Here is a 281,243-nt window from a genome sequence, read left to right as displayed (position 1 = left end):
ATTACATTTGATGGTTTTACGCTAAGTAGAATTTCTAAAATAAAGTCGGCCATTTCAAGGGAAACTCAATCGTTAGGCAAATGTTCAACACTTCGGGATGGACAATATATCATGCTCATCTTCCTATCTTCAACATAAATCATTTTTCATGTCCCGTGCCCGAAAAAAACCCCGTTCCGTTTTGCACTCACGAATTGTCACCGTTTCTAAATTCACCGTCACATCCGTGATGAAAATTTGATCACTGACGCGAGCGCTGGGAAACCATAATCTTGGCGGTGCTCTTGGCGAAACTGGGTGCATGGGAACATTATTGTTGACGTTTTCACATTCTTTCTGCTGTTCGTCGTGCGGTTGTACTTTATTTTCGGGTAAAACTTCGGCTGATGGCGCTGCAGGTACTTCAGGAGGTGTATCCGACTCTGGATGTGAAGCGGGAGTTTCCGGTGATAATGGAGCTGATTTGGCTGGTGCAGTGACTGATGATGTTGCTATTTCGAGACAAATATGTTTTGTTGGAGGTTGCGCTTCCGGTGACGTTTTTATTGTAACTCCAATTTTTCCCGATTCTTTGGACAGCACTTCGGCCTTACGTTTAGTGCCACTGACTTCTTTCAGCCGGAGTGGTTGGTCTTCACTGCTACTAGAATTTGTATCACCTTCAATCAGTAGCGGTGGGATTGTAACTGCAACATTCATGGTAGAATCCCTCAGACCCGTGTGACTCGATTTGCTTGACGACGGTTTGTCTGCAACACTTTCCGCTTCCTCATTGGATTTTTTCTTTTCAGCTTTCATTTCTTTCGCAGACTCTTTTCTCTCCTTCTTTTCCTCCGCCTTGACGACCACTTCTTGTGCAACATCAGGTTTGTTGTCATCGTCGGCCACCGTTTCGGTGTCGTCATCAGATTCTGGGTCTGGTTCGGAATGTCGTTCTTTCTTTTTGGGTCCACGCTTCAACGGAGATGATGCATTCGATCGTTCGAATATTTGAATGAGCCGAGTGTCGAGGATATTCTCTTCAGGTTCCCAGGTATTGTAACGCGGTGTCCATCCTTTCCATTTTACGCGATATTCGACTTTTCCCTGCAAAACATTATTTGATAAATAAGTTTGACACATTAAGTAATGAAACAACATCAGTAGGAACAAAACAAACAGAACGAGTGTTGCAAACAACGAAACAGACGAAAAGGGAAGCTTCTTTAAAAGAATAGACAGCAGACGACTACGATAGTGTGACATTTTTAGTGGAAACTTACCTTTCGGATACGTTTTTGAATGATTTTTTCCGCAGCATAGACACCACCGTTTCCTTCCATCTTGCGCAATCCGTGGTTTTTGCAATGTTTTTTCCCGGTTCTTTAGCAAACACTGAATACGACGAGTTTTCTTTGTGTCAATCGCTATCGCTTCACTGAAATTCACTCAATCGACTATTTTTACTTCGCTCTGTATTGTTTTCAGTTGAACATGCACAAAATAAACCGATTTTTCGACTGTTTATGGAAATATTTTGTTGGACATTTTGTTTTATTTGTTCCTTTCGTCTGTTTGTTTGTCTACATTCTCGGCGGCTGCTATTTTGACATTTTAACCCAGACATTGTAAACGTTTTACACACTTCGTTGTGCAGCAATTACACTGCAAATTTTACATGACTAGTTAAGCCGGTCAAAATTCAAAACTGAATTTTCGTACACGTAGTTCAAAAATGCAGTTGTTGATTTCTGTTGGTTCTCTCTAATCTCAGACATTTAATCGTAGAGTCGAATTTTTATTCATTCCACTTGCCATTACAAATGTTTCTTGTTTTGAAAGTCAACAACGAAATTTAGAAAATGTGATTTTCTAACCTTACATTCGTTATCGCCAACAACCATAAAAATATATACTTTTTTACGATATCAAAACATAAATTGTCGAGAATTTCTTTTTTAACATGACGTTTTTCACAAGGACAAGTTTACAGTCCGCGACTATGAGTTGCACTCATCCAAATATTTTTTCTTCTCCGAATTGGTTATTTATGCAACTCGAGACCATAATGTTCGAAAACTGCGAACTTTTGATCACTTTGTTACATAAAACGTTATATGAATCTCGGTGCGAAGTACTTGATTAGGCTCACGATGTGTATTATGACACACAGCCTGCGGCCTCGTGTCATAATTACACATCTAGAGCCTAATGAAGTACTTCGCACTCGATGTCATAAATGACTATTAGGCTGTAATTAAGACACAAGTGCCTTTGCACCGTATGCAAATTTTGCACATTAGCATGCTGAGTTGCATGAATAAAACTTAGATTTCATAGGTTTAGGTTCATTTTCGAAATGTCAAATAAGGGACCTAATACACTGTATGAAAATGAACTCAAATGAACACTGACATAAATTGAAAAATTTTATTCGCAAAAAATCAGGTCCTTAGTCAAACAAGCACTCCTGCCTGGTTAACTTTACTCTGTCGTGATTTAACACTTCTTCAATGAAATGTACTCCTTTTTATTCTAGGACTAAACCTGACATAAAGCATTATGATTGGTCTTATTGTTGGTCCTTCAAATAGAAGTATGAGGTGCATACGCGGCTTTAAAATGATTCTCTATGATCAAAACACCTAGCATAATTTAAGCATGCAGCACACCTCAAGCTTGGCAGCTGTCAACTATGATCACTTTCGCCTGAAATGCGTAGTGCGTTGATTCATGATATGAATCACCATTTAACACACCAAATATTTTATTACAAGGCTAGGGGCGGCTAGGGGCTTTGATACATTTTGTTTTTGTAACAATATGAATTTGCTATGCTATTTTGCACAGCTCTGTTATTAAACGAGCCGTCAGAACAGTCGGAGCGTTTGCTGCGACTGAGCCCCGTACAAACCCGTACATCTATTGCGTCCGTGACCCTAGTTCGTCCGTCGCCCTACTCTTACCGTAAGCCTACTGCGCCCGTAAACGTCGGTAAAGTAAAATTCTTATGAAATGTGTACGTCTTAAAAATTGCGCATAGCGCAATTACGAAGCCCCGTACGACGTTGCTTTCAAATGTAACACCGAATTGACCTAAAATTAAGTAAGTATCATTTTCACCGATTTATATTGATTTTACAAAAATCCAAAATGGCGGCCGACGGCCATTTTGTTAGGAGGTGGAAAGTAGTACGGCTGCTTTATATTCGTTAGTACCTTTCAAAAAAAAAAAATTGAAATTCGGTCAAAGTTTACTCGAGATATTACCAAACGAGCCATCAGAACAGGCGGAGCGTTTGCTGCGACTGAGCCTCGTACAAACCCGTATATCTATTGCGTACGTGACCCTAGTGCGTCTGTCACCCTACTTTGACCGTAAGCCTATTGCGCCGGTTAATGTAGTTAAAGTAAAACTATTATGTAATATGTACATCTTACAAATTGCGCATAGCGCAATTACGAAGCCCCGTACGACGTTCCTTTCAAAAGAAACAAAAATTTCAAATCGCCCTAAAATTTTATTTTTTTGAAGGGCCTAGTATCGGCCTCAGTCCGAGGACTCAAATTTAAATTTTTTTTCAACTACATTCTATTCGGCCTTTTATTACCTCCCAAATGAAACAAAAATTACGAAAAACGGATGAAATTTGCTCGAGTTATATGTAAAATACACATAGGGCCCTAGTATCGGCCTCAGTCCGAGGACCCAAATTTAATTTTTTTTTCAACTACATTCTATTCGGCCTTTGATTACCTCCCAAATGAAACAAAAATTACGAAAAACGGATGAAATTTGCTCGAGTTATATGTAAAATACACATAGGGCCCTAGTATCGGCCTCAGTCCGAGGACTCAAATTTAAATTTTTTTTCAACTACATTCTATTCGGCCTTTTATTACCTCCCAAATGAAACAAAAATTACGAAAAACGGATGAAATTTGCTCGAGTTATATGTAAAATACACATAGGGCCCTAGTATCGGCCTCAGTCCGAGGACCCAAATTTAATTTTTTTTTCAACTACATTCTATTCGGCCTTTGATTACCTCCCAAATGAAACAAAAATTACGAAAAACGGATGAAATTTGCTCGAGTTATATGTAAAATACACATAGGGCTCTAGTAGTGGCCTTAGTCCAAGGACCCAAATTTAATTTTTTTTTCAACAACATTCTATTCGGCCTTTGATTACCTCCCAAATGAAACAAAAATTACGAAAAACGGATGAAATTTGCTCGAGTTATATGTAAAATACACATAGGGCTCTAGTAGTGGCCTTAGTCCAAGGACCCAAATTTAATAATTTTTCAACAACTTTCTATTCGGCGTTCGATTACCTTCCAATTGAAACAAAAATTACGAAAAACGGATTAAATTTACTCGAGTTCTATGTAAAATACACATAGGGCCCTAGTAGCACTTCTAAGGCCGTAACTAACGGTCCACTCACCCGATTTAAAAAAACTTTTTTTTCCTGGATTGACAATACCTACGAAGGGCCGACCCGAATATGCCCATCTTCGAACTTAGCCTCACTATTTCGACTATCTTTCAGGGGAAAAAAAATTTGAAATCGGATTTGATTTACTCAAGATATCGACGTGACAGACGGACAGACGGACAGACAAAATTTTTATTGCAGATTCGTCATCTATGAACATAGGCAAACACTTTGCCCTTACCGTCTGCTTCGAATTCCATCAATTACACACGGCATCGTAATCCTATAAGCCCCTTTGTACTTCGTACGGGGCTAAAAATCGTTTTCGTGTGATCATGATCATTGACCTCGGTTTCGCCTCAGATGAACAAAATTTACACAAAAGCTGTAATTTTCATTTTTTATCACTCTGTATGTGAATAACTTTTGAAGAAAACTCATGAATGAAACGTGACATCAACCAAATATCGGAAATTTGCTATTTACTGTATACATAACATTAGCTACTACTACTCCATTGAATTCATTCATTCATTTTTAAAGTTTCATTCATATCAATTTTCTATCTTATGTTCGCCCTAATTAGATTCATTTCCATTGTCGATTTTCTATTTTAGTTCACATGAATGGAGGAGTCAGATAAATATAATCCCTCCAATGATTATTAGGTAGGATGGTCAATGTCTACTATCAAAATCAATGATTTAATTGACCTGAAAGAAACGCCAAAAACCTTATCGCCGAAATATTTTCGGTTACAAGAGTCTTTTATATGTAATTTATAATTTACAACTTCAATATAGTTATATACTTACGTACGTTATCGAAGTGTCTTCAATTAATAGTTCGTACTAAAATACAATGTAGTACAGTATGTTGTGACGTACAAAAACGCATTATCTAACAACGTCTTGCCATTTGTTATTGACAGTAACGACATCATAAGTAAACGATGAGCTCTGGCTTAAGTTCCTTTATGCTCAAAACAAACGAGGCATTGAAAACGTGTTTCAATCGCGATTTTGAATAGAAAAAGTTCTAACTTCATTTGACAGTTTCGAAAATTTCGTCATGAAAAATAGGACCAAAACACGTTTTCAATGTCTCGTTTGTTTTGAGCATTAAATAGCAAACTTAAACTATACATTACAAATTCTAACTTAAAATTAACGACATAATAGATCATCAAACATTGGGAAGGAAAATAGTTTCCCCTTCGCGCGTAGTGGTAAAAGTGTTTACCACTTTGTCATATATGTTTAACTTATCGTATCCTTTGCATCTTTGCTGCATCTTTTAGGCATCTTTTTCATGATTCTGCATCTTATCTTTATTTAATGGCGCACTTAAGGGTAACAACAGAACTAATAGATTGTTTTACGAACTCACACAACGAAAGCAAGTCTATCTTTGCAACAAAAACGCAGTGTCTACTGTCATCTCATAAGCTTCCGAATATTTTCTATGTTCATGCTAGAAGCAGGGCTATGGTTTTGGTCAATAAGATTATTTGTGCCATTTGAAAAATGTTAAGACATTTCAGTTCCAGAGATAAGTTAAATAAGAATGTCGCAACAATTCTCAATGTACAATATACCGTAAATAATCGTAAAAATATACCTACCGTTGTTGAGGGTTGCTGAAGTAAAGAACGCAATAAAATTGTCGAAAGGTATGAACTACACATTAGCGAAATTCACAATTTGCTTGTGCAAAAATAAGGAAATGACCGCAATAAACCGGGCGGCAGTTGTTTATTTTAGTTGTCAGAATTGTGTGACAAAAATTTGCATCATATTTCTATAAGCTTCTACTGGAGTATCTGTAGGCCGGCATCTCTATTCAACTTTTTTTCAGAAATCCACCTCAAATTAAGGATGAAAATGCCGCAAAATTTGGCACATAATTTCTAAACCAACAATGTAAAGTGGTTGAACTGTAACAATTGTTCTTATTAACTACCATTTGTTGCCGACACCGACGACAAAAATATATTTTTTTTTATTTAATTCGGTCAAAAATACTAAGATCAAATCAAGTAATAGATTCAAGAACTATCATCGCAATGAGAAATGATTTTGCCTTGTCTGGTGAAAGGTTAAAATAAAGGAAAACATATAGCAGTGAATCGTCACGATCGCCCGGCTAATAGACTAGATAGACTGATAATACTTAATCATAAGTGGCAACGCCTTGGATACATTTTGATCAATTCAAATAGACACAAACTTTAATAGATTTAGTAGCTTGGTGCTCCCCAAAATTAGACCGACTTTCTTTAATATTGCATTACTGTTCAGTCAGACCGCACTAACTAACGATAAAATGCATTAGCGTTAAGATAACGTTCCTTTTTCCTTGTTTACCTCATAAAAGTGTTCACGGTACGGCGATAGATAAATAAGCAAAATCACCTGGCATAAGGCGGGTTCAAATGTATAGTAATTTCCAGATTTATTTTCAGATTAATTTATTTCTGACTTGATTGGATTTTACCATTGCCGAAAAAGCTTCTGAATTCTCAATCGGAGATTGGAAATTTGTTTGAAACACAAACGAATTGACCCACTGTGTTCATCGAAAATACCAACAACAACCTAAGAACAGATCTCTTTGATTATCTTGTTTCGGTTATAGTAATAAACCGATAAAAGTTTTTAATTAATTTCTTCATTTTCGCAACAGTAACTATATAATACATCCACTTCACCACGCCACGACTCCAATAAATCCATTCGCTATACCATTAACCATACAGCTATGTATTGGTAATCCATTTCAAATTTTATTTTAATTACAAAATTAATTGCAAAAAGGTTGTCAGCAGTTGCCACTTGCACGTTCAAATACGCCCTAAATGAAGCACGCGGGGGATTTTAATCGAATAATATTTCAATCCACAAATTAAACTATGATTACATAGATATATGGCCGATATTGGCGATTTCGTTTCGATTTTACCTCTGTTTTGTTCGAAAAAAAGCTAATAACACGGGTTTTCGGACAAGGATGATTGCTCCCCATGTAACAGAGAGATAGGAAACACATGAAAAAAATTACACCAAACGAGAAATTCAAACAGAAATGAAATTGGTTCGATTCTGACAGAGTTGATGTATAACCAATGCGATAAAATTTAATAAAATGAATTTTCGAAACGATAATCTGGATGTATAAAATTTGATTTATTTATTATAATTCATTTATCCGATGCAAGTCTGTATATCGCTTTTGCCAAATGATCCATTTCAACGTTTGATTTTATGCTCGACTAATTAAATTGCATTTTTGTTTATACACACAAGGAATTAAATTGAAACATTTTTTTTGGCGAAAAACATTTTCGATTCCATTTTCGATTTCACAGGTTGTATTACCTCTCACAATCACAACCAATTTTTAGAGTATCGATGGTATTTTCATCACATATAATGTTTAACGTAATTTCATTGTTTCTGCAAGAACAGGGATGTAAGGGTTACCCATGAACCATGAATGAATGGATGGATGTACACAGTGGGTAATACACATGTAGCTAACTGTTGAAAATGACTTTGACGAAAACGAATTAAAAGATTCGATAATTTATATTGGTGATATACATATGATTGACGGCCGTGTAGGGCTCGAAACAGATCGTTCTGACCTGATCTGAATCTGAAAAAAGGCGATCTGAAAATTTCAGATTCAGATCCAGATCTCTGGCGGCTTGATCTGATCTGAAAACTGAAAATTTGAATCTGGAAATTTTCGGATCAATCAATCTGAAAATCAGTCTGACTAAACAAATGCTAATTTATTAGAAAATCTTAAACTGCAAGGCTCCGCGAGTGCAGGGGAACTAATAAAATCAAAAATATTTCTAAAATAGCAGCAAGTTTTGGAATTTCAAATTTTATTCTTTTGACTTCAGATCGCTTCAGATCATTCAGATTGGATCAGATCAGATTCAAGTCTTCAGATTCAGATCAGAATCAAATCAAATCAAAATTTTCAGATCAGATTCAGATCGGGTAAATTTCAGATCAATCTGAAATTTTTTTAGATTGATCTGATCTGTTTCGAGCCCTAGCCGTGACAGGTTAATATCACCAGTATTATTGAGTTTTTCCTTATTTTTTAATCTAATTGATAAAAAATCTTTTACTTCATTAGTTTCAGAATATCTAATTTAAACACATTGCAGAAAATGATACAAGTAGTTTTTAGAAAAAAGAATAAATTTTAGGTTATCTGTTATCGACAAAGGGAACCAAAAAAGCCATCAGCCTTGGCAAGTGTCCACTTAATAGCAAAAGATATGTTAAAACTAATGAAGTAATAGATTTCGTCGAAACCTTAAACAAAAGAAGTAGCAGATGTAACAATTATTTGGGTATATGCAATGTTAACAGCAAACTGAAATTTCCTATTTTATATTATCCTAGTTTCTAGTTACTTCTACTTACTACTCAACTTTTAAGAAACAGTAAGTCATTTCATCAGTGTGATGTGATATGAAGTTACAAAACAATTGCTGTAGTGATTAAGAGATGAATAACTTGATTATTTTTCCAAGAAACGGCAAAAAAAATGTTTTTCTCCGTTGGAAACTAGCCCGTAACATTTATCCCATGTTCGTAGAGCATTAAGTTTTATTTCTATTCATTCATCGAGTGCCGCGCCGGTAGTAGTTCTGAAACATCCACATCGTCACACCCAACAAACGTCGTGAAGGTGGAAATTATTAATTCTACTTCAAGAACTGTTGTCCCGTTTAGGTTAATTTTGCACGACATGCACTTAGGCTGACGTATAAAATGGACAACCACTTGAAAATCACTTAGAGATGTATTTACACTTAAAGTGACCACGAACAAAAGATTAATTCCAGTGCGTAATTTCTTCATTCCATTTATTTGTCAATGCTACACTTCAGTCCCATTTAAATATGCAAATTTCAGCTGCATCCGAGACAGGTCTGTTGTTTATATTCTACGGGGCAATATGTTGAATGTCCGTAATTAAATTATGCAAATTAGAGACATGTGTGGCCGATAAATCATTTTCCACAGCACTGAATGACGGATTTTTCTTGTTTCTCTTTTGTAATTGCTTCAAATGAACATAAAGGATTGTGGTCGATTTAAAACAAATTAAACTTTCACTAACTGGAAGCAAGCCACCACTTTGAAATTTTCAACCATAAATTACTAAATGTAAGTGTTACAGCTCGAGCCGAGCACAAGGACCGCAATCACACAAAGCATTTATTACGTAAGTTTCATAAGTTAACTTGGTCACTAAGGTGGGTCAATTTTAGCAATTTCAAAAACCAAAACCAGTGGCATGTGCATCTTGCTAATCAAACTGCATCATTACTATTTCGTTTGCGAATACTTTTGAGTACTGCACAATTGGTTGAATGGGTTTGTTAGGCACCTCGTGTTTCCTTTCAAAATTTCATAGACAATTTTCTTGACCTGTCACAGACGGCAAGCATATTGGTTTTACTGTTCAAACTAACTTCATTTGATGTAAGATTTTCAGAGATTGATTTCAGAAATCTTTTACTTCATTTGTTTTGAACATGCTTTATGCTATATAAGACCGCATTAGTCGAAACTTGTCGTTTATTACTGCTGTCGTTGTCGATAACATATGACAGCCGTCTGTAACAGGTTAAAAAATCTTTGATAATAGCCTTGCAGAGGCTGTCGAAGTGAAAATATGTATATTTTCTAAGTAATATTGGGAGTCTATAAACTTTTAACCACCATTTGTACATACAAATTCCTCAAATGTGGTTAGGATTCTGTTCTGTTAGAGCAAGAATAGGTAAAAACGACAATGATGGATATCAGAATGTTTCAGATTGGTTATCAACGATGTAATAGTTCTAGAGGTTGAGCTACTCTATTAGAAAAAATATTCCCTGCTAAAATCATTTTTTGAAGTAGTATATTCTGATGTTAGTACGAAATAGGTGATTTAATGAAAATTATTTTCGGTGGTACAGTGAGCCAAATCTATTACCTCATCTCATCAGTTTTAAGCTAATCAAATATAAGCAGATGACATTCGACCTCGTTCAATAGACTTTTTGAAATTTTAAGAGATGAGTGCGCGGGCTGGTTTGTAAGGCTCGGAATCAGGTCAGGCCAACCTGAAACCTGAAGCTGGTCACCTGAACCTGAGTTGACCTGAAACATGTTTTATTCAATTTTGACCTGAACTGATTGACCTGCTAACCTGAAAACCTAATTTTGGAAAAGACTTAGAATTTAGCTTTTTCACTATATAAAAGCTGTCGTAAAGATTTCTGATTTCGATTTTTACCGCGAAAAAACGATCTACTAAATTCTAAATAACAGAATATTGCAATATACGCTACTTGCACTTGCAGATTCTGCCTCTTTTCAATAAATCTCATTATGATAGCCTTGAATAAGTACTTCAAGGCACACAACTACGACACTGTTTGTATGATTCGTGCATCATGAAAAGAAAAGACGATTTCTGCGTTAAGGGCATGCTTTAAAAAATTGGAATTTAAAAGCCTCCGAACGACCTGCGCTATCAACATTTTTTAACTGGCGGAAACGGATTTGTTTCACACATTTTCATGCTCTATCCATTGCCGAAAGAATTGGTTGTCCTCATATATAACTTGGCAGTTCGCTCATGGTAAATTTTCAAAATCTGAAAAAATCATCTATCAGCGGACGCCTGAGTTTCTATAGGGAATGAATAAAACTTGCTGGAGATGAAAGACCGTGAAAAAACTGTGAAGCAAATCTGTTTCCGCCCGTTAAAAATTTTCGTGGTATATGCGTTAAAAATTGCAGAGCTCCGCCTCTTGCAATAGTGTTGCATGATCAGTTAACTGAAATTTTCAACAGTTTGAGGCAATAGAGGAAGGATCAATCATTCAGGCATTGCCTGAAACTGCAATTCTTTATTGAAACAAGAGTTTTGAGTCTTAAATCTTGTTACGCAACAGATTGTTGATCGTTATTGTCGAATCTTCGTATCACGATTCGAAAAGTTAATATTTTTTAAGAAACGATCGACTTGCATACATATAATATGCCAAATCCTTTCTGTAAGTTTTTCAGTAAATTCTACAACTGAATGTATTTCATCTACTTCATCATCTACAACATAATTGTTAGATTTTCCATGCAAAAATAAGGTCAGGTCAGGTCATTTCTTTCGGAGCAACCTGAACCTGACCTGAGCTGATCAGATCAGTCAATTTCAGGCTCATGTCAGCATCGGTCGACCTGTTCCGAGCCTTACTGGTTTGTGAAATAACCTTTTTCCGTAATGTTCGAATCTCTTGAATTCATTTCAATATTCAAAAATAGGTCCAAACTGTCTTCTATGCCAAGCTTGAATACACTATAGTACACATGTGATAGCCTGAATACAACGATGAAAATAAGAATTGGTTTTATGCTCTTCCAGAATTGAGGAATTCATAAATGTCATAATTAAATTGAATATAAATTACAAACCGTGTCTCTGCTGATAATGGGACCTTTCGGTTGTAACAAACTAAGTCTTACGTAAAAGTCAGTGATACAATCGCTCTTTGAACGAAGACTTACCTTTATTTTAAATAAAGTTGTGAAGAAAAATCATAAGCGGGCGTACTAAACGTTCGCTGAACCAGAAAATTTATAATAGAAATTGGAGCCAAACAAAATGTTTTTGTCAGTCTGAACTTTCGAAAAAAAAATCCTGTCCAACGTCCATCAAATGTTATAGTTTTTACGTGTGCTTCAATCTGAGAATTGACGATTCAGTGAAGAAAATATTGATTTTGATCTCGCTTTCTTTCGTGAACATTTTAACGTTTTGTTTCTTGAACTCTAAGTTCTCTTTTCTTGTTTTTCATGTTTCATTTCAAACGTTGAGTTCATTTCGTCAATTTGCTGTAATTTGCCCGAAACTTCTTGATGGAATTAACTATTTTTTTTTGATACCAACATTGAAAAATGATACTTTCGCCCCGCATATGAGGGGCGAAAGTAAAAAAATGCATCCCACGGGGAGAAAGTACTTAACGAAGAGCGAACGCAACTGAACGAACAGCGAAAGTGACTGACGTCACAGAAAATGAGAGAAATGAGTCGAGTTGTCAACAAAATCCGCTCATATTATGCAGAATACTTTGATCAAAATTGTAAAACACTGTGCGCCAGTGTTCTTATTGAAATTAGCATACAAAGTTGATACTTTTTGTTACTGAATGATTTGTTAGTTATATCTTAATTTTTGTGTGTGTTATTGTTGTGATGGCTAAATTATTAAATTTTTCATATACCAGGGGGCTGCCGCCCCCTGGACCCCCGCATTTTCTGGCTAAATGCCTTTTTATTTCAACATTTTGTTGCGATGTTTGCGATACGTATCAATTTTCAATGTTGGTATCAAAAAATAGTACATTGAATGACAAGGGGCGAAAGTAAAAAAATTCAACCGTGTGCGAGAGTTGGAGCCCGCGCCGAAGGCAAGGGCCTCAATCGCACAGGTTGAATTTTTTTACTTTCGCCCCTTGTCATTCAATGTACTATTTTTTGATACCAACATTGAAAATTGATACGTATCGCAAACATCGCAACAAAATGTTGAAATAAAAAGGCATTTAGCCAGAAAATGCGGGGGTCCAGGGGGCGGCAGCCCCCTGGTATATGAAAAATTTAATAATTTAGCCATCACAACAATAACACACACAAAAATTAAGATATAACTAACAAATCATTCAGTAACAAAAAGTATCAACTTTGTATGCTAATTTCAATAAGAACACTGGCGCACAGTGTTTTACAATTTTGATCAAAGTATTCTGCATAATATGAGCGGATTTTGTTGACAACTCGACTCATTTCTCTCATTTTCTGTGACGTCAGTCACTTTTGCTGTTCGTTCAGTTGCGTTCGCTCTTCGTTAAGTACTTTCTCCCCGTGGGATGCATTTTTTTACTTTCGCCCCTCATATGCGGGGCGAAAGTATCATTTTTCAATGTTGGTATCAAAAAAAATAGTTTTCATGCTTCGGGGCCGAAAATGAGGGCAATTTTTCGAATTTTCTCGGGTTTCCGGCCCTCTGCATGAAAACTCACATGTGCACCTGTTTGGGACGGTTGATTTAAGGCACTTTCGCTTGTAAGCCTCACTTCGTTCGGCCTACAATCCGCGAAATTGCCTAAAATCAATCGTCCAAAACAGGTACACAAATGACTAATGAACGACTCGGGGCAAAAGTAAAAAAATTCAACCTGTGCGATTAGAGCCCTTGCCTTCGGCGCGGGCTCCAACTCTCGCACACGGTTGAATTTTTTTACTTTCGCCCCTTGTCATTCAATGTACTATCGCTCATCACTGACTAATTGTCATTTATAAAATGAAAAGTAAGCTTGTCGCTTCCATTTTGTTGATTCATGGCGGAGCCAAGGTCACTAAACACACCAAAACGAGACTCTTCATTTTTATCACGGTTCATGCAATGGATTTTTTTTGATACCAACATCGAAAGTTGATACTTTCGCCCTCGAAATTCGGGGCGAAAGTAAAAAAATGCAAGTTATGTGTTTGAGCGGGGAGAAAGAAAGAATACATAAAGCGAAAGTCAATATACATAATACGAAAGTCGACTACATAATGTAATAGTCGACTCTTGTCAATAAGTGTACTGCGATCAAAATTGAAATAAAGCGTGCGCCAGTGCTCTTATTGAAATTAACATACGAAGTTGATAATTTTTGTTGTTAATGATTTGTTAGTTATTTGTTAATTTTTGTGTGTGTTATTGTTGTGATGGCTAAATAATTAAATTTTTGATATACCAGGGGCTGCCGCCCCCTGGACCCCCGCATTTTCTGGCTAAATGTCTTCATATTTCAACATTTTGTTCTGCTGTTTGCGATACGTATCAACTTTCGATGTTGGTATCAAAAAAAATAGTATGAACGACTCGGGGCAAAAGTAAAAAAATTCAACCTGTGCGATTGAGGCCCTTGCCTTCGGCGCGGGCATCAACTCTCGCACACGGTTGAATTTTTTTACTTTCGCCCCTTGTCATTCAATGTACTATTACATTCGCCTTCCATCGAAAATACGACTTTAAATCGAATTCGCATATTTAGAAAATGTCAAAATGTTCACCGCTAACACATAGACAAATTTGTAATCTCTAGGGATGAAATATTGGAATTTGTAATCTCTAGGGATGAAATATTGGAAATTGTTAACCTAGAGTTAACAAACTGGAAAGCGCCGTGTATATGATACAAATCGATCATAATTGTAGTAGACATAGCAAACTGAGAGACTTCTCTCTCTTCAAAAACGAATGCTGTCAAGAATCGTTGGCGTGTTGTTGCAATATTTTTGTGTGCTATTGAAGTGATCGACATATTTTGTGTTTGTTTGGTGCTTAGTTTTCGATTAAATTGATAATTTTTGGTGTTTTTCGTGATTTTCGATGAAAGGCGAATGTAAAAGCCATTAAATGACTCGGGTCGAAAACGATTTTTAAAAATTCGAGGTGTATGTGTGAGCTGAGAGGGTATTGTAACATTCGAATGCGATTGTGAACCTCGGTAAACCTCGGTTCACAAACACGCATTCTCATGTTACAATACCCTCTCAGCTCACACATACACCTCGAATTTTTAAAAATCGTTTTTCGACCCATGTGATTTAAATAACTATTACATGCTGAGTGCGTCGAAAGTAGCGCGTAAAACATGAAAATTACAGTTTACGGTGCATGTAGCGTGTAAAATGCAACAAGCGCCGGCAAACAAAATTTTCATGTGTCGAAATGTGTCCCACGAAAAGTGGACTTTTTCACATTTTCATCAAACTCAAATCATTGCGAACATGAACTTTATTTAGTCAGAATTGGAAAATTTCAATTACACTTTTCATATCGATTGTATCTCACCAAACCAAATGAAATATTACAATTTTTGTCGGTCCGGAAATTTATTTATTTTTTATGTATGACAAGACTGTCCATATATGTTCATGTTGCCGAAATATTACCTTTTGTCAACAAAATTTATAAATTTATATGATGTCTCGCTGGCATCAGATACTTTCTTGGGTAAGTCTATGACACAATTTTCGTGGAAAGAAAACAAAATGCAATTTTCATGAAACCTTTTTTTTATTCTTTTCATTTTGTAAGTCTAATTTCTTAAAAATTAATACTGATTTACTGTAAACATACAAAAGGCGGTAGAAATTGTTTATTATTTAAATATTAAAGCAGACTATACAATTACCATTATTATTACTTTGTTACACTTTTTTATATACGACTGAACAATGTTTTTGTTAATATTACGTTTTTGTTGCTTACATCCTAAATCCTGCAACAAAATCTTTCGCAATAAATTTGTCCGGGCTTTTCCCGTAACAATAAAACACTTTCGAGAAAAACGAAACCCCATATAACACAAAAAGGTATTTCGATTCCATTACATTGTTTTATATACCGAGAGTAGAGAAGAAGGAAAAAAAACAACAAAAAGAAAAATGATTTGTGCAGGATCTTATAAATATGTCGATTATATCAGTACCTACACAATTATTTTCTTGTTTCTTTTTATGCGATTTATTAGTATTTTACCTGTTCTATTTTCTACAAATATTATTTCAAGTGGCAAGTTATATAAATGTTTGTTTTCTCCGAGCGGTTAGACATTATGGTTTGGCCTTTTATTATTTAATAAAAAAAAATATAGAAAAACTTAGCAAGAATATTAATATTATATAAATTAATGCATGTCGGACGGAATTAGGCGAGAACATTTGACTTTTTTTTATTATACAAACTTTTTTCGAAACCATTGATGATAGAAATATTGAAACTAAACATTTACTTTATAGTTGGTTCGAATTTAACGACTCTGTCCGTACTAGTATACAGACCAGTAAAAATAGTTCTCACTCATTTTTTTGGCGAAGAAAAACAAAATTCCAAGCAAATTAAAACTCGAAACATTTTTTTTGCAATCACGACAGTTTTTTACGTAAATTTATACATCTCTCATTCTATTAATGATCGGTGAACACTTATAATATTCCTGGACTTAGTTTTTTTTTAGTATTTTTCGACTTTGGTATAAAACAAATGAACTGAAAACAACAATTAAAATACTCAGCAAATTTCGTTAGCTGTAGTTCTTATGCAATTCATATATATCTTCGCTCACAAACATATTTTATTATTTACTTCTATTGCAATTACATTTCGTTATTATTATTTATTATTATTATGGATAAACACTTGAGTATACAATAGCCTATTATAAGACAAGGCGTTGTAATCGCATAATTATAGTCAGACGAGGTTCATTGTTCACTCACCCGAAGATTCCATAAATTATGTGATTACAACCCCTTGTGTTCCGCGACGGATTATCACATTTTAGCCTACATAAATTTAAGAAAGTTGACGTTTCAAGTCGTTTGATTATGGGCAAAAAAAAGCTTTTCCATTCAACCCCTTATAAATGACAAGCGTATCAATGTAGTGTAATTGAATCTTTTACTTCCGTTATTTTAACTATTTTTATTATGTGATGATATAGTATTTTAACCTATCGCCGACAGTAAAAGCATATTTACCAACAAAATTATCGAGTCTGTTACTTCTTTTGATCGAAGTACTTTCAACATCTAATGGAAAAATCTTTTACTTCGAATGTTTTAACATAAATTTTCTTTTCGAACTAGCCAGTGTTTATCTACTATTTTTGTCAAAGACATAACCGTTTGCAAAAAGGCTAATACAACGGGAGCCACAGAAAGCTCTACAAAAGAAAGGAGTTACAACAAAAGAATGATTTCCTGTGGTTCTCTCAAGTCAATTAAACCGATTGTTAAAAAACTTATTGAAAATGCTCAGAAGATATTCTCAGAGCTAAAACAAAAAGCTGACCACTGATACCCGGCCTGCCACTCCTAATTATCCACTACTCATCGATCCAGAGTTATTTTCCGAAATCTCAAATTATAATTATTGTTGGGCTCCTCAACCAACTCCAACTTGAACCACACTGTCTCAAAATTCGTCAGAATTGTTTTCACAGTTTGCACAGCGCATGATAACTCCTCAACCAACTCCAACTACACCAACAGAGTCTCAAAACTCGCTAGAATTATTTTCGCATTGTCATTCTAATTTTGAAGATCTACCACGGTGCATCGATACGATAGCTAAGCGCTCATACTGAGCCGACAATAAAAGTTATTCCGCTCTTGTGGATTCGAAAATATTTATTTGGTTCCATGTACGGACCGTAAAAGAAAACTTTTTTCTCAACGAAAAGAAAAAGTTCGGCGTTAAAAGGTTAACATACAGTTTGCTATACAATAAGACAACATATCGCCCATCGTTTGCTTTTGTTGTCATAAACGCAGATGACTTTTAGAAGCGGAATGGTTAAATTACTACATTTGACGGCAACATCAACACTTTAACTGCCGGACAACAAATACGTTAATTACACCCCATGTTTATTGACCAATTAAAGGCTAGAATGTGATAAAAAAAAAATGTTATTTGAGTTGTTTATGAATTTGGTCAGTTTACGTTTCTCCTCTACACATTCTCAGATTTTTATGTTCGCTTTTTTCTTATTCGTCGTGAAACTATTTAACATTTTCAATGTTTTCGAGCTCTTCAAACTTTATTACTGGGTACAAAAATATTAGCCGAAAGTAATAAACACATTTAACGAGGTAGAAGTAACAGGTATTTTCGAGTACTTTCAAGAGCATAATTATTTAACACTTATTAGTCGACACAGTGCGATTTACTACAAAAACAACCGAGTGTGTTGAACAATAACAGATTAGGAAAACGGATACATTTCTCTAGCGTTTGTTTCGAATTTATAAATCTTTTGAAAGTCTGTGTACAACACTTCTATGTAACATTGTAACCATTATAGCTAAAATAAAGACAGCCGTTCTACCTGTGTCACGCTGTTGATAACATAAATCAATAAAAAAGAAAGAATTTGGAATATTTGGTCATTTAAAGCAATATTGTGAAAACGTTAGAAAGGAATTATAACGTTAAACAAGCAATAAAAATTGAGTCATTGTTCCGATAGAACTAGTTATCGTTGCGGGTAATTGATGAAGCTGACAGAATTAATCGACCCATTAAAAACAACGACGAGTGCTAAATTGATTTTAGTCGAAGACATTTCAAGACACTTAAAGAAATATTGTCTCGCAGTTCAACCGTTTTTTTTGCGTCGTCATATTCCATTGCCGTTTCATAGGCAAAGGAAATGGCAGTTTTCCAAGTTACATATCAAATCAACCAAGTGATTGAACACATTTTTGCTTAGGAAAATGATTCTGTGTCAATTTTGAAAATGAATTCAAAGTTTCTGTGAAATGGAAACTGCGCTTGAAATATGATGCACTTGACACTGCATACTGCATGTATATCTGAGTTGACAGAATATTTATGATCCGAATGAATAACGGCACGGATTTATGAGAGTACTTGCTGTAAGTGTATCGAATATCATCTCGAGCGACGACAAAGAATGTGTGTTATCCCCCGGCACATCTATTAAATCGACTACGTTGTATTATAATAAGGTGCGTAATTCGAACTCGAAAACCTTGAACGATTTTAATGGTTTCACTGTACAAATTTTTGTTTGATTTGTAAGGGAACGGAAAATAAATTTTATTTTTAAGTTAGAGTTGCAAAAGAAAACAACGAAAAATTTAATCGAAAGGAAATAAATTACGCTAATGCTATCAGTTTACTATCCACAATCTTAAGAATCATAAATTTTATTATTTGGTTTAATCGTAAAACATAAAATGAAAACAAACTCCCATCCATTTCGATTTCTCTTCAGTGTATCAGTACATCGAGAATTATTATAATAATTTACAATCACAAAAAAAAACATAAAAACACTTTGCCACCGAACCAGCAAATTAAACGGGGGAAAATATATTGTCCGTTTCACAATTCGAATCTCGTGTTATAACTATTTGCACATATATCACACCATGTTATACCACCGAATAATAATGTTTTAAGTGATTAACGTACAACAACAACAAGACCCTGTGTCTCTTGAATGCTTGCAAATTTAGTCTTGTATTTGGTCAAAAGACATGTAAAAATAAAATGTGAAACACACGATCATAAACCTCTCTCTCTCTCTCTGTCTTGTTCGTAGATTAGACTTCGAATTTTGTTCCTAAATTTTAAAAATAAAATTGTTGTTTTATAAGGACCTCAACATTCATTTTTAATAAATTAACATAAGTCATTGGGGGGTTAGAAGAGATGAGTGGATATGTTCAAAATGTGGCATCGTCGACATTAAAAAAACAACACTCCAACACTGGTTCTTTTAGCAGATCGTTTCCATGGGAATTTTCGAACTTGTCGTATTGGAAAATGTGTTGTTGGTTACCGATTCACCGATTGATGGTAAGCCATGCGATGAACTGGAATGACCGACATTATTGGTTGTGTCCATAACACCGCGTCCAGTTCTTGAGCTCCATAGTCGTTTGACGGCTGTCCATACCTGGGTAATAATTTTTGTTTGGTTTAAAATGGAAAATATAATTTTTTTTGTCAGACGTATAAAATTGTTGTAAGAAGATAAAATCGTTAAACGGCATGGAGTGTTTTTCCATAAAAATGTTGTTTTTTTTCTACATCAATTTGTTCATTAACCGAACGCACACGCCAACGAATTAAAATAGATGAAATCTTCTACAAATCGTTTTTAATTCAAAACCATATTTCAGATGCCATAAAAAAGCAACCAAAAACCAGACAGTCGTTAATAACTTAAATTAGAAAATTTTCCCAACGAGTTACAGGAGTATATATACAGAGATACATGGGCATTACTATGCAACCGTCTTAGCGATTTATCATCAAATTTTGTATCTTTAAAATTGAATTTCCAAAATGTACAACACGGAAAATATGAAATAAAATCGATATATACCTGAGGTTGACATCCGACAACGATGAATATGGGAACGCCCTGCAGTGCATTTATTAAATCGGTTACATACCAGAAATAATCCGGTCCACCAACTGGAAAAAACATATGGAACGAGACATAACGTTAATAATGAAGTTAAACACAGAAATTGTGTAATTATATTATGTTTCCTTACCTGCCCACGACAGAACATCAGCCACCCAGGTGATGCCCATCACCACAATCAGTTTCAAGCATACGCGTCCCAATGCGGCTCTGGAAATTAGCGATTTGAAACTACTATAAATAATTAATTATATTTTTCGGTTAATTCGAAACAACTGGAATATAATAACAAAAAGTTGGTTATAGTGTGTGAGTGTGTGGATGTGTCGTTGATTTATGCAATTTAATGATGCGATAAACAGTGTATAACAACAAATAAATGCAGCAATGATTTAGTGAATATTAAGTAAGTTTAGCCGCGTGAATGAATTCGAATAATATTAATTTAAACGCAGAGAGAGATCATCATCATCATCATCACGTCAATATCAATGTAGAGAATTGCGGTTTCATCACAGAGCGAGAGCAGTGTAATGCGAAATTTATGAATGTAATACCACTAATTACTCAGATCCAACGACTGTAAATGAGCTGAACAAACAAAAACAGTGGTTCGGTACAGAAATTCAGGATGATGTTTTGTTGCTTGTTTTGTTTTTGTTGCTCGCAATTCATCAACAGGATATAATATTCGGTATTGCACGTGGTAGAATCAGTCAACTATTGCTCGAATGAGATATCCGAGCGGGACAAACATTCGTCTTTCAATAAAATTGTTTTATTTGAAGGAAAGAATTCGGTTAAATGAATGTCGAATGAGAGTCTTCTGGGACTCAACATGATAAACTTAAAAATTCTTCCAATTTAAGACAGTTACGAACAACAAAAACCGTTGAAACCGTGCACTCGTGTGCTTTGTTCGATAATTAGCATTAACATTTATTGAGAGACTCCACAGAGCATAAAAAATCAGACAAACTTTAACACATGCCCTCAATGAGGCATTGCCTCAACCGTAGCACACAGTTTATGTTAGTCTTCATAACGAAATAGGGAAGTGAAACGAAAATGTCTACATCGTACAATGTTAGGCATTTGCACAGCTTATTTCAAATGTGTGTCAATAATTTCAAAATTTTGCACGAATTTGACGAACATGAATCGAATTCTTTCGAACAAACCAAAAATTCAATCGATACGCACGCTTATTATGTTATACGATTACCAGAAAGCACACCTCTATATTACCATTCAATTCATTCATTAGAAATATTGTTTAGCAGATTTGTCGGTTGTTTCTTTTTTGTTTCATTCTTTCGAAACACTTTGTACGGAACAATACAATGTAAATGGAGTAACTTTTTTTTATTATTATTTTGAGATGAATGAGCCATTTAATAATTTTTTGTTTCTGTAAAAAAAATATTACCGTTCGGTTGTTGATTTGACGTCGTCTCGTTTCCAGAGGCCACATGTTAATTGTCGAGCAGTCGATGCAAACAATAGGAAATTCACACATAAGAGAACTCCAATAGGGCCGTAGAAATAGGTTAGCATTTCTATGTCACCTGTAATTTAGTGTTTTTTTGTTTTGTTTATTGTTAAATAAATCGGAAGGCAAAAAAAACATTTTTGAAATTTTAATGGGTACGTAATTGTATTCACATTCATTCCATTCATTCAATCACTCATTCATTTAGTCGAAAAAGAGATCAATTTACTTTGGGAATTGTAAGACAATCTGATAAGAAATGTTATAGACGTCGAAACAAAAATCCACATGATACAGAGCAGGGCTTGTTTTAAAGACTTTAATTCTGAAAACTCCGAAAAATTATGAAAAAAATAAAATCCGACAAAATTTCAGATTTTCTTTTTAAAGTTTTTGAAAGATCAGAAAAATCGGAAAAAATCCTGAAAAAAAAAATCAAAATTCATTCGAAAGTTATCAGAATTAAGACTCTCTAAAAATAAGCCCTGATACAGAGTAGGTATAGTTGTTGCAGTAACATTTTCATTTTTACTTAAAAAAAATCGTTTTGACGACGAACAACTTCAAGTGGCCTAACACGATGAAGTTTCGTGTTGTTCAGCTACATATTTTAAAAGGAAAACCACTTTAAAGGATTCTTTTTCACTCAAAAAAACTTTACTCTTGCGATTACACAGACTGTAAGGCTATAAGTGCTCTTTAAAAAAAAAACGTTTTAATGTGTCTGCTTCGTCTATTATCCATTTTGTATCTACGTGTGACTATGGTCATTAGAAAATATTAATAGAATTTCATCCGACGTTTTGTTTTCCTTCTGAAAAGCCTCCCATTTCTACTTGGAGTGAATGTTACATCGTATACGATACATAGAAAACATAAGATAAAATAACACTCAACTAGACAAATACATCTTTTGTTTTGTATTAACGTACGCTGTTACATTCATAAGACATTTTGTACAGGCAGTCATCGAGACAATCACTGAATGAAAAGAAACATTGACAATTATTTACAACACTTTGTCGATATATGGTCATTAATGTGACGTGATGATAAGTTTCCTGAGCGAAGTTTTATCATCCGACGAGTGTGTTAATGACCAAAACACCATATGCTGAACAAGCTTTTTTGTGCGGAGTTTAAAACTGTCGTCAAATTTAGCATCAGTTGCAGAAATTGGCAAAGTTATCAGATATGTTTTATATACTTTAAAATGAAATATATAAAAAGAATGGGACCACAGTGACATGGTATTACGGGGTGGATTTGAACATAATATTTTTATTCTCTTATTCTCTATATTGAAAACAAAAATATAAATTCTCAGTCGATTCGCTTTCATAATAAAAGACTTGTGGAATATATTGCCGACGTTCGCAACAAACTAATCCTATAAAATGTTTGCATTGAAATCTATAATAATTGAAAGTTTGATGGTACAACTTAAGGTAATATTTAACTTGGCCTAATTCCAATGAAAAAAAACCTTTATTTATCCACCAATATTGACTGACTGACTACACATTGCATATTGGGTTGGTTTGACCCATTACTGCCGGCGAGATCTACGAAATCTAACTGGGGACTGCTCTGTACTTTTTACATCAACAGAACGAGTAGCTTTGAATTTTCCATTAACTTTTTTCCTATTCCAGAATGGGTTTTCATTTTCGAGCTTTTGTGTTCCATAAGTAAATCATATGATGAGTGCTTCTCGTTTCTTGTTCGTTCAAAATAGACAAACAAAATATGACGAGCATAAAGCGTGAACTGCACCACTATCAATGTTGTTGAATTGAAACTGCATTTGATAAATAGCTTCCAGTCGCATATCGTGCTTTTAGAATCATTGCCTTTTAGCGATACCATATACAGGTAATTATAATTATCTATTATGTCATCTGACACGTCCAGTTATACATGTGTCGATGGCATGGCCTCCAAAATCGATTATAGATGCAAATTTTCATTGAATTTTTTTCCAATAATTTCAAATTCAAATATCAGTAAACTACAGCATTTTCTACACCGCAATTACTTCAAGAAATTTTATCATGTACACCGTGAGATCGGCTGACATTAAAACGCTTATTAAATTTGAATAAATACAATGCTTCAATGCCTCCACAATTTAAATATTTTTAGTATGAAATGCGTAATTACTATAATGGAGAATGGTGGAAAATCATGGAAAAACACAGAATCTAAGATAGAATGAATGTCAGATTCTGATTGACGGGATTGTTTTTAAAATATTTTTTTAACAATTTGAATGGAAGGTTGAGGTCGTATGAAATAACATAATGTGACAAAATTCTTGATGTCATTTCATACAATACGAAGGTCAATCTTTCGGTTACACACTTTATGGCATTTAATACAATCAGAGTAATTCAGCTGGCACTCATTGTGCTTCAATTCATTTTGTATAGATAAATGGATTTCGTCACTGTTAGCTGAAAGGAGCTATTAAAGTATTTTGTACAGTCAGGGCCGTAACTGGAAGACATTGCCCACTGGGTACGCACTGATTTGTACAGTGATGTATTCATGCTTAAAAAGACAATTACTGAATTAAAAAGTTGGGATGGGACTCTTGGAAGTTAAGAAAGGTATCGATGAACAAAGGCAAAATTGGAATATCAATGATATACAACTCAACTCTTATAAACTGTTCGAAAAAATTCAAATTTGGTATTTTTCTAACAGTTCATAAACTTTATAACAGTTGAGACGTTCTTTTTCATTGATAACTTTCTTAACTTTTTAATTCAGAAATTGTCTTTTTAGACATAAACACAGCATTGTAGAAAGGAGTTGGTAGCCAGAGGTCAATATCTTCTAGCTACGGCCCTGTGTACCTGTGTACAGTGTATTGTTGTTCATCGGAAAAACTAATGCGCAACAATGGTCTGAACAGCACTTTCTCTTAATCAAAGAAATAAAAACAAACAAAACTCATTCTCTCAATCGTTCCACAAGTAAACTACAAAATGTTAAGCCGGCAAACAGCTATACATACCATAAAAGAAGCACTTCTTCTCGCCAAAACGTGGACGCAAAAATGTGTCTTCCGGTGATTTTGGCAGATTATCCAAAACTATTGCTACGAGGCAAATGATGAATGGCACACCCCAAGCGTAGACCTGGTAGATACGAAGTCTGACCAATTCCTGACCTTTTTCCAAAGATGTTGGACGGAAATCTCTGAAAGTTTTTGGAAAACAGCAACGATTAAGTTAAGAATATTACACGGTTTTGGTTGTAATGAATGACAATTCGAGTTATGTACGTAGATGGAAGGATGGTTTTTGTCGTGTAGACCAGACACAAATACTGTAATCATGATCCGACAAGAAACTATTTCATCCGTGTATTTGATATTACGTGGTAAATGTGCAGAAACTAGTTTTTATTCCGCCGCTTGTGTCAGCAGAACAGACTAGTTTTCGGTAGTGAAGCATGAAGAATAAACCAAAATGAAACGTGTATACGTTTCGGTTTGCCAGAAAAACATGCACTTTTATTTCCAGAATAACTTTTTATCGAATGTTCGGGGTTTTTTCCTTCTATTTTTCTTTCCGATTTCTTATTTTATGTGTGCGAAAATCTTGGTATGTACTACATGTTCATGTTAAACTTTGACTCAAAAAGAATATATTACAGCGCAGATATAACATAAGAAGTGAAATTTTACGGAGTTTTTTTTCCAGCTTACATATATTTTGTGCCATATGCCAAATATGTCGGCTTTGAAAAGGTTTTCTGTTACACTATAAGGCCAAAGTATGAAAATTAAATGTGCATGCATATATATCTTGCGTCGATATGTATATTTATATACTCACAATATGACTTTTTATAAGACATACAGCAGTGCAATGTTTATTTGTTATGTTTTTTTATTATATAGGAAAAAGAGTTTATTGTTTACACTTTTGGTTTTTTTTACCATTTTTATTTTATATACACTCGACGGAGTTAAAACTGTATACGATTTCATGTGTGCGGCTCAAACCGGCAGACTATAGGTAATGGTGAAGTTTATAACAATAAAAGTATAGAAAATATAATGAATGGTGCAGTGAAGAATCATTTTCAGATGGAAATTGAGTACAGAGAAATAAATATGTGAATAAATTCTTATTGCTTCTAGAAAAATAATTGTAAAAAAAGCAAGCAAGAAACAACAACACCACACGAACAAAATATTTATATCGCTTTTTATAGGCGAGATGTGTGGTTATGCGAAGAATATATGTGAAGAAAATTCATACATTTTTCCTTTACATGGAGATGATCCATAAAAAAAAACAAATTTCCTAAATGTAATAATAGCACCATTGCACCATGACGACGACGACGATGTATATGATGGTTTAACGTACGGTTTATTTTTTGTATTTTAATTTTAATTCATTGGCTTCGGAACAGATATTAATTCAATTACGTCGGGTTCCATAAAGATATTGAAGGCACATTACGATTATCTGTTAAGAATGGTCTTGAGCCATCACATACACACACATTTGATTAAAATGGAATAAAACGATTTTTTTTGTACCCCGAAACCATACACTTATTATTGCATAGACACATGGCCCTCATACGAATTAATATCCACAGAAAACGGCTGATACGATAATTCTAATGCACTTTTTGTTATACTTTTTCATTCATGCACCGCATGTATAAAATATTCGTATCGCATGGTGTATGCTCAGTGCTCAGTGCATTACATTTATAGACATTTGTAATCAATATTTTCTAATAAAAGTTATCTGTAAAAGAAACCCACCAAAAATATTGTGATTGATTTTTGTATTACCAGTTAAAGATTTGATTTTTGTCGGATTTGTGTGTATTTTTACAGATAGGGCTATCGTACGATATCATCGTACACACGCCGGCGATAGAGCTTGTTTTTGGTGAGTTTGATGACCATATAACACGGAAATCAAAATTAAATAACAGATAGACGAACGAACGAAAGACAGAAAAAAAAATTATCTGATGTTTGGATAAAAAAGATAAACTAATAAATAAGAGGATAGTTTTTGAAAGAAAGTAAATATTTGAGAAATGAATGAATGGTGTAGGTATTTTGATGTTTGATTTATACGTTTGAGCGTAAAAAGTTTAATTTTTTTTTCTTTCTGAATAGGAATGCATGTCTGTTGGAAAAAATAAATTGAAAATATGTCTGACACATGAAGTCAATATTTGCTGGAGAAATCAAGTTATTATTTGCTCAAGAATGCGTTACATCAAAACATATTATACTCAAAATTGTATGTTTTAATAATGACATTATAGGTTGGAGGAATTCCTAAGTTTTGAATTCACGTTAAACGTTTATAGTACTAGTTTAGGAATGTAGCTTCTGCCAGTGAAATGTTATAAACTTCTATGGTTTAATTATTAAACTTATAAAATACTTGTAACAATCAGACTAAAAATTCTTCTTTAATGGAGACATTCCCTTCTGTATAATTCATGCAAGTATTGACCTCGGTAACGACTTTTCGTTTTTGCACACAGAACGGAAGAAATTGCATTCGGCATAAATATTTATTTCGATGAGTCAGGAATTTGGCAATAAAACATCTCCAAGTACGTTCGAAAATGTTAACTCTTACAGTTTCCAGGCGCTCGATTTTTTTCTCTTTTAATTATAACACTTGAAAAATGTGTGGTGCTTGAAATTGTTATTTCCACATCGTGACGGGCGTCAATTCCCAGTCACCATTGGTAGCGATCGATGATTCTATGAATTCAATTGAAATGGAAATTAAAATGCAATTATAGCTGATTCGCCAGAGTGTATCTCTTTTTAAGTACGATTCAACTCTTGGCATAAAACCATTTAAGAAACAGCTAACTGCTTATTACAAGCCATCAATCAAAATTAACATCGGCGTAAGCAAATTATATCCAAGCCAATTTGAATAAGTGCATGGAAAAACAGAACATATTGCGGCATGTTATCCATATGTGTGCGTTCGTCATTTCTGCAATCCACTTCAGAAGGCATCAATTTGAATTTTTGTTTTAACTATTTTATTAATGAAATTAAATTTTCATCTTAATAAAACAGCAAATCATTTGTTTGAATACAATCGATGTGTCTGGCGAACTTCAGAAATATACATGCAACGAATACAGAAAAAAAACGAAATTCATTTAAACAGTCTTCAATGCCAAATGAATGGTTTTTTTCCGTGAAATTCCAAGAATTATATTTACGTAGTTCACAGTTGATCAACGCATGGAGAAAGTAAGTACTTGTCTGACATGGTCATTTACATAAGAAAGTTGAGTCAGCTGGTTTCAAAACTACGGTATTATATCACATCGCATGCCGTTAAAGATTAAATGATAATATTATTTAAAATACAAAAATTATTTTCGATTTTATTCATTGACAAAGAATTGGTCGTAGCTGGATGAATGCGTATGTATAATTATGTATCGATGCATGATGGTTGCACCACACTTAATATTGTGTGTATGTTATGCTTTCCGGAATTACATTTTTGGAAAATTCGTTTGCCAGTCATCCGGCCTCAAAAAGTTTGAACTCATTGTTTATGTTTACATTAATTGAACTTAACACTTGCAATATCTGCAAATTGTAAACAATTTATAGCGCGAAGTTAATTACTGTTGATGGTTATATTCACTTCTGATTTAGCTAAAGAGTGTGTTGTGTTTTGTAATTATTTTTTCCTGATGAAGTATACAATAAATTAAGACGTTGTTCATGGCCAGACTGAAGGATTGAATGCTGGAGATTGGAGCAAAATTTCTAATTAAATTTTATTCGATTAAACATTTTGCCGGTAATTACCGCAACAACTGTAACGTTCACATATTGCTTGATTATTAAACATTGATTTATGATCACCCGCAAATACGCAAAGCCAGTTTATAATTACAGTCAGAAGGCGTCTAAACAATTCTATTGCGATTCAATAACAGCTCCGCCTTGATGGAATGCACACCACGGTTTATTGTTCATTGATTGCATTTATGAGTGATCGAGACAGCGACGGAAAAAATGAACATTTCGTTTTTTTTTATTATCCATCAGACACTCATAATCCGAATGGATGCTGGCTTTTTAGTTTTCTATAATCTCAGCTCCTGGTAGCTACTTTAGAAATCTACTTTTGTCTTCTTTCTATATTTTGCTGTGGCTCTGTGCTCTCTTAAACCCTCTTTTGAGTTCTTAGGGATTGTCCGATTTACTCCGAATACCGCACCTTCGGGTATTATGAACTCCAAGATGAGGATCTACCAACATTAGATGGCACATGTCTTAATAACTTCTTACCGAGAACAGGGAAATTTGAAGTAAATAGTAGTTCAAGTTACTAGGAGTAGGGAAAAATTGAAGTAGTAAGGGAGTAGGGAAAAATTATCTGGGCACCCGTTTTTAATGGAAAAGCCTCACAAAACTTTAATCAATCTATCTATCTGTTTGCTGTCTACAATGCTGACAAAATTAATATTGAGCTCTGTCTTTCGTCGTGTTAATTATATAGCGAAATGAATGTTTAAACAAACAAAGTAAAAGATTTTATTACGATTTGATTAACATATGTAGATCGAATCAAGTAATAGATTCGATAACTGTACTTGTCGTCTCTGATAGGTATGTTCACTAGTTGCATTAGCTGTTGTTAAAATCGATCTAAAACGCTAAAACGCTTTTATGCTGCCAAGACTAGGACTAAGTTCAAAGAACTACAGACTTCAATATGAATAAATCTCAGAGTCGAAAAACCTAACGTCTCTGCCGTACATTTTTACCGAGTTTTCTTTCATCCATCTTCAATTCTATCTATCTCGAAAACTCGAATGGAAAAGAAAATTGTTTATCAACAACTTTAGGAACAACCAAAGTTAAATGAAGTGTACGAGTTCCCGTAATCGTGTTTACTCTGAAAAATCTGGCGAGCGGTCACGTAAACCTTCAATAATTATGGTGAAAGAAATGCGATTGATATGTCTTCATTTTGAACTCATTATTGTCTTTTGAATCCATTGTTATGCTTTGTGGTGCTCTGATTAAAAGCGTCCCGTATATCGGTCTTAGTAACTAAATTTACAACAAGAAAAACTAATCATAAAAACGTTCTTTGAAGAATGTTAGATCCAATGCATCCATTTGATGTTAATGAACTGGAACTAATTTCCCCCATTTAATATTACATCATTTCAAGTTCAATCATTATAAAAAAAATCTAAACATTTAATTGCCACGCATCAACCTTACGAGACAATACTGTGTTGTATACAGTAATTAACATTTCAGTTAAGGAAACTTGTTCAGTTGTACAAGAGTAGCGAAAACTAGAAGAATTTGTTATTCATATTATTTACACGGCAGTAAGATTGCTTTTTTTTCTTACTTTTCTTTTGCTTTATACCAACTCTTTTTTTCCCTTCTACTTCTTTTATCTCTGTTCCCGTGTAAAAATATACACGTAGCATCGTGGCATAATATAAACTGAACGAGAATTATACATAATCTCGTTCTATATAAATATATATGTAATGCCACAACGTGGGCAATCACATTATAGAAATCTTAATGTTGCAGACTCGAAATGTTTTAATTTTATTTCTTATATTTGTGTAGAAAAATTATTATTTTGGTATTACTTGATATCAAGGTCGTATCTTTTATAGGCACACACGTAAATGACTCGGTTATTTTTATAATCATAGAGTAGAACATATACTCATGTTATGTGCACACATTATTACACATTCGGTATTTTGTGGACGATGGATATGTTAACAGCTTTTATACAGCAATGGCATGGTATTTTTCTGTCTTGTAACAAAATAAATAGCACTCTTTATAAGACATTGTCAAGTTTTGTTTTTTTCCTTCATGAAATTCCTAAAGAGTAATTGACATTGAATTTATTTGAAGTTTTTTTTTTCTTCGAAAAGACTATGGTGTATTGTAGGTTAAAAAATTAACTGAACAACAATGCGAACAATTTCTGTGTTTTAAAATATGTGTCACATATTTTAGCGGACTAGAATTCGATTGAAAATAATTTTATATAATTAGACGCTTTGATGGTGGATCTATACCGAAAATTTATTTTGTTGACACTAATAATGTGTTCGGTAAATTGGAGTTCAATGTCATTTCCTGTCTTTCATCTTTGTATTTCACGCAATAACTTTTGCTTTAATGAACGAAAATGAAAAAAATGTCGGCACGAGTGTGTGCCTAAATACACAACCGAAATGAAATGACGGTGACAAAGTGCATACGAATAATGTATACGAAAATTTAAGTATATGTTACCAGCAATATAATTGCTTTGAGGCGACATTGTATTCGACATAAACAATTTGCCCATGACCGATTCCATTTTTCGAAATTTTGTTCAACGCCTGTTTGAACAGTTAACACCAATTCGGTGTAAAGAATAACCTTACATCGACTTTAACGAAAAGATTAAGGTAAGACGTAAGAGCATTATGAATATATACCACACCACACGTATATTTAGTGATCCCTTTATGCATTTCTACCGAGAAACCGAATTTAGTGTTGCGAATAGTTCACACACAACGTAGCTAATAGATGCAGATGTATCACATCTTTTCGATGCCAACTTAAATATTTTAAGTATAAATGGAATGTTAGAACATCTGGCTACAGTCGCTACAGTCACTAAAACAATAAAACAAGATTTTTGCGGTACTGAGTATGATCAATCTTAAATTAAAAGATTTGTAACGCTTCTGCGGATATGAATTCGAACAAACTGTTCACAATTATTAATTTATGAATGCAATTTGTTGTTTGATTTCATTTTCATGCCACTTTTAATAATTGTCCTACCATACCAGTTTTGTGCAGAAAGATAGTGATGTTGAAACAACAACAAAAAGAGAGTCCGTAATGCATATTAATGAGAGACAGTATTTATGCCAGGTGACGGTGACTGTGTGTTATACAATTATGAAAAAAAGAGGAATTTTTATTTTTGCATACTTACCGGAATGTCCACCAAATGTTGAAACACATTGTGTTCAACCAGAAGAAGGCAGCCAAAAAGAAGAAATGAATGCCAACAGCTGAAAGTAGAAAACAGAATATAATTAGAGATAATTTTCGCACAAAAAAAGAAGATGCATTAGACTTGAATTTGCATTTTAATGTGTAACCATTGTTACCGCTGTGGTATTTTTTTTTCACTGAGAGTTGATAATCTTACAGAATTTATTGCTGTTTAGACTACAGATCTACACAGCTTACCTCTATGGGGATGTTCATAAATATATGTATGGATGTGGGAGATGCTTGTGGAATCACCACATCAACTTGGATCTGTAGACGTCCATAAAACCATCTCTACATTATTGAAACAAATCTACCAATTTAACGATTATTTCAACTTTTTGTGCTATCGTTGTACTACACTGTCAAACCATTCAGAAACGGCTAATCATCTGTCTATAACGACTAAATGAAGCAATATGCTACAGTAAATGTGGTTATATATAGTAAAATGGTTTAACAAATGAAGTAAAAGATTTTCTATCCAACAATAGGCAACACTTCAAACATGTGAAGTAGTAGATTATTTTTGTTGCAAATTGCCTATTTCAGTGCGGGGTTCTCATTAAATTGCAGAGGGATTCTTTTGAAAAACAGCCTGCCGAAGTCGGACACATTTTCTAGTGGACTTTTTGATATGTGCCTAGATAGGTATTGGTCTCTAGAAGCCAAAATTCACTTTCAAAAAAAATCGTCCAAGCTTGCGCATTGTTTTAGATACACTAACTTCGAAAAATGAACTAGCAGCTAACATTGCTGCAAAAAATATTTTTTCATCAAAAATTCCACATGCATGAAATTCTTTGAATAGCGATACTGAGCATCAAATTTTCATTCCAAAACCACATTCATCGAAACACTACCCATGCATGTTTGGTATTATTGGAAAGCTAAGACCAGTAGAAGTTCGCCTAAATTATCCATTTTTTACCCATACTTTCAACTGCTCATAACTCAGTGTGGATGAATTTTAAACCCAGCAAAACCCAATCTGTCCCGAAAGTACATGTAATTACCTTTCTAATGACACCCCACACGACCTTGTACGTTTCGTGGCCTACGAGTAATTTGGACGAATTTTTTTGAAGGTGGTTTTGGCTTCTAGGGAGCAATACCTATCTAGGCACATATCAAAAAATCCACTAGAAAATGCGTCTCATTTGGGCAGGCTGTTTTTCAAAAGAATCCCTCAGATTGGCAATGGTATTCGAAAAGACAGGTCGAAAGTAAAAACTATTTGAAAAATTATAAAACTCTTCACATCCGACAATTTGACAAAAAACGAAAAAAACATAAGAAAGGTGAAATCTTTTGTCCTAGTCAAGTTAAATTATAAACGGAGTTAAAACAACTCGTCATTCGCTAAAGTAACTAAATATACTGTTCTGCCCGTCTAGTTTCAAAAACTTCAAAGTTCGTGTTCACAATTCCCGACAATTATAAAGTAAACACAAACACAATGGGAACACATTGATGAGTTCCTCAGGGACGTCAAGGTGTTTGATTATCAATAAATCAAAAAACTATTACAATTTATGTTTTTCAATTTCTTTAAGATAACTAATATCTAAAATACCAATTATGAACTGTCTTCCGGTGACAATAATTATCGCTCAGTGCAATTAAAACACAATTTCCTCATTTTATTAAAAAGAAACCAAGTCGAGTCGATTTGTTTAAAAAAATGTTCAAACATCGGTGGCTTTTATGATATACAATTAGACATTCCAAACGCAACGCAAGAATTTCCAACCGTGCAATCACTAGCACAACCAAATATAAATACAATTCGAAAACTTCCCACATATCATTGCCATTTATGCACCTTCATTCCGAGACCATTACATAAATACTGGCCGTAATCCATCAATACATCATTCATACATACAATCACAGCACGCAGAATGCTGTAACAGACTCATCAATCTTCCTATCATTCGAAGCGTATATGATTACCCTATAGAACCGAACGTTTCATGAAAGACGCACCCGCATCTATACAATCTTTTTTATTATGCCGTATACGACAGCATAGGAAAAAAAAATTGATTAAACATTTTATTCGTTTGGAAATATACAGCGATTCATGGTTTCTCATGCAATGAAAGAATTATCATAGTTACATTGTTCATTTAAATTTATTGTTTCCATGTTTCCCTACAAATAAAATGAAGCATCGAAGGGATGTTAATTTAGGGTTTCTAAATGATTTTTTTTACGTTTTTTGATTGGTGTAACTATTTCTTCGGCGCTCGTACGAGGAAGCCGAGTGATATACCAAATTATGAAAAGGGGCGACACGTAGACGCCGGACGAAAACGTAAAACAAGTTAGACATATATACCTCAACATCAAAACAGCATTATGCTTGCACATAAACCACCTTTTCTGTTTAAATACCTCGTATACCTATTTCACCTCTAGTCACATGCATTCATTGTTACGTGAGTCAAGTATAGATACCATACTGCAACGTTTGATAGCATATTTTGCTAACATAACATGAAGTTGAACGAAAAGAAAGAAACAAAAAAAAACGCACACATGGTAACAACATTTTACAACGTATCTGTTCAAGTACCTTCATACCTTTAACTAGCATTTATTAACAAATCCTTTCTGGAATGGTCGGTAATAATAATTTTTTTCCATCAATATAATCGTTTGCTGTTCAACAGAAACATTTAGAAAACGTGCAGGTACTTTCACTCGACCAATTTTATTAAGTCTTGTTGCAAAGATAAAAAGAGTTCTCATGGAAACAATAAATATGACTCTCGTTTCGAGTATACGTTAAAGATTTCGTGGGCACTTCTCAATAAAACATTTTTTTTAGTGATGTTACCGGATACCCCACCTAATCGCAATATTAAATGATCATAATTTAACTGTCTGATGAATAGTACTTTACCTAATTTGTTCCGTTGTGAATATTGCCTACTTAAAATTTATTTATTTACACTCAAAGAAAGATGAACAGAATCAACCACCTTTATCGTTGTGTTTGTTCTGTCAATATTCTAAGTGTCTGAAATAGTTGTGAGCGTATGTTTTGCACGTGAAAGTGTATACGTGACTATCTATAACATATACACAGGATAATGATAGTGAATTAACATAAAAATTTGAATAATGACTGGTACCGAAAAATGAATGAATATTTCTGGGAATTTCGTTATTGTTGCAATGGAAAACAAAGCAAAATGAATACACTCGGTAATTAAAGTCATGATATTTCCGTGCAGCTGGACTGTGATGTATTAAATTTAAAAGGGAATCGAAATTTTTGATGATTGTGGGCTAGCGAAAAACTCATGCAACAATTTTGATATTTTTCGACTGGATTTTCTATGTCTAAAGTTTTCATGAGTAATTTACCCCTCTATAGACTAATTTTGTCGATTGCAAAATTTATGTGTGCAAAAAACTATGCTGGAAATATATACCGTTGAAGAAAGTAAATTACTATCGAGACGTAACCACTGGAAAATTATATCAACTTAACTCACATGAATACAAATTACCGAATTTCTAAATAAAAATTCAAATCTTGACTGTACGAACTGTTCTATAAACCGTACGGTTAGTTCATGTGTGGTTGCTGTTAAGAAAATAAGAGGGATGAGTCACCTGCTTTTATCTGGAATTAATTTTAAGTTAAGCTCTTTCTTTGACAAAGATGTCATTGTCAATTTTTCCATGTGATAGTAAGATGCCTTTATTTTAAGATCTGAGTAATCCGAGTGACAAAGTAAAAAGCAAATTGAATAAGTCCTTCTGAGTAAAATGCCAACCGAAACCCCTTGCTCAACGACTTAGTTTTTATTATAAATTAGCAACAAGATTACAAGAATGTAAGATTGTAAAATAAAACCTCAGGGAATCTAGACATTTTTATAAATATAGTTGGAACATATGTCTTCCGTTCGAGGATAATAAAAAAGAACGAACGGAACATTCATCTTTAATTTGAGATGTTTGCTATAATTTTGCGAGCTTAACTAATTGGATCATTAACATGGACTCAACGAACTGCAATTTTTTTTATAAATATATAAAAACAGAAACAATTCATTTTTGTAGAAAAAAATTAATAAACGACATATGTGTGTAGCAGCTCAGTATAAAGACAATCTTTGAAAGAAAAAAAATAATTTTCATTTCATATTTTTTTGCGGCGAATTACCATTAAATGTATCTTCTTAAAAGAGAACAGGAACATGTGGGATGGATGAAGGTTTTATACATACTCGTTTCTTTTTTGTACGTTAATTTAATTTAAATTGAATAATATATGAACGGGCACGTACTGGTTAATCGCAAAATATTGTATATACATTTATACGAATGAAGATATGAGCATCAAACACTTTTGTAATTTGTCTAAATTGATGGATGTTTGCATAGATTAATGTTCTGTGAATTGGATGAATTAGTAACGCATGCTAAGTCCAAGACTAATTGTGCCGGCTGAACATGATGTGAGAGATTTTAGAGGAAATGCAATTGAAGTAATTAATTTTGAACAGCGCATACAATCAGAAACGTGAAACAGATTCTCTCATTTCACTTTTATTACATTAAACACATCAGACGCACGAACCCACAAGTTCAATGATCAGAATAAATAAATGTCGATAAATAATGAACCGTATGAATTCAGTTGGTGTGATCGCCTTTTTTGGATTACGATTTATTTCAAAGTGTTTGAGTGTTGGCTGGATTCGGTTTTTTATTAAGGCTGTGTCCCTCGAAAGAAGTTCTGGTTTGTTGCAATTTTGTTTTAAAATTGAGTAGAGCATCAACGTAAATAGTCTCATTCAGACAAATCAAATAAGAGGCTCTTCAAGTATCACTTCCCCCAAAATGAGGTGAAACCCGTCAATTTTAGAACTGAAACGTTTAGTCATCTGTTATCAATAATCACGACAAAAATAAGCAATGACCTCTGGCTGATGCCTTCTTATACAGGAAAATACATGTTAAAACTAATGAATTTACAGATTTTGTGTCAATCAGGCTACATCAAAAGAAGTAATAGATTTTATTACTATGAAATCAATCGATAGGGCGTAGATGCCATATTTTTAGCTTTAGGAGCCACGCATACACTAGTGTGGATTAGCAAATGCTGATAATTAAAACTGTCTTTAACAGATATCATGGCAGCGTACTTTTCAAATACGTATTTTTGTATGGAAAAAGTGTGATCTTTCATTAGAGTGATACATGTTAGTAATGCGCTAGACAGGCGATTATAAAATGTTAACATTACAATGAAAACTAACATAGAAAGCCGTTCCTTTACTATTACGTTTAGAAAGATTTCTATATTTTTTGTATCCTCGACTGAATCTTTGAAGAATGTAGGCGTCATGTATTCGCAAACACATCAATCTCACATGCAACTTTCAACACTCCAAATTGCAATCACGATGCTCTTTCAAAAGTTGAAAAGTCTGGATTCACAAATATGAAATTCAATTTCATGCAACGGCAGTTTGTATGTACACAATTTCTTTACATTTTCACAATAAATAAGCTGACGATATCCACTAAATGCCAACATAAAATCCACTTATACTCCTCGAAATATACACAGAAAATAATTTCAGAGAGGGTGCGAAACATGGGTATGTGTTTATGTATCCAGGCACTACATCATATTATGCAAGGACACAGACACATAGTTTGGTAAATAATAAGAAAATAATTCATAATAATTGTAATGTTGCATTGATTGAATGTATATCAATAGAACGTAAAATATGTATTACTGAGCGGCTATACACTCCTAATCAATTTGTTATTATGTTGCAGACATAGATCGACAATTGCTCATTATAAATGTATACGCAAGTTAATATAAGTTAAATCGTCGCAAGAAGGTGTATGATTTCATTGGGAAATTTATTGTTTCACAAGCTCTATACAACCGATCCATTGTAATTAATATCGTTCATTGGAAAACAAGTACACACGTTTTATTCGTAGTTAAATGACGTGTCATTAAATGGCGAAAATATTTCATCAGATCCAATCCAACACGCATAATAAAAACAGGCATTTGCGGCGACATACAAATAATATATATTTTTCATATTATAAATGTATAAAATGCCTGTTAAAACTCGAACTTACTGAATAACTACATAGGTCGAGAACACACGCTCATGTGATTTTTCCAGACCGAAATGAACTACAAACTGATCAGAGTCTAAATACACATAAGACCATAAATAATATAATAAGAATAATTCTTTTTTCTTCTACAATTTATATGAATGGATAAGAAGGAACGTGTACGCTTCTATAAAATATGTTTTTTGTCGTCGTAAATACGAAACCTGCCTTTATTGATGGGAATATTCAGCATACATTTTTACAGCACATTATATAAACAAATATGTTGTAGAGAAGAAACGCGACAAAAAAAAACTCTTGCATACAGTCCAAAACATACAAGGCGAAGCATGAATTCATGAAGTTCATGAAGGAAGTGTTATGTAAACGGAAAAATTCCCTGTGCAAACACGACTCTTTTTCATTTAAATTGAAATTTAAAGAAGAAATAGCGAAGCTCTTACAAGGATTTGCATAATCGCTCGAGGGACTTCTGGGTAGAGAACAGATTGAAATTTAATTATAGATGTAACATTAAATAGTTAAATGTGACACTAAGATTTACGTTATTTTACATTAAAACATATAAAGAAAAGACGAAGAAAAAAAAAACGAACGACAAAAGTCCAGAGAATTAATTTCGTTTAAATTGAATTCGATGAAAGAGTAGCAATAAATTAAACGTTTTTATATTTTTGGACGCTGACAACGTGTATCACTTTGGCGACACATTTTTTTGAAAAATAAAGAGATTCATTTTGAGAAAAAAGGTAATCTTACAAATTATTAATAAAAATTTGTGTTTTGATGTTGAAGTAATGCGAAGTTAGGACCAAATTTATTGATAAAAAAACACTTTATTCTAATAAACATAGCTGGAAACAGTCGTTGGACGATAGGAGGACTAATTTATTACATTTATCTGATTTAGTTTTTTGTGGTATTTATAGAACTTTTACTGTTGGGGAGCCTAGTTTACGTAAACAATTTTCTTTATCTTAATTTTACGAAATTTATTGAACAAAAAAATTCTTCCTTTCTAAAACTTTATGTTGACACTGTGTACTAATGCGGAGAATGAAGATTTTGATTTCTTCCCAAAATTCCTCAAAGGAATCCAAGAAAACCAAGAATTCGAGTATTATTAGAAATTCAATAAAATATATTTGTAAAGAATACGTCTTGGGGGGTAGACGCTCCGTTTGCAATATCTACAAAAGTTGTTCACTGAACAATATTCACTTGGGGACAATAAATTGCATTTTTCGCACAAAACATAAAAATCACAGTGTGAAAGCACTCGACATGTTTGCAAAATTTAATTTTTTGAAACATTTCCGTAATGGTAACGTTTTGAATGGCATTTACAGAGTGTGAGTGACGCATTTAAATATATGAGTTGTCACAATGACGCGATATATAAATGAGATGTCATAAATGACGCGATAATGTTCATTTGTATTTAGTTTAAAGACCAGCTATTAATTCATACAGTCATTGTGTCTTCAACGTTAATCCATGGAAAGGGGTTGAAAAAGCCATCTTACAGCCTGTTAGTATTAAATTGAAGCACGGTTGGTTACATTATCTGTTTATGTCATAATGTGTTATACGTTCCCTTGATAGGAGAAATGACGATACAGTAGACACAGAACAGCAAAACAAAAGAAAAGTTTCTGACGGTAAGTTATGAAATTTTGTCATTGAAATCGCTGCCGAATGACGAAAAATCACAGAACATCGAAAACTTTTTCTTTTGTTGTGCATCAACTTTTGTCTCAGGCACAAAATTTAAATGTTTCGTGTCTCGAATTCATATGGGTATATTATGTGCGAATCTCCGATCGTTAATTTCTATAAAATAAATATTTAACTTCTGAATGTGTAATATAAATTGTAACATTTATTTATAGATATAACTGAATCATAATGCTTATAGAATTGTTAAAAGTTTGTTAAATACAGCGGAAAAAAAATAACAAACATTTCAATGGAATTTTAACCGAGTCTGTTGTTTGTGATATGCCATTTTCGAAAATTAATAAAACACCTTTTCAAACAAAACAGACAGAATAAGCAAGTATGACAGACATGTACAGATATTCACATTTCAAGGAATTATTTCAATGGATTTAGTTTTTCTATTTTATTTAAAAAAAAAATATTTTCGTGATATTTTTTCCTCTTATTTCTCATGTTTCTGCTGACAAAACGGACAATTGGATCGGTAAATTTTTCGTTTTAAAATGTAAAAGACTTTGTTGATATTCTTTGTTTATGTATCGAATATATACACATGTAAGGTTGCTGGACAAACAAATTGTGTAAGAGAACCGAGAACAACAAAACGAAATAAAAATCTAAGCATCTCCTGTTTTATGGGTAATAAAATTCAAAATATAAAAATATTTATTGTCAATTCACTCCAGAACGCTGGAGACGACGTCTGTTAAATCTTAGAGAAATAGGTTTAATTCCGACTTTATGACAGTTTATGACAGTCTCTGGAATTAGAAAACGAAATCACATTTAACATATGCTATTAATCGAATTTTCTTGTTTGAAGGGAGCATACATTTAATCTTGCAATTTTAGCTTACTCAAGAAAACTAGAGCGTAAGAGCGATCCCACATCTGTTAATGACATTAACGACAAGACAGCGATAAACCGCAGTTCATGCGATCTTATATAGAAAAATGAATGTTTAAACAAATGAAGTAAAAGATTCTTTTACCAACTACTGGGCGATACTTTCATCAACAGAGGTAAAAGATTTAATGATTAAAAGGTGAAACACATGAAGTTTTGAATGGTGTCAATATCACCGTTCGAGATTGTTGAAGCCGATGATATACAATTGAAGGACTCAAAAATAAGCGGAACCCTCAGTGTTAAATTACGTTTCCAGAATTCGAGCTATCACATTCAAAACAACTCATCAGTTCTACTGAATCGTAGGTTCTACAATGAAGAGAATATTATGTGGCTCTCAAATTTACGGAAAGGTATGGTGTGACTAAAAGTTTGCATTACCTTTTTAGTTGCTTATAGACTTTGGTTCATCTGGTTTGATTGTTATGAATTTTCAAAGTTTTCGAACCATTATTTAAAATATCTAACTAAAAGAAACGAAGCCAACAGACGGTATGAATAAACTTTTTAAAATCAAAATTTGAAAATTGACTCTAAATTTCAAGATCCATGCTTCGTAGTATGCAGAGAATCAAGTTCTTAATTGGGTAACATTTGGAATATGTGAAATATGAGACGTTGTGTATCAAAATACTACAAACTATAAGAACGAAAAATGTGAAAACATTTTCAGGTGATCCATACTGTAACATGATCTGACTGTATGGTTTCAAATAATGTTTCCGAATCATTAAATTTCGTTCCGATTTGTTATTTTACGGTAATTTTTCATGCTAACTCTGCATCACACCACGAACGGAGTGTGTCCCTACATAGTTCGTATATATTCCATATCCCTTCTAATTCCAATTTAGTTAAATTATTTATGGCAAACGGTAACATTGTCTACACAAACGTAAAGGACCCCTCTCTATATTATAAATTCCTCGAAATATGCAATACGCATTAAATTGTATATTATGCAAAACGTTGAACATTTCTAGCATTTCTAATCGGGCAAATTATTAAAATTCCCTTGACTAAACATGATGTATATTCGAATTCATTTCATTTAGATGAAAATATGGGCTTGGAACGAGGGAGAGGGACATTCTAATTGATAAAATTCGTAACTTTTTCTTAATTACACTTTGTTCTAAGTTGAAACATTTTTACAGTTTAATTTTAATGAAACGTCGTGATAAAGTGCAATAAAATGGAGCCAAACTCGGTGAATAACTGCTATTGTAATCAAATAGTACGGATAGTTGTAAGTCATCGAAATAACTGTTCGAACTACACAAAAAACCACCTTACGGTTACATCAGACCGCTCACATCCAGTACTACAGCAATATGATCGTGCAGAATCGAACGCTATACACATTCACTTAACGCATTATATATTAATATGAACGTCTATAATTAAGTGCGTACATACAATTCAACCGATATTTGATATGAACTAATTCTCACAGTAATGGCTAATCTGTGCTCATCATACCTTAATTACATCAATAAGTAAATTGTGTCCGCAGCTCCGCAATCGTATCAAGTTATAAATAATTTTTGTTTGTTTAAAATGTATTACGATGTCATTATCAATTAGTTACCATTTAGAAATCGGTTTAATGGTTTTGCATAATTTTAATCCGGTCAACAGAATTTCGTAAAAAATTTATGAGTTTTCGAAAATTGCATGGTTTGAAATGTTTTGCTCGTATGTATGCTTCCGTACGATTTGATTTATGGCTGGTGAATTTTAAAATTTAATTCGTTTCGGCTATGCTTTTTGTGTGTTGTGGCGGTGGTGTTGAGTTGTGAAGAATTTGGTCACATGTTATGATGTTCGTTACATAGTTAACAGTGTAAGATAGCGATGGTAAGTAACAGTAACCACAAAAATGTTACGTCCATTTTTTGTAAATGAAACAAGAATTACCGACAAGCTATTAGAATGATGAAAAAAATTTGGATTTGTAGACCCAAATACAGCAATTGGACATACGAGCATAGCATTTCAAGCCATGCAATTTGGAAATGTTTCATAAACCTGTTATCGACAATGAGCCACAATTAAATTTTTCCTTTGTGTTTTTCAATAGAAGCAGCTCTTCATTCGTTTTCTTATATAACTCCTCAAAGTCTAGTCCTTCAAAACAAAAATCTTCAAATTTGCAACTTTTTTTATCGACATTCTGGGTTGAACTGTAGTGATCAAAACTTAACTGTTTTTTTACATCTGACACAAAAGGTAAATGCCTGCAGCATTGAGACAGCTGTAGGAGGGTTTGTTGACTTTATAATTTGCGGTCATATCTTAGAACAATTTTTTCGTCGAATAAAAAAAATATTTTTAAAAAAAATCGGTTTCTCGGTTCGTTATGTCGATAGTAAGTTAAGGACCTACATCTACAATTCTTTTCATACAATTTTAACAAAAGAAGTACCAGATTCAATTATTAGATCACGATACGCTTGCCGTTTACAAAAGGTTTACAGATTCAAAACTCAATCTGTAAACCCTTTAAACAGAAAAATAAGTTAAGAAAGCTTATCAGGTCGTTAAAATTATAAATTAAAAGTAAAATATTGTCAGAATCAAAAAGAAATCGCTGCTAATTTCCTACCGTTGATCGTTGGAATCGTTTATTGACTTTGCACGCCCAGCGAACAGCAACACTGATTTTAATTTCATATTCAGTCCGAAGAACAAAATCTATTTTTGTTTGTTATTTGCTTGCATTATCAACACAAAGAATTTCCTCTGATACATACAATTCTTATACGTAAAATTCGGTTCGTTGCATAATAACTTTCATAAATAGAATATTCCCGATTTTCAATAGTTTTCCGCAATTTAAATTATAACAGCGATCGTAAATGTCGCGAGGTAATTACCTTTTCATGAAATATAAAATGCAAATGATGTTTCCTCTCGGATTTGTATAATACCATTAAGAAGCATTCAATGCGCATAAAATTGAATAAAAAACATCTTGACAAAAATAACGAAAATACAATTTTTTTTTTAAAGAACATTAACGCCACGTGAATATTTTAAAATGAAAACGAGGAAAATTATTTTAGTTTTTTAAAGTCGTTTTGAGTAAAATCATAAACTCTCTGTGTCTTTTAATTTTCTTACCATTAAGAGACCGAACACTTACATACTTTTATTAAAAACGTTTTTGCAATATTCGTTCTCATTGTCTTTCAGGTCAAATTCACCTGTTAAATCTCACTGTGGAAGGGATAATAACAAGTTTTCTTTTACTACAAAAAAAAATGAAACGAAACATAAACGAATTGTGTTATGTTCAAGTGCACAATGTCGGCCGTGTTCTTGCTGTGCACCTCTCATCTGTTAATTTAATTCAATACATTAAACGAGACGTCCCAATATATTAGTTTCGGATGTTGCTGTACGTTACATAAAATTGAATTTTACGGTACGTTAAAGATGAAATTGTCAAATAAAAATATTTTTAAAGAATTTTCTTTGATTTCTGATTTTATTTTTATTTTTGGACTTTGACTATATTTCGGTGTTTGAAATTATAATTTTTTTAAACCAACGATGAAAAAAATCATTGATTTCTTTCATGACCCTTAAACCGAACCTATTATTAAATAAAGATCAAAGAGCCAGTCAAACTTGAATAGCACTTTGTAGCATTTTTGTTGTTTTGATCTGGAGTAGGTAGTATCATCACCATCATCATCATCGGTTTGTTTAAAAAAGCAAGGCATCAGAACAGTCGGAGCGTTTGCTGCGACTTAGCCCCGTACGATCCGTAATCCTATTTCGTCCGTAACCATAATACGACCGTAGCCGTAATACGCCCGGAACCCTAATACGTCTACAACCCTCTAATGCGTCTGTTACCAAAATGCAAGTCAAGTTGGGCATGGTCAAATTTACTGAAAGTGTTCATTTTTAAAATTGCGCATAGCGCAATTACGAAAGCCCGTACGAAGTACCTCTCAAATAAAACCAACAATTTACGACATTATTTTAGAAACCCAAAATTTTTTGCCAACTTTCCATTGGGTATTCAATTACCTCTCAAATAAAACAAAAACTAGCAAAATCGGTTGAGATTTACTCGATTTATGTGCAAAAAGCACTTAGGGCCGAGTAGCGGCCTTAGTCCAAGGGCGCAAATTTGAAACTTTTTTTGCCGTCATTCTATTCGGCATTCAATTATCTCTCAAATGAAACAAAAACTAGCAAAATCGGATGAGATTTACTCGATTTATGTGCAAAAAACACTTAGGGCCGAGTAGCGGCCTTAGTCCAAGGGCCCAAATTTTAAACTTTTTTCGCCACGTTCTTTTCGGTATTCAATTACCTTCCATAAAAAACTAAATCTAGCAAAATCGGATGAGATTTACTCGATTTATGTGCAAAAAACACTTAGGGCCGAGTAGCGGCCTTAGTCGAAGGGCCCAAACTTGAAACTTTTTTTGCCATCATTCTATTCGGCATTCAACTATCTCTCAAATGAAACAAAATCTAGCAAAATCGGATGAGATTTACTCGATTTATGTACAAAAAACACTTAGGGCCGAGTAGCGGCCTTAGTCCAAGGGCCCAAATTTGAAACATTTTTTGCCATCATTCTATTCGGTATTCAATTATCTCTCAAATAAAACAAAATCTAGCAAAATCGGATGAGATTTACTCGATTTATGTGCAAAAAACACTTAGGGCCGAGTAGCGGCCTTAGTCCAAGGGCCCAAATTTGAAACTTTTTTCGCCACGTTCTTTTCGGTATTCAATTACCTTCCATAAAAAACTAAATCTGGCAAAATCGGATGAGATTTACTCGATTTATGTGGAAAAAAACTTAGGGCCGAGTAACGACCTTTGAGCCCTCCCAACAAGCTCGCGTTGCATCCTACACAAAAACAATGTTCAGCAACTTTGTTCTACTCGTCAATACCTTTCATTTGATATATCACAAGCAGCTATTACGTGCGTATTTCGGTAGATATCGTCGAAAGACTGAAAAACACCTATAGGGCCCTAGCTCTGGAAGGGCCGACCCTACCATGCCCATTTTCGAACTTGACCTTACTTTTGTCGATACCAATCGGGGAAAAAAAGAATTTTGAAAAAAGGTTGTGATTTGCTCAAGCTAGAGGGGTCACGGACGGACGGACGGACGGACGGACATTTTTTTTATTGCGGATTCGTCATCTATGAACATAACCAAAAGCTTTGCCCTTACTGTCTGCTTCCAATTCGACGTGTTACAAACGGCATATTAATCTTATAAGCCCCCAGTACTTCGTACGGGGCTAAAAAAGATCTTTCTGAAGAAGAAACTCAGTTAAAATAACCTTGAAACTACCTTGCCATAAATGTCGAAGTCGAGTAAATAAGTCACTTTTTTCACAATCGACAAAACAAATTTTAAAAAAAATCGCTGAAGAATAGTTATTTATGTAACTTGGAGACTTTGTTGTCTAAGTAAAAGAATTTTGAATAGAAGACAAGGGCAGTAATCACCTATAATCAAAATACCGATTCTCTCGACTGTAGTCTTTAAGTTACATTGTAAATTTTACAGGTTGAATCTACTCATAATTACCCATCCATCGATTTGCTACAATGAAAATAACAATTTTCGGTACTGAAGCATGTAAAACCATATCGTGTGTAGGTGAACATCCAATGGAGAACAATTTTTTTTTTCTTCAAGATCACACAACCTATACTACATCCATATCGATCTCGTATGCTATGCGAGATGTTCTCATTTTCTGACGTTGCAGAAACTAACAATAAATAAATAAACAGATAAACGATTGCCTTTGTTGTATCGAATAAATATATTACAACAGTCGTGAAAGAAAATTGTATCAAATTGACTGTAAGCAAAGAGAAAGCCATTGCTCAACACATTCAAACCTCATAGAGAGGTAATAATAATAATGTAGAGCCCGAGATTATTTGTTGCGTTGCATAAAATGTGAAATGATTTCGAATGGGAGGTATAGACATAGAATGCACAACAGCCGAAGATAGAAATTTTTATTTCATTTGCAATAAAGTTTAACTTGAAGTTATATATTCTTGAAGACGTTGAAGACGTGGTATACGTGATCGAGCATATTCATATTGTGGACGAAGAAAAAAAATATTTATTTTCTCAACTTTTTTTTTCTCACACCATCTGTAACTGTGTATCATGGCACAGTTGGAGATTGGTATCTGATGAAATGCTGTTGTGATCTTAATGAGAGAGTATATAAAACTATCGAATCTGAAATTTATTTATTCGATAGTCGAAAATTGCGTTGTATCAATCATAATGTTTGCGCTAAATTACAGACTTTAGCTAAGAGTTATCGTTGAATATAATAGCCAAATGAAAATGCAATAACAATCAAATATTCGTTCCATTATGTTCGATGAAAACAATTAATTCTGTATTTCGGTTTTAGAGTATACGATTAATCTAACTAGGGATCGATGATCAAATATTTATTCGAAAGATTTCTATTGTTTGCTTGTTGTTGAACTACATATAATGTGCGTGTGGGGACTGTGTTGTGGCGTCATTTCAATTGAACATCTTTCAAATACGGATTTTATTCATCAGTCTCTAGTCCATATACTCGGTGACCATGCTTGTATAACTGCATCTACACGAAGCGATTCACTGACCACAGAAATCAGATTATAGCAAAATTGGTATTACGAACAAAAGCATTATTGTATGAAAATCATTTATGTTGAACGTTATTATTTCAGTGTACGACTGGCTGCAGAAGTGGTTCCGACTGAAAAATCTGCTTCCACACTCAATAATGTGGTTTCCAATGATCAAATTTCATTGTCTGTTGATGCCGTAAGATTTGCCAGAGGAATTTAATTGGAATCAGCAGGTTTTTGGGAGAACGTAGTTGTAGAAACAAGAAACGAGCCAGCAGTACGAGTATTTCTCATACGGCAAAGATGATTTTCTGTATTTGCATCAGAAATTTGAAAGACGTCGACATGGAGATGGTTGTTATTGTTGTCTGAAACAGTGTGTCGGTGGGAATGGCATGACTGAGAGTAAATTTACTTGTTTTATTCAATAACGATTTTTCATGTAGGTTTGATTAATTCGATTTTGAGAAGTATTTTGCCAACAAATCCAAACGGAATGTGGCCACACCGTCTAACGGATAATGTATGAGGTAGATATAGGAAGAATAGAATCGAGAAAATAAGAAGATTAAAATGATAAGATGAGAAGATCAGGCGGTATAAGGTACACGTACAAATGCTTCTTTAATTCATGACCAGGTGCAGTCTATAATCCACTTAATTGCAAAAAATATAGTCTTCGACCTACGACTGTTATACATCTGTTATTGATAACGACGGCAAAAATAATGACAAGCTCTGGTCACTTATATAGTAAAATACATGTTAAAAAAATTGAAGTACAAGATTTGAAATCAACCGATTAAAAATACTTTGATCAATGGAAGTAATTGCCCCGAGAATAATAGTAGATATATGCTTGCCGTATGTAACAGGTTAAATGAGATGAACTAAAGAAATCCCTAACCAGACCTCCAATAAGACTCGGACCAGGTCAGGTCGACCTGCAACCTCAATGGCTGAATATATTGAAAATGAACTGAAACTTTTTGTTTTACCTGAATTTACCTGAAATCGGAAAATCAGCAAAACTTGAGGTAAATCAGGTCAGATTTCAGGTATACCTGAAAAAAACCCGGATATACCTGAAATCTGACAAGATTTACCTGAACTTCTACTAATTTTCCGATTGCAGATAAATTCAGGTCGGGTCAGTTCGGGTTCAGGGATACCTTGAAAGTTAAAGTTCAGGTAAATCAGATCAGATTTCAAGTAGACCTGAAATATTCCGGATATACCGGAAATCTGACCTGATTTACATGAACCTTTTCAAATTTCATATAAATGCAGGTCAGATCAGATGGCTCAGATTCAAATATTCGCAAGTCGACATAAATAAAGGTTCACATATAGGGATACCTGCACTGTTCCGAGTGTTAGACCTCCTCCGTATGCTGACAAATTATGACCTTTTTTTCGTGCTTCATTTTTACTCGGGAATTAGGCCGATGATGTCAGAGTGTACACAAGATTTTTGTTGATCACACGGTCAAACAAAAAAAAGAGAACAAAATTTGCTCACAAAATTGTTGTTAAATGCATGAGACGAATATTAATCGTTGTTTATCATAAATAAAAGTGAGCAGAAAATTACATTTACATAACTCAGTCGTCGTGAATGTATAGTCGGACACAACACACAATTTAGAAGTGCTGAAATTAGTGTCAAATGCTGAAATGTCTACACGTTTTTTTCTTTATAACATCTGTTCATATATGATCCAAAGAATATTTTCGTAATATTATGTGTGATTTTGGCAAGCGTGTTGCTGAACGCGACACCTCCAACTAACGTGACGAATATTATTCGAGACGCTAATCGGTTTGAAAAATTGTAATACGTTTGAAAATACACAATTTTTTCTGCCGATTTTTCCCAATCAAATTCAGAGATAATTTTATACATACAATTTGACCGCACACAAATCTCGATTCGAGTTTGTGCGAAACATAAATAAACATGTAAAGAGATTTTATCTAAGTATATCATATTTAAAAAAGAAAGAAGAAAAAAAAAACCGAATGGGATAAACGGTATTGGTCTTATATAGGATTCGATTTATTTATTTATTTTGATTCACTGCCAAGTAATTAAAAATACCAAACTCTGATGAAATGATTCGAAAATATATTTTTATTTTCAAAACAAATTCAATCTCGATAATAAAAATCCGTTTGATTTCGGACTCGATTTTGACTCTCTTTTTTTAAATTCAAACACGGTGCGAGATGTTCTCATGCTAGTATTGCTTGTTCTCCGTAAATTGATTTAGGTAAAAAATGATTCGTAAATTTATTGTCAAATTCGATTGGACACCTCACTATTTTCGACTACATGAAAAAAAGGAATTCGTTTCCGTCGTCGAAATTAAGTTAATTTAGAGATACGTAGAATCAATATTGTAGATCGAAATGTAAAGCGGATTTTAACACCGCAGTGACAGGTTTGAAATTCAATTAAAATAATGAATTTGATTCAGAATGATATGTTTGGAATGAACTTTTTTTATTATTATAATCCCGCAATGGTGTACTTCATTCACAAGATCTATCTGATTAATTACGAGGCAATCAAATTTTTTTCGGTTGAAAAAGAGATCAGTTAAGCAATAGTTTGAAATCTAAAAGCGACCGCGTGATTGGTAATAGTATAATGTCTGCTTTGTGTGTAAGACAGACTTGAGTCGAAATTTATTTGATTGATAGAGTTGGGACTTTTGACAAACTTGGCATCTATCCCTGCAAAATGGACAACATAATCGTGTCAAAATTCGGAACGTTCTGAGGCGGGTAACATTAATTACCAGTTTGTGGAGAGGTATAACCGTAAAAAAGTTTCTTTTTTTCTGTTCGAGTGAAATTGATTGAACAAAGTACAACGACGTGCCGTAACAATAAATGTTGTGAAGATAATTTCTTTGTCACTAAAAAAGTTTTAATGCATGGCACCGTTGAACCGAGGGGGAATATTACTTTGAAAACTTTGAAATGAAAACTGAGAAATTAAACTTTGTTTATTAAAAAGAAAACTTTGCCCACCTTTATCGGGTACATTTCTATATAAAAAAATAACAGCGATTAGACTGCGCGTTTCTCACGACAAATTGCTGACAGTAATTACAGGTAATAATATGAACTACGCAGACTTGAGGAACTTGTACCACGTGTTCCATGTGAATAAGTAGTTTATAACATGAGAATTATAGTCATCAACGAATTGTCGAAATGTTGTGAACGATCGGACAGATTAGGCCCAACATAAATTCATGTACCCTTACACTAATTAAGCGATGTATTCTCTGGTGTTTCGTCAATTTATAAAAATTGTAACTCGCTAGAGTCGACTTTAATTCAGTTAATTCAGTAAATTCAGTCGGAGACTTCCAATCGTAGAATATTTTCAAGAGATTTATGCAAAATCTTCTACTTCATTTGTTCAAACATACGTTTTGTTATATAAGACTGCATTAGGAATAGCCCATCATCTACTGTTGTAGTCGTTGTAGATAACAGATGAATTGCCGTCTGTAACATTTTAAACAAACAATGTTTTACGGTGCACTGCCAGTTTACAACATAACGTGTATAGACAAAGTGTGCGGAAACGGAAACATCAATAGTGACACAGCAGAATTTCAAACTTTTCACTGAAAAATTCTAAACTGTCTATCGACCTGCTTCTAAGGCAATACCTTTCAAATACTTTGTAACACACGACCTCCGAGAATATATTTTTATATCAGGAACTACCTTAACCTTTATTAAGCTTTAGTGTCTGTTCATGTCACATTTTGTTTATGTTGCAGTTGATAGTTAAAGAATTGAAACAAAAAATCAGAGCTTTTGTTACGAAACTTAGCCATTAAAAACAGAAGATAACATTCGCATTGTAACAATGATCTATGACGAGTGTAAATCACCTCAAAATACTCGAAATCGTTCCGTGGCATACCGTAAATTATCATGCAAAATATTTGAAATAAAAAAAACTTACCCATTGAAACACATGCTGTACCAACAATTGTATTACCAAATATTTGGGTAATTGCCAACAATAGATCACCAACTAGCAAGCACGCTACGTAATATGTTTGGCATCGCCAATGAAGTACATGATGGTTTGAGGGTAATAAAAATCCAGTTACTAAAGTGGCCGTTAAAAATATCACGGATATTAACAGTCCTATGGCATACAGCACAAAGCGGACGTCCTGGAAATAATAAAATCAGAAAAAAAAACATTTTATTCCTCGGTTTTTCGGAAATATTTGTGTAAACATTACAAGTAATCACAGTCTGAATTGTATGAAAGCAAGAACGAAAAAACATGAAAACAAAAATATATAAACTGTGAGAAATATTGAAATAAAACAGAAGTTTTTGAACTGTGCATGCCGAGACAAACACCGGTGAAGAGAAAAAAAAAAATCGTTGTGTTGCTATATAAGGCTGGGACATATTTTAATGAGCCGAATGTTTTCGTATTGTAGGTTTTGTTTACTGTCTGATCCGAGAAAGTTGTCATCGTTCCGCTAAGAAACTGTATAACTTCGACAATCTTCTGTTGTTCGAAGTAATAAAGTCACTCAGATTGAACAAAATAAATAATAGAATTGGTGGTCGTGCTGCTGGAGAAACACAGAATTACTTGTTAGCCATCTGAGTTTAATTAAAATATTGATTCAAGAGATTTAATGGTTTCGAAATGAAAAACCGAATTGTCTCTGTAGTATCGCTATCACAAAAAGATGGCAACTTGCTCGATGTTTCAATGTGCATAGCACACATAACTCAATTGCTCAACAGAATTGTTTGTGTTTTGAATCAAGAAGATGGTTTTGAACGGATTTGTCCTCATCACAATGAATAATTGTATACTTTCAATTGCAGTGCCTATATTCGCGAAAATATCTTCACAAATTTTCTCAAAATTTCGTGATTTTCTCAAATTTTCACAAAAAACTTTTTGCGAAAATTCACGAAAATTTGAGAAAATTCGTGAAAATGTTTTCGCGAATATAGGCACTGATCAATTGAATGGATGAGTGAGCTAAAATTGATCTAAGAGAAACAGACAAACGGATAGTCATTTGTTATCGACAACAACGACAAGAAAAAGCGATGAGCTCCGGCTAGTTTTGTCTTATGTAACGAAATGTGTGACAGAAATATTGAAGTAATAGATTTTGAATCAAGCACTAGGAAATACTCTACAAAAATGAAATAACAGATTTCATGACTTTGTTGCCATGCTTCTCATGTACACAGTCTAGCTAGGGCTCATAAGTAATCTTGGTCAACAATAGTATTTTACAAAAAACGATCAAAAGTAGATTTTTCGTGTGAACTTTGTTGGTCCGAAGCGTAGCCGAGGTCAATAAACACAAGAAAACGAGACTTTTCATTTCCCTAGTTATGTGATTGCCTGTACATGTTGAGGGCGGTTTTCGACGCATGTAGCATGTAAAAGGTATTTATTACACAAAGACAAAACCAAAGGATAAGATTATACCAGAGTTGCTACTCAGTAATGTTGCGTTAGTAACTAAATAAATTGAAGCCTCGCTACTTACATATGTTTTGACTGGAACGGTCTCTGGTCCCGAAAATTGTTCGGCACACGTAAATATATCCACATTCGAGTCAATATCATTCAATGTATGCTCCAAGCAATATTCACTGTACGGGAACTTCCTTCCAGTTTCCGAAGTCACAGATCCATCTGACTCATCAAAATAGTTCGTTTGAAATTTGCCCGCGACAGTATAGCGATGATTACTTTCACACTTCGGAAAACCGTACACAATATCAACGGCCGAAGAATTAATCAACTTTTTCGATAAAACGTCATGTCCATCTTCCAGCACAATGCAATTGGCAAGCTCTTCGTGATAAACCGATTGCACACCGCAACACTTTTTCACTTTTGTTAGTTTGATCGGGGCTGTCAACGAATTGGCACCTTCTGGCCGTGGAAAGCACACGAGTGCCATGTCCTTTTCAACGCAATAGTCGTCTCCCGACACCAATTGAGCCTTTTCGGAAATAAATAGCGAACCGTTCGAGAATAATACGAAATCGGTAGATCCAACGAACAGTTCCGGATCATTACATGTTGCTGGTTTCGTTCCTTCCTTAATTTTGAAGAAACGTGGAGCCTCTCCCTTCGGCATGAAGTAAGTCTTCTTATTCAGTAAATACACATGAGGCACCCACATTTCCGTGCCGCCGATATTGCATTGTCTGTTTGGGTCCATTCCCTCGCCGAGACGACAACATTTATTTATTGTCACTGGTACGGGTACACGACCGGAACGCACACAATCCGTCCATAACATAAACACGAAAAGTAGGCCAATTAAATTTGCCGAAAAGTGATTCAGCAGGTGCATTTTAATCATCTTCGTATAATGACCGGACCACAATGATCAAGTTTTTCAAACTAAAAATAACTTTTATTTGTCATCACACATTGCCTCTACACTGCTCTCAACTGTCGATTCGAATTTTTTTTTCTTTAAGAAATTTTCACAATACCAGACGGTGTATAGGTAGGCACATTTTTCATAACTAAACGAAATTATTTATATTTCGTTGCTGTCGTTCTGCAACTATTTGGGAATTTTATTTAATTCGCAAAATGATAATTGTTGTGAAAACTTCGCTTTTTTCGAAATTATTTATGTTTTAATTTCACAGAAACTCAAAAATAGCCAAACGAATTCCCGGTTAACGTTGTAATAATCACCGCCGCGTTACTAACTTCTTAATACTGACAAAAAGTTTAAATTAAAAACAAACTGCTTAATTACACTTTGTTTTGATAGTTTTAAAGAAAATTATTGTGATTTTAAAAGTCAAATACTAGTGAACAACATAACCACTGTTATACATAGAAAAAATAACAAAAAGAAACCGAGAAAACCCGTTATTATGAATCGCTTTTGAATTGAAATAAAATCGTGTTCTCCACTTCGCGTCTAAAATGTAACTAAACAGAGCAAACAAAAACTTCAAGCACAGAGCGTCAAAAAATGTGTTTTACGACACGAAGAGAAATTTCAAGACTTGCGGCTACCGAATGCGGATGTATTTATAAAAAAGAATTGATGATTACAGTGCCACACTACTAAATACCCAACAGCACAAAATGTATGGCAAGAAACGCAACCACTGTCAAACAATGAAATCTCCTCCCACTTTCCATTGTTGTAAAGTAAACACAGAAGTGAGTGTCCGTCAATTTGACATTTTGTTTTGAGCATAACGTAATGTTTGATATCAGATCAGATCTTGTACTTCTATACAACTTCTGATACAGTGTTTAAGGAGAGCGATTTTTGACCACTTTGTTTAAACTGGTCTCGGTGGCACACGTCAAAATGAGAGAAATCACATACAAATTTAAACTGGGCTCAACTCTCAATTTCTTTTTTCATTGATGAATATTTGACAGCTGACCCCGAGACCAATTAAATTTAACTGGTTTTCGCTCTCCTTAAACACTGTATGTCTGTCATGATCAGAGCGAGAAAACCGATGACTAGTTATTATAACTTGCCTTGGGGTACTTGTCAAAGTATTTACTTCTCTTTCAACGTGGTACGTTGAGAGCGAGAGGACCGAAAACCAGTTTATTATAACCTGCCTTGTGGTACTTGTCAAAATATCCTTTCTCTTTCATCATAACACTCTATAGACATTATCATTCATTGTTGACGTCGGTGACAACAGATAGGTGTATTAATAGTCTTTTCTGTTACCTTTCCGTAGAGCATATGAATCATTCATTGAACTTGATCAATTACCTATGTATACCGTTGACATCAGCAAGAGCTTCAAATGGTAATCTAAAATTATGGTACCCATACTTTTTATGCTATATCTTCAATGCTATGAGCATGTGGTAGTGCATTGTATAGTCGAGGTTTATTATTATGCGTTTGATTGCATTTTTCTTCTATCGAAAAGTAAATTTGAAGAGAATACACTCGGTGTGTATATATACCTATGCGTGAGCATTTACTGAAAATTTTTTGTTTTTGTTTTTCTTGTGTGGTTTTTCGCATCTACACATTGTAATGATATACAGTACGGCTAAGTCATCTGTTAGCGTGATCAACTTTAAAAATTAGAGATGTGCTCGGCTAATGTTGTCTTATACAATGAGAAAATTTGTTGAAGTATAATAGTTTTAGTATTGAGCTGATCAACCTCTTAAGAGTACTTCGGTCATAAGAAGCTCAATATTTAATTTTTTAAACAGCAAATTTTCTCGGGATATCTGTTCATTCTTTTTCCTTGTCTTGTGTCACTTTGGTCTGATGAAAAATCTTCTACTTCATTTGTTCTACTTTAAATATTTAAAACAGCACAAAGAGCTATTCATCACATATGTTTGTCCATCATAACAGATGACTAGTCGTTTCTGAACGCTTCAACAGAAACAGATGAGTGAGGATGAGGAAATATTGTAAATTGAATTTGATGACCACAGTTAATATCCGTTGTTTAGTTATACAGCATCACGGATAATCATTCAACCAACCAACAAATTGAAATATTTTTAGCGCAAATCCTTTCCGTGATTGAGTTCAACGAGTGGAAGACTGAAGTGGTGTCTGGTTTTATTATATCAATGCTGTTGACTGAAAGTCCTACAGGAATATTATGCACGCTGTGTGTGTATCACATGGACGAAAAGGCAAACTCTCTGCCACTTAAAAATATTTCCATTGTTTTTGGCACTCTTCCAATTATTCATTCAAACACTTTGTTAGGGCGCCCCTTTGAGTTTTCCATATACGGATAAATAAGCTTCATCGAATTTGTATTATGTACAACCGTATGAGCAAAGTATAAGTGTTTTGTTATATGTATATTTAACTAACGAAATTAATTGTTTGTCGCATTTCTGCATTTATTCTGTTTTAAGAGCTGCCACAAACAAGCCATTGGAGCGCTCGACATCTCTGTTTTGCTTTAGACAGCACGAAAAATTAGAAATGAAATGTTATGCGAATAGCGTAAACTTGATAAAGATTATAATTTGCAGTTCCTTGTTTTTGAATTGGGGAGCTTTGCCGCTCATAATGCCATTAGCAAAATTTCCCTTTTTACTTTTTATGTTCGCATTTTTTGCAGATGAGTAAGTATATGTTGGTGGAAAATGAATGAAATTAGCAAAACGCAATAATTTTGCTAATTGTCTCTGTTGTGTTTTCCAGTATCCATAGAATGTGTTTTACTCACTGAATGGAAATGATCAATGTCTTTTTATGAATTAAAGGCATTCAGTTCGCAAGTAAAATAGAGAGGAAAAAAACGTCGCCCGTAAAAGAAGTTTGGATATTCTATTAGAATGAACATCACAGATAATAAATTACTGTTATACGCGGCTATAAAATATCGTTCTATCAGCCTCTATTCAGTCATGAATTTTAATGCATTTGTTTTGTTGACATGTTATATAATTAATTGTTCCAAAAAATAACAAACATGCAATTATTTACGGACGAAATCAAAAACGGACCAATTTATTAATTTATTAATTAAATTTATTGATTTTTTTTCAATAACTTTTTTAAATAGAGTTGTTTTCACTCTCACAGACCGCATGCCATTAGGATAGTTAACTGAATCTATTGATTCAAACTATTACTTCAATTGATCGAAGATTTTCATAGATTGATTTCGGAAATCTTTTACTTCATTTGATTGGAACATGCTTTTAGCTATATAAGTCATCATTAGTCAGTGCTTGTCGTTTATTATTGCTGTCGTTATCGATAACAGATGACAGCTGTCTGTAACAGGTTATAAACACGGCATAGTACATAAAATAAACCAGGCATTAGCGGTTCATTTTTGAAACGTCAAATGAGGGACCTAATACATACAATGCATGAAAATGAACTCAAATGAAAAATGACATAAATTGAAATCGCAAACCACAAAGACTACTAGATAATTCAGGTCCCTAGTCAAATCAAGCTCTACTGCCTGGTTTACTTGACTCTGTCGTGGTTACAAACGATAAGTGAGAATAGCGAGGATTGATTTCAGATATCTTTGACTTCATTTGTTTTAACATTTAAGTACAATCGCTAAACCGAACTGGTGTGCATACGTTATTTTGCACCAGCTGGTCCCATTTGGAATTGTATGTGACCAGCTGGTGCAAAATACCGTATGCACACCAGTTCGGTTTAGCGATTGTTTTATTTTGATAAAGATCAGAATATAAGGAGAAGAAATAGAAAACATTTGCTATTTTTGACAATTGATATGAATATCTAGATAAGATTTTGTTGTAGAACGGTAGAGTAAAGTAAACCAGGCAGGAACGCTTGATTTGAGGCGTGGGGTAATTTCGCACACGGTGCCAAAATAACGCATTTTTCAAATACGTAAAAGGTGAACTCGCACGCGATTTTTCGATACCAAAATTTTGTAAAAAGAGTCATTAAGTCGATGACATGGCTAAAAAGCATTTGCAGCAATAAACTTTCGTGTGCGAGTTCACCTTTTACGTAGTTTAAAAGTGCGTTCATTTGGCACCGTGTGCCAGATTATCCGATACCTGATTTGACTAGGGACCTGAATTATCTATAGTAGCCTTTGTGTCTTGCGAATAAAATTTTGCAATTTCTGTCAATGTTCATTTGCGTTCATTTTCATACAGTTGTGTTGGGTCCCTTATTTAACGTTTCAAAAATGTATCGCTCCTGCCTGGTTCATTTTTTTCTCTGCCGTGGTTGTAGACAATCGAATCAGAATATATATTTTGTGTCGAGGCAAAGACAAACCCGAATTACCTCTCCTGATAAGTACAGAATATACGTTTTACTATACAGAGACATATATAAAAAGTTATTTATGCCTGGAGAGGTCTCAACCGTAAGTGTTCAGTGTTAGAGGCATATAATGCTTAGCTAAAATTGTAGCCTACATTTGTGTGTCTCATATTTCATTTTTGGTGATATCTTTTCATCATAATCCTTTTAATAAAAAAATTTACGGTCGCAACAACGGCCACGAATTTTTGTTAGCTTTAAGGCCAGGTGAAGGTGTTTACTATCGCAAAAATTTGTAAACAAATTCACCTGGCCTTGAATAAAATCTAGATTTGGTTGTGGTCATTTGACCAGCTCTGAGAATTCAACGGAATTTTCATAAACTGCTCAGTTCCAAGTCCCAAGGAGTTCTTGACTTTAGCTCTCCAATGAACCCATGATCATGATTTTAGATTCGTAAAATTCACACGCGAAAACATGATTTTTCGACTTTTAGAGACCAGCCAGTACATCGTCGAAAAAAACATTTAGAGTGGTTTCGGCGCCTACGGCTCAAGACCTATCCAGGTATTATGTAAACCATTCACCAAAAAATTGGTTGGTTTTTTGAAAGTTTTGATGGAATATTTTTAAGATCAACAAAAGAATCTCTCAAAACTTAGTTATTTCATCGAACATTTGTTAATAATTCTCATCCTCACGTGAAACACCACAAATTGGTTGTCCTTACAAAACGATTTTCTTATAAAATAGTACTTTTTTTGCCAGCTGTCACTCAAGGCACTTTCGCAAGTGCGTTTCGCGTGCAACTGTCTTTTTTTATTCTCGAATGCAACGCTTTTGTACTCTTTTTTGCCTCTCTGGCTAGTGTTCTCTTATATAGCGAAATTTTTGATATGAATATTAAGGTGATAGATGTTGAATCAAACACTAGAAGACATTTACACAAATGAAGTAATAGATTTAATCATTGCTTTAAGAATAGTTCGACGTAAAGTCCATCCGAGTATTTTCCCAGAATCGCCTGATTTCTATATTTGTAACGTTAAAAATCAGTTTTTATAATAACACTTCTGATTGAGGAACACGTTCTAGAAGATGTGCCTCACCATTGACGGAAAAAAGTTCAAGAAATTTATTCCGTCAAATGTTTTGGCGAAAGACATATTGACAAAATATTCTTATTCGGAAATTAAAGAATCGGAAATAAAATCAATTAATTGTAATGCACAATTTAATGGAGCCGCTTTATTGGTAAAAATATTTTAAATTGATTGGATAGAAAGGATCGACCTTTACAATTTGTTTTTGAATGTGTCTGATGGGTGGGAATTTGAATTAAATCTCAACAACTCGATGAAAAATCAAATTCAAATTCCCACCCACACATCGACGCAATTAACAGAACCACCACAATTGGTACGAAAATCCAAAGCAATGTCACAGAAACTTGAAACAAAATGTTCTCGCTTCAAATGCGAAATTACCGTCGGATCGTCGTCATTTTCCTTTGCATCATTTAGTGAGTTTCCATAGCCACGGCAACTAAGGGATCGCGGTCCCCCGGTTCAGCAGCTGATGGTTGATCAATCGGACCGGGTCCAGAAGGCAATGAAGAACCACCTGCACCAGGATCATCATCAGGCCCACCGCCAGGCTTTCTTTTTTCAATAGAATCGACATAAGCTTGATTCTCTTTGTCGTCCAGTATATGGAAATTTTCTCCTTTTCCGACTACTCCAATGGAGATATTCTGTAAAGGAACATTATTGTGAGACGTGTAATCAAAATCTAATTATTTTTGTTTGACATACAGAACTGGTAAGAAGGTCTTCGTTGGGCAGCGTTCCTTTCAATGCTTCCAAACCATGTTTGATCAACTCTTCTTTTGAGCATTGGCTGAATTTTTCTAAATGCTTCTCCAAGTAAGTTCTAGCGCTCTGTGATCGCGAACCAATTGACATCGCTTTGACCGAGAAATAGTTTGCGCTGGGAACGACTTCGTAGATATGAGGACCTTGGTCATCATATGCAGCCACAAGCAATCCAACGCCATAAGGACGACGATCGTAGCGTTGCGTACACGATTGCATTTTATTTCCTAGATTCATGATCAATCTTGACGCCGGGTAGACGGTGTCATTGGAGTACTTGTAATTCAAACATTCTTGTCGCATATAACGGCTCAGCACACGAGCATCAGCTGTGATGCCAGCAATGGAAATGCCCAAATGGTCATCGATAGGGATGATTTTCTTCTGGTATGATGCCAGTTCGGATGAGGCGCGCTTCAAGGCAACAACAACTGCATAATCACGGCCCTTTAAACCAACTGTAGCCGATCCGAGCTTAACGGCCTCCATAGCGTATTCCACTTGATGAAGTCTTCCTTGGGGTGACCACACCGTCACATCGCTGTCGTATTGATTTCGAAACTGGAATTAGAAGAGAGAAAAAAGTTCATCAGCGCCCGCTTTATGGTTATGTTTTGTGTTGTGCTAGTTTCAATGCATTCAATGTGTGTTAAACAGCGAATTTCAGCAGGGAAATACGAACTGCAATTCTCTAACATTAAATGCTTAGTTAAACTATTAATTTACCATATTTCCACCGGATTCACAGTAACAGACTATTTCAACTAGAAGACCAACAAAAAACTTTCTGCTGTGCAATGAAGTGAAGTTGTTGCAATGATAAGTGTTTTTGAATTGAATGTCATGTTCAGTGTTGCCATTTGCCGTCGAAGATATTTTTACCGTCGATATGGTAGTGGAATACCGATTACAGTTATTTATACAACTGGGGAGGAAAAGGTTGAAAACACTCGTGTAACCTGGTTCGTTAGAAACGAAAGAAATTTTTTTAATTTAATTTTATTACATAGATGTGTGTATGCAAAGCGTTGGTGTATGACATGATGTAGGTTTTTACACACTTTTTTGTCCTTGAAAGATAGAGTGTTTCATTTCCAACAGTTAGTATAGTTTTCGAACAGTTGAGGGTACGGACCACAATTGTGTTATAAAGAACTGGAACACTCTAAAAAACCTTCCTTAAACCTTTTGTTGCAATGTAGGTTTTAGTATTTATTATATTTAAACCAAACAGCAAAAATATACGACGCTAACCATTGAGTCTGTTACTTCTGCCGCTTCAATTCCTTTCTGGTGTTTGACCCGAAATTTTTTGGTTCTTATACATTTTGCTATACAAGACGACACGTACTTACTTATATGCCACAAACCCAACTGGATTTTGGCTGTCTGCACCACAATTCGTTATTAGCATTCGTCGGCAACCTTCTTTCAATTACTAATCTTCAGCTTCTTTACGTCATCTTCAACTGTGTCAATCCGCGGTCTACCTCTTGTTCGACATCTAATGTTGCGATCGTGTGAAGTATTCGTTTTGCTGCTATATCGTTATCCATTCTTACTACCAAGTCTAGATGATTTGATTGCTTCTATGTTTCACCGGCAGAAAGATCACTCAACTCTTTGTTGCTCCTTGCTCTCCACACGTTGTTTTCCTGGACGGGGCCACAGATTTTGAGTAACATTTTACTCTCTAATAGCCCCGCGTTTTCGCGTGTTTGTCAGCGTCCATGTCTCACAACCATACAAAACGGTTGGCCTCACCATTGTTTTATAGAGTTCTAATCTCGTTGGCCATAGAATAGAGCTTTTGAATAGGTGTCGTAGTACACTAAGGTAGGGTTCGCCTGACTTTACGAATAATGCAATTCACCCAAGCTCAGCTTGATATATCTTAAAATCAGTACACCCTATATCAGGGACTATTCTGAGTAAAATGTTTTCGTATTTTTTCCGATTCTTCCTACATTTTCCAACTTTTCCCTATTTTCCCGAAAATGGTTTTTGAGAAAATTTGGGAAAACGTAATTCCCTTGACTGAAAGTCAGGGTCTTACACCAGAAAATACCGAAAAATGTGGGTAACAAAAAGGTTCACTGTGATTGAAAATGTATGAAATGCTATGAAAAACGTTAAATGTGGGTAACAGTTTTTCGTTGAGGGCACGATAACTTGAGTAATTTTTAACCAATTTGGATGAATCTTTTTTTTAAATTTGTGGAAGTAAAATACCGAGGCTAAGTTCGAAGATGGGCTATGTGGGACGAAGGATCTGGAAGCTATCCCAGAAAAACAGGATTTTACACTGTTGATTATAGCCTCAATCGAAAAAGATTACTTTGATGCAATTTGATTTTGTTGCGTAGTGTGTGTAAATCGTATAAGTATGTTTTCGATAATGTGCATGAAACAAGTAGAAAGAAAAATTTCAGCACTACATGCCCAGCCTCTAACCGGTAAACATCTCTTGTTAGTGAACTGCTAACAATTTGATAGTTGACTATCAACTTGATAGTTGACTATCAAATTTGATAGTTGACTATCAAATTTGATAGTTGACTAACAACTTGATAGTTGACTATCAAATTTGATAGTTGACTAACAAATTTAATGCGTCTACTACCAAAGAAAGATGTTTTTTTTTACTCAAGCTCTTACGGCAGAAAAATGTCGTGAGCACACTATGAATGTAACCATCATTCTTTGTAGGCAATATAAGATATAAGTCATTCTCAACAAATTTCTGAATATTTTTTTTAAATTCATTATTCCAACAATCAAACAAAATATGTTACAACTCCCATACGAGTGTGGAGTAATTCTCACGAGTCGTAATAATTTTATGGGATATTATATTCGAACAATAGAAAAATTCAATTTTACCGATAAAAAATAATAAAATACCGATAGAAATGTGGTACATGTCGCTGGCACCTCTTCAGTAAATCAGTAAAAAGTAAAAAAAAAATTGTCTTTCCTTCACTCTTTGTCGATTTTGGAAATATAAAGCAAAGGCGGGTCGTTCCTAGCGAATTCATCCTTTTACAAAATGTAATGAGAAGGCGTTCTGTTCGTTCCTAGGGAATTCATCTTTTTACAAAATGTAACTTAAAGACGTTTTGTCAATTCCTCACTTTTGTCGTTTTCTGAATCGACAAAAGTGAAGAAACGAAAAAAAAAAAAAAATTAATTACAGTGAACGACATCTCAAATGTCTCACTGTCATTTTTTTCAGAGAATGTCATTGTGAATTTGCAATGACACAATAAAATTCTCAGAAAAATTTGACAGTTAGACATTTGAGATGTCGTTCACTGTAATTTATCGGTCGTTTATTACCATCCACATTTTATTCACGAGTGACGGTTTTGTAAAATACCGGACGACTTCCTTTTTGTACAAAACTGTAAGTTCGGCAAGTACATCTATCGTTTTTTTTTAATTTTTTACCAAAGTGAAAGAGTCCTCTCATCGTTCCACATTTGTAAAACTTCGCATGTACTCTGATTAAATTTGACAAAATGGCAATCAAACAGAATAATAGATAGCTCATACGAGTGGGATAGCTCACACGAGTCGCATTTTATTTACGATTTGTGGTTGATTGAAAATCTTGCTACAAATTTATAAGAAAAATGAGAACTCAAAGATCATTCGGTCTTCGAAGGTTTATTTGAAGAACTTTTTCTGTCAAATTTCGTTGTCATGTTTAGAGTAATCGATATATTAAATGTAGGCATTTGTATCAGTGATGCTTCGGAAGTTCAACAATGAAAATGGTCAAAAATATATTGAAAAAATTGTCAGTCAAGGGACCTGACCCGCCCAAAAGGTGGGACCTAGTGAAATGTAGAGAAAATTGGGAAAAAAAATGTAAAACAATTTCCTCAAAATAGCCTCTGCCCTCTAGTAAAACGCCCGGATTCTTATTCACAAAGAAAAAGGTCTCCTAGTATCAAAGTATAAGAAACTAAAACGACAGCATGTACGAGTTAAAAGCTTATTTTATTTCTGTTTTCTCATTTTAAATATATCACCGACTGTAAGTCAATTTTTTAAGATTAAAAATGTTGTTGAAAGTTATAAAATAATTGCAACTCTAGAACAGTTTCCAACATCGATCGGTAAAAATGCTTTTGAAAAGGCCGACTACACTGAGCAAAAGGGGAATTATTTTTCTACCTAATGGAGAGGTCCACTCTGACAATTTTCTCTTTAGTATGCGTAAAACGGCTAACATTGATTGGTTTAATTTAAAGTGACTAGCAGTCTGCACATTTCAGACAAATTTGCACCAAATAGTAGTCCCACTTGTGTGCAAAAAAGTTTCTAACATCAAGAAGATATGCTCGAAGTGTGCAACTTCATCACTTTAAATTCGATAGACCATTAAAATTCACCGTACTCATTACAGAAAGAGAATCTTACAGAAATTTTGGAAGGAAAAATTCCAATCACCAATCACTGTAACGAATCCCGGGATAATGATTCTATCCGAATATGTCTTGTTGGACCACTCTCCGCTCTAACATTTTATGTGTTCAGAAAGGTCATTACAGCGAATTTTATTTAAACAACATGAATACATCGACTTTTAATGATAAAATTTTCTTAGTTATTCTTTTCTTATAGCTGGGAAACACTTAGATCGGACACGAATGATAAATTAAAAAAAGTTACTTTCGCTTAAAAAACAATCTTTGGCTTAAGTCTTTCGTTTATGATCCAATTGCTGCTGTGGTATACCCTCTTGTAGTTCCAAAATGTGTTCGACCGCTTCCGGTCGACCGTCAGCTCCGATTCTGCACGGTTGAACAACACCTTGCCGATTGAGTTGATCCATCAAATTCACTAATTTCATCGCTTCGTATTCCTTCTGTTCGTCGGACATGCCAGCAAAGGGATCGGGTCGCGGCGGATCGTAACAGCCCAACACCGGATTGATGGCATGTTGAATTTGTTTATACTCTTCCGTGTCGCTGTCTTCGCTTTCCGATGAGTAATCAGTGGACGGACCACCATGACCACCCAGCAGACCACGATTCGCAAATAATCCGGCTGCATTACCGTAACCGGTGTATTTGGTCATACGACAAACTGAAATCGATATAATCGGTTCGGTTGAAACCATTTCAACCACATTTGCAACAGGAGAGAACACTCACCATTTTCTTTGCATATGACGAACAATAATTCAGCAGTTAAATCACGAACTTGTGTGGCTGGAGTCGTTAGCAATCGGCAAAGTTGATTTCGTAGTTCATTACCGACCTCAGGCCGATTCTGCACATCTCTTAGCGGTGGCAAAATGACTGAACGTATATATCGACGCTCAATGCTATTGCTTCGAACACATTTGACTAGTACCATTAGAATCGGCGACAAAAGTTCTTGTTGAACAGACAATTTCTGAAAATTCGCGAAAAATGGTCATACGTCTTGTGTTCCTTGAGCCAATTCGAGTTATTTAGTGCTCAGGAAGTGTGTTCGAATGAGCCACTGCTTCGAATTTTAGAAAACATTTTTTTGATCATTTACCTGAACATTGTCCAATCGTCCCTTTAAAAATGCGAGCAGCACATCAACAGCCGTCATATCGTGCCTCTCAAACTCCTTGATATGTGAAACGTCGTCATCGTCGTGAATGGAAATTATCAATTCTGAAAAACAGGCCGTCGGCACGTTCGTCAACAAATTCACCGTGTTCGAACACAATTCATTCTGTTTCTCTTTGTTGTACGATTTACATAGCAACAGATCGTGCAGCACCACCGACAATCGACGGAATTGGATTTCTTCCTCCTCTTCGGTGGCCACCGATGTTTCATTGCGTACGGTGATGTTGAAGAGGACCTTTAAAATTTCGCACAGCAAATCGATATGCTTGTCCGGTAAGTAATTTTGCTTTCGCTGATCTCTCATTATCATATCCAATGTTTCGACCAAATACGTTAGGCCATGAAAGTCGTCCCGCACTTTGGTGCGAACGTTCGGGTTCAGTCCGGTTATGATGAACAATAGTTTCATGTCGAAGAATTGTAGTTCATAGTTTACGTTGTGATCTCTGGAAACGTGAAACGATTTGTTGAATTAGCGGTTGGATAATCCATAAAAAAAGGGGGATTAGGGCTGGCGAGTGGAAATTTGTCTTTGTTGGCTGCTTCAGGGAACCACAATTCTCGAAACGACCGACTTTCAAATGTTCCCTGTCATGCCAGTGAGGTAGCTCACAACTGACCCTTCACAGACGTAGACGGTCAATTAGTACAATTATTGAATAAATCACTTGATTGGTTTTCCCATGCAATTTGCTTTGCTATATTAGCCAGAGATTTATAGATAACCAGATGAGATGTCTGTAGGCACTTTGAACTTACTTGTATGTCCTCAGTCGTTTGACAATTCCCTCGATGGATGCATTTTTCAGACACATCGCTTGACATTTCTCACTCTGAAACACCAAATTGCACAAACATTTCAATGCTTCCACCGACACCTCACTGCCACAATCGATGTTATGTGTGCCAATGTTTGCAATGTTCAATAAACAATCGAACTGATCAACAGTCGCATGATTCAGGTTACTCTTGTTTCGACTCAATATTCGCACCGATGCCAAACACTGCGGAAATATGTCGGGATTGGCGTCGGGTGTTTTTAAAATGGTAAAAATGCTGTTCCAAATAATAGGCCATTGACCCGATTGATTGAATACGGTGAAATCAAAGGTTTGCGAATGCTGTCAGGTGGAAGGGAAAAACACCATCAAATTGCTGCCACTGATAAAATCAATGTTTTCGTTGTCGTTCACTAATTTGTTTTACCTTTTCGACGAACCGTTTGAATACAGCACCACTTTGTTCCACATCACCGGACTGGATAATTTCCAAGTCTTTATGATCCATAGCTGATTGGTTTTTATAAATTACACATCCAGATCAAAATATAAACAATTTTTTTTCCTGCTGATTATCTGTACTTATCTATCCATTATATACTTCTGTCAAAATAACCCATCCCATCGAAGTCATCAAAGTTTACAAAGTGTCCGTCCCCAGTAATCCGCTCATTTCGGCGCTTTATTCAAAATTTGAATTATAATGTCCTGTCTCCAATAGATGAAGGAATTTGTTCTCGTATTATTCGTTCGTCAAGCGAGTGGGTTTTTGATTTTTTACATATTTTTATTATACCAAGGTTCTGAAAGAACAGGTTAAGACACTTTCGAGTTGATCCCGAAAGCGGTGGAGTCAAAATTTTACTTCAGCGCCAACTACAGGTTTGGAAAATTTTATATGACGATTAAATTAAATTAAATTGTTTTTCAAGTTGACTTTTCAAACAATAGAGCGTTACGATGAAAGAGAAAGAAATATTTTGATAACAACCCCAAGACAACTTATAAATAGACTGGTCTTCGGTCCTCTCGCTCTCAACGTAACATGAGTTGAAAGAGAAAGGAATATTTTGACAAGTACCACAAGGCAAGTTATAATTAACTAGTCTTTGGTTCTCTCGCTCTGATCATAACAGTCTATAGATCATTTTCATTATACGGTACTTGTCAACGTAACCCCACTTAATTTTTCGTCAAGTAGTTCTTAACCTCAATCAATTGACGTTAACTGCGTTCAATTTTTTTTTTTTTTTTTTATTAAGGGTAGTGTTGTTCTGCTCATTTCTGTGCAGAACGCGCACGGAGGCCTCCGTTGGGCCTATTGTGCTCACTATTTTTTGGTTAGACATTTGCAGTTTTTTGGGATCATCCAAGCTAGCTAAGTAGTTTGGAATTTCCTCCGGTTGCAAAGATCTGTTTCTCCAGGCCGCACCTGAGAAAACATTCGGTTTTGTCAACATATTTTTTCATATTATTAGTAATGAAAGCATGACAATAAAAACGAAGTCATTGTGTTCCCGAACACTAAAAACAACAATGACACATACATACATACACACAGCATAAATGTAATTTAAGCTGCATTGTTTTTCATGTAGAAGAGACAAATAAATGAATGTCCAAATCTGTAAAACAAAAGAAAAGTTCACATTCGAACCGAAAGCCCAAAGGCCAAAAAGTTCCTAGGAACATTAAAGTCGGACTTTATGAGAGACCAACCATTACGCCTTCCGGCAAAAGTTCTTTCGAACCAATTGCATCACTCATCGCATTATGATGGCATTTAGCGATCCAATTCAAACACTGATTTTTACTCACTCGAAGCACATGTACGCAAACAATTAAAATATTACAAAGGTCACACACAAAAGACCAAATTCATACACAATTGTATAGCGAGTTGAAAAATGAAAAGAAATAAATTTTGATTTTGTCAAAAATCTATAAAATTGCAAGGTGGAATCACTGTTCACTATTAATCACGGATGTAAAATTATTAAAATTAAGAAAATTGTCACAGAATAAATGAAGTTGCACAAGAAATAATTTGTTTATGAGAGCTGTGATGAAACACGTCCGCTCTTCATGACGCCTTTTACGAGCGTTCAATTTACTGATTTTTATATGAAAATCGTTCGTTCAATTCGTTCGATATTTTTCGACATGTCTGACAGTTGGGATCGTGTCTGACGTTTACAAGGCCATGAAAATGATCTATATACATGTCTAAATTGTCAAGATTTGTGTTTCACCCGCCATGCCAGGGCGGCATGTGACTTACTTTTCTCACTAATTCTGACTTTTTTTTTAAAGAAGCGATAGTGACTTACTTTTTTTTTGTTTTTTTACTTTTCTAACTATTTCTAACTATTTCGGAAAAAGTATTGAAAATCGGAACCATTTCTTGTTCCAACTAAATATTTATTACACAAAGACATCACAAAATTTGCCTGCGGCGCAAAGATGTACGTAGTAAGGTAACTGACTGAAAGTTGACCTAGTGGAAAAGTGATCTTAAGTTTTCCGTGTAAATTTGTATGAAGAAAAAAATTATCGGTCAACTCAACATTCAATAAACCGTGATATATCCTATGACTTTTGTATAGATAGGACAACTCACGATTCAATGTGTTTGAGATTTGTCAAATTAGGTCAACTTTCAGTCAATTACCTTATATGAAAATTTTCCGATTTTCCTACGTATTAGGGCAACTCAGTTTTTCTGTTTTTTACTCGTAGAGTAGTTTACGGTAGCCCACTTATCCCATGTGAAAATAAAATTCGCTGAGAATTTTTTTTAGTCGAACAGAAAGTAGCCTAAGGTAGCTGTATTCTGGGACTGGTAAGACGACCAGTATCCTACAGATGTTTCTGCAAAGGTTTTATTGTGAACGCAATCTAGATGTCCCCCTCCCCATACGACATTCAAACGAAAATATATAAAGAAGCAGAAATTTAAAACATTTTAAGTTTTTGTGTTGACAAGGTTCAAAAATAGGGTGACTTTACATGAATGGAGAAAATCATCTCCTGGAAAACCTCCAGCTGATGCGATTTTTTGACATAAATTCAATTGTATTTAACAAAAAACACATTCAAAATAGAGGAACAGTGAAAATCAGCTTTTGGGAGGGATTTTTTTATCCTTAAAAATGCTCAAAGGTTCGCCCTATTTTTGGACCTTGACAATACATAACTTAGTTTCTGCTTCTATTACTTTATAATGAATTGTAATACCTCTCAAATGAGCTATGTTCTGCTGTGCCAGCTACGGCTCTACTCGTACGTTTTCGGAATAAAATTAAAGTAAAATAAAATGATCGAGTCTAGTTTTTGACAATTGAATTTCAACTGTCAAAAACCAGATTTTATTTTGCTTCTACCCGCACAAGCTTCGACCTCGGCTTCGACTAAAAAAGTGTATCTACGGATAACTAAACTAAATGTGGAAAACCGATGTACGTATAACAATTGAAAAACCTAATCTATCGAGGAATCACGTTCAAAAAAGGAACGTGAGGTAAAATTATATTTACATTTTAAATCAAGTATTTGAGTAAAATACCTTACTTGGCATTGCCAAGTTGGCAATGGAATAAATGGTGTAAATGGCAATTCTTGTGTGTTTACCAACCTCGGCTACGATTCGATCGCCAAAATCCGCACAAGCAGTGCCATTTCCAGCATTTGTTCCATTGGTAAGTAATGTACTATTTGAATCAAGCGAAGGTAAACAATTTTAAAGGACTAGTCACTCTTGTTTTTAGCAATCTTTCAGTTTGATGAGGTAAGCGAGAAATAACTTCGATATTTTATTTTTCCCATAAACAATTCTAAATTTTTGATCACCTTCCTTTACTGTCCTTTATGGTACATTCAGATATTATCGATTTAATAAAAGTGTCTGTTTAAACATGTGCCGTTGAGTTTTAAGTATTATGGAGTTATTTTGATAACTCATCGTCTCGTAGATATATTTGCTCTAAAAAAACGTTTGTAAAAATAAAGTTGCATTTTGTGAGTCATGTCAGTTTAAGGGACAAATACAAGTAATCAGATAACAATAAGTTCTTAGTCAAATCGTCAAAACTAAGTTTATTATTATTTTCTGATCTCCCAATCACACTTTGTGATAAAGAAAAAGGCTTTGTCTCAATAAAGTAACCAATAAATCATAATCGAATTTCGTGCTTCTTTTTCAAGATTTTTAAACCTCCCGCCTGCTGCTAACAAGCGCTAAAGTGTACTTTACTCTTTCTTAAGAGTTTTAGAGCTGGTTTTTGTTCACTATTCGGTCACTTTTTATAAATCAATCGATAATGAGAATACCAACTATTTTCGGAAAATTTGATCACTTTTTCACTATTTTCTGAAGAAAAATCACATGCCGCCCTGGCCTTCGTAAGTGACCTTCAAAACCTTGCACTATAAAAAATCCTTTAAAATCCATGCTTCCACCTACATAATCAATACCGAAGTGGCTCAAAAAAGCCATTCGGGCGTTGTGTGAAGAAATACATTTTTTAATAGGCAATTCGTTGCTCTTATACAAATATCAAAGGGCCTTTCTAGAAATGCCCGACATAATAAAGATATTCTAAGCGAGCTAACCTTAATCTAGACCTGTTTCACGGCCATATGAATTGTCAAAACTCAAGATTTTCTTGAGATCTCAACTCAACTCAATCTCAACTCAACTCAACTCTTGAGTTGTGCTAAAGTAATGCACATCTCCGTGTGAGAGACAAAATTGAATTACTCCGTTTACGCTACGTTTGGTCTCCGTTTACTCTTTAAACAATTAAAAAGAGACGTGATTTAGCTAAACGGAGGCAAAACGGCGCGGCGTAAGTGGAAATCAAGCATTACTTGACAGATCTCTCTATCACAGAGTACTTTTTATTGAGTGGAGACCATACTTAATAATTCGATCGATCCTCCTTGCAGTGTTTTTGTTGGATTCGCAAAGAGGACTAAATGGCGACATGGATTTTATTACCCGGAATTTTGCTATTTCTATTTTAACAAACAAAATCAATACGTTGCAACGTCCATTCATTACTCAGGGCTATCATTCCCACTGCTGCTTCCGTCCGATTCATCGTTCAGTTCCAAATTGCTCAACAACTGATCGCAGAGTTCGTCCAGCATACCACCGATTTCTTTGTCCAAACTATCCGCATTGAGTTCGTTCAACGATGCAGACAGTTCCACGGTCTTTTTCACAATGTCCTCCATGATGTCATTTGTTATATCTGCTGCGGGATGAGAAATGACTTTCTGTAAGATGTGCTCGATTGCATGTGCAACAATTTCTTCTTTCTCTGTGTCATGGGTAGCTAGCTTCTGTTGATTCTGTTCATCTACTACGCTCTTTTGCAGCTGCTCATCTGAATCGTCTGGCAAATTATCGTAAATATCTGGCAGGATCAAATTATTGAAAACACCGTGGACTATTTCTGATGAATCATCATTCACCGGACTACTAGACATTTGATCAGAAGTTTCGAGTTCTGGGAGAATTAAGTCCGCTAGGACTTTATCTAAACAATCCGCGACCACTTCCTGTTGCTCCTTTTGTTCTTCTCGTTCTCTTTCTAAATCTTGTTTGAATGGTAACATACGTCGGTCGTGAATAGCCTTCTGTTCAGTATACCGACTGAATTCTTGATTGATATATTCACCAAGGAATTCCATCAAATTTTCTTCATTCCAATCGTCGGCACATTCAGCTTTCCACACCGACTCCAACTTAAATGTCTCTTTCAATTGGTCAATAAGTTCCTGATTGGCTTCTTTACCTTCGTGCAAGATACTTTGAATAGCACGTCCTTTGATAAGTTTTTGGAGGAATACCGCATGTTGGTAGTCCATGTCATCACTGAAACTCTCCACGGATAGCTCTATGGTAGATACATAACTCTGAACCTCTTCATGAATGTCAATCAAACATTTTGCAGTTCGTTGGTGAATTATTTTCCGTTGAATAACCTGAGAAGAAATGGACATTGTAAGAAATGTTGCGTGCAATAGTCGGGTTGGTAATTACCTTCAAGGATTCGTACAAATTCACTAAGAACTTCTCTGTCCAGAGTCCTTTCTTCACTTCCTTTACCGGTTGTTTAGGCTTCGTAATATCTATTTTGGGTTGAGTAAATCTTTCCAAATTCGTTGGCATAGTTGGCATCTTATGCAGATCCTCCAATCTTCGTTCCCGATATAAATTGATTAAAAATATTCGATTCGCAAGATGTGAAATGCACATTTTACTGTAAATTACCTAGCTTCGAAGTCAGTATTGTACGACACAAAAGTCGTTTGCTGATGTTCTTGGGCTAAGAGTTTACTTCGTTTACATTTCTCGCCATACTGTTTGTCTAAACGCCTCAGTGTCCGCTGATGATTCACTCTATTGAAGAAAATAGGTAATATGCGTGCGTACATTCGCAACTCATCTCAGAAACCTTAAATTATTCATTTTTTTCTCTTTTTCAGCTTCCAATCGATTGATGGTTGTCTCCATTGCGAGTGTGAAATTTTGCTGCATCTTTTGGTCCCTGGAGTTCATCATCTTCTTAACCATTTCCAAACGTAAATGTTGACAGTAGTCTAATTCCGCTTCACGTGCAACTCTGTCTTCCCATTCCAATGCTTCCCAGAATTCGCGTCTCATAGTCGGATCGTTCTTGCATTTACTTCGAGCAAATGCTTTTTCTAACTGGCGACGACGTCGAGCTCTTTCGATTTGTTTCACTTCTAATATACCCGGAGCCGAATAACCAGTTATACCTTTGGTTGTATACAGCAGTTCTGGTGTCTCGGTACATTTATCATCGACAACGAAATCCGGCATCCATGGTTTCGTTTGGGCAGACTGTTCTCTGTTATCAACGAACGAAAAATTTGGTTAAGTCCTTGAATCTGTTACATCAACTCACCTGTATATAGTTTCACAAGCCACTGTCCGAAAAGCGTCTGTCGGTGTCATTGAGCGTTGATGGCAGCATATGTGATCCTTGCCAATATCCAATTGCAAATTCATATTTATTTCATTGTTTAATGGTATGTCGAAAAATTTCGCTCTATCACGACCACCAAGGACTGCTGCTGTACATTTTCGTTCTCTTTTCCCATTACTACGACTACCATTTTCATCGACAAATGGAAAATGTGGCAGAGGATTCCGTTGTTGAATGTAGATGTTGCGAGGACGTTTCGGCAAATCAGTGAACATTGTTCCGTATTGTGGATAAATCCGAACCGGAGCCGAACGATAAAGTGCATTATGATTTTCTTTCCAGATGTCTTTCGTTCCTGTTGTATAAATTGGGTCGTACAGGTGATCAAATACACGATCTGGACCAATTTGATGGCTTTTATATGACATCGCTACAACGATACTCTTTATCCGAACGAAGCAGAACTTTATATGAAGGAATTTCTTGCGCCCCAAATATTTGAAATTTATCGATCAAACACACAAGAAAACCAGCACCATGTAATTATGTGTTTTAGCGATAATGCCTGTTGCGCCAGGAAATGTTTTATTCCATTATAGACTTTGAATTTCTAAATTTCATTCGGACTGCTACTTTATATCAGTCATATCACTCATAAAAGAATTATTTGAGTTCTTTTCAATTAGTAAAAATAAGATAAGAAACAGTGATTGGGTGGAATTTATTTTTTAGACCGCCCAACTGAAGTCTTCTATGCGAGTTATATACAAAATTGTGAAGGAAAATTTAATATACGATTAATCGACAGTCGGCTTCAACATTAATATGTGATTCAATTTTGTGTTAAAATTAATGAAGTAGTAGATTTGAACTTACAAGTTGGAGTTTTCAACATAGATTTAAAAGATAGAATTCGGTTTGAGATAAAGATATATTTGAGAGTGGTTTCGACCTCTGCTGGCATATACAAACCATCCCGAACTCCAACCGATCAATGTCGATCTTCAAAAGAATCACTTTTGTACCTGTTATGTTACAAACGTCAAGCAAATGACCAGTACTATTATCGGGTCTATTACTTCCATCGATCAAAGTAATTTTAATCGGCTGATTTCAAATCTTCTACTTCAATTTTTTTAAACATGTATTCTACTATATAAAGGACGAAATTACCCAGAGCTTGTCATTATTTTTGTCGTCGTTATCGATAACAGATGAATAGCGGCTATTTGTCAGTCTGACCTATATGACCTAAAAATATCAGTCCCAGTATGTTCAATTAGCGACTTGAGTTCACTAAAGTCTATATAATTTCTCCATAATTTCATCTTCAGGTTTAATGTCCTGAACATTATTCAATAAACGTGTATGTGGAAGCACTAGTTCTTTTGAGCGCTTGAGAACGTAACAGTAACAGCTGCCGTTGCGATGTTAGTCCCGTACGAACTCGCATACCTCAGTTCGTACGCAAATGCTAAGCAACTGCAGTACGCTAACCTAGCGTGAAAAGTTCAACCAGTGTGAAACGTTTAACCAGTGTGAAACGTTTAACCAGTGTGAAACGTTTAACCAGTGTGAAACGTTTAACCAGTGTGAAACGTTTAACCAGTGTGAAACGTTTAACCAGTGTGAAACGTTTAACCAGTGTGAAACGTTTAACCAGTGTGAAACGTTTAACCAGTGTGAAACGTTTAACCAGTGTGAAACGTTTAACCAGTGTGAAACGTTTAACCAGTGTGAAACGTTTAACCAGTGTGAAACGTTTAACCAGTGTGAAACGTTTAACGAGTGATTGTTTACAAATTTTAACGTTCAATTTTTTCATTAGTGCCGAACAACAACTCATTTCGACAATAAAGTTTATAAAACTTACCCTAAGTTATAAATTGTTATGTCTTGTCCTAAAGTCTAAATATTGTTTGCATATCGTTATAACACGCCACTTACCTTACACAATATCACAAATCAATGGATCAAATTATATATGTTGTGATTGAGCGTTGTCGTGAAGCGAGAAGGTATAAATAGTCGTTACAAACCAACACAAAACATTTAATGAAAAGCAAACGTACAACGATGAACGTGTTCTTCTACGTATTTTTCCTAACAAATTGTGCATTGCTTGCTGATTCGACAATTCACGTTGAGGATTTGAATTGCGAAAACTATAATTCGCTCAAGTGGCTTTGGAATCTAAGGAATAATAATCGATGCCTATCCATTATAACTTCACTCATCATTCCAAAGTGCTTCTTCGAACAGGTTTTCAATTCAAATTTCGTTATTCGTACAATTAGTCCGAAACGATTGTTGGTCCGCAACATTTTCGACACCAATCGTTTGAACTGTGACAATTTCTTCATTTCCTCCAAGAACATAACATACATCAGGGAAGTATTTCAACAGAGGCAGGACGAGAAGCGGTTTTGGCCATTTTCCCAGATCTATCTTGATGTACCTGAGACAGAATTCGACAACGCTACCATTGACTTTATCCATAGGAACGCGTTAAATGTTTTTCTAATGGAAAGAGTTGTAAACAGCATGGATAATGGGCCGTTCAGTTTCAAGAGCATGTTGAATGTTCTGACTAAAAAACGTTTTCTGTTCACATCGAATCTATCCGATGCTGTGGCATATTTCGGTGTATACAAAGATCATCCACTTTTGAGTATCAGAAGTAGCAGCAAAACATTCCGTGTCAGTTTGTTCAACTGTCCGCCATACGTGATCTACCTACCAGGAAACAACTTGTTAGTATAGTGGATGTCTTATCCTAATCAAAGGTATTCAATACAGAGATGTCTTGTAGATTCGATGGACTTGAATTTCGAATTTTGTCTGAGATTACTCATCCATGGACTATTCAGCCTACGAAGTGTGATATATCTCAGACAATAAGCGACCCATGGTCAACAGTCTTGAAAAATGTTAATAATGGCACAACTGACTTAGCAATGTGCTCTGTCTGGTTAAATTTGAAGTCTAACGATTTCTATGACGCCACCAATTATATTGACTATCAGTGTGGAACGTTTCTGGGTATGCTTACTGATGTAGAAGATATAAAATGAATAAAATCCGATCTTACTTCGTTCCAGTGCCTAAGCCAACACTGGTCAATCCAGCAGCCTATCTGTATATGTCGTTAAGCAGAAATGTTTGGATGGCTTTTTTATTCAGCTTTATTTCAACATCGATAATTATGACGTTAACGGCCAGAACTGGAAAACGATTTTTAAAAAAGTCGTGGAACGATAAACTTTATATTGACTTTAGTCGATCATTTCTGGATTCAATGAATGTGGCTACGTTGCATGGGATAGAAAAATTTCCAAAACAGGACTCAATTAAATCGTTGTTTACCAGGTTAATATAGGACGACTAACGGCAAAGCGAAGGAAAACTATCTGATTCGGAAAACAGACATTTTTACTCACCAAGCCCTTCGGGAAATGCGTCATTACTTCATTGACATAAGCGTTACAACTCATTTCCCGGGGGCTTAGAGAGTAAAATAGCTTAAGTGGATCGTTCTATTTTGCCTTGTGTTGTTGCATCCCTCACATTCGGCTCGAGCTGCAAACGTCACACTTGGGAAAATTAAAAGTTTAAAACAAGGATGTAATCCAATGTACGGTTGGGAATGGGCAGACCTAAGTTTTTAAAATATTTGTAAATTTTTCGAATCACGATAGAAAATAACCGAAACCTGTTCTTTCGCTTTGTGATTAATAGGAAATGTCTGAACCTCATATTTCTATTTTTAGTTGGATCATTCTCAGTTTAATAATGGGAGTTGCATACACCACCGGATATACATCATTTCTAACACGTCCAATATCGACAAAACCAGTCGATAGTTTGGTTGATTTTCTGCAAAATGGAATGTACTGGTCCGTAGTTTCCGGTCCAAATTCTTTAGCTCCGACATTGAAGGCTACTGGTGTGACGAATCTCGTTAGATTATCACAACGGACAATTGACAAAAATAACGCGACCATGGATGACAGTAGCAATGAAAGGAATGCGCTTTTCGTAAAAATCATCACGAATCGCTTCATTACGGATGTAAATGAGAATACCGATCCCACATACTCGCTACGAATTATGAAGAGTTGTTTTTTGAACTACTATTCGGTGGTTGCTTTTAAGAAGTATTCCGGCTACACCAAATATTTTAATGAGAAAATTCGAGCGTAAGTTTTTGTTTCGGCAATGCACTTCAAGCATTAGTGATTCTCTAAGTAGAGTACTGAAACGGGACAGGGTATCAAATAAATTTTGGGACTAAATAAACGATTTTCACACAAAATAGTACTCTACTTGACAGCTGTCACTCGAATCACTTTTCCTTGAAGTGCGTTGGTTTCGGTGATGGTAGTGTTCGACCAATGATCCCATTCTTCAAAAAAAAATCTTTTGACTGTAGATATGCTGAGTTTGGACTCACAGAACGTTGGGCACTGAATATAAAGGGAGTGAAGAACAACTACATGAAACCATACTTTCTGAGTGACGGCAAAAGTACTGATGGTCCAATTCGATTATCGGTAACAACATTAACAGGAGCATTTACATTACTTTGGGTTGGACTAGTTCTAGCCACAGTTGTATTCATGACTGAACGACTGTTGCGCGCGTTCTACTCAAATAGAAAGCTATTGAAGGTGCAAAAGGTTATTTTAAAAATTTGATTATTTATTGCCACACAAATAATTGTTTGTTTTAGCGGAATTAATGTCTTTGCCTACAATTAAACACTTTCCTTTCTGCTTAAATTCATTGTGTGTGGTAATGTTTAGTTAATGGGTCCCAATTCGTCCTAGAAATCAGAAATGTTTATTGGTTGTCGTTTATCAGTTCACGAATAGAATGTTACCTCTTCTAATTGTCGGGGGCGACGGTGTTTAATTAGTTTTAAGTGTGATCACGACTTTTTGTTCCAATGGAAATCAGACAACAGTGTGAAATGGACAAGCCAAGCCGGAACAACGTTTTGAAATGCATTTTATTTGAAGGACAATTTATTGCAGGTATAATTGTCTGAAACGGATGTAAATAAATGGTTTGAGTGTGAAGAATGTGTTTTTATGACCTCAACATAATTTTTGAATTTCTTTCAATAATGGACAAATTAATTTTAAATTCAATCACCTTTTACGGACGGCTAGGCTATGTTATTCTGGTATCACTATATTACGGTCTTTTCGAGTAAAATGTTGAAGCTAATGAAGTATTAGATTTTCTTCCGATCTGTTGTCAAAGTTTCGTTATTGTAGCCGTCCGTGAAAGGTTAAGACTTAAAGACAGCATTTTATTTTTGTAACTTAAGGAAAATACTTTTCGAGAAATTCGAGTAAGTTTTCAAGAAATATCGAGAAAGAAGAAAGTTCGAGGAAATTCTAGAAGGCTCTGTCATCGCAGCTTCCACTTGGTTCAGTGTGAACATTGTACAGTGCGACCATAGAAACAGGGTCAACCTTTCCCTCTTAGGAAGCAACATGGATACATACAGAGGACATTTCAGCGGGCTGAGGATATGCAAACATACCTTTTGTAATTTCTTCTTTTATTACGAAGAAGGAGTGTACGTAGTTATAAACCGGAATGTTTGGTTTCATTAATTCGGCAACTTCAACATCGACTTCAGCTCTATCATCATCTCATCATTGATACATACCACCATAGGTGTGCATCCGCGATAGTATATACAGTCCTATTTGGTGCATTTCGTTTTTTTTTGGTGCCAGTACATGGACAAACTCTGTTGGGGTATTTTTCGCCTCACAGAACTTCATTAATTCAATTAACAAACTAGCACACTGTTCGTATTTTTGGCAGCACAATATTAATGTTTCCCTGCAATTTGTAGCCGTAACGAATTCCATCAGAACATTGACTGCTCCATTGAAACGGCGCAGGAAGCCGTTGAATTTTCTGTATTTGATTTTTATTGAATGTGATTTATAATGTCGCTGAAAATTGGCCATCAGATCCGTTGAGTAATCGCACAAAGGTAAGGTGCATTTGTATTTTTTGCAATCTTTTTTCGGCTTTGGCTTTTCTTCGGTCGAATGTGCATTTCTTAAGTGTTTCTTCATATGGCGGAGTTCTTTGCCGCATATTTCACATTTGTCATGTTTGAGTAGGTGACGTAGGTGATTAGTTTGGCGCATTTTTTACACGGATAACTTACGTTTCGATCGATATTCTGGTTTTTCTTGCGACGGGTCTTCAATGTTTTTCAATGTTTGCTTCAAACATGAGCTTTAAACATATGCGATGTGTAAAAAATCTTGTGTATTTATACAACAAAACAAAGACAATTAGATCTGAACCCGCGATTGATCTCTGTCTGATACATGTTGCATTGAGAGCAACAGCTTGAAACTTCGGCGCGACAAACTTCAAATGATTGTCCAAACAAGTTTAAGTTACAGCCAATCAGAACGCTTGTTTTTCCAGTGAAGTGGTGGTCACATTCAAATTTTAAATCGATTTGGTTCTTGTTAGATTTGTGCTGTCTATTTGTGAAATACACTAGCTTAACACACATCCGAGTTGATATATTAACGAAAATATTGCAACAGAAATTTGTAAAATTAGGTTTTTCGAAAAATCTACGTTGCGCATGAAAAATCTACGTTGCGCATGAAAAATCTGCGTAAGGAAGATTTGGTACGATTCAATGTCCAACCATTTTTTTCCGGAATTTCGTTTTTTACCGAGTAAAATCAACGCACTTCAAGTGATCATAGTCGACAGCTGCCAAATAGAGTACCTACGGTACCTACTGTACCTACGCCTTTCTGTGAAATGTTTTTTTTACAGTTGTGTGACACTGTCAAGTTTCTGTGCACTATTTAGAGCACCACTCATGCTTGAAGTGCGTTGGTAAAATTCAGGCGTTGCGAACCTTATGCTCAAAACAAACGAGGATTGAAAACGTGTTTTGGTCCTAGTTTTCATTGACAGGTGCAGCAGTCGCGATTTTCAACAATGAAAGTATAAACCAGGTATGGTCTGTTCATACAAACCGGAGGACATGGCGATTTCATAGAAACAAACTCTCATGAGAGGTGAGTTTGTTTATATGAAATCGCTATGTCCTCCGCTCCATACAAAGTTTGACATTCGACCATACCTTGACGTTCATTGATTTTGAATAGAAAAAGTTCTAACTTCATTTGACAGTTTCGAAAATTTCGTCATGAAAAATAGGACCAAAACACGTTTTCAATGCCTCGTTTGTTTCGAGCATTAGAGTAATTACTCTAAGTTCCGAACACAAAATTGATTTCTGGAAAATTTTGCATGCCAAAGCGAAGAAAATGCAAAATAGTGAAAAGTGAGGAACTTACAAGGTAACGCTGCGTTAATCAAAGAAAGTAAATAGATAGGTATGGCCAAACGTTCAAATTTGTTCTAGCCGGAGCACATACGGATTTGCATGGCGCCACCTCAAACGAACTCATTTCTAGTGGAAATTTGCAAGGCTGTATACTTTGGGGAGGTCACGCAGACCGCCATTTTATTAGATACGCGGAAACACACCACTTCTGATGATTTTACATGTAAAAAAATTCACCACATCATCAAGACGACGAGAATCATCAGAGTAGGTGAATTTTTGTATGAAATCGGCCATTTTATCATCAACTGTGGTGTGTAACCCGCGTATCTGTATCTGCGTGACCTCCCCAAAGTATACAGCCTTGGAAATTTGAACTAGAAATGAGTTCGTTTGAGGTGGCGCCATGCAAATCCGTATGTGCTCCGACTTGTATGGACTGGCCATACCTACATATCTACTTTCATTGGCGTTAATTAACTCCGTACACTGGGCTGAATAATAAAACTACTTCACTGCGCTTTACTCTTACTTCGCAAATGATTCTACCTCATATTTCACATTATGAACCCACCTATAGCTGTGAAGTTCCGTTCCCCGTTTCTATATTTTTAACGTTAGTTCAAGCACAGCATTGCTTCGAGCATGAACATAGAAAATATTCGGAGGCTGACGAGATCACAGTAGGCGTTGCATTTCTTTGACTGAGATAGAAGACTTGTTTTCGTTGCATGAGTCAAAACATACAGTGAGCGTTAGCTCCGATCACCAAAGCCTCCAAATTTGACACTTATCAATTTAGTGTTCATGCTAGGATCAGTGCTGTGGTCTTAGACATTTTGAATCTAGACTAACAGGACATTAGGCACTAGACGTCATGGTTCTTTTGATGTTCATTGCTAAATGTTCTCTTAGTCTAAATAGGCCACATGAAGTAGCTCTTTCTAAGAGCTATGTCGAGACTTTAGTGTTCGTTTAGTTAACGCCGCATTAACTTCAAATAGAATTGGATCTTGCTGTGTGATAGGTATGAGCTTCTTTAGTGCTCTTTACTCCATTAAAACCCGATTTAACATAATTTTCTTGATGTTTATTAGACACTTGCAGTTTAAGTTACGTGTTTGATGTCAGAGAACTAATTATTTGCTTTGGCTACGTTCAAGTGTTCCGCGCTTGTTTCCGTCTCTTCGCCACATCGGAATCTGTTAAAATCCAACACCTCTATTGCATTTTCTTTGAACAGCTCCCCAACGGTTTGCGTTTCATCCATCAGATATCCTTGATGAATCAAACATTTCTCCGCATCCTTATCTTCATTGGGTTTGTCAATGTCGATTGCACCCACTTTCGATGGATTAAGTCCTATGATGTGTGTGCAGATATTCTTTAGAAGATCAGCATCAACGGCCGCATCCCCAGCTGATTTCCATGCAAACATTCCACCATATGTGCCCAAATGAACACCGGAAGATGTGGTTGTTAGTGGATGAGAGCCACCGAATAATGTTATCGGTTCTGCTGCTTTGAAACATGTGGCTCGGCGTAACGATGCATTTTCACCGACACTGCCAATCATCAATGCTAATTCATCACCAAGACTTTTGCCTTCAAGTCCCTGCATAGCTCGTAGGCCGTCCGCTCCGAAGTCAATCTGAACGACCACCGAAACAATAATCAAAAATTAATTTGAACTGCAGGTTGAGGTAAGAATTCGGGAGTTTTTACCTTTGATAGCAGGTCATTGGTGGGCATTTTGCTAACATGTTGAATGCAAGCCATCGAGGCCGATTCGACAAATTGTTGAAACACTGTATTTCGAGCCACAAAGTCCGTTTCACAGTTCACTTCAACCATTGCGCCAATGTTTTTCTTTACAAGCACTCCCACCAAACCTTGTTGAGTGATGCGACCCTGCAGCTTCACGGCCTTGGCCCAGCCGAGTGCCTGCGCTTGTTCGTGTAACCATTGTTCGGCCTGAAACGTTACAAATTATTGAATTGACTGTCACTTCCACTATAGCAACCGGGGCTATACTTTTGCTATGTCGTTCTGATACAAGTCAAGGGCTTTTTTGCAGTTAGCGAATGTGTAGCCGGTCTTTTTGCGTAGTATGGCTAATGGTTTCTGCTCGACCGAATAAATCAATGGTGTGGTATGGATAAACCGGCACAAAGATTTGAAATTCATTTTGTTGGGATCTTTAAATAAAAAGAAAATGATTTTAATTACGAAAAGCCGAATTTTGAACGATCGATGGAACCAGGTATTCCATCACAGAAAAACAACATCTCGCTAACAACCACTTACATAGGAATAAATTAGTTTTGAGTTCTGTCAATAATCTTCTCGTTTCTGTTTATCCTTTGGCAAAAATGCTTTTAACTTCTTTCTAAAAATTCTGCAACACTTTGAGCCTATCCAGAGCATGAGATTTTGAGAATGTGATGCAATATGTAATTTTCAATAAAGTTGGATGTTGATGACAAGGGAAAAGTCAGCTGTGAATGAACGAAACACTAAAACAGTGAGGTGCCGAAATAAATTTCAAATTTGAAAAGTGTTCCATCCAATACAGAGAGCCCATTGATGGGATGAAATTTGATAGACACTTGACATTTCATTCAGTCTGTTGCCCAAACCTATTGAGTACTGTTTCAATTGGACACAAGAGGTAACATTGAATCACTACCCCCATCGATTACTTCTGAGGTTTCAGGCATGCTCAACACCCCCAACATAGGATAGAATAGATTACGGTTTGCGGTCCTTTTGAAAGCCAGATCCAAGATCCTTAGTTTCCTACTCCCTGGCCTAACTACTACTATCAGGGAAATTTCACGGTTTTTAAAAAAGTGTCGTTAGGCGTTCTCCCTCGAATGATGTCGAATCCTCATCTTGGATAATACTGTAATGTACAAAAGGGAACAATACCTAAGGGTTTCAGGTGGCGTACCACAGTAGGGTCAGAAAATTATAATCATTAAGCTGATAGTGCTGACAACACTGCCGTCGACTGACATCACCGCTCACAGACTCTGCACGAATGTCACAATTTGACGAAAAATTAAACGTAAATAATAAAAGACACGTAAAGGCGATCGAAGTGATTTAATAACATTTTTCTGCAGAAGACACAATGATTTAGAGATAACATACCGATCGAAGGAGGATCCACAAAAAGTGCAATTGTTAAATTAACTGCGACGACGACGTTCAGATTTAAGGGAAAAAATGAAGAGAAATAGATTACTGATCGGTTCCTTTTTGGCCGTCTGCGTGCCGATGATTGTCGGACATGATTTGAAGGGTTTCGATGATACGATTTTGTTCAATTTAAATTGGCCGGGTAAAGGCGACGATTTAGCGATGGAAGAGCCTATAGGTGAAGAACCATTAATCGTGACATCGCACAATAAAGAGAAGTACAAATGTTTCATACCCAATTTGAGCGAAGCTCCGAGCGAACCTCAAAGTCCGTACACTGGTCCAGGTAATATTTTAAGAAAATCTTCAGTTACTCGCAGCACACTACGATTTTCTCATTATCAATCGCAGGTCCTCTTGATCTCATATCAACATTGTTCAGCTCATCGTCTTGCTCATATCGCATCGAAAGCTACTGGACATACGAGGTATGCCACGGAAATTACATCAAACAGTTCCACGAAGAACGGGAAGGCAAAACGTCCAAACGACAAGAATATTTCCTCGGCAAATGGGATAAACAGAAGACTGAAAAGCTACGCGAAAGTTTAGCCCATGCCGAAAGAGATGGTGAAAAACTGAGATACAAAAAAATCGATGGTCTGTCACTGCCCTACTTGGAATTCGAAATGACCGACGGAACATTGTGCGATTTGATCAACAATCAGCCGAGAATCACGAAAGTTCTTTACGTATGCTATGCACCCGGTAAAAATGAAATATATTCGCTGAAGGAAGTGTCGACATGCAACTACGAAGTGATCATTCTAACGCCAACACTGTGCGCTCATCCCAGTTTTAAGCCCACAGTCACCGCTGAGAATAACATCAATTGCGTTCCGTTGGACGATTCGCCGAATATGCCGAAAAGTTTGTTGTCCATGGAACTGGAATCGTTGAAGGCTCAGTATCAAAAGTTGTCGGTAAGTGTGTGGTTCAGTTTGGTTGACGGCCTGCGTTCGTTTTCGTTTGGTTGTTTGGTTTTATCGTTTTTATTTTGGTTTCGTAGGAAGTGTCCAAGAGCATTAAGAATTTTGCTATTTACAAAATTGATCCTAAGGTTCGTTACTATTCCTAATTTTGTTTTTAAGTTAAATTCTTTCCTTATCGCTACACAGATCACACCGAAAATAACTAACGACGAACTGTAATTTAGACATTTTTTGTTCGGGTAACGCAAATGTGGGCAAGACGTTTCCAGTTCTATGATGGTTATTTTCGGGGCATGCTCTGTAGGCTTGAATACATAGACACTAAGGAACCGAAGGTTCGAGATCTCTGAAATACTGGACCAACATTAACCGGTTACGATGGCCATTAGGTTGAGGGAAATTTTCGCCTTTCGTATGGTCTGAATTGTGCGTCGAATCGTTGATCTTGAATAAGGACGAAAATTCAGAAGAAATGAAATGAAAGGAAAATGAATTTGATCATTTGACGGCTTCAGCAGAGCCGTCTTTTCCACATATGAAAAAAAGGTTATTGCCCGTGGCGCCTAAAAAAGCCTACTCCAAGAAAAAAGCTCATCGCCAGAGTCTCCAAGAAAACTTTTTTGAGTCACATGGAACATTCATCTGGCTTCAGAGATCTCCAGCTCAGAATGCGAAAATTTCTCTCTTTCTTTTCCATTAAAGATTTTCAATTCAAATTCTACAGGACGGAACGCTTCGTATGGAAATGCTGCAAGGCGATAAATTCCCATCGGAAATTTCACAATCCAATTTGGAGGAATTCTTGTCAAAGGAACCGAAATTTCCCAAAATAACAACCAAAATTCACGACACTACTCCCGTTCAAGATTTTCTCAGCGGCAAGAATTGCCTCACTGGTGTAAGTACCAAAATAATATTGTGCTTCGTCTGTCCTGATCTGATAAAACTACATTCGGTTGCATTTCATAGGGAACTGGATGGTGGAAATACGAATTCTGCTACGGGCGATACGTTCGTCAATTTCACATTGATAAAAACGGTGAAACATCGATCGTTCTAGGCTTCTTCGACGAAGCATTGCACAAAAAGTGGCTGGACGAAAATGAATCGAAGAAACCGAAACCTACGCGCACACATCTGTCCCATTTCTATCAAGGCGGTAATTTGTGTGAGAAAACTGGTCAAAAGCGGCAAACCGAAGTTAAATTGAAATGCATGGACGGAACTAGTAGTCCCACAGCTGTTTCGTTGTATTTGATGGAACCGCAAACGTGTCAGTATGTGCTCGGCGTGGAGTCTCCGTTGATCTGTGATATTTTGGAAAAGGCCGATGAATACGGATTAATGCCAAAGCAAGACGGTGATGTTGTTTCGGATGCAAGCACCGGGGAGGGTGTATTCTTGGGCAATGCTGTTATTGAGGATATAGAAGTTCGATTTGAAAATGATTAAAAGGCTAAATTTTGGACGATTTCTTATTATTTATTAAACTGCACGTTCGACTCACTCAGCAGTAAATTCCTGAGATGCTGATACGACATTTGTATAACCGAACATTTGTATAACCGAAAACTTTCACGTAGGACTCCAAGTGTAGAGACATGTTTGACCTCACATTGCTACCAAAACTGCGCGCAGCACTGTACATCTTAGCTCAATGCCGTCAAAAATGACCAGCCACTTTTCATACGTGACTCAGCTAGTAGGTTTTCAAATAGTTCTCGTACAATTTCAGTAGTTCGGAGTTCGTTCGCGGCTGCACAACCTCCAGTGCCTTTTCAAAATGTTTCCAGCTCACAACAGCTGCATCGATATTATCCTCCAATGATTTCATGGCTGCTTCCTGACATACTGCCTGCACTTCTGCTCCGGAATATCCTTCTGTTCGCTCCACTAGCTGCTTCAAATCAACGTCCCCTTCAAGAGGCATATTTTTGAACTTAATTTTGAAAATCTCCGCTCTAGTGGTCTCGTCTGGCAGTTTCACATACACTATTCTGTCGATACGACCGGGTCGCATTAATGCTTTGTCAATCAAATCTGGCCGATTGGTAGCTGCTACAATCGTGACATTGTTTAGCACATTAACACCATCCATTTCAGTTAACATTTGCGCCAGCACACGTTCTTTGACCGATGATCCGGAAGACCGTTCGCCACCGATTGCATCAATTTCATCGAAAAATATAATTGCTGGTGCCACTTGTCGCGCTTTCCGGAACAAATCTCTAACCGCACGCTCCGATTCACCGACCCACATCGAAAACAGTTCCGGTCCCTTGATTGACAGAAAATTGACTTTACTTTCTGTTGCCAGTGCTTTCGCGATCATTGTCTTAGAACAACCGGGAGGGCCGAACATTAGAATTCCTCGTGGTGGCGTTATTCCGAGTCGTGTGAATGTCTCCGGATGTGTTAATGGCCATTCGATTGCTTGTTTCAATTGTAATTTCAGTTCATCCTGGCCACCAATGTCGGTCCACTTGACGTTTGGACTTTCTATTAACACTTCTTTCATTGCACTCGGCTTGACGTGGCACAAACCGTTCTGGATGTCAGCAAATGTAAGCATGAGTTGCCCAGACGAGTTTGATAGATTTTTGTCTTTGTTGATGGCATGGAGCACTGATTTTGATATAAGACTAGACAAATCGGCTCCGACAAATCCATGACACGTATTTGCTAAGTGCTTCACATCGTCAGAGGTCAATGAGTTCTTTATTTTGCCGAGCATCTTTGTCAAAATGTCTTTCCGAGCATCTGGGTTTGGTACGGGTATTTCAATTTCGATGTCGAATCGGCCGCTTCGTCGGACGGCTTGATTAATATTTTCAATGTTACTGGTTGTAGCCAACAGAAACGTTCGACTACCCTCTCTCTTGCTATGAATGCTATCCAGAACATTTAAAAAGGCTGAACTGACACGCTTCGACGAATCCTCTTTGTTTTCCTTTGCGCAAACGTTTACTATCTCTTCAACGACAATGAAAGTTGAGTTCGGGTAGTTCTTGAACGCCTTATCAAAGTGTTGCAACAAATTCGCTTCCGTTTCCCCGAAATATTTGCTGAAAATCTCGGAAGCGTTTATCGTCACAACAAGTGCATCCGTGTCAGCTGCCAAAGCACTGCATAGTAAGCTTTTGCCACAACCAGGAAGGCCGTACAATAAAACGGCTCGTGGTATTTGCATTCCCTGCATGGGCTTAGCAATACCGAAGGCAAAGTTCATTGCGTCTTTTATGTCGGCGATTGTACCATTCAATCCCCCAATCGATTCCAATTGAATGTCAGCATTCAAATCACCTTCATTCACTGTCTCATCTTCAGCTCGAACGATTTCGATTCTGGTTTTTCTTGTCACCAAATGAAAACTGTGACTCGGCTGATTCATGCTGAGCATTTTCAATTTCTCTTCGATGCCTTGACATACGTCCGAGTACTCGTGTCCTGTTATTCGAGTGATGAGAAACGTAAATGTTTTGTTGAAAATTTCAGTCGTGAATTCGTGATCACAGCAGACGACGTTGTTGAAGAGTTGTTTCGCAATTATGTTGGACAAATCGTTGTAGCTTTTCCGATCAATTTCACTTGGTACTAATGCTTTGATTGTCATAGTGGCAGCAGGTGGAGGATCGTATGGTAATTTCGTGATCGTGAAATAAGTAACATCTTGCCAAGCAGTGCGTAATTCTGAAATTTAGGGAGGGAATGCGTTAGAAAGCCATGCAATGTTAACAACCACTTAATGAGCTCGGAGCAGTTCTGATCTACCTGATTCCCGATTAAGACTTAACCTGATAATGTTTTTGAACGTTATAGGATCGAATGAGACCAATTTCAGGTCGGGTCAGGCGTCTTTTCTTCTGAGATTTGAAGTTATCTGACCTGAGCTGAATTTGCAGGCAATCCATTTATACTACGGTCGACCTGTTCCGAGCTTTAAGCTTTATCAGACATTTACTGTTGGACTACCGATCTTCAAGAAGAGTAACGTTCAATCTTCGGTTGTTTCAAAGGGAGGGAGATAGTTCAGCGAACTAACTATTAATTGGAATAGCTCGCGAAGTAGACGTTGTAGTAATAAGCGAAATGAACTCACCATCATCCGTTACGAAAACGTTGGACGTATTTTTATCCGCTGCCGGCCATAACCTTTTTACAACTGGAATATGAGTATCGCATGACGGCTGTAACACCACAAAATCACTGATAATCCAATCACATAAGTTCATCACCGACTCGCTAGCAAACACTAAATTATTTAAATATTTTGAGCCCAGATCACTTAACAGTTCATCGGATAGAATGGCAGTTCGGTCTGTCGTCTCACATAATTGTTGTGCATAGACTTGTTTCGATCGAATAAACGAATATTTCCATTGAATTGATTCGATGGGTTCATTTGGCACAGGGCAGTCTTCTTCGTGCTTGTTGCGGTCCTTCGAGGTTATATAAATTTTGCACTTTTCACACAATAGCCAAGCGATTTGATCTTTTTTAGACGACGATTTTGGTGGCATTTTGGTAGAATGTTGGTGACAGTTGATTTAAATTCCAGTAAATCGGGAACGGCACGATATTTTAGGAAGATAACTTAGCCACATGCGGTGTTGTGCAGATGTAAACAAAAATATTATGACATGTGTTCGTGTCAGACAGATGCGGCGTGAGCGACGTTGAGTTTTAGGTTTTGACGTTTGCTGACGGCCGATCATATCATCAGGTGTTTTGTTGTGTTTGTTGTTTAGCAACCAACGAACAGTAAACAATAAAATTATTCATCAAAATGATGGACTGGGCGGAAGACTTTAAATTTTTGAAGAAGGTAAAAATTGCAACTTTCTGTAGTCACTGCACCTTTTACTATTTTACGATATTCCACTTAAGGGAACCTAAAATTACTGAAGAAGGTAACAGAACTTCAACCACTCTGAACACTTTACCACTTTACATGATCCTCCTAAAGGTTCTATTTACCGGAATTCTATCACGCACCTGTCTACTTCTCTAACTCTTATCACCTGCAAACACTGTTGTTTCAGTCAGCAAAGAAAGGCCGTCGGGCTGGAAACAGTTCGTCGACGGCAACAACATCGGTCACTTCACCAACGCTGGAATCACTAACAATAAATGATAAGCCAGATAGTGGAGGTACGTCGTCATCAAGTAACAATATGAATGTAACATCGGATGAACGGAATGCAGATGACGTTGACGAATACATCAGATCGCAGAGAGTGAGACGAACTGGTGGATGGGCGGATGAAGGAGTCAAGTGAGTATTTCTAGCAGACATTGTCGATGATAACAGATGATGTAGATGTTGTACACCGTGATTATTTAACAGATCCCCAAAATCGGCGACCAACGTAATCGAACAGTAAGTTATGCAATGGACACTACCATCCACATAACCAATATTAACCCTCGACTCCATTGTTTCTTTCGTTAAGAGAACGATTCAGTTCCATCACCAATACGACCCATTTCTCTGACGATGACATTCCAATCATACCAGATCTCGATGATGTGCAGGACGACTTACTCATGAGCGATTTGGTTGAAGCTCCAATTTTGGCAGAAAATCGAACTGCTACGTACAAAGAGCTGAATTCCGATTTGATGAAACAGGCCGCATTCACTGCAATGGAGGATGTTGATTTGTCGATATTGGGTCGATGTTTACAAAACGATCTCGCCGAACCGGACGAGGAATGGAATTGGGATAAATTGTTCACAGAAATATCGTCGGATATTCATGCGGATAAGCCGAAAAGTGCCGAGGGTCCGGCTACGCAATATGTGAATTAAGAAAGAAACGTTCGGTAAGTGGAAGAAATCTTTTATCTTTTAACTGAAAAGTCGCCTTTAAAACAAGACAAAAATTTGAAGAGCTCCACAACGACTTAACGCTTTGGACTCAGAATGTCTTTTTTCCCATTCCAGTAGAGTGCTGTTTCCATCAAATTTGTTCCGCGAATGAAATCTACAGCTACGATATTGGTCATCGATCCCCATTCTTCAATGTACCATCGTGATATGTGTCGATTCGCTTGATCGGCCATTCGACGCAATCCTGAAATTAGACATTGCACCAAATGAAATCCTGTTGGAATGAATCTCAAATTTAATGAAATAAATGTACCGCCAAATCGATCGGTTAACACATCCCACGTGTTTGGAGTTAGCTCAGCCATGTCAGCTACTGGACGACTTGAAAATCTAAAAATCATTTTGTTTTACGCACATCTTCGATCATAGAAGTAAGTGATTGAAGGAAATGCTTACAACAGGAAACCGCGACTAGATGGAGACAAATAACGTTTCAAATCGGTTAAGCTCTGGACGTTTCCCCATCTTTGTTGCACCGAGTGCCACAGATACGACGGAAATTCATGAACCATTGCTATGTGATCGTATCCCAAAATTACATTTCTTTTGGTCTTCCAAATATCGTCTAGGTTCGCATCCCAAGTAAGATTCGGATCGACCAGTAGATCTCCAATTTCGGTTTGAATGTAATGCACAAGGTTCCTATGGATATCTAACTTCTTACCAAAACCTGACGACGGAAGAGAAATAATTTTTTAAGTCAACCAAAGTGGCGGATTGTAATTTATGGCCACTGTACCAACTGGCCATTCCTGAACGTCAAAGATAACAATTTCGTTTGTTTCCAGAACAAAGTCTTTGACCTGCCGTAAGACTTTTGCAAGTGATTGTTGTTTTGTGATGCCATGATTCACCCAAAACACTGGGTGCGACGCTCGATAATAACCGATTCTGATATCCAAGTACCGTACGCCATGCATCAATTGGGTATAGATATCATCGTCCTGAAATTATGATTTCGAGTTACCTTTTCGCTATTCAAACGTATCAACATCTAACCTGCGTAAGAGCATACTTCGTAACTAAAGTTTCATTTCTCCTTGGATTGAACCCATCCCGGTAACTACCCGAATCATGTGTGCCAGCCAAGAACAAATCTCTAAATTTGAATCGGCCGATGTGACTTTTCATATCGTTCATCCACGTCGGATGCGCTGATACACAGGCAGTTGCTTTTACCTCACCGTTTCCATTCAAATAAACGGCCCAATATCCGTAACATTTAGTGCGAATGGAAATTTGTTTCGATAATTCCACGTCGAATAGAATATTCGTAGTTACCCAGCCACTTGGCTCTTTCGGCTCCAACCAGTACTGTGCTGTTTTATTGGACGGGCCATATGTCCAAATCGAATCTGTTTCGGCCATACGTGATTCGAAAACTTCCACTGAATCTGCATATGGCTGGTCATAGTGAGTTGTACTCGTTGATTCGGTGTCGGGTTTTTCCGTTGTTGAAGCATAAAAATGATCATCATTATAAGCCGGGACACTGTATTTGTGGTATGGCCCTGAGGGTTCGTCGTTTGTTATAAGTATCACTCCTTCGGTGGGCTTTACACTGAACCAAGATATTTCCAAATGGTGCAGTTTCGAACTTATGGTAAGGCTTAATCGAAGTGGGTGTTCTGTTGGCGAAAGTGAAGATTAAGAGAGTAGGAAATATCATTTGTCATTACATGGGTCCAATGAGTGGAGAAATGGGTTGAACAAAGATTCTTCTGTTGTGAAAGCTATCTGCTACTGTCTATCACACGGATATCAAAGATCTGATCAACGCAAAAAGGAATAACGAAAAGGAATCGGAATAGCTCCGAAAGTAATTCTTAACATGAGGCAACAATATCGTCAAAAATTCTGGTTTACCACTTGTCCTGAAAGGTTTTTCGTCATTTAGAAGATAAATTCCGAAAGAAGTAACAAATTCTACAAACATTATATTGGTGATATGTTTGCCGCTGTGGAACGTTAAGAGTTATTTTACGGCTATTTCGAATATCACTAAATTTTGGGTATTAATGAAGGTATAGTGAGTAAATTGAATAATTTTTTGTAGTAATCGTTTTTTCAAGTGGTAAATGCGCTTTGAATTGAATTGATGTAATTCGTAACTAAAACGTACATTCATTTTTACCGTCGTCGTATTGTGAAATTGTTACAAACGACTTAACAATAAGTGGGTACTTAAAAGTGTTTCGGTTATTATTTGAGAAATGCCTTGTCAGCATCAATATATTAGCGATATTCATGATAAGTATTCCGAGTCTATTCGGCTAACATTTATTGTAAATGTCGGTAAAATAAGGAAATGTTTTTTCTCTCTCTTAAATAACCCTTTGCAGTGTTATTATCGGGTCTATTACTTTTTTCAATCGAACAACTTTCAGAAGATAGATGCGAAATCTTTTACTTCATTCATTTTAACAACCAGTAGAAGAATTACGACAGGATTTATCTATTATCTATACCAAAATTACTATGAAAATGTTTCAATCAAGTTGCTTCGAGGTATTGTTCTAGCTCACGATCTAGTAATTGTCATTTATTATTGATAACAGGTGAATAACACCGAAGTTGGTAAGGACCGCAATCAATTTTATTCTTTTGGTATAACTATTACATGTGTTGGTGTGACACAGTGCCGCACTGGCTACCAATTAACCCTTCAGGGAAATCGGGAAAAAACCAGTACAATTCGAAAACGGTCATTTATATCAATGAAAGTAGATAAGTAGGTATGGCCAGTCCATACAAGTCGGAGCACATACGGATTTCCATGGCGCCACCTCAAACGAACTCATTTCTAGTGAAAATTTGCACTAGAAATGAGTTCGTTTGAGGTGGCGCCATGCAAATCCGTATGTGCTCCGGCTAGAACAAATTTGAACGTTTGGCCATACCTATCTATTTACTTTCATTGATTTATATTCACCGACTCAAATCACACGAATCGACGTAATGAGGAATCCGAACACTTCATTTGAGCCCGGTCAATGGATCGTCAACCCGCTCACGTTTTACTAATTTCGATGCATTCGTAAAGAAATTAGTACACTTCATCAGTAGTAATAAATTAACGTCAAGCTAAGATTGTACTATTCATACCAATAAAGGTGTTTTTGAAAAAAAATAATTTATATTCACAATATAAAAGGTCCTTTGGGAATCGCCCTAATTCCCAGTGATTCCCACTGTGTTCAGATATTGACGACAACATACTCTCTGCTGCTTTCAAGCTAAGTTTTGTAAGAGCACCTTTTATGAGTGTTTTAACTTCAGACACCAGTTTATTTTATGATAAGATCGATTTTTTACTGGCTGCGCCATTATTGTTATATAGTGTATAGTGTATATAGTGCATATATTCGGCTATTCATCTGTTCATCGATAACTACGAGAAAAATAATGACAAGCTCTGGGTAATATTGTCCTTTATATAGTAAAATACATGTTAAGAAAAATTGAAGTACAATATTTGAAATCAACAGATTAAAAGTACTTTCATCGATAGAAGTAATAGACCCGATAATAATAGTGGTCATATGTTTGCCGTCTGTAATGGGTTAAAGGCTTTGGCTAGTAAGTTTCAAAAGAAACGAAAGATTACAAACAGAAAAATGGTTGACACGCTAGTTTAGATTGAATGTAAGGTTTTCGAAATAATTAGTTTCTGTTAGTATTTCAGGTACGATTTATGAATCAGATTTATGACTTCGCAAAAATTTAATATTTAAAAAGAATTTCAAAATAATTTTATCGATAAACAAAGTGCAGTCGATTCCGACTAAAAAAAACTAAAATGTTTCTGTTCTACTTTAGCTGTTTTGTTTGTTTAAATGGTGTTTTCATTTAATACAAAATTCTAATTCTAACAAATCAAAAATGTACATTAATGTGTGTCAAGGTGGGTGTCATAGGAGAAAACATCACCTTCGTAGTGTAAATCACCGTTATTATTATTCAGATAGATAATTTTAAGTGCGAGATGTTTATTGTGCATAGTGAAACTTTCAATCAAAAGTGCATCTTTTTCGATGGTACTTATGATAGTCTGATAGACCATCCACTTAAAATACTACCCAAAAAGTTCTTTAAAAAAAGATTGTCAGAACAGGTCGTGTGTAATAGAGACATATTGTCTATTTTATCAAAATGCGATACGAATTTTGTTTGAAAACAACATTTCACCTTTGCTTACCTATGTTAGCACAAAAACACAAATTTACAATTGATGCAAGTGACACGAAAATTATAGTTTTCACTTGATTGAACATTGTTAATGGTTTTTTTTCCTTTATTCTATTACGATGTTATATTAGACCGATTCCACTAGTTCCAGTAAAACAAAACAAAACAACACTAAATTGTATGTGACACCATTGCTAACATTTTAGATTTAAATAAAAATTATTTGAAAACACTTTTATCACACGAATTGACTACAGTTCGTCCAACATTTAAGTCTGTTTACAGTCATCACCCCAATTTAGATTTACAGAAAATGTAAATATTCTATTCGTTGCTCGTTTTATTTAGTTCAGTCGTTATCTCACAACTAGTTCGGCGCTCGGTTCTAATCTCTTTAATATTCACATGAACTTTGAAATTAAAACACTCATCCTTGAACTCTGTTCGTCACACGCAAAAACTATATCGTCGGGTGCATACACAACATTATTGTTTGGGGCACATTTGTGGACAGATTTAATTGTGATACCTAGGCCATCAGCAGGTAGAATGTTACTGAAGCCATTTTAGAGGTGGCTTGACTCACTCACTCACTCAAATAAAACGAAATAATTAATTGAGCAAATAGAACCGTAAACTTTTCTCTTTTGATGTCAAAACCAAACGATGTACATTTCAAGCTGGTACATTTCATATTTATTCAGCATATTTTATAACAAAGAGCACCATTGACTATCGCATTCAACAGAAACAACCGACGAATCAATTTAGAATGAGAATCAGTCTCTCAATCGTAAATTGTGGTTTGTATTATAAGTTTTCAAGAATGATATTAGGTTTAAGTGTGATCGTCATACACATTAATAAAACTTCAAATTGATGTGGTCTAGTCAATGAATGAGGGTCTTGTTTTCGAACATCGTCGTAGCATCTACAATTTGATATATACTTAAGTTGTCATCTGTTATAGGTATCAATATCAACAGAGATCACTCGGCAGAGATTGCAGAGTAGAGCGATGAGCTCTCGATATAAATACTTTTAGCAATGAATCGAAGATCTTATTTCAAGCTGTTCAGTTGAAAGTGATGTTGAAAACACTTAGATGTAAAAAGAAGTAATAGATTTGATAAGTATGTTGTATGCTTGCGTCTGTGAAAGATTAGTATGGTCGAATATTGGCCTGAAATAAAGACTTTTTGATACGGGCAATTCCGTATGCGAGACTACCGTCGTCAAATTAATCAATATTGATAAAATAATCTGCAAATTGTTCAGTCTTAAAGGAAACGTTGTTATTGCTCATTATAGACAAATAAATGATCCACGTCTTTAATAAACATTTTTTAAACCAGCTGAGTCAATATACGCGTTCTTAAACCTCATTTGACAGTCGAAATTCTGTAGTTATTTTATTTTGGTGGATAGCTTTGACGCTGCAATATACTATTTCATAGTGATTTAATCAGAATTAATAATAAAAATGAAATTGAAATTAATTTTAATTTTACTGGCGGTGATTCAGTTTATTGGCCAAGGTCAAGCGGGTAAATTTCAATTTTGATTTCAGAAATTGAGACAAAGAAATTTCAAAAAGAAAATTATTTTTTTTGAACAGATGAGGCTAACTTAAATGATGATGAAACTAACGGATCAGTTGATCGAAATGCGGCGAAACATAGAGCTAGGAATTGTCCCATGGAACGTTATGGCATGTGTCCGGATATTGGTGATGATGATATTACATATGAATCGCAAAAGAAACGTTCAGAAAAGAAAACAAAAGCTGTGGGATTGATTATAGAAGTAAGGACTGTAGTCTCTTTGCGGGAGGGAAGGGTGGAAAAGACCTTGGCCTGACATAAAAATTTTTAATTTAAGATTGGACGAATGGTGAAAACGCATAAGCTGATTGGTATTTGCGTGACGCAATTGTTAAAACCGAAGAAGGACGTGGACATCGTTCAGCAAACATAACAAAAGTTCTTTATTTTATCCTTTTAGAAACATCAGACGTATCGCCATATAATTGTTAAATCTTTTACTTCTTTTATTAGAAATACAGCTAAGTTTTCAACGCAAAATCTTTTACTTCATTAGTTTAAACATACGTTTTCTTATATAAGAGAAGGCTCACCAGATTTCATCATTTATGTTTGTAGCTGTTGTCGATAACAGATTGGTATGGTACAGCTAAAAGATTTGTTGAATTAAATAATAAATTTTAATATGATCTATTTTCATGCTCTATCGAGTTGAAGTCCCTCGAAGACAGGGAGTAGTTAAGTATCGACACAATAGCAGAACACAGAACTTATCAGAGAAAAAAAATTAAATTTCTTTAAAGTAAACACTAACATAAGTTGTGCCTCAATTACTTATTGATCACAATAGTTTGGATGAATTACAGACGCGATATGTTGTTTTAAATGAATTTTGAGTTACAGAATATCTCTGTAAACGGCTTTCATTTCGATACAAACATAAAAATAGTAATTTAAACCACCGAGTGATAAAAGCTTTTTTAGGAACTTGATTGTGTAGATTATAACTCCAGGCTGCTGGCCGAGGGTGACAATATACATCATGTGCCTAATATAGCATTTATCATCGAGTTGCATACAACGCTTTCCTCAAAAAAGGCAACGAAAATTTTACTTTTCGTCACTGAGTTGAGAAAATAGCTATTTTCTAGGCTGTTCTAACACTATTCACTCTCTGCACCATTACTTGGCAAGAAAATCTCGTTATACGGTAATTTCAAAAATATTCGATTGATAACCGATTTAGCCATCTCTTCCACAGCAAATTCAATAAGCGGTCTCACTTCGAGGAAGATGTATCGCCAGTTTTCATTCAAAAACCAATTTGTATCGTCACTCAGCTCTTTATTTCCATCGAAAATGTTTTCGAAATGCAAGTGCATTCGCGTCGTGTCGAAGCTCAAATCGTAGCGTTCGGTTTGAATGTATTTTTTACCATTTTTCTCAGTGACTTTCGGCTTAAATCGAACTGTAAATAGAACATTATCGAATACAATACTAGAATTGCCACTACCTAATATTGGCAGTATCAGTATGATGCCACTCATTGTGTATTTCCCGAAAATACTAAGTTTCGGTATAGATGCGGTCACCTCGAATTTGCTGGTTGTTGGATCGGCTTCGAAGCCACTGAATAAATAGAGGACATTAGGTCTTCAACTATTAGTTGGTGTTGTTCACTTACACAATGCGCAATATTTTTGTTTCACTCGGTCCATACATATCGAGATGGTTGAAAGTCAAGTTTATTGAAATCGGACTGTTTTCATTTTGCAACATATTAAGTCTGTTGATGTGAAATGGTTCCATCACAGGCATTTTTAATCCCTTGTGTCCATTTGGATATTTGTTAAGTATTTCAGTTATCACTTTCGGTAAACACACACTGTCACCTGCTTTGCATCGAGGTAAATCGCTTGCTGTTCCAGGACGCACAACAATTACTCAAAACTTTTTGTATTCAGTTGAAAATTTTAAACTTACGATACTTTGCTGCTGAGGTAAGTGATACCACTATGCAGCTGATCAATACAATTGTAACCATCACTTTGATTTTGAAAACAGTCTTCCAATCTAGTTGATGCACAACTGTAGCAATCATCTTCCATGTAGACGATATTTATGCAAAAGATGAAACCAGTTCAGAAAGACTCATACGATTCTGTATCGAAAGCCTAAATGACCCAAATCTCGAATTTATTAAGTATGTCGCCCCAAAACACTGTGAATAGAAAGCCTGTACGACTTTGAATCGGTAAGAATTTAATCGAAGAAAGTTCAGTCCATAAGACAAAAGTATGACAAAAAAAGCCAAGAGCGCAGACTTGTTCGCTTTTATACAATAAAAATGTATGTTAAGACTAATGAAGTAAAAGATTTTGTTACAATAAAAAAAAAAGTGGAAGCAAATATTGAAGAAAGCGAATGTGAAAGGATCCTTAACCAATAGAACTGAAATGGTTTTGACCAGACTTAAAACAACATCTAACCGAAGAGTTTATGTAACGGTAAAAGAAAAAGAAATGAAAACTGAATTACTGATTTGCATGAGCTGGCTGGTATATGAGACACATTTCTTTCACATCTTTCTCGATGCACATTTTATGATTATAGAAACTAAGATGATGCAAAGTTTAGCAATTGATTGAAATTAAAAATAGACTCTGGTTTGAATTATAACTAAAGTTAATTGTTCAACGAGGGCAAAAAGGTGGAAATTGCATTTTAAGGGGGGTATTTATCCGAGAAAATGCAAATTTCTTTTTTCCGAGGCAAGTACAACGTTTTCCACAACAAAGGCTTCCAAAGTTTCAGCGGATGGTAGTCAGTCAAAATGAAGAATAATGTTTGTAGAATACAAAGAAATAAGGTGTGAATTTGACACATAGAGCTGACAGTTAGGTTGCTAAAGAGAGTATTGACACAAAACATCAACAATTTGTCTTCGAACATCCAAAGGCTGCAACTCCAAATTCTTACATCATTCACTATACGAAGTGGCACTACACTTCGACTGTCTAACAAATCATCAATCATAAATTGCTTTTGCACTGATTCAATGTCATCTTTATACACTTCTTGATATGGACTCCATTTCACAGATGCAAACTATAGTCCAGACCTCACATAAGCACAATATAGAACTTTCAACGTATTTACTTTGCAATTTCCATCCGATTTCTTTTTTATGCAACTCATGGACAGAATTTTAGTTTTTTAGTGGAGTGAAGGTTTTTTTTGTAGTGAAACACCGACACAATACCAGAACACAGAACTTATCAGAGAGAAAAAAAAAATTCTTTAAAGTAAACACTACCATAAGTTGTTCTTCAATTATTTATTGATTACAATAGTTTGGATGCGTTTTAGACACGATATGTTGAATGAATTATGAGCCACAGAATGTCTCTGGAAAACGCTTTCATTTCGACATTTACTTGAAATAGTTATTTATGCCACCGAGTGATAAAAGCTTTTTTAGGCACTAGATATGGCTGCAAGTTAAGTGTGAAAATATACATTGTGTGCCCAAAAAAGCATTTCTCATCGAGTTGCTTACAACGTTTTTCTCATTATGGGCAACGAAAGTTTTACTTGCCGTCACTGAGTTGAGAAAATAGCTATTCTAACACTATACTATTCACTCTCTGCACCATTACTTGGCAAAAAAATCTCTTGATACGGTAATTTCAAAAAAATTCGATTGACAACCGATTTAGTCATCTCTTCCACTGCAAATTCAATAAGGGGTTTCAATTCCAGGAAAATGTATCGCCAGTTTTCATTCAAAAACCAATTTGTATCGTCACTCAGCTCTTTATTTCCATCGAAAATGTTTTCGAAATGCAAATGCATTCGCGTCGTGTCGAAACTCAAATCGTAGCGTTTGGTTTGAATGTATTTTTTACCATTTTTCTCAGTGACTTTCGGCTTAAATCGAGCTGTGAATAGAACATTATCAAATACAAGACTAGAATTGCCACTACCTAATATTGGCAATATCAGTATGATGCCACTCATTGTGTATTTCCCGAAAAGACTTAGTTTCGGTATAGATGCGGTCACCTCGAATTTACTGGTTGTTGGATCGGCTTCGAATCCACTGAATAAATAGAGGACATTAGGTCTTACACTATTCGTTGTTGCTGTCGACTTACACAATGCGCAATATTTTTGTTTCACTCGATCCATACATATCGAGATGGTTGAAAGTCAAATTTATTGCAATCGGACTGTTTTCCTTTTGCCACATCTCGAGTTTGTTGATGTGTAATGGTTCCATCACAGGCATTTTCAATCCCTTGTGTCCATTTGGATATTTGTTAAGTATTTCAGTTATCACTTTCGGTAAACAAACACTGTCACCTGCTTTGCATCGAGGTAAATCGCTTGCTGTTCCAGGTTGCACAACAATTATAAGCGTCAAAACTTTTTTCATTCAGTTGAAAATTTTAAACTTACGATACTTTGCTGCTGATGTAAGTGATACCACTATGCAGCTGATCAATACAATGGTAATCATCACTTTGATTTTGAAAACAGTCTTCCAATCTAGTTGATGCACAACTGTAGCAATCATCTTCCATGTAGACGATATTTATGCAAAAGATAAAACCAGTTCACAAAGACTCATACGATTCTGTATGGAAAGCCTAAATGACCCAAATCTCGAATTTATTAAGTATGTCGCCCCAAAACACTGTGAATAGAAAACCTGTACGACTTTGAATCGGTAAGGATTTAATCGATTTTTAAGAAAACGTTCTCCTATCATTGATAGGATCTATCAGTGCGAAACAAGTTTTTTTACAGACTACTGGTCATCTGTTATCAACAACTACAACAAAAAATAAGCAAATAGCTCAGACTAGTTTGTTTTTATACAGTATCAATATATGTTAGTACTAATGAAGTAAAAGATTTTGCTCCAATCTGTTGAATCTGCGTATATCGAAAGAAGTAACAGACCCGATGTTTGCTACTTGTTTTGTTATATTGATCAGCCATCTGTGAGAGATAATCATTTTAGATGAAGAAATAAAAAATATACAAAATTATACGCAGACTAATCTGAACGTTGAAATTGACTAAACTAAAGCGCAGCTGCACAAGCGTACGAATTTTTCTTTACAAAAAAAAAATGGAAATGAAGATTGAAGAAAGCGAATGTGAAAGGAAAATAGCTATGATTCTAAACCAATAGAACTGAAATGGTTTTGACCAGACTTCAAACAACATCTATCCGAAGAGTTTACGTAACGGTAAAAGAAAAAGAAATGAAATCTGAATTACTGATTTGCTGTTGTTGCGCTGGTATATGAGACACATTAATTTCGCACCTATCTCGATGCACATTTTATGATGATAGAAACGAAGATGATGCAATGGTCGGAAATTGATTGAAATTAAATCTCTGGTTTGAATCATAACTATAGTTATTTGTTCAACGAGTGAAAGCTGGAAATTGGATTTCGAGGGGGTGGTTACCCTAGAAAATGTCATGTACAACTTTTTCCTGTAGAAAAGTAGAAAATTACTATTTTTCGCCTGCGCTGTAAAATAGTTATTTGTTAACTCGGGGAAGAAAATAGGAAATTTCACCAAGAGCGCTCAAGGTGGAATTTTCTATTTTTCCCCGAGACGAGCACAACGTTTTTATGATTTCGTTTTGCTAAAATCTGCATTTTTGGCCACTTTGAAGAAAATAAAATAAGTAGTGTGCTTTGGTATTCAGCCATTTTAGGTAAGAAAATGATCATTTGTCATCCCATATGACTTTACGTGAGAAGATGATAACCACAATAGTGGACAAAATAAGGATTTTCACCATGTCCTTTACAGTTCTTGTAGCATAAAATACTATTATATTCAGGCGGACCAAAAACATTCCCTCACCAGATGGAGAGCAAAAAAATCACTTTTTTTTTGTTACAGTTGTCAACTTTTGTTTGGAATGTGAATTTTTCGTCACCCTGAATATAAAATAGTATATGTTACTCGGACCAAAAAGATAAAAATACAGCCATTGACTATCGTGGTCTCGGAGTATTCAAGTATTCACCACCTGGGTCAAAAACACACATTTTTGTTCCTAGTGAAATAACATTTTGTGTGGAGTGTAGGCATATGCCATATTTATAAAAACAAACGTTGTAAACTGTCATATGCTAATTTCACACTAAGAAATAATGTTTTGAAAATCTTTTCTTGAGGACTGTAACTTTTTTGTTGCCTTTAAAGATGTTAAAACAAATGAAGTAAAAGATTTTATTCCATTCTCATGTAAAAGCTTCGAACGATTAACGGTAATTCACATATTGAACCTCGGGATTTTGCAGCTCTCGAACTCTTAAACTAGGAGAGTAGCTCTCGAACCCTTAAACTAGGAGAGTAAATTGAAAGTCAGATAAGTGTTTTAAAGGTGTAAAGCAGTAAAGAACATCGAATCTACAGGTGCAAAAACATATTAACCAACTTTCTTTTCCAGAATTATTATTTTTTATTGTTACAATTTTACATAATTTAACGATATTTTGCAATAGTTTTCATCTTTCTAAAATATAATTATTTATAAAATGCATGACAACATCAACGTACAATTTATCTTAGCCAAATATTTTTACAATTAATCTGCGCAGCGGATTAATATTCATTCGCGATCAGAGATCAACAGGTCGTCAAAAAAAAAAATTCACTCAAAATTGATGTTCATTCGTTACATTATTTGTCCACCTGATCATCAAGTAACGGCTTTGAATACTTGGTGTCATAGAATCAAAAAGTCGACTTCACTCACTGTTTGATCGCTGAACGCTTATTTGTATACTAAAAAGGAAAGGTAACCTTTATAATTTTTTATTTTATTTTTCACATTTTATTTATTTCAAATTATTCTAACGATCATCTGATTTTGTGCATTGAGTGAGAAATTAAAAACTTTGTGCAAGAATTTTGAATTGATGGCATTGTCTGGTCAGGGATAAAAACATTAACCTGAACAGGATCGGAATGAATCTACTTAATTTGGGACTATACATAATTGATGAACGTTGGTGGATGAGTTATTCTCGCCACGTTAGGCAATTTTCAAAGTACGGAGAAGAATAAGTGGGTTGAAAATGCTGGATGAACCTTTGCGGATTTTTTAAGAGCGACATATTATACATTGCATGACTGTACAGAGTGTCCATCTAAGAATTTATAGAAGAGAAACTCATAAAATATACGTCCGACTTCACCAAGTCTGGCCCGATAGCTACATCCAATTTTGAGAAATCATAGCAGGTATACCAAATGGTATAAATTTTTGTGAAAATTTCGAAAAAGAACCACTTGCTACCCATACCAATACATATTTATTGAAGTCGCTCTTTCTACCGATTTCTAAATGACCAAAGTCATCAGAGAAATATGTGAAAAAAATCTCTTTGTAGCCTTGTGGAAACGCCAAGCGTATCACAACGAAATCATTAAATTTGTGACATCATTCGTGTAAAGTATTTCCTATGATACACAATCTATCACTTCCATATATTTACTCACTAATCCCCCGAGCATTGAGTCATTTACTTCATCGACATGAACGTTAAAATCGATTTCCCGGAGGCTTAGTGAGTAAAATACCTAACGTAATTGTTTGGGACGTTTTATTTTGCTTTGTGTGGTTACATCTCTCGTCATCGACTCGCGATGCAAACACCACACTTGACAAAATAAAAAGTTCTAAACGAGGACATAATTTGCTATTATGAAATATTTCAGTGTGAGAACGGAAGCAAGAACTGAATGATTATTTTTGTCGTCGATGTTGATATCAGATGATTTATGGTGTCTCAATGGACTTAAAAATATGTCTTGTATTGAGCTTAAGCGGACCTCATGAGATTTACGTCACCTAAAAAATGCACTGAATTTTCTTCTGGATGAGGTCTGGAATTAGGGTCTTATGTTTGAACTGATGAACGAAAATAGTTTGTATGAATCTGATCAAAATGCGGCGTCGATCAGTAACAGACTTGATATTTATGCTGACAATTATATGACATAATATGCATGCCGCCGTCCGTATTCTTATGACCTATTGGCTTATTGAATAAATTTTACTTCCTACAAAATACAACCCAAAATAATAAATTAAAACGAAAAATTGGATGGCCGTATGCGAATGTTTTAATATATTTTACATGCAAGTGTGTGCAAATCAATCGGCCAATTAATTACAAATCTAAAGAGAAAAACCGAAGTAAAAAAAAACTATTTTTTCCGATAAAAACTTCACCTTCAATCGTAAACACAAACACTTTGTTGTTCCCTTTACACACTTTGAAAATATCTTTGGAAAGCAATGGAAAACGGCATATACAGTCGTCCTCAGCTGATACCGGCCTGTATGAAATGCGATTTGTAGTAGTAGGCACAAATACCAACCAGTATGGAAAAGGCCGTGGTAACGAATACCGATCGTCGGTGGCGCAACATTCCGGGTAGAATTCTTCGGATAATTGACGTTGATGCCGCTTTTCTGCGTTGAATCTCACGACGTCGCCTTTCCATATTCTCTTGGTCCAGTTTTCGTTGCAGTTTCCTAATTTGAACACAAAAGAAATTTTATTTAAAAAAAATGAAAAGAATTTCGGGCGATTGACCAGAACGTACTCTCTAACGATCATTTCCTCGACGTCCTTTTCGATTATGTCCGGTGGGTATTTCTTATATAGTTCTTCCGCGTATCTTAGTAAATACTCGAATGGTAGATCATCTGGCAGCTGGAATAATTCAATTTTAAGGATTCAGTCGAGATTGTTTTCACACCTACTAACTGAACCCTGAACATACCTTCGATAGAACGCAATGCATACTAGCCATATCACAATCTTCTTTAAAAATATCATCTTCACGATACAATACAATGGCAGCGGTGACATACAATGGCAATAAAATTGGTGATGCCAAGAAATAGTCGTACAGACGTACCACCGCCCGATATGAATTTAGACTATGTCCGAACCACGTCAGATACCACGGCAATGCAAACAATGTGCCTACCGTTGACCTGTTGAAAAAGTTAGTTTTAGTTTGATCGCGTCACGAACACAGTACCACTGCGATATATTCACCTCTCCAGATAATCGCACAGATCGGGTTTCTCTCGCCGTAACAGTGGATACAAGCTCATAAGTCGTTTCTGTGTCGGTTCCATTGTTTCCTGCATACACTCGACTAAATGATTCGTCGACAATATTTCCATAACATGAAATGCAATCTCATCGCCGACCACCAGCAGGAACGTAACAGCCACATCGTGATAGCCTTGATAATATTTCAAGTGCGGATACTTGATGATAACACGCAAAATGAGCACAGTCAACTGATCTTGCAGGGCAATACGCTGTTCGTACGGTATGCCAGGCGGAAAACGTTTCAGCGACCGATTCACGTCCAATATCACTTGATTGTATTCGGGATGTGTTTTCAGTTCATCTAATGTGGGAGCCGGCTCAACCATATCCGGATCGATGCCAACCAATAGCGGCCAGACTTTGCGTCGCAGATCGTCATTGATGAGGCCGTATTCGGAAATTGCGAACTTCTGCCAGGTCTGTAAATTCGTATTGGGATTCTGCAGTGCATTTTCGATTTTTTGTCGTTTTGACCGTTCCTCAGAGTTTTCGGGATCTGGTCGTGTGGATGAAAGAACGTCACATTAGCGGTGCTTATCGTTAGAACAAAACAAAAACGGAAAAATTTCTGTTTTCAAGTTCATAGTTCATTGGTGCATGGGAGAGTTTTTACAACAATGCAAATAGACGGGACGATAGAGACACACAAAAAGACAAACAGCAAAACAAAAGATAAAACGATTTGGGATGAACGCATAACACTTACTCTTTTCAAAGCTCAATTCCGTTGGCTCATCGGATCTGCGGCTCGGCGTAGGGCTTGTAACAGTGGTGCAATTTCCATTGCTAAATTTATTTTCATTGATTTGGTCATCAATAATTTGATCGTCCTTGGATTTTCCAACAAGTAGTGATTCTTCCTCTGAATCCATTCTTAAACATATCCCACTGAGAGATTCACCACACAAATTTATCACCGAATTGAATGGAATTAAATTAAATTAATTTTGATGGGACCATTTGATGCAATAACACGACAGAAATTGTTTAATTTTGTGGAAATATTTTTTTTTTAACCAAATCAAATTCTCTCTCTCTACGTCTGTGAAATGTCAAAACAAAATGTTCATTCGTCGGATTCATCGATCACGGTCATCCACTCTCGGTGGAACAAAAAAAAAAGTTTCACGTCGGCGAGCGAAGTGAACGCAAAATTCGGCTGTTCATTCTCTTGACAGTAAAACTCTGATAAAAAAGCGAAGAACTCGAAGACGGTCATATTCACGTTTTCTAGAAGCTACACCGGTGTAATTGTCAATCATAACTTCCCTATTCGTTTGAAAATTACTTAAGGTGAGTGCCGGACAGATAATAGGCTAGGGTTTCGATTTCAATCAATCTTGTTGTTCCTACCAATCCGTTTCACTCGATAACTGTGACATAACCTCAACGAAGATGATGAAATTTTATTGAAACCGACATTCAAATGGAAAATTGCCTCATCTGATTTTGTGTTGTCAAACCTAACTTTTCCAACCAATTAAACTCGTAGAAACAATGGCACAACTATTCAACCGTATCGGACAGATTGGACTCGGACTTGCCCTAGCGGGAGGTGTTGTCAACTCTGCGTTATATAATGGTTTGTTGTTGCATTATTTACTCAATCGAAAGGCCGATCACTCACTATGTTTCGTCTTCCCTATCCAGTCGATGGTGGTCATCGTGCTGTCATATTCGATCGATTCCAGGGCATCAAACAATTGGTGGTGGGCGAAGGAACCCATTTCTTCATTCCGTGGATCCAGCGTCCGATCATCTTTGACATTCGATCGCAGCCGAGAAATGTTCCAGTTGTGACGGGCAGCAAGGATTTACAAAATGTCAACATCACATTGCGTATTCTGTTCCGACCGGTTCCGGATCAATTGCCGAAAATTTATACCATACTTGGTGTGGACTATGATGATCGTGTGCTGCCGTCAATTACAACGGAAGTGCTGAAGGCTGTCGTTGCGCAATTCGATGCTGGGGAATTGATCACACAGAGAGAGGTACTTTCGGTTCCAATTTTGTTTTTTTTTTCTGTTGCTTATTGTCCGTTAGACGGTATGTGTTCAGTGGGATTTCCTTAGTAGATCTCTTTAACGTTTTCCTGGAATCCAGAATTTTGTGATTTTCTCCTCAATTTCTTGTGCAAGTCCTGTAGTTCAACCATCCCAACAACACCTCAACAGAAATTGTTCTAAAATTTCGCCAAACATTTATTGCTCCTCAACATTCAAGAAACAAATTGCACATAATTGCGTCATGTAAAATCATTTCACGCGAATGTAAAACGTTTCGCGAGGGGGAAACAACAACGGAAAATCCTGTCCCACCCTTCGCATTCGAATGCCATTCGCTCTTATTCTCCATTCATTCGGTCATATTTTCCCGTCGTTCACTCCATTCATTCGCTCATATTTTCCCTTCACATTTTCCCATCATTCGACTACATTTTCCCATCATTCGACTACATTTTCCCATCATTCGCTCATAATTTGGGTTCGTTCGTTCAACTCATTCGCTCATATTTCCCTATACTACATTCGCTCCAATGGCGAATGCAGCCTGTCCTACCATTCGCTCTTGTTGTTTCCCCCTCGACGCTTCGTCATAACACATTTGGTAAATTAGAAGGAACAGGAAAACCCCACAAATGCCAAATGTCTAAAGAGAACTTTAGACATTTGGCATTTGTGGGGTTTTCCTGTTCCTTCTAATTTACCAAATGTGTTATGACGAAGCGTTATTTTCGTAGAAGCTCAAACCTGGGTCAACCAGAAACGCATACTGTCCATCACAATAAGAGACCATTCATAAATTACGCACTCACCCCTAAGGATGAGGGGTCAACAACTGTGCAACGCGTGCAAAGTTATTGAATGGTCCCTTAGACTTTGTTACTACTTTCGAAACGTTCCTCCAACCAAATTTACAATAAAAACCTTTCTTCCATTCACAGATGGTTTCCCAAAAAGTGTCCGACGACTTAACCGAACGAGCTGCCCAATTCGGCGTCATCTTGGATGACATTTCAATCACTCACTTAACATTCGGCAAAGAATTCACGCAGGCCGTCGAAATGAAACAAGTCGCCCAGCAAGAAGCCGAAAAAGCCCGATTCTTGGTAGAGAAAGCCGAACAACAGAAGAAAGCTTCGATTATTTCGGCTGAAGGTGACGCTCAGGCTGCTGAACTTTTAGCGAAAGCGTTCGGCGATGCTGGTGACGGTTTAATTGAGTTGAGACGTATTGAAGCAGCCGAAGATATTGCCTATCAACTATCACGCTCGAGACAAGTGGCGTATTTACCTGCTGGTCAAAGTACATTATTGAATTTGCCGTCGTCGTAAGCGTTTTTCGGTTGGGCTAGAACTACAAACTACTTTACGTTTTTTTAATAAAATTATAATTTTCCTTTCTGTGTATTCAAATACATTCTCAGAAATTGCATTTCGTAGCAATCAAAGTGAGTTTTTCATTTTGTTATAAATCGGCGATCAATTTTTGTTAAAATCGTTCACTAACTTGATGAAATCGTTCAAATGTTTTGGGACAATAAAGGTGCATTATCGAAACAGAATATCGGCTGGAATTGTTTATTGAAGCAGGTCTACTCTAAGGCAGTATCGAAATGGTTTCAAATCACTTGTTTTTTTTTGTTCCATTGTAATGTCCCGAAACTATAAATTCAAAGAAAATTTGTAAAAAATTCAAAAATCAACTGAACAGGGCCTATTTTTAGTAATTTAAATTCGGAAGAAGTTCTGCAAAATCCATTAAAAATTTCAGGATTTTTTCGGAATTTTCAGAGGGGAAAACAACAATAGAAAATCTTGTCCCACCATTCAACTATTCGTACATTATTCGCACAATATTTTACCTTTATTCGCCCGAACCTGTCCCACCATGGTTATTCCGGAATGTTTCGGAACTTTTTCCAAATTTTTCGGGATTTTCCGAGTGAGAAACAATAATAGAAACTCTTGTCCCACCATTCGACTATTAATTCATTATTCGCACAATATTTTACCTTTATTCGCCCGAGCCTGTTATACCACTCGCTGTGGTTTCTCCCTAGGAATTTTCGGAAATTTTCCTAATGAAAATTTCCAAAAATAGGTCCAGTAACTGAGAGAATGATTTTGGCTGGTACTGAAGGAGAAGAGAGACGGAAAGATCTTGCTGTTTCTTTTGCTTTCGGTGAGTGTTCGCTCTTCCTCACACACGGCTATTCATCTCTTATCGATAACGACGCAAAAAATAATGACAAGCTCTGGGTAATATGATCCCTTATATAGTAAAATGCGTGTTAAAAACATTGAAGTACAAGATTTGAAATCAACCCGATAATAATACTGGTCATATGCTTGCCGTCTGTAACAGGTTAAGAATGCTTCTAAGAGATATCGATGATGATGAAGAGATATCTTAAGTAGACCATAAATTGTTAGTATCCCAGTTCCATATATTGCTAGCAGTCATTTTCTACACCTGACCTTGCATCTGACTTAAATGATGAGCAGCATAATATGTGCCAATAACTTTCTCGGTCGAACGATTATTACTAAAAAAAAACGACTCTCGGTTCAATCAGCTTTCTTCTCTTTAATTAAAACAAAATTTACTAAGTCTCACTACAGATCACTAGCTCAACAAGCCTTTCACATAGTCACTTTTCGCTCCCGGTAAACTCATGTACATGGAATTCCACTGAATGTAGTTGATTTGCACCACCTTAAAGCCCATCATTTCCAAATGTCTTTCTTTAAGCACTTGCTTGCCACGCACATTCTGAAAGTCGTTTTGGCATAATGTGTCCGTGTCTAGCAGCAGTATGGCGACCCTTAACAGAAACAGAGTTAACTAATCGCTTCACTGAACAGAACCAGTTGACTTACTTATCGACGTGCAGCACTGGGTCATTCAATTTCGGAGGTATCATTACAGTCTTGTTCGCATCAATATACAAAACGAAGTCGATTCGGTAACCGTACGGGGTGATGTGATCGATTTTTAAGAGTTTTTCGTCGGTGACGTATTCAATCAGCACTTGCTTCACGTCTCTGTGGAATTTATTTCTGGTGGTAGGCACTGCAATGGCATAATTATATCTCCCAAAACGAAACTGTTACCAAAAAGTGATCACATACGGTTGGATAGTTGAGCTTCGATGTAGTTCTGCTGAAACCAGGGAACTCCATTTTCTGGATAATCCAAGCACACCGCACGGTTCAATTGCATTACGGAATTGAGAACGCGCTGTGGATAAAAATCTTTCGAGTAGCACTGCTCTATTTCGTCTTCCAAGCGCTGTATGAAGCTAATGTTAAATACTCGATCGATTAGGGGTCCTGGTAGCTCTTTGTAAAAGGATAAAGCTAAGCATCCCTCCACAACGGCTAGCCCGCTCAAAATGTCGAAGTCTCTAACAAATTGAAAATTAACTTTCGTACACACAATTGACACATCAATGCAAACGGTTTCTCCCACCTGTTGATACTCTCTGTCGCACATTCGAAAATGGTCTCGTCCTTCGGATAGTAATTCAAATTGTAGAAGCAGTACAGAACCTTAAATACTTCTCGTTAGTGATCGATAAATTGTAAGAAGAAATTGTGTCCCAACCTTTTGCACGGTGTCGCCCAAAACGAATTCACGATTTTTTATAACGTACTCATTTATGCTGTTGCACAACGTGGGCACACTATATTTGGCCACATTTAAATTGAAAGTGATGTCTCGAATGATACGCGAATTGAGTGGTTCGTGATGAATGGTTTCATATTTCTCAATCATTTTCCGGTAAATTGATGCCTTCATCTCGGCTAAAATAGACGGAAAATCGTCGTCAGTATGCAGAACATCACAGTGTTGGAAATGTTTCTCTCTAGGTAGGTGAGTAAATGGGATAACTTCAACAAACCAAGAGTTTTACTCAGGCTCGGATTCGTCATACTCCGAACGATTCACGAAGGACCTGTTGTTTTTTGGGTAGAGCCACTCCGGTGCTGGTTTTACTGTACTTACATTTCCTACTACTGTACGACCGAATAACACTATTCAAATCACTCAACGAAAGATTGGGCTGATCCAAATGCCTGTCTGTACACGCATTGAACACATTCTCCATGCGAACGATCTGTTGGATCAGCGCTGGACTTCTTTCTCGATTGAATCTGAAACAAGCAACGAATTGTTTCGCTTCGTTTATCGTCAATTCAAATTGTAAGATCATTTCACCTCATCTGCAGTGCCACTTGAATGCCCCGCGTCAATGTCAAACAATCGACAACCGTAAATTGTTCCTGCATCGCTTCGATTTTCTGCACAATGTATTCCGGGAAAGTGTATTTGTCCGGTGTGTGACCGTAGGCTAGAATAAACGATGCTGCTTTGCTGAATCTTGATGGTATCACAGCCGATATGCCCTCATCAAGATCTTTGACTAGTAATTTCACTAACGTCTTTTCTAGCGGATAGTTTTTGTACGTTCCGTTTAGGTTATTGTTGAAATGCATGTAGCGATGACAGTACTTTGTGATCATGTGGAATTTTTGTTGTGATGGATTCGACATGATGAAGTTATTTACCTTCGACCAATAGTCATTGCAAACAGTTATGTCGGATATTTTCAAGAGGCGAAGAGCCTGTAAAAAGAATCTGGTTTGTACATACAACAGTAGCTATTGGCGAGAAAACAAGAAAGGAAGACTGCACATTTTCCTATTTTTCACCTCCCCCTTATTATTCGTTCTCATTCTTTCCATTATTGCAAAAGCAATAACCTTCATGACGACAAGGCAACACAAACCTTAAATAGCGACTTCAATGCTGCAGCGTCAGGGTTTGGATCGGAAATTAAATAATTTTTTGCTAATTTCGTCAGGTGTTTTCGGTTCGCCGGACTCGAATAGAAAACCGTTGACGGGAGCATTTCAGGCGATGGATTGTTCTTCAGTAGTTCTAAAGCACGTGCTGCTATCGTTGTAATTACCGATGCCGGCTCAAAATTAACTTGACACAACTGAAAACATTGCAAGAACAAACTGGTGAGGTCACGTCGGGCAATCAACGAATTTATTCGTTATACCATTCCAACGTATTCAAGCTCTCTCGTATTGAAAGTTGGTATCTTCTCCTGCAGTTCTAACAGCAGCGCTCGAATCAACGGAAAGGAACCCTATTTTGAATTGAAACATTTTAGAAAGTTAGTTAAAGTAAATAACGAACAATGGCAGTGGAGCCGATCGTTTGTTCACAGAGGAACAACCGGTCACTAACAATTCATGTCAAAGGTAGTCTTGAAGACCGTGAGGGAAGTCAATTTCTGATTGAGTGAGAAAGAAATTTCTTCCAATGGATTTTCAGTAGGCACGACTCACACTGACAAAGAAAATTGTTTTACCTGCGACCAATACGGGAAGCATAAAAATTGTAGAATTTTCAAAATCGCCCATTGGTCGTCCTTCAATTTACCCTCTTCAATGAACTGGTAGACCTTTTTTTCGACTAGGCCAATCGTATCCTTTGACAGCAAACTACGAAGATTATTCAAACAAATTGCTAACAGACGCAGTTCATTACTCGTAGTCACTCGATCTATGTAGAACAGAACTTGTCGCATAATACTCTGACCAACGAAACTTTCGTTTAGTTGTGGATTCAAGTTAACAGCGACAGCGAATCGGGACAGCGCACCCAGAGAGAAATCGGTTGATTCACCTTGAGATTGATATAATTAGGCGTTGCAAACCGTTAATTTCTTTTGAGTGTCAAATGCTTACCATTTTTCAAATGCTCTAACAGGCGCTCTAGAATCGTTGTCATTACTTCGGTTTGCATGTTGATTGATAGTTTCGTTAGGAACAGGAAACAGACACTCAATTCATCGAAGCTCATATCACCGACATGGTATAAAACCTTTTCCAGTAACATATGAATGTCATTGTCGACTTTCATTATCTGGCGATGAATGGTAGAGAGAGAGAAATGTTAGAAGTAATAAAACCTACAAAAATCGTGCAAGTATTTTCCAATTACCTTAAACTTAAACTTAGGATTCTTACAATACCATAATTTGACCACGAAGAGAATTGTGTGATGACGGGATATGCCTTCCAAATTGTTGTTGAAAAGTGTTCTTAATAGCTGGAAATCAAGTCAGTTTCATCAGAAAGCACTTTTAAAAATCGTTTGATTTATTAGAGAGAGAAAAGGACGTTTAAAATGGAACAGCCAGAAAATCTTTTCTACTTTTCTTCTCTATTAACGTTCCGGGTTGAATTTCATTTCCTTCATTTTTTTAACCAATTTTTTAGTTACTCAAAAATAGTCTCTAGACGGAGAAGGGAGAATACACAGACTATTTATGATTAAGAGCTGGTAGCGTTGTAGCTTTAAAGTCGAAGCGTAAACGAACATTGACCGAAGGGAGACAAGTCTTGTCCTGTTATCCCAAATTAAAGTCCTCGAACTTAAGACACTTAGAATTCAATCGAAGATCTCGCGTACTATGCATTAACCATACAACTGATAAAATCCCGTAGTACTTACGATGTCTTCACTTTCACAATTATTTATTTGGTTCAGCAGCTCATCATCATTGTCCAGGTGTGGATACAAGAAATTCTTGATCTGCGTGCATCCACTATCTGCATGGTCAGGCAAATCATCATACGTTTCCTCCAAATCATCGATGTAGTTGTTGTCATCAACTGTGCAAAGAAATCGCGACGGAACAGTTGAGCTGTATGCACTGTAGGCTACATTGTGACAATTCGGAAACGGAAGGCTACACTTGAGATATCTTTGTGGAAGGATTTGATTTCTAGACAATTTGAGGAAACTCTGTGAAAAACGTTGACAACGATAAAATCCAATCGCGGCTGCTGAAGCACGGAACACTTTCAGCATTACTTAGCTTCTGATGTTTTAAATTAAATTCAAAAAGACGATTTCAGTGAATTTCACATTTGTAAACAAATTGTTGAAAACTTTCTTGACATTTTCGGTGCCGGCATGTGTTCAAATGGTTCAAAATGTTTCAAAATTCACAATAGTGAAAGCGCATATTTGCGCGGTAAATTCAAATAAATTTTAAGAAACTTAAACTTGAACAGAACATTACGATTTTACCGACAGTCAGTAGGTTAGAAGACGGACGTTATGGCTCAGTGGTTACGTACGAGACTTCCACCCAAATGTTCCGGTCAGACAATTCCATTTGGAAGTTTTCTACTGATTATATCGAATTTGTAACGCCATGAAGTTCACTCAAAGGCTCACTTCGGGTAGTTACTTTCTTCAGAGAGTATTTGCATACTTCGAGACATGGTTTGGAAGTCACTTTAGGCCGGTGTACTTCCAGACTGTACTTATTATTGAAACCAAAAGACTCTTAGTGAGGTAAAGCCAAACCGGAAGTAGGTAAAACAGATCAATTTAATGGGATTCTATAATGACTTTCAAGAGGGACACTTTAGGGTACATCAATTTTCTAGACCTTGCATGAACTAGACTGATCAAAGCCACCCCGCCGAAAATGTAATTCTTAAATTCTTCATTTGTCAGTCGTTCGAAAATCCAAAATAAAACTTTTAATATTTTTAATCGAAATTTACAAATTCGCAATAAACCGCATTCACCTTCACATGGCAACCGTATTTCTATCAGATTTATTTCAAGAATTATTCACTAAGAAAACTTGCATTTATTTACCGCACAACCATGAAATAGTCAACGAAAATTGTGTTGTTTGGGAAACAAAATATTTTTTCCGAAAGGAAGTGCATTCGAGCCGAGGAAAACTGAGACTGGAATCAACGCCAACCAACGAAAAAACAGATTTAAAAGAGGAAAACAAAAATAATGATTTCAAACGAAGTCCAGTAATGGAAAAGCTCCGCCCAATTGTAAAACAGAAGAAGGACGAGAATATAAAAGATTCTGCTACAATCAAAGCTATGATGAAGATTAAAAGAAATTCTGGTCGAAGTAATGGTCAAGGTGGTCACGGAAACAACAAAAATTCTAAGATTTCTGATAAAAGTAAAATTCTGGTCAGTTCCACTCCGCGGATGAACACAAGTAAGATGAATTCCGGTCGAAATAACGCGAAGAAGAATGATAGTGTGAATACGAAAAAATATTCAAACAAAACCCAGAGTGTGGCAGGACACGTTTCCAATGTTTCCCAAAATGTTTCTCAATCAAATGTGATGAATTCTACCAACAAATACATGAAAAATAGTATCACGACACTGGATAAGGGAGCAGGGCGAAAGGAAATTGTAGATGGTGTAAATCCTGATGAGAAAAGAAAGACGGCAAACAGGAGCAGAATGACCGGAGGACAGTTATCGCAGAGTGAAAATGTGAATGCTAAAAATAGAACAGGCAACATGGATTCTGTTGGAAATGCTGTGAGAGATGGTGGATTGCACGCACAGAACAACAACTTCAACCAAATTTCAGGTGTTAATCATTCAGAGGCGACTTCAAAGATAAGTATGTGGAGTTTTGATTGTAATGATATCGACAAACTGGCTTCTACTACCAGGTGGTGTATAAAACATCTAGTCGAAAGACTTCTTTTAAGTTTTTTATAGGACAGTATATTGGGAGCTATGGAAAAAGTTATTATGAACAACAAGCGTATAGCGATATCTCCCAATTACATCTTTTCAAGCATAAGGTCCTAGGGTTTTACTTCAGTACACATCGTTGTCGATAACAAATAACTCACTGCTTCAATCTCAAATATATTTAAAAGCTTTGGTTTTAGCACGAGTCACCGGCCAACAACATATAGATAACCAGAACAAAAATGCTGGAGCGACATTGGGTGGCTCAACCAAAACAAAATCTTTTCTCCACTCTAACGGTAATAATTACTTGAATAATGAATAGCATTAGCACAAATGAACTTGTTGTCCATCTTAAAAATTAGCTTATGACAATGATCAAATAGAAACTGGCGACATAGCAAGAAGTAAGTATGGCATCTTTGGGTCATCTGAATACGGAGTTAGATCCTCGTTTCCAAGTAGATGTAACAAAACGAATTTAGTGTATGATGAGAGACAGAAAACGCTAAATTTCGGTTCCCAATGTACGGAGACCTCTTTTTTCCAAGATGACAGCATGGATCTCGATGATAAGGTATATAAAGGACAAATTCAACTCAATGCATGTAGTAAGATGCAATTGTTAAATGAAAAGTTACAGACCTCCAGCAAAAGCCCCCAAACAGACGGTGGAATTTTCGTTTTAAAAATTACAACTGGACGTCAGGATGTGCTTGAATTTTGAACGAATACTTTTTCGGTTGTATAGCTTAAGAAGAACAATAAATTCAAATTCTAATAACGCAAACTATAAGTATGTTTCACTTTCGATAACCTATAAAGTATGCTGTCAAAAGACTCTTGCAATGACAAAAGTGTCGTTTGTAATGGGATAGTTTTAAATTAGCCGAATCTAAGACAAATGTCTAAATGTGGTTTAAACGTACGATCGTAAATGTGTTGCAATGTATTTACGATACATTTAAACCACATTTAGAAGCCAACTACTTGCATTTTGAACAAAAATGGAGTGCGGGAGTGCGTTGTTTAAACCCATACAACGAAAACAAGTCATCTATCTTTACAAAGGAAAAGTAGTGCCAAGAATAGGGGACTCCAGTTATGACAAGTTATTTTTAATCGACGTAAAACATTATTCTTAACAAAAAATTGTTTCACGGTATGTATGATTAAATATGTACAACTAAACATTTCAACTTCTATTTCATCGTAGATGCATCCAAACCACATAAGACCCTATTTAGCTCAAAATCACATAAAATTACCTGTCAAATGACACCCCACGCGACCATGTACGTTTTGTGTACCTCGAGAAATTGCAGTAAGAACAGTGTAAGTCTTCGGTTGAAAACTTTAACTGAACATATTTCAGTATCGATGAATTTTAAACCCAATAAGTCCATATTCGGCTCAATAGTACATGCGATTACCTTTCTAATGACACCCCACACGACCCTGTACGGCTCGTGTAACTGGAGATTTTTTTTAAAGAAAAATGCAAGTTTTCGGTTTTCGATAATCTTTCACCAGCCACACAAACTTCGAAGAATTTTTTTGAAAGTGGTTTTGGCTTCTAGGGTCGAATACCTTTCTAGGCACATATAAAAAAGTCCACTGGAAAATGCGTCCGATTTCGGTAGGCTGTTTTTCAAAAGAATCCCTCACAACATAGACATGATCCACGATAGGTATACTTACAATTTCACGCTTAGTTCACCACTTCGAATGCAAACAATCAATTTCGTGTTCGCTCAATGACAAAAACAAATGTCTGTCGTATAATTTTTAATCGAAACTTTACAGATCACAAAACATTCTTCCATAACGTTACCATTATTACTTTCTAATTATCATAATTATTCGCAGTATTTTCATCGACTTTTTCATTCAAATTATTTTGGTCTTACATAATGTTCGCATTATTATTTAATTTTATTAACTTTTGTTTGCTAATTATATTTGTGCGCTAATTATAATTTAGTTTTTTTTTATTCATTTATTTAACTTGTAATTTTCATTTAAAACGAAAAAAAAATCTATAATTGAAATAGTTCGCGAATTTTTTATGCTAAACTATGAATAATGAATACGAGAAGCCGTTGCACTTCGCAAAGGTAATAATATTTATATTTACGGTTTGTATGGTTTGAAACTGATGGCCTATCTGTTTAACGAATTCATTATCATGCCACTAGCCACTGACTTCACGGCTGTAGATTAAATTAATAAGAAAATGTAAAAAAAAAATTAACGAGTTCTGGAGTATTGGAGTACATAGATGACTTATTTTCATGAAAACTATTGAAAATTTGGATCAATGTTTTCTCAAATTGTTTAAACTTTGCTTTATGTATACTGTAGTGCAAGTAATGAAAGTGTAGCAATTACAGTACATAAAATCTTGTTGATAAATGGTGCCTAAACTGGAAATTTTTGCATACGATGTGTTGTCAACCTCGGCTTCTCCTCTAAATTTCCATTGAGGCACACGTTAGCAAAATATTTCCATTGTCATGTAAAGATGCTTCAAAATGCATTCCTAAAGACTAACTTTTTGATCGATATGTACATTGAAGTAGATTCAAAGATTCAAAGTAGATATCGAATTCCTTACATCTAATTCGACAATGGTTATTTACGTAACTCAGTACGAACACAACAGGGCCATAAAGGATTTTCATACAGTTTTATCGCACCACTGTTATAAAGTAAATGATGAAATCGCTTCGCTACGGAACGTTGTGCGGAACTAATTGAATAATTGAAATATTTCATCGCAAGATGCAATGTGTTTCGGTATAAGTGTTGAAAATAGTACATTACTGACTCGCTGAGACATTTTTTGTTGAGGCGTGTGGGAAGATTGTATTTCGAGCCGAAGACGAAGAATATATCTCACAGGTCGGAACAAAAAATTTGGTTTGGTTTTTGTTTACACGGTAATGAAACTTTTTAACCGTCTTATTCCTAACGCCGTTTGGGGAACGTTGTTCCTTACCTCCGGCTCGAGCTGGAAACCGCTCATTAGCTAAAAAAGCCTTTAAGCATGCGTTAGGGAAATAACTCCTTTTTGCTCACAAGATGCAATTTCCGCACGAAAATTGGATAAAACGCATTGTGTGCGCCTCGGTGTATACAAATCTCTAGAATTAAGCGAAGCAACTTTGTGAGTAGTTTAACGCAATTGTGTGTTAAAATGAATATGAACGAACATCCTTTTCGAGACTATTGTTGAGTACAAACTAACAAGAAAAGAAAACTCTCCATCATCAGCACAAAAAACAATTCAAAAATATTCACTCATTAACTCCAGGCTACAAGAGCCAGGTCAAAGTATAAATTAAAGTTTCGTCTAAAATGTCAATAATTTATTTGGATCAATAATTTCAAGATAATTACATATTCTGTTGTGTTATGTCACTGCTCATTTTATAATTATATCGACAATATTATCGTCGGTTGCGTTCAGTTGAATGCCCAATCATTTCTTTTCGCTTCGGAAATACTCGTTTTTTATCGTTATTGAATAAATTCACAGTGGCTAAACGGTCATCTGAGCCACCCAATAGGAACGAAAATTATATGAAGAGAAATTAAATGATTAGGCAACTCCACTGATTGAAAAGCGTTGATTGAGCTCTTGGGGGTCTTGGTAGTTAATGGGGTTTATATTTTTAATTTAAACTTAAAATTTATACAAAATTCGGAAAACAATTGACCGACCTTACATTTAACACATTCGAACTATTCACGTTATACTTACAATGTTAACAAAAATGAAAAAATTCTATTTCGAATTATTGCAGTCATTGGTAACATATATCTCAATGACCTGCAAAATGTATGTGTTCTATTGCCATTTTTCTTGCAATAAAAATATTTTGTTTTCACGGTTTACTCTAGTATCACTTGCATTATGTATTCACTATTGTATTTTGTGCATCGTATTGTGTTAGCCAAACAGGATTTTGAAAGATTAAAAATAGTTTGCTTTTAGTTTTAAAATTGATTTTTGTTGGACTTTCGGTTCTACTTACACCTGTTACTATTACTATGTCACGGTTAAACATTAATGTTTTCTAGCAGTAAAAAAATTCTACAAAAAAAATTTTCATTCTTCAAGTAACATCTACAATTCATTCAGTCCAATCTAATCACAACTATTCAGTTTGTCGTGGCGTTTTGCTTTTAGTTTCTTAAAAAAAAAGTCTTTGGCACCTTTACTTTGTTCCGTTAGTTAGTTTCTAAATTTTTAGTTTTTTTTTTGTTTTGTTAGTTTAATTTATCTGATTTTCGAATAGACGGATGGAAATTGAATGGAAGAATCAAGATGTTATCATCCATCGGCGGATGATATTTTTTTGGCGAAATCAAAGAAAATTTGGAATAGAAAAATGGGATGAAAGTAATTTTTGGAACAGTTTAAGACTCGGAACAGGTCGACCATACATTGACGTGATGACTGACCTGATTTTGTCCTCAGATTCTTAGAAATAAAAATTCATCTGAACCTGATTTTCGATAACCTGCCAAGTCAGGTTTTAAGTGTACCAGAAATATTCATATAATTTTCCAGGTAGGTCTGTTACCTGACTTACTTTCACCTGATCACCAAATTACTCACAGGTCAGATGTGGTCACGTTCAGGATTCTAGATTTAGGTAATCTGAACTTAGGATCAGGTCAATCTGATTCCGAGCCTTAGAAGAATTTAAATAATTTTTTTGACGAAATGATTTTGTGAGATCAGTTTGGGGAACAATAAATGCAAATTTCTCTTTAAAACAAAATGTCATGCTTTTCCGTTCTTTCAATTTTCGGTCATAACTTTTTTGTGTATAACTAAAGTGGCTACGATCGAAATAAATGTTCATCTTGTTCAATGCAATATTCATCAACCATAACGTTGATGTTGTCATTTTGTGATGATGCTTCTTTTGTTAGGCTCTATAGTAACTATGTTTAACTTGATGCGTAAAAATTTATTTCATTTTTGTTTTGTGTAAAATTATATTTCTAGCTAAAATACCGAGCTATATTTTACACACGCTAAACACTCGTTTCGTTTATATTTTATTAAATATTTAAATAGACAAATTGTTGTCACAAACTACGTTGAAATTGTACAGACAAACGTCAAACAATATATTCCACAATTCCTTGTTCAATGGATTCAATTTGATTGTTCCGTAACCAAACACATTTAAGCAGGTGATGTGGTCGGCGGTAAGCTTGACGAAACATTTGACTTAGCATTCACAGGACTTTTGGCTGGTGACGTTATGCGTTGACTATGAAATTTCAGTAGTTCTGTCACAGTAATTGAAACTTGCACAGCTCCTTTCCCCTCCAGCACATCAGCAGCACAACACATTAGGTTCTGGAAGGAAAAATTTATTTTTTGTTATCCTTTAAAATCGACTTTGATGTGAATGCTTCGGTTAGTAAGAAAAAAAAAACGAAAGACAAGTTCATTGTTAAGCATAAATAAGATTTTGTTTAATCTCCTCAAAAAATGCATAATTTATAGGAATCTATATTGATAATTTAATAAACAATCACATACAGTTTATGACAAAAAATTGTTTCAATATTTTATAAATAAGTACGATGGATAACTGCTTTTTAATTTTGTTCTTGCTAAAACACAAAGGCTAATTTTATAAGAATTCCAGTTCATTGTTCAATTTATCGATTAATTAGAATGAATAAAAAAATGGACTTAGGCCTAACGATGGAGTACGTCTCCTATTAGGCTTGACGATATCTGTGAGGTTTTTATTTATTTTAAACCTCCGATTTACAAGATTTACTTCAAATATAAAGATTAATGAGTGTGGTCTAACTTGTGTGAAATAATGAAGTAAAAGATTTCGTAGTTAAGACAATTGACCTTTTGAAAATTTGTAGCCTACATTTAGGCGGAAAACATTCGTTTTTTGATGATTTTTTGAAAAAATAAAATCAATAAAGCACGCAAAAATGTGTTACTTTTAAAGGAAAAATTGGTTTGTGAGTCATAACTTATCCTACCACTTCGAGAAACCTGAGCAGATTACATAAAGTTACACAATCAGCAAAGGTTTCTGCAAATTTGCAAGGGTCCATTGCTTTCAATAACAACGAAACTTAAACAATTGAAGTAACAGATTCGACAGTTTGTTGAAGGGAGATGTTGCTAGGAATATTTAGTAAATTATTGAATCGATAATTTGATCACTTATTTGTTTGATATATTGCTAACGCAATGTGTTGGAACTGAATAATATCATTCAACAGAAATCAACTTGTAGCTCATGGTTTACTTGACCATTTGTGTTGTGAGGTACATTTGGATTGGTTTGGACCATTTTTCGTTGAGTTTATTATATTATGTAGACTTACGCAGATCTGCCAGTGAACGTGTGTTGTGACTATTATCGGTCAGTTATTAACAGATATTTTCCCGAATTTTCGTAGATTTTTCAAATATTTTTTAACTAACAAAATTATGGGAAAATGTATGAAAATGTGGGAAAATCCGGACTAATGTTTCCACAAAAATAGTCGCTGGTTATTATGACACACCCAAACGTACTTTTTAGAACAAAATTCGCAAAACATTTTTTTCCTAATTTATAAAACCAGAATCGTCAAACCTAATTTACATTAAACTTTAGTTATTAACATGCTGACTGCTCGCCTAGTCAACGTCTCTACTATTCATTTATCACCGTCTTTTCGAACGTCTAAAGAAAAAAGTCTCGTCACAAAATTTCAGTCGAAAGTAAATAAATTTTCGGAATTCTTGTGGCCGAGACAGTGATCAATTAAAAGTCAATTTAACGTTAAACATATTCACGAACAAATTAATGTTGTCGCCATCTATTCAAAATATTTAGCAGGAATTTTGTTTTCTGTTCATCTAGTCGATACATTCAATCTTTCTACAATTCAAACTTTTCCAATAAATAAACTTCATAATACATCATATGGTGTGCAAGACGATTTCTAGGCAAAAATTTTCTTTTCTTTCTTCACTCCTTTTCTCGTTTGTTAATTCTAATTTCTATTAATATAAAATTTTGCTTTTTGTTCCATTTTTGTTATGTTTGTGTGCATGTTTTTCAGTATTTTCGATTTTCGTATTAGTAAATTTATTGTATTGAAAATAAGGCAAAACAAATTCTAAGAAATTTTACGTTTTAATTTCAGTTGTATCACTTGCACAAATATAAATGATGTTTCGTCTCCATTTATCTTTTTTCATTCCTTTTGATTTTCGCGCAAATATAGTTCCGGCCCTTCTATCTCAGCACCCTTCATTATTATTATATTCATAGATAAATATTTATTAATAGTAAAATCAATTTTTATAGATAATCTTAAGTCTAAAGTGAAAATATATTTCTTCTTCCTTTCCATAAATTAAGTACATCGATGCAGAGGTTCGATTATAATAAGTTTGTCCAATTATTGTAGTAAGTTAGGGTTGCCATTCGTCCTCTTTTTAGAGGACATGTCCTCTTTTTTCGTCTAATTCTTCTTTTTTGTAAAAATTCTAAGAACATCACTTTTTTCACACAACGTCCTCTTTTTTATAAAATATTGTTAAATTTTAGCGAAAATCTGTTAAGTTTGGTGGTCAAATTTTACGGAAAAAATTTCGCTGCGCAGCTATTTCTAAAACTACATAGTTTCTACAGCATTCGAATGATATAGTTGACTAGTCCTCGCAGTCAAAAATTCGACTCCATATTTAGGAATTAAGGAAGCTTTAGCATTATGATTGGGAATTTTAATGTTTTTATATGCATAAAATAAGGAGTAAACCAGGAGTATTAAAAAAACGAAATTAAGTTGAAGTCGAATCATATTCTAGCAGCAATTTAAAAATGCAACTAAATTGGTGTGAAATAGGCAGAATATAGGAAATTCGTGAGAAACGGAAAGGTTTTAGAAAATTTTCCTACATTGGTCAGAAACAGTCAGATTTCAGAAAATGTGCCTAGAACAGGCCTAGATTTGTAAATTATTAAGAAACACGTTTCTTATTTTTTAGATTTTTAATTCTAAACAAAAATGGAGTATCGAAAAAAACTTATGAATTTCTTCTGAGATAAGTGCATGTTTGTAGCTTACAGTTCAAGAACTCCAAGTAAAGTTAGCAAAAAAAGTAAAAGAATCACTTTTCTGGAAAATAAGGAAGAATATGAAGGTTTTTATAAAAAAAAGGAAAAAAAGGTCATGTTTACAAATGGTAGGTACTGAAACCTCGGATTCGCCTCAAACCAAATGAAATTTTAATTTTAACTTTTCTCACTAATTATTTGAATATCTATTGGTCCACATAGAATAATAAAAGAGCTAAGACTCTTTATTTGTCCTCTTTTCGTCCTCTTTTTCGAATTAAAAGGCGTCCTCTTTTTGTCCTCTTTTTTCGTACAAAATGTCCTCTTTTCGAATTTTCAAAAATGGCAACCCTAAGTAAGTGGAATGTCCATGAGTAAAAATAAATCATAACAAAAATTCAGTTTCGATTGAAAGTTTCAGGTTTAGTTCGTGTATCTGATTTCACAAGACTAGATAAAAATGATTTTTGCTAGTTAGCAAAATATAATAGAGCAGATAATCACCATCGTGTAGTAGTAAAATTTAGTACGTTTTTGACAACGCCATGACATGACTACCATTCAGCTATTAATATTGAAAACTTATCTTCTTTATGCATTCTTTGCGATGGGGAAACAACTATGGAAAATCTTGTCCCACCGTTCGGCCATTCGCCCATTATTTGCCTATTATTTCCCCATTATTCGCATATTGTTTCCCCATTTTTCGCCTTCATTCGCTCATTATTCGCCTTTGTTCGGTCATTATTCGCACCAGACTGTCTCACCATTCGCTCGCGTTGTTGTCCCCTCGATTTTTTGTGTATAATTTCAGAAAGAATCAACTTTTACTAGCGTTTCACGATTGCGAATTGCATCTCAGTGATCTCAGTGTTCCTATGGTCCCGATTTGGTCACATGAAATTCTATGTATAATTCGAGTTGTAGCTGATAAGTCTTTCAATAATCTATTTTCTGATGTGGTTTCCTTAGGTGTGGGTGTGTGGGATAGTCCCACTAGGAAATCGCCATGTAAATACGCGATGCGAGACGTACTCTCGTACTATATTGAAAAACTTTGTGTGATTTTTGAGCATGAACTATTTTTGGAAAAACATTTTCCCATGTTTTCTTGAGCTTTCTCATATTTTCCTTACATTGTAGTCGGCGACTCTGAAATAAGTGACGTATTTCGTTTCAGCTGTTTTTCTGCTGATCCACTCATGCAAACAAATGTGGTTTTTCGTCTTTAAACGGTTTTACAATTACCACGCGCATGCGTTTTCATCGTTCACTCGTATAAACAATCATAAGAACATATGTTTGTGCAAGCGGATCAGATGTAAAAACAGCTGAGACAAAATGGATCACTTATTTGAAGGTAGCCGATGTAAAGAAAATCTGGTAAAACTCAAGAAAATGTGGGAAAATGTTTTCCCAAAAACAGTTTCTGTTTTTTAGTGACATGTTGAGCACGGCAAATTTTTGACCGTTAAAAATTTGAGATTCAAGAGTGAGAGGTAATAATCGTACATTTGACTGACAATAGTACATTTCGTACCTAGGACTAAAAGGCTTTTTAAGGGCGTGAGAGTTCTGGAATTGAATACGCTAAAGAAGACTTTTAGTCATATTGGATCTAGGTATGAAAAAGGTTTCTCTTAAAAAATGTTATTTTTTTTCCGAGAAATTTCTTTGAATGTCAGAGAAATTTCTCTACCGAGGTTTAAGGATGTTCCTCACCGTTCTAGGGTTTTCGGGATTTTGTAAACCAAAGTGTTTTTTCAGGATTTCTAGTGGCGCCTCTTCCATATGGGAATTCACGCCGGAATTTACAAAAAAAAAATGTTTTTTGAGTCAACTAATTCATAGACATTTGACGCCCAGAATGAACATTTGGCGTCGAGAAAGATAATTTCTGGCGCTAAAAACTTTTTAGTAAAAAGAACTGAGGATTTCCAGACTTTTTCAGTGTTTTTATCGTCGTAAATTTTCTACGTTCATGCATCCCTTCTTCAAATATACTCTCACACAAGAAGTACAGCCCTGGCATTGTAAGATCTAACAATTTGAATCCAATTGATATTCGACATTATCACACCCATGGCATCGTATGTTATACTCAAATAACTAGTAACGAACAAATCAGATTATTTACATAGAAATTGTCTCTTATGGATCTTATGATTCCTTCACTGTATGCAGTTTGTTTTACTCTCAATGTTAAAACTGAACTTTCGTTTGTTTGTACTGTTGTAGACTTTCAATAAATTATAGTTGCCGTTAAATAAGTGAGAATCACAATTTTTATTTCAAAGAAAATAATAAACAAAAAATAAATAAATTAGCCTCATCGTTGCTGCTTTGAAGTAAATATAAAATTAAGATTCTTTCAATAGATTCAGCTGTAGAATTCAATAAATTAATTCAAAAATATCTCAAGGAACTTAAGTTTGTGGAAAAATTGCACTAAAGTTAATTATAACAACTGGGATTAACTGTTGACCGTAAAAAAGTTCAATTGTATCGATGTAGGCAAACTTTCTATCGATTCCATCACTGTCAATCGATCAATTCGGAAGCGGAAATAAATACAGTATTAAAGCCGTCACAAGAAAGCCACCCAAACAAAACACGGTCGACAACGTTTTATTGTCGTCATCACAACTGACTACTTTCCTCAAAGTCTCATCCTCCTTCGGAACCTGTTTGCCCGAACTACCTTCAAAAAATTCAATTCGTTTCATAACAATCTTTTTCTCTCCTAAACCTGTAACATTCGATTCAACAGTCTCCGGCCGGTTGCCATGGAACAACTCCTTCTCTTCCAAGACTCTCGGCGTCGGCGTGTTAAAACTACATCCATCGACAAAATCAAACGAACCGCTACTGTTATCCGAAACCGTTTCCATTCGACAGTTAAATTTACCGACATCGCTGTCATATTCACACTCCTCCGTGATTCCATTCAGCTGAAATGCCTCGAATTTCGAATTCGACGCGTTCAAATTGCGTTTGGTTTGATTGTATTTCCGTTTCTTGGCCGTTGACGACAGATCTAACGTGTTCGGAGCTCGGCGAACATGGGCCACCGGCATCGGTCCGTCATTCACACTCATATTATCACAATTGTTATCATCATTACCGTTTAGTGCAATCATTCCGCATAAGCTGTTATTGTTACTTATCTCTAAATCATCATCTAAACTATACTTAGGCTGGTGATTGTTAGTTGCATCAGCATCGCACAAAGATGATTTTTGAAAATGAACGCCACACTTTTTAAAGTACAATTCATAGTTATCGTTTTCCAATGAAATTTTGGTGTTAGTTGCAGTGTTGTGTTCGTCCTGAGTGGATCCGTTGCTGTTGGGCATCGGTAACAGTAATGCGGTGACTGTTTGTAACAGGGCGCTGGGATTAGGTATATCGGTCGGTTGGTCATCGTTGTTGGTGACGGATGGATCGGGGACAATGTCCGAACAGGAGCATATCAACTCCTGCAACCAACACCAAAACAACGCGAGTTAGCAGTGTAATTTTTGTTTGTTTTTTTTTTCATTTTATTTTTTTGTTGTTAGTTTGTTCATATAAATGAGAAATGAAGTGGTGTGTTAATATCTAAAGAAAATTTCAAAAAACTAAAACTTGACTTTGATTTGTCGTTTGATTTGGTTTTGAAATTTTCCCGTTGCACTTTGAATTACAAAAAGCCATTACGATAACATGCAAAAGTTCTCTTAAATATAACAAAACAAAAACAAAAATAGTTGGACGTATGTATGGAACACATACCTCATCGACTCCAATGCTACGGCATGCGTTCAAGAAATTATCAACATTCCGTCGAGCTCGAGCCATTGTTAATTTGGGCTAAATTTAGGGAAAAAACAAATGTCAGGGAAATTGAAATGAACCGAAAGTGACATATAACTTACAACTGCAGCGGATGGTACATGAATGCTGGCAACAGATCTAGGACGCACATGATTGGCCAAATGACTGAGAAAAGAAGTTTCATATTAAAAGTCTGCAAAGCTTTTCTTTAAAACAACTTAAAAGCTCCGTAACTAACCATAGAACGACACCATCGATCAAGGCAGAAGAAATATCTTTTGGAAGCGACATTTTCAGACGACTTTCGATGATCTGGAAAGTCATAAGGAGATTAGTAAAATTCGAATGAACGGTCGTATCGTAAGTTCATTCATACCTTCCGTAACTGCTCAATGAGTTCGGTTTCTTCCTTCTGCTTGTCGAACTCTCGTCTCATCGTAAAGCTTAGTTTTTCAGCTGGGATGTCTCGGTTCCAAGAAACGGTTCTGAAATCATAAGAACGTCAGTTGGTCCAATCACCAAATTCATTTTTCCGAAATGTTTCGTTCAGCACAGAATTTTCGGAATAAAAATTAATTTTATGGAGAGGTGGAATACCCTGACGGTCTCTAGAAAATGCAAAGCTTTTTTGGGTCGAACTATTTGCGTCAAAAAGGACCACAAAGCAACGCATTTTGCAAATACCGTCGTGACATCTCTTCTACAGAATTCGTCTCCTCCTCCTCCTCTTCAATAAATTCAGTGCTGAATGACCCAATCACTTCAAATTTACCTGTTCTGTTTCGGTCCCACTTTATTTGTCCCATTCGCTTTGCCATTCGAACTAACCAGTGTCGGTGTTGGAACATTATTGTAGCTCATAGTGGCCTGGACCGATTTCGTTGGACTGCTTGGTTTCACATAGACATTATACTCCTTGGTTACAGTGGTGGTTATCTCAACCGTTTTGTGATTTCCATTGATCGTCCAATTCGTCGGACTCTGATATGTTGCGTTCGTGTTTCGTGACGGAGTGACTTTTTGCACTGGTTTCTTAAGGCCTGTCGGTGCCGATCCATCAGACTCATCATTTTTGTTGATTTTATTGGCTGTTTTGTTGACAAGATTATCGTTTTCTGGATTGGCAAAGGTTACACTTGATTTGATTGTTTTGCCATTACTTTGGCCATTTTTATTCTTCTGATCCAATAAACTCGACTTTTGCGTTGGATGTGGTGATGTGGGAGAACTTTGGTTACTGCTAAAGATGGTCGGTGATGGAGTGGAATTTTGGGATTTAAATGATGTGGGCGAGTCGGTGCTCGACGGGGTGCTATCGGTTGGTGTTTGTTGTTCCTTGGGTCGGTAGATTGCCGTGGAGTCTTGATTTCGTTGTTGGCGCAGAGCTTCTTTGTATTCTCTGTAAATAATGTATTTCAACAGTGAGTGGGGCGGCATATTGTGAGTGCGATGCGTAATGAAGGCTTCAGCGTAAATCGTGTATGCAAACGAGAATGTACTAGCATCTATGAACTTTTCAGTGTGCTTCGACGTCAGTTTTTTAAAATGTAATATTGAGAAATAAAGGAAAATAATAAGAAAAAGCTGAATGGTATCACCGTGAACCATTCGTAAGTAGCATAATATATTGCATGTGGTATATGCTGGTAGCAATCTAGTCTAAGGAGCAGAAATATGGTTGACTCTGAAATCTAGGGATAATGTGCTGAAATGTAGTTGTTATCAATCTGTAGTAGGAAGCATGTTACATTGAAACAACAAGAGATAGTCAACAGTACAATCATTGTACGTCGCATAATTTATTTATAAAAGTTTTTCAAGTAAAGGCACATCCGTGTTGATTCACGACCGGATACATCCATTGATGATATTGATAACATCCTTCCCTATCATTTAACCCTCTAACCAATCCATCTGCTTTACTATTAACCTTAAAGCAACGACCAGAGGTAGAATTATTGAATCTGTTACTTAGGTTGTTCAAAGTATCGGCTAGTATTTGGTACAAAATCTTTTACTTCATTTGTTTTATCATTCATTTTACTATAAGAGACCTCATAAATCGCACGTTACCGCTTATTTTTGTCGTTGAAGTCGTTCACAGATGATTTAACCGTTTTTGAAAGGCTGCGTCTCGTCTCCGTTATAATTGATGGACCTAGATCTATTTCAGCGTCTGAAGCTCAATTTAACGCTTAAGCTTCAGGTGAACATTGTAATGAAGGTACAAGAGAAACTTCTGAGATTCTCGTCCAAGTGATAACTGTTTACGTTCAGTGAATTCGTCCTAATTTCTGACACAGTTGAAGTGACAATTTTGTATTTTCACGAATTCGACTATAAGCTTCAGATTTAAGATCGCCTGGGAACTACTCTCATATAACTGAGAATTACAGTGTGCAACTAGGTGCTCAAGAAATCGAATGGAAACTGTGCTACGTTTTTGCAAATTTACTTCAAAGCGAATTGATTAAATCGATTTAGTCATAACAGCAGATCGATTGTTTGCAATAATTTCCCTCCCCAAATATGGACTTGCTATCGAATTTTAGCGCCCTACTTAAATTAAAAGCGTAAAAACTAATAAAAAGAAATGAAAATAAAAACAAAAACAAAAGTACCAACCTATATGTTTGAACGTTTCCTAACGACTTAAACTTGTGACTGTCAGGTGTATAATCTCCATCCGGAGACTCACCGTTACTGTAAACAAACAACAAAACAAAACGAAAAATGGCGAGAAGTCTTGAAAGCTGAAAAAGAAAACCGAAATACGAATGACGAAGAGCTTACCTGTTACTGTGACTACCGTTACTAATTGTCTTCCTCTGTTCATCTTTTGGCACACATCCGTTCACACCCGCCGCACCGGGCCGTTTACACTCATCATCAACAACCGTATGAATTGGCGACGATCCATCATTTTCGGATCGAATGTGCAGTGGTGTCGGTGACCATTTTGCACCGTTTTCATTGGAAGATGGGGCTTCTTGGGACCATCGCTTGTCCAGACCATCACTTGTACTGTATCCAGAATCTACATGTTGACGCCGTCCCTTCTGACCATCGATAACGCTAGCATTGTGCTTTGTTTGTATCGTACGACGTAATGTGGTGTGACCATCGAAATTTCCACCGGCTCTCGTTTTTTCATCTTTTGTCGCTGCATTGTCGAGGAATTTGAAAACGTGAACCAGACCGCGAACGCACAACTAAAAACGAAATGAATGAAATGGTCAATTAAGCAAAATCTTTGGTTGATTTAATTTTATTAAATTTACACTAGCCGGAGGCGACGTCAGTGGATTATTTTCCAATTCTAAGCTAACCAACGAAGTCATTAGCCTCAATTCAACCGGTAGTGTTGCAATTCGATTACAACTTATGTCTAATGAAACCAATTGAAGACAGGTTACTTCTGCAATGGGATGAATGTAATGTTAGAACGATTGAAATGACTGAACTGGATTGTATAGACACACATACCTTTGGGTAAATAAACTAACTGATTTGAACGTAGCGACAATGATTTTAGACTTTTTAGATCACTCATTCTGGCTGGAAGATGAGTAATTTGATTGCACGACACGTCCAATTCAGTGAGTAGATCCATGCGACCAAGTTCTTCGGGAAGAGATAGCAAACGATTGTTGGAGACTAGAAGTACTTGTAGTGGCAATAAGCATATTTCTCGTGGTAACACAGATAATTGATTGCTCCTGGAAATGGGAAACATTACAATGTCACATTCATGTTCATTAATTATTTTTGTTCCCATCACTCGTCGCATCATGTAACCACTTAATTAAACTACCACGACAGCTTTACCACATGGAAAAATAAAAAAGCAATAGCACAAAGTGGTTCATTCATTTATAATTCTCGGTTTCGAGCTGTTGTGCTGTTCTGTCATTAATTTAATTACTTTATGGTGATTAGCGTGTAATTTAATTATGTTTTGAACGAAGCCTTGGGATTGAAATTGGATATATTCTGGTTTTGCATTGAAATTACCTTAAATCTAAGTATGAGAGTGAGTGAAGACCACGAACTGTTTCCGGAATCGTTCGCAACGTATTGTGGTAGACCAGCAACGTTTCGAGGAAGGGAAAATTTGTAACATCTTCGGGAAGTTCACAGAAGCGATTGCGGGACAGATCTGAAAAAGAAAGGAAAAAATAACGGATAAGTAAGTGCACGATGAATAAAGTTCGATATTCAAGGTCAGCATAGTTTATTGATTGTACAGGCACTTCATGATAATTAATCCTAACGTTTGTTTATAAACTAAGCTTATTATTCGACTTTTCAACGATTAAATCTATGTACCACACGGTACTCAAGAAGAGCTTGATTTCGAACGAAAGTTCAACCAAATAGCCCGAAATCTATCAGACTTTCCTTAGAGCATTTTGGATACTTCTGAATCTGGTCCACTAGCAGATGACAAAGCTCCATGAACGTTGCTCTAACAAAAGTCCTTTACATTTCGAAACGAAATTTCGTTCATCACTAGTGAGGGAGTTTGGTCCTCTGTTGAATTGCAACACAATACTTGAAATGCAATCAACAAAATACGACGTTAACAGTTTTCTCGGTGTATCAAGGTAAATTTCTAGCTCGGAACTAAGAACGAACTAACGTTCTGATTGTCATTTCCAAACGTATCTGGCTAAGATTAAAAGCCTTTAAAAAATAAACTTATCAAAAATAAGACCATAAAAATGTCAGTGACCTTAATAACACTCATATATGCCACTCAGAATATAATGTAAACTTTAGAGTAATCAGTATGTAAAAGTTCTTCTTATAAGCAAGCGCTCTCCTCATACATGTAACTATACGAATGAATAGTAAAAAACAAACAATTGAAAAAGAAAAACATGAAGTGGATGTTCAACGCAGAAAATATATCCAACAAAACTGACAAAGAAAATGCACCTGTGTTGACATTTTAATGTTCAGGTTTATGGGTTGGGTAGGGTATAATGTGCATACAATGTAAAATCTATATTTTTATGGGTGAAGCCTGCGACATAATATACATTCTCATCTGATGGAAAATTAGTAAGAAGACGGCGAAGAAATGGAGACATTTAGATCATAAAAATCCATAGCTGCAAGTAGTGCATTCTTTTCCATATGGACAAAAAACCTTGTCGTCCAAATCCAAAAAAAAAAATTGAGAGTGTCCAACAAGTTCATTTAAATTGTACCCATGCCGTCAAAAAGCTAAAGACGGCACTGGCTGCAAGTGCGTATTCGTTCCGATCGTTCAGACTAAACAAACTTGATATATTGAACCAATCAATAACCAAAATGTGAATTACTGCAACGCACTTCAAGCAAAAGTGCTTCGAGTGACAGCTGTCAAATAGAGTACTATTTTGTATGCAAAATGTTTCCAGATTTTTTATAGTGCCAAAATTTGTTTGATGCACTGTCCCAACTCAGTAATCTATTTAGAGTACTACTCATGCTTGAAGTGCGTTGATTACTGACAATATCATCTCAAAGCACAGCACACTGAAACCACCACGATTTTGACTAAAGTTCTGTTTTACTCGAGCTATACTTCGCGTATATCTTTGTCTAAAATGTCGGGTAGGCCAATGTCTGCGTATCGATATTGTTTATTGTAGAATCTTTCAAGCTATAAATTAGTGAGCACTTTGTTGAAAATTTCATCTTAAACCATGCTAAATGTGTTATTAAGAATATCAACGAGATACAGTAGCTCAAGTTTTTCATGCCTAATAAAAATTGATGAATGAGTTCACAGTTCAAAATCAAATACCAAATTTTAATCAGAATTAATTAATTTGTATTGTACTTAAAAGGAATGATGTCATTATAATTCATTGGTTGTTTTGATAAAAAAAACACTTTTGTTTGTTTATCTATTTATAAGAGTAGTAAGAGTAGTCGCTACCGACGAAGAGAAGCTGACGATTGCTATTCGCCCCCTATTGATACTATAAGTGAAAAGACACAGTTCTACAACATTTAATATCAAAGTCTTTGGAAGTATTTGTTTCATAGGCAGACTAAGTTTTTAATTTGATTTTGTGGAACGAATGCTATATATCTTCCATAACATAAAAGCTACTCGTCGCCAGCGTTGGAGGCGAACAACTCCTTCCCATCTATAACACAATGAAATGAAGAAATATCGAGTTTATTTTCTTAAGTCGATTAAATGGGAAACGATGACAAATTCATGCTTGTACAGCGTAGTAAACAATCTAATTAAATTATACTAGTGTTACGATGCATATTATGCATTGTATACTACACACCCCATATACACAGGCTTGTCTCATATGCCTATACATACGTTATGTTGATGATAAAGTGCATTTGCGTAAAACTCATAACGAAACACTGTGGAACTGGCTTTGTTTATTGGATATTTGCCATCAAATACAATGATACACACTCACAATATGTACGGATGGATAAGTGTGCATACACAATCATGACCTATCCGTTTCATTCAGATAATGTTCAAGTACCCATTTTACTTTAATTATGAAAATACGCGTTTTTTTTCTGAAAATGATTCAGGTTCGAAATAATATCGTTTAATCCAGCACGGCATATACGAGTAAAAAACAACATATCTCTGGGTATTATACATAAAATATGTTCTGTTAAAATGAAAACAAATAAAAATTGTAATTTAATTATAAATCACGTTGCATGATAGTAAGTGTGTAGGTATTCTGTATTTTAGATTAAAATAATATTCATTGAAAATGAAAATATAATGTGGAAAATGGTGTAATACATGATGTACGAAAATAGCTTCACACTCATCTTCAAGCAATTTATATCTTATAGAACTTGGAAGTGTCGGTCTTTGTACAATTTCGGTTAATTATCGTTCGTCAAAATTTTAACGATATTTTAGACTATTTACTGAATCTGAACCGAATTTTAAATGAAAAATACCATGATTCTAAGAATCATGCAATGCATCGATCAATCAACCTGCTTTGCTCCTATCTTATGTCTCAATGAAATGAAATGAACGCAATGCCATGTACGTACACAGAAATCAGTGCCGGATTGGCCATACTGGGAATTCGAGGGATTCCTAAAGGGCTTTGGCTCAGGCAGGCAAAGACCCGAATTGGGCTTTGAATAATTTCGAGCACGAGGATGTTTAGGGTCTAAACTGTAGACTCATTTTATCGTACCAATTGCAATCTGAATTTTAAAAGGTATTTGTTGTTCAAAGTCTACCACCTCTCAATTCGATACGATTCTGTACTTTGCAACACAGCATGGAATGTAAGATTGAGGGCTGTCAGAGATTTTGAAAATTTTATGGTGCACACTCGGAACGAAAGTGATTTTAGCAGGGCAAACAAAGCCAATGGAAGTTGTTAAGAAGTTCGGTGTAAGATAGGATGAAGTCAGAGGTATTGTCATTTTAACTGAAGAAACGTAGCCAGTCCTTCGGTTAAATTTCGACAACAAGTAAGCTTGATGAAATTCATCATCTTTAATTAAGTAGAAAAAATTCTCTATTGTCTGCTCTTAGAAGAAAGAATTTCTCTCGCTCCGCTCATGATATACAAGCTCGTTTTCTAAAACAGTAAAAATGTTGCTAGTAAGTGGTTTTGAGTTTTTTCCACATGGGCTTTTTTGAGCCAGTCCGGCACTGATACAACTACAGTCCTTCAATACATGAGTCCACCACATTTCATTTCTTGTTTACTCACCAACGGTTGAGGAATTTATACAAACGCAAACCTTAAGAACTAGCGTTTGCCATTTTGTTTATTAATTGATGTAAATATAGCTGTGAGTGCATGTTGCGATAAGCTGAGATAGTGTTATCGCAAATCGAAAATGAAAGTTTTTAATGTTGTCGTCGAAGACAAATGAGTAAAAATAAATGTCGAGTGGCAGAAGGAAGTGGTTTGAATTCATATTTAATGCGACCCACACAAATGAGTATTGTGATGTGACCAATAAATATTGCAGAGACATAGAATCCAGGTTTAGATTAGATTAATGTTCCTGTTTTTTCAGAAAACTTGAATTTTATCATGTGAATATTAAATAATACGCGTTGCATAAAGAAGCGAAACGTTCTAGTTTCTTATCAATATTACACGAAATAAAGTGGATCATTGAAAAGACGAAGCGTGCGAAGAAAATAATTGAAATAAACAAAATTTTGTGTCGTGTCATCGATTGAACTTAATGTAATCTGTTAGGTCAGCAGTAAATTAGGAATGAAAAAGGACCCTCGCTAAAATTTTGTGGAAATTTACTACCCATCATCAGTCTAGTAACTTAACTTTCCGAACCAACTATCGTGATAACATTACGTATTCACAGCAATTTAATACACAAACGAAACGAATACACAAATATTCCATCAAAAATGATAATGAGACATACAAAAATACGGCAATTAAGGTCAATTAAAGTATATGCTGATACTGAACCCACTATAATATTCACGGTACCAAATTTTCTTCCAAAACCGAAAGTATAAATAAATCAAATTAGTACACAGGGAAGGAAGCCATTTTTCCTGTTCGTATTATTAATTATACTTTTCGGAAATTCGAGTCTAAATGTTATGATGGTGTATCATAAAAAAACAGAACGTTGGATGGTTTTATTGATTCAACGGAAAAATGTTAAACCATTTTTGATTAGCGTCTTTTCATAGTGAAATGACACGGCAAAAGAAGCATGGCAGTTAAAATATTTTTATTTTATACTAAAACGGTAAAATGTGTAGGCGAGGTTGACTTGATATATGGACGCAGATAGCTTATTTTTAGGAATGATTTTTAGTTCTATTACGAAGAAATTTTTTTTGCTATAATCTCGGCAATGAACTTACTGCGTTACCGTCGAATCGAGTATCGAATCGTTCTTATTCACCTTTGCCCTTTAACCTTTTACAATCGGTGAGCTTTCAATTGAATTGGTTGATATACAATTTGGAATTTGTTCTATAAGATACCACATGCCAGAATTCATCGCACTAATTAGTGACTTCATTGTCGATACCACATGACGTTCATGGCGTTCCTTGATAACAAATTCGAGCTTCTTCTGTAATCTAACGAGTCTTTGTTTGTTACAAGTAGTTAAATGTTAAAAGTACTGAGATAGACGTATAGGTCTTTAGGAGGGATCCAGAGTACTTATTCTTAAAAATATTAATGTGTAACCGACGGCAGTAATCAAGTAGTTACGTGTCCTTCACATTTCTATTTCTATTTATTTGGAAGGGTTTCCTAAAATACCTATTTCCCTGAGTGACTAGTAAAAAAAATCATGGAGCGTTTAACCTATTAGAATTGGCTAGTCATCTGTTATCGATAAAGAAGGCAAAATATATGACTAACTTCTGCTGCCGGCGTTCTGTTATATAGTGAAATCCATGCTTACAGTCGAGGAAATTTAGATTTCGGGTTTTTCAAAGGTATTAATCTTATTTAACCCACACTTTATCCCACAACAATGGAATCCACAAATTTAAATTTAGTTAACTCAGCGGTCGCAATGACGGCGCTGCAGTCACGATTTCAAAATGTGATATAGGGTGGATAAACTAAATTTTGGTTTTGGTTACATTTTCTCTTGGTTTTTAATTATTACATCAGGCTTCTAAATTAAGAGTACCTTTATGCAATATAAACCGTTTGAGTTTGAAAAAAGATGTTTTGTATCAGTGAACGATATAGGAAAGCGTTCAGTACGTCTCAACATACAAAAGAACGTAAAATATAATTGTACATTTAGCCACCCTACGTCCGTCATCGCTTCTATTGTCTTCAAAAACATATTGTGTGCTTGTCATGATATGTATCAGACGTTTGTTTATTTATGTGTCTCATCTAAAATGCTGGCCAGCAAAATTTTGATCATTAAATTCAACGGCCAAATTGATCTAAATGTTAAAATAATTGTGAATAATAGTGAAGCTAATGTGGTTTTGTTTTCTCTTCATAAAGGAATTTGCATCAGTTCGATGTAAAGTGCGGAGCACCATTAGAAAAAAAAACTTGTCGCTGAAGAATGATCAAAAAGTTGCTGGACGCAATAGCTTCAACTAATGCTTTGCAGGATATAGAATCAAAATTAGAGAAACACCAAGAGCCGTCCATTTGAAATCTTCATCATCATCATTTCAACTAAAGGTTTTTTTTTAACGAAACGGAAGTTCGCTCGCAGATTCGGATCGGAACATCTCATTCGTTTTCGCTAACGCTCGTAGCCGTCATTAATCATGATTCCCATGAAGAATCGCCAAAAATAAAAAATTGGCAAGGGATGAAGAAACGCCGGCAAAAACAAAGAATGATAAATTTGTCTTTGTTGCGTTTCTTCACACTTTGGCGATTCTTCGTGGTGATTAAACAAATCCTTTGAAATGTATCCTTTTACGAAATTTATCTAAAAGGCGTTATTTGTTCGAAGCTAGTGAATCTATCCTTTTATAAAAGTTACGAAATGCTGCCTGGTTCGATCCTAAGGAAACTCTTATTTTACGTCAGGTAACGGCATCTTGTTCGATCCTAGGGAATTCATACTTTAACGAAAGATCCCGAGGACACTATCATTTTACGAAAGATAATGTAGAGACATTTCAAAAACGTATTTTTACACTTTGGCGTTTCCTCACACTCTGGCGTTTTTCTCTTCTTCTCTTCACACTCTATCGATTTTTCTTGGCAATTCATCATTATGGTTGATTTGTTAAATCAACAAGAAAAATCGCCATAATGTGAAGAAAAACCAAGAAATATCGCCAAAGAGTAAAGAAACTCCAAGGATCATAGAGAATTGAAAATTTGTCTTTATGGCGTTTCTTCACACTTCTGAGACTTTTCTTGATGATTTAACAAATCAACTAAATATGATGAATTGTCAAGAAAAATCGCCAAAGTGTGAAGAAACTCCAAAATATGACAAATCGCCAAATAATACAATATTGTCGATTTGACTATAACTTTTATTTAGAAAAAGATTGTACGGGACAGTATGTACTGCATATCATATAATTCCTCTCTCTTGTGTTTATCTGTGTTCTACGAAGCCAAAATATAATTTCGGACTACAAGTAAACCGTCTCGACTGCCCAGTAGCTATTTTCCTAAGTTCATAATGAGTGCAAAAAGGCTATTTCAACATTAGTTAGGAAAGCATAATTTTTATGTGAATGTTTCTGAGGTTTTCCATCTTAATATTTTCATGAAGTTACAAATAATCCACAGAAAATTTTATTACCCTAGAACGAGGTCGGAAATACATCAAATAAATCAAATAGAAAACAGACTTGGAAATTGTTATTTTGTCTAAAAGTTGATATTAAAATTCTTTGAGCAGGCATCTCAGGATTATAAATCAGGAACTTTGAAGTTCGTCATATATTCATATTCTTATCTTATTCCTGACCAGATTCTGTTTTCATGATTGAGCTCAATCATGAGCTTCACTTATAGAAAGAGTTGAATTTATTTCCTATGCCGAATTGTAATTTGGCGAAAAAGAATGTTCCGAATCTGCGTTTCGTTTAAAAAAAAGCCTTTAGTTGAAATGATGATTGTGAAGATTTCAAATGGACGGCTCTTGGTGTTTCTCTAATTTTTATTCTATATCCTGCAAAGCATTAATTGTAGCTACTGCGTCCAGCAACTTTTTGATCATTCTTCAGCGACAAGTTTTTTTTTTCTAATGGTGCTCCGCACTTTACATCGAACTGATGCAAATTCCTTTATGAAGAGAAAACAAAACCACATTAGCTTCACTATTATTCACAATTATTTTAACATTTAGATCAATTTTGCCGTTGAATTTAATGATCAAAATTTTGCTGGCCAGCATTTTAGATGAGACACATAAATAAACAAACGTCTGATACATTTCATGACAAGCACACAATATGTTTTTGAAGACAATAGAAGCGATGACGGACGTAGGGTGGCTAAATGTACAATTATATTTTACGTTCTTTTGTATGTTGAGACGTACTGAACGCTTTCCTATATCGTTCACTGATACAAAACATCTTTTTTCAAACTCAAACGGTTTATATTGCATAAAGGTACTCTTAATTTAGAAGCCTGATGTAATAATTAAAAACCAAGAGAAAATGTAACCAAAACCAAAATTTAGTTTATCCACCCTATATCACATTTTGAAATCGTGACTGCAGCGCCGTCATTGCGACCGCTGAGTTAACTAAATTTAAATTTGTGGATTCCATTGTTGTGGGATAAAGTGTGGGTTAAATAAGATTAATACCTTTGGAAAACCCGAAAACTAAATTTCTTCGACTGTAAATTAATGAAGTAAAAGATTTTCTACTTATAAAACTATGAAATATGGTTAAGGGAACAGGACGAACAGATCTAATGATTATACAGTGTTGTGTGAGTTGTTAATTAAACGATTCAACGTAATGAAAATCGGTTTGATTGAAGAATTAAAAATCATTTTAAAAACTCAGCAAACGCCATGATTATTGAATCTTTTCACGTCCTGCAACATGCAACATCGATGCCAACACAAATATTTATTTATATGCAAAGTGCTTAGCTTAACACAGTCTGACCGAAAATCGTGATATTTGTAATTAAAATAAAATGGAAAACGAGATAACAATATGCATTTTAATTAAGCTTCCCCAGCTAGTGTGTACGTACATGTCATTCAAATGTATATGACCGTCATACAATCATTTTTGAGCACAATGTGAGGACGACACTTTTGGTTTGGAAATTTTGTCGTCGCCGGAATCACATTGTATATACTTCACCAGACACCTTACAATTTCAATTTTCAATTTCAAGTCTATTGTCATTTTAAATTTGCATAATTTGTGATTGTAACAAAATGAACGGTAGTGTGATAGCGCATATTCTTACACAAAGAACAACATTGTCATTGTCCCTTTTCATTCTTGACTTTTTTATGTCTTAGAAGATTTGTTTAAAAGTGATTTCTGACGCCTGTTTTCCTCTCCATTTTTTAATGCTAAACACAAAATACATTTTAGTCAACTATTTAAATTCCATTCATTTAGTGATCATCGGTTTCAATGTTCCATGGCCATAAAACATTTATAGTCTCGGTATATAAGTCCCCCCCTTGTTGTGTCTAAATAACTATTTATTTTGATGACTGTTTCTCGTCGACGAAAATTATCTCTCAATTCAATTGAACGATAATTACTTCCAGAAAAGAATATCGATTTTCTCCGGCATTTATTTACCGAATAGCTCAGCTGTTTTGTAAACGGAACATTTTCCTTAACTATTAATTGTCTAAAGCAGAAAGCAATAAGGGGTCGGTCAAGTTCATGAAATTTATTTGTGTTTGCAAGCAGCGTACATGACAATAAATCAAGGGGGACCGAGAATTCGAGCGCATATCGTTCAGTGGAAATGTAAAATGTTCGTTTTGTGGGGGAATTAGATTTTTATTTCGCACATACAGGGTGTAACTAATTCGCAGAGCGGTATAAGTGAATGAATGAGTATGAGTACACAAGTGATTTTCGCCAACTGCTCGATTAATTGAAATTGTTTAAAAACAAAACTAGTTTGCGATTATGTAACAAGAAATTAAGAAGAAAAACATCGAAAAATTTGAATGTGTGTAGCAACAACATTCCAAATTTTTTATGAGGACTATGCAGTATAAAAATTGTGTTTTTTTTTGAACAGATGTTGGAAGAGTTCCAATTTATCTGTTTGTAAATATTTTGCAATGGGCGCTACGCTATACTATACACACTATTTCAATATTAAAAACGTTCTGCAAAATGTACACCTTGTTAAAAAGCAAAGTTTTAACTGCTGTGCTCATTTTAATTTTTAATTCAAACAATATTGCACCACACGCATAAAACGAATTTTTCCGGACCAACACGGTGTGTGTACCATATACCTTAGCCAATTTATTACCGAGAATAGGGTAACGTTTGTAAAACAAATTTTTGACCAACAAAACATAAATATTTTAAGCCTTTGGCAGCGATGTAGATAAAGGTCGTGTCGTTTACGGCTTAATATTCGACTGAAGCACCCCCCAAAATAACAGAATTAATTTGCATTAACGGCATATTGTTACTATTACCAAATTAAAATTTAAAAATAAAATGCGAAGAGCGTACTTTTCGCGCAATTTAACGAATGCACTGTTTGCATGTTAAGTGTATAACGAACCTCTGTGTATTGTATTCATGGTCAAATTTAGCATTGAATTCATATATAACAAACAGTTGTAACATTACAAAAACGTTCTTTCTTTGAGTGTTTCTTTAATTTGTTAAATATATTATTGAAATTTATAATACACACACGAACGGAAGTTATGCTAGCATTTTTCACTGTCGAAATTATATTCCACAACATAAAGTATTTAAAAAAAAAAAAACAACAAACCGTCGTCGTCGTGCTTTTTGTTTGAATGACTCATTTAAATGATATTCGTATAACATCATATCATGGTTTTGAGAGTGGAATAAAAGAATGATACACATAAGAATTAACACAACAAATGTTGCTGAAATTGTATAAAAAGTATGGCATATTTTTTTGTCGCGAGATAAGCTCACGGTCGTGTGCTGTTTCTCGGGAAAAATCACACTTCAGCATCGCGTCATTGTACGCGTAACACGTGTGTGCATTTATGAGAACTTAGCATAATTATAATGCGAATTCATTTCCTAATTTGATTTTGTGCTGGAATATTTTCGACTCGTCTTGCATGCTTGCGGGAGGTAACATATGTTCAATTAGAGGAAGTTGCACTTGGGCATCTTTTTCATGCATGCATGGGTCCGAAATCTTACAAGTGTTCTCCTAGCAATTTCCCATACAAAATTAGAATGCAACAAAACTTGCTTGAAATTTTGATATGCTTTTATTTGTTCCACCTCATTCAAAATTGAAACAGCTACATCTGGCGTCACAAGCAACAATTCTGTGATAGCGAGCGCAGCAAGCGGGTTTTTTTTAAGATTCAGTTTTTCAAATAATAGTTTGGAAAACTTTTCGTCAAACCAAGTTAATTGTGTCAAAACGCGAGCGGAGCGAGCGAAGAAAAATTTAAATAACTGGAGACTCTGGTTGAGGCGCTACAATAAATTTTCTCGTGCTTTTCTCTAAACTCAATAAAATCAGTAACATTAGTGTTCTCACTAAAACTCGTAGGGAGATTTTGATGAATGACTGTTCGCATCAGAGTTATCCTTTGCATTTTAAGAGAACACAAAGTGTGATATAAAACTAGTAGTGATGAAAATGGAAATCAATTACATTTTATCTTGATAAGTGTTCTCTGCGGAATTCAAAATCATCAAGTTCTGAAGAAATCTGATGCAAAACAAACACATTTTCTTCCAAAATGACTGTGCCTGAATCAGGCCTGCTCTGACTCCGGGCAATATGGGATATTGGGCTAATGAGGTGTTTTTCTGGTCCGGAAGGCTTAAATATTGGATCCGTATCTTTTTTTAGAATTTTAAAAAATAGTTTAGGCATGGGGAGCGAGGCATTTGTACAAATAGTCTCTTCTTGAAGTGTTCTCCTAAATTCTAAAGTGTTCTCGTAGCATTGCTAGGATGCTACGTAAGATTTCGGACCCATGTTTTCATGTAATATTTTTCTGGCTAGTGTAGAAATAGCGGGTATATTCAACGTCGTTGTTCCTAACTTATGCTGAAAGGCTTTCTTAGCGAATTCAATTTCAGAACTCGCCTCCGGCTCGTGTCCTCCGGCTCGTGCGGGGAACCTCACAATCAGTAAAATAGCTCTTATCATGCGTTAGGAAAGTAACAATTACGTCACAAGTACAGAAAAGTTGAAAAGTCGAGTATTCGCGCGAAGTTTGTTGATCCGAGGCGAAGTCGAGTTCATCTGGATACGACACAGCAAATTACTTCCCTTGTATAGTAACCATACTTTTACATGCTGAGGACACCAAAAAAATTCCTTCATTGATGAAATGAATGGTTTTTGGTGCAGAAGCATGTGAACTTTATTACAAAACTCGAAAAAAATAATCTTTGTCGGACTCACATAACACACAACGGAAAACTGTTTGTTGCTCATTAAGCAAATCCACTAATAATGTCTAGTCACGAACTCAAACGATCGTGAAAGGTGAGAAAATAGCCACTTTCGCACATCAAACGTAAATAACAGATTCACTTTCCCAGCGAATTCTTCACAACACTTAAAACGTTCCGCATTGAAAACTCATCATGAATGGAACAAATTACCGCTGAACTAAAAAATATGATTCATTTTATGGCGATGTTCAATCGAAATTTCCATTAATCATCGTCATTCCATATTTCGTAAGCATGGATTGGATCAAAACAGACGATTCCCAAAGATTTTTAGTCGAAAATGTTACGAAATCGTAATTTTTTACTCCATAAACGGACCATGTCTACAAACAAATTTATTCCATCGCATCTCATCACTTAAACTGTTCTTTTAATTTGTTGTTACTTTTTCATTCGTTTGTTTACATCAAAGGCACGCGTGCAACAATATGATGGATTGTGATAATGATGAGGTCATATTAAAATAGATCTCAGTTTTTTATGTACGTAAAAAGAAACTGTGAATCGTTGGAACGTTGCTATAAATTTGAATAGTACAATAGTAGATCACCCATGGTGGCTAAATTGGTTTCTCGTTTAGTTGTATGTAAATCTGACTGCTTCGCCATTACTCGTAGATAAGGACTATCACTGTCGCACATTTTTAGAGCATGTTATAGAGTATGTTAAGCCAAGTGAAGTAAAAGATTTTGGTACATTCGAAAGATATATCTCAACTGTGGCCTTGAAGCATGAAAAGGTGACACGATTAAACTGTCAATTTTTAACTTAATTGGCTTTGTAATCAAACGGTGACACCCAACCCAACAGACATTATTGGAGGAGCAGTAAATCTATTTACTGCACGCAGGCTTACGAGTTTAACGCAATAAAACCGACCACATAATATGTAGAAGTTCAGAAAAGAACATTCTGCAGTTCCGTTACCATACTAAATGTGGTTCTCAGTTCATTAAAAAAAACATGCAGGCGCTATGTGTGTGAAAATTAAGTGCACGCTTCCATTAACATACATAACGTACGATGTTTTACGATCTACTCGCCATAATTTGTTTCATCATACCATATTATAGGTTCGCATAGGCTCAATTCTAGGTCTCCCACAGCAGCACAGTATTCTGTATACTAATAAATACCAATTTAAAGTGGAGGGAAATCACGAACTAAATTAGTACACATATATGAAAGTAAAGGTCAGATGTATCAAACAAAACAGAAGTACGAAAGAATGTCGAAAAAAAAGAATCGTAAACACAGTCCATATGCTTAAGAAAATCTATTCTTGTGTGGTATTTGTTCTGAGATCATGGTCAAATTGATGTGCTTTGTTTGAGATTTATTGCCATTATAAAGAAATGTTGCACATTTAGAGAAGATGATTTTGGCATTCCAGCTTTGTTCAAATGAACTCTCTGTTTATTTGAATGCGACATAGTTGGAAGAGTTTTACAGTTGTTTTTAATTCAGATGTTGACAGCTCGTTTCGATAATAATTTTTAAATCTGTTTCATTAAAGACTCGCATGACAAAGCGAAAAATAAATATTTAAAAATTTAGAGCTCCTGTCAATGGTATATTTTCAAAAGCGGCAGAATCAATCATGGACACAATAAATTCTTTCTTCTTGCCACCAAGCTAATAACTGCAAAAAAGTCTGCGGTAACAACGCGAAACTTCTATAACTGTACACTTCGACTTTGCCAATCCCACGCAGATCTCTTCAAATCCCTAACTTTTACGATTAACAGAAGGTTGACAAGATCAAGAATATTCTTTCTGACCGGATCAGACATTTACAATCTAGAGACATTCTGGTGCACATTAATTGTTAGAGAAAGGTTTAGGGAAGCTGGGACATAAACGCCATGAATCAACGAAATTTGTTAGCTAGGCACAATGGGGTGGTAGAATAATGAGAAAAAAAGGATGGAACTATTGAACCTAGTCTGACTCACTACAATGTCACTTCTACGTATTGGACTTGTAAAAATAATTTACGCTACAAAAATCTAGGTTTCAAACGAAATTTCAAACGAAAAAAACAATCAACAACGTTCATCTTCTATCGCCTAAGAAAACAAACAATCAATAGTGCTGATCGGAGTTTTCAATGAACTGCGCCATTCCAACAACTTACTAATATTGTTTATTAGATTAATACCCAGGAAATATAATCAAGCAAGATCTATTTCTACAGCAAAACTGTGTATTATATTTCTAGTTCTTAAATTAGTTCATCAATAATCATTCATAAGACTTCTGCACATGAATAAATTACTCTTTTTTTCTTTTTAATTTTTCGTCTGTTACACACATTCACCCATGACGCAAGCTCGCATTATTTGATCAACGTAAATTACTTTATTAATTCGAGCAATGATGTTAATCAACCGTTGCGTTCTTTGGACGAGCAACTTTTTTTTTCGTTCGAAAATGCAGTACAAGTGACGAATGGGTTTTGTATACACACCATTGTACAAAGCTAGCTTACACAATATTTAATTATACTGAAGAAGTTGAGTTATTCCGATTTTTATTTATTTTGTAGTAAGACATTCAATATTTGCCATATAGTGCCATGCTAGTCGATAGGTGAACGTATTATATATACAATGCATGCATATGTTTATAGCACAATACGAACCATACTCGTAAAAAAGTAAGAGTAAATAATTATCGATCAACGGTGAATGATATAAGGAATGCCGCGGTTGTGTATTTTTGGTTTTGTCTATATGAGAAGAAGAAGACAAAAAACAAGGTGTGTGACCTATTCTTACATTATGAATTTATTACGTGGAAGGAAAATAATCGTCAGCTCTGTTTAGTAACGAAGACAAATAATGATAAATGATTTCTTGATGGTTTTTTGTTGTTGTCAAAAAAAAGGAAAGATATGCAAGATTACCCTTAAGGGCCTTTCCATTAGCGAGTTTTATATTTTTGTCATCGCAACACTGAGAACTATAAAGCATTTTATAACTTAACCGTAGTGCCCCAATAAGCCAAGACTTATTGTTGTGATAAATCTTCGTTTCAATTTGACGGATAACTGGAGTGGAAAAATTCCTTTTTGTAACCTTTAAAAGCCCTACTTTGCATAGAACAAACAAAACCGAAAATTTTGTGTTTATGTGCTAGTCTTGTTGTTTCTGTTTCCTCCAATAAAATGTGGGGAAATTCAACCAGCTTTGTTGAATGAAATTCGGGTGCTCAAAGCAAGTGACTCTATTTAGTGAAACCGCATTCGTGACCTATAAGCTTGGTGATGGAACGGACTCTTGAAATAGAAGAAGGAAATTTTTCTACCATTCAAAAATCTTCTAATCTTTTTCTAGATCATCTAAGTGTTACACAAAATCCGCTTTGATTTTCCGTCGACTAATCATCGCGATCTGTTTAACAAACATTGATTCTTAAACAATCGAATCGAATTTGAATTTTCGTTTTTAGTTGATTGCGTCCAGCATTGAAAACCATTCTCGGTACGTAGAAAAACGTACAAAGTTTAGTTTTCAATTTCCATAGCATTTACACACAGAAAATTCCAATTTAAAGCCTTTCAAATTGTGTGTACTTTCTGATTAAATCAAATTTCTTGTTTTCACATTTTTTTTTCGCTTCAAATTAATTGCTCTATTGAACGCGACATATTATCGTTTCACTTAATAGCAAGTCATATTAATAACGAGTTGTTAAACCTGTCGTATCAGTATCGATTATTATCTGCAAAAGGAATATTACCGAATTTTGTGTAGCCAAAATTGGTCAGATACATTTCTTTTAGTAGACATGTAAATTGTCCCTTTGGGTTTTCGGGATTTTAGGATTTTGGGTTCATTTTAGCAGAATGAATTTCACATTCGATTCCAATGTGTCGCATTATAAAGATATTGAGGGTGAGAAGGATGGTTCATATATCTTTTGAATTCAAAGCGATCGCTCACCGTTAACATAATTCAGTATAAGGGTCAGTCTCATGCTATATAGAATCTTTTATGTCTCAGAAAAAGTTCGGTCCCTGGTGTTTACTTTCAAATCATTCTAAGATTGATTGACTAGTTACGGCACTGCGTAAATCACACGTCGAAGCTGACAATATTTATGTTCTTTCCCTTGAAAATCTGACCAGAAAATGTTCAGATCAAAATTTTAAATTAAATCCATGAAATTATACACAGTGAAATACCACACCTTTTCATGTCAATAAACTTTGAAAATCTTTTACGTATATTAGGAGTACTCTGGATTTTTTCTGTACGTAAAATACATGTAGGAAATGACACTGTAACATGCATGTTACACCGTTTGATGCATTTTTTTAATGTTTATTTACGTACATATTCATTCGTTTTGTTAAAATATTTATTTTCTTAATTCCATTATACATGTCGGAGTTATGGCAGTGGCTCGATGACAAAAGTATTGAAGTCGAAAATGTTCGGTTATTTATTTTGTACATAAAACTTTATCGATTCTGTTTGTCGAGAAACGAATAACATTCCGATAAATGAAAATTTAAACATTTTAATCGACATCAAAATTACCCAGCCGAATTACATGGAAGTGTGAATACCAATCCAGATTCAGATCTGAAAAACTTTTTTGACAACATTCATCTGGAATAATAATTACACTCAAAATCGCCTGGTAATTTCAACGCAGTTCGTACAATTTTAATGGGCTCGATTTTACAGAAAGAAATGTTTTAAAGTCTGGTTCAACGACTGAAGCATTTTAAGATTTATAATAAGCATATTTCGAGCTATATAACACACGAACATCGACAGTGCAATACATCATCGTCAACGTCGCGTCAGCATTCAACGACACTGTAGGCGACTTTGATGTTCTCTAAAAAAGTATTTTTGTTAATCTTTGCATCATTAAATTTCATGTGGAACCGTTTTCATTTACATAAAATTGAAGTCATTTTTATTCGGGCGACGTGGTATAACTTGAGAAAACATCGTACAATTGATGCAATTCAATTTAAAACAATCACAACTTTTTGTAAATCGTACAGAACGTTGTTTAGCATACTAAATCATCAACAAGAGAATACAAATGTTTTCCCTTTTGTTTATGAGTAGGTGGTTGGTTGACTTTTCCACCTACGACTACGGTTGTAACATGATGGTAATAATACATCTTGTCATATTTCATAATGTTGGGGCAAAGCCATGTCCTCAAGTTAACCATATACACAAATAAGCAAAATCATACTCTGTTTAAAGGCCGCACACATAAAAGCAACGTATGAGATCGACTTTCATTCAACATTATTATGATTTTCCCCTATATCAAACTTGGTACGAAATATTTTCATTGTACCGTCGTCGTCGTCGTCTACTTTTTGTTACGTCTTTTCATCGCATATGCCGGCTTTCTTTTACCCTAACATTACATTCAGTGAACATGAAAAATAACTTTTCCTTTTCATATTATATATTGAACTAGAGAGGGACGAGGCGAGGGATAAATAGAGAAAGACAAAGAAACTTTTCCGATCATAGCTACTAATCGGACCAAATTCATAAAAGAAAAATGTTTTTTCAAGAAACCTAATAGCAGCCTAAAACTCATCATATGGTAAAGTGATTATTACACACAAATCTTAAATCGATGCTGCAGGGCATCCAGTTTGGGGTGTTTGTTGGGAGAAAATATCCGCAGTGTCGTGGATCAATATTTTTTTTTAGAAGTATTTCTTCTCACCCACGAATTCATGTAGAACGTTAACCATTCGAACAATCACTTAATAACACTACGGTTCTGTGCAGTAAGGATTGAGACAACAATAAATTTGTATAACGCTGGTTGTATTACAAAGCGTTCATAAGAGAAACATTAATAATTGTCGAGACAGGATGGCAATTTCAAGGGCGTCATAAGTTATGTTTATCGATTGAATTGTAATATTTGATTTCAGAGTTCTTTGGACTCCGATCGATATTATACGTAAATGAACGTGGAATATGTCAATTTCACCTTTACGTGATTTAATAAAAGGAATGGCTTTTTCGTCTGTCGGAAACAAAAGGGAATATTTCCAATTCAGAATTACACTCACGCACATCGTTTATGATTGAAAAGGGAAATTTGTAAGGCCCAATGAACAGACGGAATAACATTTTGTCGGATGATTTCGTAGGTCAAACAGTAACGAATTTGGTTTGGTTTCAGCTGTTTGAATTTGCAGACATGTAAGCAAAAAAGAACCAACAATAAAAGCCACCTGGGTCGAATAAAAATTGATTTTGTTATTCTATCGGTAGATTGAATAATTTGATGAGTTAGCCGAATCACCATATTCGATGAATCAGCTCCATTTAAGCAATTTTATTAGCACAATTCAATCGTTTGTCTAGCAGACTCTGATTTATTTTAACAATTAAAGAGGTGAGACACATTACGACTGGTTTTTTGTTTTATAGATTCGAGGGTCAATTTATGACTTCATTTACACAGATTCTCTATCATAAGGCATGTCTGAAATGAATCTTTACCCCATGTTCTAATTAATACTGGCACTCGATCACCTTTTTTTGTGTTACGGCTTTTCCGGTCTGAGCTAAATTCAGTAACGAAACTCTTCATAACACGACTCAAAATGTCTGTATGAATTGTCGCACCTGTTCTTGTACATGTACGTACACCAAGGAATACAAATACCAGACGATTAAAATGTCGTGCATTTTCTTGTGAGTTTTTTTCTTCTTTTATTAAAAAAGTGTTTCTAGTTCCTACGCGTCGCATAAAAATCAATCCGATCGCCGATATTTTCAGCACAAATAAAATACGGAATTTAACTCACCCGCAATGACTGTATCACTAAGGTTATATTTGGATATGATTTTGGGAAAATCTTTTAGCTTTCTGCAACTTAGTTTTAATTCACCGCTTAGGGCCGCATCTTCTAAAATGCGTTCCAGCGATCGGGAAAGATTTTGATGACCGATATTCATAGTATTCGATTTATGCAAAACAACAGCCGCCATTTTCTAGTACAAAACGACAATAATAACACATTTGGCGATAATTTTTTCATTGAAACAGTAACACTTTTATGCTGCAACAAAGCAATGTATTGAACACCATTATTTTGATGTTGTTTATTTTCACACTCGGACTGTATTGCGTATACGAAAGTTCTACTCAGACTGCCGACGACGGTTGAAAACAGCACGAAGCAGAGAGTCTAAAAAACACAACTGTGTTTTTCTCTGTGCTCCGATGTTTTCGATCTAAAGTTTTTAGTTCATCGGGTTCATCGGAAAAAAGCAGATGCGAGTCGCAATATAAAAGTGAACATAATGTGGTGGCTGAATTTGAATTGTAGCATTAATAAAGCGACTGAAACGTTAGTCATTTTTTTTTGCTGCCGATTCTACTTTATTTATATAGATTATCACACACTGATACAGTTTAAATAGTAATTTTGTTTTTTAACCAATTATAAACGTCTAATTATCTGTTATCGGGGCAAATTCGTGTAATTTGAAAATTGATTTCCGGTGTCCTACGACTTTCTATTCTTATCTTCTACAGTGTTATGGGGGTCCTCTATTCATAAACAGTCTTATTTTTCTAACTTCTGAGCTTCCTTGATAACTAGCCGTTCCCCACATCAGATCATGATGGAATTGCCCATCGACAAAATTAAAAGGAGACCTGTTCGTTTGTACCAATTTTTAGCACAATTTATTTATGTTGAAAACGAATGAAGTAAAAGATTAAATTTAAATTTGTCGCACAAAAATCACATTGGATTAGAGATTTGAAATCTATGAGCGGTCACTAGAGGCACTAGTGGCTTGGATTTGGTAGTTCATTGGTTTTGAGCAATTGGACCCATCTGAATCAATTTCATCTTCGTACGAGCTGAGCAGCACGTTCGAGGGAATGAGTGACTGTTGGAGGCCCACATATCTTGTGAGTCTGTTGGAGGTCCTCTATTGTGCTCGTGTGGCGGGATGAGTAAAATGATAAATGATGGTATAATAAAGGAATGAGAAAATGTGTGAGATACAAGTAAACAGGTAACTCGTCGCCGTGGTAAGACAAGAGGTAATTGACAAAAGACAAAAATTAAATTACATCCGCATTTAGTAGCTAGTCCGATCACTTTGTCGAGCGACGGTGATTGTTGTTAGATTAAGTTTCAACATACCTCGAGTAGCGATCGAGCGCTGTTCACGGTAAGCGGGATTTGTTTAATATATAATGCAATGCACGCTTACGATGAACCGGAGAGTAAAAAGGGGGATCCAAGTGGATAACTCCCACTGTCAGTGGTTCAGCGTTCAAACTCTACTGGGTATGTGCACAGGCACCAGTTCTTGATATGTCACGGTCACGTTTACGGTCAACATCATTAACGTCATATACGGCTATTCATCTGTTATCGATAACGACGACAAAAATAATGACATGCTCTGGGTAATAGGGTGTTTAATATAGTAAAATGAATGTAGGAAAAATTGAAGTACATGATCTGAAATCAACCGATTAAAAATACTTTGAACGATGGCAGCAATAGACCAGGTAATAATACTGGTCATATGCTTGATGTCTGTAGCAACTTAATGACATAGCAAAATATAATGATATAATATATAATATATAATATATATAATATTCTTTTGAAAATCCACCTTTCAAAATCGGACACATTTCGTCTGGGACACATGGTTTGAAAGGTCTTTGCCGGTAGACAGTAACCGGTAGACTAGGCATATGAGGTATCAATGGAAAGTTTAGAAAATGTACGTTACTACTAGCATGATAGATTCAAATTAAGCGTCATGAGTACCAGCCCAGACCTGTCTAAAGTTCATACGGATTTTGAACATTTTTGTTGCACATTTTTTCTAACATATATGAATATATGTTCTCAAACTAGGCATGACCTGAAAGGACTTGAACCAAGCTTTCCAACGAGCCCACTCTCACCTACATCGTTCATATTTAGCGGTCATAAAATGAGTCTAAAAAACACCCTTTCGATCTTCGAAAATCTTCCACCAGCAACCAGGTGTAGCTCGAGACTATCTGAGGCCTGTTTTGAGGTCTATTGGCAAAGACCTTTCAATGTGTATATCCATCCCAGACAAAATGGGTTCGATTTTTATAGGTGAATTTCAAAAGAACCCCTCAATGTTAAAACAAATGAAGTAAAAGATTTTGTTTCAATCCCTAATCTGAGTAATAGTTCTTCTGTGGCTTGAATAATGTTTTGAAAAGCCAATCATCGATCGATGATTGGTCGAAGTTTCAATCAAATAATTCATTACTCACAGACATATCGGACCCTATTGTTAAAATAAACGGAATCGACATATCACGTAATCTCTGGGTCTGGGGCAAGTTAAGCAGCGCTGATTTGATACGAAGATGTATTTTAATTCATAAAATTATCATTCAGTAATATAGTCAAAAGACTTATTACGTGTTAGAATCCATACGCTCATTTTCGGCACGGTATAAACAAAACGTTGTTCCTAACCTTCCTAACTTATGGTTATATAGTGTTTTTATACGAATTCGATTGTAGAACTCTCCTCCGGCTATAATGGGCCAAAATAACCTTTCAAAAAACGGTTTTCATGCGTGATAAGTGAACGAGATTTTTTAATTTTTCCGAAAGGTTTCGAGATTGTGTGGAAACTTGTCGAAAAATCTGCACTGATTGTTTTATGTTTATGTTAAAAAATCATCTGTTATCGACTACAACAACTACAATACGCGATGGAATCAAAGGAACAAAAAGAACAAAAGATGTCATAGACCCACCGTTCATAAAGTGTTAGAAATTTTTCTCTTATGAGTGCCAATAATTTAAGTGTAATAAATTGGAATATGTCATCTCGGCTGTTGATTTTTTCGACTGTGAACCCCTAAAAAATATCGACCGATCTATCCTCAATCTTTTTTAGAACAAGGGACGTTGGGTACGTTGTCAACTATAAACTTCAGGTGCGAATAGTAACAGTAGATCTTTTCCATCTTTATACATGAAAAGATTTTTTCTTTCGTTTGATTCCTTTATTTACAATCCAATACAAAAACTACAGCTAAACTATTAAACAAACACACCATCCATCCAAATTATTTATATGATGCAAAGTTTAAGTGAGTCTTGACAAATCGTCCAATGTACTGTACCGCTACAAAATTCGACGCAGAAATCGACAATCTCATTTTGATCATATAATAGGCAGCTATTGTGAACAATAAATAATACAACCACAGCGCAACAATTGACACCAAATAACTGGAGTGATGAAATCCAAGCAGACTTTTCAAATAGCTTGCCTTCGCAAACATGCAAAACATTTCAGTGTCCGGACAAAGGGTGTCGGCTCTGTCATAACCGTACATCGCATCCAACAGACCTTCTAGACCATATCGAAGATAGCTGAAGGACATCAATATCTTCACGTATGATGGTATTTCAATGTCATTCCCAATGCCATATACTGCTAAGAGCATCAACGGCACAGTCATCACAGGTCCCACGAACATTCCATTCTAAAAGTTAAAATTGGAATCAGGGCTGGTCTCTCTGCCATACAATGGAAAATTAAGCGAAGCTTACTATAAGACTCAATCGGCTAGCTAGTAGTAATCCCAGACTCTCAGATATCAAAGCAATCATTATTGTAATAGAGAAGAACATACAAATTCGTTTCCATTCGAGTGGTTGATCGGACCTGTAAAGAAACATTCGTTTTCATAAAAAAAACTTCTAAACTGACGCCGCTGACTCACATTGGATATGTTATCCCTAAATAGATCAAGCACAATCCAATTTGTATAGGAAGTCTTGTCAAAAGTAACGCCCAGTAATATGGAGCTAATTTGAACCATCTATTAAAATGTTCCCTCTTGATCAGAGCTATTTCGCTGGGGACTAAAAATAGAATCAAATTGTTGAATTGTTCGTAAAACGTAGATGGATGTTCGTGAACTTACACTGCAACAAAACTGGCATAAGTGGATTGTACATAAACGCTATGGTAACGGTGAAACAAAATCCAAAGTTAAATAATGCTTTCGTCGCGTCATTTCCACATCCTTGATACAAACAGCCGACCAGGATAGCCAGGCAGAGTGTCATGTAAATTTTAAGCTTCATATAGCACTGAAAATTTGACCGTTAGTTTACCGAACCAGGCACGCAAGTTGTTATTTCCTATACCGAATCTCTCCACATTTGTTTCCATCGTCGGTTGAATAGCACTTTAAATTGATCCCAACTGGTTGACCGACATTTCAGTTGTTTTGGATCGATATCTTCCTCAAATTCGTGAATCGTTTCATCTTTACCACCTTCAATTTCATCCAGCACATTTTGTACAGCTAGAAATGGTGTCCACTTGTAGCACTTCCCATTCTCTACCGCTTTGACCATTCGATCAATGTACTCCATTCCATATTCGCCACAAGATACATCGACAACTGGAAATAATCGAAATCGTTCGGACAATTTGGGTTAAGTTTCAGATTTTTTTTTTTTTGTAAACTCTCACTGAAATCGGCAGGATTATGAGTTACGGGGACACTTAAACCGATGGTTTGCATATAAGGAACTATATGTGATCCATTGCCTTGGTACGCGCATTGTCCGTCTAATGGGATGTAAGGTTTCAGTGGAATTGTCGGTATAGTAAGTATACGTACTTACCAGCCATTGCATATACAAGATCGAACATTTCAAATATTTTTGCGGATGGTGTATGTATTGAGCACACGACCGTACGTCCTCCGAGCGCTATTCGTCGAAGAAGCGAGATACATTGGGAACACGATAAGTCGTCTAATCCACTGAAAATATTCAATTGTAATACTTATTTACTGCGTTACATTTACAATCCTCGTTTCTATTTGCATGTCAACATTTTGCAGGCGACGGCGACGTATGTATCACCATCACCATTATCGAATCTATTATTTCTTACTGATCTCATCTCAGTACTTATTTTAAACCGATTCTTCTTCATTAGAACATACGATTTGCTTTATAAGATCGAATTATAATATGTGAGTTCATCGCCTGCAAAAGGTTCAAGAGAGGCGCCGGCGCAGGCGGTGTTGTTTCTGCATTTCTCGCATTTCTTTTTTAATTAAAATTTATAAACTTTGTTAGCTGAAAGGTCGCTAAAGGAGAACCAGCACCTAAAACCATGGAAAGTGGCCTTCGCCTGTATGTAAAGAAGTCTACTTACGTCGTCGGCTCATCTAGAAATATGACTGGAGGATTGTTGACCAATTCTAGGGCAATAGATAATCTCTTCATTTCACCTCCAGACAGTTGGTGACACATTGTTTGGCTTGTTTTAGTTAATCGTAACAGATCTAAAATCTCTTCTATCTAAATATCATCTTAATGAAAACGACAATTTAAAAAAAATCCTAGCGCAATCACCACATACCACTTCATTCTTTTGTAATTTCGTTAAATCGTTTCCTAATTTTAAGTCGGCAGACACCATCATAGCTTCGTGGACAGTTAGGTGGGGCTGATGCAAATCCATTTGCATTATATATCGTGACATTTTACGGAACGTTTTCATATTTCGCGGTCTTCCATTAATTAGAACATTACCAGATGCCTCGCTTGTCCTTATCGATGACATGGTAAATTGTACATGTTAAATCAAACAAAATTTACCAATTATTATTAGTAAAACTTACTTGAAACCGGCTAAGACGTTCAGTAAAGTACTTTTGCCAGCTCCAGATGCGCCGATGATAGCTGTTACTTGACTTGATTGAAATTTTCCACTTATTCCCCTCAAGATAACTTTGTTACCTGTAAAAAAATTTGTTTAGGTTCACATAAATACATCTTGTACTGGCGCGAAGAAAGAGAGGAGAAAATATAAACCTCGTCGTATGCTAGGTTTAGTTAGCTTTGGTTTCTATGCTTTTATCAGAGAGTTCGACCATTAAAATGTTGTTGTAAACTTTGAGGACGTCACGCAGATCGCCAATTTATTAGATGCGCTGGAACACACCTTTTCCATACAAACAAATTCACCAAAATTATGTATTGTATGGCGTGGTGATTTTTTGTAATAAACGTCGTGTCACCGGCGTATCTGTATCTGCGTGACCTTTACAAAGTTTACAGCCTTGAAGAAAATCAACCACTAGCAGTAGTCAACAATAATACTTGTCATATGCTTGCCGTCTGTATCAAGTTAAAAACAGTTTAAAAATGCTTCAAAATCCTTTGAAATTAATACAAAAAAAGTCCTTTCGAATCTTCGAAAATCCTATTTCACTCAAGATACACGCCACTCGACTAGCGAGCGTGACAAACGGAGAGCTAGGCTCAAATTCGGTATTTAAAATTCGCAGGCTGATTTCTTATTTCCGTCATATAACATTTTGAAGTAGTGACGAATTGTTTTGTTGGTTCAGGAAGGATGTACAATATGTGGGTATGTCTATTCTCAGTTTGTCATTTGTTATCGACATCACGATGAAAATAAAGGGACTAGCTTTAGCAAGCATTATTTTATATATAGCAAAATGCATAGAAAATCTAATGAAGTAAAAGATTGCGTATCGAAATCTATGTGATACTTTGAATAACTAACAGAATTAACAGTACTTCTAGCGATACGCGATCTGTTTGCCATTTGTGAAAGATTAATTGGAAAAACCCTCCGTTTCTGGTATTGTAAAGACCATTAATTTCGTCTTTCGTACCATATAAAGTACACAAAGCATGAAAAATTAATTACAATTTTATTTAGTTAAAAATTTCAATCATTTTTTTTAAACAGATTAAAAACTTAAACGCAAACGAGGTGTGAAGGTTTTTCTGTTTCTTAAAATCGAACTATGATATCACAATCGGATATTTAGATTTTACATTATAGAATTTTCCTTGAATATATGGAGTGAATTCAATGAACTTATGTCATGCTCAATTGGTATCACTAAACGTAAACAGCGGACTTACAAAATGATTGGCACAACGAAACAACAAAATTTCTATTTTCATTATTAAAAAAATAGAAATAACTTAATTGCATCGAGCCGTTTGAAAATGTTGATGGGATAATTTTCACTGTCAGTAACTATAGGATGGAGTGAATTCAAAAATATTTTTTTTTTTTAAAGTAATTTCTGTGTCCGAAAAATTTTGCTAGACTAATCAACAGTTTGGTTAACGAAATCAACAATATCAAAACATTTTGATGAAGAAAACACCTCACCAGGTATACTTATAATGTTCTTGTACAATGAAGCACTTCTATTTTCTTTGGGTTTATCCTTAGTGTTTGATGCAAAATCTTCAACTTATTAGGCAAGGGGAAACAACAACTAAAAATCATCCTGTATCACCTGTTCGAATTCACTCATATTTTCCCATCATTCAACCATATTTTCCCTTCATAATTTGCCTGCATTGAAAGATTTCGTTCAGTTTCTTTAAGTTCGTACGAATACTATCTGTTGGTAAACCTATACTTTCCTTCGTCTCACCCTACAATTTGATTGACGAGCTTGTGCTTAGAAGGTACATAGAGCAGCTTGTCAATAGTAACTTACACACTTCGTGAAATACTATCAACAATCCAAACAGCTTTTATGTATACTCAACTCATACACCCATCGCGTGCAATTTGTTATTGTAATAATTGTCATGAAGAGTTCATTGCACCAAAGTAAACATAACGAAGGAAATTGTTGGAAAAAATAAAAAAAATGAATTGTGCAATACGTTGAAAAACTGTAAAAATATAATTGTTTCAGTTCAGATAATAATCTTCGACACAACAACGATGAATAGGTGAATATGATAAATACACTAAGCTTAAATTATGCGAGTCTCGTTTCAAACCTCTATTATAGTAAATTAAAAATAAAAAGCCATAATGACGCTGAATTACAGATTTTTGTCCTAGAGATTAGACCAAATTTAGATGAAAATGGGGTTTCATTCAATGAAATCAAAATGCATGAAATAGGCTGATGGCAACGCAGGACCCGAGCACCTACATCTTACTTGTCACTAGTTCTGGATCTTCTGTTTTTTTTTAAATAGTAAAATACATGTTGAAACTAATCAGGTCCGAACTGGCAATATATGGCAATATGTAATAATCTTACATGCGCGTTTTTTTCTTTAATTTTGTTTTATTAACGCCTTTTAATCATGCTCTTCATCTCTTCAAGCGTCTTTACCCCACTTAAATACGCTTTTCATCCCTTTCCTACACACATGAGCTCGTTTTAGTAACCAGTTCGGCCCTGAAACTAATGAAAATGAAGTAATAGATTTTGATCGACCCGTTTAAGAGATTTTGTTGAAAATACTTTGATCAACAGACGTTTTAATGTTCAAAAATAACTCAATTATATTATAGATATGTCAGTTTAAGTCGTCTGTAGCCCAGTAATAATAGAGTCGGAGAATTCACTAAGTTTGGTATTAGAAAACGGAAAGTATGTTTTAATAAACTTCGTTTTTCCTGAATAATTCGTCGATGAAATTTTTGTTTCAACATTGTTTAAAAAAATCAAAACAGATAAATATTGACTTACCACTTAAATCCGGAACCGAATATAACAGATCCTGAAACTCTATGTTTACTGGTGGCCATCGTGGTAGATACTTTAGGCTATTATTTTTGGTCAATTCCGTGGTATTTGATACGTCCAACTCCTCTACACTAATTTCGTCCGATGATGATTGCATTTTTATCACTTTTGTTTCTAATTTATCTTCGGCATTATTTTGAACAGATCTTAAATTTACTATTTTTTCTTATATATCACTCTCGATTATGTCCAACATTTGTCTATTTATGACTAATGACTGGCGAATAAAATATTTTTTTCTTTTCGAAAAAAAGGCAAATATAAAAACAAAATGTTTCTAGCTATGTAAACAGAAATTGTTATTCGGTGAAGTGCAATGTCACGACTCAATTAAAAATTCTTGATTTCTGCGGCTTTTTACACAAAAAAAAACTTTGTTAATGGACATAATATACTAATACATTTAATTTAATGGAATAAATCGCGTTAACTAAACCATTTTATTTAACTGCTTTGTCACCTTTCGTCGATATGGCCTTTATAGAAAAAAAAAAACTTTATTTTGGTAAATAGAATCCGAATCAAAGTACTGTGTGATGATCCGGTTGATGTATAGGTTTACGGCAATATTTACACATTTGATTTCAAATCAATTCAAGTGAATGAGACAAGAATTTTTTGTTTTGTTTAAGTTGTGGAACCTTTTCGATTTCGTTGAGAATCGAAATTTAGCGTCTTCATTGGTTCAATACGAAAATACGAAAATAAACAACCTAACGCTTAAATTATCAATAAATTGAGTTAATTTATTTTTTCTTTGAAGTTATTTATAAACGAAAAAAAAATTGTGAAGCTTTTCTATACGTCGTATTTTCTATATAATTCAATGGTCCTCTAAGAATTCGAAATAATCAAATTAACATAGAGAAGTAATTTAAAAATAAAAATTTATAATAATTTGGCTAAATTGATTTTTGCAGTTATAACTGACTGGACGTGTCCAATAACATAAAATTCAGATAATTGCTAATTTTGTCACTTTAAAATCGACTTTTAAACACATTCGGCGAAGGACGTTTAACCGTAGATTCTTATTGTACGAGTAAATCATTCTAAATGACTATTTCTTGGATAAAGCTTTCATTCTCTATTGGTGCTTCGTTGTGTATTTGATAACAAGTTTTTTTTTTTGTAAAGAACAACAATTGGGATAAGACAGAGTATAGACACAGACATCAGGAATTCGCCACTATGTTTTGATATAGAACAGACCACCTTTGCCAGAACTACTTACTTTTGTCGCAATAGACAACAGATGACCCAATCATTTTTCACTACCAGCTTTTCCAGACATTTTATAGCTTCTCATAAAGCTCATTAACACGTTTTGTTGACTAGGAGATCATAAGCTTTTTCATGTGTCAGGGACGAAAACGGGGAAAACGGAGAGTTGGGAATAAGAGTGAAACTTGCTTTTAGGTGAAATTTAGGCAAATCTTTGGGTATTTAAATATTGAAACCTGTCTAAATAAGCGTTGTAAGTAATTCTCTATCAAAATATTTGAGTCAAACCTAAAACATTTATCATTCCAAATTATTGGGCGTTAGACGTTTCGTGAAACATAAAATTAGCATTTAAGCATTTCATTCATAATTTACACGGTAAAATGAGAAAGAGCATATTCAAAAAACATTTTACTTTGAATAATTTGTTGGTCCGGTGATCACTTAAACGAATAGTGTATTTCAAAAGTTCTGATAGTTTCGAGTATTCTTGTTTAAATCAAAATTTACGATTTGTTTACATTATATTCGGAGTCATTGAGCTTGTTATAATGGCATGTACTGCGCTATAATAATCCTGTTTCTGAAGAGTCTTCATAGATTGACATTTTTTTATGTATTTTGATTTTGATCACTACGATGTCTCATGGGGGCTTTTTTTTGAACGAAGTGGTTCGACGACGTTGCAGTTATTCTGTTTTTGAAAATGAAGTCATTTTTGTGTTGGCGGTTCATTTAGTGGTTGACCTTAAACGGGACATGTTAATTAAGCATATCATCTCCCTCTTATTCAGCCGGCTCCTATATCTAAGATATTTTTGGATTTTAACGATTTAAAACTTTACGCAGTTCATAAATGTTCCGCAAGAAAAACAAATTTTTTCTGCCCTATTGAAGCGAACCCATCACGAGACCGCTAGCTGACAAAAGGTGAAAGCTCTTGTGAAAGCTTCATTCATATATCAAATCAGAACAAAAACATTTAAATGCAATTCTTGGTTGTTTTGTTTCTTATGCACAATTTTTTACCAATAAGCCGGTGTGTTTGATCCAAATTCCATTATGTTTGCATATAGTTTATAATCCTGAGTTCAACCTCAATTCCATACACCGTGTAGGTTTGTGGAAATATACTACGTTCTGTATATGGCGTCATAATATTATGTGACTGTAATCTGTCTTCAGAGGAACTTGTTTTTATACTGATACTCGAAAAACGGTTGCACTCTGTAATTTGTTGTGTTCTATCCGTTCCTCTCGGATTAGATACATGTGAGTGATTTGCATTGTAAATTTTATGTTGAAAAAATCTGCTGTTTTTATTCATCTACAAAACAAAGATTATTGTTTACCGATGTTGAGCGGTCCAATTTCAAACCTGATAATTTACCTTTAAATCAGTGGAAAAAAAATTACGATTTTGTTTTTGTGTTTTTTTTTGTTGTTGTTATACGAGGATACGTAATTCCGAAAATATGACGACAGAGATAAAACTATTTTTACAGCTTGTCTAAAAAACCAAAAATTTTGGTATGCTTTTCGAAAAAAGCAACATGAGGATTTAAGAGTTATGGTTATCTCGTTGGTATGGAGCAGTTAATGCAGTTCTTCCATATTTTGAACATAAAATTTTAATTACGCTCAGAAAGAAGTTAAATTTATTGCCATTATTGAATTTCGTTCTTTATATCTTCACAAAAAAAACTTTTATTTTCGTTAATATTCTTTCTTAAAGAAAATATTACTTTCAGTTCTCATTTCAGCAGTTTTTTTTTGAATTGTCGACAATCCGTTTGTTTAAAAAAAATCAGAAAAAAAATATTTAATAAAATTTACAACCATTCGTAACGATATGCTTAATTTGTACGTAAAATTTTACGATTTTTTTAGCAGTCTCAGACTGAGACTGTACCATGTTAAATTTTACTCTATTTTAAACTAAAAAAAAAAAACAAAATTTCGAAGTGATTATTTGCACCCGGGTGCAAATTGTGGTAATAGTCGAGGGCTAACTAACTCGTAAAAAGTCGTGTGGTGACATCTCCTCATTTATTTTGTATTTACTGTGAACATGTACTAGACCTGGAGCCCACAACACTTTGAGTCCCTCATAAGGCCACGGCTTGAAATCTATGCCATTTTGCTACATTAAACAATACGAAAAACATTTGTTCTACGACTTTTATATTTGGGCCCAAATCTAAAAGTCGTACAACAAATGTTTTTCGTATTGTGTAATGTAGCAAAATGACATAGGTTTCAAGCAGTGGCCTTTATGAGGGACTCAACATTCACATACCTCATAAATTTTCTTAGATAATATTCGCAACCAAAACAGGCGGAGAAAAATCGAGAAAAATAAGAAATCACAATGGGTCGTGATTTTCGCCATCTTTTTTTTGATAAAAATTGCATGTACGTAGAAAGACTAACAGATGACGCTAGGAGTAACTCTATGATAAATTCGAATATTCGTATGGAGGATGTGAAATTTTCTTGAATTTAAAAATTTTGAAGTGCGGAAATCAAAAATTTTGATTTTTCTTGTTCAAAATAAAATGTTTCCTGTCATATAAAAATAGTTCCGCATGAAATTTCAAGAAAAAATAATTTTTCACTGAAACTATTTTTTAACGATGGAAAACATTTTAATTATAACGAGAAAAATCAAAAACCTCGATTTCTGTACTCCAAAATTTTTAAATTTAGCAAAATCTCACATCCTCCATACGATTATTCAAATTTATCATAGAGTTACTCTCAACGCCATCTAAATTCCCCTGATTTCCCCTCTCGTTGAACGAAACTATATCACAACCCATTGAAAATTCGGTTCTCTTTACGTATGGTATATTAAATACTAACATCACTATTCGCCTAGTCGATTGGCCTGTAGAGGCGCCACATTTTTTTATAGTACTTCAGTCTCACTGGACTATTTTTTTGTGTAACAACTTCACATTGATTCATTCCCATGAAATGTCACAGGAGTGAAGTTTGTTCATGAAAAAATAATTCAGTGACAGCAGTACTTTTACGAAGAAAAGTACTAAATTGTAATAGATTTTACCCTTAGTTTCTAAACTCTATTCTCCTATTGAATGACTTACATCATTTTGAATAATCGTTGAAAATGTAACTACTTTATTTTCAACAACTGTAATTTTCTTAATTTTCTTTGAGCGAAAAAATTAACATGCATGGAGACTGGCCGAGATTGCAGCTGACCGAAAAAATCACTACAACGCACTGGTCCAAAAGAATGTGTGAAAAGAGAAAGATCTTTACTAGTAAAAGCGGACAAAGTGTGATGCCTTATTATAAAAGGTTGTCCGGCCACAGCACATCCATCAATAAGAAATTAAACTATAGTATGGAGAAGACACCCATTTCGACATTGAATAATAATAAAAATAATTAACACGTAATTCCGAGCTCGGTGTAAAACTGTTCATGCCATTGAAGGTGTAGAAAATATATACATCTATACCACTCAGCATCATAATATGCAAAATTTGCAAACTTTAAATGTCCCTGTGGCATAAAACGTTGTATGCAACTCGATGCAAAGTATACTTGATTAGGATCTAGATGTGTATAATGACACATGGTCTGCGGCCTCGTCTCATAATTACACATCTAGAGCCAAATAAACTAATTTGCACCTCGGTTGCATAAATTACTCAACTCAACTCAGTAACGAAATGAAAAACTTTCGTTTTCTAGTGACTAAAACAGCATTTATCACTCAGTTGACAATAGTTATTATTTACATCGAGTGTAAAGTACTTCATTAGGCTCTAGACCGGCCTGTCATAATACACATAGTGAATTCTGATGCTGAATTGCATAAATAACTATTTCACAACTTAGTGTCAAAAAGTATAATTTTCTTTCCCTTTATTGAGAAAAGCATCGTATACAACTCTGTGTTAAATGATTTTTTGAGCACACTCTCATGTCTGAAAACAGATTTATCACTCGGTTGCGTAAATAGCTATTCTCGCTATATTCGCATCTGATGTATGAAATGAAAATTGTGCGTAGGAAAATTAGAGAAAACTCATTTTAGTTTGTCAGGATTTTATGGATGAGTTCATAGTTCATTTCTTTAGTGACATCCATTCCACAAAAAGCCAGCACCCTGCAGTACCTAAGAATTTAACAGTATCTTGTGTGTTAACAAAGCGACATTTCGTTGCCAAAATTCATGTCACAATTTGTCGTATTGCGTCAATTTTGTTGTTGTTATTGACAAAGCTGCAAACCGTCTCATTTTAATTTCAGATTTTCGATTACAAACAAAGTATACATCCAATATCATGATTCACATACTGATACTTTGTATGAATCGAATCTTAGGCCGAGAATAATACATTCACATTTCGATCTCTATAATGCATGTAGCAGGTAGCAGTAGCACACATTTAATAGTAAGGGCTGCTCTAACAATCGGATTGTCCCGATGCATCTGCGTATTTTAGTTAATTTTCTCTCATTGCTAGTGCTGATTTAAATGGTTTTAACAGCAAATTATATTGATAAAATAAACTGAAATCAAATTTGGCTAGGTGCACATTAAGAAGAGGTCCCAAAACACTGGATCCCTATACGTTCCACTCGACCAGCAGATAATTAAATATCACAAAGCACTTCGTTTCGTTTACCAAGTGCATGTAGCATTAAATGCAATCATATTCAGTTGAATAAAATAATTAACTTTACTCTAATGCCATTCAATCGAAACGATTTTGATAATCTGAGTCTAATTTTGTTGAAACAATAACTGAGCACATCGCTGTTGCGCAAGTCGAAAAACCGTTTTCATATTTAAACTAAATGTATAAATACAAAAGTTATGCACTACTTTACATATACGCTAAGTGTAGTGTACATTTGATCTCAATTTTATGATATCACGGAATTAGATACGTAATATATGTGTGTGACTCAATTAAATTTTGTCGTTTCATTTTATTGTTTAAAATAAAAGAAATTATGAAGATCACTTTTGTGTGATAGAAAGAACCACCGAAGACTATTTCCAAATGGATCAAATCATTCGTTACACTTCACCGATATCAACAATTTTGTTTTCTACATACACAGCACCGAATTAAAGTAAAAAAAGAATACGTCGAATATTTCCACTTGATTTGTTTATGATAACTAAGAACAACTTTGCTTCTAACTAAACTTTACTCGACCAAACGCAAAATTCTACTGAGCTCATAAAAATTTTCCGAGTAACTGAAACAGTCCAAATATACCGATAAACTACCACAAACTGCTCATTTTATCCATTTATCACTCGGTTCTTTCTTCTTCGAACATGGTATAAAATATACGACTACGTTATACTATACGTATAGACGTCATGGCTTGAAAAAGCATAAATAAATGTATAAAGAAAAATACATCCATTTCTGCTGAACGAGTCGTCAATTTAAGTCTCGTATCGTACTCGTTTATCAATTTGATTTAAAAACAAAAAGTGCTTCACACGAAGATATATTTAAACACAAAAACGAAAGAAAGATTTGTTTAATATGTGTTCTACCTCATCACTTCTCAGCGTCAGTATACTCTTGCGCACAAAAGAAATACTTTAAATTGAGGTCCTTTACATTGGGTTCTAAATTCTATTACGTTCGATTTAAGTTTCAAATGGCAAGCGAGTCGAGATATCATCATTAAATCTATTACTTCGTTTGCTTCACCACAGATAAACAGTTTGATTAAATGAAAAGGAAACTCACACAACAATTACAAACAACGATTGAATTGTGACTATAAGGAATGTCGAAACAATGGAAAATTTTCCTGTTCGAATAAGGATACAAACAAATTTCAATCTGTGTGACGACGTCTAGAGAACACAATTAGAAATTTCTTTTGCGCAATATCGATCAATTAAACTCATTGATATGTAGTTAGTCAGTCATTTGTTTTTCTTTTATTTCTTTTATTTGCAATGCAGTTTGCAAATATGCGACAAATTAGCGCAAATTAGCTTATTGTGTTAGAGGGGTCATTAATATTAACATTCATGGTCATGTTTTCACCTATTTCACGACCTTTTACGATAATCGAACATTAACAAAAATGCTTGAAATTCTTATACTTCAGCTCTTTACATCAAAACAGAAACCATATGAGACTTTAACGAGTCGAAAATAAAAAAAAAACATTTTTTTTATTAAATTGCGACCAAAAAATTGTTATTTGCCGAATATGCTTTAGTACACTTAGTCTACATTATCAAAGCTACTTTCTCTCGACTAAACTTACTTACATTGACAGGAAATCAATTAACAAAAATCAGATTATACAAAGAGTTGAAATGATGAATGCAACCTACATACGTCATACATAAAATGTTGCAACGAAATCTTTATACAAGACAAATCACATGGCAATTCTTCATGCTTCCTCTCATCCCTCATTCACAATCATAAAAAACTTCGCTCGAGCTCGGATGAGGCGTTTTCTGTTATTTGATGTTAATCAATTGTACCGTATTCTGCGAAAAACCCAGACGTGCAATTTTCGGATTTTTTAAAAATGAAAATGAAACACAAATCCGCGAAAACTCACACGATCTGTACAGCGAAGCGACATGTTCTCTTCGCTACTATTTCAATTAGATTTCTTTAGGGTTCTAACATTCGAGCTGTCATATTCACGACATTCCATCAACTTTATTCGTAGGATTCGTAGGAATTCGTAGGAGCTACACTATAAAGAAAGTATGACGCTGCCCTCGGATAATTTTCGGATGAATGCAACTGTCTGATGAATCTTATTTGTAGACAAAGCTTTTATTAAAAGGTAAACCGTACCCGACAACTTTAAAAATTGATTTGAAACAGATCTTTCAATAATAATTTTATTTTAAGAACATTATCGTTCTAAAACATCTGTACAAACAAATGAATAATAGTGAACAGCAGGCATTCGAAAAATGTCGATAACAAACAATCGAATGAAAACGTGTATCAATAATTGACTGTGATACATAATTTTTGACATCGGCCATTCGTATTGAAGAGGAAAAGTCTCCGTTTGCACAAGTTTTGTTCTAAGATATTTCACATCACGTTTCAAAAAAAAAAATTATGTTGTATAATCCACCACCTGGAACTAGCGTCAACTTCGTCGTCAACCAACATCCAGCTGGAAGAGGTGCCAGCGATGTGTACCTCATTTATATCAATATTTTATTATTTTTTATCGGTAGTATTGGATTTTTCTATCGATCGAATATAATATCCCTAAAACAACTAACCAGTCCAATGACTTATTTATGTAAATTATGTCGAAATTTGCAAGATATAATTGTCAGATTTAAATTGCTTTTCAGGAAACCAGCCAGTCTAGGCCTGGCCCTACGGGCGTTCGGGCGATGCCCGATAGGCCTTTGGATTTTGTATTGCTGAACCTTTCACAAAATTTCTTCATACAATGCCCGAAGGGCTCTTTCGATCCAGTTCGGCCCTGAAACCAGCCTTAAAAACATAGCTAACGCCGACCCGTACGAAACACCTATTCGTATCAAAAGCCTTTAATGTGAAACTCTTCATTTCTCTTACTTCATTTTCTTCTCTGCTGAAAAACTATTCTCCCTTTAAAATCACTTACATTATCCACTCTTTGCCTTGTTATCATATACAACTAAATTGCCAGAGGCAATATAGACAGCTCCGTACGAAGACAAATTTCATAAATTCCTATTTAAACAGCTATATACCGCTATATTTGACTATATTTCACTATAAATAAACATTTCACAGATAAATATATATGCCTGTATATAGCTCAATATAGCTGTATATAGGTATATATAGATGTCCGTATATGGAATCCCTGAAACCCCACACACATAACAAATTATTTCCATGTTAACAGAAACTCTCTAAGTATCATTTTTCCCAAGATATTTCTATTTTACTAAAATCCAATATGGCCGCCGGCAGCCATTTTGTTAGGAGACCGGAAATAGTACCGACGCTTTACATTCGTTAATACCTTTCAAACAAAAAAAAAATCATGAAATTCGGTCAAAATTTACTCGAGATATTGTCAAAATACACCACGTTCACTGTACTTCCGAGTAGCCAGATAAGAGCTCACTCCAAGAGACCTAGCTCACGCTCCGGAGAACATAATTTCATTAAAAAAAAATTCCCTGATTGGTACGGTCAATACCTATCTAATAAAGCTAAAACAGACGAAATATGTTCAAATGTGGCCGACCTACAAGCAAAAACTGCTTGCCGCCCTGTGCCTGTTCCACACCAAGGGGTCTAACTCACGAGTCGGTCATCCGATTTCCATAAACTTTTTTTTTGTCGATCGGTATTGTAAATACCTTTTATTTGACGTATCACTTACAAGTTTAACGTTTAAATGTCCGGAGATATCTTCGAAAAACCGTAAAGCACTTATTGGGCCACAGCTCGGGAGGGGTCGATCCAAAATCACTCATCTTCGAACTTAGCCTGTCTTTTGACATTACCAAACGGGAAAAAAAAAGAATTTTCAAAATCGGATGCGTTTTACTCAAGTTATCGTGCAGACAGACGGACAGACGGACAGACGGACAGACGGACATTTTTTTTTTCGCGGATTTGGCATCTCTAGACAACCACAATAGGTTTCCCCTTAATCAGGGAGTCCAATTCGACGTGTTACAAACGTATGCGTAAACCCATAAGACCCCAGTACTTCGTACGGGTCTAAAAACGGTAAATGTGTCATCGTATGTTTCATTTTATTATTAGCTAGGTCCCATCCGTTACCGAAAGGCTAGTCATTTGATATCGACAGCTTTGATACAAATATTCGTTTCGGGTCCAATTTTTGGTAATAATATATTACGTCCGAGGCTCCAAGTTGTGTATTTGATAAGTGGGATGTTACAGCCCGACCCGAAGGGGCCACTTGTCAAATACACAACTTGGAACCTCGTAAGTACAATGCTTTACGTGATTAGGCAATGTTAATGAAAATGAAACATGCCGTAACACGTAAATTTATTTGGAAAAATTTACCAAAAATAAATTTCGGTAAAGTTTGGCGAATTTCGGTAAATTTTGGGCAAATTTGGTAAATTTTGGCATATTTCGGTATATGTGGGAACGTTTTTCCAAATAACTGTTACAAAAAAAGGTTTATTAAAATTAATGAAGTACAAGATTTGATATCAAACACTAAGCGATACTTAAACATAACATGTAAACAGATTTATTCCTAATAATGTGGACACTTGCCGTTGATAAAAGGTGACAGATATAGAAATTCTGTCCACTCTTACTATCGATATAAACAAACAGTTGATCGGTTAACTTAAAAGTTTTTATTGAAAACTTTAGGTAACATTGCAGAAACTAAATATGCACATACGGTAAGTGAAATTGCATATCAATACGTTTCCAGAGTATTTTTATGGCTTCATTTTCCGATAGTGACGGCTTATCATTTTAGAATTTTAAATTAGTCACAAATATGGAGTTAAACGGGACGGACGGTGTCAATAATGATAGCTTAAAAACATTAGAAAACAAAGATGCTGAAAATGATGTAAGTCAAACATTCAATCAATAAACCAGGTAGGAGCGGTTCATTTTTGAAAAGTCAAAGAAGGAACACAGACATAAATTGAATTAATTTTATTCGCAAAATACTTCAAGTCTCTAGTCAAATCAAGCGCTCCTACCTGGTTTATTTTACTCTGCCGAGAATCAATCAATCAATCAAAACTATGACCTCGATGAAAATGTGAATGATTTTGTGCTTTAAATATGAACGGCAAGTGTACCGCGAGTAATGAGTAAATCTGTTACTTCTCTTGTTTAAAATGTTGTCTAGCGACTGCTGAAGAAAAGAGGAATCTGGATAGAGTACGTTTATTATGTCGTTCTTGAAAGAAACTATGCTAATATAACAGTAAATGATGTCAAATAGAGTATACTGTGAGTGCAAGTGCGACAACAACTTCTGACCAGAACTCATTTGTGATTACAGAAACGTTTGACCTATTACTTTTCTACGGTATCATTCCAAGAGAAGCTTTTAAGCGTGTGAATTATTTATACACTGACACTGGCGTCGATAATTGCATATCAAAATATCCTAGTGAATGGAATTAATGGATTACTTTCGAGTTAAAAAAAGTTGATTGAATAAGCTTCAATCAACCCAACAACGTAAGGCTTTAAATTGCAAGTCAAAACTATTATATAATTTGTGACTGAAACAGGGAGATTAAGAAAGGTCTCTTCGGCGTGTTTATTGAACGTGTGGGATGGAGGCATTAGTGGGAATTATCAATTTGAAATTTGAGGAAACCATACGTGTATGGGAGGTAGTGAATGATTTGATTTAAATAATAATTTAAATAAGATTTATACCTTTGGAAACGGTAGGTGCATTTTGGTGTTAAGATTAAATCTGTGTCCTTTTGCGCAAATCGATGATGTTTTTTCTTCTTCAAAATCTCACAAAAACGTTTCTCTTCGTTTGTTCAAACATGCATCTTACTAACTGCCCACACAATGGGCCCAACAAGGTCGACCTGAGTGTTTTCGGCTGGATCGCTTGACAAATTGAATTGCATTTGATTTGTAATTATTCTTTTGTATTCTATGTGACCACGAACTCCAAAAATAAACCAAACCAAACAAATAATAAGGAGATACCAGCCAAAGCTCGTCGTTTATTTTAGTCGTCCACGCCCACAACATATGACTAAACGTTTCTGAATTGTTTAATTTTTCGGTTACAGTTATCAATCCTCGATTCTCGGAGGTTCCTGAAAAAATGAATTTATTGTGGGAGGAAGTGACTCATTTCCCTGGTCTTCACAAGTTGGGAATGTTTTGTCCATAAGCGTCCCAGAAAGCATAAAGACAACATTCCATTTCTAACTAAATTTGGAATTTTTTTTAAGGAACCATTTGACCTAGATGACCTACTTCCGGCAATCGGCGAGTTCGGCCGTTACCAAAAACTACTGTTGTGGTTCATTTGTCTTCCAGCGTGTATACCCTGCGGATTTTGTGCGTTCAATCAGTTATTTATGTCGGATGAACCATACGATTACTGGTGTAACGTACCGGAGCTACACAATTTTTCGACGGAAACTAGACGATTTCTGTCGATTCCATCAAAAGTGAACTATTTGCTCCTAATACTATTAAACAGAAGATTTGAGCTTGATTTTCTTGCAGTCAGATGGTTCATACAACCGATGCAAAAGATATGCTGTCGACTGGCAAGAAATTCTCAGTTATAATGAATCGATTACAGCTCCGAATACATCGTGGCCGGTTGAAGTGTGTAAAGAAGGATGGGAGTATAATACATCGGAGGTGTTCTCATCAATTGTTAAGGATGTGAGTAGCACAGAATTTAAACTAAAAAAGATCATCTCCTAGGTCAAAATTAAATACTTTTTCAGTTTGATCTGGTGTGTGATAGAGATATTTATCCAACGGTTGGATTAGCTGCATTAAATGTTGGTATGTGATAGTATCGCAGTAATCAATTTGAATCGCTTTAAAGTACAGTAATTTGCTTATCGTGGACATTAAAGCCTAATTCTGTCGATACTTTTAAATCAACATTCCGATTCTATTTTAGGCGGTCCGGTCGGCGTTTACTTTTTCGGAATGTTGAATGATCGGGCAGGTCGTAGAACGTCCTACTTCTCCTGTTTAGCTACACTTTTATTGGGAAGTTTTCTAACAGCGATGAGCTACAATTTCTGGATGTGGATGGTAAGCCGTATCATTGTCGGAATGGTATGTACTTACAACTGGTTGTACTATTTATAGTCAATTTTAACTTTTGAAACGTGTTCAGACCATACCTGCTGTATATCAAATACCTTTCATTATCGGTAAACCTGAATGTGTGATTGTTCTACAATAAAACCTTAAATTGAATCTATCTAACAATAGCTCTTGAACTGGTTGGACCGAATTACAGATCATTTGTTACCGTAATGACGTGCACCTTTTACACATTCGGAATTATGATGTTGGCTGGTGTAACTTACTTGGTTCGGGATTGGGTCCGAATGTGTCTCTACACTTCGGTTCCATTCCTGCTTTATTTCTTCTACATATTCATAATGCCCGAGTCGCCACGATGGTTGTTAGCTAAGGGACGACTCGAAGAAGCGTTGAAAATTCTGGAAGTGATGGCCAGAGTGAATGATAGAGAATTGCCGCAAAGTTTCCGAAACAAATTGGAGGAACGTGTCCGATTGAATAAATCCAAAGTGAAGAAAAAGGAAAAGTCAATCGGTGCTTTCGATTTATGCAAGTATATGAACATCACATTTCTGATAAATGATTCTCGGTTAATCTATTTAAACAATTTTCAATTTTGGTATACAGAACGCCAAATATGCGATTGAAAACAATGCTTATAACTCTGAACTGGTTCGCAAATGAGACTGTGTACCTAGGATTGGTAAGCTGGTGAATATTTCTGAGCCAGGGCTTGTGTTTCAAAGAAAACGTTTCTCAAAACAGAGCTATTACGGCCCGTCATTGGGCAACAGTCAGTATCTAAGTTTCTTTCTATCATCACTGGTAGAGATACCGAGCTATTTGTGCTGTTGGATTCTGATGGACCGATGGGGACGTCGGTGGCCATTATGTTTGCTAATGATTCTAAGGTAAAGGCAAATCTAAATGTAATTAGTATAATGCCGAGCTTTCTCTCTGCAGTGGCATAACCTGCATTTGTACAGTATTAATTCCCGAAGAGGCAGTCGTTGAAACGTTAGTACTGTTTCTGATTTCAAAATCCATGATTTCGGCATCGTTTCTTATCATCTATCCATTTGCTGGAGAATTGTATCCCACACAAGTGCGCGGAGTTGGAATAGGTACATCTAGTTATATAGGCGGAATGGGACTGATTGTCATACCGTTCATAACATATTTGGTAGATGGGTGCATTTGGTTCAGAGGTTCATTTCTCATTGTTGCCTTTGCAGGGAAAAGAAAATCTTCGTTTGCCTTTAGTGGTGATGGGATTCCTTTCCGTAATTGGAGGATTTACCGGTCTACGGCTACCTGAAACACTACATCATAGATTGCCACAAACATTAGAAGAAGGTGAAGAGTTCGGTAAGAATTGGAACATGGAGGAATGTCTTCGGTGTATTCCTTTGAGGTATTACAAGAAATATTGTACATGTCAATTGCACTGAACTAAAGGCCCCTATTTATTTATCAGACCGCCTTCGCACAGTGGATCTTACGAAAATATTGACGATATTGCAAGAAATTCTTCGGATGCCGTATTGGAACTGTCGGGAGTAAATTCAAACGACACAGAAAAAACTCCGTTAGAAATAGCACGGCTAAGGAGACAGTCAATGAGACGATTAGTGAGACAGACTAGCACCGTGGATACGCAAAAGACAAAGGACGGAAACATACAGCTGACGTATTGGTTTTAGAAAAAGAATCAGCCGTGATATTTAGCGTGCAGTAGAAATAGAATTGTAAAGTGTACAGCCTACAAACACAATTCTTTAGGGAAGCCATCCTTATAGTTAACTATAGTCAATCTTTTAGTGATGTAAAAAGTTTGTTTGTAGATTATACACCGCGCACTCATATCATTTAATTGTTTCGTATATTTTGTGTTAGTTATAGTTAATGATGAGTACAAAGTTTCGACAAAGTTAGGCGATGCGATGTAATTTAATTATCGAAATAAAGACATTTGTTTGGTGTCTGCATGTTGTTATAACTCAATATTTAAAATTAAAAAAAAATAAGAGAAAACAATGGAGAATGGAGATATTAGCGAGTTGTTGCGGCCGATGACTACCTTACGCTTACCTTATTTTGAATAACTTTTTGGTGAATCGCTGTTATCTTTACAATTTAGAGTTTATTCGTCTATCAACCATATCAGGTTGAAAGGGAATTACAAACTTTCAAGAAAAATGCAACAGTTTATTGTATTGTGTATGTCTCACTTAAACAACATTCAACGTTTCGAAGATCAAACTAAGGTAAGAATGTGCTCCAGATGATTATCTGCTGGTCCATTCGTGTGCATGTAACTATTTCACCCATACAAACAAGTATATAAGCAGATTTGAGGTAAGGTTAAAGGACGTCTACTGTAAAAATAAATTCAACTCGGAAAGAAGACTCTGTTTCAAATGACACATTGGGATGAATTGTAAAAAGAGAATAAAATATTGAATACTAGAGGTTTTTAACAATCTGGTGTCAGCAGAGGGGGTAGGGTAAATTGGCACCATACAAGTTTGATGCGTGCCAGTTTCCACTGTAATGTGAATTTAGCACAATGCCAGATTCACCATCTGAAGAGTAATTTGGCACCATGCAACTTTGGAAATTGGCACACGGTAGCCATGATAGAAAAATAAATAAAAGTGAATGGTGTGCTAATCATAGTTAGCCGTCTGTCACTATTAGTCAACATTATTTACCTATAAAGGGAAGGCTTGGCAAAAATTAGGGAATTGTGATGTTTCGATTCGAGGAACAACGTTTAGCTGCTCGACGAAGATTGCTCAATAGGGTCGGAAAACGACAATTCCTCCAATACATCGCAACTTTTATGCAAGATTTCGTAAAAGGACGAATTTTCTAGTTTGGAGACAAATTATTGAATTTATCTCGATGCCTTCAAAGCCATAGCTTTTTTGCGTCATTTTGTAAAAAGACAAATTTCTTAGTTTTGACTGCGAAAACTCGTAAAATGACAAATTTATTGACTCACAGACTCAATCATAACTTCCAGATTAAAATGAGTTAGCACAAAACTGGCACACAAGCTTCGTTGCGTGTGCCAAATTCTCAAAAACCTAGGAAAAAAGGTAATCTGGCACAAGTGCTAGATTCCACTTCATGTACGGAATTTGGCACCCCCTTCCCGTGTGCCAAATTCTCGGATCCCCAGCAGAGTTTTGAAGTGTGGGTTTATCCCTTAATTCAATATTTGAATACGAAAACTTTCATTCAAAAGATACAAATTCGCTCCATGACGACGTATCTGAAAATTATTCTTCGCTCCACTTCAAATTAGGTAGGTGGTTGGAAATTGTTGTTGTAACTATATGCTCTCGACTTGCCATCGACTCGGGCTAAAACCTTCCACTAGCCAAAATAACAAAGTATACAACGCACTCCAATAATAGGCCTTCTTGGAGTGCGTTGGTGTATGTAATCTAATATTGGACGTTGTAAGCTTTGCTAAACATGGTAGTGATAACGTCATGGCTTCGGTGGTTGTGTGTTAGGGATAATAGTATTCAAATTGAAACGCACATTTTTCAGTTCATTTTAAGACGCTAAGAAGATCTTTTCCTAATTTCTATTCAAGTTCTCGTCTTTCTCAAATAAAGTCGACAATCACCGAAGACATTAAATTTCTCCAGTTCGAATATACGTTTTCTTACACTTTCTTAGACTTACGTTCCACATGCGCCTGCACAATTCAGATCAAATTTGCAATCGGAAAATTTTGCGCATTGAATGTATTGACGACTTCCCGATGCACCTCGTGTCGTATAGCACCACTTGTCATCTGGCGACGAAATTTTGCACCCCGCCCAACAGAAGCCTTCATAGCAGCCCCACTGATTCCAGTACTTATTACCTTCAGCCATCGCCATCAGCATGGAAATCAGCAGCATAACGCACATGGCTTTAGAACAACTGATGGACATTCTCGTACTGGGGTAGACAGATCTGATTTCAAATAGATTCTTTATTAAACGAAACGAGCGGTATCTTTGTCCTTATTATTTGAAATATGGAGTAAATCGATTGCTGTAATACGAATGAGTTCGCCTCTGAACTTGTCTTTGCGAGTTTTTTTGACGCTCTGATAAGATTTAACTGATGACTATCAGCTTTTAAATGCATATAGATCACGGTGAGCTTGAAAATGTCCATACCCAAAATGTCGTGCACATGATTTTTTTATTGGTATTAGTAGTCGGCAGCCCTGTGATTAAGAATCACATAATATCAAAATCGAGTGTACGGCAATTTTTGTTTTGTTTTAAATTTGTAGCCTAGAGTCTCACCAAGAGAAAGTTACTTGGCTATGTTGAAATAATAATGTTCTAATATCAATAAAAAACAAATTCATGTGCACGACATATCAGGTATGGACATTTTCAAGCTCACCGTGAGATACGAACAATTTGAAATTAATGTACGTATAATGCATATTCCACTAAATCCTACACAAATAAACAAAATTCCGTTCGTTCTACATGTAAACGAGTTCAAGGTATTCCCATGTTTATTTACTTCGCTATCAGACATCTGTTTTCTCCAATCCGATAAAAATAATAGTCACATTTCCAGGCAAAACTCTGCCTACGCTCCAAACGTTTTTTTTTAAATTGTTTTTCGATTCAACAATTTTATGAGTAGCATCTTTTACGGATCAAGCAATGACAATTATTAAACGGTCCAAATTACGCTATCCGCAGCATCCGGTATAAAAAAAAACAAAACATAGGGTGGAGGCGACAAGAATCCGTGTATTCACTTCAGAAATACCTTCTTTACTAATATTACCGAATTCTGCGTCCAAACGTAAAATTTTATAACAAAAAAATTTGCATCACACACGGCTGCTACCCTCTCGAAAATTTTCTTGAAAGTGGTGCAGTTTCCTCAATAAGACGTTACTCCATTGGAGGAATGAACTTTGAACTTACGTCACATTTTACAGTGTTGTTTTATGGAATGTTTAAAAATCTTAAGTGCAACCACTCGAAGTTTATCGGAGCAGAGCAGAGCAATGCATTTATAAAGACTGTAGAAGCTGCTAATCACGATAAACAAAAACAAAAATAGTTTCTTGGAATGTGAGTACGCATGTTTTGGTATGACGTACACACGTTTGGCTGTAGGTGAGTAGCAGATTCATTCACATACAATGATACTGAAGTCAGATCTTCAACATCCTTCGTCGCGCAATTAACTGTTCATAAATCGTACGTCAAAAACAAAGTCTGTTAACATACAGGGGATGTCAGTGAAATTTAGGTGTGAATTTGCTGCAGCACTGTTTTCGGCTAGTACACTCATACAAACAAAAGTGATTGTTTTCATGGCTGAAAAAGATGTATGAACACTAGGGTAGCCAGAAAAAAAATCAAAATCAATGCCGTTTCCCCACACAACATATTGTTCTGACTCTTACTGGCCGAGCAGAAATTTGAGAAATTCATGTTACCTTCATTTTAAAGCCTTTACCTCCTATGTGTTGCGAAAATTCATTTTTCGCAGGGGGCCGCAAAAAGAAAAATTCACTTTAGCCACACTTAAGAGGTAAAATGAACTAGATAATTGTCGGAAAAAGGTGACGGGTATTATCGCCCAGGGAATTATCGCCCATACAGATTTTTTCAAAAATTAATTGGTATTATCACCCGGGGAATTATCGCCCAGGAACTATCACCCAGCTCGATGGGAATTATCACCCGGGGAATTTTCGCCCAGGAATTATCGCCCAGCTCGATAGGAATTATCACCCAGGGAACTATCACCCAGGAATTATCACCCAGACTAACTGGGAACTTTCACCCGGGGAATTATCGCCCAGGAATTATCACCCAGCTATCTGGTAATTATTCCCCAGCTAGTTAAAGCTGAGGAATTACGGCCCAGTAAATTTAGAATTATCACCCAGCTATTTGAAATTGAGGAATTATTGCCCAGTGAATTTGGAATTATCACCCAGCTATCTGAAATTGAGGAATTATCGCCCAGAAATTTGTGTTCAAAGTATTACCAAGTCAGCAGTAACTTTTCAACTATGTTAAAAGATTTATCACATTTTCGATATACACATCTTTTACTCCTATTAATTTGGTAAAACATTATCTATAGTAGAGAAAGATAACTTCCTCAGTGTGTAAACTTTAATGCGAATTTACGTCTGATCTAATCAATTGTGCACCGTCTTGTGTTAATCTCATTCGACCTAATCGATTGTGCATCGTCTTAGGGGAATGCACATTTGATTCAATCGATTCACCTAAGACAATGCACAATCGATTGAATGAAACATTTAGGTTAACTAATTGTGCATCAGCTTAGAAGCACCTACAAAAGCTACAAAAGCAGCAAAACGCTGCTGAATTAGTCTAGCAAATTGTGCATCAACTTAGAGGCATCTACAATTAGTCTAGCAAATTGTGCATCATCTTAAATGGATGCACATTTAGTCTAACTAATTGTGCATCAACTTAGAGGCATCTACAATTAGTCTAGCAAATTGTGCATCATCTTTAATGGATGCACATTCAGTCTAACTAATTGTGCATCAACTTAGAAGCACCTACAATTAGTCCAGCAAATTGTGCATCATCTTAAATGGATGCACATTTAGGTTAACTAATTGTGCATCAACTTAGAGGCATCTACAATTAGTCTAACTAATTGTCCATCAACTTAGAGGCATCTACAATTAGTCTAATTAATTGTGCATCAGATTAGATTAGATTAGATTAGATGGGAGGGTGTAAGCCCAGCACCTAAGCCTCAGATGGGCCTGTTGTGCTATTGTACAAGTCTCTTGATCATATGGACTGTGATTTTACATCATATCTCTCCCGACTTAGATTGTTCACAAATCGACCGTGTGTTAACGTCCCATACGTTGTGAATTCTCCAAGCCGTGGGTGGTATGCGAATACCACAACCATCACTAATTGACCTGTACATTTTCCCAAAGATGGCGCTATCAACATTGTCATGTTGTAGCTCTTTCTACTATTGACATTATGTCGATATGGTTTCTTTTATGGAGAAAGCGAATGTTGGGTTTTTTGATATTTCCGACTTTGTTACGGTTACGGCTATTAGTTTTAGGTAATAGCAAGTGTCTAATCACCATAGGCCATGAGTTGCCTCTTCGTATAAATCGCCATGCCACCATGTGACTGAACTCGTTCTGGCGTTGCAGGTTGTAGCGTTTGAATGATTCGTATTTCGTCATATCCCTTGACATCCATACAACGTATCAATCAATAGATCTGTTAAACCTCGCGATGCCTCTAAGTTGATGCACAATTAATTATGCTAAATGTGCATCCATTTAAGATGATGCACAATTTGCTAGACTAGTTGTAGGTGCTTCTAAGTTGATGCACAATTAATTATGCTAAATGTGCATCCATTTAAGATGATGCACAATTTGCTAGACTAATTGTAGATGCCTCTAAGTTGATGCACAATTAGTTATGCTAAATGTGCATCCATTTAAGATGATGCACATTTTGCTAGACTAATTGTAGATGCCTCTAAGTTGATGCACAATTAGTTATGCTAAATGTGCATCCATTTAAGATGATGCACAATTTGCTGGACTAATTGTAGGTGCTTCTAAGTTGATGCACAATTAGTTATGCTAAATGTGCATCCATTTAAGATGATGCACAATTTGCTGGACTAATTGTAGTTGCTTCTAAGTTGATGCACAATTTGTTAACCTAAATGTGCATCCATTTAAGATGATGCACAATTTGCTGGACTAATTGTAGGTGGTTCTAAGTTGATGCACAATTAGTTAACCTAAATGTGCATCCATTTAAGATGATGCACAATTTGCTGGACTAATTGTAGGTGCTTCTAAGTTGATGCACAATTTGCTAGACTAATTGTAGGTACTTCTAAGTTAATGCACAATTAGTTATGCTAAATGTGCATCCATTTAAGATGATGCACAATTTGCTAGACTAATTGTAGGTGCTTCTAAGTTGATGCACAATTAGTTAAACTAAATGTGCATCCATTTAAGATGATGCACAATTTGCTAGACTAATTGTAGATGCCTCTAAGTTGATGCACAATTAATTATGCTAAATGTGCATCCATTTAAGATGATGCACAATTTGCTAGACTAGTTGTAGGTGCTTCTAAGTTGATGCACAATTAATTATGCTAAATGTGCATCCATTTAAGATGATGCACAATTTGCTAGACTAATTGTAGATGCCTCTAAGTTGATGCACAATTAGTTAACCTAAATGTGCATCCATTTAAGATGATGCACAATTTGCTGGACTAATTGTAGATGCCTCTAAGTTGATGCACAATTAGCTATGCTAAATGTGCATCCATTTAAGATGATGCACAATTTGCTAGACTAATTGTAGATGACTCTATGTTGATGCACAATTAGTTAGACTAAATGTGCATCCATTTAAGATGATGCACGCTAGACTAATTGTAGATGCCTCTAAGTTGATGCACAATTAGTTATGCTAAATGTGCATCCATTTAAGATGATGCACAATTTGCTAGACTAATTGTAGGTGCTTCTAAGTTGATGCACAATTAGTTAACCTAGATGTTTCATTCAATCGATTGTGCATCGTCTTAGGTGAATCGATTGAATCAAATGTGCATTCCCCTAAGACGATGCACAATCGATTAGGTCTTATGAGATTAACACAAGAAGGTGCACAATTGATTAGATCAGACGTAAATTCGCATTAAAGTTTACACACAGAGGAAGTTATCTTTTTCTACTATAGATAATGTTTTACCAAATTAATAGGAGTAAAAGATGTGTATATCGAAAATGTGATAAATCTTTTAACATAGTTGAAAAGTTACTGCTGACTCGGTAATACTTTGAACACAAATTTCTGGGCGATAATTCCTCAATTTCAGTTAGCTGGGTGATAATTTCAAGTTCACTGGGCGATAATTCCTCAATCTCAGATAGCTGGGTGATAATTCCAAATTCACTGGGCGATAATTCCTCAATTTCTAATAGCTGGGTGATAATTGTAAATTTACTGGGCCGTAATTCCTCAGCTTTAACTAGCTGGGGAATAATTACCAGATAGCTGGGTGATAATTCCTGGGCGATAATTCCCCAGGTGAAAGTTCACAGTTAGTCTGGGTGATAATTCCTGGGTGATAGTTCCCTGGGTGATAATTCCTATCGAGCTGGGTGATAATTCCTGGGCGAAAATTCCCCGGGTGATAATTCCCATCGAGCTGGGTGATAGTTCCTGGGCGATAATTCCCCGGGTGATAATACCAATTAATTTTTGAAAAAATTTGTCTGGGCGATAATTCCCTGGGCGATAATTCTGGTCGCCGTAATCTACTATTTTCAAGGACCTGATTCTTCCCGCTTACCTGATTTTATTGGTTTTGAATCAATATGTTGTGCATTTTGTTTCGATTTTTTTTTACTACCCTAATCTACTGCTCAGATTTGTTTGTATGAAAAACATCTGAAGCAAATTCATGTCTAAATTTCACTGACATTCCCTGTATTTGATTTTAACAAACACTTTGCTATTTAAGAAATTTCTAGTCAGACCCCATTGCATATTTTCATCGACGATTTCGACACACATTTTTGCGATATATTTTGAATTAAAAAAAACAAATTCTGTAACTTCATTTACTGGAAACAGTTTTCATTTATAAACAAATTTCATTTTCTTAAAATATTCTCCCACTGGTGTAAACCTATTCGACCAAATTGAAATTAAATTTCAAAAAAATTAATCTCGATCAACTGGTCATAAAATCACAATTCAATATTCGGCATTTTCACTAAAATCTACATTTATAAAACAAATTGTAACATAAAAATCGTATCGAAAAATGGACTTTCATTTACCTCTATAACATAAATAACAGTAAAGTGAATAAAAAAAAATAAAAATTTTGTGGTTGTTTTTTTTGGCAGTCATGTATTTATTTCATTCATTAATAATCATAGTCAACAATCACCGAACAACAACACCTTCCATCTACATATTTTCTTTATACAGAATTACACTATACATAATATTCGCATACACAGTATACAATAGCGCATTTATTCGACTTATATGCAGCAAAAAAATTAACTCTAAATTCAACAAATTTTTCTCTTCTTCTTCATCTTAGAATCAATAGTTTCGTATCACCCGCTCTTATCACACAAACTATTTTCTTTATTAAAATAGAATCCTTTGATTTGTCTCTCATTCGATTTTTTTCTCTCTCTATTAAATCGTAATCCTACATTTTTGCTTGTAATTATCCTAATAGTTTCGTTCAGTCAATCAAATGTGCATGGCAGACACAAGTTTTACAATTGTTCTAAATTTTTACGTGTTTCATGACATTTTGTGCATCTTAAGTTTTCTCTCTTTTTCTTTAATTATAAATATTATTCATTGTGGTCACTGAGGTTAAGTTCAACTATATGGAGAAATTTCGTTCGGAGTTTAAAGGTTTAGAAGTACAGCCACGATCAGTTCAGAAATATCTTACACTGAGACATGCGTCACTTCGACGTGGGTCAGCTATGAACATTTTATTTTCGGCCGACCGTGTGATACAAAAATTCTTTTTTTGTTTGTACCATTGGCTGGTCAGTTCGGAATTTCTGAACTTAAAAAGTCTCTCTCTAATTGCATAAATAACTGGTCTATCCGGAGGACAGTGATTTATTTACACATCCGAGGGAAGTAAATACCAAAAAAAAAATGTTTTTTTGAAGTAGGAATTTAAAGTAGTACTGGTAGGGGTCAAGTGTTGAAATAATAGACGAAAAAAATTAGAAAATTATTACAATAAGGAACTATTATTTAAACAAAATATAAAAGACATAATCGATGGACGCTATTCAATATTCCGCGTTCACATTTTCACAATTCTCAGCCCATATATACGCACTTATCTCCAAAAATTCAAATGAAATGTTTTCGTGTTAATTTTGTCACATTTAGTCGTAGATACATTTATATAAAAATTGAGAAGACTTTATCAGCTAAAAAATATCTTAATTTTTCTTTCCATTTAATTCTTATTAATAACGAAGCAGCTGAATATGCATTTTCTAAAACAAAAAAACATTTACTTAAGGTACGCGTTTACGATTTTTTTTTTTCGTTTAATTTTCTTTATTTTTAAAAAACTATTTTTTAACTGATTGAAAAGCCTTCCCAAATCACAGATTCGTTCACAATTTTTTTTGTTGTTTTATTCATTTTGAATTCTTTAGTTTATTGATATTATTCTTAGTTTACATCTAATTACGAAAATAATCAGCGGAAAATTTCTTTCTTATCAACTCCTTCATCTTAAAAGATAAGAATATTTTTGGTATTGAATTCCCAACAAATTAAAAGTCAATTGATCGTTTAAAAATTTAGTCTGCCTTCCGAGAAGTCCTTGCTATTCACAAATTATTCAAGAAAGTATCTGGCTGGAAGGGAGCATGTAGTGGAAGCTTTTCGATCTAATACAAATATGGCCTAGATGTAGTGTTGGATGTTAAAAGTCACTAGAACCACAAAATAGTAACCGGGAGATTGAATTCTGTTACAAAATGAAATAGTTTTTCTAACTCTTTATAAACAAGTCAGTCGTCATTCTGAAATCGAATTCGTTAGGAAAATCCATTTAAATTTGTTGAAGAACAAGGTTGTCACGACTGCTGAGTATACGAAACCATCCGCAGGACCTATTTTAGAGAAATTTAATTTCTTTTCGGAATTGTTTCCGAATTATTTGGAATTTTTAGATTTTTTCAGAATCCAAATCCCTAAAATGAGCCCTGAACCGGACCGAAGTCACGATATTTTTAAAATTTTTTAAATCATTTAAAATTATTTCTGAATCAAACATGCACCCTCAATACGAGTTCAATCGACTTCAATTTACTTTAAAAAAAAGAAATTTTCCGATATCATTTTCCAAAACATTCTTCAAGTGGAATGATATTGAGCAATAATTTTCTTAAAGAACTAAAAGCAATTTTGATATTGTTCCTTGAGTTCAATTTCGAAGCAACAAAAATAGTAGCCGGTTGTAACGAACAGAAGGGAAGAAACCTTTCTCTAAACAAACAAAAAATGTTTTCGTAATTCCAACTGATTCAAAATTCTAGCAATTCTAATTTCAAAGACATCAGACATCTTATAACTGTAGTTTCAAAAATTGTTGGCGGGATAATACTCATTAATTCAGCATAATCATCTCTCTCACATCAGAGACACATTAAGTTTAAATCATTTTGTTTTTCATTCTTACTTTTTATAATTTGTTTCCATTTAAATTTATGCGTACTAAACATAAGAAAGACCAAAAACGGTTTGTAAAACGGTAGATTTGAAACGAATGTCCTTGAAAGAAAATCGTCAAAAGAATGTTTTTGACAATTTCTTTTCTCACATTTCCCTTTTTTATCTAAAATACATTATAAGCGTACATCTTTGGAATCTCTCGTATCAATTTGAACAAATAAAAACTAGAATTAAAAACACTAGAACCGTTTGTGATCCTTATTATCATTTATATTCCATTTTTTTAAAGTAGATTTTTTTTGTTTCATTTTGTATCATTGTAGAATTCACAGCATTTAGTTCATCGCGTTAAATGTTTCTCTTATCATTAAAGTGTACATTACTATCATTCGCATTCACAGAGGCACTCGTTTTCATTTGATTTTTTTTGTTTGTTTGTTTATTTTAGATTTTTTATTTCATTTTCTTTCAAATTTTTTCGTTTATTTATACTAATCCTTTACACGTTTTGGTAGTCATTTACTTATTGAATCACTTTCCTCTTATCGAATATTCCCTGACACTCATTCGCTCAACACAAATCGCTATTTTTTTACTACTTAACTTAACTTTTTCTATGGCCTCAACGTAAAGTTTAATAATTTATCATTTGGACTCGGATTTGCACTCAACTTATTTGCATTTTCAGAGCCACTAAGACACTCCTTTTATTCATCACCTCGTTTACTCGTCAAAAAATTTGTTTATGTAGGCGCCACTAATTCATTCGTAAACAAACATTTTCAACTATTTTTTTCCTTAAAAAAACAAAACAATAAACTCATCTCCTTTCAAGTTATTCAGACCGCAAATTTTTTTACTGGAATCATGCAGTATAGATATATACTCATCCATGCTCAAAGTTCGTTTAAATAGGCGAAAATATAATTTTTTGTTTAGCTTTGTTTCTTTCAGTTCGTATGTTTCATTGGGGGTAAACCATTGTGTTCTTAAAGTTCGTTAGTATGGTGATTTCGTTGACTTTTGACATGAAATATATGAGCAAAATGTCAAAATTTTACGAAATTCCCATACTTATTAACCTTACGAAACACAAGGGGTAAACCATTATGGTTCGTGAAGACTTCGTAGAATTTTGACATAAAATTATGGGAGAAATGTCAAAAGTTCGAAAATTGCCCCACTTCCGAACTTTAAGAAACACAATGGTCTACCCCCAATGTATAGTGATTTCAGCAACCAAAGTTACGACAAAGATGTTTTAACTATATTTAAGACTCTAGTCGATTGGTTGTTGAAATCAACATCAGAACATTCCTTTGAACGAAAACTACACAACGAACATAAACTGCATCGCCAGTTCTCATTGAAAAAAGAATATTTTCGCCTAGTTAAACAAGATCGATGTAAACTTTGACTAAAATTCTAAAAATTATTCTAGTTTGGTAATTTTGGTGTTTGACCATCAAAACCGGCGGAAATTAAAAATCTTTTTGTCTCAATCAATTTTCATTTGGCAATTAAGTTAATTGAATTAACTTAGATGTGTCATTTTATTTAAAAGAAAAGAAAAGTTATACGTCGTCCATATCATAATCAATCAACCCAATACTCAATCCTGCATCGTCAATCTCTTCAGCATATATCTATCCCAAGCATCGCTTTCAACAAACATGAACAACCGTCCGTTTTTTTCTCTCTCTCTCTCTCTCTTTCTCTCTTAAATTTCTTATTATTACATGAGCTACACATTGGGTATTTATTATACTTTGTTTTATTGTAAATTATCTAAATCTATTGTTGTATCGTAGGCGAATATTGTTTTTCTGTAATGTTTTGCGTATGGATGTATTGATGATGCCCCAATTAAATGTAAATCATTTTTTTTAAACTCATTTTTAAAAAACATTCTTATAAAGATATTTGCAAATGGAAATTAAAATAAAAAAAAGTTTGTTGATTGATGCAAAGTTTAAATTAATTTCGTTAAGTTGCTGGTGCTGCAAATAAGTTATGTTTGACGGAAATCGACATATCAGCGGGTTGCAATCCGTTGTGAATTCTGAAATTGAAAAGATGAAGATAATCGCAACGCTGTCATGGCGAATATGCACAGTACACACACAGACACAGTTTGAAGATTCGAAGCAATAATGAAACCAAATCATCAAATCTGTTGCTTCATTTGTGTAAACTATCCTTAAGAGTAATTATACCTAGAAGGGAAATTTGTACGACGAAATGTGGTCTCAACATCAGTTTGTATACGACATATATTTCGTATAATTTACACCAATGCGTTGCAATAAACATTCGTATTTCATGTTGGGACCACACATCTTACGTAATTTTGTTCGAAATTTCCTCTCTTAGAAACTATCTACTACTGTTATCTCTTTATGGTACATTCATCTAGCTCATCGTTTTTTCTTATCGTCGTTGTCGTTGTTTCTGTAAGGATGATTTCACGACAGTTTTTTTTTTTTTGAAAACGAAATCTTAATGTTCATCAAAGTATTTGAATGGCGAAATTAGCCAAACGGTCAATTCAAACTTTGAAGTTTAAAGTGTCCTTCAACTGGATAAAATCCCAATAATTTTAAAGGTTTTGTGACTTTTGCGAATCTCAACAGTAGTGTTTCAATTTGACAAATTTGGCAGTGCCTAATATTTGACAAAGTTTTATAAATGTTTCACAAATATTGTGTAAACATTTGTGAAACTTTGTCAAATATTAGGCCCTGGTGTAAGTATTCTTGTACTTATCCAGCTTTTGTTAAGATTTAAACACTTTAGAAATGGCTAAAATCGCTCTAATTTGTGTTCATTTTCATTCTAATTTTTTTTGTAGTTTTTGTAATTTCATTTACGTTGCAATAAACAAAGGCAACGGGAGAAATGTACAAAGGATCACCGGTCCAGGTGACTGTCCAATATTTCTATTGAACACTCCCAAAATCCTAATTTAATCTAAATCATAGCACTGCTAGGGGTTTTTATAACAATATCTTTTAGTGAAGGTGGCGCAAACATTAGGGAATTTTTGACAATTTTTCCCTTAATTGCCCCGATCAATGGTAGATACCCTAAACAAACGACGTATTTAAGTGAAATAAAATTGGAGCCTACTTTTGCCCTTGAGTTTTTGATATCTTCTTATCAGAATACTTTTTGAAAAATGTAAATTTGCAATAACAACCACTAAAGACAGCACTTGCTGGGTCAGTCAGTCCTGAGAAAAGTGAGACGGGCGCAAACTGTTCTATTTTTCAAAAAATATCCAATAAAAACGCCTAGATGTGGGCAGCTAATCCATGAATCTTAACGTTACGTTTCTTTGCTTTCTTCAAATATTATTTTCCTGAACCTGCATGTCATAATTGTGCTAGATAATTAGAGGAAAAAATGTAAAATTCGCAGCAATTTCTGTTTCGCTTGGAGTAAATGAATTTTACGAAGGGAAGAGCTTAGTCCATAAAATATGACTCAACCGATCAATCATTAGGGGTCTTACCTCTCCAAGAGTCTATACATTTTTTCAATAATTGAACCCTTCAGACCCGCTAAACGTGTGAATGCCATTATTGAACGATCATTTAGTGAAAGAAAAACACAAAAAACCACTCACCATCTTGTGACTTGGCTGTTGGCCTGGATTTTTAGTTTGTTGATTTCTTTGGTAGCCCATATCGACAAAGTTTTCGTGCGAGTAATGCGTGAATTCTTGCCATCATTCAACAAATTCTTGATATGATCGTTCTCGATGAGTTGCAAAAATGGTGGTCCAAACGACATACACAAATCACCAATCAGACCAGCAATAATGCCAATATTTCCATCCGGAATCTCAGTCTCCTGTGCAATGGACACGATAAACTGTACAATGTGATTGATTTGCGGCTCCATCATTTGCACATCCGGACTCGGTTTTTTGTCCATTCCTTTCAATCCTTGGATGATGCCGGTGTACGCTTCCAAAACACTTTCCCGCAATTCGTTCAGATAATCCACCATGTCGAAATCGTTTCGATCGACTTGACATTGCGATGCATGATGTAACATGTCCAGCACGACGTTCAGATATTTCTTAAATTCTGGGCCAATGCCCAATGCCATATCACCGAAAACGGACAGAATTTGCGGCTTGACACTGCGATGGAGATTTGGATTGTTCAGATTTTGTAACAGCAAAGTCATGATATCGTCGCAGAATGGCAAAATTTTCACTTTCAGTCCACGGCAAATATCACCGGTTAAACCAACAGCTGCACAGCATACTTGGTATTCTTGATGGTTTTTCAATCCCATAAATAGATAGGGCTTGAAGGCTTCCATGTATTTCAGGAATTGATCGCCGAGCAGATCAACCAACGTTGAAACTGCCATCAGAGCATCTTCCTGAACGTTGCCAACTTTGCCAGAACTTGAATTGAACATAGTTAACAGAGCGGTCATAATTGCATCGGATATTTTCGGAGCATCGACGGCATCGACTTTGCGAAGAACTGATTGAAGAGTGGCGCACAGCAGCGATTGCAAATCGTTGAATTGGTGTCGATCATTGTGCGTTGACATGTGGCTTTCCATTTGTAGCACCTGGTTCAGTCGGTCTAGGATGACCATCGTCGTTTTCTGTACGACCACGTAGCAATCATTTGGCGAATTTTTGATCATGTCCATAAGAGCCTCGTATGCCGCACCACGGAGATTTGCCTGAGCACCATCGGGCCGATCAGTTGCTTCCAACAATTGATTGATGATGTACTCGAAGAATGGTGACAAGCAATACGTTTCCGGTGAATTCTCGTTGTAAGCCTCAGCGGCTTCATATGCAGCGTCAGATAGACCAGTGAAAGCCCAACAAACATTGGCTGCCACGCGTGGCTCAGCTTTCAGACCAGAAATAAATGCCTCTAGCATAGGTTTCAGATAGTGGTCGTTGATGGCTGCTTCGGGAATGATCTGTAATCATTAAAACGTTTGAATTAGTACCAGTCATTCATCGACTTTATTGAATTAGTACGAAGGACATCGTAAGTAACAGCAATTAACACGAAAGCCGAGGACTCACCTCGCAAATTCTTCCGAATGTCCATGCCGCGGAATCTCGAACAATGACACTTTGGTCGTACATAAGTTGAATGAATTTTGGCATTGCCTGTTCCACCAAAGGCTTCAACGTTTGTGGCTCGATACCGCCCAATATCGAAGCGAAAACCATCAAAGCAGCGTCTCTGAACCTCCAATTCGGCGAATCAATATTTTCTTGCACAAACGGCAGAACATGGCCAACGATTTCGTCTTCGCAACAGGTAGCTAACAACATTAAACATACACTAGCTGCTTTCGATGGATTCCAATCATCTTCGTCGTCGAACTCTTCTTGTTTGGTTAATTTGTCCATTAGAACTGGTGCCAAATACTGCAGGGCACCGCGTGCATAATGTTTCGATACACGTGAAGGTACTCGTCCAGTTTCTTGGGCCTCTTGACATTCGATTGCCAGATCGATTTCTTCATCGCTAACGTTCGACCAAAATTCGATGCCCTGTAAAGCGATCTGCTCGTTTTCCGATTTCATGGCTTGCAATGTGATGGGAAATAGAGCTGGCGCCATGTACACCTCCATGTATTGATAGTAGAGTGTCAAAATTTTCACCAAACACTGAAGGGCGGCCACCGAAATTTGTGTGTCGGGACTTTGCGTTGATTCGCACACCACTTCCATGATGTAGTTCCGTTCCTCCACTTTGTCGAAATTGGCTTTTGTGAATTCCAACGAATTGAGTAAAGCGGTCGTAGCAGCGAGACGAACATGGTTGCTGGGCTCATCTTTTCGCATGCCATGGATAATAGCTGTCAGAATGTGATTGGATTGATGTTCCAGAACATCAGCGCTGATGTCTTGACAAATATAACCTATGGCTTCCAAGGCAGCTTCACGCACATTTTCAGTTGAGCCTTCCGTCACTACTTTCGACACCAATGTTGAAATAAGATAGGTCCATTGATTGACTGGTAGTTCGGTAACGGCTACATAGGCCACACACTGAGCAGCCGATGACGGTCGAGTGCTTTCGGTTCCGAGAGATTCCAGGATCTGTGTAGAGAAAACGACAAATTGAAACAAAGCCGGCACGAATTCGGATTGTCAATTGACATTACGTTGTTTTTGATGTATTCTCGAGTATCCGCTGGGAAGGACAGCCATCGTTGTTGGTATTGCTTGCCGATGACATCGTCTTTACTTGTTAATTGATTTTTTAGTTGCAAACCGGCCGCTGTGCGTGCTACTGAGCTATTGTTTATGTTAACCAAAATATCGGACAAAGCTTTGAGAAATTCTAATAAATTTGTTGAAGCCGCCTGCTCTAAATATTGTCCTGCAGACAAGAGTTCGTTTTTGTCTGAAAGCAAATGAGAAACCACGACCTTTGTTAGCTAAAAATAACACAAAAACCAATGTTGGGTAATGGCTATACACGGAATCGATATTCGCGCCAACTATAAATTAACTTCTACAGCGTGTTAGCAACAGACAATTCATTCGTAATCGTCATGCTTCGTCATATTTTTCGGATTCTGGAACAATTTTTGTTTTCGTCTGGATTAATGCGGCTTTTTATCAGAAATAATTTCACCGACTCGGATGTCGCTTTTATATGCGAAAATGGCTTCACAAACATTTTAAACAATGAATATGATAAAAAAAAGATGGAAAAATGTCTGTTCGGTAAAACGTCACTCAATGGTGTATGACAAAATGGGAAAAAATGCTTACCTGTGGATACAGTTTTCTCAAGAACTTGAATTAACTGCGTCATGTTCAACTGGATTGCTGGATTATCGGATTGTGTAGGAGTTTTGGAGTTATGAACAGTTAAACTATGAAATTTTACGATTTTTTATTCAAGAACACACCGAGAGGTATGATTCAATATGACTACCTTTGCGTTTATACGCGATTGAATAAATCGTTTAATTTGAAATCTGTTTTATGCTTGCGACTTTTGAGTGAGTTTAATGCTGAGTGGTGCGTGCGTCGTGGAAAAAGTGAACGGATTGTTAAAGAGGAATACGTTCACTTATGTTGTGTATGTGGATTGTCGTTATCGAATTATTTTGGTAAGGCCCTCGGCATCCTCGGGCCTTCGTTGCAGCCAATAATCAGTGTATAAACTTGAGAAAGGTGTTTTTCCTACTTTGTAAACATTAAAAAATAAATGTCAGTTTTTCTGAATTTTTGTTCTGTCGATTGGAATGTTGCTGACACAAAAGGTAGGACTGACGTATTCCCATTTCTGTCAAAATAAAAATGTGGAAATTCATACACGCAACTATATTTAACATTATTAAGAAGTGTAGATGTAGCTGTGACTATTATGAAGAATTACTTGTTGAAAGTTACTCAATTTATCGATCCGTATGCGACTAGAAAGCGTGTATGTCTTCGGTCGAACGTTTCGTAATTATATTATTACATCATCAGCGATGAATGGAAAATGAAAATGAAAATCGGTGAACAAAAATGCCTAAAATATACCGTCCTCAATGTCTACATAAATAACTATTCTCGAACTCGATAGATTTGTATAACGGACAGACCATACCTGGTTTATACTTTCATTGGTTATCTTAACCTGTTCTTTTAGAACCTTGGTCTATCCTTCACTTTCACTATATTCTGAGAAGAGCTTTTGTTTTTTGCTTTAAACTCATTTTTATATATGACGCCATGGACATCGTACAACGTGCAATCAATTCAATTAAAAAACAGTTTGAATAAACTGATTTTAAAACGGAGGTGGAAAAGTTGGTTATGGCAGGACCTGACAAAAGATTTGATACGGTTTTCCACTAATTCCACAATTAATTGATTAATTGATAAAAGATTATTTTCAAGTGCTAACAGAAGTGTTTGGAGTCCTTGCTCAACAGGGATTTTTCGTTCGACTGGGGTTCAATTAGGACAGTGATTCCACCAGCACCAGCTCAACCCCATCTTTACGAGAGACCGGGAACTGATGCCAATTTTGACGACGGTGTGGACACAACAGATCGACCTCATCTCTACGAGAGATCAGGAACTGATGCCAGTGTCGATAACGGGGTGGAGAAAAGAAGGTATTCATACTTATCTTTATGAACATTATTTTCGTCAGCTAACAACGCACTCCAAGACAGACAAGGGAACATATTTTATTGCCTGTCATTTGGTCCCTCATTTTGTATGGAACGCTCGTCACGGTGAGCTTGACAATGCCCATACTATACCTGATATGTCGTGCCCTTTAGCGGGATAGAAATTTATTTCAAATCATTCTACGTCTTTTAGCCCTTTAGCCCTTGAGTCCGTAAGACCACCTCCCTCCCTCACTCCAATGTTACAATTTTTTCAACAAATTCAAAATCCAATTTTTTCAATCAACCGAAAATAGTTCCATTCGATCACAACGGCGCCGGCGAAGAACGAACCCGATGGCTGTACGACGCTCTGACAGAGTCAAATTGAAAACAAAACGTAAGTCTTATTAGGGAAGGTAATATTCAGTAGATATTATAGTTAAAACGTAATAGATTGTGGATTTTTGCACTATTTTACAGCAATCTCAATGATTGACACTGTCGGCAAGTCGGTCACTTCTGTCACTTCATCTAACAATATTTTCAAAATTATTTAATTTCCTAACAAATTATTTTGATTTTTAAATTTCGTATCTCAAAAGACCGAATCGAAGGCAGTACAGTGCCATCGCTGATTTTTGCGGTAGTGACGATAACAATTTCCATAACCTTATAGAGGTTTTCACGCTTAAAATGTGAAGATTGACAACATACTGATCGAGCTTTAGATTTACATTACTAAATCGTTGTATTGCTTCGATTAGATCAAATTGTTTAAAGAATTTTAACATTACTTATCAATGGGGCAAATGATGGAAACGGTACTTCTTGTGTGAAATTTGTCGATTGAGGCGCAGCCGATGTCGGTAATCCCAGAAGAAGTACCATTTCCATCAATTCAAAATTTTGAGGTAAAGTTTTGTATCCGTGCAGTAAAGGTTACTTTACCTCGCGTTTTAGAATAAAATAAATGAAGAATCATTCGTTACTTCCAATTAAAGATATTATAACTTCGAAACCCTCAAGCATAATATTGTTGTTCCGTAGCTGAGGGCAAACAAGAGTGCATTTGCTAACATTGTATTCATTTTATCATTTCAGGCTGCACAAACTACGAATGATGATGGGAAAAGTTTGAAGAGGTTGACGGTATCCTAAAGACTCTCAAGAATTTGAAGTATAATTTAGTAATTCAGAGTATGAATATCAGACGCGACACAATAAGGAAATTTTTTTTATGATTTTAAAGTTTTTCAATGTAAATTTAAAAAAAAAAAGAAAAAATACAGAGATGAGACACCGAAATGTTATTTATCGTCTGTTTTTTTCTCTCCAGACTAATAGATTGTGGATTTGAGCACTATTTCACAGGACTCTCAATGATTGACACTGTCGGCAAGTCGGTCACCTCTGTCACTTCATCAAACATTATTTTCAAATGTTTTTGATTTTTAAATTTCGTATCTCAAAAGACCAACTCGAAGGCAGTGCCATCGCTGATTTTTGTGGTACTGACGATGACAATTTCCACAATCTATATGCTTTTAACTTGTAGGTGGTTGTAATGGTGACATTACAGAACGAGATAATAGGTCACTAAATGAATCATACTTACTACCTTGTTCTGTCAAAATTATTTATAGAACAAGATATATAAAAGAAAGTTTCACCTACAACGTTAAAGCAGTATTTTGCACTACTCTACATTTGTTGTCGTTATTGCGGTCGTACATTTTTGAAAAAGGATTCTGGTGGAAAGATATCATCAAAAATAAACAAAAATCCAGCATCAAAAAACGCTAAAATGCATGCTTTTCAGCAAAGCACTGGTGCCTCTTAAAGTCATTTCCACACTGCCACATAGGACAGGAATTCACCAATGTGGGTCCTAATGCGGGCTGAAGAATATTAGGCGTACATTCAAATTTAAATTTAAAGTAACGGCATTCAATTCGAAATTAATGGAAAAACGTCCATTGGATTTGGCGTAAAAGAAAGTTATTGAGACACTTAATTGAATCCCTAAATGGCGATGGGATGGATTCTAAACAGTGAACTATTGAGCCAAAAAGGGTGTTCATCCAATCATTCACGATTTTAGTTCCTTCTTTCTTTCTTTTTTGTCAAACACAGAGGTACCCGAACCCAAAAGTACCTAAATAGGATATTTGAAATATCCATTCACTATGCACTAGTTAATGTTATGCACTCATCAGAGGCGTGTGTATACTAATATACTGTTTAAAATACATTCAGCGTGTTGTATACAATAAAATGGACTGCTGCAAATGTTCAAAGTGATAAACCTGCTCACAGATAACGAAACAATCAAATATTCAAAGTCATTTGCTAATTGTTATTTTTTGTTGTTAAATTTTTTATCGTAATTCAAGGTTCAATCATTTTGTTTATGTTTTATGGAACTCATTGGCTTAATCATTAGGTATTTACGGTTACAGTGTAATATAGATGTATGGAATGGATGCGTTTATTCGATATGATTATTACAGACAATTGTTCATTTAACCGAACAGCCTGAATCGTTCATCAAACATCAATTTTGGATTGGTGTACGTGTGAATACAAAAAAACGCCTGATTTGCTTTAGACACTGACCTGTTTATGCGTAAGGGTGAAAGCACAGCCCTGCTACTAGCATGAACATACAAAATATTCGGAGGCTGATGAAATCACAGTAGGTACAAACAATCGTAAGCGGTAGCTCTTATCACTAAAGCCTCAAAATTTGACACTTGTCAAATCAGTGTTCATGCTAGGAGCAGTGCTGTGGTGAAATCATTAATTATGAAAAAAAAACTACCACATTTTTACGACTTCTCCATATTCCATACTCCATATTTTCAACAATCGAGGATCAATCTTCCTGGAAAATCTTTTTACAAGTGACTAAAATTTCCCTCAGGATCGGGAACCGACTACCATAATAGAGTTCACTCTGCATACGAACATTTCAGTGCATCAGATAAATCAATACACGATGATGTTGCGATACACACAACTTTGATTTTTTTTTTGTCGGTGATTCATTATTCATCTGATTTATATCGATGCACTTTTCTTTCTATAATGAGCTTGTGTGCAATATTATAACACTTACACCTGCAGAATGCAATACTACCATATAGGTTAAAACGCATCTGAAAGCAATACCTAATGAACGAAAACACACATCCATTCCAAGTATAGAATTATATAAAGAGAATGCGCACAACATTCCCCCCCGTGTTCTATTGTGCATGTGTGTTCGTAACGTTAACTTCATTGATTCAATTTTTTTTCCATATACTTTAATCAGCTGGGTTTCTTCTTCGCTGGTATTGATTCGTGTGTATTCGCGTTTCATTGTGTATTGTATACAATGTATAGATGAGATAGTGTTCGCACAGATCGCGTATTTTCTTTGAAAACCAAAATATTGAAAAACACAACAAAACATCAGTTTGAAGTTGCTTTGCTATTCAACAGCACATAAAAATTAATTTAATTGGAATTTTGCATTTTGGATATTGCGCGCTATAATAGTTAGTTCAACAATAGTGACTGTGTTTAACTTGAACAGTATCTTTTCGATAAACTTTTTACAGTTTTTGGTAGAACAAAAATCGAAAATCCAAATTCGTTTTCATCACTCTAGTGTATTCGTGTACAGTGTGATATCAAATTATACCAAGTGTCCAAATTCAGAGTTCATACTTTTGAGTATATCCCAGTTCAAAGAAGAAAATCAATTTCAATTTAACAGAAAAATCGTTCCTGAAAAGAAAAATAAATGTGTGACTCAACAGAAAATGGAAATTTTGAGCAGAATGACAGTTTTTCCATAAACTTTAATCAAGATTTTACGTACGTATATCATTCGATTTGGCATGACCAATATATTTTTATGAATGTTTTTTTTTCGTGAATTTGACGCATTTACTAAACAAAGAAAAACAGTTGATTGATAGTGGAATCGTATATATATTGAGTTGAGTTCTTTGTTTCATACGAAAAATTTCTATTATCCGATTGCTTCTTTTTTTTTCAATGAAGTGCCTTATATGTGTGTTTTAAATATTAGTATATTATGGCGTACATATTATACTGACGATGATGCAATGTTGTTAAATAAATTTACATGAAAGAAAAACGTAATATAATCTCATAACAACAACTCATATTATTCCATTTTGTGTTTATTTTTCATGTTGTTTTTAAGAGTGTACGCATAATAAAACATATATATCTCGTTCATCCTTTTCTCGACTCGATTACTTGAATTTGTTTCCTGTTTATAACTTGAGACTAAACGACGTCCGTCAGGGCGAGGTAAAGGGCTGTTATGTTTTTTGTTGTTGTAATGGTATTGGAATAAAATTGGGGAAATGACATTAATTTGTTAATTTGTTATGCGAAAAATTCTTTGGAAAATTCTAAAAATAAATTCAGATTTAACTACATTGTGTGTTAGATGTTAGATGAAGAGTTTGCGCAGAGCATTATGTGTATCGTCATGGTCGTCATACGAACAAATACATCGACACAATGACGTTCTACTTTTATTTACATACAATCACGTAACATTATATTTTAGTTTCAGTAAAAAAACATGGAAAATATCATCGGAAATTTGACAAAAATGAGTATTTACTTTGACGAAATGATGTTTTAGACTTCCTTATGGGGCAGAGTAAATCCAATATTTTTGTGAAAAAAAAAAAATTTGGCCAATGATGGCTTGTCTATCATTATACAACATTTTTGAACTTGTGCACAAATTATTAAAATTTAAATTTTCCATATATTCAGAAGGTCTACACCGTCTACACTTTTCACATTGGTAGAATCTAATATGTTCACTAACCTTCAATCATTTTTATATTCCATGATTTTATTATTGAATTTTTAATTTATTTGTAACATGACCTGTTGAACAGAAACATTGAATTGTCAAGTCGATGCATATTATAACGTTTCACAGGCGGCAATTATTTGGAATATCATCCTTCCTTTTTTTGAATGATTTAGCTAGGGTACAATATTCATTTCTGAATCAAATGCAATTTATTGAGACAACGATATTTTGTGAAGGAAATCATATTCCACTATTTTCAGTTCAAAATTTTTTTCCTTGAAATTTATTTATAAAAAATAAAGTTAGTAAACAAAACCATTATCTGCTGTAGCTGTTTACAATCAATTGAATACTCAAAATCTTTAATTCATTCGAAATGTGCCTCATTTCATCTACCACACAGAATTGGTCCTTTTTATGACAGCGAATAGTTCTCTATTCATTCCACATATGTGTTGCCTTATGAGGAGAACATGATTACACGGACGTATATGTGTGCGTATGTCGATATAATTCTATCCAGGGCCTAGTGATGGGAATTTTTTCACTACATTTCACCAAGATGAAATTTTTAGTTAAATATTTCCCAATTTACTTAATCTTTGCATCATTGCTTCGATTTCACAATATTAGGCCATGAAATCTATCCCTTCAAAAACGTTGGCGATGTTAGAGTTAGAGCTCCGATTTCCATCTGAATTAGTTTGAAGAAAATCTTTCATTCGTATTCATCCATTCATTTAATCAACGCACTTCAAGCATGAGTGATCATAGCGATCAGCTGCAGAAAGTACTCTATTTTACATGGAAATGTTGTTGCAGTGTTTTACGTTTGTATGATACACTGTCCAGCTTCAGTACTCTATTTAGAGTACCATTCATGCTTGAAGTGCGTTGATTGAATGCATCGATTCGACAATCGAATTGAAACCAAAACAAAACAACGTAAATTCTACTTGTTTTTGTTTATAAAATGCCTAAAACTGTCGACAACAGGCAATATCTAATTGAAAACAAATTTAAAAATTTTCAAAATAAATGACGCAGTTCAGAAACACTTGAATCGATCAACGATTAGGTATGTTTTTAGCGTCAGGTTACCGACCTATATGGATTCTTTTTAATTATCTACTGTTGTTAGTGCACGATAGCAAGACTTATTTAAATTGCGTCACAACTGCGAAAAAATTGGAGTATGAGTTGTGTACGGACAATGTAACTTTTACTGTTTTCAATGCTGGAGAAATCTATTTAAAGCACAATTAAAATCTAATTCGATTTGCTGGTGGTTGGTGGTATATGGATGCATATGATTTCGTTATTTATGTTCATTAAGTCTCGTAGAACGTTTTGCTACATTGTTTTACCTATTAAAAGGTTTCAGTAGGGTAGGTGAATGTTAGATCAACATTGTGTGCAGTTTAAATTATGAAATAACTAAAAACTTTCAAAACCCACTTCCTTTTAATTCAATGCACACTTTTGGGTTAATATTTTCTTTGCTATATTTGGTTAGCATACTGGGGTCAGATATTCAGGGACTTAATATCCTGCCTTCTAAGGAGACAAAAACTATAACTTTTGGCGGGTGTTTTCTTGTAAATATTTGTTAAAACATAAGAAGTAAAAGATTGAGTATGAGAAAGTTGATAAAACAGATTAGCTGATTGTCTCGCTGATTGTACAGCAGGGACTAATTTTAGCAAAATGGTTTAACCATATTTTCTTGAATTTTCCCGAATTTTCTTATATTTTTCCAAATTTTTTAAAATAAATTTCTGGGAAAATTAGGGAATATGAAGAAAAATCTTTGAAAATTAATGAAAATTTAAGAAAATATGAGAAAACGTTTTCCCAAAAATAGTCACTGTTGTACGTTCATCGTTTGTATTTTTTTTGGCAAAACTGTTCCTCCTCCGCTTTACTTGTTAGCAAAACTTTTTTGCATTTGAATAACACGAATAACACTTGCTAGCCATGTGAACGCAATAATTGTATCATTCGATATAACACATGTTTCGAATTTACTGATCATTTTCTTAGAAGCACACAACTATACAATAAACTACTCTTGATTATATAGGTTAGAAAGACTCATAACAAAACAAATTTAATATTTTTATTTACAGTAAACAGACATAACTTTATTTGTAAAAGCATTTTTTTTGTTTAAGAAAGAAATGTTATCGAATGTTACTTTTGTTATCAGCCAAGCATTATAAAATTCGTTCATGTATAGGTATTAACATAGTCAAGTTTTAGGTGTGTTGGGTGGAATAGCCTTGAACTTATTAAATTGCATTGTAAGGAATTTATATCAATCAATTTCATATGATGGCGCAAGAACAAAGAACCAATTACTGGTCTATGTTTTCTTAATATAATATTGGAATTTAATTGAAAAAAAAGATTACCAATTCAATAGGTGGATTTCATTACTGTAGGTCAAACTGTGACGTAGAGATCATCTAATATATTTTTCATACTTAAAGCAGAGATGAGTGGGCGGACTGGACCAGCCTATGTCAAATGCCCAAGTTTTTTTTTAACAAATTCCCAGCCCATGCTCAAAGGCTACGTTCTTTAAATGCCCAGTTAATAGCCAATGCCCAAGACCAATAGGCCAAGCCGAAAACAGCTGCCCATTAAACTGTGAATTGCTACGCCATGCTACGATAAGTCTCTAATTAGTAGAAGTGTTCAGATGTTCAATGCATGCGCGTTAACAATAACTGAACATTTGCTGTTGTCCACGAAAACCCGAAAATTCCCAAGGACAGCCATTTACGGCCAATAAGAAGTGCAGTCTAGACCACACCGGCCAAACGTGATTTCCGAACCACGCCTCGAAGTATGCAAATATTCTCTGAGGAAAGTTAATTGATATCTTGCCTCACAAATTCATCGTTATTGGGTTGCGTCATAATTCAGTGTGTACATCGTTGCAGCCACCATACACACTACAACCATCCAATGAAGCTTGAGTGAACCTTAGGACGATACCAATGCGACATTATCGATAGAAAAATTTCATGTGGAATTATCGGACACGGGTCTCGAACCCGGATCATTTTGGTGGAAGGCTACGTATACATACGTAAGCACTGATCCATTCCGTCCTTTTGTGCAATTCAAAGGATCAGAAAATTAACATTTTTCAACAAAGCTCCGATTTATTTGTTCAATTTTCAATCAATTTTGACGCCTATAGGTTAGCAAGCCTTTAGGATTCTTCGTCTGGTGTTGATTATATCAGCGCCTAAAGTTAGACTTCACACCAATAGTATCACTAAAATCTCACGAACACACTAAAATATTAGAAATTCTAATTTAGAATTATCCCTGTACTGTTGTCATCAATTAATTATCCATAAAAAATAAATAAGGAAGCGTTTTACCAAACAAAAATAAAATCCAGCAAACATTTCGACAAGTTTTTGCAAGTTTTTTTGTTTTGTTTTGTTCTGGTATCGTTGTGTATATCTTACACACATTATTGCCGTTTCTTCAAGGCTACAACAGAATTAAATCTCGTGTCATGTCATAATATATAACAGCTATTTCAACTATCATACCAAGAGCATGTCTATCGATTGACTAAAACGATTGTAAATTTGATTTTTCTTCATTTTGGATTTTTCGTTCGTAAAACAATTAAATATTTAGCTTAATAGACGTTTACTGCAACTACACTTTTTCTTCGTTAAAGATGATAACATCACGATTCATAAATTAATATTGATACAAGAGTTCATGTCGACTGTTAGCAAAACATATCTAGCTCGATGGTTTATATACATCAACATTATTTAAAGGCCATGAAATGAAAATGAAAACAAGTTTATGTGCACAGATATATCTATCATGGTGTATTTTTAACAAATTCGAATTATATCCACCTACTTGTTGTGTTGATGAAACGAATAAAAAAAAGCGAAAAACAATCTTGATTAGAATATTAACACACTTTCAAGCGAGTATAACTGACCAATATATTAGACGTAAGGTAAAATATCGCGTTTTGTTTTGGTTTTTGCGAAATGGTTAAGTATTGGTTGTCTTAGCCATGGTTAAACTTGAACTTTAGTTATTGTTTGGCATGTGAGTGAAAACAATACATTCACAAAACATACTTGTAATGCCATAATGCTATACAAGTACATATAATCTGTTACTTCTTTTGCTATTTAACGTATTAGCCAGCGTTTGTTGTAAAATCTTCTACTTCAAAAGTTATAACATGCATTTTGCTATATAAGAGAGCACTTGGCAGACATCCTCATTTACTTTGTCTTCGTCGTTGGTGTCGGTAACAAATGTTTAGCCGCTGTGTGTTATAGTTTCTGGTTTTAGGCTTTGCCTAGAATTTATTGTTAAGTTTCACATCATATACTTAGGTCAAAGTCAAAAATATAAATCTAGTTCATCTTTTGCTGAATGATGTGGATTGTTTAAAATACAATTCCAACTACTGGATCAGTTAACGAGGAGGAAGCCAGTTTTCTTCGATTTAACTATACGAGAAATTATGTTATCATTGCATTGATTCGCATACGTCTAAGCAATTACTAATGTGATCTCTGTGCTTTTTCTTATCAATCAAGAAGCCAGTTTTGTAAGCAAAATTAATTAAACTTGAACATAAAAGATCAAAAGCCTTTAAATTGTAGGATCCATCTATGTTCTTTCATTCTGGTATGGGCTACCAGAATAAATTAATTTATTTGAAAATAAGACCGGTGATGATTCACTTTCGAATACTGTCACAGACAGTCGAACTGAAACATTTTACCTTACTCGTAGTTTCATAATGAACTTGAATTTTAATTTAATTCTGTAGTCAATTAAGCATTTGCTTTCAGTTTATGTGCATAATTCATTGGTAACTCAAATGTGAGCCATGAGCTTACAATTATAAATGAAAATTGATTATTGAGTAAGCAGTATGGATGATAAGAGGGATTAGAGTTACGTGTTTGTGCTGATCGTGCTGATCCAATTCTATTTCAACTAAGGAATGTGGCGCCTGTATAATGTTGTTAATGTTTATGCTTATTCTAGTATTTTTGTCCATTGTCCCACTAACTAATCGTTGCTCAATAAATTCATTTTTTTAAATTCTAGATCCATTTCTGTTGTCGGCAATTCGGGCTATCGCTTATTTACCCTAGCGTCAGTGGATAAAGTTGAAGAGATTTTCTGCAGTAATGATGAAAGCACGGAAATTTCGGAACGGCTATTCAGTAGTAGTTTGGTGGCGGTTGTTACTACGGCCGAGCCACATAAGTTGAAGGTATGTTTGTGGTTTGCACCTCGTTCTTTAATCCTTGTAATTCTAAAACTTTGCACTTTACTCTTCGATGCAGGTATGCCATTTCAAAAAAGGAACCGAGATCTGCAACTTCAGCTATCCGTCAAACATCCTATCCGTTCGGCTTAATCGGACTCGTCTGGTGATCTGTTTGAATGGCAGCATTTACATTCATAATATTCGCGACATGAAATTACTACATTCTATTCGGCATATAGCACCGAGTGATGCTGGCCTATGTACATTGTCGCTGAATTCCCATCTCGCCTATCCCATTTCGACTACCGTTGGTGAACTGCAAATTTACGATGCTGGCGATCTGTCCGTTAAAATTAAAATCAAAGCTCACGAATCACCGCTGTCGGCGTTAAATTTTTCGCCCAACGGTTTGTTATTGGCCACAGCATCCGAAAAGGGAACCGTAATTCGAGTGTTTTGTGTGGTTAACGGGCAAAAAGTTCATGAATTCCGTCGAGGCGTTAAGCGATACGTTAACATTGCATCGCTTACGTTCAGTAATTGTGCAACGTTTATTTGTGCCAGTTCCAATACCGAAACGGTACACATATTCAAAATCGACCTAAAGGCCGTTGAAACCGCTGAAAGATTGAATTGCAACGGAGACGATGGCGTCCTGACGGAGCATAACGATTCGAGTGGTGAATTGGATGTACAGGAATCTCGGTGGACGATGGGTTTTATCACGAAGGCAATGACTTCGTATTTCCCGAGTCCGGTGAGCGACGTTTTGAATCAAGATCGAGCTTTCGCAACCGTTCAATTGGCTCAAGCTGGACTTAAGCATGAATGTGTGATTGTTAAGTTGGAAAAGGAAACGAAAGTTTTGGCTGCGTGTACAGGTATGAATGATTGTTGTTTTTGAACCGTAATTGGGGTCAGTGTGTCATACAATTTTCGTTTTCAATTCACAGACGGATTTTTGTATATTTACAATTTTGACGATGTTAAGGGCGGTGAATGTAAATTACTTCGAGCCCATGATTTGAGGAATCCTTTATTTGGAATAACTGGTAAATACTTGCAGCCGTTTACAGTGGGAAAATAATGACTGGGCTAACAAAAATGTTTTCCATTTACAGAAGTAAACTTGGACTGTGATAAAAATGATTCAACAATAGTGATGAAAAATAGTGTTCAACCAGCTCCGGGCTCGTATGCCAGTGTTTTGAAGGGCCGAGACAAGGATCGAATGTCAGGTAATAAATGACCCAAAAAAGAAAGTGGATTCGACCATTTCGACTTTCCCGTTATATTTTCGGTTTTCCATTTATTTTTCTTTTCGTTCCATTAGCTTAAATCAAAACACAAAAACACAGGCCACCTCCAAAAATTTATCCAAAAAAATTATATCTTCTATTTAGCAGAATCGGATCGCTGCAGAGATTTATTGGAAGCGGTGTGTGAATATCCGCCGAGAAGTATGTTTGATGAGGTACACTTTCCGCCAGTGGCCGTTTCGACTAATTGACAATGGCGGAAAAAGCGTTCCGCTAAGTATACGGAGGATGGTTTTTTGTTAATTTAAGTTTAAAAAAAACACAATTTGTGTGTAACTGTATGCAGAACAAAAATATTTATTTTTATCGTTTTAAGGAATTCAATTCAATTTGTTTCGTATTTTCTTCACCTTCGTGTAAGATAACAAATTGTGGATTATATTAGCCAGATATTCGAGTAGAAAATGCCGTTGTAAATAAGTCTAAAAATTTGCCAACTATTCAAATTTCAAATATGACAACTAATTTCGGGCAGCAACGTTCTTACATCAAAGATGAGTGTCAAGACAGTCGTGTTATTAATTCGTATAGTAGTTATCTTGTAGTAAATGAGGTATCAGTACAAATGAAATCTCTTAATTTATCCTCATAAATTGAGCCGCCTTGCGGTTCATTACAGTAAAATATCGACTCTCTTATAGCTCTGAAATATGAGTCACAGAAGAGGACATTTTTTTTTTAAATTGAAACATCTGAGGTGTTATTCATGCATGCATTTCGTCAACATTCTTATTGTTTTATCGCTCCAATACTCAAAGAAGAGTGTATTGACTTTAAAAATACACAACGACTGTCCAAACACGAAAACGTTTGTTAAATCAGTTGACGAAAAATGTTCTGCATTTCAACAAATCATAAACAGTAAAAAGTCTTTGTTTTAGATTACCGGACACATTTTCGACTATTAAGTGAAAATAGATTGTTATCCGGGAGTTGTTTTTAAGCTTTTCCACCTCACACACTTTTTCAGATTCAGATTCAACGTTTCTTTAACCCTGAAATATTTGCCTTTTGGCCTCGAAGGACAAGCTTTGGGTGAATGTGGTGCGCCATGTGCATGCACCGATTTTCTAAGTAAATTCCAGACTCAATGCCTAATTGTAAAATGTATTGAAACGGAAAAATCTGCAGTCGTAGTTCTGTCAGTTGTTTTAGTCTACTGAAAATACTTCGATCGTTGTTTGAAACATTAAGTGCAAAGTACTTTATCAGGCTCTACCTAGATGTGTTATTATGACACGAGGTCGCGTAGCCCGTCTTCGAGCCAAATAATTTAATTTGCATCGAGGTTCATACAGCTGTTTATGCAACAGAGACATCTAAAGTTCGCAGTTTTCGAGTTGCATAAAGTACTTAATTAGGCTCACGATATATATATGACACACTGTAGTATTCCACACAGAAATTTACTGGAATGATAATTAAACGAAATTTAAAAAAAAACTGGACCTTCATCCTCGTGTCTGATCTAGAGCATAAGAAAGTACTTCACCATTATGCAATGCGATTATGCAAAAAAAAAGTACGTCAATGGATTTTCATATATTTACGCACTAGTGTGTCAAAGTGACATTTGTAAAAATGTGGATCCCATTTTGTACATAAAATCTCGTTTCTAACACGTTATTGTACACACACGATGTGTTGCTATGTCACATCTATTGAGAAACAATCCCCTTTCACTTACTTGTCATCAAAATAACTTTGTTGAACAAAAAGGAAGAATTTTGAGCAGAAATTGTTGATGAAATTGGATGAGGATTAGTTAGGAGTGTAAAATTGGCTTATATTCATAACAGATTTAAACCAGTAACCATCAGTAACGTTTACACGGCATTAAGGTAGATCAAAAACCTCTGAAATATTCATTTAAAACCCCAATACGAATTATTTATCCAAAGCAATATAAAATGTATGTCAAACCGATATAATCAATTCATATCTCCGAAAGCAATGATTCATCATACATTGATCAGACATTCAAAGATTTTACCTTACTACAAATCGAATTTCAAATTATATAAACTGCAATTATCTTTAACGCTGCATTGTATAGAAAAAGTAATAAACCAATCTGCAAATATTATTTTAAATCAAACAAACTCATCACAAAATCCCTAAATAATTACAAATATAAATGAAATTTATTTATTTTCAAATAGGCACAACATTTATTTTAGTGGTTATTATCAAAGGAATATCGTTATTGTGTTCTGACAAAATAGAAATCAATTTATAAATTTCCATTCCATGAAATGTTTTACGTTAAATGTGTCCGTGGGTCCATAGAATTAAAAACATTTTGATTGATATAACCACATCAGTCACACATTTTAGAAGAAAATAAAATTCACAAAAGGAAAACATTTTCTCTTTTGTTTAACTTACAAAGAAAAAAATCAAGAGATTAATATTAAATGTTTAAAATAGACAGAAAGGAAAATTTTCTGGAAAAAAAAAAATTAAAATCACATAAATCAATGTTGTAGACAGAGTATATGTGTAACGAACAATTAAAAACTTTTTTTTTTTGATAAATAGTTGAACACTTTCGATCGTCTCTAATTGACTCATTTAAATTTTATTTCTAATCGTATGGTTTAGTGTAAATATTTTGCCACACTTTTTTTAAAAAAGAAAATAGAAAAGTTCAGTGAGGTTTGCTCACCTCGAAGCACATCCATTTTTAATATGGTTTATTTTTCTCACATTTCACCGAATGAAATCGATTCACAAATTTAATTACCATAAATGATCTTAAGTCGTTCGGTTTGTTCAAAGCCAATTAAAAACGCCTTCACACAGTTATAACGTACAAAAAATGTAAAAAAAATGTTTTTTTTTGAGCTGCAATAATTTTTAAGACTACGATGACTGTTACTGAATATCTCGCATCGTGGGAACAAAAAAGTTCGAAAGCTCCGGTGTTCTCCGACTGAAACAGTTAAGACTAGTTCCTTTTTCAATTTCAATGCGAGATACTCGTTCAGTTTGTCAACATTCTAATCGTTATAGTGCAAAAATGGAGCAAAAAAATAATTATCAGATGATCTAATTAATTGTTTGTCGTTAATTAGTAAACAAAAATGGTAACATGCATTATTATTCTCATAATTTAATTTAAATTAAGTTTAAATTAATTTGTAAAAACCTGAAAAAAATACAAAAAGAAATAAATATTAAAATAAGATCCAAAAGCATTGTCTTTTTGTTGGTTGACCATAGTAGTGAACCTAGCCCAATTACGAGGGACAGCTATTTGTAAATCTTATTGACAAAGGATTTTCAAAACAGGCAATCCTCTGAGGATTTTCTTTAGTAAAAATTTGAAAGATTTTCTAAGGACTCTCCAAATCGAAACAAAAGAAATTGCTGACTCCATTAAGCTTTGTGTTTTAAAAAATAAGGTTAAAATGGTTAAATCTATCTGAATGAAAGAGGGGAGGGGTCTGTGATTGGCCTATAAAAGTTTGAGACATCTATCATATTCCATGGGTCCTACAATAAGTAAAATGTTTCATTGGACTTCAGATGCTAGATAATATTTGGTATTAGCTGAACAACGAAACAACGTAACGCGCAATGGCTTACCTTACTCTCATTAATCATGAGAATCATGATACGGGGGTGACACTCCATTTTATACAGTGTTAAAAGAGCGTAAAAACAGGGGAAAAACCAGTTAATTCAACTGATCTGGATGGGTGATATGTCAAAATTTCGACTCTCTTTAACACTGTATCCACAAATCGGACTACTTCACTTAAAATTCGTATCCGTGTGACCTCCCCATGTTGAATATATGTAGATTTAAAGCTTAGAATAATACTGGCTTAAAGAAACTATTTGTCGTTCCAGAGGACATAAAGATTCAGGCTTCGGACCGCGTAATGTTTAAGTACTTTTGTGTACATCTACGAAAACACTAAAAACACTAAATGTAGATAAAACGACAAACGATAGGTATTTCCGCTACCAATCCAGGGATAAAAGTTTATTAAAATCAGGTAAGCGAAAACGTGAGTTAGAGGTTCTAGAATTACTTATCAACCCGAAGTACATTTTTACATACAGCCTGTAAATATTTTTCATATGCAGAATGAGCACCAGCTGAATATCACCAGCTGGATCTGCTAACACACACTTATTGTATGATAAACAATCAAAACACATTCTTAACAATGTGTTTACTTCATTCATACGTGTTATGTGCGCGTAGATGACGTTAACGTAGAAATGCACTGTGTGTAGGTTGTCTTTGAATTGTATACAATACAAAGTGTTGTTGTTTGTACACCAGCTGGTGATATTCAGCTGGTGCTCATTCTGCATATGAGAAACATTTAGCAATTGTATAAATCGAATTATTTTTTTTCCGATTTTGTTAATTTTTGTTTTATTTGAAATGCAAATGAAGAATGTTGTTTTTTCGCTAATTTTTATCGATACATGAAACGTTTGTGCACAGGTGTTTTCTGTTGACGTCAATACTCGTGCAATAGTCTGATATATTCAATAATACTAGCTCCCAACATAGTGGGTCGGGTCCCTTGAGGGAAAATTGCTTAATTTCAAACACAACTTCACGAATTTTGTGATTTTTGCGGTCCGAATATATCCAAACGTTTTCCAGATATTTTTTTTAGAGACAGGCATAGGTTTAATAATAAATCAGTCTTAGTGCATCAGTGCATCTGGGATTTTGGTAAACGACAACAACAATTACTATGGATAAAGACAACAAAGCATCGGCAATTCGAGAAACAATGAATGCGACGAATGCATACTTTTGGATCCAGAACATTCAAAATACAATCAGAACACAACGATCAGACTCAGATCAAATAAAATTCGAAAATTCCTAGTCCACCGATTGCAATAGGCTACAACATAATGGTATTCAATATGGCTCTAAGTAAACCAGCTTAATAGCAAATTTTGTAAGTTTAATTTAATTGCATTCTTCAGGTGATATGCACGAGAAATAGTCACACAATCTGCATGTAACATCCAATTTTCCGTTAGTAAGATTTTGCACACATTATTCACAGTCTACTTCCCATATGCTTACGGTCTTCACCACCAGAAATACAAACAAACCTACATTTAGCAGCCAAAAAATACAATTGAAACTTTACGAAGCATACTCACACACTACTTTTCAGCCATTAACATTCGCAACGAACTTCAAATACATTTTACCGAAATCCAGTAACTTTTTCCATTCGAATTATTCATTCATTCATTCAAAGCTATTCATTTGAATACATAATACATAAATAAAGTACAAAAGTAAATCAAAACAATGGTTGAAATCACGAGGAAATAGAAATAATCTGTTACAGACCAGTACCTGCACATGACCAGTATTATTATCGGATCTACTACTTCCATCGTTCAAAGTATTTGTAAGCGGTCGATTTCAAATCTTGTACTTCAATTTTTGTAACATGCATTTTAAAGGACAAAATTACCCAGAGCTTGTCATTATTTTTGTCGTCTTTATCGATAAAAGATGAATAGCCGTACTGCCGTAACTTGCATAACGGACTTAACGTTTTTAGAACAAAAGAATTTCTATTATTCTGAACAAAGTTAAGTCCGTTATGCAAACTACGGCAGCGTATGTGACAGGTTAAAAAGAAAACTAAAAAGAAAAATTCAAGAACATGGCACCTCAAAGCAACAAAAGACTCACAATTCAAAGAATTTTTTCATAAATGTCGTCTTGAAAGTAAGTAGACTTAATTCAACGACATTTAAACTTCAAGTACTGATAGTGGTTCATCTGTTTAATGTAGTCAGGTGTATTCATCTGAAAATTCGTCGACATGCTCGGAAGGTAAAATGAGTCGACAAGATCGTGTAACAGCTTATAAAGCAAAATCTCATAATTTTCCAGTCGTCGAGAATCCAATGAATGTAGCCCAAGATTACTTAATCGTTCCTGGTATGGTCGCCGCGGCTGAGCAATGCAAATCTTGAAATACATCATCCTGCTGGACTTCCTGGACTTCCTTTGGACTCTTTCGTTTGCTCTTTGGTGGTTATGTTGACTCAAAACGGTAGAACAGTACTCAAGAACTTCCTACAATATTTTTTCTTTTCATTTAAAATGGCACTAGTTCGTGGCGATCATTCTTTTTTTACCGTTTAGTAATCAGTTTTGAAGATTGATTCAACATTATTGAAAAACCACAGTTTTTCGTTAGTTTTTAAGCATAAGACCCAATACTCAGAGTCAATGAATAATATTTTAGGGATTAGATTAAACCGTCTGATCAAAAAATGACAATGTCAGATAAAATTTATTTCTTTTTCATGCAAACAATTACGAATTTTAGTTCAAAAAAATTAATGTTTCAGTTTACAAAATAAATTTCGTCAGTCAAAAATTGACAAAGCTCAAACAAGGTACATAATTCAAAAACCAAAAACATCAGTTAAAATGAAAGCAAAATAAAATGATCGAGCCTGGTTTTTGACAATTGAATTTCAATTGTCAAAAACCAGACTCGATCATTTTATTTTGCTTCCACCTTAAATAAACCAAATTTGAAAAATGAAAGAAAAGTTTAAAAAAATTGCTATTTTTTATCTCATAATTTATTTCGTTTATCTGAGAATTTGCAATTTTTTATCTGAAAATTTAATTTTATTTACCTGCAATTTATATTTTTTGACTGTCATTTAATACGATCTTCGCACTTCGGTGCTTGACAGTGCTATAATACGATCTGTATTTTAATAAGAAGTTATATTCCATTTCAAGTTTCGTCATGAAGTTTGTCACTTATTTCTTTGCATCAGTTCTTCTTCTTTCACTGTGCAATTCTGAACCTTTGCTAAAACAATTAGGAATTATACCAATCACCAATTCAAAGTGTGGTGCTTCGGGCTCCCCAACAGTGGCTTGCGCTTTCACTGCAGTATTTTATTTCTACATAACATTGATATGTCGTGCCTTTTATTCGTCGGGCAATGTAGCCGAGATTGGATCATTTTTATTTGAGAACGTCCCTGCTCCATTGAATACCGTTTTTTCTAGTATTTTCGGTGGGATTTCAAACGGGGCTCTGACAACTGCAGAAAATTGTCCAATTACGTTTGATATTTGGAATAACGATCTGGATCCTCTTTGCCCAGTGATATTCGATCTCATATTTGATATTTTGGAAGCGACGTCACTTGGAGGTGAGTATGGGATCGTAGTAAGATTAGTATGATGATTTTTCTCTCCCAGAGCCATTGAAACCCAATGGAACCGAAGGAATTCCCGAACTTTCGTGCACAATCATTGCTGGTTACAGTTTGACCGAACGAGTGTTGTGTGCATTGGATTCAACTACCATAGAATTGGCAGCATTTTTGCCGTGCTTGCTGGATCAGCTACCTGTCGGTGTTAACAATGTTGCAACATCCGTAATGAATGGATTATTAATGGGTTTGAATATAACGGGAGAACCCTGCGCACAAGCGTTACAGTTTTTCGACGATAGTGTGGAATCACTGTGTCCGGCACAACGTAATCAAGTGAGCGAGACCTCCGAGCAAATTTTGAATCTAATAAGTTTTTAACACATTGTGAATTTCGATTAAAGAATATTTACTTCAGGCGAGCAAGTTTGAGATGCTTCAACAAAATAGAATTCTAATTGAGACTTAGGCCATTGAGTGCCATACTTTTCCGTCGAAATGGTACATGGTACCCCGCATGAACTATTTCGTTCGATCGAAATTTGTTTTGTTTTGTGGCATAAAGTTTGAAAAGAGTGGCTGCTATTGCCCGACGAAAACCGATGAGAAAGACCATCGAAATCGCAAAAACTCTTCAATTTACTTCAATTGGCACTCAATTTTTAAAACGACCAAGCAGACGCCATACAATTTTACATTAGATTTGGCACTTATAAGGCTTGATTTCCACTTATCAAAAAAAGTACTCCATGTGAGATGCAAAATTGAATTTTTCCAATTTACCTTTTTTTACTTAAGAGCTCTCTCTCTCTCTCTAACGGCTCTCACACGGAGTACTTGTTGGTGAGTGGAAACCATACTTAACACAACAAGTGAATTTTAATTTTCAAATTCCCGTTTGTATGAAAGAGAATCGACAGATCACATTTTGCGTCTCATGAATGCAAATAATTATACGTTAAAATGTCGACTTAATGATATAATTGAGCTGCTTCGTTTCATTATAGTTATACGTGCAGAGTCGAGGTATGAATGTGTGTGCATGATGCTGTGATAGAAGGAAGTGCTGGTTATAACAGTCCAGGTAAGTGCTTCGTGTTAGTAGTGTGTGTGATATTTTTTATCACATACGCGCGGTGTTCGGATGTCAAAATTACTTACCTAGAAGTTTAATTCAAAAATTACACTTCAGGTCTGTGTTGTTGTCTCGTTTTCGCTTATGTGATAAAATAGAGTACACACTTGTCACTATCAGTCTCGGCAAGCCTCGACTTCTCGAATTTAGGGTCGTAATTTCTCTAGGTAGTCTACCTCTATGGGTACGTGTATAACTTCGTGCACCTTATTAAGATCTTTAAGATTTTTTGTTTGTTTCACATTTGTTTGTTACATAGAGTTACACTCGAGAGGTGGCATGATGGCGCTGATGCTAATCGGCACCCAAAAATTACATGGGCTGGGCACCCAGACATGTTTAAAAATGACAGCGTCACCATGCCATTTAACTCTATGGTTTGTTATGAAAAGTTGTGAAACACATTTTTTTCCGGAAAATGGAAAATTTTCTTTCCCTCCTGAAAAGCCATTTATAAGTAAGTCAAATATCTCCGCAACTATAATAATATTTTTGAAAAATTTCTTCTGTTCTGGAAAGCATTGCTCGTTACCGATATTTCATGGAAGATTAAACTTAAACTGTCATTGATTAAAACAACCAATTTTTCATCAATAATCATGTGGAAGTGGAATACGCAACAAGTTTTTCATTGTTTCGCTCTGATTTGATTTTCCCTAAGTTTCTTGGACATCTTTACTTCGATCTCATTTATTTTGAAATTCCATTTCTGACAAAGTTAACGAACTCAAGAAACTTTAACAAGCGATGGTGGCCACCCTAACGAGCCATTACTGGAAGCCATTGAACGAAAATTTAAAGTGACAGATGATTCATCACATACATCATCAACATTGCAAAATAAAGACGTACAAAAACGCAAAAATATTTTATTGCAAATTAAATCTTTTAACATTAACATGGCATCAGCAGAAGTTGTATCAAACAACAAAACTGAACGATGGCGAAGGGTAAGTGTCTCTTGCCAATTATAGAATAACTGAACAGTTCAAAGTCTTGTGAAGTAGTTCAAAGTGTCGCGATTTGCATATTGTTTAATCAATAATAATTCAATTTGTACACTCCGACTAGACTGTGTCAACACAATATGTTCTTTGTGTTCAAAGTACCAATTTTTAGCTGAATGATCTCACTAGCAGCTACGTATCATTTCTGTTCACCCAATCTATTTTGTTGACAAAAGTACATTGAAGGTAGTGGTGGGCTCAAATTTTGTCTTTATTTAAAACGAATAAAGAGAAAATGCGAACTGATAACGATATGGTTGATAACGCACATGAGTGTCAACCGGGTATGTAGACTTTATCGAAAAAAATAAGAACTTAGTCCCGACGGTTTCTCTATAAAATATGACTTAATTCCACGGGAAAAATGTTTCAAGTAAATTAATTCGATCGCAGGCTCACCTAGGACCGTTGTCACCAGACTTTTTGAGAATTTCCACTCCTCGCGATATCCAAGAACAAGCAGATAGACAAGCGGCACTAGCTTTGTACCAACAACAAGCCGCCACGACATACATGGTTTGTATATCTGAAGGTGCTTAAAACCATAAGAAATTAATGCGAATGACTAAACAGGCACCGAACATTATCGGACGATTAAGTATTACAATTGCTCAAGCGAAATTAGTTCGAAATTATGGCATCACCAGAATGGATCCGTATGTCCGAGTCAGAGTGGGACATTTTGTGTATGAAACGCAAACGGATCCGAATGGTGGCAAAAATCCACGATGGAATCGCGTTATTCAATCCCAATTGCCAACCGGTGTCAATTCCATTTATGTTGAAATTTATGACGAATGCAGTTTCAAGATGGATGAGTTGATTGCCTGGACTGAGATAAAAATACCGGAAGCGGTTTTGCGTGGCGAAACACACGAAGATTGGCATCCTCTGAGTGGTAAGCAGGGTGAAGGCGTTGAAGGAATGGTGGACATTGTTCTGAGTTTTGCGGTAATTCAAATCGTTGATGAATTGATACAAAATGACAAATCAATTAAATGATCGCATTATTGTTCTTCAGACAACTGGTTCCATTCAAACTTTTACTTACCCACCCGCTGCTCCTGTCGTCATGGTGCCAAATGTTTCCGGTCCTATGCCTATTTTCATAGCACCACTGCAGCCACAAGCGGCACCAATACCACCGCAACCAATCTCTGAAGAGGATATGAAACAAGTAATTTCCTTCATTTTCGTTGGTGGACTTGATGTTCTCTTAACAAATAGTTTCTGTCTATCTGTTTAGGTGCAAGAAATGTTCCCGAACATCGATTCAGAAGTGGTAAAATCCGTATTCGAAGCTAACCGTGGAAATAAGAACGCAACAATCAATTCATTGCTACAAATGACTGACCAGTAGTTCATAAGTTGACGCCTTATATGTGATGATTGTTGATGGAAAGTATTTTTACCAAAAATTTATTATTTTTAATTCATTTGTTGAACGAAGAAAATGTCAGTAACAGCCATACATGAAGGCCATCGTTTGACGGATGGGATAACATTATTATTATACCGGTTAATTGTGAACACGTCAAAACTTTCATTAAAAATTACTTAACACTGAGCGACACATGTTTCGTTTATGTTAGTGTCGATCGACCTTCAACCTCGCTTCAACCGAAATGCCTCGTAAGTTGAGTCTAACTTCAACAGTATGAATCTTACATCGAAACAATCAGTAGAAAAATTGAAAAACCATCAAAAGGGTGGTGGCGAAAATTTTAGGCCGAATTTGAGCACTTTTTACTTCTCTTCTGGAGTGTCGAGATAAGCAACTTCACTCCTCAAAAGTTAACAGAATTTTAGTAGGAAGGTGTGGGAAAAGTAGGAAAAGATGCAGGTTTTCTTGCTTTGTCGCTGTTGTATGTCAAAGCTTAATTTTCTTAAAAATATTTTGTTTCGTCTCGCCAATATCTTTCATTGGACATATCACACACCATTTTTGAGCGAAAACATCCACAAATATGCTGGAAAAAATAGGGAAAAACAGGCAAAACACGCTGTTTTGGTTGCATTATCCTCGCCAATACCTACTGATCGGACAACCAGATTTTCCTAAAATTGCAATATTCTGATTCGTGTGCAATGTGTCAATTAAATAGTATTGCCGAGACGAAACAAAATATTTTATTCTCTCAACAAATCTTGTCTGTACATACAACAGTAGCTGTTGGCGAGAAAGCAAGAAAAACTGCATATTTTCTTCTTTACGTGTTTACCCGCACCTCTTAGCGGGAAAGCTTACTTCGACGAATTGAGGAATCCTTATCACATGGGATCACTAATAAGCTTTAAAGAGCTTTTCAGCTCAACGAGTGTAAAAGAAGAATGTCAAAAGGACTGTGATCCATCGAGGTCAGTTAAATTTACTGGTTTGTTCCTAATTAACTGGACTTTTACATACAAGTTTTGACATCACCTATCGAGACCCTTTGAGTAAGTGGTCACTCTTCTCTCTTTTTTCTTTCTCTTATCATTCTATAGAGAGTTAAAAGAGAATATACATTTTGACGTATTAAATAAACTGGTTCTTTACCCTTACTGTCTTTCGCTCTTTTAACACTCTAATAGGGCGTTTTAATCGAGATAGTTCATAAATATTCGAAAAAAGAGATGTATTTTCTGCTGTTGTTGCTGAAATTCATCGAATATTTTCGAACTCTTTCGATTTCATCGCTCTACTGAAATTTCTTTTGATTCAAATGTAAAGTAAACACAAAGCTCACAACGGGGCCCACTCGTTAAGGATTAGCTCAACAGCCTTTTCATCAAAATTTTTATGGATTTTGTTATGGTTGTTCCTTCGTATAACGTTTAAAAGAAACGAATTCTCACATCACCCAAACCGAAATCAAATCTTTTTATTCTACAAACAACATAACATTCGACACCATTATGAAGCTTAAAGCTCCCCACTTATTCCTTTACGGTTAAGAAGAATTGAACGAAAATCAGGATATACATACAACAACCAGCAGTAATCTGAAAAAGGCTGAACGGTAAATATGTGACGCATTTTCTTAGTGCATATCAATTTTACCGTAGCTAAAAAGTTCCTATCAATGGTAAAATATTGATTTGCGCTAATGCATATAGGTAATACATTGATTTGATGCAAAACTTCTTGTTTCAACTGATGAAGGTGTAAATTGTCGTTCGTCCAAAAGATAATTTGTTCGATATTTTGGACCAATAGGTTGATCTGGAATGACGGAACAATGTTTGTTAGATAAACAAAGTTTCAGGAGAGAATGTTTACAACTTTTATACCTCCAATTTACTGGATTGACATGATTCTACTAGAGTAAAGAGACTCACCGATCCGTATAATAATGATACGAAACCGTCTATTGAAAAAAAGAAGCAAAATAAATCTAACACAAAATTTACCTCAACACTGTCTTGTATAATTACCAACTACAGCCAGCAATCCCCAATTTAGTTGAAACGCCATAAATAACCAGTACATCTGGTATAAGTTGTAAATAAACGAGTTAATTATAACGAAAACGAGGTGTATCCCGAAAAAGTCATTTATCTCGACTGTTAATTTCCATAATTCCATGTGAAATGATTTGATATTTCTTAGAAATTGCGAGGAAGTCGAACATATCGTCGGATTTTGGGCTTGTATATTAACGCTTTTAATGAACAAAGCCAGAATATCTGCATAAAGTATGGTATGCGAAATGTGTATTGGATACAGAATTCGTAAAGAAGATATCACCAACGAAGCAGTCAATGATGACCATAGTCCGCTATCCATGGACATGACCCATACCTCAATAAATACCAAGCCTTGTGAACCGAAAAATAGTATGAAAATGATCAATATTTTGATTTTATAGCAACGTTGAAAGCGATAAATATGTTTCCTTGCTGATTTTTCGCTAAAACGTTTTCCAATTTGTCGAATTCGGTAATTGGCTTTACGATATGCGGACGTGGAAAAATAGCATTGATAATTTGCGCTGAAAATTGCAAAGTAAATGCTCCAAATATGGGAGAAATTGATGATTGTATGAACGGGACCCAGAGATTTGAAATGTGGGAATATAAACAGGAATACCGTTAAGCACAAACTGAGAATCGGTGATAATAACGTCGGTATTAGGTGTCCAATCTTTCGTGAATATTGGATATTTGTGTTTCTAGTATATGGCGCGATTCCAATGAATCGAAATATTGAAAATAAAATGCCAGATTGTTTCGGGAGTAACATTTTCTTTTGTTTCGACTAATTATGTGGTGGTACACATGTACGTGGGTTTAACGAGAAAATGGTGAATAAAATCTGGGTAAATTTCAGTCATGGTTTCATTCACACAGTTCCTTCACCAATAAAATGTTTATTAGGCAATAAAAATGTAAATAAATCGTACAAAAGAAGACCATAGCTTTACGTTAAATCCAAGTTAAGATATCGAAAGTTTGCGTAAATCTTGGTATAAATGGAACTAAGCCTTTCTTGCCCGTTTCAGTTCTACATACTCATTGAAGAGTGTAACCTGAATCATCTAGCCAACAATCGCCAATTTTAATTGAAGAAAACTATATGAATTTTAGAAAATATAATTTTGTTTCATTAATTCCGCTTCAAAAGCATTCTATTTGCATACGTCCGAATATAAACTGTGATCCACCTTTAAAACGATTCTCAGTCTTTTACAGACGACATCAAGAGTCTCACGATATTTTCATTAAATCTGTTACTTCTTTTGTTGAAAATGTTTTCTAATGTTTGATAAAAATCTTTTACTTCATTTGTTTTTACATATAATTTGCGAGATAAGACAACGTTTGTCAGAACTATTTGGTCTTTTTTGACGTCGTTATCGATAACAGATGTATAGCCGATTGAATGGCCGATTGTTCGTCTGTTATTTCAGAAATTATTAATCCGTACTTTCACTACGTTAGCAGAATTATAGTTGCTTCCCCCTCTATCTTAACCAAAATTAGCGATTGATTTATCATTTTATTAAACAATATTTGTGCGTGTACCTGCTTCTTAAGTTTTTATAATGATTTATTGTCCTTGAAAAGCAGCAATAAATGTAGTATCATATAAGTAAATAGAACGTGTTGTTGCAATATATAGGTCAACTAGGCGTTATGACCTCTTTCAGTGACATCGTTTGTCTGCTTCTGTAAATGTACACGCTCGGAATTTTAAAAACGGTAGTAATTTCGTAATCAAAAACTAAAGTAAAACATAGAAACAGATGTGTCGGTTTTCAAAATTCCATGCGTGTAGTACGAAAAAATTAGTCAGTCATCTAACGAAACTCTAATGATTCTATCGCTATAAACGATACGAATGATTTTCGGTCTTCAACTAATTGAGGGTCCTACAAAACAAGGTACGTTTTCGTCAATAAAAATTTATTTTTCAATGCTAAATGGATGCATGAGAACGATGTAAACACTTCCATTATCCATTAAAATGTACATTTCACGAAATAATAGAGCCCATTCCCATTTTTCACAGTTCGATGATTGACCAATTCTATCGAAACTACAGACTTTAACTCAAATGAATAAAGGAAAAAAGTTGCGGGAAATCAAATGAGGAAATCGTACTCAAAAAAAAAAAAAATGAGTCAGCAGTTTCATTTTTAAGCAGATAAGTACTATCGGGGGAAATTAGGTAGTTACAATTATCATGCCCAGACGTCAGTTAGCGGGCTTGACGTAAGGCCACTGCTACGAAAAATTTCAAAAATTGTTTGAGAAATAATGAACATAATTTCTATTCCAACAATTCCGACGCAGAATGCATCACCAACAGCGATATCCGTTATTTTGTAAAAGACAAAAGGAATTGCGTTACCTACACCCTTTAAGGATTTTTTGACTGATAAAATCCAATCAAAAATGTGACGTCTTTAATTTCTCCCGCCGTGTTGTATTGTGTGTATTCAGTATTCCCGCAACTTACATAAACTCTTAACATTTTCATTATTTAGTGTCTATAATTGATTTGTTTATTTAACTTTGCTTATACTCGCTTTGTATGTTTGATTGATAAGGATCTCTTTGAGTCAAATAACCATATTTCATTTCTTATATTTAGTAGCATTGAAACGGCGAAGGAAATACGTGCGTTATTATTACAAGAATTTCGGTCTTTTGTTCCATTGTATCGGAAAAGAAATGTCCATTTTAGAACCTTTCAAGCCTCTGATTTTCTTTTATAAAACCGTCGGTTTGGCTCCAATTACCAGAAAACCAGCAACTTCGTCGAAACAGTTGCTTTACATCCTACCAATCATATTATCGTCCATTGCTTGTTTATGCATTGCAACATTTCTTTTGGCTTTTCCACATTTTCAGTCATTCAGTTCCATTCATACAATAATTAATTTTGCTGCTCAAATAAGCTTCGTCATGATTTTTCTCTCAGCCAATTGTCAGTCCTTTTGCTGCAAGTCGACGTACCAAAATATCATTTATCGGATTCGTCAAATTGAGAAAAGAGGAAAAGAGAAATTTTGGTATAAAAGTCCTGGAAATATGAAGTTTAAGTATTTGCTGAAGGTTCTGTACATTTTTTGTTTGTTTTTTGTGTCGCAAGGACTAGTTTTCGTTGAAGTATTGGAAACTTCGACAGGTTCAAAACTGTGGTCATCTTTTTTTACTTCTGTACTCCGCTTAATAACTCCACTCGCGGCAATTCATGTAATTCTATTCGGTGATATTGTCACAATGTTCATCTTGGAGATCAACGAACAAATAACGAACTTAATCACGATCACCTTTTCCCATTCGTCGGTGAAGCTTGAAATTTTAAAAAGTATCAAATTGATGCACATGGACCTTTGGAAATTAGTTACGCAGATCAACATGTTTTTCGGTTGGAATTTACTGTTTCTGATCATCAATTCATTTGTGTATATAACGTATCAGTTATATTGGATTTTCCTCGCATTGGAACTGAAATGGAATACGCTGGCACTGATCGGTAGGTCGTATGCTGAGCTGGAAATAGTGCTTGTGTGAAGTTTGTTTATCCGAGCTGAAGCTGAAGACTCGGTCAATAATCGTTATACAAGTCACTTCGTTAATGTGAAAAGTATTTTTCATCCATGCGGCGTTAATAACCATATTTTCTCCACTCAAATGCGGTGAGAAGATAGCATTTTGTTGACAGTTCAGGTGAGAAAATTGCCATTTTCTCAACTCTTTTTTCCCCCCATAGGACAAGAGTTTTTCTCTTTGCAACAGTCACTCTGTTTAGGGTTTAAAAAATGATGAAATAAATTGATGTATTTGTTTCGTGGATAAAAAGGGTTATTCAGGCCAAGCTCGGATGAAATATTACGTGTTTTGGGGAGAAAATAGGAAATTCCAACCCGAGCGAATTGCACGTCTCGCTTCGCTCTAGGCAAAAACTTTCACTCTTCTTGGAATTTCCTATTTTCTCCCTTTGGTAAACAAATAACCATTACATCATTGGAATCACATAGTTTTATGTATAATTGTAGACTAGAATTTCCAGAATTTCAACAAAAATCAAAATTTAATTGTTTGAATCATTTCTAATAAAAATCGATTACAGAAGGTTTGCTCTCACTGTTATACGGAATGACGATGCTATTCATTTTAGTAAACTCGTGCCAGTCTAGTGCATTAAAGGTGTCCTAAACATTTCCATAATTTTATGTATTTATAAAATTTTACTGTGTGCAGATAAGGCATTTAATTGAAGGCATCGAATTGTATGCGTTTTGGGCGTCAGACCATACGCAGCTATATCATTTGAAACAGGAAATCTTCAGTCAAATAAATTCCCTGCCAATATACGTTTCAGGTAGCGGCTTTTTCACTATTGACCGACAATATCTGGCTGGGGTGAGTTTTTTAAGTTGTGAATCCGATGATTCCGTGAAAAATCATAAAAATTTCTTGTAGATAGCTGCTAGCTGCTGCATGTACATAATAATTTTCATTCAGTTTTTTGTATCGTCAAACGTATAAGGAAAGATCTTTCGAATTTTATGCAAATAAAATCAAATTTTTATTTTTTGAACTTAAAATGTCGTCTCATTTTCCTCATTTATTTTCTGTATGGCAATCTAGAAGAACTTTTACATTGGTTCAGGATTTGTTTGCATATCTAATCTGTTATTAAATCTTCGTTACTTGGTTTGGTCCACTTAAACCACTTAAAAGGATATGTACTGTTGAGGAAGTACATTATTTTATCGGTTACACGTCGAAGAAAGCAGCGTTCAAACGAATCGCTTTAGGTCATAGCTAGTGATTCAATAAAAATGACAATGGGCTTTTATAACGAAATATTTTTGTTGCTTCTTAAATACTTACATGTATTATGTCTGCGTACGAGGTTACACAAATATTTGTCAAATGATTCATTGTCGTTGGAAACCATCAATAAAAGTAGAGCCTGTCCGCAACGATATTATATCATTACAATTTCATTTCCTTTTTGTATTACACAACTCTGAACAGGTATTTAGCACAACGCTATCAAATGATGCGTTGTTTGCAGTCTAGAATCATTACCACGCTAGAATCGTTACATTATAATTATGTCCGTTCATAAACTACTGTACTTATCGTTTCTTTCTGTTTTTTCCACTGTACTTAGTATCTACCGATATATTTGACTTAATGTATTCAAAATCGCTAGAAGGTTATTCTCAAGGCTTTCCCGCAACTCTATCATTGCAAGCCAATTCATACTGTCAACATTTCAATTCTTTTCATTATTTGCTATCTATAATTAAATGGTTTGTGTAATTTTTGGTTTCGTAATATTTGATTCATCCAGGTGTTTCCGATTCAATTGAATCTAGTCGCATAGAAACACCAAAGAAAGTAGGTCCGTTTTCATTTAAAGTATTTCGGTTCTGCGTTCAGTTTTATTGAAAGAAATGTCCATTTTAGAATCTTTTAAGCTTCTACTTAGTTTTAACAGATTTATTGGCTTAGCTCCGATTACTAAAAGAGGAAAAACATATTTTAAACAATTCCTTGACCTCTTGCCGGTTTTTTTATCATCAATTGCTGGTTTATGCATCGTAACTTTCATATTTGTCGTTCCCCATTTTGAATCATTTAGCCCCATTCATACAATCATTAATTTTGCTTTACATTTAAGTTTTTTTCTGGTGCTTTTATCAGCCAATTGTCAGTCTTCTTACTATAAGTCTAACTATCAAAATATTATTTATCGAATTCGCCAAATTGAGAAAAGAGGAAAAGAGAAATTTTGGTATAAAACCCCTAGGAATATGAAGTTTCACTACGTCATGAAAGTTGTTTGCATTTTCTGTTTCTATTTTGTCTCGCAAGGACTACTTTTTGTCGAAGTTTTGCAAGCTTCGGATTCGACTCCGGTTAGCTCGAAATTGTGGTCATCTTTTCTAAATTCTACACTTCGACTAATAACTCCGTTCGCGGTAATTCATATAGTTCTGTTCGGTGATATCGTCACAATGTTCATCTCGGAGATCAACGAACAAATAAAGAAAACAAATTCAATCACCTTTTTTCATTCGTCAATGAAAATTGAATTTCTCAAAAGTATTAAATTGATACACATGGACATTTGGATATTAGTTACGCAGATCAACATGTTTTTCGGTTGGAATTTACTGTTTCTGATTATCAATTCATTTGTTTACGTGACGGCACAGTTATACTGGATTTTTCTTGCATTGGAACTGAAATGGAATACGCTGGCACTAATGGGCATGTATTTTTATCATTTTGACTAATTTTACATGGTACATGCGTCGAAACCATACTTTTTCGACCCTCTCGTCATGTAAAATCCATTACATAACTCGGCATAAAAGTGAAAAGTTTTGTTTTCGTATTTTTGTTTACACACGAAAACTCTACTTTTCATCTATTTATCCCTAGTTATGTAAAATACTATTATTCACCTATCGCCTGTAAAATATGCTTCACAGTAGAATAGGATGACAATAGTATGTGAACTGTAAAATGACTATTTACTCCACCTGTAAAACATATCCAGTGCCGGACTGGCTCAAGAAAGCCCTTCGGGCGTTGTATGGAGAAATTTTTCAAAAAGCCCTTCGTTGTCATTTATCCATTCAAAAATCAAAAGGCCTTTCGGGAATCGCCCGAACGCCCATAGGGCCAGTCCGGCACTGAACATGTCCTAGATACTATAACCAACATGGTCCATCTAAACAGAACAGTGCTTTTTATCAGTTCATTTGTTATCGACAAGGATGAAACACTGCTGACATTTTTGACAAGCAACGATCTCTACTTTATGCGGTCTTATATAGCAAAATTTATGTTAAAATCAATGAAGTAAAAGATTTTGCACTAATTTGTTGAAAACGCTCAGATCAAAAGAATTAGTAGACTTGGCAATTACTGTTGCATCTTTGGAAATGTTAATAGAAATTTAGATCATACGTTAAGTTGCACTGCATATTATTGACCATCTATGTACAGGTTTCATTTGAAACAGGAAATTTTCAGATAAATGCGATAAACGTCTTAGGTAGTGTCTTTTTTATATTAACCGACAATATATGTCTGGGGTTACAACGATTCCGTGAAAATTAAAAAAAAAATTGTAGATAGGGGCTAGCTGAATGCATATAAGAATTTTCATTCAGTTTTTTGTGTCGTCAAAGATAGATGGACTTGCTTCACGCCCGCTTACTAACGTTCTGGCATGATATGACAATCCTCCATGAACTTTATACATTTGCTCACGATTTGTTTGCATAATCTAATCTAAATCTATTACCAAAAGTATGCCGCTTGGTCATTTTAAACAAGGCTGAGGAGGTAAATTTTTAGCGGTTATCTGTTTACTAGTCAAAAGAAAACGGCATTCAAACAAAGTCATTTAAAATAGCTAGTAATTCAATAAACACGACAAAGAGCGTTTTTTACCGAAAAATATTTGTTACACTTCAAGTGCTGACATGTATTATGTTGTCTGCCTACGAGGTTACACAAATATTTGTCAAATGATTTATTGTCGTTGGAAATCATCAAGAAAAGAAAGTAGAAACTGTTGGTAAAAATATTGTAGCATTACAAATTGTAACAAAGTTCATAAGTTAAGGTACTGTTTATCTACCGTTATACATTGAAAATTTAAATTCGATAGAAGTTGTATTCGTACTCACATTCATTCGAAAGAAATTAAGACTTCGTTTTTGCATGTTTCCCGCTACTCACCCATTGAAAACCCATTCACAATGTCAACATTTTTGTCCCTTTCATTATTTGCTATCTATAATTAAACGGTCTGTTTAATTTCGATTTTGTAATGTTTGATTGACCTAGGTCTCTTTGATTCGATTGAATTTCGACACCATCAATTTCATTTAGTCGCACCGAAACACCGAAGGAAATAGGTCCGGTTTCATTAAAAGTATTTCAGTTTTATTGAAAGAAATGTCCGTTTTAGAATCTTTCAAGCTTCAATTTTGTTTTAACAGATGCATCGGCCTAGCTCCGATTACAAAAAAAGGAAAAAAATATTTTAAACACTTCCTTGACCTCTTGCCGATATTATTATCGTCGACTGTTGGTTTATGCATTGCAACCTTCATATTTGTCTTTCCCAATTTTGAATCGTTCAGTTCCATTCATACACTTATTAACTTTGCTTCACATTTAACGTTTGTTCTGGTGCTTTTATCAGCCACTTTTCAGTGCTTTTATTATAAATCGACCTATCAAAATATCATTTATCGAATTCGCCAAATTGAGAAAAGGGGAAAAGAGAAATTCTGGTATAAAGCCCCTAGAAATATGAGGTTTCACTACTATCTGAAAGTTGTGTCCATTTTCTGTTTGTATTTTGTGTCGCAAGGACTACTTTTTGTCGAAGTTGTGCAAGCTTCGGATTCAACTAACGTTGGCTCAAAGATGTGGTCGCCTTTGCTTACTTCTTCGCTTCGACTGATAACTCCGTTCGCGGTAATTCATATAATTCTGTTCGGTGACATCGTCACAACGTTTATTTTGGAGATCAACGAACAAATAACGAACACAATCACCTTCTCACATTTGTCAATGAAAATTGAAATTTTGAAAAATGTTAAGTTGATGCACATGGACCTTTGGATATTAGTTTCGCAGATCAACATGTTTTTCGGTTGGAATTTACTGTTTCTGATCATCAATTCATTTATTTATGTAACATCTCAGCTTTACTGGATTTTTCTTGCATTGGAACTCAAATGGGATACGCTGCCACTAATGGGCATGTATTTTTTTCATCTCGAATGCATAGCACTGCTCCTGCTGAGATTTGATCAGCCTCCGAATATTTTATATGTTAACGCTAGGAGCAGTGCTATGCTAGTAGATATATAGACATTGACGACAATTACAAGCAATAACTTATCTAGCAAAATTTAGATGATTTCGGTGAAAATGCTCAGGGCATCAATTCTCATGACATCTGTCTCCAAGTATTCGTAACTTGACAGATGCTTGTATAAAATTCCATAAGAACTGTCAAGTTACAATATCATGAAGTTACGAATGCATGAAAATCGGCGCCCAGGTCGAAAGAAGTAGAAGAAGTCTGTGATAGTCTGAAGAATTTTGCAAAAGATCTTGGTTGTTAATAGCTATCATTGAGCAATTGTGTTTTTGAAGTTTGATTTTAACACAGAAATCTTATGGCCCCTACATTTGTCGAAATAATATTTCTAATAAAAATTGATTGCAGAAGGTTTGTTTTCAATGCTTTACGGTATGACGATGCTCTTCATCTTAGTAAACTCTTGCCAGTCTAGTGCACTAAAGGTTTCGTAAACATTTTCTTAAATTTTACAAATTAATCTCATTCTACCACGTATACAGATAAAACATCTGATTGAAGGCATCGAATTATATGCATTTTGGGCGTCAGACCATGTGCAACTCTATCATTTGAAACAGGAAATTTGCAGTCAAATAACTTCCCTCCCGATATACGTTTCAGGAAGTGGTTTCTTTACTATTGACAGACAATATCTGGCGGGTGTAAGTTCTTTACAAGTTGTGAACCTGACGATTCTAAAAGAATCATTCAAATTTATTGCAGATAGCTGCTAGCTGCTGCATGTACATAATAATTTTTATTCAATTTTTTGTAACATCAAAGGTGTAAGGAAGGATGAATGAATTATTTACAGAATTTTATACAAATAAAATTGAGTTTTTAAAATTTTGAATTTCAAGATTAATTTGTTTTTTTATTGTATAGATGGAAAACAGACGATGCATTGAGAATCTGATAAAAAATTTTGTGGTTCTAATGTTACTTTTGGCATTCTCCACCCTTGGACGTTTTCACCACCTGGGTGAAAACAAACCTTTTTGTTCCGGGTGACATATTTTTCATTCAGGCTGATCAAAAAGTCACATTCCAAACAATACATAACAACAATCTACTTTATTATCAAACATTTTATTCATAACAATTGCATGAAATCCTTAGCAATACGCAAAAAGTGACGTGAGTGGGAACGAAAAGTGAAAGAAAATGTGAGAGAAAAAGTTGTTTTTTGGCTCTATTGGTGAGAGAATATGATGTTTTTTGGTCCACTTGACCTAAATAGTTTTTTTTATTGAACAAAAGCTTGTGGAAACCGATCTTTTCGAAATTGCCCATATGGAACCTTGGTTAGACTGTAAAGGTACCACAATTATTTTCAGTGCTACATTCTTTGCGCTCTATTTTAATAACTTCACTCTTGTCAATATCCATGAAATGTCATTTAGCAGTGAAGTTGGTTCAGTAGTAATTTTATGACGAAATATACTAAAAATGTGATAGAATTTTACGAAAATCTATTACTATCGAGTCTTAGTTTCCAAACAGCATTTCCCTATTATAGTAGCTAGGTATCTAAGCGCAATGAAAGTAGATAAGTAGGTATGGCCAGTCCATACAAGTCGGAGCACATACGAATTTGCATGGCGCCACCTCAAACGAACTCATTTCTAGTGGAAATTTGCACTAGAAATGAGTTCGTTTGAAGTGGCGCCATGCAAATCCGTATGTGCTCCGGCTAGAACAAATTTGAACGTTTGACCATACCTATATATTTACTTTCATTGTCTAAGCGTCTGTGTATCTAAGCGTACGTTGATTATGTCGTGGTAAGTCAATTTTTTCGTTGGAAATTTCATCAATTTTTACCAACTCCTTCAAAACTTGTAAAGTTCTGAAAGAACAGGTTAAGAAAACCAAGGTTCTGAAAGAACAGGTTAAGACACTTCTGATTTGATCACGAAGGCGGGTGACACGCAAATTTTGACAAATAGATGCTTTTTGTTGAACACATGCATTACAGATTGTTTGAAATGTCAACTTGACAAAAAGTTTCTTTTCTTCAAGTTGACATTTCAAACAATCTGTAATGAGTTTGTCCAACAAAAAGCATCTATTTGTCAAAATTTGCGTGTCACCCGACTTCGTGAGTGTCTTAACCTGTTCTTTCAGAGCCTTGAAGAAAACCACAGTGGTGGATGACACCAAATTTTAAAAACACACTCACTACTTATAGTTTGAGGAATCCTGTTCTTTCAGAACCTTGAAAACTTGAACTTGAACTTATTTTCTGTGCGGACACCTATGTTCTTTCATTTCATAAACTTTTTTATGAATGAAAGACCAATAGATGTTCAACAAGTCATTCTTGTCCGAAGATTGGTACGCTCACCCTACTAAATACTAAACAGAACAATAAATCCCTAAGAATATGTCTCGTGAATAATAGGTTGTGAATAGAATGAATGCATTTCATTCACGGTTATTCAAACAAACAAAATGTTTCATCACTGACAATGTCAACATCTGCTACATTTTTCAACTCATCTACAAAATGTCAATAAACCTGGCAGCACCGAGCGCAAAATGGCTGCGTGTCGTCGGTGTCGTCGTACGTTGATGATGTCGTGGTAAGTCAATTTTTTCGTTGGAAATTTAATCAATTTTTGCCTGTTCCTTCGACGAACTATTCACTTTTTCGGATAATAACACATTCAATAGTTCAAATCGGTCACATTACAATAAAAGTGAGCTGAAATATTTGTCCATTGTGTTAACTCTGCGGAGTTTAAAAGTTGAACGAACGAGGCTTTACATCAGTCTTGGATAAGAAAAAAAAATCAATAAAAAGACGAAAAATATTTTTGCTCGAAATATAATATCTATTTGGTGCTATCGGGAGTTAAACGGCTAAAAATACATCCAATCAATGCGATGCATAATTTTTTGATTAAACGACTATGCAACAGAGTTTAATGCGGTGTTCATTCAATGCGATTACTTTCCTCTACATCTGTAGAATGTAATGGTTGTCAGAAATTCAATATGATGGAAGGAATATACTTCCGACAGTGCAATTTTTTGCAGAGAAAAAAAAACTAATTTACTTTTTCGCCTCGGATCGAATATCAAATTGAACCGATTATAACGAAATTACCTAATATCCGGTATAATGTTGCCCGTGTTTTCTCCTCCTTGCAATTTATTTTTCAATTCAATTAATTTTTACTTCGAAAATATCGTCATGTAACTCCATATGTATAGATCTGCATATATCTATCCAATAGACGTTTCACCAATTTTGCATAATAAATATCAGTGTTGTATCTCTTCGGACGGTTAGATGTTTATTTGAGGAAAAAAAAAGTCCGGTTGAAAAATTGAACAAATAAAATATAGCGAAACTCTGGGGCGAGTATACAGTTGATAAGAACGTAATATTTTATACTCTCTTGTTCGCTGGTTAATCGCATTTCTGGTGCGGCTTAAATTATTCAATGTTGTGTAATGATAAGTTATCAGCTGTTATACCGAGACACTAAATTCAATTTGTTTCACTTTTTGCGTGTTTTTTGTTATTTACATTTTTTTCGTTGGATTATGAGTTTAACTCGATAAATTTTGATTTGACGCCATACTAGACTCCGTGGCAGAAATCGCTGACATCGCATTTTTCGAATATATTATGAGCATTTCGTTCAATGACTTCTCTCCTATCGGTATAGTAGCTGTATCGAAAGCCATTGGAAAATATATCCCAGCTCTTTCAGAAAGTGTTGACATTAGAAAAATTGATTTTCAAATAAGAAAATTTCATTTGATCAATCGATTCAATCGACTGTCTAGACTTAACATATTCATACAGGAAGTCACAGATGTATCTTGTGACCTTCATCGACCGATGCTAGTCCGTAAATTAGGATTAAAATCATGATTGTTTCATGAATTGCACTGTGCAATTCACAAGACCATCCGCTTGTGTCAGCCTATACATCTCTCTCATCCGAGGCGAAGATTTTTCTAGAAAAATGTTTCAATGTCACATCTGCTATCTTCACTTTGTTTGTAACCTTTAAGTTGACATCCTTCGATCCCGTCAGATTGAAATCTAGCGATAAGAAGATTCCAAAGCTATATTGAACATAAAAAGTTGAATTATTCTGAAGCGAAGTAGTTTCTGTCCGCTCTATGGTTTGACGATTCGGCGGTTGATAATTATTACTGTTTTTTTTGTACTGGAAAACCATTGCTATCGCGTCGAATCATCAATCAGAATGTAACTATTTTGCTCAGAGCCGGAATTTGTGGTTGTCCCTTTGTGTCGATATAATTTGCATAAATATTATTGAAGCATATGAAGAGAGATTTATCAGAACCCGTTAGGTTAAATTTCATTTTTCTTATAATTCACTAACACCAATGTTCCTTTATCTTGTAAAACAACGAATTCAACGTTACTTTTAATGTAATTGCCATAATAAAAACAATGGCAAAAGATTATGGTGTTATCAGCTGAAGACAATTGAAAATGTTTAGCGAATTATAAGAAAACTGACAGAGAACTTGACGGGTTTCGATAAATCCCTCATCTTATCAATTTTTAGCAGTTGAATTTATTCAAACGATATGTTTCCTTGTTTCGTTTCAGCTTGTGTAACTAATAACCTATTACTTTAGACTAGTAAATTTTAAAAGAAAATTACTGAAATATCTTCGAAGCAACAAAACAAATTAAAGTGACAAAACAACAACAACAAGAACGGATAAAAGAAATACATCAACCAATACCAAAACCACAAAAATTACTAATCAATCAAATCAAACCAAAACAAAAAAAGAAAAAGAAAAAAAAGAAGTATAGATTGCAGGCGCATCAAGTACGCTACAATTTTGTTTATTTCCTCTTCTCCTCATTGGAAGTGGGAAATTCAATAACAAACAAAATAAACAACAAAAAAACGGCAAATTATTATAATCGAATCCAAAAGTCTAAAGCATAGAGTGTATATTCATCAACGGCAAGCAGATATATGATTGAAAAACTGAATCATCTTTAAAACCAACAACAACAACCACCAAAATTTAAATAAAAGAAACAAAACTGTTTTATAAGTTCTCGTGTTAGAAACACAAAATTATTCGTAAGTTTAAATTAGATTTTTTTTTTGCAACAAAAAAACCACAGTGGAAGCATTAAATTAGTGATTTATAAAAGATAAAACAAAAAATTAAAATAGAAACTAGAACTAGTTCAAGTGCGCGTGGTATACACCCACTCCCCGAGCAAGGGTTTAAAGTGTAATTTAAGGAGAAAACAAAAACCACCCCGGTGAAATCCAAACGCTTTTAATTCGAACACAAAACAATATTTTATCATCAAAAAACTAATAATTTTACTTTGAAAATACTTATAATTCGAAAACCGCGATTTATAATACAACTAAAAGAGAAGTATAAATATTACGTGCTTTACAAAACATAAAACGTGCGTGGTGACTGTAAAAGACTGATCAGACAATTTACCTTATTTTAATTTTTTTATTTTTTTCGCTCTTCTGTCAGCCCGATGCTAATCAATTTCGGAAAGCATCTGTTGTGTTTTTGACGACGGAATAATTTTTAAGAAGAAAAAGACGACATCAGTAAACAACAAATTAAAAAAAAAACGAATTTATTATTAAAAAATCAACAAGAAACTGCATACGGTAACTTAAAAAGAAATTTAAAAAATTAAACAAAATACCAACTCAGCACGCATTTACGACATTAAACGTTAAATTAACAAAAAAAATAATTAAAAATTAAAAATAAAATTTAAAAAATTTACACCAAAACCTAAGGAATTCCAGCAGAAACATCGCAGAGTATTTTTTCTTCAATTTTTTTTTGTTCTTCTTCGGAACTCTAATTTTATTTGTGATCATTCGGAAACCAGAACAAGGAACGTTACAGTCTAATATTTTATCTTCTTCCTCTTTTTTAACGAAACAAAATAAAAAATTATTTCTCATTTCTAACCATTATTTTCGTTGTTGAACAATTTTCGTTCGAAGGAGATAATATAGAAATTATCGTCATAACGGTACAAGTGATTGAATTGAAATTTAAAATAATAATAACAGAACCAAATTTTAGTATAAATTAAAATAAAAATTAAAAAATTTAAAAAAAAATTAAAAACGAAAATTCAGTACAAAAGTGATCGAGAGACAATTTTCTCATTAAATTTTTTTTTAAATAAAAACAAATACAAAAAAAAACGGAAATAAATTTTGTGTCAAAAAATAATTCTTCCAACATTTTGAGAAAAAAAAATCAAGAAGATTGTCATACTTCTCCACAGACTTTGAATGGTTTTTTTTTTATTAAATAAACTTACTATACCGGCAATTCTTACAAAGACATTGTTGTGAATTGAACAATTTTTTTAGGCTTCACAATCTTCTGATATTTTAATTTCATCATCGATTTTTTTGAATACAAATTGTACGTATGTTTCTTGAATTTACTTGGAGATCTACTGGAGATTCTAAAATTATAAAACTAGAAAAGGAAATTATTGTAATAAAAAGAAAACAACAATTCTGTGATATATAAATAAAAAAAAGAAAAAAAAAAATTAAAAAAAGGAAAAAATATTGACTAATAATGAAATAAAAAATATTAATAAACAACTATACTGTGATATACGAATAAAGAAAAAGAGAATAAAGAGAAAAAAATGAAACTAAAAATAGTTGTAGCTTAAAAAAAGTAAAAACAAAAAACAACCGATAACAATAGAGTGTAGTACGATTCAAATGCAAAATAAATTAAAGGACACAAACAAGAAACAGTAAGGAAAACGATAATTTGATCGGTTTTTTTTTCATTTCGTTTTGTTGTAAATTCGTATAAATATATATTAAATGCACGAAAGACAATTATATTCATAAATTATAAATTTAAAGAAAAAGCAAGTTGTTGCCTAAAAGAAACTAAAAGCACGTAATTAACTAAAATAGGAAGTGACAAAAAAAAACATTTTTACTGCGCAAACGTACACGAAATAATTAGAAAGAAAAACAAGAGACCTACAACAAAATAAAAATTAAATAAGAGAAAACATTCAACACAAAGTTCTTAAACAACAAAACAGTAAAGTGGTAAAATAACGAAAAACAGAAAAACTAAAATAAAATAAAAAATTTCTTTCACTTTCCCATCAATCATAACATGAATAATGTCGAATAATTTCCTCGGTTTGGATAATAATTCAGCGATTTCCAAGAATTCCGCTGAGTGCCTGTTGAATTTGTTTCAATTCAATATATTGAATAACGGTGGCAGTTCGGGAAACGCGTCGTCGAATCATTTAAACAACATCATTGGAGGCGGCAACACCTCGTCGATCAGTAACGGGTTTGTGAACAACGGAGTGTCGAACACGAAGCCAATATATTTTGGCGGAACGGGCAAACCGGGCGGAAACACGGGACGAGCAATCACCAACACTGGTAATTTGGCGAATTCGTCGTTTGGACAGCAGGACGTCTTTTCGAAAGCGGCTAGTGAATTGATTGGCAACGACTACAAGAGTGGTGTACATCGGTTGAGCAACAGTAGCGGTGATAGTAGTATGGGCAGTCAAGCTAAACCATTTAACGATGGTAAGATATTTTCATTGTTTCTGTAGTCAGTTTATCCTTTCCTATTTCCTAATGTTCACTTTACTTGATTCATTAGAAAAATGCATTTTGACAATGCAACTCCAGTTACAGTCAGATACAGTAAAATTTCAGCAGTAATTTGCTTCAGCTGTTTTTCAGCTCATCCACACATTCAACCAAACCGTTTATACTTGTTTTATACGGTCGAAGCTGCTACACGCACGTAAAACTGTGTAAAAAGTTTTGATTTTTTGTGTGGATCAGCTGAAGCAAATTCATGCTCAAATTTCACTGCCTCTAACTGTAACAAGTTTTTGTCACTTATTTTGGTCGTCATTAGCTTTAGAACGAACGTGTTTGAAAAATAGAAAAAATTGTAAGGTGTGCCAACCCCGCTAATGTTTTCCATTTAATTTTCCAGCCTCATCATTTGGTGGTGATTTTAGCGATTTCTTGAATCGTGACCCATTTTTTGCGTCCATGCAAACACCGTCACCGCGTTTGAACAACATTTCAAACAATGCATTCCCTCCAATCGGTACATTCACTTTGGAGTCAACGAACACTCAGCCAAATCCAATGTTTGCACCACCAGCAGACTACTTCAATGCTTCTAACCATAGTAATAACAGTTCTCATATGAATGGTTCCGTCGGAAATGCTAGCAATCCGTCGAATGCATCGTCGGTGTTTAACTCTACTAACAACAACGGAGGCGATCCGAATCAAGCGACCAGAGAGACTGGCATCATCGAAAAACTTCTGGTTTGTTTCATTGATTTCAAATTGTCGATATGAGGCGTCGTATTTACTTTTAATTTATTCTCTTCCCCCGCACAATTTCGACACTTAAGCAGCACTCTTACGGATTCATACAATGCTGCGAAAGACAGGCCCGTCTATTCTTTCATTTCTCGCAATTCAGTGGAAACATTGAGCATCTGAAAATTGGCGATCCGGTTGAATTTGAAATGACTTACGATCGTCGTACAGGAAAACCTATTGCCGTAAGTGAAGAGTTTATCATTGTGCTCTGAGTCGTCCTTTAAAAATGCCGTTCGATTTTCAGAGCCAGGTAACCAAAATCGCTCCCGAAGTAGTCCTGTCGGAAGAACGAGTGACTGGAACGGTCACCACTGAACTGAAGTCTGATAATTCGACAACGTCTACGGGTGGCGAGACAACGACTGGACGCATCAGCTATGAAAATCGCGGAGAATGTTTCTTTTTGCCATATAACAAGGACGACGTTGAAGGCAATGTTACATTGCGAGCTGGCGATAAAGTAAGCTTTCAAATAGCTACGAATCAGCGTGGCAATTTGGGTGCCTGCCATATTCGGTTGGAGAATCCCGTACATCCAGTGAAATATCGAGGTGTCGTTTGTTCAATGAAGGAATCGTTCGGATTCATCGAACGTGCCGATGTGGTCAAAGGTTGGTTTTTTAAACAGTCGGAGTGGTCAAAGCGGGAATTGTAAACTTTATTTCTCCTTCCAGAAATTTTCTTTCATTTCTCTGAAGCTGAAGGTGATATTGAACTTCGCCCTGGTGATGATGTCGAATTTACAATTCAAACCAGAAATGTGAGTTACTTAAATCGTAAGATTGGCGTTCCCGGAGTGATGACTATTTCTCTCTTCAAATTGTAGCTATCACCAGAACAAGGTAAAGAAGTCGCGTGCAATATCACACGTCTGCCACCAGGTTCGGTTGTTTTTGAAGACATTGGTACGACTCTTCATACGGGTCAAGTTTTGAAGCCGCTAGATCGAGCCAATCCTCAACGCCACAATAATGATCCCCTTCCCGGAAGAATCCGTTACCGTGCACAAGATCATTCTGAAGTTGAAGTCCAATTTGGCGATAAGGATCAGGTAACACGAAGGCAAAACGAAAGCCACTTCATCAGTCTTACACTACGAATTTCGATTGCAGAAAGGTGATTTTACACTACGCCATGGCGATTGGGTACAGTTCCTGCTCGCTACCGATCGTCGTGACCAGTTGCAACGCGCTACATCAATTTCACTTATGGACCAAACGTTTGAGGTTTCGGGTGAACGTCGCGAACAGGGTGTTGTATTTTCGCTAAAAGATCAGTTTGGATTTTTGCGCTGCGTCGATCGAAATGTTCGTTTATTTTTCCATTTCACCGAAGTCTTGGACACCGTAAGTCACATAGCTTTGCACCAGTCATAGTGAGATTCTTCAATGCCTTTTCTTATCGCTTTCAGACCCGTGAAATATGCGTTGGCGATGAAGTCGAATTCACAACCATCTCCGATCCAAGTGCAAGTTCGTCGAATATTCGTTTCAGTGCCATTCGAATAAAACATTTACCTCCCGGAAAGGTTCAATTTGAGACGCTAATGGAGAAGAGCGTTGAAGGTTTGTTTACCATTTTCTCTCATCAGATCACGATCTCTCATTTATTGCGATGCTATGGATCTCTAGAATTGTCACTTTTTGACTTTGACCTTTGAAAAACGGCCGTGATTATCATCAAATCTCGATTATCGCATCTGAACTTCCGCATCATATTCACAATAACATTTTTAGAATCAACAAAAGTTTAGGCAAAAATGGTGAAACGGCAAGCATATCGGAACAGAATCATTTGTCTAAAATATCTCTTAGTGTTTGATACACAATCTTTTACTTCATTTGTTTTAACATTACATCTTGTTATATGGGATATTGTGAAGTTATTTGCGTTATAAATTTCGTTCTTCAAACTGTACTGTGTAGACTATGGGCTATGATTCGCGGTAACAAATCAAATTCATCTTTGTCCACCTAAACTTGTAAACTGCGAAGTAACTGTGTGTGGTCGACGGAGTTGTCACACCAACATTTTGTTATAATTCAGCCGTACAACAACCATTTTGCATACACTTTGGTTTTCCTTGAAAGCTATTAACACGCCCAATATGACGTTTTTTATGGGTATTCAACGAATACTATTCGTATATTTCGACAAAGCAAAAATTTAGACATTTTCATGTGGCATTTCAATGTCAATCGAAAGAATTTTTACGGTGAAAAAGTTTCGTAGTTGTCGTCGACTCCTACCACATCGTGTCGTCGATACACAAAAGTTTTACTCCCAAAATACGGGCCATAAAAATTGGCTTGAGAATGAATCCTCTTGATGTTGTTGTTTTCTCTTATTTGTATTGAGGTCCAGCTGGACCATGTTCGACCAGTTCACGTTCTAGTGTGTACTAAATTGTTCTTTAAAAGTCTAATTTCGCTGATCGATAATACGCTCTTATCACTCGATATTTTTCAATTTTCACTTCTTTCAGCAAGTCTGTTAGCGAATTGCTTACATTAAACGTCTTCACCCCGCAAAGTACTTGAGAACAATGAAAGTGTAAAACAGGTATGATCTATTGTCCGCGGCTCCTTTACAGAATCCGGATAAAAAAAATGCGGACAAAAAAAACCGGACAGAAAAATCCGGACGAAAAAAATCCGGATGATAAAAATCCGGATTTTGTAAGACCACCATTGTCCGCCCGGATGACATAAAAATTTGATTTTCGTACTTAAACGCACTCATTTTCATATTATTTTGACATAAAATATGAGTGCGTTTAAGACGAATTAGCCGATCGACCATACCTGTTCTAGACTTTCATTGCTTGAGAGGTTCTCAATCTGATCAAAATTCTGATCTCGTCCCCGTTCAATTTTAGCCCATGGTCTCGTTCTTATTTTACCTTGCACTTTGAAATGGTCCTTGCTGATAGTTGACAATTTTCCATCCACGTACTTAACATCTTCTTTTTGATTTCACACCAAGCATCAGAGAGGGTAATTGTCGTGTGCTCCGTGAATTCTATTCGTGTAGACGTCAGCCAGTTCATTTCCCTTAATTCCCACATGACTAGGAATCCATTGTATCTTAAAGTTTTCGTCTCTCATATTGCCAATATTTTCTCTGATCTGGTGTACCAGGTAATTGTCGTCGAGTCCTTGAATTAGGCTTCCGCATCCATTCATCGAGTCTGTTAGTATCACCACTTTAGCTGCTAGTACACATTCATAAGGTTGGACTGCTTTCCATATCGCCACTAACTCTGCGCTGGTGATCTGGAATAGCTATAACAACCTCCTACATATTCCGAATCCTCATAAATTTTGTCGCATAAATCAATTTTAACTTTTTCGAAACGTCGAGATTATGGCGATAGAATCATTGAATCTGTTACTTCTTATGTTCTGTGTTTATAAAATCTTTTACTTCATTCGTTTCGAGCATTCATTTAACTGGTATAAAAACACATTAACCGGATGCTAGCAATGATTTGAGTCGTTCCAGTCGATTAACAGTTAATCAACACAACTTTTCTTCCAAACAGGTGTTGTGACTAGAGAGGCACCGAAAAGTCCAATCAAATCGCAGGAACGAATGGAGGGAGGTGTGATTACGTATGCTCAGGCCAATAACAAAAAGACTATAATGTATTTTCTAAAAGACTGCGAAAAACCACCGAGAGTCGGAGACCATGTACGCTTCGATATTTGTCAGGTGAGTCGTGCACTCAATTCTATATTCAACCCAGCAAATTTGTTAATCCAACGATTATTTATGCAGGTTAAACGAAACAAAGAGCTAATAGCCGTCAACATCACCGATATCAATGCAACTCAGTCGACCAACGCCATGAACGGTTCAAGTCAGTCCAATGATAATCAATCGATAACGGACGAAGTTCCGCAGCATCGTTCGAACACGAATAATGTAACACGTGCTTCACAAAACAACAAAAAGTCGGAAGATTCCAATGGGACTACGTACCAAGGCTTCATAGCAGTGCTCAAAGAAACGTTCGGCTTCATTGAAACGGTCAAACATGACGAAGAGGTGTTCTTTCACTTCAGCAATTGCATCGGTAATCCGAATTCGTTTGAGCTGGGACAGGAAGTGGAATATACGTTGGCCAAACGAAATGCTAGCAGTGGAGGAGCGTGTTTGCCCGGGGAGAATGTGAAAATTTTGGAGAAAGGAACTATTCCGCAACCGGCTGTTATTGATAAAATTTACAATGGCATTGTCACGAGGCCATTGCGCTGCACAAATCCGAATCAGCAGCAGTATTCGGGATTGATTGACTGTTTGAACGATGCGGGCGAGACGGTGTCCACTCACGAACTGGGCATCACTAGTTTGACCAATAAGCGCGATTTATTGCAAAAAGATGACTACGTTGTTTTCAAAATTGACGATAGTGGCCGTGCCGCTGATGTAACAGCCGTAAGACAGAAGAAACGCGCCAACGTTGATTCGATTAAAGGACAATTTGGATTTTTGGACTACGAGGTCGAAGAGGGGAAGAAGTTATTCTTCCACATGACCGAAGTACATGGAAATGCAAATAATTTGTATGCTGGCGATTCGGTGGAATTTTCCGTTGTTACGAATCAGGTGAGCAAGGTTGGATCCCAATCGAATCGATTAATTTCTTGATTGAAATCTTAATTTTGCGGATCTTAAAATATTTGTTTGTATTCGCCCATGCAGCGCACTGGCAAGTCATCGGCCTGCAATGTCGTCAAAGTCGACAATTCATCCACTCGGCCATCCGGACTATTCATACGCAATAAATTGAACTCTATCGATGAAACTGTGCCTCGAATGATTGCAATTCGTCAGCCTAAAGGACCGGAAGGGAAAGGATTCTCGAACGCATGCAGAGCGATTCGTTTACCCGGTAAGAATACTGTTTGCGCGATTAAATGCACTTTTCGGTTTTACTAAAATTTTCTTGCATTGCAGGCGTCTCGGTGGAATAAACACAAATTATCAACAAACAAAAAAAACAGAAAATTTCTTATACTCTTTAATGTCCAAAGATTCACAGAATAACAATAAAATATTGATGCGAAATGATTTGGCTACACTGTTTTTCATTGCCTGAATAGAGAAAACGTCTGTATTTACACAATACATATTTTGTCCCTGACGATCTACTAGGTCGACAATGGAATTTCATATGACGAACGAAACTTCAACGGAAAATAGCTGGAAATCAATCAAACAAGTCTTTGATTCTTCTGAAGTCACTTCAGTAGTAGATCAGAAAAAGTTCGATGAAGCCACGCTCCAAGAAAAGTCTTTTATTAAAAATGGAATTTCATTCATCACGGGACAGGTTTCACCATACCGTTTATTCTTTAACGGCCACACTTGAATGCGCGGAATGATTGCTTTGAATTTTTGTTAAAGTGATTTCGTTTCTTTTTGTGCAACGTCTCAGTCTGGCAAAGAAAACGTTTATCGTGATGAAAAAGGAGTACTAGTCCTAAACTTGTCCTAACGGGGTGAAGTCGATTAATTTTTGAAAGCTATACCCAGTCTAATATGTCAATTTCCTTCACCTCATAATAATCTTTCACTTTTCATTCTCTAAAATTTGCTATTAGTCGGGGTTCTTATGTCAATCCACACGCTAAGCGTTTCCCGAGTTTTTCAGTTATAGCATTCGATTGGGCTTGAAAAATCATGAAACATATGTCTTTTTCAAAAATAGTCATTTTTCATACATTTTTTGCGCGCGGACTGGTTTTTTTTAACATAAGAACCCAGACTATATTTACTAGAACCATTTCCAAGTAAATCGTTGTCTCGTTTCCCCTTTCAAGAAGCTTGGCTAAGAATCGGGACAATAATTTTTATGCATGAAGATTGCAAGACACTTGAAAGCAATTCGGAACAATAATTTTTAACACACAGCCCTTTCAAGATGTGTCCTCCTGCATTAGTTGAATAGTTTCTTTGATGTGTTGTATAAGTGTATATCACTTATCACATGATTGAGGACGTGAAACGATTTTCACTTACCTTGTTAGCATGCCTGAGTGACATCCACCATTTCGTACGCCTGACGTACCACACCAGAAAAATCGTCTGAATTTCCTGAAGTTCTATAGTTCTAGGATAGGGAATCCAGTGGACCATGAAGACGTCTTTTACCTTTGGTGACTTTAAACTTGTAAAATGTCCAAATGTTAGTCGAAAAAATTGCCAAAAAAGTAAGGAATGTCTAGTGGCTGCTGGAACGAAGAAGTAGCAGGAACGATAGGATTCGACATTATTTTGGAAGATAACTCCATAAACAGTCCCAAAAATATTTTCATCGAGGAAATGAACCAAATACACGAAAAAGCTGTCGTAAAAGTAAATTGTAATTTTCATAGGGAAAATCGCCAATAACATCCCGAACATTCCATAATCCTTAAATTTAAATCAAGGAGAGAGGAAGTAGTGACGAAATGTCGATACAAGAAACACTAAAACTAGTATAACTAGAAATGAGCCATACTTTACAGAACAGAAGAAATTTGTTAAGTAGATATTGTATTTTCGGAGATATTCGACTTTGAAGGTCGAAAGAAAAGCAAATTTCAATTTTTAAGACCTTAAGGCGCACTGAGCCTTTTTTTACATAAGAACCTGGACTATATTGACTACATTAGGGGGGTCCAGAATCGTATGGGAAAATAAAGGTTTCGAGAAAGTTGGCGGACCCCGAGGAAAACGAACCTTCATGACCCACTGATAAAAAATGTATATGGGGCCGATGTGATCCGAGACGATTTATGGGTCGCTCAAGGACGAAATATGTGAAAAACCACGAAAATGAGGGTTAATGAAAAATTGAACGTAACTAACAGATGCTGAGGTCACTTCTTAAGGTGAGTTGGATTATTTCACTTCAGAATAATCCAAAGAGACCGATTTAATGATTTGTAAGTGCATTCGCATCTCCCAAGTCAGTCAAAGTTTCCCAATCTGTTGACCCAGTCTTTGGGTTCTTCCAAAACATTTATGGGATGTACATCGGATATATTCATATCTAACGAGAGCTTATGGCATAAGCTTTCATCGCAAAAAGAAATTTTTTCGAAAACAATTTTTTGAAGCTATATAGAAATCGATTTTGGTGCAAAAATGTCAGGGTCGTGAACTCAGACAATTTTCAAATGACTGTTACGTCAAGACACCAACTTGAAACTTATTGTGTGTGGGCTCGTTAGAAAGCCACTGTCATTACCTTTACAACGACACCTAACACTTAATTTAAAGAGTGACTTCGCCTGACTTTGTATGACTTGGAAATTATCTGTCGATTTTTGTATATATCAATATTGTTAGGTGTGCCCAGACGATATAAAAATTCCAAAAAATGAAAACAACGCATTTTTGTTGTTATTGCATCTAATCTAAGTTGTCTGGACCAAAAAAGTTTGATATTGTCGCTAAAAATTTTTTTCCATAGAAAGTAATGGAAAAAATGTATGGAAAATCACAGCGTTTTTTCACATTTTTCGTCCTTGAGCTACCCATAAACCAACTCGGATCGCATCGGCCCCATATACAATTTTTATCAGGAGGCCATAAAGGTTTGTTTTCCTCGGGGTCCGACAACTTCCTCGATACTTTAATTTTTTGGACCCCCTAGACTACATGCTTGGCTCAAATGCGTATAAGAAAAAGAGGTAGTTGCAGACGACAGAACTGGGTAAAGCTGAAAAAGCCAGCCAAGGTATATATGGGCGGAGGTGAGGTAATGCCATTCATTTGTGTTTCACAAAATGTTGTGCCTATCACAAAACAGATAGCCCAGGTTTCTATGTATTTCTTTGATTTTAATAAAGTAAAGAGATGGCGTTTGCATAGAACTTTCGTTTTACCGCACTTCTGATTCTATTGCATTATCTCAGCCCAGATACCTTGGAAAAAAAACGTCGGTAAAATTCTCTAACCATTTTCATTCATTCAAGCAACTCATGTTAACATAGAGACATACCTGAGACATAACGTCATCAACGTTTATATGAAACCCGATCTTTATGAATGGAATAGTGTTCGTTCGGCAAGTGAAAATTCGTGTTTACAGTTATTCGGAACAAACCTGTATTTACCATAATTATGCTTTAATATTCTGTCGACTACATCAATGGCTATAGATAGACCATAAATACATACATCTGCAAAACGGTATGTGCATTTTTAACGTACCTGAGGTATGAGGTATGCATTTATGATACTGCCCTTAAAAACATCTGCATGTTTTCACATTTCTTTGAATGTGTGTGTGGCAATGTCGAGGAACACGTGCAACATTTAACCTTCTTCATCATTTTGTTCAGTTTACTGTCTTAACTCGTTATCATAAGAAGTTATTGAGAGAGCGACCAACCAAGTATCGAATCACATAAATCGTAGGAACGTAATCATTAAAAATGATCAATTAAAGTGAATGGTGTGTGTTTGGTGAGAGAAGTCTTATTAATTTTGTCAAAGGAAACATTCTTGAGGACAACAAAATGCAACTGAATTTTTCTTGGATTATAAAACTATGGAATCAAACAAAGGTTTGTTGTTAAAGAAAATATTTGTTGACCTTGTAATCCTTGACTGGCGTGCAGTGCCGGATTTTACCTTTTGTGCCTTTTTTCTGGTAACAGTTTTTTCATATGGAAAAGGCGGCACTGTCGATGTTCCGGAAACAATAAAATCTACAAACAAATGGTTTTTTGATTTTTTTTTGACTCGAAGACACGCACTTCAAGCATGACTGGTACCGTAAATAGAGTATTGAAACAGAACAGTGTAACAGTGTTTCATATAAAACAAAAAGTACTCTGTTTGACAGCTGTCATTGGAAACCCGTTTGCTTGACAGTCGGTGCTTAATGCTGAAAACAAACGAGGCATTGAAAACGTGTTTACATGCTTGCTAAGCGGGGCGAAAAAGAAATGTAAACCCACGGGGCGAAAGCTATCGCTTTCGCCCCTTGAATTTGACATTTCTTACTTTCGCCCTGCTTAGCAAGCATGTAATAGTACATTGAATGACAAGGGGCGAAAGTAAAAAAATTCAACCGTGTGCGAGAGTTGGAGCCCGCGCCGAAGGCAATAACACACACAAAAATTAAGATATAACTAACAAATCATTCAGTAACAAAAAGTATCAACTTTGTATGCTAATTTCAATAAGAACACTGGCGCACAGTGTTTTACAATTTTGATCAAAGTATTCTGCATAATATGAGCGGATTTTGTTGACAACTCGACTCATTTCTCTCATTTTCTGTGACGTCAGTCACTTTCGCTGTTCGTTCAGTTGCGTTCGCTCTTCGTTAAGTACTTTCTCCCCGTGGGATGCATTTTTTTACTTTCGCCCCTCATATGCGGGGCGAAAGTATCATTTTTCAATGTTGGTATCAAAAAAACACGTTTTCATGCTTCGGGGCCGAAAATGAGGGCAATTTTTCGAATTTTCTCGGGTTTCCGGCCCTCTGCATGAAAACTCACATGTGCACCTGTTTGGGACGGTTGATTTAAGGCACTTTCGCTTGTAAGCCTCACTTCGTTCGGCCTACAATCCGCGAAATTGCCTAAAATCAATCGTCCAAAACAGGTACACAAATGACTATTTCAATGCCTCGTTTGTTTTGAGCATAAAGACTTCAAGTTGAAGCGTAAAAGAAAAGATGAAATGGTTATTTGTGTACCTGTTTTGGACGATTGATTTTAGGCAATTTCGCGGATTGTAGGCCGAACGAAGTGAGGCTTACAAGCGAAAGTGCCTTAAATCAACCGTCCCAAACAGGTGCACATGTAAGTTTTCATGCAGAGGGCCGGAAACCCGAGAAAATTCGAAAAATTGCCCTCATTTTCGGCCCCGGGCATCAACTCTCGCACACGGTTGAATTTTTTTACTTTCGCCCCTTGTCATTCAATGTACTAATGGTACCTCTAGTTCTGCATGTATATACATTTGGCATAGATTTGTGTACTTATACTGTGACCTTATATTCTTGATTGACTTTAAGCTTTTAATTTTTTCTTTCCATTAAACACTTGCAGACAGACAAGACGCCAGCTTCAAATTCCATTGCTTTGCTGGACTTGAATGAGCATTGTTTGCGACATATTGGACGTTTTCTGTCAATGGAAGATGCCTATTCGTTTGGACATACCTGCACACAACTGTTTGAAATTATGTCGAAATTACGCGTACCCGTGACGATAAGGGATTCGAATGATTTCAGATATCTGACTTTTTTTAAAGCAGCAGCTAGCGATTTGACGGTGGACACGACAGCAGAGGGTCGAAAATCCACTGATCTTAATCAAAGAAAATTGTTATCAATCATGGAAACGTGTCCGAAAATCACCAATTTAAAATTATTGTCCTTAAATTCAATTATTCTGAGTAGCAAATGGTTCAACAACATTGCTCATAAATTATTACATCTGTCCTTGATAGAAGTACCTAAAATCTGTTGGCCGAAGTTTATTGAATCAATGAGAGAATGTGAAAATCTTACCAATCTCTACATTGCAGATTATGAAGAAACTTTCAGGTTTTATTCGGATGAGCTGGAAGAGCTATTTTCCATTGAATTCCCCAAATTAAAAGTTTTCTGTTTCGATGCTCTTTTCGACAGTACATTTGTACCAATAAACACATTACTCCGTCACAATAATCGATTGAAATCAATTGAAATAGCTGCACCTTTATTTGAAGTGTATCTGGATGCTTTACTATTGTGTCCAAACTTGGAAAAAGTCACACTTCATCACGAAAAATCAGTGGTGGAAGTAAATTTGATGGCAAAGTTATTGGCTCTAAATAAATTACCCGCGTTAAAGTATACATCATTGAAGTTTCCTATGCATGTTAACACAAGCCTAACACCAATGGTACAACGGATCCAATCTATAAAAGAACTGATTATAACGTGTACGCTATGTGAAAATTTCATTCAAGATATTTTTCGCTGTCCCCAAATCACATCGTTGCAATTAATTATTTTGTTACCTCTCAACACTACGTCCCTCATTTCCTTCATAAAAGATGTATTTTTATCTCGGAACGGGTTTCCGAAAGTTGTACAACGATTACGATATCATGAGCAGAGTTTAAAAAAATTAACGAAATTAGACCTATCCCACGTCATAACTATCATCGTCACAAACAATGATTTAACTGAGTTCATCAAATTCATAATAAATTGTCCAAAAATTGAATTGATCGAATTTGATCGCTGCTTTCCTATTGATCGCTTTTACAAACAACTATTGAAATACGAAAAGAATTTCGGCCACCATGCCAGAGAAAAGACATTGCATTTGACGATTGATTCCATGCAATGGATTCCTGGCTATTCCGATGGTAGACGAACTCATAACATTATCGTAGAAGACCGTCATGGTCATGAAGTCAACAAATCAATTTCTAGCATTATCTGGTGTGTTTACGAGAACATATTTCGTGAAACACCATTATTATCTCTATGCATGGCCTTTTTTGCAATTAATAATTTGATAATCAATTTAGTATAGTACTTTTAAACGTTGTATACAATTTTCGAATAAATGCTTATCAATACTTTTTTTCGTTTCGTATCATGACCTAAGTGAACACACTCCAAAAAGCAGGCAAAAGAACAAAGTTCCATGCGAAAAATTGCACGCTGAAGAAAAATTGCATCGGAGTTGCACGCTGAAAAAGAGTTACATTGGAGCTGAAAAAAAGAATTTGAAAAGAATTGCAAATCGAGTGGTTTGCTCCTCGGGGTAAGCCATAGCATCTGAACCATCTGTTCTATTGCTTGGTTCAGTGCTATGGGTAAGTCCATATCTCAGGCGATTTTGTGTTTGAAAACAAGTGATATGTTGTGTCTGCTAAGAGAGGGAAGAAGGCTTCTGCACTTCATTTAAGACCTAGGTAATGCAGACGATTTATTATTCCTCCTAAGAACTTGGCTGAATTAGGCTGCCAGAATAAAGTCAATAAATGGCAGGAAAAAAAATTTCGTGCGTCAAATAACACATGAAATTTAATAATTTTTTTCGCGCGTTTTTCCTAAGTTTTCCTTATTAGTCGGTATGCCAAGTTTCAAGTCTCTAAGACTTTCCGTCTGGGCTCCTATAGAGAGGACAAACAAACTAACAACAAGAACGTGCTGCCTCCCCTTCCGGTAGGAAAATACCATCGCACTAGTAAACATAAAACTTTAGAAGCATGGAAGCATGAACGTTTACTTGCTGAAGACGTCGAAGAATTATTTGAGACAAGATAAGTACGGTATGATATTAGCCATAGCAATATTGCTAGCATTAACACTTTGGCTCTTCGTTTTCGTGACGTTTCCATTGTTTAGATGACTTTGTTTTAATTCCAACTGTCATGTAAACGGCTGAAAAACGGCTGTAAAGTAAAACGGACGACTCACACTGTGAAAAATGTAGACGGTTGGGGCATTAATAACAAATCTGATTGAAAATATTTTTCATTGCTCTATTTTCTCTTATTTCATCTAAAATTGATCAAAGTATGCAGTAAAACTGTTTTTTGTAATCATCCACTAAAAGATGGACGGAGGGGGTGGTCAAAGTCAATAGAAATTATTAAATTTTACCTTTTTGCTGCCAGCTAGTGTCAACATTTTTTCATTTAATTTCTTGTTTAGTTTTACATTTAGAATTGGTCAGGTATGATTAAGGAAGCAGTTATTAGATGTTAACCCTTTAAGATGGGTGAAAGGGGTGGTCAAAGTCAGTAAATTTAATTGAATTTTACCTCTTTGCTGCCAGTTAGTGTCAACATTTTTTTAAATTCAATTTCTTGTTTAGTTTTACATTTAGAATTTATCGGTAGTTAACCACGACTTTCAGGCATCAACTTTTGAAATTTGAGATAGCTTATATTTCGATTTGTTAAAAATTTTGCAAATTTCCTCTCAATCAGCAAAAGTTTTTAATCAAGTGGAATTCCGAATTATCGAGAATTCTCAATTCCCAATTCCCTTAAATTCTTAATCACCGTCAAGTTTAAATCGCCTAAAATTCTTAATAACCGGGAACTCTTAACCACAGAAGATTCATAATCACCTCGATTTACAATGCACTGAGAATTCTTCACCGAGTAGACGCTGTGCACCGAGTGACGCATGGTGCACCGAGTGACGCGTTCTGCACCGAGTGACGCGTTCTGCACCGAGTGACGCGTGGTGCACCGAGGTGACGAGTGGTACACTGAGGTAGACCGATTATTATTATGTATATGGAGACAGAAGATTTAGAATAGGTCAGGTATGACTGCGGAAGGAATTATTACATGTTCACTCTCTAAGATGGGTCGGATGGAGTGGTCAAAGTCAGTAGATTTAATTAAATTTTACCTCTTTTTTGCCAGTTAGTCTTAACATTTTTTATTAAAATATTTTCATGGTCAGACTAATAATGTTTTTAATTACTACAAAATTCATTTATAAAAAAATTGCATTTCAACATCTTTCGGTACAATTCATAAAATATTTAAAATAAAAGGTTTTCGTTGAAAATTAGTAATTTAAAAGAAAAATCGATTTTGAAAAAAGATTTAAAATAATTTTGAAGTTTAAAAGAGTTTAAAAGAGTTTAAAAAAATGAAAAAAAAAATGAAAAAAATTTAAAAAAATGGAACGTAAAATATAAATCACAACTCAAGCAAGTCTAAAACATCGGACCCAAACTCTTGGTTGGGTTTCAGAAATGGTGTTCGAAGGCTGGAAATCAATGGATCAGATGAAACCAACAACCCGTGAATTAGATCCTCGTTGGTGAGGACTCTACTCATTTTTCGAGTGTGATGCTCTCGTATGTTTTTGAAATCTTTATTCCGAGATTCTGAAGCTTCCTCCGAGTAAACTCCGATTGGTAATACAAGAGAGTTGATTATATCGGCTCCATGAATAAGTACTTTGTGGACGGAAGGTGGCATTTTGTACCAATCGAAAAGCTTCACGAAAAGCTTCGCAGTGGCATTCGTATATTCACTGAATTTCTTAATATTGATGTGTTTCCCACTGCTCAGACAAGTCAAAATCCTTAAATTTAAATCAAGGAGAGAGGAAGTAGTGACGAAATGTCGATACAAGAAACACTAAAACTAGTATAACTAGAAATGAGCCATACTTTACAGAACAGAAGAAATTTGTTAAGTAGATATTGTATTTTCGGAGATATTCGACTTTGAAGGTCGAAAGAAAAGCAAATTTCAATTTTTAAGACCTTAAGGCGCACTGAGCCTTTTTTTACATAAGAACCTGGACTATATTGACTACATGCTTGGCTCAAATGCGTATAAGAAAAAGAGGTAGTTGCAGACGACAGAACTGGGTAAAGCTGAAAAAGCCAGCCAAGGTATATATGGGCGGAGGTGAGGTAATGCCATTCATTTGTGTTTCACAAAATGTTGTGCCTATCACAAAACAGATAGCCCAGGTTTCTATGTATTTCTTTGATTTTAATAAAGTAAAGAGATGGCGTTTGCATAGAACTTTCGTTTTACCGCACTTCTGATTCTATTGCATTATCTCAGCCCAGATACCTTGGAAAAAAAACGTCGGTAAAATTCTCTAACCATTTTCATTCATTCAAGCAACTCATGTTAACATAGAGACATACCTGAGACATAACGTCATCAACGTTTATATGAAACCCGATCTTTATGAATGGAATAGTGTTCGTTCGGCAAGTGAAAATTCGTGTTTACAGTTATTCGGAACAAACCTGTATTTACCATAATTATGCTTTAATATTCTGTCGACTACATCAATGGCTATAGATAGACCATAAATACATACATCTGCAAAACGGTATGTGCATTTTTAACGTACCTGAGGTATGAGGTATGCATTTATGATACTGCCCTTAAAAACATCTGCATGTTTTCACATTTCTTTGAATGTGTGTGTGGCAATGTCGAGGAACACGTGCAACATTTAACCTTCTTCATCATTTTGTTCAGTTTACTGTCTTAACTCGTTATCATAAGAAGTTATTGAGAGAGCGACCAACCAAGTATCGAATCACATAAATCGTAGGAACGTAATCATTAAAAATGATCAATTAAAGTGAATGGTGTGTGTTTGGTGAGAGAAGTCTTATTAATTTTGTCAAAGGAAACATTCGTGAGGACAACAAAATGCAACTGAATTTTTCTTGGATTATAAAACTATGGAATCAAACAAAGGTTTGTTGTTAAAGAAAATATTTGTTGACCTTGTAATCCTTGACTGGCGTGCAGTGCCGGATTTTACCTTTTGTGCCTTTTTTCTGGTAACAGTTTTTTCATATGGAAAAGGCGGCACTGTCGATGTTCCGGAAACAATAAAATCTACAAACAAATGGTTTTTTGATTTTTTTTTGACTCGAAGACACGCACTTCAAGCATGACTGGTACCGTAAATAGAGTATTGAAACAGAACAGTGTAACAGTGTTTCATATAAAACAAAAAGTACTCTGTTTGACAGCTGTCATTGGAAACCCGTTTGCTTGACAGTCGGTGCTTAATGCTGAAAACAACGAGGCATTGAAAACGTGTTTACATGCTTGCTAAGCGGGGCGAAAAAGAAATGTAAACCCACGGGGCGAAAGCTATCGCTTTCGCCCCTTGAATTTGACATTTCTTACTTTCGCCCTGCTTAGCAAGCATGTAATAGTACATTACTTTTGCCCCGAGTCGTTCATACTATTTTTTTTGATACCAACATTGAAAATTGATACGTATCGCAAACATCGCAACAAAATGTTGAAAAAAAAGGCATTTAGCCAGAAAATGCGGGGGTCCAGGGGGCGGCAGCCCCCTGGTATATGAAAAATTTAATAATTTAGCCATCACAACAATAACACACACAAAAATTAAGATATAACTAACAAATCATTCAGTAACAAAAAGTATCAACTTTGTATGCTAATTTCAATAAGAACACTGGCGCACAGTGTTTTACAATTTTGATCAAAGTATTCTGCATAATATGAGCGGATTTTGTTGACAACTCGACTCATTTCTCTCATTTTCTGTGACGTCAGTCACTTTCGCTGTTCGTTCAGTTGCGTTCGCTCTTCGTTAAGTACTTTCTCCCCGTGGGATGCATTTTTTTACGTCCCAAACAGGTGCACATGTAAGTTTTCATGCAGAGGGCCGGAAACCCGAGAAAATTCGAAAAATTGCCCTCATTTTCGGCCCCGAAGCATGAAAAGTTATTTTTTTGATACCAACATCGAAAGTTGATACTTTCGCCCTCGAAATCCGGGGCGAAAGTAAAAAAATGCAAGTTATGTGTTTTAGCGGGGAGAAAGAAAGAATACATAAAGTGAAAGTCAATATACATAATGCGAAAGTCGACTACATAATGTAATTTTCATGCTTCGGGGCGAAAATGAGGGCAATTTTTCGAATTTTCTCGGGTTTCCGGCCCTCTGCATGAAAACTCACATGTGCACCTGTTTGGGACGGTTGATTTAAGGCACTTTCGCTTGTAAGCCTCACTTCGTTCGGCCTACAATCCGCGAAATTGCCTAAAATCAATCGTCCAAAACAGGTACACAAATGACTAAGTCGACTCTTGTCAATAAGTGTACTGCGATCAAAATTGAAATAAAGCGTGCGCCAGTGCTCTTATTGAAATTTACATACGAAGTTGATACTTTTTGTTGCTGAATGATTTGTTAGTAATTTGTTAATTTTTGTGTGTGTTGTTGTTGTGATGGCTAAGTAATTAAATTTTTCATATACCAGGAGGCTGCCGCCCCCTGGACCCCCGCATTTTCTGACTAAATGCCTTCATATTTCAACATTTTGTTCTGCTGTTTGCGATACGTATCAACTTTCGATGTTGGTATCAAAAAAAATAGTATGAACGACTCGGGGCAAAAGTAAAAAAAATCAACCTGTGCGATTGAGGCCCTTGCCTTCGGCGCGGGCATCAACTCTCGCACACGGTTGAATTTTTTTACTTTCGCCCCTTGTCATTCAATGTACTAATGGTACCTCTAGTTCTGCATGTATATACATTTGGCATAGATTTGTGTACTTATACTGTGACCTTATATTCTTGATTGACTTTAAGCTTTTAATTTTTTCTTTCCATTAAACACTTGCAGACAGACAAGACGCCAGCTTCAAATTCCATTGCTTTGCTGGACTTGAATGAGCATTGTTTGCGACATATTGGACGTTTTCTGTCAATGGAAGATGCCTATTCGTTTGGACATACCTGCACACAACTGTTTGAAATTATGTCGAAATTACGCGTACCCGTGACGATAAGGGATTCGAATGATTTCAGATATCTGACTTTTTTTAAAGCAGCAGCTAGCGATTTGACGGTGGACACGACAGCAGAGGGTCGAAAATCCACTGATCTTAATCAAAGAAAATTGTTATCAATCATGGAAACGTGTCCGAAAATCACCAATTTAAAATTATTGTCCTTAAATTCAATTATTCTGAGTAGCAAATGGTTCAACAACATTGCTCATAAATTATTACATCTGTCCTTGATAGAAGTACCTAAAATCTGTTGGCCGAAGTTTATTGAATCAATGAGAGAATGTGAAAATCTTACCAATCTCTACATTGCAGATTATGAAGAAACTATCAGGTTTTATTCGGATGAGCTGGAAGAGCTATTTTCCATTGAATTCCCCAAATTAAAAGTTTTCTGTTTCGATGCTCTTTTCGACAGTACATTTGTACCAATAAACACATTACTCCGTCACAATAATCGATTGAAATCAATTGAAATAGCTGCACCTTTATTTGAAGTGTATCTGGATGCTTTACTATTGTGTCCAAACTTGGAAAAAGTCACACTTCATCACGAAAAATCAGTGGTGGAAGTAAATTTGATGGCAAAGTTATTGGCTCTAAATAAATTACCCGCGTTAAAGTATACATCATTGAAGTTTCCTATGCATGTTAACACAAGCCTAACACCAATGGTACAACGGATCCAATCTATAAAAGAACTGATTATAACGTGTACGCTATGTGAAAATTTCATTCAAGATATTTTTCGCTGTCCCCAAATCACATCGTTGCAATTAATTATTTTGTTACCTCTCAACACTACGTCCCTCATTTCCTTCATAAAAGATGTATTTTTATCTCGGAACGGGTTTCCGAAAGTTGTACAACGATTACGATATCATGAGCAGAGTTTAAAAAAATTAACGAAATTAGACCTATCCCATGTCATAAATATCATCGTCACAAACAATGATTTAACTGAGTTCATCAAATTCATAATAAATTGTCCAAAAATTGAATTGATCGAATTTGATCGCTGCTTTCCTATTGATCGCTTTTACAAACAACTATTGAAATACGAAAAGAATTTCGGCCACCATGCCAGAGAAAAGACATTGCATTTGACGATTGATTCCATGCAATGGATTCCTGGCTATTCCGATGGTAGACGAACTCATAACATTATCGTAGAAGACCGTCATGGTCATGAAGTCAACAAATCAATTTCTAGCATTATCTGGTGTGTTTACGAGAACATATTTCGTGAAACACCATTATTATCTCTATGCATGGCCTTTTTTGCAATTAATAATTTGATAATCAATTTAGTATAGTACTTTTAAACGTTGTATACAATTTTCGAATAAATGCTTATCAATACTTTTTTTCGTTTCGTATCATGACCTAAGTGAACACACTCCAAAAAGCAGGCAAAAGAACAAAGTTCCATGCGAAAAATTGCACGCTGAAGAAAAATTGCATCGGAGTTGCACGCTGAAAAAGAGTTACATTGGAGCTGAAAAAAAGAATTTGAAAAGAATTGCAAATCGAGTGGTTTGCTCCTCGGGGTAAGCCATAGCATCTGAACCATCTGTTCTATTGCTTGGTTCAGTGCTATGGGTAAGTCCATATCTCAGGCGATTTTGTGTTTGAAAACAAGTGATATGTTGTGTCTGCTAAGAGAGGGAAGAAGGCTTCTGCACTTCATTTAAGACCTAGGTAATGCAGACGATTTATTATTCCTCCTAAGAACTTGGCTGAATTAGGCTGCCAGAATAAAGTCAATAAATGGCAGGAAAAAAAATTTCGTGCGTCAAATAACACATGAAATTTAATAATTTTTTTCGCGCGTTTTTCCTAAGTTTTCCTTATTAGTCGGTATGCCAAGTTTCAAGTCTCTAAGACTTTCCGTCTGGGCTCCTATAGAGAGGACAAACAAACTAACAACAAGAACGTGCTGCCTCCCCTTCCGGTAGGAAAATACCATCGCACTAGTAAACATAAAACTTTAGAAGCATGGAAGCATGAACGTTTACTTGCTGAAGACGTCGAAGAATTACTTGAGACAAGATAAGTACGGTATGATATTAGCCATAGCAATATTGCTAGCATTAACACTTTGGCTCTTCGTTTTCGTGACGTTTCCATTGTTTAGATGACTTTGTTTTAATTCCAACTGTCATGTAAACGGCTGAAAAACGGCTGTAAAGTAAAACGGACGACTCACACTGTGAAAAATGTAGACGGTTGGGGCATTAATAACAAATCTGATTGAAAATATTTTTCATTGCTCTATTTTCTCTTATTTCATCTAAAATTGATCAAAGTATGCAGTAAAACTGTTTTTTGTAATCATCCACTAAAAGATGGACGGAGGGGGTGGTCAAAGTCAATAGAAATTATTAAATTTTACCTTTTTGCTGCCAGCTAGTGTCAACATTTTTTCATTTAATTTCTTGTTTAGTTTTACATTTAGAATTGGTCAGGTATGATTAAGGAAGCAGTTATTAGATGTTAACCCTTTAAGATGGGTGAAAGGGGTGGTCAAAGTCAGTAAATTTAATTGAATTTTACCTCTTTGCTGCCAGTTAGTGTCAACATTTTTTTAAATTCAATTTCTTGTTTAGTTTTACATTTAGAATTTATCGGTAGTTAACCACGACTTTCAGGCATCAACTTTTGAAATTTGAGATAGCTTATATTTCGATTTGTTAAAAATTTTGCAAATTTCCTCTCAATCAGCAAAAGTTTTTAATCAAGTGGAATTCCGAATTATCGAGAATTCTCAATTCCCAATTCCCTTAAATTCTTAATCACCGTCAAGTTTAAATCGCCTAAAATTCTTAATAACCGGGAACTCTTAACCACAGAAGATTCATAATCACCTCGATTTACAATGCACTGAGAATTCTTCACCGAGTAGACGCTGTGCACCGAGTGACGCATGGTGCACCGAGTGACGCGTTCTGCACCGAGTGACGCGTTCTGCACCGAGTGACGCGTGGTGCACCGAGGTGACGAGTGGTACACTGAGGTAGACCGATTATTATTATGTATATGGAGACAGAAGATTTAGAATAGGTCAGGTATGACTGCGGAAGGAATTATTACATGTTCACTCTCTAAGATGGGTCGGATGGAGTGGTCAAAGTCAGTAGATTTAATTAAATTTTACCTCTTTTTTGCCAGTTAGTCTTAACATTTTTTATTAAAATATTTTCATGGTCAGACTAATAATGTTTTTAATTACTACAAAATTCATTTATAAAAAAATTGCATTTCAACATCTTTCGGTACAATTCATAAAATATTTAAAATAAAAGGTTTTCGTTGAAAATTAGTAATTTAAAAGAAAAATCGATTTTGAAAAAAGATTTAAAATAATTTTGAAGTTTAAAAGAGTTTAAAAGAGTTTAAAAAAATGAAAAAAAAAAATGAAAAAAATTTAAAAAAATGGAACGTAAAATATAAATCACAACTCAAGCAAGTCTAAAACATCGGACCCAAACTCTTGGTTGGGTTTCAGAAATGGTGTTCGAAGGCTGGAAATCAATGGATCAGATGAAACCAACAACCCGTGAATTAGATCCTCGTTGGTGAGGACTCTACTCATTTTTCGAGTGTGATGCTCTCGTATGTTTTTGAAATCTTTATTCCGAGATTCTGAAGCTTCCTCCGAGTAAACTCCGATTGGTAATACAAGAGAGTTGATTATATCGGCTCCATGAATAAGTACTTTGTGGACGGAAGGTGGCATTTTGTACCAATCGAAAAGCTTCACGAAAAGCTTCGCAGTGGCATTCGTATATTCACTGAATTTCTTAATATTGATGTGTTTCCCACTGCTCAGACAAGTCAAAATGACTCGAAATCGATCGATCAGTGTTTCGTCCACACCAGTGATCTCAGCAGACAGTTTCGGATTTTTGAAAAATCGCCTTGCCGTGTTGCCATCGTTCGTAGTACCTGCACCCGTTTTAACAAAATCTAGTAGAAGTCCTGAAAACAATCGATTCACTGTTGTAATTAAGCTCAAATTGCTAAAAAGTGGCTTAATGACCTGTTTGCTCTTTGAAATCATCTTGAATCTTCGTTTTTCGATCTTTAACAGTACCTTTATCGGGTCCTCTGGCATCTGTACGCGCAATTTCCAATCGGTATGCGATATGGAGAACACATTCCATGAATCGTATCCAACAATGTAGTGTGGAGAGTCCGAATTGAAAATGATTTTCGTTGATGCCGAGCTTTTTCAATCCCTCCAATCCATTCATTTGAGTAGGTTTCGACCCACAAATATTACAGTTGCTGGAGCTTGTTTCGGTTAAATGATCCACTACCTTCCCATCAACCATCGTTAATTCGAGTTTGTGTGTGGCACTGTAATTTTTTCCATTTACTAATAGTGCACTCGGCTCGAGCAAATCGATCTGATTTTTTATGAAATTCCACAGTTCAATGTTTCTTTCTTTTGTTTCTTTCTCGAATTCGAAAGAAATTGGTCGACAGTATCGTGTTGATGAAGGTGCCGGATTGAGCCATATCACAGTCGGACCTGATTTCACTTGTAATGGGACAAGTGATGTCATCAAAACGGATTTGTCACTGGAGTCAGCACGACGGAAAAGTTGCTTGTATGTACTTTGTCCAGAAGCTCCATCATAGCCCCATTTGTAACGGACTTCTAAATCCAGACAATCCGCATTGTGTGGCTCTTGAATCGATTGCATCAATCTGTCGAGAAACAGAACTTTGTGAGCAAAACTCAAAATAATACACAAGAAACTTAACTCGAGAAATGACCACAGATAATTTGTAAACGAAACTTAAGTTTCTCACGTAAATTAGAACAGAATGCAAAACGAAAATAGAGTGACCGAAATTATTTGATTTTGTAAAAATTAAATAAATTACAATAAATTTCCACTTAAATATTGTGTTCCGAAGGTTTCACTTATAATTGAAGTCAAACGTGAATGGAAAAGCTTCAAGCTTTTAATACGAAAATCCTGGAAAACTGTTGGTTTGCATTTAGGAGATACAACAAAGTATTAATGTTCAATGCCAAATGTTAATAAAAATGTGAAAGTTAATTTACTGTCAAAACAATCAATTATAAGACTTGATTTCCACTTACCAAAGAAGTACTCCGTGTAAGAGGCAAGTTTTTTCAACTTTTGTTTTGTTTACTTGACAGCTCGCTCTCTTACGGCTCTCTAACGGAGTACGTTTTGTTGAGTGGAAACCATACTTAATAATAAAAGCCTAAATGAAGCAATTATTCTAAATACGTGTTAACTTTGAAATTCCGCTTAAATATAGAAATTGAGTGGAAATTTCGGAGAAAATTTAAGTGGAAATTTGAAAGAAAATCTAAGTGGAAATTTCTACTGATAATATAAACATTAACTACGAAACGAAAATAAGTGAAAATCAAAAGCGAATGCAGTTCGTATGGCTGCAATATGTATACTTGTTTTGTTTTCGTCTGGTATATAAACGAGTGCTAACTAACAAAAACTTTCATTTATACACGTACCTTGCAGACGTGTGGTCCAAAAGGCCTTGTAGATCAATATTTACACCAGTGTCCGTTACGGTTATAGAATCCTTCGTTGGGTAGCACAGTTTTTTCGCCTCTAGAACTTTGTAGTATGGCGGATATATATTTGCGTTTCTGGCTTTTGCTTGCTGTTGGATTATACTGTACTGATGAGTTGACAATTGTGTGTCCATCATGAGTGCCAAAGCTTCATTAGCAGTGTACGGTAGAATTTCAACACCATCATCTAACATGGCGAGAATTTTAGCTTTTCGGTTCGGGCTCGCTGATCTCAGTTTTTTGACGATTTTAGCTTCATTCGACATATCAATACTTTGCAAATAGCTTAGATACATGGCACTCAATTGATTTTCGCCCATTTCACCGCTCATTTTTACGCATCTTCGTCTTTTTGTTCGTCTTGAACATTGATCGAACGGTTTCAGATTAGAAACGTTCGATTTTTTCACGCTTTTGACTACGCGTCGACGTTTACGGGATCTGTATTCGGCTGCAACGATTCTACGTTTCTTGATATGAGCATTCAGAATTTGGTTAGCTTCCGGAGCTGTAACCGGTTCTTCTTCACAAACATTGCCAGTACTGTCGACATTCGTTTCATTGTCAGCACAGGTACTATCGACGACATCGACAGCCGTTGCCGATTGACTTTGATCCACATTTGACACAGCACAATCAAAAATCAATTCCCGTTCGAGCCAGTTTTTGTTCTTCGACACAAAAAGGTCGTGCTTGAAATGACATTGTTTTTTGTATTTCAAGTCATGCGAAGTTACAAAACGATCAACCTTTTGTTTCGCGATGAGATTAAACCTTAGAGTAATTATAACTAGAGAGGAAACTTCGAACAAAATTACGTAAAATATGTGGTCCCAACATCAAATACGAAATGTTTGGTAGTATGTGTTTGCCCTCTTAATTAAGAGGGCAAATTTCGGCGCATAAAATTTGAATTAAGTTACCAATCATTTTTTTTTTTACTTTTTTCTTGCGAAAAATCTATACAAAAATAAGTGATAGCTGGACTGTCATTTTCTGTGATTAAGAACAATGGCGTTTAACTTAAATTACGATCCCCCAATATCTCAAATTCGCTTGGAAATTTGGTATACAAGACAAGTAAACAGATTCTGTCGGAATTTTTCATTATTTTTTAACAAAAGTCATTTTTGCATAGATAGTTCACTGTCCCTCGAATAAAGTTGTTTTTATAAACAATTGACGGATATAGTTGAATTAAATTATTTATTCTGAAGATCCGACCTATTTGCTAGAGTAAAGACAAACATTGAGACAAAACGCAACCACATCCAACACGTGGATCTGTGATTAATTCTATTGATGTCACTTTCCATTAAGTGATTTTCATATACTCTGGTGTGTTTGTAACATAACACTGCTGATTGTTTAATTGAAGAATTATTTCTTTCCATTTTTTTTCAATCGGTTTGATCAGACGGAAAACTATGTCAAAAAAAAGCTGAGGAGACAACATGCAAGAATGAGGTTATGTGCACATCAATTACTAAAAAAAACTATGTTTTCTGCTTCGCAGTACTTCGGGACATACACCCTTTGATAGAACAGGAGTAGACCATCACAATTTTATTTATTTTTTGTTAGTTTCACCGGTGAAATTTAAAAATAAATAACATTCAACGCATAAGACTGTTTAGATAAACAACGTCAATAAATATTTTGACAGAAATCTCAAATGTGAGTGTGTTGGTAGAAGCTCTACGTAAATCATTACGTAAATGTATCTTATACACATTGATGTCGGGACCGCTTTTCGTAGTGCGAATTTCCTCTCTAGGTATAATTACTCTAAGGATTAAACTGACTTTCACTAAAATCGAAACTGTCTTTAATAACGTCCTTCAAACTATTTCCTTCGATAAGACATTGACTCAAAATGGAATATCTAATTCTCAATTGAGCCATTAAAAGAAAAGTAAAAATAAATTTGGATACGAAACGAAAGCCTGGAAAATTTTGGCGCAACTGGTGTTTGTTACACAAGTTGTCATTGAGATGACCTCGCACATGCAAGAATTTAACTTCTGCCATTCTAGATTCGATATCAATATATTGATAGAAATCTGGCAATTCTTGTTGTGGTAAAAACAGATTCTCGCACATGTATGTCGAATCGGCAAAGCGATGAAAAAAATGTATTTCTTTCCTATTCTAGATTCAATATTAACTTATTAATAAAAATCTATAGCTTTTTGCATTGGAGTGAACAATTTTAATTTCAGTTTGAGAAACAAAAAACTGATTTTTTTAAGTGAAGCAGTATCATATATAGGTAAAATAGCTAACATAGATGTGGAATCTTCGCTACCAATTTAGTTTGTGTAGCTTTTTACAGGATGAAATGATAACCAAAAACTATGACACATCATTTATAGAATGTTGAACCTTTTTTTTACGTGCTCATTGGAAATACTTTTCAACTGTTGAAAATTAAAATAAATGTTTGTACACAAATGTCCAAAAGTGGAAAGTTCATGAAAATCACGAAAGCTTTCAAAAAACATAAAAATTTACGAAAAGTAGTAAAAATGTAATTCTTAAACTAGACTCTGACCCAAGTTCTGTGGGGAAAGCTCTTCGCTGTAAATAAAAATAGTATGTTACAGTGATCATCCACATTAATTCTCAAAATGTGTGAAACATTAACTATTTTTTTATAAATATTGGATTTTTTCTATTGTAGGAAAATCTGAATCCAAAAACCTTAAACAACCTTAAATAAACTTATAATTGTCTATCCCATAATAACTAAAAATAATACCCTAAATCAGTATTTGGCGTCTTGTTGCCCATATAAGTTATCATTGAACCCTTCCACATATTTGTAAAATTCAGTATATGACTGTCCACATTAAATTCTCATAATTTTACAGAACTCAGTAGATTTTTTTTCAGGAATTTATTACTAGGCCCCACCTCTTGGGTGGGTCGGGTCCCTTGACTGACTTGAAGAAATGTTAATTATTAAAATCTGTAATTAAGATATTCTTTTATACATTGGTATTTACGAGTAGAAACACTTAACCCGATTTTGGGCTACTGACTTCAGTTTAGAAACATGTAGTTGACAAATAAATCAAAAGCAAAGTGTGGGAAGTGGCTATTCCGTTCTTAAAGCAAATCGTGTTCAAAAATCATTCATTATTTATTGTATTAACAATGTAATGACAAATTCAATGTGAAAATCATTTTTTTATCTCTTGTTCGTACCAAGTCATCATGTCTTGTGCAATTTTGATATCTGGACTTGGTATGAACAAGGTATTTTGTGCGATAGTAATGGTTTTCGATCCATTATATTCATTGAGAATACCATTGTGGATGAGCACAGGTGTCCCTTCAGATTCAAAATCGTTGTATGCAGTGCCCCACAAAGTCAAGAGAATGCATTGCTTTGAGTAGTCAGTGATGGTCAAGTCGCGCTTGATCTTGTTTTGACCGACAGATTGAGATCCCCAATTACGCGCAATGATTCCAATAAAATCTAAATGAAATTAGGGACAGGTTAATTCCACACTATTTTCAAATTATTTTTATAATAACTTACCACATCTGGAGCTTTTCTCAAACAATTTGATCTCTTCTATCTTTGAGAAATTAAATCGTAATTGCGATACGGACGAGTCATCAATTTTCTCAATTTTTGATGCACTCAGCAAGCAAATGTATAGACCACATCCAACAAATAATGGGAAATCTTTGGATTCATTTTTGACATTGAAGTTGGTGAGTCTATATGCTTTGTTGAACTGTAGATATATAGAAAGAAAATTGCATTTTAGAAACAGTACATAATCTGGCTAGTTGTACTCTTATATAGCGAATTATGTGACGAATGAACAAGTGACGAAATTCGAAGTATTCTGTAAATAGTGATTTTGGTAGAAGAAAATGTGTTGTAATATCGGAAATTGTGTCTACGAATGACTACAGCTGTACTAAGATAATAATTTCAGCCAATGAAGCTAGTTATAGCGGTTAGTGTGAACCAACATCAAAAATGACCGATCGAAATGACTTGTAAGTTCAATATTGTGAATACAGTGGTACCTTTCATATAGCGTTCAACAAACAACAAAACAGTCTTTTACTTGCCACCCGAAGATGGCATCTCATCTAAGTGTTCTTGCAACCTTCGGGTGGCAAGTAAAAGACTGTTTTGTTGAATGAAATGGTCAACTTTGCGGTAATTTTTGATGAATACCATTCGTTTGTTAAAAGTTAAGGTAGAAAATCTCACCTCAACAACATCGAAGAACGTTTCCGTTTGCTGAGGAAATACAGTGACCTGAACTTCTTGATCTCCATCCATCGCATGGAAGACGAACATGTCTCCATTTTTAGTGGGGCGTTTTTCTGATTTAAATGACACTCGGAATGTTACTGGACGGTTGTTGCTATTAAAATATTTCCTTAAAGATTTTTGATCGAAAGAAGTAGTAGTTACGTACCTCACGCCTACCGATAACTCAGACAATTGAATTGGTGATTTTTCACTTGTCTCTTCAGACTTATTCCAGACATTGTAATCGTATTTGCTGCAACTTGATGTTGGCGTTTCCGGTGGTGTAATTGGTTGGTTGTTCCACGGATCAAATTTTACTTTCTTATTTTCGTTTTGATTGTTATTATCTTGATAAAGAACACAAGTCGGTCTTCAATCGTTTATTTATTATTCGCAATATTCAAAAAGTACCTGGCTTGCGTTTCGGCGGCATCTTTAGATTTTTTACGAGAAGCAAAAATTAAATATTTTTCTTTGAAAGGAAGAAAATTGAATGACTTTCTTGAAAGGCTTGCTAAGAGAAGAATGAATGAATTTCAATTCTATGCTCACTAAGAAAATTTAGACGAGTAAAGTTTTTTATGTGATAGGTGAAAAACGTAGTCTCACGTCACAATAGATATGAGACTACTTATTTCGAACCTTTGAAACTTTCGTTTTTCACTAGGGATGTCACTGAAAGAATAGAAAACTCTCGGGTCAGTCAAACATCAGGGATGTCACTGAAAGAATAGAAAACTCTCGGGTCAGTCAAACATTTATCATTTTTTCTTTTTGAAATTATTGTGAGCAAGCATTTTCCTTATGTGACTTGTGGATTTCGTAGGGATTACGTCTCACTGTACTAGTAGATTACATTGTATGCTACGGAAGTAAATCAATAATGAAACAAAAGGTTAGTTTTATACTTCGCCTTCGGTTCAGATGTATACAACACTACTTGTATAGTGAGTTTTTTAAGTACCAGTCTCGAGTGAAAAAAATTTTGAAGTGAGATATCTCAAAAGCTAAATCTGTCGAAATCAGATATCTTAAGTCTCATAATCTATTGTTCTTCTAGACTCAATGAGACTTGAGATATCTGATTTCGACAGATTAGACATTTGTGAGACCTTATTTTTACTTGGGACAAATTTGTTTCCGATTGCAGCATTCAACATATTCTGAAAAATGAGGAATAAGTAACGAAAGAATTATGGTAAGGTTTGATTTGAGTTTGTGCTGCATGGCAATTGCAATGTTGATCAATTTTTCAATATTTATGAGAGTGGGTTTATCGTTATTATGAATAAAGTCCTGGTCAATAAACATTATTAAAAGGACAATAAGCGCAACAATTTTCACAGTAGTTTTCCAAAGAATTCCAATTTGTATACTGTCCACATTGAGGCTACTTGACATTACTGTGGACACTTGGGTAAAAGTCGACAATTTTGATGATATTTATACTGTTTAACAAAAAAGCCAAATTTGTGTCTTTGCAATTAGCCAATATTTATTAATTCGTTTTTAAATGTTTGTATTCATCGCTTTTTATAAAATGGTTGTCTTTTATGTCCATGTCCATTAGTTCGGTCTCCGTGAATCGAATTCCGAATTTCATTGCTTTTCGCCTGCACGTCTTTATCGACGTGCTTCACTTCTGATTTGTAAAATCGTCCATCTGATTGAGAAGAAATTTTTGTTCAACGATGTTCAGAGGAGTGGAGAAAATTTGAAATTTTTTTGCAGAAGAGCTATAATAGTTAGGTGCATTGCCGTAACGAAATGATGATTAAGACACAATTACAGATCGTCGTTAATCTTAAGGAAAAACTTATGAAAAAAAGACACGAAATTGTCACTCTCAACATGTTTGTCATATTTGAAAAGCGAAAGGAATATGATGGCACATTCTAAAGAACGGAAATTCGAAAAAGTTTCTGCACACAATTAGGAAATTAAAATACCTTCTTCAGATATGGCATTTTCTTCAACTGCGGTATCCGTCAAATTGTAAAAATTTCGTTTCAATTGATCGTATTTCTTCGACAACAGTAAATATTCTTTGAGGGCGATATTTCGTCGTTCACCAGTTTCCGCAATTATTGTCTTTCGTTCTTCGTATCCTTGTTCGTACCAATTTGTAGGTTCGTCCATGGATTTCTTAGCAAGATCCTCTTCACTTCAATTAAATTAAAACAAATTCAACTAATGTACAAGACTACACACTTTTATGTAATATTGCTGTACTTACGACATAATGCTTTGAATTAAATGTAGATTTTCAATCAATTCTCAGTTTTTCTGCTGACTGAACGCTTAAGTATTTTTAAAATGACGAAAAGAAAATTCAAAGGCAACTAATTGTTTTTAGGGGGTCTTACTAGAATATAATAGAATTATACGAAAATCAATTACATTTGATCTTTAGTTTCCAAGTAGCATTTTTTCCTATGGAAAATCGTTAGTTGATCTTGTGAAATAGATTTTGATTTTTCGAATTTTTAATCTGAATTGAACCTTTGAAAAATTGTACATTAGATCGTTTACGTAAATAGCATTGATAAGCACTAGAACAGATATTTTTAATGGACAATTGTCTCGCTACAACGCACTTCAAGCAAAAGTACAAGGATTGACAGGTGACAAATGGAGGAGTTTTTTGTATAGATTTAATATTTTATAAGGTGAGAGTTTGGTGCGATGATCAGCATCGCGGAATTTTAAAATCCCATACAAATTTTATTTCTAACAGTGCACAGTCCTGTTTCAGAACTTTGTTTATGGTATCGCATATGCTTGTAGTGCGTTGCTATCTTGTAAAGTAAACTAGAACGCAAGCAATGCAGTGGATATCCTAAAATAAATTTACATAACAATTTTAACTACTGAGGCACCCCCTGAAAATTTACATATAAAACGATACTGTTTGGCAATCTTTTTTTTGTTGACATTAGTTAAAATATTAAAGATATTTAATTTCAAACTTTGATTTTGTGTGATCATTTAACTTATTAAGTCGTTGAATCTCTGCTTTTTGTTCTCGTGTTGGTGGAATTTGAATGTTTGAAAGAGGAAAATCTCTACAAATAGCTAGGTCATCCATTACTTTTACGCGAGTTAGTGGTACGTATGATGTAGCTATTTCCCTGGGAAATGGTGGTGGGGGAAAGTTTAAATCAACCACAACTTTCTTTATGGTTTGACCCTGACTTTTATGTGAAGTAACACCAAAATATGGTACTATAGGAAACTGCTTTCTTTTTACCTTTACAATTGGTGCTCTCATACATCTTTTTCTTAAAGGAACTGGTAACATTTTTGAAATGTCAACACTAAATTCTTGTTCCTCTAATGGAATCGGTACTATTTTCGGTGGTAAGTTTTCTAAGTTTGGAAGATTGTCTGTATTATTAAATTCTATCAATGCAAATACTGGTTTATGAATGTAGACAGAATTTTCTGGAAATATTTTCGTATTAACATTTTCATTATTTTCTGAATCTAGATCGTCATAAATTAATTGTTTGAAAATTCCGACTGCCCCATTGCTTACTCCTAGTTCTGTATATAAGCTTCTTGTTAACGTGACATACATGTTTTCTACTAAAGGTAAATAGCCAGGTAGATTTTGAGTTTTGTTATCATCTAAAGATAAAATGTACTGTGCAATTTCTTTATTTTTCTTTGAATTAACAGAAAATTTGTCATTTGCAACACAAACTATCAGTGGAGTTTTATTATCCTTTGCTAATTTTTCAGCTGCTTTATTGTTTATACGAGTCCTTAAGTCATTTCTAAATACTATTATAGGTGCATTATTCCAGGGTGACTCGTTCAGTGATTTTACTTCATTGTCAATTCTAACAATACGTTTTTTTAATTCATTATGGTCATCTTTATTGGCATTCCCCTCTCGGATTCTATTTTGAATATCTAATAAAACTTTGTCGGTTGTTCTCATTTGCTCTTTCAATATGACAACTTCATTTATTTGTAACCATAATGCTCTTCCAACTTTTTTTCTAATTAGTGAATTATTCACTTTTGGTAGTTTTATGACTTGTCGTTTATCTTTCTTCGCTTGAATATTTCTTCTTTTTGTTTTATTGTGTGTTCCTCTTCTAGTTGTATTATTTTATCTTCTTCTGTTAGATTTTCGATAAAAATTTCTTTTTTATTTTTTAATTCATATCCTTGTTTCAGAATGTCTGCGTAAACCGGTAGATCCATTACTGGTTTATATTGTAATAAATCACCAAAAAAAACTATATTTTTACCACCAAAAGGTAATGTTGCATCTGCCCAATCTTCCTTTGCTATACTCATCAAACGACTTAATTTAGCTAACGTGTCTAATCCTATCATAGAAACTTCATCAAGGAAAACGTATTTTATATGTTTCCATTCCATTTCTATGTTCGATTTTTTAGTTTGAGATATTTTTGTTAGTTGTCGACAGTGTAAAAATGACTGCATTGTTAAACCGTCGATACCCATTACGTTAGCTGCCGCAGAAGTTGGCGCTAATTTCCTAAGAATTGACAATCGATCAGTCATTTTGAAGTATTCAGTTAATGCTTTGGTCAAGTGAGATTTTCCTGTACCAGCTGAAGCAGGAATACACATTATAAGTTGGTCTTGCCTATTTGCATCATTATTGAAAGAACATTTTCGTCTAAATGATCAGTTATGATTATAAAAGCTCGACGTTGTTCTTCATTTAAACTGTAATTTTTTATAATTAAATCTTGTGTGGTAACATTAAAAGAACGAACAGCGACTTCAGGAATTTTATTGCTGTCATCACCGAATGATTGATCAAAATGAAAACTGTTAGAATCATTAGTTTCATCTGAAGTACCATAAAGTATTGCCTTTCTACGTTTTTCTTTTTCCAATTTTAATGATAGTTGCCATTTAATATTTTTTTGATGTAAATCATGTGTGGCACATATTAATGGCTTTAAGTTGAATTTTGCACTTCTTGAGCGAGTTTGATTTGCAGTGTTTTTAATTATTTCATCAGGTTCACAGTTAAAAATAAAATTTTTATTTTCATCTATTATAAATCTATTAGTTTTTGACAGAGCTTCTATTGTCGAATTGATGTATTCACAATCTTTTTTATTATAAATATCATTTGGTTCTTCACACATATCAAGAAGATTTGATAATTCCTCGTCTATTTCTTCGTCAGATTCAGATTCTCCGTCTAATCGAGTATAGAATGGTGGCTCTGCATTTACTTCTTCCAACTGCTCTATTAACTGGATTAAATGTTCATTTTTTTCTTCTTTGCACTCATGTAAAAGTTCTATATTATCAATGATATTTTTGTGGGAAAGATATTTTCTTTCTCTTTCCATGACTCTAACCAACTTTCATTAGGAGAGCAAAGATGTGTATATGTTCTCCAAGGAAAAAATAATGTTAGAATAGATCTACAATATCTTTCTTGAGTAACTTCTCGATTTTTTCGAGGAATTTGTGGTCCTACTAGCACTGGTATTACTGTTTTAACACGCTGTACTAATATATGTGTAGATGTCTGTGGATGACATTCATCGAAAAGATATCTTTTTTGTGCTGGCCTGCCTTTTGTTTTTTGTGGCACATCGTCTATGTCTATATCTAAGTTCATTTCCTTAAACATTTCTTGTTGTTCTTGCTCTTTTAAAAGTTTTTCATCTGATTTATCTTTTTTTTTCTTTTTATATTTTGAAACAAATTCATATAAACATATATCATTTAATTCTGTTGGTCTGAGTTCATAGTCAACTCTCTGGTTAATTAGAACGAAATTTGTCTTGTCAGCGTTCAGTTCTAATTCGAATTGTTCCTCATTTTTTTCTAAATTTATGTCTTCTTCCAATGGAACGTCGTTTTCATCTAGTTCTATTATCGATTCCCTATTTTCTTCAGTTAAATCATTGTTTCAATTTGATTTACTCTATCTAGGCCGGTTTGTATATAACGTTCTATTCCAATAAGAAAGATATTTTGAAAGGTTTGATTTGTAAAATGATCTTGATAATTCATTAAATAACTAGCTACTTTGAACACCCAGATAATTCAATTTTTACTAGCTATCGTGTTATAACATTTAAAATTAGTTTTCTGGAAACGTTCTAGTATGTCTATATTTTGATCTGAATTATTAGACGATTGTTCTTCAAATGTATTTACAGCTTTATGTATTAATGAGAATATATCATAAAAAGACAGATTACTTTTAGTAACATAATCTGTAATATAATAGCATAATGCTTTTGCATCTTTACCGCTGAAAATATATTTTATATCCATGTTACATCGACATGCCGAAATAATAGTCTCGTTATAATTATTTAGCCATTCATTTGTTCGCTTCATTTTCAATTCTCCAGTATCTGGATCTATTGATGATTTTTCTACTTTTGCTCGTGGGAATCGCATTCTACAAGTTGTTTTTTTATCTGTTAATTTGGCATATTTGTAGCAGGTTGCATTGTGACGATGAATATTAGTTTCAGTGACTAAATTAATTAAGTCTTGCGGCAAATTTTTGTTCATAGTTTTAAATCGCGCGGATGAGGTGTAAAAATGCAGGCAGCTGGTAGATCCCCTTTTAAGTACTTCCAATTTTGATAAGGGATTTGGTTTTTTCAGATTTGGAAGTATTATCAGACATATCATTAGACAGATTTTCATAATCAGATTCAGAGTTGACCATAATATCATCATATTCGTCGATATGGTCTCCAATCGTCTCTTTAACAATATTTCCAAGTATTTTATTAAATTTTTTCGAAATTCTGGGTCTGCTATCTTTTCCATCATATCTTTTGGTCTTAGCTTATGTAAGAGCCAAAGGAGCATGTGTACATGAAGGCTTCCCCTTCTTGACTTTCTACAGGTCCAAAGTACGAATCCATTGGTCAAGAACGCCGCCCATAATCAATGCAGATATTATATTTTCAATTAAGTAATTAAAAAAAGTTGCTGTTGATACTGGGTGTGATGCAGTTATTTGCGATCTAACATATCCAGATGGAAATTTATTAAAACATTTTCAAAGTCAATGTCTACACCACAAATATAGAGTGATATGGGATTGCAGGTGTCTGCAGGGTTTATTGTTAAAAAAATATGAGGTAGGCCTTGTTATATATCAATTGAATGTAAATTGACTCGTAATTTTGAGCGTGCTTGAACGCTTCCTTGTACATTTCCACCTACAGCCTTTACTTGTTTTACTAGCCTATTTACATCTGGATTTACTTTGAAAGTAGTATTTTTGTTTTTCTCTGAAATTATTTTAGTGCTTCTCTACATCAGTTGATTTTACATTGGATATTTGTTGCGCGTAAGATTGTGAATATGGTTGATTCATCATGAGTTTTGCAGTATAACATGCATTACGGCGTTGTAATATATTAAAAACAACAAAAATAAAACTGTGGTGCCGCTCAAATCTCTTATCTTGATAGCTGAGTAAATACTGTATGTGCATTTTATAAGAGGTTTTGTTTTTTCTATCTGGATTATCTGGCCCTCCTAATCCGTAGGGAAACAAAGTTGGAAACAATCCTAACAGTAATAAATGGTTATCATATTGGTTAACGAGCTTTTCACTGCGAGGAATCATATAGTAGGTATTGTCTGTCGTGTTAACTTGTTTTTCTGGAAAAGTATTATTCAAAATATGATCTTGAATATCTCCAGTCGATGTGTCTATACCATCAACATCAATTAGAGCGCTACTACTTAATGAAATCAATGTTTCTCCAATCTCATCAGTTTCATTAGAATCTGATTCATGATTTATTGTATTAAATTTAGAGTCATTCATAGATTCAGTGTTATCTAATTTAATAACAATTTTAACTACTGAGGCACCCCTGAAAATACATATAAAAACGATACTGTTTGGCAATCTTTTTTTTGTTGAAACATTAGTTAAATATTAAAGATATTTAATTTCAGAACTTTGATTTCTTGTGGTGAGTATATTAATTCATTTAAAGTCGTATGAATTCTGTACTTTTTGTTCTCGTCGGTTGGTGGAATTTGAATGATTAGAAGCAGGAAGAATTCTACAACATAGATAGGTCAGCCATTACATTCCTTCCGCGACGTTAGTGGTACGTGATGATAGTACGCTATTTTCCCTGGGAAATGGTGGTGATGGAAAGTTTAAAGCAACCACAACTTCTCTTTATGATGCTTTCTGACTCTGACTTTTTAATGTTGAAAGTAACACCAAAATTATGGTACTATAGGAAACTGCTTATACTTGTTTACCTTTACAGATTGGTGCTCATATAATCTTTTTCTTAAGGAAATTGGTAACATTTGAAATCAGTAACACTAATTCTTGTTTCTAATGGAATCGGATACTATTTTCGGGTGGTAGTTTTAATTTGGAAGATTGTCTGTATTATAATTCATGATCAATTGCAAATACATGGTTTAGAATGTAGACGAATTTCTGGAAAATATTTTGTATTAACATTTTCATTTATTTTCTGAATCTAGATCGTCATAAATTTAATTGTTTGAAATTCCGACTGCCCATTGGCTTATCCTAGTTCTAGCTATTATACAGGCTTCTTGTTAACTGGACATTACATGTTTTCTTATAAAGGGTAAATAGCCATGGTAGATTTGATGTATTTGTATCATCTAAATAAATGGGAACTGTGCAATTTCTTTATTTTTTCTTTGAATAAGCAGAAAAATTTGTCTTTGAACACAAATATCAGGGAGTTTTTTTATCCTTTGCTAAATTTTTCAGCGCTTTAATTGTTTATAGCTAAGTCCTTAAGTCATTTTCTAATACTATTATAGCGTGCATTATTCCAGGGTGGCTCGTTAGTGATTTTAATTCATTCTCAATTTAAAACAATACGTTTTTTAATTTATATGGTTCATCTTATTGGATTCCCTCTCGGAATATCTATTTTGAATATTAATAAAATTTGTCGGTTGTTCTCATTTGCTCTTCATTATTGACACTTCATTTATTGTAACCATAATGCTCTTTCCAACTTTTTTTTTAATGGAGTGAATTATTTACTTTTGTAGTTGTTATGGATTGTCGTTTTATCTTTCTTCGCTTGAATATTTTCTTCTTTTTAGTTTTATTGTGTGTTCCTTAGTTGTATTATTTTATCTTCTATCTGTATGAGATTTCGATAAAAATTTCTTTTTTTATTTTTTAATCATATCTTGTTTCAGAATGTTCGCGTAACGGTAGATCCATACTTGAGTTTTTTGTAATAAATACAAAAATAAACTATATTTTTTACACAAAGGTAAATGTTTGCATCGGCCCATCTTTCTTTGCTAAACTTCATCAAACGACCTTAATTTAAGCTAACGTGCTATAATCCTTCTGAAACTTCATCAAGGAAAAAACGTATTTTATATGTTTCCTTCCAATTTCTATGTTCGATTTTTTAGTTTTGAAGATTTTTTGTTTAATGTGCGCAGTTTTTTGTTAAGACTGCAAGTTGGTTAAACCCGTCGATACCATTACGTTTAGCTGCCGCAGATACGTTGCGTAATTTCCTTAAGAATTGACAATCGATCATATTTGAAGTGATTTCGTTAATGCTTTGGTAAGTGAGATTTTCCTGTACGCTGAAGACAGGGAAATAAATTATAAGTATTGGTTTGCCTATGTTGTCATTATGGAAAGAACATTTTTATCGTCTTAAATGATTCAGTTGCATGATTATAAAGCTCGACGTTGTTCTTCATTTAAACTGGTAAATTTTTTTAATATTGGGAACATTAAACAAGAACGAACAGCGACTTCAGGAATTTATGCTGTCATCACCGAATGATTTATCAAAAATGAAAATGTAGTAGAATAAGGGGTCTAGTTATCTGAAGTACATTAAGTATTGCCTTTATAGTTTTTCTTTTCAAATTTTATGATAGTTGCCATTTTAATATTGTTTTGATCGTAAATATGTGTGGGCACTTTAATGGCTTTAGTGAATTTTGCACTTCGGTTGTAGCGAGTTTGATTTGCAGTGTGTTTATTATTTCATCAGGTTCAGTTAAAAATAAAATTTTATTTTTCTAATGTATAAATTATTAGTTTTGACAGAGCTTCTATGTCGAATTGATGTATTCACATACTTTTTTATTATAATATTCATTGGTTCTTCTCACATTATCAAAGAAGATTTAATAATTCCTCGTTATTTCTTCGTCAGATTCAGATTTCGTCTATCGATATTAGAAGTGACCATGACGGCTCTGCATTTACTTTTCCAATGCTTATTAAACTGGATTAAATGTTCATTTTTTATTCTTTGCACTATGTAAAGTTCTATATTATCACATGATATTTTTGGTCGGAAAAGATATTTTTCTTTATCTTGATAAAGAACACAAGTCGGTCTTCAATCGTTTATTTATTATTCGCAATATTCAAAAAGTACCTGGCTTGCGTTTCGGCGGCATCTTTAGATTTTTTACGAGAAGCAAAAATTAAATATTTTTCTTTGAAAGGAAGAAAATTGAATGACTTTCTTGAAAGGCTTGCTAAGAGAAGAATGAATGAATTTCAATTCTATGCTCACTAAGAAAATTTAGACGAGTAAAGTTTTTTATGTGATAGGTGAAAAACGTAGTCTCACGTCACAATAGATATGAGACTACTTATTTCGAACCTTTGAAACTTTCGTTTTTCACTAGGGATGTCACTGAAAGAATAGAAAACTCTCGGGTCAGTCAAACATCAGGGATGTCACTGAAAGAATAGAAAACTCTCGGGTCAGTCAAACATTTATCATTTTTTCTTTTTGAAATTATTGTGAGCAAGCATTTTCCTTATGTGACTTGTGGATTTCGTAGGGATTACGTCTCACTGTACTAGTAGATTACATTGTATGCTACGGAAGTAAATCAATAATGAAACAAAAGGTTAGTTTTATACTTCGCCTTCGGTTCAGATGTATACAACACTACTTGTATAGTGAGTTTTTTAAGTACCAGTCTCGAGTGAAAAAAATTTTGAAGTGAGATATCTCAAAAGCTAAATCTGTCGAAATCAGATATCTTAAGTCTCATAATCTATTGTTCTTCTAGACTCAATGAGACTTGAGATATCTGATTTCGACAGATTAGACATTTGTGAGACCTTATTTTTACTTGGGACAAATTTGTTTCCGATTGCAGCATTCAACATATTCTGAAAAATGAGGAATAAGTAACGAAAGAATTATGGTAAGGTTTGATTTGAGTTTGTGCTGCATGGCAATTGCAATGTTGATCAATTTTTCAATATTTATGAGAGTGGGTTTATCGTTATTATGAATAAAGTCCTGGTCAATAAACATTATTAAAAGGACAATAAGCGCAACAATTTTCACAGTAGTTTTCCAAAGAATTCCAATTTGTATACTGTCCACATTGAGGCTACTTGACATTACTGTGGACACTTGGGTAAAAGTCGACAATTTTGATGATATTTATACTGTTTAACAAAAAAGCCAAATTTGTGTCTTTGCAATTAGCCAATATTTATTAATTCGTTTTTAAATGTTTGTATTCATCGCTTTTTATAAAATGGTTGTCTTTTATGTCCATGTCCATTAGTTCGGTCTCCGTGAATCGAATTCCGAATTTCATTGCTTTTCGCCTGCACGTCTTTATCGACGTGCTTCACTTCTGATTTGTAAAATCGTCCATCTGATTGAGAAGAAATTTTTGTTCAACGATGTTCAGAGGATGTGGAAAATTTGAAATTTTTTTGCCAGAAGAGCTATAATAGTTAGGTGCATTGCCGTAACGAAATGATGATTAAGACACAATTACAGATCGTCGTTAATCTTAAGGAAAACTTATGAAAAAAAGACACGAAATTGTCACTCTCAACATGTTTGTCATATTTGAAAAGCGAAAGGAATATGATGGCACATTCTAAAGAACGGAAATTCGAAAAAGTTTCTGCACACAATTAGGAAATTAAAATACCTTCTTCAGATATGGCATTTTCTTCAACTGCGGTATCCGTCAAATTGTAAAATTTCGTTTCAATTGATCGTATTTCTTCGACAACAGTAAATATTCTTTGAGGGCGATATTTCGTCGTTCACCAGTTTCCGCAATTATTGTCTTTCGTTCTTCGTATCCTTGTTCGTACCAATTTGTAGGTTCGTCCATGGATTTCTTAGCAAGATCCTCTTCACTTCAATTAAATTAAAACAAATTCAACTAATGTACAAGACTACACACTTTTATGTAATATTGCTGTACTTACGACATAATGCTTTGAATTAAATGTAGATTTTCAATCAATTCTCAGTTTTTCTGCTGACTGAACGCTTAAGTATTTTAAAATGACGAAAAGAAAATTCAAAGGCAACTAATTGTTTTTAGGGGTCTTACTAGAATATAATAGAATTATACGAAAATCAATTACATTTGATCTTTAGTTTCCAAGTAGCATTTTTTCCTATGGAAAATCGTTAGTTGATCTTGTGAAATAGATTTTGATTTTTCGAATTTTTAATCTGAATTGAACCTTTGAAAAATGTACATTAGATCGTTTACGTAAATAGCATTGATAAGCACTAGAACAGATATTTTTAATGGACAATTGTCTCGCTACAACGCACTTCAAGCAAAAGTACAAGGATTGACAGGTGACAAATGGAGGAGTTTTTGTATAGATTTAATATTTTATAAGGTGAGAGTTTGGTGCGATGATCAGCATCGCGGAATTTTAAAATCCCATACAAATTTTATTTCTAACAGTGCACAGTCCTGTTTCAGAACTTTGTTTATGGTATCGCATATGCTTGTAGTGCGTTGCTATCTTGTAAAGTAAACTAGAACGCAAGCAATGCAGTGGATATCCTAAAATAAATTTACATAACAATTTTAACTACTGAGGCACCCCCTGAAAATTTACATATAAAACGATACTGTTTGCAATCTTTTTTTGTTGACATTAGTTTAAAATATTAAAGATATTTAATTTCAAACTTGATTTTGTGTGATCATTTAACTTATTAAGTCGTTGAATCTCTGCTTTTTGTTCTCGTGTTGGTGGAATTTGAATGTTTGAAAGAGAAAATCTCTACAAATAGCTAGGTCATCCATTACTTTTACGCGAGTTAGTGGTACGTATGATGTAGCTATTTCCCTGGAAATGGTGGTGGGGAAAGTTTAAATCAACCACAACTTTCTTTATGGTTTGACCCTGACTTTTATGTAAGTAACACCAAAATATGGTACTATAGGAAACTGCTTTCTTTTTACCTTTACAATTGGTGCTCTCATACATCTTTTTCTTAAAGGAACTGGTAACATTTTTGAAATGTCAACACTAATTCTTGTTCCTCTAATGGAATCGGTACTATTTTCGGTGGTAAGTTTTCTAAGTTTGGAAGATTGTCTGTATTATTAAATTCTATCAATGCAAATACTGGTTTATGAATGTAGACAGAATTTTCTGGAAATATTTTCGTATTAACATTTTCATTATTTTCTGAATCTAGATCGTCATAAATTAATTGTTTGAAAATTCCGACTGCCCATTGCTTACTCCTAGTTCTGTATATAAGCTTCTTGTTAACGTGACATACATGTTTTCTACTAAAGGTAAATAGCCAGGTAGATTTTGAGTTTTGTTATCATCTAAAGATAAAATGTACTGTGCAATTTCTTTATTTTTCTTTGAATTAACAGAAAATTTGTCATTTGCAACACAAACTATCAGTGGAGTTTTATTATCCTTTGCTAATTTTTCAGCTGCTTTATTGTTTATACGAGTCCTTAAGTCATTTCTAAATACTATTATAGGTGCATTATTCAGGGTGACTCGTTCAGTGATTTTACTTCATTGTCATTCTAACAATACGTTTTTTTAATTCATTATGGTCATCTTTATTGGCATTCCCCTCTCGGATTCTATTTTGAATATCTAATAAAACTTTGTCGGTTGTTCTCATTTGCTCTTTCAATATGACAACTTCATTTATTTGTAACCATAATGCTCTTCCAACTTTTTTTCTAATTAGTGAATTATTCACTTTTGGTAGTTTTATGACTTGTCGTTTATCTTTCTTCGCTTGAATATTTTCTTCTTTTTTGTTTTATTGTGTGTTCCTCTTCTAGTTGTATTATTTTATCTTCTTCTGTTAGATTTTCGATAAAAATTTCTTTTTTATTTTTTAATTCATATCCTTGTTTCAGAATGTCTGCGTAAACCGGTAGATCCATTACTGGTTTATATTGTAATAAATCACCAAAAAAAACTATATTTTTACCACCAAAAGGTAATGTTGCATCTGCCCAATCTTCCTTTGCTATACTCATCAAACGACTTAATTTTAGCTAACGTGTCTAATCCTATCATAGAAACTTCATCAAGGAAAACGTATTTTATATGTTTCCATTCCATTTCTATGTTCGATTTTTTAGTTTGAGATATTTTTGTTAGTTGTCGACAGTGTAAAAATGACTGCATTGTTAAACCGTCGATACCCATTACGTTAGCTGCCGCAGAAGTTGGCGCTAATTTCCTAAGAATTGACAATCGATCAGTCATTTTGAAGTATTCAGTTAATGCTTTGGTCAAGTGAGATTTTCCTGTACCAGCTGAAGCAGGAATACACATTATAAGTTGGTCTTGCCTATTTGCATCATTATTGAAAGAACATTTTTCGTCTAAATGATCAGTTATGATTATAAAAGCTCGACGTTGTTCTTCATTTAAACTGTAATTTTTTATAATTAAATCTTGTGTGGTAACATTAAAAGAACGAACAGCGACTTCAGGAATTTTATTGCTGTCATCACCGAATGATTGATCAAAATGAAAACTGTTAGAATCATTAGTTTCATCTGAAGTACCATAAAGTATTGCCTTTCTACGTTTTTCTTTTTCCAATTTTAATGATAGTTGCCATTTAATATTTTTTTGATGTAAATCATGTGTGGCACATATTAATGGCTTTAAGTTGAATTTTGCACTTCTTGAGCGAGTTTGATTTGCAGTGTTTTTAATTATTTCATCAGGTTCACAGTTAAAAATAAAATTTTTATTTTCATCTATTATAAATCTATTAGTTTTTGACAGAGCTTCTATTGTCGAATTGATGTATTCACAATCTTTTTTATTATAAATATCATTTGGTTCTTCACACATATCAAGAAGATTTGATAATTCCTCGTCTATTTCTTCGTCAGATTCAGATTCTCCGTCTAATCGAGTATAGAATGGTGGCTCTGCATTTACTTCTTCCAACTGCTCTATTAACTGGATTAAATGTTCATTTTTTTCTTCTTTGCACTCATGTAAAAGTTCTATATTATCAATGATATTTTTGTGGGAAAGATATTTTTCTTTCTCTTTCCATGACTCTAACCAACTTTCATTAGGAGAGCAAAGATGTGTATATGTTCTCCAAGGAAAAAATAATGTTAGAATAGATCTACAATATCTTTCTTGAGTAACTTCTCGATTTTTTCGAGGAATTTGTGGTCCTACTAGCACTGGTATTACTGTTTTAACACGCTGTACTAATATATGTGTAGATGTCTGTGGATGACATTCATCGAAAAGATATCTTTTTTGTGCTGGCCTGCCTTTTGTTTTTTGTGGCACATCGTCTATGTCTATATCTAAGTTCATTTCCTTAAACATTTCTTGTTGTTCTTGCTCTTTTAAAAGTTTTTCATCTGATTTATCTTTTTTTTTCTTTTATATTTTGAAACAAATTCATATAAACATATATCATTTAATTCTGTTGGTCTGAGTTCATAGTCAACTCTCTGGTTAATTAGAACGAAATTTGTCTTGTCAGCGTTCAGTTCTAATTCGAATTGTTCCTCATTTTTTTCTAAATTTATGTCTTCTTCCAATGGAACGTCGTTTTCATCTAGTTCTATTATCGATTCCCTATTTTCTTCAGTTAAATCATTAGTTTCAATTTGATTTACTCTATCTAGGCCGGTTTGTATATAACGTTCTATTCCAATAAGAAAGATATTTTGAAAGGTTTGATTTGTAAAATGATCTTGATAATTCATTAAATAACTAGCTACTTGAACACCAGATAATTCATTTTTACTAGCTATCGTGTTATAACATTTTAAAATTAGTTTTCTGGAACGTTCTAGTATGTCTATATTTTGATCTGAATTATTAGACGATTGTTCTTCAAATGTATTTACAGCTTTATGTATTAATGAGAATATATCATAAAAAGACAGATTACTTTTAGTAACATAATCTGTAATATAATAGCATAATGCTTTTGCATCTTTACCGCTGAAAATATATTTTATATCCATGTTACATCGACATGCCGAAATAATAGTCTCGTTATAATTATTTAGCCATTCATTTGTTCGCTTCATTTTCAATTCTCCAGTATCTGGATCTATTGATGATTTTTCTACTTTTGCTCGTGGGAATCGCATTCTACAAGTTGTTTTTTTATCTGTTAATTTGGCATATTTGTAGCAGGTTGCATTGTGACGATGAATATTAGTTTCAGTGACTAAATTAATTAAGTCTTGCGCAAATTTTTGTTCATAGTTTAAATCGCGCGGATGAGGTGTAAAAATGCAGGCAGCTGGTAGATCCCCTTTTAAGTACTTCCAATTTTGATAAGGGGATTTGGTTTTTTCAGATTTGGAAGTATTATCAGACATATCATTAGACAGATTTTCATAATCAGATTCAGAGTTGACCATAATATCATCATATTCGTCGATATGGTCTCCAATCGTCTCTTTAACAATATCTTCCAAGTATTTTATTAAATTTTTTCGAAATTCTGGGTCTGCTATCTTTTCCATCATATCTTTTGGTCTTAGCTTATGTAAGAGCCAAAGGAGCATGTGTACATGAAGGCTTCCCCTTCCTTGACTTTCTACAGGTCCAAAGTACGAATCCATTGGTCCAAGAACGCCGCCCATAATCAATGCAGATATTATATTTTCAATTAAGTAATTAAAAAAAGTTGCTGTTGATACTGGGTGTGATGCAGTTATTTGCGATCTAACATATCCAGATGGAAATTTATTAAAAACATTTTCAAAGTCAATGTCTACACCACAAATATAGAGTGATATGGGATTGCAGGTGTCTGCAGGGTTTATTGTTAAAAAAATATGAGGTAGGCCCTTGTTATATATCAATGAATGTAAATTGACTCGTAATTTTGAGCGTGCTTGAACGCTTCCTTGTACATTTCCACCTACAGCCTTTACTTGTTTTACTAGCCTATTTACATCTGGATTTACTTTGAAAGTAGTATTTTTGTTTTTCTCTGAAATTATTTTTAGTGCTTCCTCTACATCAGTTGATTTTACATTGGATATTTGTTGCGCGTAAGATTGTGAATATGGTTGATTCATCATGAGTTTTGCAGTATAACATGCATTACGGCGTTGTAATATATTAAAAACAACAAAAATAAAACTGTGGTGCCGCTCAAATCTCTTATCTTGATAGCTGAGTAAATACTGTATGTGCATTTTATAAGAGGTTTTGTTTTTTCTATCTGGATTATCTGGCCCTCCTAATCCGTAGGGAAACAAAGTTGGAAACAATCCTAACAGTAATAAATGGTTATCATATTGGTTAACGAGCTTTTCACTGCGAGGAATCATATAGTAGGTATTGTCTGTCGTGTTAACTTGTTTTTCTGGAAAAGTATTATTCAAAATATGATCTTGAATATCTCCAGTCGATGTGTCTATACCATCAACATCAATTAGAGCGCTACTACTTAATGAAATCAATGTTTCTCCAATCTCATCAGTTTCATTAGAATCTGATTCATGATTTATTGTATTAAATTTAGAGTCATTCATAGATTCAGTGTTATCTAAATTTTCGTTAGCATATCCAGAACGGCATGAATTAGAAGCATGTACGTTTGTACTCGAATCCATTGTGATCCATAGAGAGTCAGGTATATCATCATTTGGAAGACTGTTTAAATTTTTTTCGGAAAGTTTAATGTCTTTATACAATGGGTTATTTTCAATCAACCATTCTAAGGCTGTTTTAACCTTTTGCCGCCTAACTTTTAAAAGTTTACTTGTTTCAATTTTGGATGGAGGATTTGACCCAACAAAAATTATTTTTATACTATCACAAAGACTGTCTTCAGTAAAGGGAAGAGTTTTAGCTATACTACTTATATTTTGTTCAAAAACTATTACGTTTCCACTAATTTTAGATTGTTTTGTGGATGCATCATACGTTCTAGCTTGAATTTTAATAATACACTTGTTATGACGATATAATGATATTAACTGTTCTTCTGGAATAGTTAGATTTTGTAATACTTCTGGAACATCCCCTATGAACGAATCATTTGCTGGCGAAAAATCTGGAGTTGTTGGTATTTTTCTATTTAAAGAAGTAATACATTTTGAACAAATATTACATAAGCTATCGTCGGTCATGGAACAATTTTTTAAATCTATTCCAGTTTTGTATAGTATTGTATTTTTATAGCAAAAATAAGTGAAGTCTTTGTTTTTGATTTCAGTATTGTCATTGGTATTTTTACCTTGTAATAAATTCTTCATATATACTGATTCTTTATAGGTAGAAAGCTTTTTGTTTATTACTGTTGTATCACTAGATTCTTTACATATAATTACGCCTGGAATACTATTGAAAATGTTTTCTTGTATGCCGTAAGTAGCATATTTTTCTGGCGCTTCCTCATTTTTTTCATTTGTTTGCTTTATTTCTTTGGACAAGACTTGAAGACCTGGAATATGTGGTAATTGTTGGTTCGATTGTAGTAATTCCCTGTTTTTTATATCTGAGAATTTAACTTGCTTGAAATCCTTATTGAATCCTACTCTGTTGCAAATGCTACATGTTTTCTGTAAGATTTCTTTTTTAGACATTTTATCAAGAAAATTTTCTAAACATTTTTTCTTAATAGTTTGATCTATTGGCGATGGCCATTCGTAAGGAATTTTCATATTATTTTTTACTCGTTTTTGTTTTTTTTGGTCAGAATTTTTTTTTTTAGTTTCCTCTTTTTCCGTTACG

The 281,243-nt window shown here is 35.0% G+C and overlaps 29 protein-coding genes and 5 long non-coding RNA genes across 54 annotated transcripts in view; 16 read left to right on the top strand and 18 right to left on the bottom strand.

Moving 5' to 3' along the window:
* Window positions 1-1,596, bottom strand: part of LOC119066077 (polycomb group protein Pc-like) — a 2,183-nt gene extending 587 nt beyond the window's left edge. Inside the window, exons 1-2 of the mRNA XM_037168346.1 lie at window positions 1,263-1,596; window positions 1-1,086 (exon numbers count right to left, since the gene is read on the bottom strand). The exon at window positions 1-1,086 is cut by the window's left edge and continues 587 nt beyond it. Of these exons, the coding sequence (XP_037024241.1) occupies window positions 130-1,086; window positions 1,263-1,322 (1,017 nt within the window). The 5' untranslated portion in view covers window positions 1,323-1,596 and the 3' untranslated portion in view covers window positions 1-129. The remainder of the gene's footprint in view (window positions 1,087-1,262) is intronic.
* A 13,975-nt stretch (window positions 1,597-15,571) lies between these two features.
* Window positions 15,572-54,482, bottom strand: LOC119085989 (probable G-protein coupled receptor Mth-like 1). 3 transcript variants are annotated; one of them, XM_037196554.1, is made up of 8 exons: window positions 53,060-54,482; window positions 51,481-51,697; window positions 32,004-32,082; window positions 24,992-25,176; window positions 21,907-22,045; window positions 20,608-20,711; window positions 20,433-20,524; window positions 15,572-20,000 (listed from the first exon to the last, which is right to left on the bottom strand). In XM_037196554.1, exons 1-8 carry the CDS (start codon window positions 53,885-53,887, stop codon window positions 19,821-19,823), a joined length of 1,824 nt encoding a protein of 607 aa, XP_037052449.1. In that variant the 5' UTR covers window positions 53,888-54,482; the 3' UTR covers window positions 15,572-19,820. The 3 variants fall into 3 exon arrangements, with proteins under 3 accessions (XP_037052449.1, XP_037052450.1, XP_037052451.1); XM_037196555.1 differs by having other exon boundaries at window positions 20,608-20,708; XM_037196556.1 differs by having other exon boundaries at window positions 20,608-20,687.
* A 5,020-nt stretch (window positions 54,483-59,502) lies between these two features.
* Window positions 59,503-61,034, bottom strand: LOC119085988 (proteasome subunit alpha type-1). Its single transcript, XM_037196553.1, has 3 exons — window positions 60,883-61,034; window positions 60,097-60,717; window positions 59,503-60,035 (listed from the first exon to the last, which is right to left on the bottom strand). Exons 1-3 carry the CDS (start codon window positions 60,883-60,885, stop codon window positions 59,802-59,804), a joined length of 858 nt encoding a protein of 285 aa, XP_037052448.1. The 5' UTR covers window positions 60,886-61,034; the 3' UTR covers window positions 59,503-59,801.
* A 2,232-nt stretch (window positions 61,035-63,266) lies between these two features.
* On the top strand, window positions 63,267-74,533 carry LOC119085987. The gene is made up of 4 exons (XR_005089376.1): window positions 63,267-63,316; window positions 68,561-68,566; window positions 73,763-73,765; window positions 74,524-74,533. It is a non-coding gene; the product is annotated as an uncharacterized LOC119085987 (long non-coding RNA).
* On the bottom strand, window positions 64,662-67,166 carry LOC119085986 (synembryn). Its single transcript, XM_037196551.1, has 5 exons — window positions 66,981-67,166; window positions 66,534-66,895; window positions 65,695-66,220; window positions 65,322-65,565; window positions 64,662-65,253 (listed from the first exon to the last, which is right to left on the bottom strand). The coding sequence occupies exons 1-5, from the start codon at window positions 67,059-67,061 to the stop codon at window positions 64,862-64,864; spliced, it is 1,605 nt and encodes a 534-aa protein (XP_037052446.1). The 5' UTR covers window positions 67,062-67,166; the 3' UTR covers window positions 64,662-64,861.
* Window positions 71,538-74,133, bottom strand: LOC119085985 (cilia- and flagella-associated protein 91-like). Its single transcript, XM_037196550.1, has 5 exons — window positions 73,492-74,133; window positions 73,018-73,434; window positions 72,834-72,962; window positions 72,603-72,759; window positions 71,538-72,544 (listed from the first exon to the last, which is right to left on the bottom strand). Exons 1-5 carry the CDS (start codon window positions 73,938-73,940, stop codon window positions 71,612-71,614), a joined length of 2,085 nt encoding a protein of 694 aa, XP_037052445.1. The 5' UTR covers window positions 73,941-74,133; the 3' UTR covers window positions 71,538-71,611.
* A 1,221-nt stretch (window positions 74,534-75,754) lies between the features above and the next one.
* Window positions 75,755-78,310, top strand: LOC119085982. The gene is made up of 6 exons (XM_037196549.1): window positions 75,755-76,265; window positions 76,325-76,554; window positions 76,614-76,881; window positions 77,283-77,711; window positions 77,945-78,182; window positions 78,245-78,310. The coding sequence occupies exons 1-6, from the start codon at window positions 76,036-76,038 to the stop codon at window positions 78,251-78,253; spliced, it is 1,404 nt and encodes a 467-aa protein (XP_037052444.1). The 5' UTR covers window positions 75,755-76,035; the 3' UTR covers window positions 78,254-78,310.
* LOC119085983 lies at window positions 78,246-79,909 on the bottom strand. The gene is made up of 3 exons (XR_005089375.1): window positions 79,067-79,909; window positions 78,395-78,558; window positions 78,246-78,337 (listed from the first exon to the last, which is right to left on the bottom strand). It is a non-coding gene; the product is annotated as an uncharacterized LOC119085983 (long non-coding RNA).
* A 99-nt stretch (window positions 79,910-80,008) lies between these two features.
* LOC119085974 lies at window positions 80,009-96,197 on the bottom strand. 3 transcript variants are annotated; one of them, XM_037196537.1, is made up of 7 exons: window positions 95,093-96,197; window positions 91,894-92,522; window positions 91,634-91,838; window positions 91,291-91,564; window positions 90,923-91,224; window positions 86,765-86,767; window positions 80,009-80,020 (listed from the first exon to the last, which is right to left on the bottom strand). In XM_037196537.1, coding segments are annotated over exons 1-7 (1,491 nt in total). In that variant the 5' UTR covers window positions 95,169-96,197; the 3' UTR covers window positions 80,009-80,018. The 3 variants fall into 3 exon arrangements, with proteins under 3 accessions (XP_037052432.1, XP_037052433.1, XP_037052431.1); XM_037196538.1 differs by lacking the exons at window positions 80,009-80,020; window positions 86,765-86,767 and having other exon boundaries at window positions 90,829-91,078; window positions 91,148-91,224; window positions 95,093-96,189; XM_037196536.1 differs by lacking the exons at window positions 80,009-80,020; window positions 86,765-86,767 and having other exon boundaries at window positions 90,829-91,224; window positions 95,093-96,196.
* LOC119085977 (elongation factor Ts, mitochondrial) lies at window positions 81,935-83,335 on the bottom strand. The gene is made up of 4 exons (XM_037196540.1): window positions 83,174-83,335; window positions 82,901-83,064; window positions 82,592-82,840; window positions 81,935-82,517 (listed from the first exon to the last, which is right to left on the bottom strand). The coding sequence occupies exons 2-4, from the start codon at window positions 83,051-83,053 to the stop codon at window positions 82,002-82,004; spliced, it is 918 nt and encodes a 305-aa protein (XP_037052435.1). The 5' UTR covers window positions 83,054-83,064; window positions 83,174-83,335; the 3' UTR covers window positions 81,935-82,001.
* LOC119085973 (endoplasmic reticulum lectin 1) lies at window positions 83,920-86,470 on the top strand. 2 transcript variants are annotated; one of them, XM_037196534.1, is made up of 5 exons: window positions 83,920-84,356; window positions 84,422-84,993; window positions 85,080-85,130; window positions 85,727-85,900; window positions 85,972-86,470. In XM_037196534.1, exons 1-5 carry the CDS (start codon window positions 84,098-84,100, stop codon window positions 86,452-86,454), a joined length of 1,539 nt encoding a protein of 512 aa, XP_037052429.1. In that variant the 5' UTR covers window positions 83,920-84,097; the 3' UTR covers window positions 86,455-86,470. The 2 variants fall into 2 exon arrangements, with proteins under 2 accessions (XP_037052429.1, XP_037052430.1); XM_037196535.1 differs by lacking the exon at window positions 85,080-85,130 and having other exon boundaries at window positions 83,924-84,356.
* LOC119085972 (ATPase family protein 2 homolog) lies at window positions 86,481-89,641 on the bottom strand. The gene is made up of 2 exons (XM_037196533.1): window positions 89,102-89,641; window positions 86,481-88,692 (listed from the first exon to the last, which is right to left on the bottom strand). Exons 1-2 carry the CDS (start codon window positions 89,520-89,522, stop codon window positions 86,702-86,704), a joined length of 2,412 nt encoding a protein of 803 aa, XP_037052428.1. The 5' UTR covers window positions 89,523-89,641; the 3' UTR covers window positions 86,481-86,701.
* LOC119085980 (intraflagellar transport protein 43 homolog) lies at window positions 89,693-91,170 on the top strand. 2 transcript variants are annotated; one of them, XM_037196547.1, is made up of 5 exons: window positions 89,693-89,827; window positions 90,045-90,277; window positions 90,350-90,382; window positions 90,456-90,827; window positions 90,952-91,170. In XM_037196547.1, exons 1-4 carry the CDS (start codon window positions 89,789-89,791, stop codon window positions 90,811-90,813), a joined length of 663 nt encoding a protein of 220 aa, XP_037052442.1. In that variant the 5' UTR covers window positions 89,693-89,788; the 3' UTR covers window positions 90,814-90,827; window positions 90,952-91,170. The 2 variants fall into 2 exon arrangements, with proteins under 2 accessions (XP_037052442.1, XP_037052441.1); XM_037196546.1 differs by having other exon boundaries at window positions 89,694-89,827; window positions 90,949-91,170.
* An 80-nt stretch (window positions 96,198-96,277) lies between the features above and the next one.
* Window positions 96,278-97,181, top strand: LOC119085981. Its single transcript, XM_037196548.1, has 3 exons — window positions 96,278-96,629; window positions 96,701-96,888; window positions 96,964-97,181. Exons 1-3 carry the CDS (start codon window positions 96,566-96,568, stop codon window positions 97,057-97,059), a joined length of 348 nt encoding a protein of 115 aa, XP_037052443.1. The 5' UTR covers window positions 96,278-96,565; the 3' UTR covers window positions 97,060-97,181.
* Window positions 97,054-101,379, bottom strand: LOC119085979 (protein takeout-like). 3 transcript variants are annotated; one of them, XM_037196545.1, is made up of 3 exons: window positions 98,610-98,855; window positions 98,311-98,545; window positions 97,054-98,255 (listed from the first exon to the last, which is right to left on the bottom strand). In XM_037196545.1, exons 1-3 carry the CDS (start codon window positions 98,725-98,727, stop codon window positions 97,790-97,792), a joined length of 819 nt encoding a protein of 272 aa, XP_037052440.1. In that variant the 5' UTR covers window positions 98,728-98,855; the 3' UTR covers window positions 97,054-97,789. The 3 variants fall into 3 exon arrangements, with proteins under 3 accessions (XP_037052440.1, XP_037052439.1, XP_037052438.1); XM_037196544.1 differs by lacking the exons at window positions 98,311-98,545; window positions 98,610-98,855 and adding exons at window positions 100,784-101,018; window positions 101,088-101,379 and having other exon boundaries at window positions 97,065-98,255; XM_037196543.1 differs by lacking the exons at window positions 97,054-98,255; window positions 98,311-98,545; window positions 98,610-98,855 and adding exons at window positions 99,954-100,728; window positions 100,784-101,018; window positions 101,088-101,379.
* A 2,607-nt stretch (window positions 101,380-103,986) lies between these two features.
* Window positions 103,987-106,894, bottom strand: LOC119085976 (TBC1 domain family member 20). Its single transcript, XM_037196539.1, has 5 exons — window positions 106,512-106,894; window positions 105,743-106,301; window positions 105,462-105,678; window positions 105,282-105,391; window positions 103,987-105,210 (listed from the first exon to the last, which is right to left on the bottom strand). The coding sequence occupies exons 1-5, from the start codon at window positions 106,675-106,677 to the stop codon at window positions 104,997-104,999; spliced, it is 1,266 nt and encodes a 421-aa protein (XP_037052434.1). The 5' UTR covers window positions 106,678-106,894; the 3' UTR covers window positions 103,987-104,996.
* Window positions 106,895-106,922: 28 nt separating this feature from the next.
* Window positions 106,923-109,369, top strand: LOC119085978 (protein l(2)37Cc). The gene is made up of 4 exons (XM_037196541.1): window positions 106,923-107,098; window positions 107,298-107,387; window positions 107,456-107,799; window positions 108,753-109,369. Exons 2-4 carry the CDS (start codon window positions 107,303-107,305, stop codon window positions 109,140-109,142), a joined length of 819 nt encoding a protein of 272 aa, XP_037052436.1. The 5' UTR covers window positions 106,923-107,098; window positions 107,298-107,302; the 3' UTR covers window positions 109,143-109,369.
* Window positions 109,370-110,384: 1,015 nt separating this feature from the next.
* On the bottom strand, window positions 110,385-114,806 carry LOC119085969 (FAST kinase domain-containing protein 1, mitochondrial). Of its 2 annotated transcripts, XM_037196527.1 has the most exons (13): window positions 114,346-114,806; window positions 113,833-113,940; window positions 113,577-113,754; window positions 113,198-113,514; window positions 112,883-112,972; window positions 112,604-112,816; window positions 112,033-112,439; window positions 111,820-111,968; window positions 111,418-111,617; window positions 111,283-111,362; window positions 110,943-111,217; window positions 110,691-110,883; window positions 110,385-110,635 (listed from the first exon to the last, which is right to left on the bottom strand). In XM_037196527.1, exons 1-13 carry the CDS (start codon window positions 114,703-114,705, stop codon window positions 110,437-110,439), a joined length of 2,769 nt encoding a protein of 922 aa, XP_037052422.1. In that variant the 5' UTR covers window positions 114,706-114,806; the 3' UTR covers window positions 110,385-110,436. The 2 variants fall into 2 exon arrangements, with proteins under 2 accessions (XP_037052422.1, XP_037052423.1); XM_037196528.1 differs by lacking the exons at window positions 113,833-113,940; window positions 114,346-114,806 and having other exon boundaries at window positions 113,577-113,647; window positions 113,694-113,760.
* A 504-nt stretch (window positions 114,807-115,310) lies between these two features.
* Window positions 115,311-117,160, top strand: LOC119085970 (probable serine/threonine-protein kinase DDB_G0288147). 3 transcript variants are annotated; one of them, XM_037196532.1, is made up of 5 exons: window positions 115,311-116,298; window positions 116,576-116,674; window positions 116,741-116,782; window positions 116,841-116,952; window positions 117,013-117,160. In XM_037196532.1, exons 1-4 carry the CDS (start codon window positions 115,443-115,445, stop codon window positions 116,858-116,860), a joined length of 1,017 nt encoding a protein of 338 aa, XP_037052427.1. In that variant the 5' UTR covers window positions 115,311-115,442; the 3' UTR covers window positions 116,861-116,952; window positions 117,013-117,160. The 3 variants fall into 3 exon arrangements, with proteins under 3 accessions (XP_037052427.1, XP_037052426.1, XP_037052424.1); XM_037196531.1 differs by having other exon boundaries at window positions 115,312-116,298; window positions 116,741-116,952; window positions 117,019-117,160; XM_037196529.1 differs by having other exon boundaries at window positions 115,312-116,298; window positions 116,741-116,952.
* Window positions 117,161-119,903: 2,743 nt separating this feature from the next.
* Window positions 119,904-151,631, bottom strand: LOC119085967 (leucine-rich repeat and calponin homology domain-containing protein). 4 transcript variants are annotated; one of them, XM_037196525.1, is made up of 12 exons: window positions 151,243-151,624; window positions 132,320-132,464; window positions 131,792-132,024; window positions 131,587-131,723; window positions 131,099-131,517; window positions 130,931-131,008; window positions 129,078-129,704; window positions 128,682-128,790; window positions 128,544-128,617; window positions 128,407-128,470; window positions 128,264-128,341; window positions 119,904-121,758 (listed from the first exon to the last, which is right to left on the bottom strand). In XM_037196525.1, exons 1-12 carry the CDS (start codon window positions 151,424-151,426, stop codon window positions 121,582-121,584), a joined length of 2,325 nt encoding a protein of 774 aa, XP_037052420.1. In that variant the 5' UTR covers window positions 151,427-151,624; the 3' UTR covers window positions 119,904-121,581. The 4 variants fall into 4 exon arrangements, with proteins under 4 accessions (XP_037052420.1, XP_037052421.1, XP_037052418.1 ...); XM_037196523.1 differs by lacking the exon at window positions 119,904-121,758 and adding an exon at window positions 126,757-127,968 and having other exon boundaries at window positions 151,243-151,630; XM_037196526.1 differs by lacking the exon at window positions 130,931-131,008 and having other exon boundaries at window positions 151,243-151,625.
* On the top strand, window positions 140,969-153,550 carry LOC119085971. The gene is made up of 4 exons (XR_005089374.1): window positions 140,969-140,979; window positions 152,461-152,467; window positions 152,616-152,619; window positions 153,161-153,550. It is a non-coding gene; the product is annotated as an uncharacterized LOC119085971 (long non-coding RNA).
* Window positions 153,551-154,450: 900 nt separating this feature from the next.
* On the bottom strand, window positions 154,451-166,554 carry LOC119066671 (ATP-binding cassette sub-family G member 1). 2 transcript variants are annotated; one of them, XM_037169258.1, is made up of 12 exons: window positions 166,379-166,554; window positions 159,993-160,288; window positions 157,125-157,242; window positions 156,863-157,052; window positions 156,656-156,801; window positions 156,115-156,254; window positions 155,960-156,058; window positions 155,629-155,888; window positions 155,403-155,571; window positions 155,199-155,340; window positions 155,026-155,140; window positions 154,451-154,958 (listed from the first exon to the last, which is right to left on the bottom strand). In XM_037169258.1, the coding sequence occupies exons 2-12, from the start codon at window positions 160,144-160,146 to the stop codon at window positions 154,536-154,538; spliced, it is 1,956 nt and encodes a 651-aa protein (XP_037025153.1). In that variant the 5' UTR covers window positions 160,147-160,288; window positions 166,379-166,554; the 3' UTR covers window positions 154,451-154,535. The 2 variants fall into 2 exon arrangements, with proteins under 2 accessions (XP_037025153.1, XP_037025152.1); XM_037169257.1 differs by lacking the exon at window positions 166,379-166,554 and having other exon boundaries at window positions 159,993-160,634.
* Window positions 166,555-170,776: 4,222 nt separating this feature from the next.
* On the top strand, window positions 170,777-175,035 carry LOC119086071 (carcinine transporter). Its single transcript, XM_037196646.1, has 12 exons — window positions 170,777-170,855; window positions 172,225-172,446; window positions 172,505-172,669; window positions 172,735-172,795; window positions 172,917-173,077; window positions 173,139-173,175; window positions 173,237-173,603; window positions 173,678-173,753; window positions 173,816-173,961; window positions 174,014-174,233; window positions 174,286-174,464; window positions 174,528-175,035. The coding sequence occupies exons 1-12, from the start codon at window positions 170,781-170,783 to the stop codon at window positions 174,751-174,753; spliced, it is 1,935 nt and encodes a 644-aa protein (XP_037052541.1). The 5' UTR covers window positions 170,777-170,780; the 3' UTR covers window positions 174,754-175,035.
* An 8,234-nt stretch (window positions 175,036-183,269) lies between these two features.
* On the bottom strand, window positions 183,270-192,336 carry LOC119066085 (importin subunit beta). Of its 2 annotated transcripts, XR_005085694.1 has the most exons (6): window positions 192,131-192,336; window positions 191,515-191,756; window positions 190,421-191,449; window positions 188,978-190,311; window positions 186,534-187,411; window positions 183,270-186,422 (listed from the first exon to the last, which is right to left on the bottom strand). XR_005085694.1 is itself a non-coding variant. In XM_037168353.1 (5 exons), coding segments are annotated over exons 1-5 (2,649 nt in total). In that variant the 5' UTR covers window positions 192,174-192,336; the 3' UTR covers window positions 183,270-187,410. The 2 variants fall into 2 exon arrangements, 1 of the variants encoding a protein (XP_037024248.1); XM_037168353.1 differs by having other exon boundaries at window positions 183,270-187,411.
* A 931-nt stretch (window positions 192,337-193,267) lies between these two features.
* On the top strand, window positions 193,268-194,769 carry LOC119066088. The gene is made up of 3 exons (XR_005085695.1): window positions 193,268-193,473; window positions 193,788-193,870; window positions 194,575-194,769. It is a non-coding gene; the product is annotated as an uncharacterized LOC119066088 (long non-coding RNA).
* Window positions 194,770-196,890: 2,121 nt separating this feature from the next.
* LOC119066086 (WD repeat domain phosphoinositide-interacting protein 2-like) lies at window positions 196,891-208,014 on the top strand. 3 transcript variants are annotated; one of them, XM_037168356.1, is made up of 6 exons: window positions 196,891-197,337; window positions 203,453-203,621; window positions 203,695-204,499; window positions 204,572-204,670; window positions 204,740-204,856; window positions 204,952-208,014. In XM_037168356.1, the coding sequence occupies exons 1-6, from the start codon at window positions 197,264-197,266 to the stop codon at window positions 204,954-204,956; spliced, it is 1,269 nt and encodes a 422-aa protein (XP_037024251.1). In that variant the 5' UTR covers window positions 196,891-197,263; the 3' UTR covers window positions 204,957-208,014. The 3 variants fall into 3 exon arrangements, with proteins under 3 accessions (XP_037024251.1, XP_037024249.1, XP_037024250.1); XM_037168354.1 differs by having other exon boundaries at window positions 196,911-197,337; window positions 205,022-208,014; XM_037168355.1 differs by having other exon boundaries at window positions 196,912-197,337; window positions 205,025-208,014.
* Window positions 208,015-211,708: 3,694 nt separating this feature from the next.
* On the top strand, window positions 211,709-212,557 carry LOC119085943. Its single transcript, XM_037196497.1, has 2 exons — window positions 211,709-212,131; window positions 212,181-212,557. Exons 1-2 carry the CDS (start codon window positions 211,717-211,719, stop codon window positions 212,513-212,515), a joined length of 750 nt encoding a protein of 249 aa, XP_037052392.1. The 5' UTR covers window positions 211,709-211,716; the 3' UTR covers window positions 212,516-212,557.
* A 1,496-nt stretch (window positions 212,558-214,053) lies between these two features.
* Window positions 214,054-215,849, top strand: LOC119085941 (toll-interacting protein-like). Its single transcript, XM_037196494.1, has 5 exons — window positions 214,054-214,219; window positions 214,670-214,792; window positions 214,850-215,227; window positions 215,298-215,453; window positions 215,523-215,849. The coding sequence occupies exons 1-5, from the start codon at window positions 214,169-214,171 to the stop codon at window positions 215,634-215,636; spliced, it is 822 nt and encodes a 273-aa protein (XP_037052389.1). The 5' UTR covers window positions 214,054-214,168; the 3' UTR covers window positions 215,637-215,849.
* A 1,257-nt stretch (window positions 215,850-217,106) lies between these two features.
* Window positions 217,107-218,523, bottom strand: LOC119066668. Its single transcript, XM_037169254.1, has 4 exons — window positions 217,694-218,523; window positions 217,550-217,626; window positions 217,320-217,481; window positions 217,107-217,261 (listed from the first exon to the last, which is right to left on the bottom strand). Exons 1-4 carry the CDS (start codon window positions 218,499-218,501, stop codon window positions 217,196-217,198), a joined length of 1,113 nt encoding a protein of 370 aa, XP_037025149.1. The 5' UTR covers window positions 218,502-218,523; the 3' UTR covers window positions 217,107-217,195.
* A 3,273-nt stretch (window positions 218,524-221,796) lies between these two features.
* Window positions 221,797-222,317, top strand: LOC119066122. Its single transcript, XR_005085703.1, has 3 exons — window positions 221,797-221,917; window positions 221,972-222,133; window positions 222,194-222,317. It is a non-coding gene; the product is annotated as an uncharacterized LOC119066122 (long non-coding RNA).
* Window positions 222,318-229,103: 6,786 nt separating this feature from the next.
* On the top strand, window positions 229,104-240,130 carry LOC119066121 (cold shock domain-containing protein E1). 2 transcript variants are annotated; one of them, XM_037168406.1, is made up of 14 exons: window positions 229,104-229,210; window positions 231,229-231,721; window positions 233,585-234,229; window positions 234,651-234,994; window positions 235,087-235,236; window positions 235,299-235,665; window positions 235,729-235,814; window positions 235,881-236,105; window positions 236,167-236,400; window positions 236,466-236,619; window positions 238,599-238,768; window positions 238,835-239,665; window positions 239,762-239,951; window positions 240,017-240,130. In XM_037168406.1, the coding sequence occupies exons 3-14, from the start codon at window positions 233,803-233,805 to the stop codon at window positions 240,031-240,033; spliced, it is 3,195 nt and encodes a 1,064-aa protein (XP_037024301.1). In that variant the 5' UTR covers window positions 229,104-229,210; window positions 231,229-231,721; window positions 233,585-233,802; the 3' UTR covers window positions 240,034-240,130. The 2 variants fall into 2 exon arrangements, with proteins under 2 accessions (XP_037024301.1, XP_037024300.1); XM_037168405.1 differs by having other exon boundaries at window positions 235,084-235,236.
* Window positions 240,131-243,558: 3,428 nt separating this feature from the next.
* LOC119066025 lies at window positions 243,559-246,597 on the top strand. The gene is made up of 2 exons (XM_037168243.1): window positions 243,559-243,618; window positions 245,116-246,597. The coding sequence occupies exons 1-2, from the start codon at window positions 243,571-243,573 to the stop codon at window positions 246,595-246,597; spliced, it is 1,530 nt and encodes a 509-aa protein (XP_037024138.1). The 5' UTR covers window positions 243,559-243,570.
* A 9,210-nt stretch (window positions 246,598-255,807) lies between these two features.
* On the bottom strand, window positions 255,808-260,040 carry LOC119066024. The gene is made up of 4 exons (XM_037168241.1): window positions 259,945-260,040; window positions 257,875-258,629; window positions 256,396-257,069; window positions 255,808-256,334 (listed from the first exon to the last, which is right to left on the bottom strand). Exons 1-4 carry the CDS (start codon window positions 260,038-260,040, stop codon window positions 255,808-255,810), a joined length of 2,052 nt encoding a protein of 683 aa, XP_037024136.1.
* Window positions 260,041-261,057: 1,017 nt separating this feature from the next.
* Window positions 261,058-264,845, bottom strand: LOC119066974 (replication protein A 70 kDa DNA-binding subunit-like). Of its 2 annotated transcripts, XM_037169707.1 has the most exons (5): window positions 262,634-264,845; window positions 262,389-262,569; window positions 262,178-262,334; window positions 261,485-261,686; window positions 261,058-261,421 (listed from the first exon to the last, which is right to left on the bottom strand). In XM_037169707.1, the coding sequence occupies exons 1-5, from the start codon at window positions 262,653-262,655 to the stop codon at window positions 261,123-261,125; spliced, it is 861 nt and encodes a 286-aa protein (XP_037025602.1). In that variant the 5' UTR covers window positions 262,656-264,845; the 3' UTR covers window positions 261,058-261,122. The 2 variants fall into 2 exon arrangements, with proteins under 2 accessions (XP_037025602.1, XP_037025600.1); XM_037169705.1 differs by having other exon boundaries at window positions 262,178-262,569.
* Between the last annotated feature and the right edge of the window lie 16,398 nt (window positions 264,846-281,243).

The sequence above is a fragment of the Bradysia coprophila genome, chromosome IV, assembly GCF_014529535.1.
Source record: "Bradysia coprophila strain Holo2 chromosome IV, BU_Bcop_v1, whole genome shotgun sequence".
NCBI classification, from domain to species: domain Eukaryota; kingdom Metazoa; phylum Arthropoda; class Insecta; order Diptera; family Sciaridae; genus Bradysia; species Bradysia coprophila.
The sequence above is the reverse complement of the archived record's forward strand: the minus strand, read 5'-3'. Positions and strand labels throughout refer to the sequence as shown.

What these genes read in the sequence shown, in the direction of transcription:
- LOC119066668 (XM_037169254.1), bottom strand. Translation starts at nt 218,501, where the DNA reads ATGTTACTCCCGAAACAATCTGGCATTTTATTTTCAATATTTCGATTC. An exon ending in GTCAATCCAGTAAATTGGAG is followed by an intron (nt 217,482 to 217,549) that starts GTATAAAAGTTG and finishes CCGTCATTCCAG; the next exon opens with ATCAACCTATTGGTCCAAAA. An exon ending in ATAGGAACTTTTTAGCTACG is followed by an intron (nt 217,262 to 217,319) that starts GTAAAATTGATA and finishes AGCCTTTTTCAG; the next exon opens with ATTACTGCTGGTTGTTGTAT.
- LOC119086071 (XM_037196646.1), top strand. Translation starts at nt 170,781, where the DNA reads ATGGAGTTAAACGGGACGGACGGTGTCAATAATGATAGCTTAAAAACA. An exon ending in TCTCATCAATTGTTAAGGAT is followed by an intron (nt 172,670 to 172,734) that starts GTGAGTAGCACA and finishes ATACTTTTTCAG; the next exon opens with TTTGATCTGGTGTGTGATAG. An exon ending in CTTCGGTGTATTCCTTTGAG is followed by an intron (nt 174,465 to 174,527) that starts GTATTACAAGAA and finishes TTTATTTATCAG; the next exon opens with ACCGCCTTCGCACAGTGGAT.
- LOC119066024 (XM_037168241.1), bottom strand. Translation starts at nt 260,040, where the DNA reads ATGTGCGAGAATCTGTTTTTACCACAACAAGAATTGCCAGATTTCTAT. An exon ending in CAGAAGTTAAATTCTTGCAT is followed by an intron (nt 258,630 to 259,944) that starts GTGCGAGGTCAT and finishes TGTCATTTCAAG; the next exon opens with CACGACCTTTTTGTGTCGAA. An exon ending in TTGGACCACACGTCTGCAAG is followed by an intron (nt 257,070 to 257,874) that starts GTACGTGTATAA and finishes GTTTCTCGACAG; the next exon opens with ATTGATGCAATCGATTCAAG.
- LOC119085972 (XM_037196533.1), bottom strand. Translation starts at nt 89,522, where the DNA reads ATGCCACCAAAATCGTCGTCTAAAAAAGATCAAATCGCTTGGCTATTG. An exon ending in CGTTTTCGTAACGGATGATG is followed by an intron (nt 88,693 to 89,101) that starts GTGAGTTCATTT and finishes CCTAAATTTCAG; the next exon opens with AATTACGCACTGCTTGGCAA.
- LOC119085989 (XM_037196554.1), bottom strand. Translation starts at nt 53,887, where the DNA reads ATGATTAAAATGCACCTGCTGAATCACTTTTCGGCAAATTTAATTGGC. An exon ending in GTCAAATCAACAACCGAACG is followed by an intron (nt 20,712 to 21,906) that starts GTAATATTTTTT and finishes AATTATTTATAG; the next exon opens with TAGTTTCAAATCGCTAATTT. An exon ending in TGATGTTCTGTCGTGGGCAG is followed by an intron (nt 20,525 to 20,607) that starts GTAAGGAAACAT and finishes TGTTTTTTCCAG; the next exon opens with TTGGTGGACCGGATTATTTC.
- LOC119066671 (XM_037169258.1), bottom strand. Translation starts at nt 160,146, where the DNA reads ATGCAATCATCATCGGACGAAATTAGTGTAGAGGAGTTGGACGTATCA. An exon ending in TTTCTAGATGAGCCGACGAC is followed by an intron (nt 156,255 to 156,655) that starts GTAAGTAGACTT and finishes GAATATTTTCAG; the next exon opens with TGGATTAGACGACTTATCGT. An exon ending in TCTTGTATATGCAATGGCTG is followed by an intron (nt 156,059 to 156,114) that starts GTAAGTACGTAT and finishes ACATCCCATTAG; the next exon opens with ACGGACAATGCGCGTACCAA.
- LOC119085981 (XM_037196548.1), top strand. Translation starts at nt 96,566, where the DNA reads ATGAAATTGAAATTAATTTTAATTTTACTGGCGGTGATTCAGTTTATT. An exon ending in TATTGGCCAAGGTCAAGCGG is followed by an intron (nt 96,630 to 96,700) that starts GTAAATTTCAAT and finishes TTTTTTGAACAG; the next exon opens with ATGAGGCTAACTTAAATGAT. An exon ending in CTGTGGGATTGATTATAGAA is followed by an intron (nt 96,889 to 96,963) that starts GTAAGGACTGTA and finishes TTTTAATTTAAG; the next exon opens with ATTGGACGAATGGTGAAAAC.
- LOC119085979 (XM_037196544.1), bottom strand. Translation starts at nt 101,205, where the DNA reads ATGATTGCTACAGTTGTGCATCAACTAGATTGGAAGACTGTTTTCAAA. An exon ending in TACATCAGCAGCAAAGTATC is followed by an intron (nt 101,019 to 101,087) that starts GTAAGTTTAAAA and finishes AACCTGGAACAG; the next exon opens with CAAGCGATTTACCTCGATGC. An exon ending in ACAAAAATATTGCGCATTGT is followed by an intron (nt 98,256 to 100,783) that starts GTAAGTCGACAG and finishes CTATTTATTCAG; the next exon opens with TGGCTTCGAAGCCGATCCAA.
- LOC119085978 (XM_037196541.1), top strand. Translation starts at nt 107,303, where the DNA reads ATGGCACAACTATTCAACCGTATCGGACAGATTGGACTCGGACTTGCC. An exon ending in CAACTCTGCGTTATATAATG is followed by an intron (nt 107,388 to 107,455) that starts GTTTGTTGTTGC and finishes TTCCCTATCCAG; the next exon opens with TCGATGGTGGTCATCGTGCT. An exon ending in AATTGATCACACAGAGAGAG is followed by an intron (nt 107,800 to 108,752) that starts GTACTTTCGGTT and finishes TTCCATTCACAG; the next exon opens with ATGGTTTCCCAAAAAGTGTC.
- LOC119085988 (XM_037196553.1), bottom strand. An exon ending in AAGACCTTCTTACCAGTTCT is followed by an intron (nt 60,036 to 60,096) that starts GTATGTCAAACA and finishes GTTCCTTTACAG; the next exon opens with AATATCTCCATTGGAGTAGT.
- LOC119066121 (XM_037168405.1), top strand. Translation starts at nt 233,803, where the DNA reads ATGTCGAATAATTTCCTCGGTTTGGATAATAATTCAGCGATTTCCAAG. An exon ending in GTACAGGAAAACCTATTGCC is followed by an intron (nt 235,237 to 235,298) that starts GTAAGTGAAGAG and finishes TTCGATTTTCAG; the next exon opens with AGCCAGGTAACCAAAATCGC. An exon ending in AATTTGGCGATAAGGATCAG is followed by an intron (nt 236,106 to 236,166) that starts GTAACACGAAGG and finishes TTTCGATTGCAG; the next exon opens with AAAGGTGATTTTACACTACG.
- LOC119085970 (XM_037196529.1), top strand. Translation starts at nt 115,443, where the DNA reads ATGGCAACCGTATTTCTATCAGATTTATTTCAAGAATTATTCACTAAG. An exon ending in AGAGGCGACTTCAAAGATAA is followed by an intron (nt 116,299 to 116,575) that starts GTATGTGGAGTT and finishes CTTTGGTTTTAG; the next exon opens with CACGAGTCACCGGCCAACAA. An exon ending in ATCTTTTCTCCACTCTAACG is followed by an intron (nt 116,675 to 116,740) that starts GTAATAATTACT and finishes CTTAAAAATTAG; the next exon opens with CTTATGACAATGATCAAATA.
- LOC119085982 (XM_037196549.1), top strand. Translation starts at nt 76,036, where the DNA reads ATGGAAAGAGTTGTAAACAGCATGGATAATGGGCCGTTCAGTTTCAAG. An exon ending in TACCTACCAGGAAACAACTT is followed by an intron (nt 76,266 to 76,324) that starts GTTAGTATAGTG and finishes GATGTCTTGTAG; the next exon opens with ATTCGATGGACTTGAATTTC. An exon ending in ATTAAATCGTTGTTTACCAG is followed by an intron (nt 76,882 to 77,282) that starts GTTAATATAGGA and finishes TTCTATTTTTAG; the next exon opens with TTGGATCATTCTCAGTTTAA.
- LOC119085985 (XM_037196550.1), bottom strand. Translation starts at nt 73,940, where the DNA reads ATGTCATATAAAAGCCATCAAATTGGTCCAGATCGTGTATTTGATCAC. An exon ending in GCTTGTGAAACTATATACAG is followed by an intron (nt 73,435 to 73,491) that starts GTGAGTTGATGT and finishes CGTTGATAACAG; the next exon opens with AGAACAGTCTGCCCAAACGA. An exon ending in ATTTGTACGAATCCTTGAAG is followed by an intron (nt 72,545 to 72,602) that starts GTAATTACCAAC and finishes ATTTCTTCTCAG; the next exon opens with GTTATTCAACGGAAAATAAT.
- LOC119085986 (XM_037196551.1), bottom strand. Translation starts at nt 67,061, where the DNA reads ATGGATCATAAAGACTTGGAAATTATCCAGTCCGGTGATGTGGAACAA. An exon ending in AAACGACTGAGGACATACAA is followed by an intron (nt 66,221 to 66,533) that starts GTAAGTTCAAAG and finishes TCACGTTTCCAG; the next exon opens with AGATCACAACGTAAACTATG. An exon ending in GACGATTGGACAATGTTCAG is followed by an intron (nt 65,566 to 65,694) that starts GTAAATGATCAA and finishes GCGAATTTTCAG; the next exon opens with AAATTGTCTGTTCAACAAGA.
- LOC119085941 (XM_037196494.1), top strand. Translation starts at nt 214,169, where the DNA reads ATGGCATCAGCAGAAGTTGTATCAAACAACAAAACTGAACGATGGCGA. An exon ending in AAACTGAACGATGGCGAAGG is followed by an intron (nt 214,220 to 214,669) that starts GTAAGTGTCTCT and finishes ATTCGATCGCAG; the next exon opens with GCTCACCTAGGACCGTTGTC. An exon ending in ACATTGTTCTGAGTTTTGCG is followed by an intron (nt 215,228 to 215,297) that starts GTAATTCAAATC and finishes ATTGTTCTTCAG; the next exon opens with ACAACTGGTTCCATTCAAAC.
- LOC119066085 (XM_037168353.1), bottom strand. Translation starts at nt 192,173, where the DNA reads ATGACGCAGTTAATTCAAGTTCTTGAGAAAACTGTATCCACAG. An exon ending in GAGAATACATCAAAAACAAC is followed by an intron (nt 191,450 to 191,514) that starts GTAATGTCAATT and finishes TTCTCTACACAG; the next exon opens with ATCCTGGAATCTCTCGGAAC. An exon ending in CATTCGGAAGAATTTGCGAG is followed by an intron (nt 190,312 to 190,420) that starts GTGAGTCCTCGG and finishes TAATGATTACAG; the next exon opens with ATCATTCCCGAAGCAGCCAT.
- LOC119085967 (XM_037196523.1), bottom strand. Translation starts at nt 151,426, where the DNA reads ATGGCGGCTGTTGTTTTGCATAAATCGAATACTATGAATATCGGTCAT. An exon ending in TAGTGATACAGTCATTGCGG is followed by an intron (nt 132,465 to 151,242) that starts GTGAGTTAAATT and finishes TTTCTTTTTCAG; the next exon opens with ATCTGTCCCGCAATCGCTTC. An exon ending in TGACGTCGCCTCCGGCTAGT is followed by an intron (nt 131,518 to 131,586) that starts GTAAATTTAATA and finishes TTTCGTTTTTAG; the next exon opens with TTGTGCGTTCGCGGTCTGGT.
- LOC119085980 (XM_037196547.1), top strand. Translation starts at nt 89,789, where the DNA reads ATGATGGACTGGGCGGAAGACTTTAAATTTTTGAAGAAG. An exon ending in TGGGCGGATGAAGGAGTCAA is followed by an intron (nt 90,278 to 90,349) that starts GTGAGTATTTCT and finishes ATTATTTAACAG; the next exon opens with ATCCCCAAAATCGGCGACCA. An exon ending in GCGACCAACGTAATCGAACA is followed by an intron (nt 90,383 to 90,455) that starts GTAAGTTATGCA and finishes TCTTTCGTTAAG; the next exon opens with AGAACGATTCAGTTCCATCA.
- LOC119085943 (XM_037196497.1), top strand. Translation starts at nt 211,717, where the DNA reads ATGAAGTTTGTCACTTATTTCTTTGCATCAGTTCTTCTTCTTTCACTG. An exon ending in GGAAGCGACGTCACTTGGAG is followed by an intron (nt 212,132 to 212,180) that starts GTGAGTATGGGA and finishes TTTCTCTCCCAG; the next exon opens with AGCCATTGAAACCCAATGGA.
- LOC119085977 (XM_037196540.1), bottom strand. Translation starts at nt 83,053, where the DNA reads ATGAATTTCAAATCTTTGTGCCGGTTTATCCATACCACACCATTGATT. An exon ending in ATCAGAACGACATAGCAAAA is followed by an intron (nt 82,841 to 82,900) that starts GTATAGCCCCGG and finishes GTAACGTTTCAG; the next exon opens with GCCGAACAATGGTTACACGA. An exon ending in CCAATGACCTGCTATCAAAG is followed by an intron (nt 82,518 to 82,591) that starts GTAAAAACTCCC and finishes GTGGTCGTTCAG; the next exon opens with ATTGACTTCGGAGCGGACGG.
- LOC119066025 (XM_037168243.1), top strand. Translation starts at nt 243,571, where the DNA reads ATGCAACTGAATTTTTCTTGGATTATAAAACTATGGAATCAAACAAAG. An exon ending in AACTATGGAATCAAACAAAG is followed by an intron (nt 243,619 to 245,115) that starts GTTTGTTGTTAA and finishes AAACACTTGCAG; the next exon opens with ACAGACAAGACGCCAGCTTC.
- LOC119085976 (XM_037196539.1), bottom strand. Translation starts at nt 106,677, where the DNA reads ATGGATTCAGAGGAAGAATCACTACTTGTTGGAAAATCCAAGGACGAT. An exon ending in CTGTGCGATTATCTGGAGAG is followed by an intron (nt 105,679 to 105,742) that starts GTGAATATATCG and finishes CTTTTTCAACAG; the next exon opens with GTCAACGGTAGGCACATTGT. An exon ending in TGCATTGCGTTCTATCGAAG is followed by an intron (nt 105,392 to 105,461) that starts GTATGTTCAGGG and finishes GAATTATTCCAG; the next exon opens with CTGCCAGATGATCTACCATT.
- LOC119085973 (XM_037196534.1), top strand. Translation starts at nt 84,098, where the DNA reads ATGAAGAGAAATAGATTACTGATCGGTTCCTTTTTGGCCGTCTGCGTG. An exon ending in TTTACAAAATTGATCCTAAG is followed by an intron (nt 85,131 to 85,726) that starts GTTCGTTACTAT and finishes CAAATTCTACAG; the next exon opens with GACGGAACGCTTCGTATGGA. An exon ending in GCAAGAATTGCCTCACTGGT is followed by an intron (nt 85,901 to 85,971) that starts GTAAGTACCAAA and finishes TGCATTTCATAG; the next exon opens with GGAACTGGATGGTGGAAATA.
- LOC119066974 (XM_037169705.1), bottom strand. Translation starts at nt 262,655, where the DNA reads ATGCCGCCGAAACGCAAGCCAG. An exon ending in GCCGCCGAAACGCAAGCCAG is followed by an intron (nt 262,570 to 262,633) that starts GTACTTTTTGAA and finishes TTCTTTATCAAG; the next exon opens with ATAATAACAATCAAAACGAA. An exon ending in TGAGAAAAGCTCCAGATGTG is followed by an intron (nt 261,422 to 261,484) that starts GTAAGTTATTAT and finishes AATTTCATTTAG; the next exon opens with ATTTTATTGGAATCATTGCG.
- LOC119085974 (XM_037196536.1), bottom strand. Translation starts at nt 95,168, where the DNA reads ATGTTCAATCAAGTGAAAACTATAATTTTCGTGTCACTTGCATCAATT. An exon ending in CGTTCAGGAATGGCCAGTTG is followed by an intron (nt 91,565 to 91,633) that starts GTACAGTGGCCA and finishes TTCCGTCGTCAG; the next exon opens with GTTTTGGTAAGAAGTTAGAT. An exon ending in TCTAGTCGCGGTTTCCTGTT is followed by an intron (nt 91,225 to 91,290) that starts GTAAGCATTTCC and finishes AATGATTTTTAG; the next exon opens with ATTTTCAAGTCGTCCAGTAG.
- LOC119066086 (XM_037168354.1), top strand. Translation starts at nt 197,264, where the DNA reads ATGTGTGACTCAACAGAAAATGGAAATTTTGAGCAGAATGACAGTTTT. An exon ending in AACTTTAATCAAGATTTTAC is followed by an intron (nt 197,338 to 203,452) that starts GTACGTATATCA and finishes TTTAAATTCTAG; the next exon opens with ATCCATTTCTGTTGTCGGCA. An exon ending in AGTTTTGGCTGCGTGTACAG is followed by an intron (nt 204,500 to 204,571) that starts GTATGAATGATT and finishes TTCAATTCACAG; the next exon opens with ACGGATTTTTGTATATTTAC.
- LOC119085969 (XM_037196527.1), bottom strand. Translation starts at nt 114,705, where the DNA reads ATGCTGAAAGTGTTCCGTGCTTCAGCAGCCGCGATTGGATTTTATCGT. An exon ending in ATCCTAAGTTTAAGTTTAAG is followed by an intron (nt 113,755 to 113,832) that starts GTAATTGGAAAA and finishes ATTCATCGCCAG; the next exon opens with ATAATGAAAGTCGACAATGA. An exon ending in GCGACAGAGAGTATCAACAG is followed by an intron (nt 111,218 to 111,282) that starts GTGGGAGAAACC and finishes TCAATTTGTTAG; the next exon opens with AGACTTCGACATTTTGAGCG.